The sequence below is a fragment of the Pogona vitticeps genome, chromosome 5 (assembly GCF_051106095.1).
Source record: "Pogona vitticeps strain Pit_001003342236 chromosome 5, PviZW2.1, whole genome shotgun sequence".
Taxonomy (NCBI): Eukaryota; Metazoa; Chordata; class Lepidosauria; order Squamata; family Agamidae; genus Pogona; species Pogona vitticeps.
The window spans coordinates 61,499,226-61,734,374 of record NC_135787.1 but is presented as its reverse complement, the minus strand read 5'-3'; the positions used below and the strand labels follow the sequence as shown (position 1 = coordinate 61,734,374).

At 40.8% G+C, this 235,149-nt stretch overlaps 5 protein-coding genes, 1 non-coding gene and 1 pseudogene across 18 annotated transcripts; 2 read left to right on the top strand and 5 right to left on the bottom strand.

The window, feature by feature from the left end:
• Window positions 1–1,050: 1,050 nt before the first annotated feature.
• LRP2BP (LRP2 binding protein) lies at window positions 1,051–17,074 on the top strand. Of its 6 annotated transcripts, none has more exons than XM_073001389.2 (10): window positions 1,062–1,189; window positions 1,270–1,686; window positions 4,415–4,553; window positions 6,700–6,812; window positions 7,674–7,781; window positions 10,542–10,684; window positions 11,072–11,177; window positions 13,479–13,702; window positions 15,616–15,781; window positions 16,730–17,074. In XM_073001389.2, exons 3-10 carry the CDS (start codon window positions 4,439–4,441, stop codon window positions 16,793–16,795), a joined length of 1,041 nt encoding a protein of 346 aa, XP_072857490.2. In that variant the 5' UTR covers window positions 1,062–1,189; window positions 1,270–1,686; window positions 4,415–4,438; the 3' UTR covers window positions 16,796–17,074. The 6 variants fall into 6 exon arrangements, with proteins under 6 accessions (XP_020658145.3, XP_020658137.3, XP_072857490.2 ...); XM_078393915.1 differs by having other exon boundaries at window positions 4,388–4,553; XM_020802486.3 differs by lacking the exon at window positions 1,270–1,686 and having other exon boundaries at window positions 1,051–1,189; window positions 4,388–4,553.
• Window positions 17,075–19,973: 2,899 nt separating this feature from the next.
• TRNAE-UUC (transfer RNA glutamic acid (anticodon UUC)) lies at window positions 19,974–20,045 on the bottom strand. Its single transcript has one exon. It is a non-coding gene; the product is annotated as a tRNA-Glu (tRNA).
• Window positions 20,046–20,663: 618 nt separating this feature from the next.
• SNX25 (sorting nexin 25) lies at window positions 20,664–114,642 on the bottom strand. Of its 6 annotated transcripts, none has more exons than XM_073001384.2 (20): window positions 113,786–114,491; window positions 106,317–106,401; window positions 98,727–98,943; window positions 97,415–97,519; window positions 84,160–84,332; window positions 81,574–81,760; window positions 71,512–71,582; window positions 52,645–52,835; window positions 48,640–48,771; window positions 46,715–46,990; window positions 44,017–44,172; window positions 42,287–42,418; window positions 40,357–40,497; window positions 37,802–37,915; window positions 32,401–32,565; window positions 32,105–32,222; window positions 27,497–27,563; window positions 25,036–25,217; window positions 22,355–22,455; window positions 20,664–21,252 (listed from the first exon to the last, which is right to left on the bottom strand). In XM_073001384.2, the coding sequence occupies exons 1-20, from the start codon at window positions 114,350–114,352 to the stop codon at window positions 21,172–21,174; spliced, it is 3,261 nt and encodes a 1,086-aa protein (XP_072857485.2). In that variant the 5' UTR covers window positions 114,353–114,491; the 3' UTR covers window positions 20,664–21,171. The 6 variants fall into 6 exon arrangements, with proteins under 6 accessions (XP_072857485.2, XP_072857486.2, XP_020658212.3 ...); XM_073001385.2 differs by having other exon boundaries at window positions 40,453–40,497; XM_020802553.3 differs by lacking the exon at window positions 97,415–97,519 and having other exon boundaries at window positions 113,786–114,642.
• Window positions 62,922–63,076, bottom strand: LOC140707877 (U1 spliceosomal RNA; annotated as a pseudogene).
• A 3,000-nt stretch (window positions 114,643–117,642) lies between the features above and the next one.
• On the top strand, window positions 117,643–141,148 carry CFAP97 (cilia and flagella associated protein 97). Of its 2 annotated transcripts, XM_073001387.2 has the most exons (6): window positions 117,643–117,830; window positions 123,461–124,353; window positions 125,309–125,380; window positions 134,414–134,682; window positions 136,539–136,689; window positions 139,854–141,148. In XM_073001387.2, the coding sequence occupies exons 2-6, from the start codon at window positions 123,486–123,488 to the stop codon at window positions 139,985–139,987; spliced, it is 1,494 nt and encodes a 497-aa protein (XP_072857488.2). In that variant the 5' UTR covers window positions 117,643–117,830; window positions 123,461–123,485; the 3' UTR covers window positions 139,988–141,148. The 2 variants fall into 2 exon arrangements, with proteins under 2 accessions (XP_072857488.2, XP_072857489.2); XM_073001388.2 differs by lacking the exon at window positions 125,309–125,380.
• An 8,435-nt stretch (window positions 141,149–149,583) lies between these two features.
• On the bottom strand, window positions 149,584–156,046 carry SLC25A4 (solute carrier family 25 member 4). Its single transcript, XM_020802616.3, has 4 exons — window positions 155,675–156,046; window positions 153,429–153,915; window positions 151,219–151,359; window positions 149,584–150,601 (listed from the first exon to the last, which is right to left on the bottom strand). Exons 1-4 carry the CDS (start codon window positions 155,783–155,785, stop codon window positions 150,444–150,446), a joined length of 897 nt encoding a protein of 298 aa, XP_020658275.1. The 5' UTR covers window positions 155,786–156,046; the 3' UTR covers window positions 149,584–150,443.
• A 47,710-nt stretch (window positions 156,047–203,756) lies between these two features.
• Window positions 203,757–213,988, bottom strand: HELT (helt bHLH transcription factor). Of its 2 annotated transcripts, none has more exons than XM_073002315.2 (3): window positions 212,741–213,988; window positions 212,286–212,382; window positions 203,757–210,633 (listed from the first exon to the last, which is right to left on the bottom strand). In XM_073002315.2, the coding sequence occupies exons 1-3, from the start codon at window positions 212,756–212,758 to the stop codon at window positions 210,140–210,142; spliced, it is 609 nt and encodes a 202-aa protein (XP_072858416.2). In that variant the 5' UTR covers window positions 212,759–213,988; the 3' UTR covers window positions 203,757–210,139. The 2 variants fall into 2 exon arrangements, with proteins under 2 accessions (XP_072858416.2, XP_072858417.2); XM_073002316.2 differs by having other exon boundaries at window positions 203,757–210,630.
• Window positions 213,989–235,149: the final 21,161 nt, after the last annotated feature.

Sequence of the window (235,149 nt, the reverse complement as noted above, 5' to 3'; positions counted from 1 at the left end):
GCTTAGGCACGTCACAATATTGGAAAATTAAAAACCTCCTCTGTTCCTTCATGGACAGTTGAAGAAAGCAAAGTTTTTTTGGGTTTTTTGGTAACACCAATTAGAGTAGTGCTGATGTGCTGTACCTTTTAGAAAAAAATTGAAACATTCCTCCCAGAAAGAAGAGGAAGCAAGGAGAATGTTTATTTTTTTTTTAAAGGAAGGAAAGCCAAATAGAGTCTCTTGAGGAATGTACCTATATACCATTTGAATGAAAGGATTGTAACAAATGGCATTCCAAACTTCTACTCACCTTAAGAAGCCCTATTTAGCCAAAACAAGCCCACTCCAGTTGAGCCATCTAGCCAAGCCCTCAGTATGTTTACTACTTACAAGGGCAGGAGTAAAGTTAATGTTGATATTGACATAAACATTAGCAACCAAAATCAATAAAGGTAGTGGGGTTGTTCTTTATTTAGCAATCATTCAAAATGTTTTCATAAAGACACTAGCTGGATATTGTCAAGCCTAAATTTTGATCATATGGCCTTTAAAAGTTACTATTTTCAGTTTCATGTGACTGAATACAAAATCCCCCCCCCCGCTTCCCTCCCCAAAAAATTACTGTTACGGAATGTGGGCATCACAAGGGTGCCAGCTTCACCATCCCACAGAGGCCTATCTCCCCACATCCCTCGTGTTCCCACTGTACCAGTCTGCTGGCAACAGAATTCTGTACCAGTTTCAGGGTTAAAGCAATCATTGTGACGTTTAGGCTTTTATGGACTAGAGTAGCAGCAGACGCTCTGGAAAAAAAAAAAGCAGCTTTTCTGGACGACGACGACTCCCAGCATCCCCTAATTCTGCGTCAGCGCGCGTTCTGGCGGATTGTCGGGATTCTAGCGCTAAGCGTTCCTTTCCCAGGTTGAGAAGAAACGCGTGACCCGGCGAAGCACGCCCGCCCCCCGCGCAGAGTTCACACAACCCATTATTCCTCATCCATCTCTATCTCGGCTGTGCGCGCGCTCCTTTCTTACTGCCCGTCAGAGAAAAAAAAAGGGGGCGGTGCTTAAGCGTGGGCCGCAGGAAGGCGGCGTTGCTAGGCAGCGCGAACCTAAGCCGGAGGCTTGGGCGCTCGCTAAAAGGCCCCGCTCTGGGCAGATTTCTTGCGGAAGGGCGCTGTTTGCAATGGGAGCCGGCGGTGAATTCAGTGAGTCTCGCACGTGGGGGAGGGGAACCGAATCGGGCCGGTTCAGTCACCCCGGCTGACCCCCTTTTTTCCTTTCACAGTACCCCACTTGTCAAGTGTGAGATGCTCATCAATTACGGAGTTCCGAGTTTCATGGCAATAATTGCACCTGTGGGCTGGTGTGCCTTAATCCCGAAGGCGTGGGGTTACGTTGGCGATGCAATCAGAACCCTCTGCACATGTTCACGGGGCACGTTTCTGTTTTCAGTGAACCAGAGCACAGTCCCTTTCCTTGAAGGATGTCTTGAAAGCTCTGGCACGCATTAAGATATCTTGCTGGTCTCCCCCACCCCTTCTTCCTAAGTGCATATTATAGCGACATTGAGATCTTAGGGCCACCAGTTGCCCTGGACAAAACAAGTGTGTCATAACATCACACTACAGTATTGTCCACCATCATAATTAAGTGTCAGGGCCATATGCTGATGTGGAGATCCACCTGAGATGTACTCAAGCAGGTGAGGCATTGCCAGTGATTAACAATTCTCTTCTCAAGATTTCTGCCCAGAATTAACTTCCTTCAACCAATGACTGTTGCAAATTCTAGCTTTTACTGTTATTTGTGCCCTGATGACATTAACGAGTATTACGTACATACTGTTTTATAGATGCCTTATACACATGTAGTTAAGGATTCAAAATGGAAAGTGTGGAGAGTGTTGACAGCTACAGGTGTGTTGGGGTTTGGTTGAATCTACCATGGAAGCCTAGCAGTGCACTAAAAATAGAGATACTGTAGTCTGGAGCATCTTCCTGAAGATCAAGAGTGTAGTGTGCAATAAAGACTTAACATTGGCCTCAGGAATGTGAATTGTGCAATGCTAAGTATTCTTGGTTCTATTCTGTTACTCATGGGCTTTTAACATGGGCTTTTAACATGGGCTATTATTTTTAAAAGGAGGAAGCATCTGAAATGTGGGCTTACTGCAGGATGCTAAGAATGTTTTGGATTGAGAAGGAGTCCAATGGAAAAAAATTTAAACAAATGAAGAAAACCCAAGAGACTCATACAATATAGAAAGCCAGAATAGTTTAGTTATGCAGCGAGAAATGGAAAGCCCATCTGATCATTCAAGTTAAAATAAAATGCTTAAAGAAATGCAGGAAGTAGACAAACTTCTTGGCTGAGGAGCCTGGGAGACTGATTTGGATGCTCTGTTCCATCACTGTTGCGTCTCACCTAAAGACAGTATAGCCATGATGACATCCAACATGTGGTAGGAGAGGAAGTAGGAGAGGAATGAGTAGGAGTGGGGAAGAGGATAGGCACTTGTTGCCATCATAATTTGCCAGGGAAAATTAAGGGTTCATCCCAGGTTGATATCAAAATAACTTTTAGGTATTCAGTATGAAAACTATGAATAAACATTTATCACTACAGACCTCGCTGTAGTATAGCAACTGAACTAGCTCATCTCCTTATCCTTCTGGTAGAAGTGCATGAAAAGAAATATAATGCATTTTTACTAGATCAGTCTTAACCAAGAATAAATTTTGGGCCACTGTTGTAGAAAATAAATAATAATGATTTCCCATCAACTCAGTTCTGACATATGGAACTTCAAGGGTTTTCAAGATGTAAAGTATTCCAAAGTAATTCACCAGTACTTCCTTCTGGTGGTGCTCTGGGTTCATGTAGTTTCCCCATGGCCCCACAGATGGCAGGGCACATAATCCCATAAACCACACATGCCCCAGGAACTAAACTAACTTCAGTTTAACAGTACAGGGATGCTTAATAATTCTCTGAACAGTTTCCTTGCCCACATAGAGCCTCGTGGCACAGTGGTCAAACTGCTGTACTGCAAGCCAAAACTGTGCTCACGACCTGGGGTTCAATCCCAGGTAGCCAGCTCAAGGCTGACTCACACTTCTATCCTTCCAAGGTCAGTAAAATGAGTACCCAGTCCGCTGGGGGGGGGGGAATGTGTAGCCTGCATAATTAACGTTAAACCACCCAGAGAGTGCTTGAAGCTCTATGGGGTGGTATATAAGCAGCACGCTTTTGCTTTTGCTTAAGCTTTGCTTTCCCTTCTTCCTTATAAAAATCTCTTGTAACATTTTTTTACTCTATTGTATTCTAGTACCTTTCTTTCAGTCTGTAAGCTTCTTAGGCCTTTGTCCTAGTGCGGATTTAGTAATTAGCATCTCTGTCCAGAACTGGGAAGATTTATGAAGCTTATGAATTACATAGCATACATCTTTCCATCCAGTTTCTTTTTTACAACAGAGTAAACACACGAGACCAGGTTGGGAACACAGAGTGAGCAGGGAAGACCTCACCTTCTTCTTGTCTTCCTCAAATGCTTCCAACCCAAAATTCCTGCCCACTCATGTCCATGATTATTAAAGGTACCAATGTAAGGTATTTAAATAAATGTCCTCTATCAGTAATGTTGTAACTAGATCCTGTGTTGCAGATTTTACATGGAAGGGGAGTTGGACTAAATGACCTCTTAAGGTACTTTCCAACTTTATGAATCTATCTATGCTGACCCAACATTCTTGATGAAGGAACAAAAACATACAAAATGAAGGTAATGACAACAAAAATAGCAAGAAAAACAAGAATGACACCTAAGGTATCAGGAGAGAATTGAATTTGAGAATAAAACTGTGCTAGGACCATGACGCACTGCTACTGATCTTCTGTTTGAACATCACAATATAATGGAGCTTGAAAAGTGGGATGAAGGAAGCTGGGATTTTCCAGCTTTTGAAAACTTTTAAACCCATCTGCTAAAGAGTTTGAGTTTTATCTTCCTTTCTGAACTCTTACGCCTAATAGGTCTCAAGTGGCCTGCAGTGTGAATGCCTCCTATGTTCAGCAGTGAGGTGAAGATTAGTAGGTCTTTGGAATCCTTTGTTCCCCCCCCCCCAAGTGCCACCTGCTGACCTTTTTCAAATCCATCCTGTCAGCAGTTGGAGAATGGTCAATAGCAGGCCCAATGCATTGCGCCTCTCAGCACAAGAGACACTTGAGAGCTATATTACCTCTGGTTCTGTGTTGACTTGCCTGGGTAAGTGTGAGTAATATTAAAAATCAACACAAGATGTTCTTTTTAGGAGGAGAGCATTAGAAGATAAATATTTAACCTTTATGGCCGACTACGTGGTATGTAAGAGAAAGGTAATTAAGCGTTTTTCTATGATTCCCAGTCTCTCAGGCGTGGACATTTATTACAGGAAGGAGTAACCTGAAGGACAGAAATGAAGCTGAGCAGTGAGCCTCTGCCTCAAAAATGCAGCAAGGAATCCATTCTCCAGACTGTTTCAAAGATCCAGAATGGTGAACTGGAAGGACTGAAATGGCTCAGCAACTCAGGTGAAGAGATGAATGTCTGACTTACACTTCACTTTTCAGATGCTGTGATTTTTTAAAACAAAAATCCCTTCATGGAGCTCCAGTGCCCAGCTGGAGTGATGGGACTGATGGCAGCAGATTACTGCTAATTAAAAAGAGTTCCTTTTTTCAGTTGTGAGGTGCAAGCAACTTAAACTTATTGTGTGCAAGTTATGCACATCCCAACATTTTAAAAAGTACTCTTTAATTAGCTGCCATCTGCAACTTCTGGTGATGTCATTTCCACTGTGCAGGCAGAGTTCTGTAAGGAGATGCTGACCAATATAATAATTTTTCAGTTACCTGAGGTGAAAATAATAAATAAATGGTACTGTGTACACACAAGAAAACCATGGGACACTCAAACTGAAGAGCCAATTCTTTATCAGTATTGTGATCTATGGGCATAAAAACAAAGATGGCAATATAGAAATAACTTCATTTACAACAAAGGCATATAGGTTCAGGTCCTTTTTCAGCTGAAAGACTGGGCTGGGTTTCAAAGTTTCATCCAAATAGGAAACTTGGAATAAATAAACACCTTCGCTGTTGTCATCTTCATTCTTGTGGGCTGCATCTGCACCCAGCCTCTGCAGTTGCCACCGGCATCTGAAGAAATGGTCTGCAGACCACAAACTCTTGTGTTAGATAAAACATGCTAGTCTTTTAGCTGCCGCAAGACGTCTCGTTTGTGGTGTGAGACAGAGATCTGAAAGGGAATTATGTGGGTTGTGGGTTTTTGGGGGGGGGGAAATATTCCACATTTTAAAAAGCCACAAAATGGGGCATAGAAAAGGGATCAGGGGAACAAAGTCTCTCTAGAAGAGGCTGTAATTCCAAAGAGAACACTTCTGACTCCCTTGTTTCCTTGAAGCCTCATTTTTTGGTCTCTTTATGAACAAATTGTAATTTTAGGTTTAAAATGCATATTTAAAACATTGACCAGAACTATTTTGTGACCACAACCTCTGGTTCTTACACAATAAGAACATGGGGTTCTTTGGGAGATAAGTCAAATGCAGGTGAAGTTGTTCTTCCAGTATGCATATTCATGGACAGATGGTGCAGTCAATTTTTATATGTCACGGAGAATAAAGGGCTTGAATGTTGGCTCCTTTTTCCCTAGTGTAAACAGCACTGGCTGTACAAATAATCTGTTTACCTTGTACTTGAATAAATTGTGCAGAATGATCTTTGGATCAGGGCCATTTTCTTTGGCTGCATAGTTGCTAAAGAAACATGGACCTATATTTAGCAAAATGTATGTAAAAAAATAGAGAATTAAAAGAGTTATTTAATATGGTGTATCCTGTAACCAAACCAGCACTATAACAGATGCCGTACTATAAATTTTGGATGGGCAACCTCCAGCCCATCATTCTAACCTGGTCTGTCAGGCCTCTGGATCTAGCTACTGGCATACTTCCCAGGCTCCCTTTGCCAGATAGTGCACCCTCATGGGTGTGATTTTAAAATCCAGTTGCTATTTCCTCTGCAGGAAGAAATAAGCTTCCCACTCTAACTAACTGCAACAAGGAGTCAAAATCAGGCCCTCTGTACCCAGTTGGTGTGTGCCGGTCAGGAAAGGCCCAATTCCCATCTCTCTGACAACATGCTGGTTAGAATCCATTGTGGCAGGACAAGGATAAAATTGCTTCCACCAAACAGCACAAATCAGCAGAGGAAGAGCCTGGATAAGTAGACTGTCTCTGTGTTAGTATGAAGTATGGCTCTTTGTGTCTGTGCTCATGTATTTGTTAGTTGCAGAGACTAGAAAAGTTACTTTTTAATTATTACAATTCTCAGGATCTCTCAGCCAGCATTGGTCAGTAGCTCTTCTGCCTGATGAGTTCTGAGCATTAGATTCTAAACTTTCCCACCCTTCACTTAAATGTGCACTCTTTGTGTAGATATGGTGTTTGTGCAGAATGTCCTGAAATGCAACCATAGGCTGTGCCACCCAGTTGGGCTTTGACAATCCCCCCATTGCCATGCAGCCCCTGACAGGTTTCTGCAGAGATGCTTAAGCTCTCCTAGGCTGTGCAGCCTTGCTATACTTGATGGTGATGGCATTAAGATTTTTCCCCAAGTTGTACGACCAAAGGCTGCTTCTTTATTTTTTAAACAGAGAATTACACTCATGATTTTCTGCTTGCAAAGGCTGAGGAACAGTTGGAAAAACGGATTCAAACTGGAGACCCTCTAGCATGTTTTCTCAAAGGGCAGCTGTATTTTGAAGAGGTGAGATTCCACTGGAAATGTTGGCATTAGAAAGAGGAGCTGATTCAGGTACTATTATTTTAGGATTGGCTTGGACTTAAGAACATTGGAAATTGCCTTCTGGAGGGTTGATCAAGCCCAATATTGACCTTTTCTGGTGTCAGGCAGAAGTGATTTTCCAGGACTTCACCTCCTAGCTGGTTCAATCAAAGATGATAGATGTTGGTCCTGGCAACTAAGGGATATTAAGCACATGCCCTACAACTTAACTATGACCTTTTTCTTTGAATCTGATTACTTAAAATGTTATCCCTATGCAGGGCCATTAGTTGGTACTCATGACACATATTGTGTAGCTATAGCTGGACCTCAGCGCAGTACTGAAGATTAAGTCATTGGTGAGTGATACTCTGTGGACGAGTGAGAACTTAAGTCACTCATTTCCCAACTTGAAGGATGTGCTCATTTGTTTCAGTACACACTTCCTGTCACAGCTGCACATGTGCATGTGCACGTACTGTATACAGAGAACCCGAGATCTGGATTCAAGCAACTCACTCTTTGCTATAATCTTATCCTAAGAGCCTATTTCCTGTGGTGCTTGTATTCATACCCTGAGGAGCCTAAGTAAACCTGTCACGTTCACAGGAGAGCAAACAGCTGTTTCCTGTTCTGGATATTGAGCCTAGGCATTTATTATTAGTCTTACTAATTTCCTTTTTTCAGGATGCCATGCTAACAGTTTCAGTGTTGCATTTTGTCCCCCTCTCTTTTCTAAATTCAAAGGACAGTGTGCACATATAACTGGATTTTGAGATATTCCATAACTAGATAGACTTGTTAAGTATTTAAGTTTTTAATTTCTCATTGTGTCTTCTACAGGGATGGTATGAGGAAGCCTTACTGCAATTTCAACAGAACACAGATTTTCAGTCCATGTATCAGTTAGGTGTAATGTATTATGATGGATTGGGGACCCCAGCAGATCCTGTGAGTTGGAATTAGAATGTTATTTTTCTTTTCATTTGTTTTTGCTTAGGCAATAGTTACCATTTTTAACTAATGGTACAAATTTGAAGCAGCTGAAATACAAGTGGTATCCCATTGCTAAGCAAATATCCCAATGCCAACACTGATTGTAATCGGCAAAATCCAGTACTACCACAAGTGCAGTGCTCATGCTCAGATGTTTCTTACAGGCGCTGTAAGAGTGGGGAGATGTATGGCCGTCCATATGTTGTTGAATTACAACTCTGTTCAGTCTTGTCATGTTAGCCACTCATGGGAGATTCAATCCAACAATAGCTGGAGGACAAGATGGCTCCCAGCCCTGATAGGCCTTTGTTGCCTACATAGTGAATGATGTGAGCCATTGGGGGAATTGTCCATCTGTGCATGCCTGATACCCCTACCCAAACTATTCCACACAGTAGAAATGGATAGTGTTCTGCTTTGCAGTTGCTAGAGCAAGGTTGGAAAACTGGTCCTCCAGATATTTTTGGCCTATTGCTTCCATCAGCCCTAGCCAGTATAACCAATAGTAAATATCAGAAATATCCAGAAAGATGACACATTGCCCATGTGTGCTATAGACACAAGTCTGGATGGGATATGGAGGCATGCACTGATCTAAGTGACTGTTGTAGGAATCCTTTGTGTGTGAAATAGTATGGCCATGTTGGAATTGGATCAGGCCCATATGTGGATTCTTGAATAAGATCTTTAAAAGTTAAGTTTCTATGGCCAGTATCCTATTTGCTTTCAGGGAACGCAATGGCTGCACAGCCAGAGTGCTTCACGATTCTTCCTGCTGGACTCCAGTTTGCAGCCAGTAATCTCTCCATTGCTTGAGATAGGACTTTCTGCTTGCATGAAGGGAAAGCTGATTTCCCCTTGTGCAAGCGATGGAAGCAGAGGAATTGTGCATAGAATGACTTTTCCACACAGTTCTTCACCAAGAGGGTATTGGTCTGTACATTTAATCCCAAACATGTTTAAGAAGTCTGCTTGATTAAAGATTTTGATTTTAAGATTGCACAACCGTCGAGCCAACAAAATACTGCCTAAAGCCTGCAGAGGGCAGTATTTGTTACTCTGTAAATACAAATTGAATATTTTTACTTGCTGAGGAAAGAGCTTGGAATTAATACATTACATCTGATACATTTTTTCATACTGAAGTTCCAGAAATAACATAATTTTATGTTGTTATCTTTTTATCAATTACCTTTTCCTCATTATCTTTTCATTAAAATAACCAAAGATCAACAAATAATGCAGTAGATTACTGAAAAAACTGTAACATTTACAGGCAACACATTACTTGGGGGTTGAGGGCGAGGCTTTGATACAAATTGCATAACAAAATACTTTTTAAAAGTACTTTCCAACCTCAGCGTTATGTGTCCAGATATAAAATGTGTGACGTGTAAAAATAAAAATCATTATCACTTTGATTGCAGAAGAGCACTCTGATATTAACTTGTAGGAAGCTTTGGAGTACACCTGTATTTAAATATTAAATGACATTAATGCATCTGATGAAGTGGGATGTAATCCACAGAAACTCACACTGTAATAAATTTGTTAACCTGTTGCAGCAAAAACAGGGTGCTGTGGCACCTTTAACACTGTTATTCCTTTGGAAATTAGTTTATTTATTTAATATACTGTTCTGTTAGTGCAATAGCACTATTCTGGGAGGTTTAACAACAAATTAAACAAATATTATGTGAAGAATAGACAGGCAGTTTCCCAGTGACAGCGGGGCAGGAGGTAACAGACTGTCAACCAGGGTTGGTATGAAAGGCCTCTCTGAAAAGAAATGTTGACAAGATACAAGTCTTGGAAGCCTGTTTTGATGCATTGGTAAAAGAAGTTAAGCATAAATGTGTGTAGAATATTGCACACTATATGTTAAGTATACAAATAGTTTTCTTATTCTGAATGGCATACATTGATGATAATAATAACACAAAAACCAAATATAGCTGTGGCTGAAGCAACCAGAACATTTGCCGGAAAACATAAGGATACTGTTACTCTATGGTCTCCTAATGCACTGAGGGATATATCTTTGTGTTCTTATCCACTGGCAACTGCAGTGGAGTACAGTGGTGCCTCGCTTAGCGACGTTAATCCATTCCAGAAAAAACGCTGCTAAGCGATTTCATCGCTAAGCGATTTTAAAAAAGCCCATAGAAACGCATAAAAACGTGTTTAATGCGTTCCTATGGGCTTAAAAACTTGCCTTTCAGTGAAAATCCTCCATAGCGCCGCCATTTTCGCTGCCTCTTAAGCAAGGCAAAACAGCAGGCAGCCATTTTGTTTTTTCGGTGGCCATTTTGAAACCGCCGATCAGCTGTTTAAAAAGGGTCGTTTTGCCACGATTGCTTCCCCGCGATCATTGCAAAGCGAATTTTCCCCATAGGGACCATCACTAAGCGATCATTTTTGCGATGGCAAAAAGTCCATCGCTAAGCGATTTCGTCACTCAACGGAGTGATCGCTAAGCGAGGCACCACTGTACTAGGTTGAAATCTGCCAGGGTACACCTGTGCGTTTTCTCAGGTGCTTGGTAGTGCAGAATAATTTGGGAGACGGCATGACTGGGAACATGAACAGTGGCAGAGCAATGTTGGATTTCCTCATAGCTCCCAATTGAGAAGGAAAAAGACAGTGTGTAGGAATAGCACGCTTCCCTCTGACTTCACCTCTTTAGTACACTTGCGCTGTTCTTGTCATCTATAGAAAAAAGGAGTGGAATATATGGAGAAGATTATCAATTCCGACTCCCCTAAAGCAAGACATTTAAAGTTTGCTGCCGCATTCAACCTTGGCAGAGCTTACTATGAGGGATGTGGAACTGTGATTTCTGAGAAAGAGGCTGAACGGTAATTTTTCTGTTCAAATCTTGAGCTGATCATGTTCAAAGTTTTAAAGCTACCTACATTGCAGTGGCCTGGCAGTTGTGAAGAAGCTAGATGTAGGCAAACTCCACACACATGCACCTCTCTCTCTCTCTCTCTCTCTCTCTCTCTCCCTTTTCAGCCTTTCCTGTCCGCTGGGGCCAACAACTGTACTGTTGCTGGGATTAAGTAGAGGGAGGAAAGGGCATTACAGGAGTCATGACCAGAGAGAAAGCAAACCCTCCCTTTTCCAGTTTTCTACTTTCTCTTGATCAGTACACTTCCAGTTCCATGTTAGGAAAGTAGCACATAGAGGGGGGCATGGAAGAGGAGGCCAGCTGTGTCACTAATGCTTTCCTATATTCTTTGCAGATTATGGTATTTTGCTGCAGACCATGGGAACCCAAAGGCAAGCATAAAGGCTCAAACTGCCCTTGGGATGTTATATTCAGCACGGCACCCAAAAGAGCTGAAAAAGGTAGCACCTCCTTTTCTACATCCTTATTATAAACCTTGGATTCATTTGGGTATTCAGTTATTCAACAGAAAGAGCAGATTTTATTTTAAGGGTGACAGGTCCTGAGGCTCCCATGGAACCCCTTTTATCACCAGGAAGCTACTGGGAGGCTGTAGCACAGGAGAGGGAACTCTGTAATCATCAAAAAAAATTGTCCCTGAGAGTAGAAACTTTTGGAAATTAAAGACTCCCTCTCACACTCCTGTGGCCTCCAGCTTCTTCCTCATGATAAAAGAGATCACAAGAGAACATTGGGGCCTTCAGGAGGGACAGCATTGGAATTTTGTTACTTCTAAACACTGAGGCTGAGAATATCAACATTATGTGGTGCAACATATGACAACAGCATTATATTCTATGTATGTATATCCCATCAGTTCCACAATAAATGGACCAAGATGGCTGGGGGAAAAGATGCAGCAAATGCACCACATTAACACCCAGTACAGTGGTGCCCCGCTTGACGATTACCCCGCTTGACGACGAATCCGCTTTACTATGAGTTTTTTGCGATCGCTATTGCGATTGCAAAACGATGATTCCTATGGGGTTTTCCGCTTTACGACGATCAGTTCCCTGCTTTGGGAACCGATTTTTCGCTTAATGATGGTTTTGAAACAGCTGATCGGCGGGTCACAAAATGGCTCCCCGCTGTGTTTAGGACTGATTGCTCGCTTTACAGGCACCAGAAAATGGCCACCCTATGGAGGATCTTCGCTGGACTATGAGGTATTTCCCCATTAGAATACATTAACCAGTTTTTAATGCATTCTAATGGTTTTTTTACTTTTGCTTGACGACGATTTTGCTGTACAGCGATTTTGCTGGAACGCATTATCGTTGTCAAGCGGAGCACCACTGTACACTAAAACAACCACATTTTAGCTATTGAAAACAGTTTAAACGGTAATGACCTGTAGCTGCTTTTAAGCTGAAAGACCTAACCAGGGATGAGAACAGTTGCCTTTTCAGGGATGTACTACTTTCTTTGCCTGAATACTTGACCCATCCAGTTTGATATAGCTTGGATAAACACTTTCTCCAAAGACATGTTGGTAATGTGCATGGAATGGTGCTGATCCAGGCAGACTTTCCTTGCTTAATTAGGAAGAACATATTTTCCTTATGTGAAGATCTCCTCTCAAATATATTTGATATATAATTTTTTTAAAAAGTTGGCTATTTGATCTTTCACTTATCAGAGCCCATGTCTCTAGCAATAAATGCCAGACCAGAAGGTATTTACAGAAGGTATTTGCATTTCACTAATCTTTTGTTTCTCTAGCAAAGTACACGTCTAATGTAAGTAGATCTGTATTTCCCTGTTTCTTTAGGACAGACAATCTAGCCTTGGCTTTCCCACAGTTAGGAGAAGGAGAAATCTAACATATACTGAGAACTTCAGCTGTGTGACAGCTGACCAGTTACAAAACAAAAGCAGGCTAACTTGCCAAATGCTGCTAGAGACAAACTTGATTAGACTCATTAGACTTTTCCTTCCAGTGGCACACTGCTTCTGGACAGGGACTTGAATCTTTCAGCTCTTGCTCTCAGTGAGAAACTATGGGGGGGGGGGAATCCCTATTGTCACTTCAAAGTTCAATTTCTTTGCATGAGGGTTTTTTTTTTTTTACCTTAACAAAAGGATTCCTCTGACGTTTTGTAGCCATTCTTCTGGAAGAAATACTAAATTACAATTCTTACACACTATGACATTTTTCAAGATGTACAGGATTCACAAGAAAGGGATTTAAGTGCACAGAATTTAGTAATTTCCTCTGCAGAATGACAGGCACATACACAGATAGACAGGAAATACGAGACTGGAGTCCTATTGTATGAAAGCCAGGGGAAGTCTCGGTGAGAAGTCTCAACATGGCAAAACACAGGAAAATTTCAGTTAAGCATCATGTTCCTACTTCTATGTATGGAATTAATATTGTTATGTAGTGAGGCCTTAGCTGAATAGTCTATATAGTGGATAATCTGTTCTCTGCAATTTTCACTGCCAAGATTCAAAAAACAAACAAACGAAAACACTGGTCTCAAATCAAATGCCTTGAGGTGCCAATTATATCCCTCATTGAATTTTGGTGATAAAAAATCTTTAGGTTCCTCACCAGCCAGTGATGTTTCTTCTGAACATCATCTGTGGATTCATGGCACTGTAGCCATGAGACCCCATGGACTGCATATAGTAAGGAAAATGAGAAATCATCTGCCCTGCAACTAAGCTATGCAAATCATTTTCGTTCCCTGCAGGCATTCTTTTGGCATTCAGAAGCCTGTGGGAATGGAAGCCTGGAATCTCAGGGCATCCTTGGTCTTATGTACCTTTATGGACATGGTATACGTCAGAATTTAAAGGCTGCTCTGGAGTGTTTGAATCAAGCATCAGATCGTGGAAATGTCTATGCTAAAGGTCATTTAGTGGAGTATTACTACAAAAGAAAATTTTATACAAAAGCTGCTGAGTTTGCCAAAAGGTGAATTAATTTAATAAATTCAAGTGGAAACTAATGTAGGATGGGAAGATGTATTACACAAAATTCACAAATGCATATGTACACAAATATACAACTCTTGGAATTTTGTTTTTTCTTCAAGAATGAATACTGTTCAATACAGCAAAATCTCTTTTCTCTTTGAGGCCCCAGCTTCTTCTGACAAAAAGGGGAAATTGTATCAGTTGTCATACAACTTTGTAACTCTTATTGTTGTGGAAGTAAATTTAGTTTGGGGAGAGACAACATCAATTGATCCAGAAAAAAAGCTAATTAAATATTTCATATCTGACAAATGGTGGAAATGATGAAGCAATTGGGTATATTTATATGGTTTGTATTTTTCTTATGGGATGTTTCTTCAGTAAGAAAGAATTGACTTAATATTGATTGAAAAAAAATCAGTATACCCAGTGGTGTTCCAGGATTAACGTCACTATCCGGATTCTTCGCTATGTGTGTGGGGTGAGCCCATAGGAATGCATTAAACTCCGTTTAATGCGTTCCTATTGGGGAAAAACTCATCGGTAAGCGAAGAATCCCCCATCCGGCCGCCATTTTCACCGCCTCGGTAAGCGAGGCGTGAAAATGCTGCGGACGGCCATTTCCCCCCAGCTGGGCAGTGCAGGCTTCGGAGAGACCACGGGGAAAACCCTCCCCCGGGGTCGCTCCGAAGCCTTCTCCCCCAGCTGGGCGGTGCTGGCTTTGGAGAGACCGTGGAGAAAACCCTCCCCCGGGGTCGCTCCAAAGCCTTCTCCCCCAGCTGGGCAGCGCTGGCTTCGGAGAGACCATGGAGAAAACTCTCCCCCGCGGTTGCTCCGAAGCCTTCTGCCCCAGCTGGGAGGCGCTGGCTCCGAAGCGCCCACCAGTGAGCTGGGGGAAAATGGGGCCTATGGAGAAAAATCGCAAAGCGATTTTTCCCCATAGAAAACATCGCAATGCGATCGCTTTTGCGATCACAAAATCCGCATCACTATGCGGATTCGTCGTTAAACGGGGCACTCGTTATGCGAGGCACCACTGTATACACATCTAAAACGTTATTTCTCTTTGACTGATAAGATTCCCTCATCTACACAGCATCCTCCTCCAGTATCTGATGGTATCCCCAAAACAGGTGGATTCATTGCTCTCATTAGTTCATAATGATTGTTTCTTTTCAAAACGTCTGCTATTTAAGACTTTGTACAAGAGCTACAACATTGAGAGTGCCTCTGAATGCAGTTAACTAGCATTTGTTGGTCGACTTAATGTCCACTTGTACAAAGCATAGCCAACACATTACCTTGGACCTTGAATCCCACAATTCATATATGTATTGTGTGAAATTCATTTACCTATCCAGAGTAACTGCTAGTAAATTTTTATGATTCTATTTTAGCTTTATGAGGAAGCAGGAAAAAAATCTATGTATACCTTATATAATTTTATGAACTTTAGCTTCCAGTTTGGTCATGTTTCCTAAAACTGAAAAACCTGAAATTTCATCTCCGCTCACCAACCTACAATGCAGACGCAACAAACTGGAATCATGTTCTTCTCCTAAGTCAGAACAGAAACAGGAGCCTTTCCCCACAATGTTCTTGGCTCCCTGTTCTAGTTTCCATAGAGTACATAGCAACAGAAGCTCTGTCAAAAATCTTTATGTGTTTCAGGGAAATATTTTTATTTACCTCTTAGTTAGGAAGTGAGAAGATCCACTGTTTGTAATGTAAGACATGAAGCTATGTTACGTGAGTATTGGGACAGTTATGTGCAAATCTAGGATTTTTGCACAGAACTGGATTCTATTCATAAAATTTTAGCAAAAAAAAAATCTCCCACTGATTACGCAAAGTTACTTATGTCTGTTTTCAAATGAACCTATCTTCTACTTGTGTTCTGAATCCAAACAGAACCGTGGAGAATGATGATGTTGAAAAGATAGCAAAGGAAACAGATTGCCTTCCGTTTTACATTGCCAGAGGGCTTGCAATGGCTTCCTTCTACTTAGCTAGATGTCTTCAACTTGGCCTAGGAACACAACAAGATTTAGCAGCAGCTAAAAGATACTACTCTAAGGTAAAGTGGGGGTGTTCTGTTAATTGTATTTGCAACATTATGTGGTTAAAACGCTGTACTGCAGCTAAAACTGTGCTCACGACCTGGGGTTCAAATCCCAGGTAGCCGGCTCAAGGTTGACTCAGCCTTCCATCCTTCCGAGGTCGGTAAAATGAGTACCCAGCTTGCTGGGGGGGCAATGTGTAGCCTTTATAATTAAAATTGTAAACCGCCCGGAGAGTGCTTGTAGCGCTATGGGGCGGTATATAAGTCCAATAAATAAATAAATAAATAAATAAATAAAAATAACCTGTTCCAGAATTACCTGAAATAATTTAGTAAAAATGTTAATCAACTGCTTGAAGTAAGTTAGCCGCCTAGAGTGGTCCCGACCTGACCAGATAGGCGGGATATTAAATAAATAAATAAATAAATAAATAAATAAATAAATAAATAAATAAATAAATAAATAAATAAATAAATAAATAAATAAATAAATAAAATTACATATTTGACAAGTTACCCTAAATTTCAGTGTAATGTATATGCTTGTGATGAATACAAAGGGGCATTAAGTCACGTGATTTTGCTCTCATCAGATAGTGATTTTTATTGTCTTCTTGTGGCAAGCTTCTCCAAAAGCGAAAAGCCCAGAATCAAAATACACTGGACTCCTATTGGTTTGGTTTGTGCTAGAAAACATTGTGGTATATTCGGGGGGGGGGGGGGGAGGAGCCTTTCTCATCAATTTTGTTGTATCTAGTTCTAAAACTGATTTTATGGAGTTTTAAAAACTAATTTCACAATAGTCACTGCAACTGACATATACAAAAGAGTTAAATTTATTTAAAGTGATTTAGTGCAAGATATTTTAAAGTATGTTGCGTATTCACCTAATAAGTTTATGCAGTGCACCAAAGTCATAAAACTTATTATGAGCAATATGTTTTCTTTTATTGTGTTTTAAAGGCATGCAGACTGGACCCTGCAATGGCTGCTGATCTTGAATTGACAGCTAATCATGGAAGGATTTAGAACAACATTTTGATGAAGCTGAGCAAGTTCTAACAGTTTGACTTTATAATGGCTGACAATTTTCACTCAGCTTTTGATAAATCATGACTGTAAACAAAATTCATTCTTCAGATACACAGTTCTTTTACATAATGCTCTAATGTTTATCTTTCTCCTTCATTTAGAAGTGAAGCTTATAGTTTTCTTTCAGTGATCAATAACCATCATGTTTTGGTCAAAACCATGATGTTTCTCTCATTTATTTGACTGGCATAATAAAAACTGAGAATGAATAATCAAGTACATCTGTGAAGGTATTTGCAGCCACCAGCCTTCTTAGAATTACAAGTCATTCCAACGCCAGCACTAGCAACTAAGGGCGTGCATGATACAATTTTCCATATTCCTTCTGTTTTGAGTTCTTTCAGGGGATGTCTCTTTTACCCAAAACATTCTTGTTGTTTTGCCATTTGTATTTTCTAGCACTCCAAACGCCCTAAGGAATCCTTACAAACTATTAAAAAAAATAGGAAAGGCAACACAGAATCAGTTCACTTTAGAAGCAGGCAAGAGTACATGAGAGAAAAGTCATCATCATCAGACCTCCAGAGGCACCCCACACTGGGACAATCACAGTGTTCACCTGTCATCCTCCCTCCCAAAGCAAACAAAACAGTCCAAAAACATGCACCTTTAACAGAATAAATTAGTCAAATAACAATTTTTAAAAATCAATCAAACAGAGGAAGCTGTGATTGGGTTCATTAAATATCTGAAGCAGTTCCTTTTTGGTGGGAAATTATGACTGAGTCTCTTTTGAAACGTTACCAGATTTATTTAATTTAACATTAGGCGAGTCCACAACAACTTCTATTGGTTCAAAACAACTAAGATCTGGTAACTGTCCAAATTCTGAGGACATTACCTCTGTCTGGAAATTGACAAGATTGAGGGGCTGGCCCAAAACATTCCCAATCGGTGGGCTTCCTCAGCGGAGCACTCCGGAGTGCCTATACTGTCCCATAACAAGGGTGTCTGGCCCAATTTCCCTCCGACAGTGCATGGTTGAAGGAAGAGTCCAGCCTAATCACCTTCCCCGAGTGACCTTGTCCCCGTGGAAAGACCACAACAGTCCATTCTAAAGCTTCTGCTGATGTCCCCCTTTTTAAAGACTTGTCGGGGTCAGGTAGCGACCCTCCTACCTTCAAATTAGGGAAGTCCTCCAACCACCCACGCATTCTATCATATTCATATTCTCTTTTCTCCCCCTCTTTTTCCTCACCTTTCTTCTTTCTCTCTCTCCTTGGTACACTGAACTGTCTCCTCCCACTTTGTTCCCATATATCTTCTTCCCATGCGGGCACAATTAATTCCTCCTCCCCTTTTACCTCTCTCTCTTCCTCTAGACAGATTTCAATCTTCTCCTCTTTCCCCTTTGATTCCTTTCCTCCACATTCAACTCCTCACTTTCTATTGCCTTCCCTACTTCTATATCTCTCTCCCACTCAGACGTCTCTAGCTGAGGGGACGGCTCACTCTGTTCTTTCTCCTTTGGGCCTACCGCTCCTTCACAGAAGCACAGACACAAAAGGGGAAAAACAACAAAATAAAAAAAAATACACATATCCGCTTCTCCTGAAAAACTAAGGAAGCAAGCAATTTTTTTTTTAAAAAAGTCACTGCCCAAAATAAATTATGAGACTATGGGGAGATTTCTGTCCCCACAGCCACTTATCTTCTTTTATTCCAGTAAACACACCAGGCAGCAGCAAAAATAATAAAAAAGGGAAGGCCACAAAAAAGGTGGAGGGGAAGGAGAAAGTCCCCAAATTGTGAGGTGGATGAGGACCCCTGGCAGCACCAAAAAGCATCCAAGATGGAGACAGAGGCAGGCAAGCAGCAATTTAAGATGGAGGGCACCAGGAGCTCCACACACAATAATTCCATAAGGAACAACTGAAGAAAATATTGTTGCTTGTTGGTTTCCAGGCCTTATATAAATTCAAAATTCACACATCTCCTGGTCCTTCTGATTAGCTGCTGACAGCAGCCCTCACAACACTATTGGGTGAAAAAATTATCAGGCTATTTGACAGACAAAGAGGAAACACAAAAAGTAGTACACAACTTTTGTATACTCCTCTTTTGTAAAGAAGTATCAATTGTGTTCAATAGGCTCTCTTTCATCAACTGTAACCACCAGAAGAAGACAAATTACAAGGAAGAGATCCTTTTTCAAATATATATTTTTTCTTTTGGGTCTGATATGCCAGTGCAGACTAACATGACTACCTGCTCTAAAACTACATTCATGTTTGGAGCATTTCATTTACAAACAAAAATCCCATCCCTCATAGCAACCGCTTTATCATTCCCTCCTCTGTACTTGACACAGAGCTTTTGGTGTTGTATCAGAGAAAGGTTAAGAGCCTTTGCCTGTCCTTGAGGGATATACTGTACCATATCAAATTAAGAGGATTATTCTAATGTTCCCGAGCTCTGCATTGTAACACTCTTGTGGAATTTTATCATCACAGGCCTTCTTATTATGCAAAATGGAAGGTTTCTTCTCAGAAAATGATGTAAGATTTAAAATAAACCCGTCATACACACATCAGCTGTGACCATGGAGAGTACTGGTACTGTGTTTCCCCTAAAATAAGACAGGGTCTTATATTAATTTTTGCTCCTAAAAACGCATTAGGGCTTATTTTCAGGGGATGTTTTATTTTACAGTCATGTCATCTTCTTCTGGTTGCAGCACAATGGTGGAGGGCGGGGTTTCACTTAACTAGAGCTTATTTTTGGGGTAGGGCTTATATTACGAGCATCCTGAAAAATCATAAAGGTAAAGGTTCCCCTTGACAATTTTTGTCCAGTCGTGTTCGACTCTAGGGGGCGGTGCTCATCCCCGTTTCCAAGCCATAGAGCCAGCGTTTGTCCGAAGACAATCTTCCGTGGTCACATGGCCAGTGCGACTTAGACACGGAACACTGTTTACCTTCCCACTGAGGTGGTCCCTATTTATCTACTTGCATTTGCATGCTTTCGAAACGCTAGGTTGGCGGGAGCTGGGATAAGTGACGGGCGCTCACTCCGTCGCGTGGATTCGATCTTACGACTGCTTGGTCTTCTGACCCTGCAGCACAGGCTTCTGCAGTTCAGCCCGCAGCGCCACCACGTCTGGCAAATGTCATCGTTCCCATACCGGGAGTTGAACCCGGGCCGCCTGGGTGAAAACCAGGAATCCTAACCGCTAGACCATATGGGATGAAAAATCATACTAGGGCTTATTTTCAAGTTAGGTCTTATTTTCGGGGAAACGGTACTAAGTGGTCTCTTGCTTGGGTAGTGCAGAAAATGAAAAAAGATATTTGCAGGACCACTTATAGTAAGGGTTATCATATGATTATTCAGATATACAGGTCCTAGAAGCAATATCATGTTCTCTAGTAGCACCACGTTATAAATTAAGTTTGAGAAAACACCCATCTTTCAACAACTGCAAGTCACTCTAGTCTGGCTTTTTAAAGTTATGAACCAGCAATCTTAGCTTACAATTAAATATTGATTTAAGAGCTCTTTAAAAAGCAACACATTAAAGAAAACCACGCTTGATAATATCAAATGGAAAGAGAAGTGATTTATCTGAATTTTAGTCCTATCAGCAACACAAATCATTCATATAGTGCTTATATATTATTTGCACTGTGTTTCAGAATAATATTAAAGTTCTGTGTTTCGTATTGTGGATCATTTGCACTGTGTTTCAGAATAATATTAAGTTCTATCCTTGCTGAGAACGATCAATGCAATTCTCTCTGAAAGGTGCATTCAGACCCGTTGGCAAGCTATAAGGTAAGTGTAGCTTAATTATGAAGTACTGCCATTCAGTTTTATTATTTATTGCTTACAAAGGCTCCAAACTATGGTAAATCTTTGGTAAAAATAAAAACAATAAAATTTACACAATATCTTTACACATATTGCACAACAGGGCTCTTCAATACACAAGAAAGTAGAGGAATATTCATTATCCTCCGCAAGTAAATTAACTGTACAATGCTTATTGATATACTACTAAAGCAAAATGCCTTTCATAAATGTTTAAAATATTATATAGTTCCTACATGTTATATTAACATTTACATTTCAATCTGCATTTCAAACAGTTATTCATATAACAAGTTAAATAAAAGCCAGAAATTACGGTGCTGGCATTCTACCCTATCATCATCCATTTTTTTCAAGTCTTGTTTGTGTCCCGTAAAAGTCAAAGGAAAACAACTCAAAAAATTGTCAGGAATCTTCAGTCAGCCCTCTGTGGAAAAGAGGGAAATAAGTTTCATGTCTACTATTGAGAATAGACATTTCTGTAGAAAGTCACTTGTGCAGATTCAGACCTGAGCTGCTCTAAACTGTTCTAAATCAGTGCGCAACTCAGGGCACATTTCAATTAGCAGCAATTCCAATAACACCTGGAAAAGAAGAAGAAGTTTAACATTTTAGGGATGTTTTGTCCCCCAATTACAACCTAAGAGAGGGGAGGGACCAGCTTGGTAGGATTCATACTCTGGCCTGCAAAGGCTCCATCCTCGAAACCCCACTCTGTGAAGACAGAAATGGGGCAGGAGGAGAGGGAGTGAAGATGAGACCTCTGTAGTCAAGACCTAGTTTTAATCCCCAGTCACTTTGCTAGGGCAGGGATGGAACCAGTTTTCACTAGACCAGCACTTTACGAGCTAGGTCACAACCTCCTCAAGTGCTGGATGAATGAGATGAGCTTCCTTCCAGAATTGGCAATGCAGATATTTCCTTCACCCATCTCAGGTAACATAATACAGTGGTGCCTCGCACAACGAGCGCCTCATAGAGCGATCGCACAGCAATGGCCCCAATGGGCGAAAATCGCAGAGCGAAGGTCGGTAAGCGGTTCGCTTACCGACCTTCGCTTTGCGACCCGCCGATCAGCTGTTCCGCGGTTTCAAAATGGCCGCCGGAACAGCCGAAAGAGCCGGGTGCAGTGTTTTCGCGCCCTTGGTAAGCAAGGGGAGGGCGCGAAAACGCTGCCGGAACAGCCGAAATGGCTGCGCGCAGCGTTTTCGCTCTCTCCCCTTGCTTACCAAGGGCGCGAAAACGCTGCGCCCGGCCCTTTCGGCTGTTCCGGCGGCCATTTTGAAGCCGCGGAACAGCTGATCGCAGCCATTTTCGTGCCCTCATTCAGCGAGGGGAGGGCGCGAAAATGGCTGCCGGACCCCGGAAGCATCGCTGAATGGTGAGTTTTCAGCCGATTTGGAACGCATTAAACGATGTTTAATGCGTTCCAATGGGCTTTTCTGCCCCGCTCAGCGATGTTTCACACAACGAGGGTTAATCCGGGACGGATTAACCTCGCTGTGCGAGGCACCACTGTATCTGCAAATAATTCTAGAACAGTAAAAAATAAAAGAGTAGCAATTGCTGGAAGCAAAGAGTAAGTTCCATGAATAAACACCAAACATTCTAAAATCTTAAGAAAAGAAGGTAAATTTAAGTTGTAAATATGCCCACTAAGTTTCAAGTAGCATTCTAGCAACTCACATAAAGAAGATGCTTATTGGCCTTGGTTTCTTGAAGTGCGTTGAATACTTTGATTACACCATGACGAGCATTTTGCTGCCCAACAAGGTTCTGGAGAGTATCTGGAAAAAAATGTTTTTAATGAGGTTTTGATTACTTATATTTGGTAACATGCACAAGAAATGCAAATAAAAATTCACAGCAATAGCCAATTCGTCCCAACTACAGTATACTTAATGAATAAATGGAACTTGTTAAAGGAGTACAGTGGTACCTTGCAAGATGAATGCCTCGGGCAACAAAAAACTCGCAAGATGATAGCATCTTGCGAGTTTTTTGGTGTGCCGCAAGACAAAGATATTTTCATCTTGCGAGGTACATTTTCCTATAGGAATGCACTGTATTTTAATTAATGCGTTCCTATTGGCCAAAAAACTCTGAAAAAGTCACTTACCAGGTAGGGAGCTGGGGAAGCACCATTGGAGGACTGGTGGGGTCCCCTGCAACTGTGATCGCCGCTTTCAGAGGTCTCCCGGCAGTCCTCTGATGGTGCTGGGCAAGCCTCTGAAGACTTCCCCAGCACCATTTTTGAATTTCCTGCCTTTTCCCTGCCTTTTTCCATTCAGAGGCTTGCCCAGCACCATCAGAGGATTGGTGGGAGTCCTCTGCAACCGCGATCACCACTTTCAGAGCTCCCCCCGCAGACCTCCGATGGTGCAGGGGAAGCCTCTGAAGACTTCCTCAGAACAATTTTTGACCTTCCCACCCTTTTCCCCTGCCTTTTTCCATTCGGAGGCTTGCCTCCGATAGGTGCTCGGCAAGCCTCTGAGCAGAAAAAGGCAGGGGAAAAGGGCACCAGTCCTCCGATGCTGCTTCCCCAGCTCCCTACCTGGTAAGTGACTTTTTCAGAGTTTTTTGGCCCATAGGAATGCATTAATTAAATTTCAATGCATTCCTATGGGAAAACGCGCCTCACAAGACAAAAAATTCACAAGACAACAGGTCTCGCAGATTGAATTATTTTCGTCTTGCGAGGCACCACTGTACTAAATTCCTGCTGGTTCAGTGGTCTAGTTGAGACTACCAATTGGATTTAGCACATAATGTGCAATTAAAGATTCCTTTTGAGACACTGATTTAAAGAGTTATATATGTCTGTCCGTCCATCCTGTCCATGCAACTGTATAATGTAAGGCTGATGATATGACTAGCCACAGTGATTTTTCAGTAATGAAAAAAAATCCCTCTTAAATGTCCCAAGGAATTCCTTTCACTGTGGGAAGGCTTTTGGAGGTTGGAGTAAAATGATTAATTTTTTATTTCTGATAAACTGCTATGGCTGATGACATCATCTGCCTCACACAGTGTAACGTCTGGCAAGTGGATTTCAGCCTATATACTTTAACCCTGCTCTGGTAGAGGGCAAGGGGATCAGCACAGGTGAAAGGGAGTTCAACTAAGGAACAAGGGGGAGCACAAACAAAGGGACAGAAAGCACAAAAGGAAAAAAAAACTAGCTCTAGTCTGAAGAACAAAGCCTTGTACAAACACTCCTGCAGGCATAACATCGATATGGCTCAATCAATAGCAGTGTGGAACCTGTTTCCAGTCTTCACTCAGCTTTTGGTTTGCAGTGAGTCCAACCTTAATCATTGAAACTTTTGCTTCAGATGCACTTTCAATGCTATTAACTGTTTCTCAAATTCTTCCCCCCCCCTTAAAATGGGGAAGCTTTTCCCATTATGCAGTTTAAATTATTAACTTAGTTCCATTTTGCAACATATGGAAATTTTACTGGTACAATTTCAGGATTAACCCTATTTCAATCATTCAACTCTCAACCACCCTCTTCAAACCAACACTGCATACTTAAGGACTAAATAATGGCCTTTATGACAATGATTTACTATCACAAATCAGCTTTCCCAAAGGTTTAAACCATATTCGAAAGTGACTAACAAACTAAAATTGGAATCTTTGAGGTCTAACAACTGGAAGGACACAGATTTCCTGACACCTTGTGTAAGAGAAACACATCCTGTTTCCTATCCTTTTTCAAAAAGGACAGATAGACATAATAAACCTCAGGATTAGTTTGGTATGCATGTTATGCCCTTCTACTTTCTATATTTGGAAACAGTGAATAAACATGCAGAATGTACAGTCCTTAAATTCTCTCTTCTGCCCTTTTTGCAAAATGGGATCCTCACTTATTTTGAAAGGAAACATTCCAGTCTTGCTCAAGACGGATTAACATTTGACAGATAAAAAGAATCCCTACAAAGGGTGAATATGCAACTGGCATGTATGTGAAGTTGTATCTTAAACGTAAGTATGCATATTGAGAAAAAAGTGTGCTGCTTATATACCGCCCCATAGCGCTTCAAGCATTCTCTGGGCGGTTTACAATTTAATTATGCAGGCTACACACTGCCTCCCCAGCAAGCTGGGTACGCATTTTACCAACCCCTGAAGGATAGAAGGCTGAGTCAACCTTGAGCCCACTACCTGAACCCCAGGTCGTGAGCACTGTTTTGGCTGCAGTACAGCAGTTTAACCACTGCGCGACTGTGTATTAGCTCTATCTAAGAAGTTCTTTGACGATCCTAGGGTACTATGTATATGGTAAACATTCTTTATGATTATCTCTTTCAGCTGATTACATTCTGAATGTGAGAATACTAAATAGATGATGTGATCACCTGGAATGTTTTCAAGTAATTTTTGCTGTGCTTTCTGTTTTGTCTCTCGGCTTTGTTCTTCACTTCTGACCTTTGTGCTAGATGCCAATTTTCCATTTGGCCAAAAAGCATCCCGGAATACATTAATATAGTAAACTAGCATTGCTTCACTGAAGATCCAATTTACAGTGTCACGAATTTGTCTTGAAAGAGAGAAGACAAGAAGAATTAGTCATAATACCAATTATATACTCTAGACTACTAAGAATTAGCCATATCTAACCCACCATCCAAATTCTAGAGGGAACTACATTTGGTATGTATCAGACAATACAGATGGTTTCTGCACATCATAGTATGCATGTAGTTATTTCTCCACAGTTCCAATACCTACAATATGGAGAAGAATGAACATAAGCCATGACTGTATCAGTGCATTAGTCCACAAGATACTTATCATGCTAACTGTATTACCAAGAATCTAGACAACATTGTTCCCATTACTGCATTTATCTTTTGCTTGCTGTTCTCCTTTTTTTATTTTTGAAGTTGATGTACTTCCATTCTGAACTTCATCTACAATTGCAATTCTAATCTGTCAGGTGTAGATTGAGAACAGTAGGTTTTCACCTACTGTGTACGTGTGAACAGTATAGTGGTTCAAGATAATCTATCAATGGCTCTGCTGCCATTTTCCTGTACTGTTTCCCTTTTCTGCATTCATCAAACCTTTAAAAGAGATGGTGGATCACCTTACTTTACTGTGGTCCAAAAGGAGTACAAATTTAACTTCTAACGTTCCATGGCATTCATTTAGAAGACATGCTGTTTACAAACATCAGTATATTCACATGATCTGAAGTTTATGTTAGTTACAGTGAGTTGTTTTAACGATAGTTAACAGTTTGTTACAAATAGGTAACAGTTTGTGCTGAAATTTACCAGCTACTGTGGTAGTATTTCTATGCACTTCTTTCCCCCTCACTTGCAGAGGATTCTTCTTCCCAGTAGGCCAGCAGCAGCACTTAGGAAACATTCCCTTTTTAAAAACTATAACTCCCATAAACCCACAGCCAACATGACCACTGCCCATTTGGGCTTGAGGTGTGTGTGTGTTGCAATCCTAAAATGGAATGTGAGTGGAAAGCATTCAGAGAGGGTGAAAGCAAGCTACCTTTAGATATAGAAAAAAAAAAAACAGGAAATGTACTCCTGGCCTAGCAAGAATCTTGAGGTAACGTAATGTGCAACACAGAAAACCAACTAACTTGATGTCAGAGTTGGGTGTTGTGCCTTGCTCTCAAAGCCAGTTCATTAACTTCCCAATTAATCAAATGTTTTGGTATCAAAAACTGAATTTCTTTCTGGGCCATACACTGTTAATACATTCACCCATAAAACAAAAAATATCTGTAAACATATTTAAAACATTAAAATGAAGCAGATGTTATGCAAAGCTTAGTTTATTCAGAAGAGCACCAAGCTAGTTTTCAAGCAACTCTGTCATGTTGCAGCAGGGATGGGCAAAGTGTAGCACATAGACAGCATTTAACTCCCAAACCACATTTTTGCTTTTTTAAAAATATCCCCTGTACCCTGCAGGGCATGTGGGGAGCTATTTTGCCATGTTCTTGGCAAATCCATTGCTAAATCTTTTGGAAATCCAGCTTTCGGCTTAGGGATCTCAGTACCTGAAGTAACTACAATTCATTTCTGGTTTTGATAAAATCTCACTGCTGTGCCAAAAACTGGTCAGTGGAGTGAAGAAGAAAATAAAGTGCCCCTCCCCAGCCCAAGAGGATATGGGGCTCTTGGGCTGGGGAGTGAAAAAAAATGAACACAGGGAGTGGGCTGGTCATTTGAGGTGTACAGCTCATGAATACAAATGGAACAGAATGGTCTGATTCATACAGGGTGCCTCTCAGGAAACGCCAGTACCCCTAATGCTTGGCAGTACCACAGAGCTTAGCCATGCCCAGCTAGTTCCCCTGCCTTGGAAGTCAGAAACTGACTGATTTTTTTTCTTATTTATGCACCCATTGTAAGTTACGCCATCCCTAATACTTGGTGAAGTCTCATGGTGCAATGCTATACATGAGTGCAGTGGGATTTATTTCCAGGTAAATGACTACAAGATTGCAACCTCAAAAGCTTAAAAATAATGTGCATAAACATTCTCCCATAACCAGGAAAAACCAGAATTATGCAAGTTCATACAGATCACAAATTAGAATTTTCCTCACATGAAATTTTGGAATTATCTGGTAAGAAATTTCATCATTTTATTTGTTTTGTTGTTCAGCTGCAGATCACATGGGATGTTTCACATAAAGGAGTTCAGAAAAATCTAAGAAGCATTTTTCTAGAATTTCAACATAGAACTTGTGAAATTGACGTTCCATTTAGTTTACATGTACTTGTTTCTAAACAATCAAGCAGCCAAAAAACATTCCTAGAAGCATAGAAAGTGTAATACACTCACTTGTTGATGGTTCTTCCAAAAGTGATTTGAACTAGTGCAATTAGTGTCTTCCTCACCCATTTAAACACTAAAACAAAGAAAAGCAAGCAGCACACACAAGTGAACTCCAAAGCATGCAGTTAGGGCCTATTCAAATTCACTTTAACACCTATATCAAGCTACAAAAATTGCTGGGAGAGAGAATTCATGTGTGTGAAGTGGAACTTCTGGGGATATTCAGGCCTATTATCTCCTTGCCATCTTATTCTGAGAAGGCCATAAAGGATCTGGACTAAGTGATGGATTAGATGAGGATGACCCAACTAAATCAAAATCCAGACTATTAGTCAAAAGATATACTGGTCCACTGATACAATGGCAGCCTGCTCTAGATGGAGTTAAACTCCTCCTTTAAAAAATCAGAACACTGGTATTCTTGCTAGATGCTTTTATTTAGTTCAGAGCAGTGTGCCAACTGCACCTGTCCCTGTTGGACCTGGCCATGATGACAGATGAATTAGTTGCAGTTGGACTGTGCTAATGTGCTCTACTTACAGCTGCCCTTGAAAACTGTTTATCTGTATGCAGTTTTCAAAGAGGTAGCTATGTTCAACATGTGTGACAAGAATGAAACAAAAACATATTGTGGCACCTTAAAGACTAACACGTTAATTTTAATATACATTTTTGTGCATTCTAAATGGATTTTCATCCACTAAATCTCACACAGAAATAAAATCTATTAGTCTTTTAAATGCTATAATACATATTTTTCTGTTTGGGGTTTATTATACATTTCTACAAACATGAACTGCTTATTCCAAGAATTTATATTATTTATTTATTTATTTATTTATTTTATTTCTATCCCGCCTATCTGATCATATTAGACCACTCTAGGCGGCTTACAGTAAAAACAACAATGTAATTTTAAAACTTTACAGCAGAAACTTAAATAAAAAAATAATAATAATAAAGAACAGAATAAGAAAAAAGATCGTCAAGGGTTTTCTGTTGGGAAGGCCCGCCTATACATCAATGTTTTTAGTTGTTTCTTAAAAATGCCCAGCGAGGGAGCCGCGCGAATCTCAGGGGGCAAGTTGTTCCAAAGGCGAGGAGCCACCGCCGAGAAGGCCCGGATTCTGGTCTTTTCCTTTCGGGCCTCTCTCGGCGTTAGGCTCCTCAGCCTTATCTCCTGGCTCGCGCGAGTGACACGGGTAGATCTAGATGGGAGAAGGCGTTCCGCCAAGTATCGAGGTCCTAAACCGTTTAGGGCTTTGTAAGTAAGCGTTAACACTTTGAAATCAATGCGGAATCGGATTGGCAGCCAATGCAATGCGGCCAGAGTGGGGGAGATATGTTGGTATCTTCTCAGCCCACTGAGTAGTCTGGCCGCCGCATTCTGCACCACCTGTAGTTTCCGCAGCAATCTCAAAGGTAGCCCCACGTAGAGCGCATTACAGTGGTCTAATCTCGAGACTACAAGCGCATGCACCAGAGTGGTGAGAGACCCCACATCAAGGTAGGGCCGCAGCTGGGCTATCCGCCTGAGATGGAAAAAAGCGGAACGGACCACGGACGCCACCTGGGTCTCCATGGTGAGCGCCGGGTCAAGATGGACACCCAAGCTACGGACCCCATCCCTGGCGGGCAGGGTCACCCCCCCCCAAAATGAGGGAGTTTCCCATGTCCCCAGGTGTGGGGGCGCCCACCCTCAGTACCTCTGTCTTGTCCGGGTTCAGCCTCAGCCCGTTCTCCTGCATCCATTCCTGTACAGCCTCCAGGCAACGCTGAAGGGACAGAACGGCATCTCCTGCAGTTGGAAAAAAGGAGATGTAGAGCTGTGTGTCATCCGCATATTGATGGCACTGCGCTCCACACCTCCTGATGACCCCTCCCAGCGGCCTCATGTAGATATTAAACAGCATTGGGGAGATGATCGACCCCTGTGGGACCCCACAATTAAGGCACCACGGGGCCGAAACATTCTCCCCAAGCTGTACTCTCTGGGGACGGTCCTCCAAGAAGGAACGGAGCCAAGCAAAGGCCCGGCCACCTATCCCCAACTCGGTGAGCCTCCCCAGGAGGATACCATGGTCAATGGTATCAAAGGCCGCTGAGATATCGAGGAGTACCAACAGAGACACTTTGCCCCTGTCGGCCTCCCTCAATAAGTCATCACACAGGGCGACCAATGCCGTTTCTGTCCCATGGCGCGGCCTGAAGCCCGACTGGAATGGATCCAGGGCATCTGTTTCATCCAGGAACGCCTGGAGCTGATCGGCCACCACCCTCTCGACTACCTTGCTTAAGAAAGAAACATTGGCGACGGGCCTATAGTTGCCAATTTCGTCCGCCGCCAAACTGGGTTTCTTTCTTATGGGCCTAATGAGTGTTTCCTTGAGGGCAGAGGGAAATCTACCCTCAAGGAAAGACCCATTAATTATTACAGTAGCCCATTCCGTTGTTGAGGGCCTGGCTGCCTTGATTAGCCAGGCCGGGCAGGGGTCCAAAGAGGAGGTGGTGGCACGACAGCGATCAAGCGTCCTGGCCACAGTGTCGGGCGATACGGGCTGAAAAGAGTCAAAAGACACCGGGCAAGACGGAGCGCTGGACATCCCAACTTGACTCACTGTATTCAAAAAAGGAGCGAGATCCCGGCGGATGGCCTCCACTTTGGATTTTAAAAATGCTGCAAATTGGTCCGGGGTAAGACTAGGGGGAGGCCTATCTCCCGGGCCAACTCCGGATAGGTCACGTACTATACGGAATAGTTCCGCCTGCTGGTTGGATGCCTCACTTACTATTCTTTTTATCAGAGTTCTGTTTTTTTTATCAAGCTTTTATGTTTTTTGCTCTTTAGGCTGTTAACTATTGTTAAATGTGATTTTTAAAAACTTCTTTGAAGCTGCTATTGTGGAGTATGTTTTAAAAAATACTTTTATTGGCCTGAATTCAATTGGTAGCCCATTGAATCAATGGCATTTGTATTAAGTGTTGGTTCATTACTCAGTTGATTCAGTGTGTCCAGTCTTAGCTGAGATGAGCAACTGGATTCAGGCCATGAGGTTTGAAAAGTAATGCTTTCACAAATTAAAATAATTTATTTACAAACCAACTTTTGCCAGCAGCATTAAGCAATGACCACATTCTTTAAAACTTTATAAGCTAACCCTTACAATGTATTTTATGATTTTAGTGGTGTAGGCTGTATTTCAGTTCTGACTATGGAATCTGCTGCTTTGAGAACCTCCATAAAGAAGGACAAAAAAAGTGTTAATATATTTACATTTTATAGATATGTCAGAAAATAGGTAAGATAGATAAGAGTACGTGTGTTCCTTTTATGCTCTCTGCCACAGAAGCCATATGTTTATTTGTGTTTTTATTATTGCATATGCTTATTTTATCCCTTGCATGTGGGAGGTAAGAAATTTTAAGAACTGACTTCTGGAGAGAACAATTATTCTCAGTGTTTCATTTGCACACATATAGTTTAAATCTCTCACACTACAGGTACAGTATTTTCTATTAAGAGTTATTCATTTAAAGGAGCATTCTTTTGTCTTAATATTTATAAAAATGTCCACATCTACTGAAACAATTCTTAACGTTCCCCCAATAACTATTATGAGATGTGGATGGAGAAGGGCTAAAATACTCAGTACCACTTTCAGCCTTCTTCTCCAGTTAGTCTGTGGTTAAAGAATACTGGCATGCTGTGGAGAGGTTAAGACAGTCCTCAGCACTCATGCTAAAAGCCACATGTGGGATTGACATGTACTCTTAAGGCATGAATTACATCTGAAAGGTAAAGCACTCACCTGTGCAAAAATTCCATGCACACCTACCAACATTACTTTTCACTGACATTCTAATGCTACATGCAAATAAATCACCATTTGGTTTATCATGTAAACCAGTGGTTTTCAACCTTGACTCCTCAGATGTTCTTGAATCACAACTCCCAGAAATCCTGGTCAGCACAGCTGGTGGTGAAGGTTTCTAAGAGTTTTAGTCCAAGAACATCTGGGGGCCTAAGAGTGGGAACCACTAATGCAGACAGTAGGTCTTAGACAGCAATTCACATTCCATACAGTGATGCCCCGCCAGACGATGACCTCGCAAAACAACGAATCCGCATGACGATGACTTTTTGGGATTGCTATAGCGCTTCGCAAAACAGTCTTTCCTATGGGCCATTTTCACTGGACGAAGTTTCGGTCCGTGCTTCGCAAGACTTTTTTTTTCCAGGACCGATGCTTCGCAAGATGACGATTTTCACAGATAGGTCCGCAACTTGCAAAATGGGTGTTTTCGGGACCGATGCTTCGCAAGACAGTGATTCTAACAGCTGATTGGCACTTCGCAAAATGGCTTCCCTATGGGCGATTTTCGCAAAACGACAATAATTTTCCCCATTGGAACGCATTAAATGGATTTCAATGCATTCCAATGGGGAAACGCTTTTCGCAAGACAATGTTTTCACAAGACAGCAATTTCAATGGAACAGATTAACATCGTCTTGTGGGGCACCACTGTATTAAAGCTCAGAAGTAAGAAGCACTTCATATGGGAATATAGTATCTTCTGGAAATTTTGCACAAATGAACAAGTTTACTGCTTACTTCCTCGCAGCTCAAAAATCTCTCCTATCAGCATGAAGCAAGGCTCAGCTAGGGCATCCCGTTTCCCATCCACATCATCCCCATAGTCAGACAGATCATCCTCGTCTCCAGCATCCTCCTGGACAAAAACATGCAGGATGGAAATTTTGATTGAATAAATTATTACAATCAAATTAATCAAAGAGCATCTGATTAAATTAGGCAAATGATTCCTCTAAGATGCCATATAGATGCTCTCTAATTATTTTGGACAGGTCTTTTTAACCAACCCCAAAATGTGTTTCCTGAACACTTACCTCTTGATGAGAGAAGAAATCACCAGGAAGTCTCTCCAAAAAAGAAGAGAGTGAAAAAGAAGATTTCTTCCCCTGTACATCAATAGCCTTCAAGTGTTCAGGGGAAGGGCTTAAAAAGGCATAAAGTGCTTCACTCTGACAGAGCCTTTCATCAGAAAGCAATTTCTGAGGAAAAAGAAAAAAAACAGGACTATTTCAAGACACAGCAATTGCAGATATTCTTTTTTAAAAAAAGCCTGAGGTAACAAACATCTGAGGAAGGCTCCACAAGGTATAAAGGAAGAAATGTTAATTAGCATTGCCAGTGTCTGCTGGTCTGAAAGCACTAACAGTGTCAGTGGTGATTTCTGGAATCCCAAGCTTTCAGCAGCTCCTAAGCACATTCCTGTCAAGAGAATTAATTAAAGCTAGCATACAGAACAGCATGAAGGAGGCACTATGTTTACACTTATTAACACAAATTGCCTGTTAATAAGTGGTCTTGCCTACCTAGGGTCTGAGTGGTTGCTAAGGAGCCCTGTAAGTACTGCCACCAGCACAGTCAGTGCTTGCTTGAACTTTTTCCAATGGCTGTACATCAACTTTATTGTCTTCCTTAGGTGGAGCATGTGGATTTGCCCAAGTTGCATGTCCTCTCTATATATTAACACAACTAGTAGGTCACCAAATATGGCAACTTCTACCACACCATTAAAAAACCCCTACAGTCCCTTCATTTTTCAATATAAATATTTGGGAGCTATGCAATGTTTATCAAAGGTCAAAGCTGGCTTTGGGGGACATAATTTGACAGAAGCAACAGAAATACACAACTAATCTTCGAGGATATTTTTATAAAGGGCTGTCAAAAACAGCAGTGAAAAAATGCATAAAGGTGGAAAAGTACAAAAGTCACTGGAGAAGGGATGCCAGATTCATGGCCAAGTTACACAAATCTATGCAATGACCCAGGTGTAAGACTATTCTCAGACAACACGTGCCCATGCTTTAGGGTTTAAGACACTTGTTTTAAAAACAGCAAACTAAGCAAGTTTAGGTATAACATTATATACACAGGAATGGGGGACTACTCTTCAAGAAATGAGTTGCTGTGAGGTAAAAATAAATACACTCTGTGTTTGTTGTAGACATTAAACTTACACTAAACAGGATCCAAATCCATCATGTTCTTGCCAATTATTCTTCACATGAAACAGAGCCCAACATTTCACATATGCCAAAACCAGACATGGAAAGCTCTCCCCTGCAGGCTAGCTGAATGCTACCTTTTTGCTCTGAACACGTAAGAGTGGAACTCTTTGATTTTTTTTTAACTTTAGTTTTGGAATTTCATTTAACTACTCAGCCTATGCAAAATCTGCAATAGTATTTCTTGGGCTTGGAAAAAGAAGATGTGATAATTAATGAAGCTGGATCACAGATGGCAGTTTTATCAAGATGTAATTAAAATGGCAGAATTTTTTTTCCAGTGGCACTAAAGCACTGAAGAATCAACTGGTGGAACGCCCATTTCTGAGATAATCTAAGTTGACTAAGAGAATGCACCAAACAGTAAAATAGCCTCCACTATCTTCTACCAACAACCACATCCAGTGTAAGAGCTCTAAACACATACTATTGTATGCCACATGACGCACAGTTAAATCCTCTTTGTTATCATCGCTTATTCTGTTTCCCATACACAAGTGTATTTGTTCAATGTATCAACAAGACAGCTTGCCATCTTTTTATATGCTGACAAACACTTTTTAACACAGTATCAGAGCTGCAGTCTTTGAAAAAAAAATCAAAATAAGTCAGCTGTACTTTCAATCAAAATTAACAGGCACACATAACATTGTTACTTTCAGAGAGAGTTGAAACTAAAGACCACATTCAAGGGAATACATTTTTCCAGCTCTTACATCCTTTTCTCATCAGCAACTTACCTCTCTTGTGCCCATATCTCAGGAACTAGACAGGCAAAATAAGGAACTGTCTAATTCCAAAGATAGAGCTAATATATTCGCGAAGGCTTTCACGGTCAGGATCTAATGGTTGTTGTGGGCTTTTCGGGCTCTTTGGTCGTGTTCTGAAGGTTGTTCTTCCTAATGTTTCGCCAGTCTCTGTGGCCGGCATCTTCAGAGGACAGGAGTAGCATTCTGTGCTCTGGTGCAGTTTGTTTGTGTGTGTGTGTGTGTTTAGTCGTTTAGTCGTGTCCGACTCTTCGTGACCCCATGGACCAGAGCACGCCAGGCCCTCCTGTCTTCTACTGCCTCCCGGAGTTGTGTCAGGTTCATGTTGGTTGCTTCGCAGACACTGTCCAGCCATCTCATCCTCGGTCGTCCCCTTCTCCTCTTGCCATCACACTTTCCCAACATCCGGGTCTTTTCCAGGGAGTCTTTTCTTCTCATTAGATGGCCAAAGTACTGGAGCCTCAGCTTCAGGATCTGTCCTTCCAGTGAGCACTCAGGGTTGATTTCCTTTAGAACTGATAGGTTTGTTCTCCTTGCAGTCCAGGGGATTCTCAAGAGCCTCCTCCAGCACCACAATTCAAAGGCATCAATTCTTCGGCGGTCTGCTTTCTTTATGGTCCAGCTCTCACTTCCATACATCACGACAGGAAAAACCATAGCTTTGACTATTCGGACTTTTGTTGGCAAGGTGATGTCTCTGCTTTTCAAGATGCTGTCCAGATTTGTCATCGCTTTCCTCCCAAGAAGAAGGCGCCTTTTAATTTCAGGGCTGCTGTCTCCATCTGCAGTGATCATGGAGCCCAGGAAGATAAAATTTGACACTGCCTCCATATCTTCCCCTTCTATTTCCCAGGAGGTGATGGGACCAGTGGCCATGATCTTAGTTTTTTTGATGTTGAGTTTCAGACCGTTTTTTGCACTCTCCTCTTTCACTCTCATTACAAGGTTCTTTAATTCCTCCTCACTTTCTGCCATCAGAGTGGTATCATCTGCATATCGGAGGTTGTTGATATTTCTTCCGGCAATCTTAATTCCGGCTTGGGTTTCTTCCAGTCCAGCCTTCCGCATGATGTATTCTGCATATAAGTTAAATAAGCTGGGGGACAATATACAGCCTTGCCGTACTCCTTTCCCAATTTTGAACCACTCAGTTGTTCCATGACCAGTTCTAACTGTTGCTTCCTGTCCCACATATAGGTTTCTCAGGAGACAGATAAAGTGGTCAGGCACTCCCATTTCTTTAAGAACTTGCCATAGTTTGCTGTGGTCCACACAGTCAAAGGCTTTCGCATAGTCAATGAAGCAGAAGTAGATATTTTTCTGGAACTCTCTGGCTTTCTCCATAATCCAGCGCAAGTTAGCAATTTGGTCTCGAGTTCCTCTGCCTCTTCGGAATCCAGCTTGTACTTCTGGGAGTTCTCGGTCCACATACTGCTGAAGCCTACCTTGGAGGATTTTGAGCATAACCTTGCTAGCGTGCGAAATGAGTGCAATTGTACGGTAGTTGGAGCATTCTTTGGCACTGCCTTTCTTTGGGATTGGGATGTAGACTGATCTTTTCCAATCCTCTGGCCACTGTTGAGTTTTCCAAACTTGCTGGCATATTGAATGTAGCACTTTAACAGCATCATCTTTCAAGATTTTAAATAGTTCAACTGGAATGCCATCACCTCCACTGGCCTTGTTGTTAGCCAGGCTTTCTAAGGCCCACTTGACTTCGCTCTCCAGGATGTCTGGCTCAAGGTCAGCAACTACATTGTCTGGGTTGTACGGGATATCCACATCTTTCTGATATAATTCCTCTGTGTATTCTTGCCACCTCTTCTTGACGTCTTCTGCAGTTTGTTTGGGAGTAGAGTATTTATGGCTGTGAGATCAGCTTGTGTCCTTTTCAGGAGATGAGTGATTATGGTGTTTTTGTTGTGGGTGTATTGTTGTGATAAGGAGAAGAGATTATCTGTCATTGTGATTGATTGGTGTCGTTAGCTGGTCTTTTGTGAGTAGTGATCACTGGTCCTTGTGGCTGGGTAGAATTCGTTGACCTTTTGCACACTGTATTTTTCACTACTGAGAGCCAAGTTTTATTGAGTTTCAAACTTTCTTCTTTTTTGTTGAAGTTCTGCTGATGTGTGTGGATTTCAATGGCTTCCCTGTGCAGTCTAACGTAATGATTGCTGGTGTTGTCCAGTATTTCAGTATATTGAAATAGAATTTCATGTTCAGCTTGTTTTAGGGCATGTTCAGCTACTGCTGATTTTTCTGGTTGTTTTTTTCCCTGGTTGTTTTAGTCTGCAATGTCTCTCATGTTCTTTGATTCTGGTGTGGATGCTTCATTTTGTGGTTCCAATATATACCTGGCCACAACTGCAAGGTATCCGATATACTCCTGCAGTGGTGAGGGGGTCCCTTCTGTCCTTTGCTGACTGTAACATTTGTTGTATTCTTGTGGTTGGCTTGAATACTGTTTGTAGGTTGTGTTTTTTCAAAGGTTTTCCCCATGCGGTCCGTGACCCCATTGATGTATGGCAGAAATACTTTATTTGTGGGTGGCTGTTTTTCTTCTTCAGTTTGGTGTTGTTTTCTTGGTCTGATGGCTCTTGTGATTTCATTTTCGGATTAGACATTTGCCTGTAGGGCCCAATTGAGATGGTTGAGTTTGGTGCTGAGAAAGTGAGCTTTACAGTTCCGATTTGCACGGTCTACCAGTGTTTTGATTATGCTTCTTTTTTGCTGTGGGTGGTGGTTGGAGTTTTTGTGTAGGTACTGGTCTGTGTGGGTGGGTTTTCTGTAGACCTTGTGTCCCAATAGGTCAGTTTTGCGTACGACCATGACAGAGACCCTTTTCCAGCTCTTACATCCTTTTTCCCACACAGACCTTTGGGTAAAGTGGGTGGCATATAAGTTGAATAAATAAATAAATAAATCTAAGAACAGGAGTTGGCCCTCTATTTCTTTTTCCATGGTGAATTGTATATTTGGGTGGATGCTGTTGAGATGGTTTAGAAATTCTTCCAATTTTTCCTCACCGTGGTTCCAAATAGAGAAGGTGTCATACACATATTGGAACCAGATGGTGGGTGTGAAGGGTGCCAAAGCCAGGACCAGTTTTTCGAAATGCTCCATGTAGAAGTTTGCTATAACCAGGCTGAGGGGGCTCCCCATGGCCACTCCATCTGTCTGTTCATAGAATTCATTCTCCCACTGAAAGAGCTAATACTTGCTCAGGCAGCTCCTGTGGACATGTTTCTACATTTGCACCCCCCCCCCTCCTAGCAGGGCCATTAACCCTAACATTCTCTGAATAAAGACCTAATATGTGAAAAGGCACAAAGAGACCAGAAAGAACAGCTGAATCTAAAATCCAGAAAAATGAAACCCATTTGCAAGCACTCCCATTTTAAAAGAAGGACAGATTGATAAGTTCAAGTAACTCTTTGATCTCTTACCTGTAAAAAGCTATTTAACTGGTTCCTGGACTTCTCCATGAATTTCTGGTCTATAGATTTAAAGGGCAGTTTGCTGAGTGAAGGCAACTGAGCTTTCTTTAATGATGGAAAGCACTAGTTACAGGGGAAAAACAAGTGCTCATTATTTCTCTATTTTAATTTACATGCTTGAATGCAACAAAGCAATGAGTCAAGAAAGGAAGACAGAAAAAGTGCCTTTTTATGTCTACCTCATTCTACAGAGGAATTCTACTAACAGCTACTCAGAATAGGTATTTACAAGTACAGCAATGGCTCTAGAAATGAGCCAATGCCTGCCTAAGGCTCAATGGTATGCCCACCTTGCCAAAATGCAGGGTACAATAGGTTACAAGAGGATCAAGTTACTAAACAAAGTTAAATAAAGCAAGCAGAACAGAGCTAGCTGGCCTAAAACATCTCTTTAGGTATAAGACCATAGGATAAATTTTTCCATAGCATAAGGTTTCACTTGTACAATGCTGAGGATCAATGTACATTACAGTAAACAAAACAAGAGTTAAATCAGAGAAACCCCTGAGGCACTCTGTAGTAGGAATATGTACCTAGCACTTCGGGTTGCAAAAACACAATCAGAATGAAAAATTCCAGGTTTTTCTAAAAAATATGTTAATAAGGATCAGTAGATAGAGACGAGAAGGTAGATATATCAATAAGGGAGCATGGCTGAACAAAAGCACCACCCAGCAACAACCAGAGAAATACAAAAGAGACATTGATTTAAGCTGAGAGATATAATTTTGGGGAGAAGTGTGTTGAAATAAGATCTCACCAGTTCAGAATGGGAGGTTACCCTGGTAATATTAGCATCAACATTTAAAAGCAATTGTTTTCTATTTCTCTACCATTTTATTTATGGATATTTCAGTCCACAGGAGCTGGTCAATATAATAGAACCCCTACTGTAAATCTCTGAATTTCTCAGTGACCATAGCCTATGAACAGTTTCAGTATATTTGTTCTGTAGTTGTCTTTCTGTGGGACTCTGGCCAAGACAGTGTCATTTGGCCCACTTTGTCCCTGTGCTGAAAGCCACACCAGACAATGCCCCTGTGCTGACTCAGCTACAAACATGTATATGTGTGACCCAGACTAAATGCAACAATGGCAGCTCTTTTGGGCTCGGTCCATCAGTGCCAGTGCCCACTATATTTCACTTTCCAGTATCATCTTCCACAAATTAAAAAAGTACAAACAGCAACAGAAGAAAGGTCATTAACTCTAGTACCAACTTATAGCAAGTGTAATAGGGCTTTCAAGGTACGTGAGATACTGTATTTAGTCAGTTTTCACGGATGAGCAGGGATTCAAACCGAGGTCTCCTGAGTACTAGTCTATCACTCTATTCACTACAGAACACTGGGTATCCTTTTAGGATATAATGCAGAATATACATGTTTTAAGTAAATAACTTGCATAGTTTTTTTTCTTGTACAAAACTAGCTTTCTTTCCTTTTAAGAAAAAAGTGTGCCCGTTCACATGCACACACATAAACTCCAAGCACAAATGGAATGGCTGATTATTAAAAAGCCAACCCCCTACCCTCAAATGCTTGTAATCTTTAAACTACATAAACAAAGCAGCAGCCATCATCATTTTTAAAAAAATGTGTTATTAGCATTAAAAAGTTGTTTGTTTGGGGCTTCATGTCCACAAATGTGCTTAGTTTTACACATGCAAAAAAAAAAATCATTCTTGTTCTTTGCTTCTTTTGTCGAGATCAATGCCACAAAAAACACCACCATCTCATAGGGCAAGAAGCATAATTTTGCAATTCCTCATCTTCTCATGCTCCACTTCCCCTATGGCACACACAATGGCCATCCACAGCTAAGACCAGCTTGCAGTGCGGTGAGATAGAATGACAGAGAACATTTCAGTTAGGGAAGAGTGCAGAAGAAGAATTAAACTTTCTCTTCACGGTTCTCTCCATCACAAAGGAGTCCCAGTCCAGTTTATCCCATTCTGCAATCCATTTTGGTAATGTCCACATTGAACTTTAACACATCTAGTCACTTTATTGTGCATGCAAATTACTCAGTGGGCTTCCCAAAAACTATCCATGGCCCTTGGGAACAATGAGGCCAGAAATTAAAACAGACACAGGACCAGAACTTGGAAGTTGACTAAGAAAAGTCATGTCCTTTCTATACATAAGAAAACAAGTCAATGCCCTAGTGGTGAAAAGCTAACCATCCAAGAGGAAGATGTGGCTCCTGTAGTAACCTTTCCTAGTCCACAGAAACTCCAATACATTTCAAGCTGAAGTGTGTTTATAAAAATCTTGCACATTTCCAAGTAGAAGAGGCCTATCTACAAAATGTTTATCTTCTGTATGTAATTCCTCAGCCATTTCCAAATACATGTATGTGTCAGACAACATATACTTTTGCCTCCTGCATTATTATACAGAGGAAAGCACAACCTCATCCCTGGATGAAATGATCTGGCCATGCACGTACATTAATGCATAATATTAATGCTGAGGAAGAGCTTTCCCACAGTTTCTCTATACCTCGCAGAGTTTCCGATGTAGGCTTTGAAACTCGCTGAGCTTTCGGAGGACTGTCCATTCCTTAGCTCCAGCACCACCGATCTCTTGTAAACTCACCATGACAGAGTAACAGGGCACTTGTTCACCAGCTTCTTCTATGACCTAGCCAATGGGAGGATTGCTGAATGTTACCTTTACAGATTTTGTGCAAAAATAAATTAAATGTACATCTATTTTATGCAAGAAGCACAACAGTGTTTCTCACTGCAGCACATGGATAAATTTAGTAAGAACATTTATCCTTCATATATCCAAAGATTCAAAGTACTGTCTGAAGATAGAAAACTCATGGATTTGATCTCTGATCCTATTAGGCTTGAGGTAGATAACACTTCACACTAAACATGGCATAAAATATGTGACAAATTTAAAAGAGAAGCACAGATTCTTCCACTCTTCAGGCTGCAATGATGCCAACCACATGCTTATGCTACGGCTGGAGCTGACAGCATCCCACCGAGTTCTTCCTGGAACCATAGTTCCGGCATGTTCTGCCTAGCTTTCCAAACTTCAGTTCTGTAACATCAGCTAGTTACAGAATTGTACTCAGAGAGTACTTATCAATTGTTCTTTCTCAAACTGGGAGGAGGTAATAAGTGGAGTACCACAAGGCTCAGTCCTGGTCCCAGTGCTCTTCAACATTTTTATGAATGACCTGGATGAGGGAGTGAAGGGAATGCTTTTCAAATTTGCGGTTGACACAACATTGAGTGGAATAGCTAATACCATGGAAGTCAGAAACAAGAAAGATATTGATAGGCTTGTGCACTGGTCTCAAAACAACAACTGAGAGAACATGGATTAAGTAATTTTTCTGGAAAATACAGGCTTTTTTCAGTGTCTGGGAATGGTTGACTGAGAAAAAGGGGGGGGGGTATTTTTTGCCCACAAAGGAATGAAACTATTGTCTGTGATTTATCTTTAGGCTAAGACTTAAAGGTCTAGACAGAACATGATGAATAATGTATAAAAAGACATCCAGAAGTTACTTTCATCAGCTTAGCTATCTCTTAGGAGATACTATGCTCAGTTGCTGTGTGAGTATATTAAGTAGTTTAGTTAACATTCTTATTTTCTTGTGCGTTTGCTCTGCATTGCTCCTGCTTTAGATTCTTACTGACTGCTTGCTCCAGAATACTTTTGATGTCTTTTTGAAACCCTTTGAAACTTTTGCTCTTTTCACAATCTTTAATAAAATATAACTTACAAGCCACTTCCAGTTCTATTATTTTATGATTCTGTGGTGGGCACCACCATTTTAGAGGGATACTGACAAGTCGCAAAATATCCAGAGAGGCAATCCAGATGTCAAAGAGTCTGGAAATCGACCCTGTGAGGAATGGTTTAGGGAACTGTGTTTGTTTAGCCTGGGGAAAACTGAGACGTGATATGACAGCTATCTTCAAATATATGAAGGACTAGAACATAGGATATGGAGCAATCCGACTCTCATTTCTGCTAAATTATGATGTTCTCCGAGTGTAAACCCAGTGTTGGATCCTGTCCTTAATCAGTTAAGATATTCATGGGTACCTGCATGCAGCCCTTCTAGTCCTGCATTGCACAAGCAGACAAAGAGCCATGAAGGTTCCACCAGCTTCCTGTTACACATAAAGCTGGGATTACAACTGCTTCCAAATGAGCTAGGGTCCAAGCCAGTTCATGCACATCCTTACTAATTAAATCAGAATGATTGGGTTCACATGATACAGGAGGACAGGTATTACTTTGTACAACAATGAAAAAATGTCAAGTATATTTTAGCATGTGCTGGAAAAGGTGGTTTTAAATTTTTGCGCACCAGAAAAATAGGCTCATGGAAATCTTTGGTGGAAGGTTAAGTGCCATGATTTTTTAAAAAAATATGAGACAGGATAAGAGAAAAACATACCTCACTAGTATTTATAAAGGCTTTCCACATGCCAAAATTCTCACACCACCAGTCTGTTCTTTCAATATGTAACTGAAGGTCACTATGTTCTCTCTCCATCAAAGTGATTTCATCCCTCAGTTTAGAAACAATCTGGCAAGAGATAATTACAATTATTATAATGGGTTTTCATATTCATAAAAATTCTATGTAACTACTGAAGCCGATCACTGTGGTACATATACTGAAGAAAAATATATAAAAATATGCACAATGAAGACAAAAAAGAATTAACCTGTGGGGAGTGTTCAAGAGGTTTAGCATAAGCTTTCAGAACTTTCCACATCTAGAAGACTTGCCTTGGCGTGACCGCTGCGTTGCTTAAAATGTCACGTATAGTTTGGAAATAAAAACTAAGTTAGGGCACGAAATACAATGATTAATGATGATTTGCTGCAAGCCTATGAAGAAAAGGCTGAGAGGATCACCGCAAAAATATCATAGAAGGGTACTTTAAACTTTTTTAGATCTGGCAATTGTTCAACAATTCGATTAGGCATTTTGGAAGGAGAAAATATGGCTGGACAGCCAGAAATAACGACAGCAGATACAAAACTTGCCCTACAACCTGATGCAAAAGAGCTCCAACATTATCACATTAGAGATTTTGTAAATCAAAGAGAAGGCCCAATTAGAACGTATTTTAATGGGTGCACACAGAATGTTTCATCTTCTACCTGTATAGCTGTAACGAAGATACCACATACTGTATCTTCAAACATGTGCATCACAAAGATTATAGAACTACCTGAGCCAGGATTATTCATGACTCCATATCATACAAAGCAAAAATGCTTTTGATAGTGTGTGTGAAAATATAGGGACAGCTCATCTAGGCCCTGGTACTATTTTGTCCCTTGTTTTCAAAGTCAGCCAAAATCACAGAACAAAAGAAGCAGACAAGAATGCAGGTGAGCACGGTGCCACACGACAAGGCCCACCGTCTGTAATGCTCTGATTTAGCAGTCTAGAAAATCCAAAAACCTATTCCATACGTTTCCAGCTGAGAAAAGGGACCACATTTCAATAGTACATAAATTTTGCATGAAGGACATTCCAGGCTCAATCTCTGGCACTTCAATTAAAGGAGTTTACCACTGGGAAAAATCTCTGACTTGAAAAATACCTGGAAGTCAGAACTTATATTGGACCAGAGATACCAATGGCCAGGTTCAGACTCAAACAGCTTGGAATTGTTACTTCAAAATCCAATGTGCTCTTCGTTAGCTGCTAATTTATATAAGTAAAAAGTGTTACTGGTTAAACACAGATAGTGAGCAACATTATATATTATTAACCTGTTTTTCACCTTTATATTTTAAATGCACTAAATATTTTAAATAAACTAAAAAAGGAACCCCTAACTTCCAAAAGCTATGTTCTTCCAACAATAGGTGAACATTACTCATTAGGAGGAAGTCCTCTGTCTGCCCTGTTTTCATCAAAAGGTGAAAAGCAATAACAATGGTCCTCTATTTTTTCAATACAATAATGTTCCTTCCAAGGTTTGAGTCGTCTACGTACAAGTAAATTACACAATTCTACAAAACTACTCATACACAATCAATGGCCAATGGGAAGAATAGACAACTTCCAGTTCATTCAGGAATGAAACCTCTCTCCAGCTCAGCTGCACCAACTACTACTTTAAATTCAATCTTCTCACATATACGAATAAGAAAGTCACCCACCTTTTTGTCAGGTTTTGGTGAACTGCAGAGAGAACTCAGAGTTTGTTTCTTATATTCAAGTTTGTCATTTAATTGGCGTAGCTTATTTACCGCATAACTGGCCTGTTCATTAATACCCGAGCTTCCTTCATCAATGACTTCTTCACAAACTTGGTTCTAAGAAATATGTATTAGTTATTAAGCACTACATATAAATAAAAACTGTAACTGTACTACAGAATTGCTTGCTTGTTCTACACTACATACAGCAAGAGTAAGCATTCTATAGCGATTAGAAGTGTCAGACTGGGTTGAGAGGGTTGGTTTTACCCTAGAAGCGCAAGAGCCTGATCTTTGGCCAGTTACTATCTCAAAGCCAAACTTACATCATCATATGATGCACAGAAGCCAGAATATGGTAAAAGAGATGCTTAAGCTCTTTGGAGAAAGGACAAAAAAAAAATTACAAGAAATAAAGAAATCCAAGCAAGGTTTTCTGAAGGAGTTTTCAGAAAGTATTCTGTATCTCTAGAACACATGCTACTCAGCCAGGGTATTGTAAAAGATTTGTTCTCTAAAGTTTGCTCACTGCCAGTGCAATTTATACTTGTTTGAATAAGGTGTTTTTATTCTAGTAGTCATATAACTACTGAGCAATTTTTTAATTAATAATGGAAAAATATTTCTGCTCAGAAATAGCCACGACATAAAAAGAAATAATTTTCCAGTAGCATTAAAGCTACTGGAGCACATGATAGGATAATAGACATAGAAAATGTGTACATAATTCCCCAACCCAAAAGTAAATGTTTCCCCAATATTTGCATGCTCCACCCTTTTTTTCCATTAAGTTTTTCACTGATTTTCACTGCTAAACATGAACATTTGGGCAATAGTCAGCTAAAGTTTAACCAAGGCATCATAAAAGTTATGCTGAAGCATCTAGTTTTGCCTCCAAAAGGTTCAAGTAAGTTACAGAATGTATAATGAGCAGAACACAATTAATATATATTCGGATGGATAACAACCAAAATGTTTTAAGATTTATTCATATATGTTTACAGAACTGAGATTCACAAACAAATGAGAAGCTACTAAAACAGGTCCTTGGGGTGAGTTTCTCTGCGGCTAAATGACCTTTGTGAGAGGTTCACTTACAGAAAGGCGAAGAAATTATTTTAAACCAACACAACAGAAGTTCAGGTTGAACATATATGCCACACATTTTGCAAGCTATAAATAAGTCTAAGAGGCCATTGGTATCATTAAAAAATAGAGGCAAGGGAACTATGAAAACAATTACAAGAGCACGGGCACCTCTATACACTGAGTATGGAGGGGGTTAGACACAATGGCCATATGGCTCCTTCCAACTTCATGATTCTATATGCTTCAGGGGGAGTGGGCGTGGGGATGGCAGAATGGATGGCCAAATCAAAAACAAAATGTTTGGCTAGAAATTCAGATCCAGAGGGCACTTGTGGTTTACGGGTGTGTGTTTTATGTGCTATTAAGTCACATCCCACTGATGAGGATCCTAATAGGGTTTTCAAGGTATGCAACCATTTAAGGAGTAGTTACACAAGTGCCACCCCTCAATGAGTCACCATGGCTAAGAAGGGATTTGAATTGAGGTCTCCTCCTAGTCTGTCATTACACCACACTATAATATTAAATACTGTAGCCTTTTACACAGCACCACACTATAATATTAAATACTGTAGCCTTTTACACAGATGTGTACCTTTAAATGATCAAAACCAGGATTCACATACAAGGGATTCTTGAAAGGGACACATAATGGCTGATATCCTGTTTCTTAGCATAGCAAGTCACAAGTAGAATAGGCCCATTGAATCAATGGAACTTACACAACAATTGACTCACCAAACCCATACTAATTCCATGAGGCTACTCTAATTGCAACGTACTATGCTAAGCAACAGCATTTCAGCTCATATTCCCAAAACTCAATTTAATAATTATAACATTACAAGGGAAAAGATATGAAAAATGTTTAACCAGCAAATATACAGTGGTGCCTCGCTTAATGATTTTAATTGGTTCCAAAAAATTCATCGCTATGGGAAGACATCGCTAAGCAAAACGCATTTTCTCATAGAGATGCATTGAAAACCAGATAATCCGTTCCAATGGGAACGGATTGCCATCCTTAAGCGAAAATCGCCATAGAAAACATTGGTAAGCGAAACGCGGTTCCCCCCATTGGAATGCATCGAAACCTTTTCAATGCATTTCAATGGGGGAGAAAAAATCACCAAAAATTCAAAAAGAGTCAGAACGAAGCCAAATTTGGTTAACAAAGAGTTTATTAAGTGCACTAACGATTTTAAGCACTCTAAACCCTTTTTAAACAATTTAACACCTTTTAAAAATAGCGAAAACGGAGCTGTCAAAAACATCGCTAAGCAAAACAGGGGGACCTAAACTGTCATCGCTAAGCGAAGCAAGGTCCTGAACATTGCTATGTGAAATTCCCCCATTGGAAACATCACTAAACGGAGTTCAAGATCGCTCCAAAAACCTCATCGCTAAGCGAATACATCGTTAAACGAGGCAATTGCTAAGCGAGGCACCACTGTAGTAAGATTTCCTTCCATGAACACACTGAAGTGCTTGTACTAATGGGATGGTATATAAACTGAATAAATAAATAAATAATAAATAACATTCCAGCAACCCAGAAGACATAACTCACCACTTCATCTTTGTCATCAGATGCCATCTGGGCAGAACCACTCTCTTCTTCCTTCTTTATCAATCTCTCATATAAATCACTGACAATGAATGATGGGTAGTACCTGTCCTTCAGTGTTTCATAAACATCAGTCTGGATTTTGTAAAACACTTCAATACCTTTGTTGCCCACAAGACTTTGCTGTATTTCTTTATAGAGTGGTTTCTCTACAGGAATTAATTTGCTTTCGACAAAAAAATCCTGATAGATCTGACTCACAAGTTGAGGTATTTCAGCCTGTGAAACATATACACAAAAACACACAAGAAACAAACTTTACTTTACTTTACTTTAATTAGATTTATACCCCGCCCCTCTAGACCAGGTCTACTCAGGGCGGGGTATAAGACAATATAATAAAGAACAATGCATATAAATATGTGTTTGATTATTTTAACTGAGCCCGAAAAACCCAGAACAACTATTTTAACTGAGTTCGCTGAAAGACATTCCGTTTTAAATACCCGTTAAGCATGCAGCCAATGCGATGCAATAGATAGTAGGCTGAATTGAAGAATCTTTTGTTCCCAACCCTTATTCAGCTATTCAAGCTCACTAAGTGACCTTGGATGAGCCATTTTCTCTCAGCTTAACCTGCCTCAAAAACTTTTTATAAAAACCAGAGCTTGGCAAAACTCCTTATTGGACAACAATGCCCCAGATTCCCTGAACTAGGGAGAACAAGGAGGAGAAAATGTGTACCTCTCCCTGCATTAAAAATGTTTCCCATTGTTTTCCTCTTTGGTATGTTTGTGTGTTCTGTGTCAAGTCAGAACCAACTGGCAGGAGGAAGTCTGATGAGTTTCCCCGAGGCAGAAAAGGCAGTATTTATGGCCATCTGAGAGAGAGAGAGATCTTATTGAAGCACTTGACGCACTTCTGAAATGGGGGAGGCTTCTTTGCCATAAATGGTGGGAAGGGAAAGAAAACGAGGGGGAAACGGGTAGGGGTAGGGGGGGTAGATACAGTCTCTTACTTTAACGATGAGAACAGAAATGTCCTAAGATATTATTTTTTTTGTTCTTTTACAGGAATCGTGACGGTGAAAGAGGAGCAGCTCTAAGAGGAGACCTCATGCAGCTGCGGTAAAAAAGAACTGAGGTGCCTGGAGGGCGGGCGGACCTCATGGATGGGAAGGGGGTGGTCCTACTTAGATTAGCATAAAACTCTAGAATATTCCGGAGATCTCTGCGCAGGAGCAGAGTTAACCCATTAGTGGGCATTCACAGAGACCACGACAAAGATCTGGTATACATCTAGAAAACAAACCTCCTAGCGATGTCCTGCATTAGAAAATGTATTTGTGCATTTTTTCAGAAGCAAATTGCATAACAAAACCATTTTAAATAGGTGGATGCATTTCATTCACTCTCCGCAGGATGAATGGGAAAAAAGATATCCTAGAGGCAACACATGACAAAGTTTAAGGATAACATAAATATCTCTTAGGGACTTCTCTTGTAGTTTAGTGTTGAATTGCAGCCAGAAACAAATACTATTTCCATGCAGAATTAAAACTACTGCTCTGGCTTCACCTTAAAATGACTTCTTTCCTATATGAACACTGGAAAAAATACCTTTAATCAGATTACATAGTGTTACCATTTGCATTTTCAATATCCCATTTGCTCTGCATATTTCAAAGAAGAGCAAATTCAATTTGAAATATGAGCCAACATTATCATGCTAGAGCAAATGTTTCATCTAATGAAAAATCTAGAAAATTTGACACTAAAGCTAATGCAAACTGTGACACCAATTTTAAAAAAGCAATGCATTTTAACAATGAATTATTCTGATGCAGCATGGATTTATAAGTAGGACACTGCCATAAAACCCAAGAGACTTCCAAAACTAAGGTTTGGCATATTTCTATCTATGTGTACCTTGCTAGCATTCTTCAAGTATTCCACAGATTCCCAGTAGCTGATCAGAACCCTCTTGTCCATTCTTTCCATATACATTCTGAAGTGCTCTCTGTAGGATGGGTTGGCCAAAATATCTTCAAACTGAAGAATCTGGAGGAGGTGTTAAAATTACATAATTTACTATTTGCAATGTTGATAATTTAATTCACTAATTGCAACCTTTGTTAAATTTAATAAGCTTAGAAAACAGTTTTTTGTTTGTTTGTTTTTGGCAAACTAGCTTAAGGAAGAAAAATCAGCACAGACCCAATTCACATTCTGGATATATACGTGTGTTTTCTTTTTTAAAAATCCACAGATATGTCAGCCCCCTCAATCTCAAGATTTATATTGAAAAGATTCCATGGTTCTGGAGATGGTAACTGTAGTCCACAAAAACCAATAGGGCACATAAGAATGAGTTCATGTGCATTGTAGCAGGTAGCTCCCTTGTTCTGTGCTGAAGGCTGTTTTTGCTATTTGTCCCAATTTCAGTAAAAGTGTCCAGTAATATGAAGGAGGGTTACTGGACTGTAACTCCCATAATCTTCATTATTCTGTTTGGGATCATAGGCTGAAATCTTGCTTAGTTGCACTAGAATAGGCCTACTGATTCTGTGGGGATATGATGAATCAATTCCTCTGTAAGTTCTGCTAAGAATTACTACACCAACTTACTACACCAAAGTAAACTGCAATTAGAGCAGCCCCATTTAAATCATCAGAACTTACAGAGGAGCTAACTCAGCAAATCCTCACTGATTCACTGGGCCTAATCCAGCATGATTTACTACATTAAGCTCAGAACAGCACCAAACGTCCTTCTAGTCAACAACATTTCCTTGGCATACTTCTTCCCACTGCCGATTTTGATTTGGCTCTTGGGTATTCAAGCCATCCTTGAGGAAGCTGGCCACGGGGCAATTATAACCATGCTTACACTTAGGTCCAGTGAGTTCAGTATCTACAGCATTAAGCAGCTATACATTTCCTGGACGTATATCTATCCTTTCATTCAAGTATGCAGACAAGAAAGATTCTAATCTACTGTTACGCTGTAATATGAGCACTCATAGGCACTTGCTGTACTATAAAAGCAATGCACGTTATTCTTTTGCAGGCTATGAGGAAGAACTCAGAAGCAACTTACTGGCAGTAGAGCAGTGCTTCCCTACCTTTTTTTCATTTGCATACTTATTCCTTCTACTAATAATTATACTGTCATGCAACCAGAGAGCCAAATCTATTTGGTGATATCACCATAAATAAAAACTCACCTTAAAAATGGAATTTAAAAACTAGCCATGGTGCTGTAACTCTCTAAGGCTATGGAGAACTCCTTCTGGAACATAACCTTATAATTGAAAAATGAGTGTAGGGATAGGCACTGCAGGAGAAGCCGCATAAATGCACGGGGGGGGGGGGGCAGGAGACGGCTGCTCCTGAATATGCATCTCAGCATGCTCCCAGTGCAAGAATTTCAACTCCTTTCACAATTGCCCAAATCATCAAAGAGAGGGGAGGACATTTCAAGGGCAGGGGAGTGTTCATGAAATGCACTCTACCCCATTTAATCTGTAATTTAGAGATGCCTAAAGATCCTTAAAAACGGTTTATAGCCTGTAGAGCTAATGAAAACCCATGGAGTTGTTTGTGCAATGTCTCAGTTTCAGAAGCTAAAACACGAGGACAGGAGGTGTGTGTAAAAAACAGAGCTGTGACTTTCAGTCACTTTGCAAATTCTCGTTTCACCTCTCACAACTTTTATAACTTCATTCTCACAACTTTTATAACTTCATTCCTGGCACTCCAGCTCATGTAAAGTGTAGGCATCCTTCAGTCTTGAGAGACTATGGTAATGTGCTCTGTATGGAGGACTTGGAACAGCGTCTAGTGTGGCTGAGAAGGCCAATTATGCCCATATATGCCACTCTTCCTTTTCTTCTCTTTTCCTCTACAACCAGACTATTCTTAAATTTTTAACAACAGAACTCTATTTTTTGGAACTGGATTTTCACACTAGGCCTATATAGTGGTACCTCGCTAGACGATGACCCCGCTAAACGACAAATCTGTATAACGATGACGATTTGCGACTGCTATAGCAATTCGCAAAACAGTGGTTTCAATGGGCAATTTTCGCTGGACGTTGATTTGGTCCATGCTTCGTGGACCGTTTGTTCGCAAGACGACGGTTTCTACAGCTGATTGTCGGCTTTGGAAAATGGCTGCCCTGTGTTTTCCGGACCCATGCTTTGCAGGACAGTCATTTTTACAGCTAATCAGCGCTCGCAAAATGGCTTTCGTATGGGCGATCTTCACTGGACGATGAGGTATTTTCCCCATTGGAACGCATTAAATGGGTTTCAATGGGGAAACTGCTTTCGCTAGACGATGATTTCATTACATAGTGATTTTCACATAACGAATTATCAGCGTCATGTGGGGCACCACTGTACATACAAGATTGCTAATTATCAACAACTTCCTCCTGATACAGAAGGAAGTATTAAGGTTCTTTTCCCCCTAAACTATTGCCTACTAAACCAGCTTAAATAAAACTAAGTTCACTACTATACATTAATCCACTTGTTTAAATAGTTCAGTCACTCTAATTTAAATTAGATGCTCCTAAATCCATAGAGGAAAATAGCCAAAGCCAAAGGCATGTAACTAATGCCACAGATGCACCCATACAACAAAACGCAAATCTCACTACAAACCAATGAAACAGAGACTATCCCTGGGCCTATATGAATTCACTGCCTGAAAGGCATGTATCTCCCAATGTCTTCTCGCAATCTCATTCACAACAGAGAGAAAAAATTACTCTTTTGTGCCATCGAGTTGGAATGGACTTCTAACAATCCTAACAGGATTTTCAAAGAACATGAGAAATGTAAGGAATGGCTTTAACATTGCTACTTCTCTCCCAATGAATTTTGATGGCCACACAGGGATTCAAACCCAGGACTCAAAACTCTGGTTTTAGTCCATCACTGTAACTACCTACTACATCACCCTGGGTGTTCTATCATTATCATAACAAAGGGCTTTTTTTTCCTCACTAGAAAAAAAGTACATAATTGTACTGTAATCTCAACTGCATTCACTCAAAACCAAGGCTCACTGATATCAATGGAACTCAGAAAGAAATAGTTACTTGGAACGGCCGTGGTCACTGTGAACCTTTTAAAAACCTTACGCTGCTAAGTAGGCCTTTGAGAGCACATTGTCCTTGAACAAGGTTGAATGTTCACAGAAGGTCTTAGATGTTTCAGTACTGTCAATGTCTTGCATTAACCTAAAAGCAGACCGCTATACTAGGACATGTGCAAGAATCCTGTCACGTGAATGTCTACCAAGTAGTATACAGTTGAGCAGATCTAATTTTAGAGCTTGTCCATAGCTACTGCATCCCTTTAAGCTTTCTAAACCCAAGCAGCTTCAAACATGAGGATGAACATTAACTCTCTATTTTTCCTTTGCCTACTTCTAGCTACAAGCCACTCTAATTTATCCTAAATTTCTGTCCCACTTTTGCTTAAAATAAAAAGCTGCATAATAATTCAACAAAATAAATTTTAAACAACTTACTCATACAATGAGCCTCCAAGGCAGAAATAGCAACATCTAAAATAATTAAAGCAACAAAGGCAAATGGGAACAAAATAATTTTAATTTCCCTACCATAAAAACTTGTGTCTATGCCAATGCCACACCTATTGGAAACGGGCTTAATGCTAGTTATAAAGGTGGAGCACGGCTTCTACTTATGTGACCACAGACTTCTAGAGCTGCTGAACATCATGAAAAAGGCATGCAATGCCACAATGCAGCATCAGAAATTACTCTTAGGGGCACGACATAAGCAGGGTTGCCAAATTATTTGCAGCAAGAGCTCTCACTCATTTGCACACGCATGCACGCACGCACGCACGCACGCACGCACGCACGCACGCACGCACGCACACACACACTTACCTTCTGACTTTGAGGGCCATCACTGTCCTCAAAGATACCTTCTTCTGACTGGTCATAAGCAGGACCCCCAAGAAGTCGGATTCTCTTTTCACACTGTTTTTTGGCAACTGTTAGCTGATTTATATACCTCTTCATGTTTCGGGCCCTCAGATGGTCAGCTTTCATTGCAGCTGTTTCTTTAGCTTTACTCTCTATGACAAACAGTTTTTAAAGGTTTAGCTTTCTTTATTTTTTAAAAAAGTTAATAAACAATGAATGATTTATTTTGCTGTCTTAGTTTATTTAGCTTGCCTGGCTGGTTTTATTTAGCTGTGCCAGCCTCTAAAGAAATGTTTGCACTTACTACACTATGCTGAATTCTAAAATGCCTCACAACACTAAATGTACACAGAAGATAATAAAACAGACCACCTAAAAAAGAGACGTGATGTCATAGTTCTAGATCACTGGTTAGCCATGTACACAATTTGTATTTTTGTTTTGTCTCTTTTCTTTAACTTTAGAGCTACAAAAATAGATGAAACAATATGAATTATGAAGGCTCTCTAGTTAACGTTTTTGAAGCTAGTCACCTTTGTATTTATTCTGGCAACTTATCTGTCAAAACAGTTTATATGTTGCAGGCATCATGAAACCAAGTCAACCATATTTGTACCCATATAGGTTTCCTGCAATTTTTATGCTGAAAGAAAGGTTAATACACTTTCTATGATCACTAATCTCTCCACAATTGACATTTTTCTTTATTTCTTTAAAATGAAGTGTGTTTGCACACTTGTAAATCTGAGGGGAAAATGAAGAGAGAGCTTAGAAGGGACAATATGTTATTACCTCCTTCTATATGGAACACTGAAATAAACACTGTCCAATGCCCTCTACAAATAGAAAATGCTTTGATTGCCAACCATGTTTCCATAGCAACCATTCAAAACTGCTGAGGGCACTTACTAGAATCTTAGGCAAGTAAAAGCTCTCGACAACAGCAGTCTTCAAAGAGGAGACAAATAGCTTTCATAAACATAGTCAAATTTAATCATACTATACCAAACAAACAAACAAAAAAACCCAAAGATTAAACATGGCATGTGACAACATCAAAACAATTACCAAATTTGCAAACTGAAATTATCAATCTGAATTTTGAGTTCATTTTTAACAGTTGCAAGATAGGGTAACAGGCAAAAAGCAATAAAATGCAACAACTGTAGTCATCCGGATAAGCCCTTTCACAGACCCGGGGGACAAGACTGTATTCAAAACAGTTGCACAGACAAAGCGTTAAAACAACAAGTGATACACCCTTTTCAAAATAAAAGAGAATATGTTTATTTCCTTTTGGGAACCTTACACAATTCTCAAAACTGATCTGCAAAGCTGATGAGGATAGCACACCAAATTATTAACAGAACACACCATGGTTATATTGCCAAGACATTTCCTATTTCAAAGCCTTGGCTTTTCTCCAAATAGCTCAGTCACAGAATATAAATGTGTGGCCAAAATAAATTAGAACAAATAGATACAAGTCAGTTCTTCTTCTTCCTTAATAAAACATGAATGAATGCAAAACTCTAATTATAGAACCATCACTGAAATATTAATCAGTTTCCTTTTAATTCCTCAGATATCAAGCTCTGCTCAGACAATGGATGATACTTTTGATAAAATTACCACTATCTGCTAAGTTGGACTGGGTATACAGTAAATTAAAAAAAAATCTACTTTACGACACAAGTGGTACATCATGGCACAGAAATCTCAAGCACTAGGACAGTACAAAATCAGGACACAGTGTTTATCCAGTCATTCAAACCATAACGTATTAGATATTGTGGCTAGGTACTCATATACCATGTTTCCCCAAAAATAAGACAGGGTCTTATATTAATTTTTGCTCCAAAAATGCATTAGGGCTTATTTTCAGGGGATGTTTTATTTCTTTCATGTACAACAATCTACATTTATTCAAATATGGTCATGTGATCTTCTGGTTGCTGCACAATGGTGGAGGGCGGGGTTTCACTTGACTAGGGCTTATTTTTGGGGTACGGCTTATAATACAAGCATCCTAAAAAAATCACACTAGGGCTGATTTTCAGGTTAGGTCTTATTTTTGGGAAACAGGGTAATGGCAGACACATGTTATGCTCCATAGGTTCTATTCTACCTGTGCCAATTAACAATTATTAGAGGTGTGATTCAGGTTTGGACAAATTCCAAATGAAATCAGGCTGAATTAAGAGGTATATGAGTCAAAGCAAGACCTGAAGCAGACTGAATACTCCACAGGCACAGTACTGCACTGCAATTGCATCTAACAGAAAACAGTCATTAAAAAGAATATTCTATTTTCTATTATACTGAAAAGAAAATACGTAATGCCATTTATGATAATAGCATCTGGCCAGGAAGGAAGTTAAGGGACCCTGGAGACACAATAAGTGCCAACAAGAGGTGTGATTTGCAAAAGGCGTACTTCCTAGCAATCATAATAAAACTCATTTTTTCAGGTCTCAGTTTCTGTTTCAAACACACACAAAACTGCTCTAGTCACACCTTTTTCTCTGGTAGAAACATTGCTGCATAATGAAACAGCATATCAGGTTCTAAAATTAGCATTTTCAATGAAAGGTAAAAAGGTAAAGGTAAAGGTTCCCCTTGACAATTTTTGTCCAGTCGTGTTCGACTCTAGGGGGCGGTGCTCATCCCCGTTTCCAAGCCATAGAGCCAGCGTTTTGTCCGAAGACAATCTTCCGTGGTCACATGGCCAGTGCGACTTAGACACGGAATGCTGTTACCTTCCCACCGAGGTGGTCCCTATTAATCTACTCGCATTTGCATCTTTTGAACCGCTAGGTTGGCGGGAGCTGGGACAAGCGACGGGCGCTCACCCCGTCGCGTGGATTTGATCTTATGACTGCTTGGTCTTCTGACCCTGCAGCACAGGCTTCTGCGGTTTAGCCCATAGCGCCACCACGTCCCTTTCAATGAAAGACCAAAAGGAAAAAAGAAAAAAGAAAAAAACACTGGCTAGCATTTTATTTCCAGCAAAGACAATACTCTTACGAAACAGAGACCATAAGCAGGAAAAAGTGGGGGAGAATAATCCAACAAGTAACAGAATGAAGAGAAGGGAAGGGAATAGCTACATGGTACTATAAGCAACTGGGGTACTTCAACAGGACTGGAAGTAAAGAGGCAGCCTTTAGCCTCTTGGAAACTTTTTCTTTGTGTTTTCTTCTTAATGAGTTACATTTGGGACAAAGCTAAAACTCTACTTGACATTTCAGTAAGCCTTACTTTATTCCCACATTGCTTGGAAGAAATAGTGCTGTCACGTTCCCACCTGTCCCTTGGTTGTTTCTCCAAGCAAAGGCACGTACACTACGTGTCGTTCAGCTGCCACCAGTTGATTACACCAGCTTTATTCACTATTAATGACGGTGGTCCGGGCAACGTATCATTTAAGAACCAAGTAGAAATTGTTTATTTTTACAAGTGATAAAAGTCCAGCCAATGTCGTTAACGCTCAACCTTCTTCCTCCACTCTCAGGCGCCTACTTTTTCTCCCCCTCTCTCTCTCCTTTTCTTTCCTCCACTTAACTCTGCCCCCACCAATTCCTATTGGTCCATGCAAATATCAACATAAATATTCATAAGCAGGGTGAACGCTACAGGTGTATTTCACAGAAGCCGGCTCTTGTCATTGTTCACTTTCAGTTGCCTCTTTGAATTAGAAGTGATCATATATTCCTTATGGAGCCCAAGAGCTATATGAAAAGAAGCATTTTTGCTATTTTGTTCTGATGGGCTGATGTAAAAACAATAGATTTTTTTTTGTCAACTCAAGATGGGGTTACACGTAAAAACACACACACCAATATTTGAATTGCATTGAGCAGGTTTGGAATTGATTTAAAAATACCTGTATCTATTTACATGATGTACAGCTCAGCACACTTTTTTTACTGGGAAGTGTGGGCTTTTTTCTATGGATTCAAGGTAAAACAAACAGCCTCCAGGGGTTTTGTTTATTTTGAGTCATCTGTGAAATCAATTCTTTTTGAAGCATTTCAAAAATATGCAAATACCTCTTTCGGAGTAAATTGTTTCTGCGGCATTTGTCAAGTAACAGATGCCAGGATCACAGGTTTTGGGCTGCAGGAAACATTGCAACTGGATCAGTTTTATTTTTTTCCCCTTCTGTAATACTGACATAGCAATATATCACTCTGAAAGAAATTTTTTAAAAGGCAGCCAGCATGACAGGGAAAACGCTCCCTCTGTCACAAGCCTAGAAGCTGCTGGTCTTTGTCAATGACTCTGGTCAATTTTTCTTGCCTTCACTACTGCCAGTGCTGGCTTCTGATTCCCTCTGGCACTCAGATTAACTGTAGTGAAGGTTAACCAGAAAGATTATTCCTATTATTTGAAAATAATGCTGTTTGAAAATTCCTATTGAGAAGGAACCTAAATTAGTTTAACTGCAGTAAACGATGGTGACAGGGAGGGAAAAATTGATTTTCTAACATGGGAGCAGAAGTCTCTCTCTCTCTCTCTCTCTCTCTCTCTCTCTCTCTGTGTGTGTGTGTGTGTGTGTGTGTGTGTGTGCGCGCGCGCATGCGCGTGTGTGCGTGTAAGTATACCACCCCATAGTCCTTCCTTATTTCTAAACCACAGTTATACTTGCATTGGCTCTATATTGGTTAATCAACGGAAATCATATCCCATTACTTTCAGATAAATTGCCTTTCTGAGAAATAAATGTTGGCCTTGCTAGTGTTTTGGATTATTTTAACAGATCAAAACAAATAAACATGAGTAACCCCCTCCCCATTGTTCAATTTTTTTTATTTTAGTAACACAAGTTACAACAATTAAAAAACAATACTATATATTTTTATTTCTACACATAGTGTATAACTACAAAACTTCTAGTAATACCAGTATTTATTGGTTTTATTTATACGTACATTTCTTCCATATGCAATACTATACATAGAATTTTACTTGTACCCTTATTATTGATAAGAAATGCACATCCCCTTAAATAATACAAAACCAAAGGCTACCAATTATTTAATAACAAAGATTATGCTCATGTAAAATACTCTGAAAAATTCCTTCACCACCCACACCCAAATGATTAAGCACTAGAAACTGACTGGGCACACAGGATTAGTTTTTCACACTGCTTAAAAGCAGGTACATACAGTACTTACTTACACTGAAATATTCAAGAGGAAGAATAGTGACTCTAACCCTTACTACTGTATTTACTAAGTCCACATCTTTTCAAGTTGAGAGGGAACAGCCTCTTTTGAAAAAGGAGTAACAACAGGTGAAGTATTTGTCCAAATTCTGAAAGCAAAGATTAATTCCACGTTGAAAAGTTAAATAAACAGGGATTTTTCATTGGATCATGAATAAGGAGGTGAAAGAGAAAGTAGTATAGGACTATGTTTCACACCCTTCCTTGAAAGCACTTGGTTGGCTGAAATGCAAGAACACTACAATCCTTTGTATCACCTTCCCATTCTCCTTTTCACTTTCTGCTTGCAATATACTCACCCCTAACATTTTTTCACAACTGCTTCATATAGGTGTGCATCACCTACCTGATATTCAGTGCAGACAAAAATAAGTTCTGAAACAGAATGCAATCAGTTTTCAGATTCTTCGTAAGACATCAGCTTTTAATTACAGTTTACAATTTAAGATAAAACTATTGCTGAAGCAACACAGGATAGAAGACAGCGGGGTGGGTAGAGAAATACGTGAGCTAAATATGTTGTTGTTCTTGTTTTGACTTATATACTGCTCTACGGTGCTAGATAATTCTTTGGGTGGTTTACACCATATTTATGCAAGCAACAAACACATTGCCTGCCAGTGAGCTGGTCACTCATTTTTACGAACCTTGGAAAGATGGAAGTAAGCCTTGAGCTGGCTACCGGAACCTGTTGGGATCAAACTCAGGTCATGAGTAGAGGCTTGACGGCAGTTTAACCACTGTTGTTGCTGTTTAGTCGTTAAGTCATGTCCGACTCTTCGTGACCCCATGGACCAGAGCACGCCAGGCCCTCCTGTCTTCCACTGCCTCCCGGAGTTGGGTCAAATTCATGTTGGTAGTTTCAATGACACTGTCCATCCATCTCGTCCTCTTACGTCACCTTCTCCTCTTGCCTTCACACTTTCCCAACATCAGGGTCTTTTCCAGGGAGTCTTCTTTTCTCATGAGATGGCCAAAGTATTGGAGCCTCAGCTTCAGGATCTCTCCTTCCAGTGAGCACTCAGGGTTGATTACCTTCAAAATGGATAGGTTTGTTCTCTTTGCAGTCCAGGGGACTCTCAAGAGTCTCCACCGGCACCACAATTCAAAAGCATCAATTCTTTGGCGGTCAGCCTTCTTTATGGTCCAGCTCTCACTTCCATACATCACTACTAGAAAAACCATAGCTTTGTTTATGCGGACCTTTGTCGGCAAGATGATGTCTCTGCTTTTTAAGATGCTATCGAGGTTTGTCATCGCTTTCCTCCCAAGAAGCAGGCGTCTTTTAATTTCGGGGCTGCTGTCACCATCTGCAGTGATCATGGAGTCCAAGAAAGTAAAATCTGTCACTGCCTCCATATCTTCCACTTCTATTTGCCAGGAGGTGATGGGACCAGTGGCCATGATCTTAGTTTTTTTGATGTTGAGCTTTAGACCATTTTTGCGCTGCCCTCTTTCACCCTCATTAAGAGGTTCTTTAATTCCTCCTCACTTTGTGCCATCAGAGTGGTATCATCTGCATATTGGAGGCTGTTGATATTTCTTCCGGCAATCTTAATTCCGGTTTGGGATTCCTCCAGTCCAGCCTTTCGCATGATGTATTCTGCATATAAATTAAATAACCAGGGAGACAATATGCAGCCTTGTCGTACTTCTTTCCCAATAACTGTTGCTTCCTGTCCCACATACAGATTTCTCAGGAGATAGATAAGGCGGTCAAGGACTCCCATTTTTTTAATGACTTGCCATAGTTTGCTGTGGTCCACACAGTCAAAGGCTTTGGCGTAGTCAATGAAGCAGAAGTAGATGTTTTTCTGGAACTCTTTGGCTTTCTCCATAATCCAGTGCATGTTAGCAATTTGGTCTCTAGTTCCTCTGCCCCTTCAGAATCCAGCTTGTACTTCTCGGAGCACATACTGCTGAGGCCTACCTTGGAGGATTTTGAGCATAACCTTGCTAGTGTGGGAAATGAGTGCAATTGTACGGTAGTTGGAGCATTCTTTGGCATTGCCTACTCCAGATAAATAAGCGATGCCTTAAACCAGAAGGCTTAGATCCAAACCAGATGTCATGCATCTTTTTTTCCACATGGGCAGCCTTTGTCATTGCCAAGTCATGCAACATCATGTTCAAACTGGATAATCATATAAATTTTTTAAAAATCTGATGGCATCAAAGTCAAATATAAACAACACTGCAGAAACTGTTCCCATACCTATGAACACCACAGAGCACACAACACCAACTGTAATGTTATAAAAGTTACAAGCACAATAAAAAGTGTTTTGAAGAACTGTCAGTAGGTGTAGTGCCTTGAAGATTCAAACATCCATATTAGGATAAAAAATTTATTGGAACAATGAAAAGATCACAAAGTACATCACACTCTTGAAAATGTACAGCACCACTGTAATAATAAGCTACATCTTCCAATTAGGTAGTCAAGAAATGTTGGTGCAAATTAACTCAATTTCAAAATAAACCTAAATGTCATGGAATCACAGGAAAGTGAAGTTGGAAGGGGCCTACAAGGCCATCAAGTCCAACCCTCTGCTCAATGCAGGAATACAACCAAAGCATATCGGCTAGGTGATTATGTAAGTTTTTCTTGAATGCCTCCAGTGTTGGAGCACTCACCAACTCCCAAGGTAACTGGTTCCACTGTCATAATGCTCTAACAGTTAGGAAGTTTTTCCTGATATTCAGCTGAAATCTGGCTTCCTTTAACTTGAGCCCATTGTTGTGTGTCCTGCAGTCCGGGATAATCGAGAACAGATCCTGACCCTCCTCTGTATGACAGCCTTTCAAGTACAGTGGTGCCCCGTATAGCGAGGTTAATCCGTTCCGGATTAACCTTCGCTATACAAAAACATCGCTGTGCGGGTAAGGAAAGCCTATTGGAACGCATTAAACTTAGTTTAATGCGTTCCAATAAGCTTCGAAACTTACCCCTCCAGCGATGTTTTCGCGTCCGGCGGCCATTTTGGAGCCACCGATCAGCTGTTCGGCGGCTCCAAAATGGCCGCCGGACGCCCCAATCGTCGCAGAGCGAGTGCGGCGATTGGGGCTGATCCGTATAGCGATCCCCAAAAAGGGATCGCTATACGGATTCTTCGTTAAACGGTGCGCTCGTTAAGCGAGGCACCACTGTATTTGAAAAGTATTATCATATCACCCCTCTGTCTTCTTTCTTCAAGGCTAAACATGCCCAATTCTTTCAGTCTTTCCTCATAAGGCTTAGTTTCCAGCCCCCTGCCCTCCTCTGAACTTGTACCAATTTGTTAGCATTGTTCAGAACTGGACACAATACTCAAGGTGAGGCCTAACCAGTGCTGAATAGACGGGGATTAGCACTTTGCGGGATTTGGAAACTATACTTCTATTAATGCAGCCTAAAATAACATTTGCCTTTTGTGTAGCCACATCACACTGTTGGCTCATATTTAGCTTGGGATCTACGACAATTCCAAGATCCTTCTCGCTCATAGTTTTGCTGAGCCAGGTATCCCCCAACTTGTAACTGTGCAATTGGTTTCTTTTTCCGAGGCGCAGTACTTTGCACTTATCCCTGTTGAATTTCATTATGTTGTTTTCAACCCTATGCTGCATCCTATCAAGGTCATTTTGAATTCTGTTTCTGTCTTGCCTCAGGAAGAACAATCCAGCTATCCATTTTTATACAAAAAGATAAAAATTCTGTTAAGTCTTTAGAATATCTAAAATACAGTATGTTGTTTTGAACAACAGGCTGTTATTATTTTATAGACTAGAAGAACTGGAGTAAAATTCTTATTTTCTGTGAAAGCAGGAAGGGAGATATTTAATCAATTTAAAAATGTATAGAAAAGCTTTTACTCCACCCGGAGTAGACTCTGTCTAAAAGGGCGGGATAGAAATCTAATAAAAATAAATAAATAAATAAAGAGCAAAGGGAGAGAGAAATGGAATTAGTTATTCTGTCAATTTACCCACTACCTTTTTCCTTGCCCCAAATGTCCGTTAGTGACAGCCATTCAGTCTGCCTATCCAAACAAGTTCACCTACCAGGTTTCATTGTAAGAATGCTGAATTTAAGAACTAGTGCCTCACCTTACTTTCCCACCCTGACCCAGCTGGTTTTCTTTCTCCTGTGTGTCTCATGCTTAGATCACATACCTGAGGGTTGGGATTGTCTTACTATTGGTTTTTGTAAGCTATCCTGCATCCTGTTTTTGGCTAAATAGATTAAAAATGATTTGAACAACAACTACAACAACTAGAACTTTATTAAGGCTCTAAACTCTCACAAGCAGGGAGCCTTTCTGGGCAATAGAGAATCGAGATTGGTGCAGAAGAAACAGAAAAGTCCTCAAAATCATCATGGCCAAATGATGAACCCAGGCTCTCTCGTTTAAAGTAAGTTCCAAAATGGAGTTGAAACACTTGTCCAATATGAGGTTTGTTTGCCTGAGACAGGCCATGTTTCTGGATGCTTCTGTTTATAGTCATTCAGGAGCCATGTGTTTCGATATATGGCAATGGGAAAGATATTGAATAACTAGGAATCCTTTCTCAATCAATAGTGGAAACAGAATAAATAAATAAAATAAATAAGACAATGAAATCTACATTGGCTAAGATGAAAACTGAACCCTACTTCCTCAGCCTGACTTCATAAGGTTGCAGACTCTGTTTTGGAACTTACCGTATTTTTCGCTCCATAAGACGCACTTTTTCTCTCCAAAAAGGTGGGAGGGAAAGTACATGCGTCTTATGCAGTGAATGCAATAACCCAGGGTTCAGCCACCACCACCCAAAAGCCTCCCACTGCCATGCCAGGAGGCCTACTGAACTGGCAGCAAAGACTGCTTGCTGTTCAGACCTCAGCATTCTGCACTGCTGGCTTTCCAAGATCTGCTCCCTGCAGCTCAACTGGAAAACCAGCAAGGAAAACAGGCCTGTGGCAGCAAGCAAACAGCTTGCAAACAGCCAAGGACCAAAGGGGAAGGAGTGATTCTATAAAAACCAGGGAAAACCAGAAACACAGTCCCCCATTTAGGCAGTTGATTTTCCCACATTTGGGGAAATCACAGGGGTCAGCTCATCTGAAGTGCAATAGATGAGCCTTACCCTGGGAAAACCACCCTTACAAAAATGGTATCTTCCCTGCCAGGTCTGAGTTTGAATGGCCCCTAAGCCTCCTGGCCCTTTGTGTGCCCTGCCCTCAAAAGGCATGGTGACCGCCTGGCTGCACCTCCTGATCAGAACAGGGTTGCACAGCCCCAGTGCTGAAAGAGGCCAGGAGAGCTCCTCAGTGTTTTGGGGTGCCCCACAGGACCCCCATCAGGGGCTAGATGTTCCTCCCACAATCCTCCAGTGCACAGATATTAGCATACCTAATATGTGGCGAAGGCGGGGAAAGCAGGCGAAATCGAAACTTTCAGTTAGTGAAGAGGCTGCTTGTCTGCTTCCTTGCTAGTCCAAGCAGTTAGAGAGCTGCTTGTTTTTCTTTAAAAGCTTCTTGTTTTGAGTTAAAACCTGTTTGGATTAAAAGGTGCTCCATTTGAGTTGAAACCTGCTTGCCTGGGAAGCGGCTGATCAGCTGTTAGGTGGGGAAAGGGCAGGAACAGGAGAAGAGCACAAAATGGCTGCCCTCTGCAGGCTGCCTGCTGGCATTCAGCTGTTTGGGGCTCTTTTTTGGCTGTTCTGGGGTCTACCAAGGCACTGTGAAGAGCAACGCTCAGTCTACAGTACTTGGTAAGTGAATTTCTTTTAGGTTTTTTAAAGTTTCTGACCTTTTTCAATGTATTTCTATGGGAAATTTGGATTCAACTGGCAAACTTTTCAACTAGTTCTGGGCATCTAATAGAGAATGTATTTCCAAAGGGTGTTGCAGCAAGGAAACTAAATGTGCCTCGTGACTTCTAACTGGATTACAGTACCTGCTTCCTGATTTCAGTTACTATAGTTTGTATTCAGTTTTTTTGGCTGGTCAAGAACATTGTTCCTGGCTTTGTGTGTTGTGCCTTGCATGCTATAAACGTTCAATTATGTCAGAAAATGGAGATTTGGTCTTATGCTGAGCATGTGCTACTGCTGGTGAATGGGATCAGGTTAAGCTTTGTGTTGCTGTTCTTTTGCATAACCTAAAGTAAATAAGGAAAACCAGCTGTTAAATAGTTTAATTCCACTATTTATCCTCCACACAACTAAAAGGGACCTCTCAATGCAGTGCCAAATCAGACAAACCATTTTTAACTTAATATAGGCTTGAGCTGTAGCTGGGCAGAGTTGCACAACAATCTCATCTGTCATTGAGACATTTCTATAAGCATGGGGAGGAGGTGGATGAAAGGAAATGTAAAATATAGGTAGCGTGGTATAGGTCTTATCACTGGCTGATAATGGTCTATATGTACTTGAATTAAATTTATGGTACATGAGTACACAAAGCTTTAAGTCTCTCCATTTGTTAAAGACAGTGGTAATGGTTCTTAATGCCACTGTTGACTGCTGTTCACTTTACATGGTTCAAATGTTATTCTGTTATAGTGTATTAAATATTTTATTACACTATTTGGTTCAGAATATATTTTCCCTGTTTAACCCCTCTAAAAATTATGTGTGTCTTAAGATCCGGAGCGTCTTATGGAGCAAAAAATACGGTACTTTAAACAAGAGAGCTTCACATTAAAATCTAGCTATGATGATTTGGAGGACTTTTCTCTTTCTTCTACACCTCCCCCCCCCCCCGCTCTGTAATGCCAAGCTTAACAAAGAGTCTAGCTGGAGTCTGCAATTTCCCCATCTGTGGGACTTTAGTAATGTAATAAAGGTATTGCCCACCCTCGCTGGAAAATGAGACTCACAGAGCAAGAAGGCACATGATGGAACTACTGGAAAGCAGCTGAGAATAAGTACATTTAGCATTCTTTTTAATGAAGAAACTGGACTGTAGTTGAACAGATGTTCATGTGCTGACATGGCACAAACGCAAGAAAAATGTGTGAAGCTGCACAACACACATAATTGGAACATGAAATGTTAAAAGTATAAATCAAGGTAAAGTTGACATTATAAAACAAGAAGAAGAACATATAAATGCAACAGTACCTGGTATGAGTGAACCAAAGTGAACTGGAATAGTACATTTTCAATTAGATAATTTAAAACATATTTAACTTCAGAAACAATTAACTCAGAAGAAACTCGGGGATGGCTATAGCAGTGCAGTGTGATGCAGCACAAGTAACTGTGGGATATAACAGAAACTCTGAGCAAATGATATAAATTCAACTTCATGGAAAGCCTATAATTATAAACATCATTCAAGTGTACTCTTCAACTACAGATGCTGGAAGATGATGATAATGGAAGATTTTATACAAGTGTTCTGAAAGAAGCTGATCACACATCAGATAGGATATGCTAATAATCACAGGTGGCAGAAAGCAGAAGTAGGAAATAAAACAAAATCAAACAGTTGGAGAATTTGACCTCGATGTTAGAAGTAACGCAGAAGAATGGCCTACAGAATTCTGTGAAGCCAACAAATTGCAAACATATATTCGCGAAGGCTTTCACAGCCGGGATATAATGGTTGTTGTGGGTTTTTCGGTTGTTGTGGGTTTTTCAGAGTGCTCTCCTCTGAAGTTGCCGGCCACAGAGACTGGCGAAACGTTAGGAAGAACAACCTTCAGAACACGTCCGAAGAGCCCGAAAAACCCACAACAACCATGCAAACATATTAAGCAACTGAACATATAGTTGTACACACGGACATTAGTGGATAGCCAGCACAGAAATTAAACAGACTTTCTCGCAAGTGAGTCATGAGCTGTTAATTAAAAAAAAATCAGAATAAAGCTGAAGAACAGCAAAACAACCGTAATACCAAAATACAATTTAAATAACTACAGTGGCGCCTTGCTTAGCAATCGCTCCGTTGAGCGATGAAATCACTTAGTGATGGGGTTTTGGCCATCGCCAGAGCGATCGCTTAGCAATGGCCCCATGGGGAAAAATTGCTTTGCGATGATCGCGAGGAAGCGATAATCGCAAAGCCCCCATTTTCGGCCAGCTGATCGGCGGTTCCAAAATGGCCACCGGAAAACAAAATGGCCACCCACTGTGTTGCCTGGCTTTAGAGGCACCGAAAATGGCTGCCGCAAAGGAGGATTTTTGCTTAAGGTTAGTTTTAAAGCCCATAGGAACGCATTAAACAAGTTTTAATGTGTTTCTATGGGCTTTTAAAAATCGCTTAGCGAGGAAATCCCTTAGCAACGTTTTTTCCTGCACAGATTAACGTCGCTAAGCCAGGCACCACTGTATCTGGAAAAATTTTTAAAGCATGTAGAAAATAGATTTGCATGACTAAGCTCAGCTAATCATTGATCAGAAGAACTACAGGCTGAAACCAGAAATAAAATCGAGGAAGAATACAAAGGATTATTCCTGCAGCCAAAATAAAAGTCTCAACAGACGACTAACAAAATTCTTCAACTGTTAACAATATACAAAAAGCAAAAGTAAATGGTGACAGAAATAGGTTCAGAATAAAACTACTGAGTGACCAATCCATTGGGATTAAGAAAACTATTACAATAATAATCACAAAGAAAAACACCAAAAAAAGAAAAATTACACAAGATTTCATTGTCTTTTGTCCATAAAACCCAACAATTCAAAATAAAATGTAAACAAAGTTCAAAGATGCTGAAAGTCTAATAGAGGAATATCTTATCCAATCAGGATAAAATAAAAAGAAGACAGAAGCAATATACTGAAGAACAGTATAGAAGGAATGCAAGAACGATAGATTCCTGCAAACAACATTCTGCTGATGAAGAACTTACAAAGTGAAGTAAAAGCTGCTCTCAAAACACTGGGAAGAAATAGTAAATCACCATTTGTGGGACTCTGATCAGATAGTAACCAAAGACATGTCTGTTCTAGATAAATTGTCCTTATTAACTCCTTCTAGTTTGGAAAGAAGCAGAAAAAGCACAGTCAGGTTGGACTGCATACCAGAAATAAGAGAAAACTCATTATCAGAAAGGAAAAGCTCTTCTATCTCCTCTAGATGCTGCAAGGATTGTGCATTTAACAGACTTTTCTACTGATGGGGAAAAAAGTCTCCGTTCATTAAAAATACTCTGTCCAAACTCCCTAAAACTGAAAAACAGGTTATTTTATGATCCAAGCTGCAATACCTCTGTAGCCAATTTTAGTAAATAGAAAAGAATAAATGAAGGATTAATTTATGCTAGTAACAAAGGATGCAGACACTGGGTTATTGATTTTTACAGTTTCTATGGCCTCTCTGCTGATTAACTTACAAAATAATATTTACAGGAAATTATTTTTTATCTGAAAGGCATGGACTTATTATGCACACACATGCACAAACACACACACACACAGAGCTCTATCCAACAGCAAGCCAGAAACAAATATTGTTCAAATGTTACATTCATAGTGTATTTCAATACAGACATTTTTATTTTATAAATATTTTATAAACAGACTGAACAACTTTTAAAAACATTCATTTAAAAACAGAAACAAAAAACTGAGTATGTGGCCATGATGAACTTATGCATACTTAAGAAAAAACTGAAGTAGAATGATGCATGTCTGAAAACACTAACTAGTCACAAATGTTCTCAAGTGATCTGAAGAGATGACTATCCTATTTTGGGATTCTCGTTATGGCATTTATTTAATATTATTTGCTAGTGTACTGTCATGTTGCCATTTATTAGCACCACTAGTGGCAGTGTTTCTGTCCATGGAGTTTAGAAACACTGTCACTCATTTCATTATGCTAGCAAGGTTATGCTCAAAATTCTACAAGGTAGGCTTCAGCAATATGTGGACCAAGAACTCCCAGAAGTACAAGCTGGATTCCGCAGGGGCAGAGCAACTAGAGACCAAATTGCCAACATTCGCTGCATTATGGAGAAAGCCAGAGAGTTAAAAAAAAATATCTACTTCCGCTTCATTGACTACGCAAAAGCCTTGACTGTGTGGACCACAGCAAACTATGGCAAGTCCTTAAGGCCTGACCACCTTATATATCTCCTGAGAAATCTATACGTGGGACAGGAAGCAACAGTTAGAACTGGAAATGGAACAACTGATGGGTTCAAAAGTGGGAAAGGAGTACGACAAGGCTGCATATTGTCTCCCTGCTTATTTAACTTATATGCAGAATACATTACGCGAAAGGCTGGACTGGAGGAATCCCAAGCTGGAATTAAGATTGGTGGAAAAAATATCAACAACCTCCGATATGCAGATGATACCACTCCGATGGCAAAAAATGAGGAGGAATTAAAGAACCTCTTAATGAGGGTAAAAGAGGAGAGTGCAAAAAATGGTCTGAAGCTCAACATCAAAAAAACCAAGATCATGGACATTGGTCCCATCACCTCCTGGTAAAGAGAAGGGGAAGATATGGGGGCAGTGACAGGTTTTACTTTCTTGGGCTCCATGATCACTGCAGATGGTGACAGCAGCCACAAAATTAAGACGCCTGCTTCTTGGGTGGAAAGCGATGACAAACCTAGACAGCATCTTAAAAAGCAGAAATATCATCTTGCCAACAAAAGTCCGAATAGTCAAAGCTATGGTTTTTCCCGTAGCGATGTATGGAAGTGAGAGCTGGACCATAAAGAAGGCCAACCGCCAAAGAATTGATGCTTTTGAATTGTGGTGCTGGAGGAGACTCCTGAGAGTCCCCTGGACTGCAAAGAAAACAAACCTATCCAACCTTGAGTGCTCACTGGAAGGACAGATCTTGAAGCTGAGGCTCCAATACTTTGGCCATCTCATGAGAAGAGAAGACGCCCTGGAAAAGACCCTGATGTTGGGAAAGTGTGAAAGCAAGAGGAGAAGGGGACGACAGAGGACAAGATGGTTGGACAGTGTCATTGAAGCTACCAACATGAATTTGACCCAACTTTGGGAGGCAGTGGAAGACCCTTGCATGCTCTGGTCCATGGGGTCACGAAGAGTCAGACATGACTTAACGACTAAACAACAAAAAAGTGGCAGTATATTACACTCAAAACAATGGATTGTCCCTGGACAAAATACACAAATTAAAAAACAAACCTTTTTCCAAACAGCTAAAACAGGCAGATGAAATAAATGAGCCAAAAGGCAAATAAAAAGTAATTGGTCCTGAATAAAGAAACATCCATTTGAGAAAAGAAGAAAGCAACCAAGTGAAGCAGAAGTGGAATGGGCCAACCAAAATTCAGAAGGCCAGAAAGGCAGGTAAAAGCACTTTCTTTGTTGCTGCAGAAACCCAAAGCTAAAAGGATGTATTTTCAAACTGCCTTAATTGTTTCTGTGATGAAAGCAGAGACCTGGAGTCTAGATCCTCTACCAAAGTATTGCCTCTTAAATGCTTACATGCTGGTATCAAAGCATGCATGCTGATACTTTGGAATGTATTTAATTAAAAAGTAACACCTTGCAATATTTCATACCGGCATGCCTCACATTTTGCAATGTAATATCGCTACCCTGATTACCAACAGCTAGACATAACCAAGCATTTCTGATCTTTCTCAGATGCCTCAGCAAAACCCTTCCTCAGACCCACAAGGAAAAATACTCCTCATATTAAGATACATTGTCTTTTTTCTTTCTTTTTTTCTTTTTCTTTTCTTTTCTTTTTTTTCTTTTTCTTTTTTTTTGCAATATGGCTGAAGAATGTGGTATTTCTAGATCTTCTGGAAAGTTTTAGGTTAAAAAATTAGAAACACAGTTAATTTTGAACAGCTAAAGTGGATATCTCTGTGAGCTAGAGCACCTGGTTGAGGAGACACAGGTCAAGAGTTCAATTTCTTTTTGTGAGCTTGGCCAAGCTACATAGTTCCAGAGCATCCCCAGAAAAAGAGAATGGAAAACCACTTATCTACCTAGAAAACTTTGGAAAAGGCTGCCATAAATTGGCATCAACCTGACAACACATGTTTTTTATTATTATTAAGCACAGAATTCATTAGAAAGCATATATTCTACAATTCTACAAGGGTATACAGAGACAAATCTCATAATGTGTCAAAAGTATGAGGCTCTCATACTGGGCACATGACGAGATGGCAAGATTCGCTGGAAAAGACAATAATGCTGGGAAAAGCTGTAGGCAGCAGAAAAGTATAAATTTATTTATTTATTTAATGTATAGGCCGCCCACACTACCCAAAGCTCCCTGGGTGGCTTACAACATTTAAAATACAATAAAAATACAGAACAATTAAATACAATTAAAAAATATATAAAAATTGCCATCGGACCCACAGCTAATATTATTTCAACTCAAAGCCTTCTAAATATGGGATGAATTAGCTCCATAAGGAATCCACAACCTTGAGTTTACAGAAGCTGAGCAGGGCTGTTGAAGGCAGAACATTTTGGAGGTGACTCATTCATAGGGCTGCTGTAAGTTGGAGGTGATTTGAGGGCACAAAACAATATGCACATACAAAATGACTGTTAAGTAGAACATACAGGCACATCCTGATTTGTAACTGGAGAAGAATTTGATATGCTCAGCATATCAGTTTTCAGATAAAGCAACAAGTTTTAGCTCCCCTTTTAACCAATTGAAAACTCAGACAGATGGAGTACAGAAAAGCTAAAGAATGAAGAAAGGATACAATAGTCTAAAAGTAAGCATGTGTGCCTTGGTCATTATTACTAAGGCGCACATGCCCTGCCTATATCTATATCTTTATTCTTTGCCTCCTTTGTCCTTATTACCAACTAAAATCCAGTAGCCTTCCATCACTGCATCCTAAATCATCCATAACCATAACTGTTTTCCAATTTGCAAAATGTAAAACATTTGTGTCCACAACGCTGGCTTGACTACACAGGGTTGGCTTCCTAGGATTCCTTGTGTACAGTACTAAAGAACTTTGAAAACTGTAAACATTTATCATATACAAGAGCTTTTTTCAGGTATTGTCTTTGACAAAATACAGTCTTTCACACATTCAGACAATGGTTTAGTTCAGTGGTCCCCAACCTTTTTAACCCCACAGACCGGCTGTGGAAGCCGCGGCACTACCACCCGCGCGCTCATGCACACACACGAAGGAGCAGGCACGCTGTCTCGTGGGCTAGCGCACTCATGCACATGCCTGATGGAGCGAGAGGGAACTCGTGCGGGCACAAAGTAGTGGGAGGGCACTTGTGTGAGCGCTCATACTCCCATGAGCATTTGTGAAGGGCAACACAGTGCTTGTGCGGTCGCGGGTGCATGCATGCACATAGGTGCTGTGCAGGGAAGTGCGTGAGGGGATGGGGGGAGGTCTGTCTCCATGGCCTGGTCCAGCTCAGGCCATGGACCAGCACTGGGCCACGGACCAGGGGTTGGGGACTTCTGGTCTAGCTGACTTCCAAATGGGTTGGAATGGGTCTGAAGTGCATTATCTATTCACACATTCAGGCAAATGCCTGAATACATTGAATGCTTAGATTAGAAATGAATTGGTTAAATAGTTATATGTCTAAAATATGGGGATGACTGCATTCTCAAATAGCAATAAACAGAATGTTTGCTATATTTAAATGCCTTCTGAAAAGATATACCTTACCTTTTTGTCGCTTCATCTGCGGAAAGCTGCTGATAGTGGTTGCTTGAACTATTTCCACTACAATCTGGTATCTGGGATACAGAGGAAAAAATGGAATTCTGTCATCTTTATGTGTGTGGCTAATAACAGCACTACTCTTTAATATAGTAATGACAACAAACCATTTGGCGCAGACGGGGCCTAATATTGTTTCCTTGGAGGTATAGCTTCACTGACATGAAAGATAGCAAGTTTGCACTTCCTTGAATGATTACAGTAAGCAGGCTACAAATTGTGTCCCTCAAAAAGTTTCATACTGAGTTCAAACACTCAATATACGGTACTGAGCTTTCAAAGCTTCCAAAGAAAGGAGCAGCAGTTTTTAAAGCACTTCAGTTGTCACATTCACAATAATCAACGAAGTTATTTAAGATTACCAAAACAGCATCTGATTCAGTCTACACAGCTTACAAAGCACAATATGCTCTTGAGCATTGATCCTAGTCAGCTAAGTGTGTCTTATATTCCTCCCCCCCCTCCGCTTTTGTTAAATTACGAATTCTCTGGATGCCAACCACTGCTATGTTCACTTCAGTCTGTCAACCACCTTGTTTTTGCAGATGATACCAAAGGTCATCCAATAAGTCTGTTCAACTCCAATGCCAACAGCTTTGAGGTGGGGGGATTTTACAACAAATATTCATTTTTTTCCCCAAAACTGCATGCATATATGTCAATTATGGCAACATTTCAAAATACACAGCAATTTCCAGGATGCCATAATTGATTCTCAAAATTCAAAATGATTAAATTTAATCAATGGCAGCTGGGAGGGAGAGATACCTTTTAGCTATTTGCTGAATATGCACACAGTAAGTCAAGTAAGCTACAACACTGCTGAGTTATATCTGCAGCTTTCAAAAAGTATTCCCATTTATGAAGATCCTTGTAAAGCACTGCACTGCAGTGGAATGGCCTGCTTTGCATATAATGGTGATCTAGACTTTAGCAGTATGTAGACAATATTCTGAATGCCCAAATGAAGCCTTGCACCTCCAGCCACAGACAAATTCTAGTCAACTGTTCTGTGAGTACAGAATAAACTCTGGTTTTGTCAGCTTGTTTACAAAATTAGAATTTTTTAAAGCCACAATTTCTAGTTCACATGTGTTTAACGACGAGCCAAGAAAAGATAAAACAGAAACAGATCGGCAAGAGTTCACTTGTTAGCTTTGCAGGAGGCAGCCAGGGAGCCTCAGTGTTTTACTTCAGTGTCTACTGTCCGTGTAGCTTAACTGTGGATTTGTGTTACATACAAGTATGATATTTTCTTAACTTGAGACCAGAAGGACACAGCAGAATGGGAAGCATCCTACAATGCATGTTAAGAGACAATTTCCCACAAAATAATTGTCTCGCGAGAATACTATGATGCATCAAAATAAACAATGTATTCTAGAACAAGTAGCAAGTCTTGTAATAAATAAATGAGATTCCTTTGTGGTTCTAGGCATGATTAGAGGATTCACACACACCATTGAGTGAATGACTACAAAGCAGAAAAAATGTATTCACACCTGGAAAGTTGGGTGAATTTGTTTTATCAACCACAGAGGAGTCTGCAGAGAGGGGGGAGAAAATTGGCAATCAGCCCTAGTTTGCAGTTTGTTAAGATAGTTCCTGCTGTAGCCATCCAGATTCACAGGAGGCATGGCTACAGCAGTTACCCTAAGCTGCAAACAAGGATTGATTGCCAATCCCTCCTCCTCCTCCTCCTCCTCTCTCTCTCTCCTGATTCCTGTATGGTTCTTATAAACAAGGGCCGATTATCAACTACCTCCTTGCGCTCCGAAGATGGTTTGGAGACAAAGAGTGCTCAGTTGAGGGGAACTGAAATCTCCATTCGCTTCCTTTCTCCTAATTTTGAATGAGGAAGATGGAAGAGCAATCTCCTGGTCACCTATACAGCCACAAAGCTGCACCAGCCCAAGCAATCATGAAAAGGCATGGATTTGGAGGAAAGGGGTACTTCAGGCTGATTCATATTGACTTGTACATCATGTAGTCAATTATTTGTCAATTTAGTTACCCCTTAAAACATTTTAATACTAAATACAATAATGTGACACTGCTATTTGGAAGATTTGAATGCATACATCATAAGAAGGGCTTGATGCTGAGACGAGACAGCAGCAGGAAGACAGAGCTCCATCCCCTGGGCTGAATTCCGACCTGTTTGGGACCCCCCAGGGGTTTAAAACCACCCCGAGGAGGTGGTGAAATGGGGGAGAAGCCTGTTGATCACGGAGGGACGGCAGTTACCCCTGTTTGATCCAGGAAAGTCCCCAAGCAACCAGCGGGTGGAAACAAGCAGCTGCATAGCTTGCTTGCAAGTCGTCAGCAGCCAGCAATGGAGAAGCGATAAATCAGCTAATTAACATCACTATTACCCCTGGATGAGAAATATTTTTATAACTGTACTGCTTTATGACTGTCCCTGGATGAGACAATCCCTATAACAGAAATAGCATCTCCTATCCCTACCACTTATAGAGCAGCGGTGAATCTGGAGAGAGGGAAGAGACGCAAAGAAAATAAATTGGACATTAATTAAACATTTAATTATACTTCAGGGAAGGAAGTTTGGTATTACTTTGGCGTTAGAAACTTAAGAAATCTTTCTCCTAAAATCATCATTAGCTAAACAACTCTGGGGAGTTAATCTTACTATGTTATGACTTCAGCTATTTACCTACAGCATTGGCAAAAAGCCCAGAACAATGACCTTGAACACTCTATGACGGTTATGAATTCCTTTTTTTTCCTGCGGACTGAACTGAAACATAGACAAATTAACCCTAGAAAGCCTAATCCTGCCAAAGTGGAATTTTTAAACTGTATCCAGGGTTCTGAAGTTGACTACAGCACAAGCTGGGACAGAATTAATACTGGAATGGATTGCCTGTGGGGCTGGATTACAAACATCAAGTGAACTATTTGGTGAGCAAGTGTGCTTGAGCCTTCAAGCAGGGAAAGCCCTTTACGTCTGAGACTGAATTCAAGTTTAACCCTAAAGATGATCAGTCTATTAAAGTGGACCTATGGAAGCAAGTATTGATGGAATTGGACTGATTACTTTAAGCAACTGGACAACTTTCACTTGGAATACAATTATTTGATATGTAGAACATAATGCTATAACAAGGAAAGTTTGGGGGAATGAAACAAAATCTACCGTTCAAGCAATTTTAGAAATAGTGAGATCCCACAATAAAGAGGCGAAATTATTCAATGAGCAGTTAAGGAAGGACTATAGTCAACAGTAGACAGGGAATAATGAACAAAGAAATGCAAGGGTGGTGGATGATGGATGCCAATCAAAGGAGGGGCTGGAGGAAATCAGAGGAGAACATTTAGGAGATCTAATTCTAACCCTGGAGTCGAGGAGAGTCTTAGGTGCGCTAAGGGGAGAGAACCAGGAGATTTAATTAAAAATAGTCTGGAAGACCGATTGGAGATATATCAAGTTCATAAAATGATCTCAGATGGTACAAGGGACAGCAGAGAGATAGAAATAAGAATTGGGGAAAGATAAATAAGAGGAGTTACTTAGAACAATGAAAAAGAAAAAAATATTAAGGTGGCCTTCAGTGTTGAAAGCATGTATACATCTAACTTCTGGTATTGTAAAGGGACGTACAGTATCTTATATATTAGGAAAGGGAATTAAACTGAAATAAGGGATCACTAATCAGAATAAAGGCATAACACGGTGGTTCTTAAGGTAAATTGAAGCTAGACATAAGGATGAGGTAAAACAAATAGTACTTAATTAACATAGATATGATATTGATATAGACATGACAGAAAATGTGGAGATACAAATGGCTAAACAATTATATAAAGAAAATCTGAAATGCTTTAGATAACATCGATTATGTGTTAGGAACCTATTTAGTTATTATTGGTATAAAATACAAAGTTGGTTGGTTAAATTGCCTCAAAATTATACAGATGTGAAACCAGAATTGCTTTTATTAGGTATTTTATTAGAAGATTTTGCAGACATTGTATATTATGAGAGCAATATTATGATATCAGTCAATATTGTAAAATATACCCATGAATGTTTTAAATGCTTAAAAAATATATAGATTTTGAAGGGACAACTAAGAAACCAAAATGCTATATATATAATTTACAATACCCTGAAGAGTGCTGATAAACAAGCATAGTGATATTAGCTGTCTCCATAGCAGCAGCTTATCTTTCAATTGAAGAGACTGGACCCATTAGTGCTACTAACACAATAAACTCCACATCAGTTTAGATTTGGGATTGAAGATATTTGTTATTTTTGCTGTCAACAAGCTCACATTAACAGGAAAAAAGGTGGGGGGACAATGAAGAAGCTAAAAGAATAGTTTAATTCAACCACCACATGCACTCTCTCATAGACAACATAATTTATTTCTTAGCTTTGGTCACATTTATCCAGTTCCTTTTGTTCCAATTCAACATATTAGCATGCAGACTAAACAGGAGCATTTCAAACAAAAATGGGGACTAGTTCTAGCATTCCACACTATCTATTTGCAGATTCTCTCACTGCTTTTGTCATGACAGTTAACATACTGTATTTTCATGGATATGGGATTGTGTATCCTCAGTTCATGCATGTCTCCTCAGAGTTTTATAGGATGTGCTAAATAAGTTCATAACTACTGAAGATATACAATGGGAAGGTAACCTATATCTCTCTGCCTGCTGGCTTTTAGCTGTTTAGGGCTCTTTTTTGGCTGTTCTGGGGTCTACCAAGGCACTGTGAAGAGCAACGCTCAGTCTACAGTACCTGGTAAGTGACTTTCTTTTAAGTTTTTTAAAGTTTCTGACCTCCCCCCCATAAAAATGCATTAATTAATTTGCAATGCATTTCTATGGGAAATTTGGATTCAACTTGCAAACTTTTCAACTAGTTCTGGGCATCTAATAGAGAATGTATTTCCAAAGGGTGTTGCAGCAAGGAAACTAACTGTGCCTCATGACATCTAACTGGATTACAGTACCTGCTTCCTGATTTCAGCTACGCTACTATAGTTTGTATTCAGTTTTTTTTTGGGGGGGGGGCTCTTCAAGAACATTGTTCATGGCTTTGTGTGGCCTAACCTGTTGTGCCTTGCATGCTATAAACGTTCAATTATGTCGGAAAATGGAGATTTGGTCTTATGCTGAGCATGTGCTACTGCTGGTAAATGGGATCAGGTTAAGCTTTGTGTTGCTGTTCTTTTGCATAACCTAAAGTAAATAAGGAAAACCAGTTGTTTAATAGTTTAATTCCACTATTTATCCTCCACACAACTAAAAGGGACCTCTCAATGCAGTGCCAAATCAGACAAACCATTTTTAACTTAATATAGGCTTGAGCTGTAGCTGGGCAGAGTTGCACAACAATCTCATCTGTCATTGAGACATTTCTATAAGCATGGGGAGGAGGTGGATGAAAGGAAATGTAAAATATAGGTAGAGTGGTATAGGTCTTATCACTGGCTGATAATGGTCTATACTAATGCCACTGTTGACTGCTGTTCACTTTATATGGTTCAAATGTTATTCTGTTATAGTTTATTAAATATTTTATTATACTACAGTGGTGCCTCGCTTAGCGAGTGCACCGTATAGCGATGTTTCCGTATAGCAATCCCTTTTTCGGGATCGCTATACGGAAACATACCCGATCTTCGCAATGGGGAAAACCCGCATTGCGAAGATCGGGTATTGCGGCGGCCATTTTGGAGCCGCCGAACAGCTGTTCGGCGGCTCCAAAATGGCCGCCGGAAGCCCGGAAATGGCTGCCGGCAGCCGTTTTCACGCCCTGCCCTCGCTTAGCGAGGGCGCGAAACTGGCTGCCGGCAAGGGGAATCCTCACTGAACGGGTAAGTAAGCAAGGTATTGGAACGCATTAAACTAAGTTTAATGCGTTTCAATACGTTTTCCCTACCCGTTTAGCGACGATTCCGCATAGCGAGGGTTAATCCGGAACGGATTAACCTCGCTATGCGGGGCACCACTGTATTTGGTTCAGAATATATTTTCCCTGTGTTCCTTCTCTAAAAATTAGGTGCGTCTTAAGATCAGGTGAGTCTTATGGAGCAAAAAATACGGTATTTATGGCTAAAATATACAAAATGAAGTTTTAAAATATATAATCAGTTAATAAAATATATTATCTGGCTAAAATATACAAAATGCATTTTTAAATGTACAATAAGTTCATAAAACATTATGTGGTTAAAATATAAAATATGTAATTTAAAAAGTGTACAACAAATAATTGTGTATTGGTTGTAAAATATGGGGAGAATCAAATACAGCATTTTTATAGCTATCCTTTGAACCACTGGATCAAGATTCTTCAGTTTGTTTGTTTGTTTTAAATATTTTCACCCCTGTTTTTTCCTAAAAAGGACACAAGAGGGCTTACAGTATTAAAAATAAATATTAAAAAAGTAAAAACAATAGATTATTACATTAAAAATAATTAAACAAATATCTTAAAAACCCATAGATAAAAGCAGTAGAAAAACAACAGAAATACAACAGTCTTGTTCTAAGAACCTTTCTTGGACAGCCAGTGACTGAAGGTAAACTTGCCTGAAGAGAAACATCTTTGCCTCTTGTGGAAGGACAGCAAAGACAGGACCATCTTGACCTCCTGTGGGAGTACCAGATCCTGGGAACAGCAACAGAGAAGGCCTTCCTTGTGTCCCCAGTAGAGATAGGATATTTGTATTTGTCTCCTGAGGGAGATGAATACGAATATAGCCACCACAGGTGGCTGGGCCCTTTGAACCCTCCCCCAGAACCATCCTGGTCCACTCACTGAGCTTTGTGAGGCATGCACAGTCATTGTTGGTGACATTGCATTGATCATGGAAGCAGACCAGCTGGCACTTCCCCACCTCTTTGCAGTGCTGAGCACTCCACAGCTGAGTGGGGAGACCTGTCATCCCACCACTTTGCTGGAGTGATCAGCAGCAGAGAGAGGCAGGGAAATGCCAGCCAGGCTACTGCTGCGATTGGCATGATGTCACTAATGACGGATGTGCACTCAACACAAAGTCCAATGAGTGAACTGGAATGGTTCTGGGGGAGGGAGGGAGTCTGTGGCACTTGTGGAGCCATGCTTCATATTTGTCCCACAGGATATGAATAAAAAGCTCCCATATCTAGTCCCCACCAAAAGTGAAGGTGGTGGGAATAAGAGGAAGGTTTCACCTAGTGATTTTAAAACCCTGGCAGGATCATAGAGGGAGATGTGGTCTTTAAAATATTTTGGACCCAAGTTATTTAGGGCTTACTAAGGTTTAGTCTGACTTCAAGCTTTTCAGAGGTAATACGTCTAGTGTTGGGATTCGGCAACCTACAAGTTCCCATCACTGGTTTTTCCTCCTCCATCCATCCAATTTAGACCATATCCTGCAGCCCAGGATTCCACTACAGTGGTGCCTCGACTTACGAATGTCCCAACTTACAACCATTTCGAGTTACGACCAGCTCTGGCCGCAAAATTTTGCTTCGACTTGCGGCCGGAGATTCAAGTTGCAACTGGAAAAAGGCAGGGAAAAAGGCAGGTAATTCAAATTTGCTAACTCTTGGTAGGCAAAGAGGCTGCTTCTTTGTAGTTCTTTCGCCCCAACAGTTAGAGTGAGTGCGTCGGAGGAGGCTTGGGACTGCCTGGTAAGGTAAGGTGCTGCTTTCTGCTTTTTAAAAACTGTTCTCAATGGGTTTTGCAGTGTGGGTTTGAGCTGGAGGGGGTTATGTTTCTATGCTGTGTTGTTTTGTTTTTTGGTGATTTTTTTTTTTGCAGCCCCAGCACATTCCAATGAGACTTGCTCTGTTGTTTATTTTTGGTTTTTTGTTGTTGTTGTTTTAAGCCCCAGTGCCTTTGGGGCTTGTTTTTTTGTTTGTTTGTTTGTTTTTTGGTGTTTTCTTTTTGTGCAGCCCAAGCGCCTTCGGATGGGGCTTGAAGTGTTTTATTTTTATTTATTTTTATTTTTTGTTATTTTTCCCCTTCTGGAACGGATTACAGTGGTACCTTGCTAAACGACGACCCCACTAAAGAATGAATCTGCATAACGATAACTTATTGTGATCGCTATAGCGATTCGCAAAACAGTCATTCCTATGAGGGATTTTCGCTGGACGTCAATTAGGTCTGTACTTCGCGAACCGTTTGTTCGCAAGATGACGATTTTTTCGGCTTCGCAAAATGGCTGCCCTGTGTTTTCCGGACCCATGCTTCGCAGGGCAACCATTTTTACAGCTGATCGGCGCTCGCAAAATGGTTTCCCTATGGGCGATCTTCACTGGACGATGATGTATTTTCCCCATTGGAACGCATTAAACCAGGTTTCAATGCATTCCAATGGGGAAAGGGTTTTCACATGATGACAATTTCGCTAAACAGTGATTTTCACGGGATAGATTATCGTCGTCATGCAGGGCTCCACTGTAATCGTGTTGCAATGCATTTCAATGGAAAATGGTGCTTCAACTTACGACCATTTTGAGTTACGTCCATCTTCTGGAACGGATTATGGTCGTACGGCAAGGCACCACTGTATGTCTAAAACATTATTTAACACTCACTTTCCCAGCTTTCTCACTGCTGAGCCTTACACAGAATAAGCCTTTACACACGGAATTTAACTACAAAGGCCTGCTTTATATTGCAAATTCCACTTTCAAAATATTGCTCAAAGAGAAAGTGTCTTCACTGGGAAAATAGCTACCCAAGAATCATATACAGATTGGAGCTCCACTGCCCGATCAATGATATTAACAAAATGCATGAATTAATGGGAAACTGCAAAGACCAGGGCCATCGATACACTGCACAAGAGAAGATGCATGTGCTAGGGAAACCAGAATTTAAATCTGGAAGTGGAACTTAACCTAATTAGCTACTCAGGATTTTCTGTGCTCAGATTCCACAAAATCCTCTTTTAGAAACAGAATAAAATAAGGCCACACAAAATCATTTCCCCAACATAGCAGATCTCTGAACTAGCATGACCAGACATCGTTTTTAGAGCCTACTTTGCTCCTATGTAGTCAGCAAAACAAGGCTTTCTATGTCAGAGTCTTAACTACAACAGATAGGTCTTCACATGCGGTACCTGCTTCAGCTGTCTAGTTTGACCATGATAATATTGCTTATTCAGGTGTTATAGTTGAGAGTGTAATGAACTAAATGTGTGGGGACATTTAAAAGACACATGAGCCCATCCCATTCAGACATAGTGCAGACCTCCAAGCATGCAATGCAAAGATTTCTAAGTGTACATAACTGACCACATTTACCATGCGGAGAGCCCTGATGAGCCACTATCGGTGCTCCTGGGGCCTTTGCGGCTATAATTGCTCATGCCTGTTCTGACTTAGATATTGTGACTGGCAAATTCCAGTGGATGTAACTTTGGCTCCGGTTTGCCAAGTAATAACGCGTGCTTTTCAACTTGTGCAGCCTGGGGATATGAACAGAAACCTTGGCAAAGTGAAAGCTTCCACTTGTATGCTAGATCCTGGCTCATAAAGATGGCTAAAGGTGGTCTGGCTGAGTGAGTAAAGGGACTGGTGACTATCCCTCTTCAAGATGTCAATCTGTCAAATAAAAGTGGTTGTAAAACCATTGCTGAAAAAGTCCTCCCTGAAATTCACCATGCTGGATAATTACTAGCCAATCTCCAATACGCTATTCTTGGGCAAGGTGCTTGTATATGTGGTGGCCTACCAGCTCCAGCAATTCTTGGAAGAAACAGATTATCTAGATCCATTTTGATCCCACTTTAGGATGGAGTTTGAGATGGAAACAGCTTGACTTTACCAGTGGCAGTGATTTTTGGTAATTAAGGACTTCTTCCTCCCATTCTGTAGTTCCCACAGCTTTCCAAAAAATTAGCAATATTTAAAACCACCATATAAAAACATTTAAAGCCATACTTGGTAACTGACTTTGTCCTGACTCGAAGAATGACAGTAAAGCAATCTGTGATTAAACATCCTACAAAAAATATCAAATACCTTAGTTGTTTGAGGAACTCAACATCAGAGTTGCTGTTAATGAGCTTGATGAACTCTTCATAAGAGGGAGCATATGTGTAGGCTCTCTTGTGATGCTCATTCACCTGTTCTCTGTACTCCATCTGGGCAAGTAACATTTGGTTGATATAATTTGGATCACTCAGCAGTTCTACCATTGGTTTCAGCACTAAAGTTAAAAAACACAACAGAAACAATAGGAAAAAATGTATATTTGCACTAAATCAGATCAGTCTGTCACTATGAATAAAAATTACTGACTTTGTAACATTTGTTCTCAACATTCATTCCTATTCCTTTTTACTTAAAGCAAATCTCACAGTGATCAGTGGGCATACTCTGCAAAAGCATACACTGGATGGCAGCCAAGGATAAAACACAGCTTTTAAAATGTATAATAAAGCCACCTTCCCTTTCTAACAATTACAGTAAAAGCATCACTTACTAAATAAAGCATAAAGTTATTTACAATGCAGTATCTCCAAGTGGCAACTGTATTTAAGTCACAATAAAACACAAATGTCATCAATTAAAAGAAAAATGTTTAATCAATCGAAAATCTGTGCAGTCTTATACAAATTTACTTATATGGACAACCCACTGACTTCAACAGAGCTCATTCCCAGGTAAGTCTCTAGAAGACTACAGCATAAGAATTATTTTGTAAACTGCAAGCCCTGCTTTAAGTGAAATCTAGCATATTAGAATTTAATCAAAATATTGGCACAGAATGGCTGAAATCCTTTTGCATAGTTACACAAACGGCATGACTTTTATAGTCAAACTGTCTTAAGTTAAGAAATCTCCATAGATATTACAGAGGTGCCCAGCAAAACGATGTTAATTTGTTCCGTGAAAATCGCTGTTTTGCGAAAACATCATCTTGCGAAATGCGGTTCACCATTGGAATGCATTGAAATCCATTTAATGCATTCCAATGGGGGAAAATTGTTGTCGTTTTGCGAAAATCGCCCATAGGAAAACTGTTTTGCAAAGCACCGATCAGCTGTCAAAATCACTGTCTTGCAAAAAGACGGTCCTGAAAACACCCGTTTTGCGAGTCACGGATCTAGCTAACAAAATCGTCTTCTTGTGAAAAACGGTCCAAAAAAAAAAACCTGTCTTGCGAAGCACGGACCAAAACACCGTCCAGCGAAAATCGCCCATAGGAAACACCATTTTGCGAAGTGCTATAGCGATCGCAAAAACTCATAGTCTAGCGAATAAACCGCTTTGTGAGCTAATCATCTAGCAGGGCACCACTGTACCTGTTACACACTGAGTCAAGTCACCTGCATGTAACAGATAAGGTGTGCAAAGATTTCTTCACTTGCTGCAATTGCCTTGTAAAAGTTATGCCATTTGCAAAATTGCACGATTTCAGCTATTTTCTCTTTTACTACAGGGGAAGTCTTCCTTCAAGCAAAAAGCACATCCAGACAAAACTGCTTCTTTGACTTGCAAGAAACAGATGTTCCCTTTGACCGATTCCAGGAGAATGACTGTATTAAAGTGTAGCCAAAAAAAGAGCTTGGAACTAAAACCAGAATTGTGGCACACATGTTCAGAAGTGGTAGCCATTTTGGTTTCTTGATGAGACGGACTGCTTTCAATCTTAGAGACCATATCACACTGATTCTCTTTCTCAAAAGACTTCTTTCTGCATAATCCCTCTCTGCCACCGTCAATGCCTGTTTTTGGAACACAATTTCCAAAAACAGGTGAAGTGGGGGAGGGAGGGGGCTTTATGCAAAGTCATGGGCTGCTTCTATCTAAATAATGAATGGAAATTTCGAACTACACCCCAACAGCCTGCTTGTAACCAGCTTTAAACTAACTTTAGGAGGATGCTGGGCAAATGTCTGCCATAAATTTTTAGGACATTCATTTGTAATTTTTCTGCACTGTTCACAAATTACTGAGGGACACCTGGAAAAATTATTTTTAATCCATGAAACCTTGCATTAATTGTCTGATTTTTTAAAAAATGTTTTAATAAAGGTGTCACATTCTTCTACATTTGTGTCATGAAATTACCATGTGACTTTCTTCGGGTTGTTGTTTTTTAAATGAAAATGTCACCTATACTATCTTCAGCAGCAGACTTCCTATTTACTTTATAAATCCTATTGGTATTTATATAATACTTTCATAACTTGCAGAAGTTAATTGCATAAAACTAACAAGATGCTTAGAAGAATCTCAACTGCACAATCAAACACATGACACACTGGCACCTCATCAGTTAGCTACAATTAACCATTACAAATTCTGGAAACTTCATGTGAACACAAACAGGATTATGTCTACATATGAAGATATACATATGCACGCACACAATATTTTCAATATAAAAGGGAAACACATGCAGGACTGTATTATAAGGGAAACTATAATTCACAATAGACCTATGGTCTATGTGTCAATACACTGCAAGTCTGGCTTTCTGAAAATGCGGTGATATCAGAACATACAATGGATATCTTTGGACAAGCCAGTTCTACACAATGATTTTAATATTCATCACTACTATATTCTCATTACCCTCATTACAATTATTATAATAACCTTTGGATGCAAGTATTTCTGCAAGGACTATACGCAAGGTGAGAGACCGGGCATCTTTTGAGGGCAGAAGACAATACACCAAAATTTGAGAACAAGCTTGTAGAAATCTTGCTTCTTCATCAGAATTCCTCAAACATGGGTGCAGTAAAAATGGTCGAGGTTGCTCTTCCAATCTATAAAAGAATAACAGAAATGAGTCAATAGTACTCAAAAATATAAGATTCATAAAAGAAAATCAGTTGTAAATAAATCCATAAGAAACAGCATTGGCATTCTTGTAAATGCATCAATGCTATTCAAAATACAGTGGTGCCTCGCATAGCGAGGTTAATCCGTTCCGGATTAACCTTCGCTATGCTGAAGCATCGCTGAACGGGGCAGCGATTTCCATTGGAACGCATTAAACATCGTTTAATGCGTTCCAAATAGGCCAAATACTCACCGTTCAGCGAAGCTTCAGGATGGCCTGCAGCCATTTTCGCGCCCTCGCCTCGCTTAACGAGGGCGCGAAAACGCTGCGCGCGGCCATTTTAGGCCATTTCCCGGCTTCCGGCGGCCATTTTGGCCGCCGAACAGCTGATCGGCGGGGGTCGTTTTGCGAAGATCGGTAAGCGAAACGCTTACCGGTCTTCGCAAAGCGAATTTTTCCCTATGGGAACAACGTTGTGCGATCGCATTAGCGATCCGAAAAAACGGATCGCTATGCGATTTAATCGTTATACGGTGCGCTCGTTAAGCGAGGCACCACTGTATGCATTACATACATTATGTAATTATACATTTCAAAAATAGAATCCTCTTATTAATCCTGGAAAAAACTAAAACATTTTGAACCACTTGATTAAGTAATGTTTATAGAGTAAAGGAACTTCTCTATTTCTCGTTCTTTCTCATGCACAAACACAGACTATATTTGCAAGTCAAATCAGAGTGATAGCCAGCTTGATTTGCAGTCTCTTTTGCTACTGTCTAGGTGACCCCATGGACACCCTGGGTTGTTGTGGTGCCAATACACACACTGGCTTCTCAATTCAATGTGGCTCGATCCACAACCACAGCCCCTCTTCCTTTGATACCACCCCCTTGATGGCTTTCCTTTTGCTGGGACTGTTTAAAGCAGTGGTCCCCAACCTTTTCTGAACCACGGACCGGTATAGTGTCTGGGTGGAGGGGGTGTCCATGCATGGGTGGGGCATCTGTGTGTGCATGTGGGGGGGGCGTACATGCATGGGGGGCGTGCATGCATGGGGTGGGAGATTAGTCTCTGTGTCCCAGTCCTGCCAAGGCCACTGGGGGTTGTGGACCCTGGGTTTAAAGGATTGCATGGCATTAGGGGAAAAGGAGCAGTTTTCCAAAGATCTCACGCGCACATACCATGGAAGACTGTAATCTGATGGAGTTCGTCAGACCTGTTTCAATTTTATATCGATTTTTATCTTCTTTTTGTCTATGTAGAGTTGGTCTGGTGATAAACTAATGTAGTAATGCAGTGATAAGGTGATCTAATACTAGATTCAATCATTTTTTAAAAAAATAAACAAAAACACTTTGGGGCAACTAGGGAGGAGAATCAGGGGTTGGGTGTTCCTACTGTCACAAACCATCATACCTCAACTTACTATATCACCAGAAAACCATTCAATGCCATGCCCCTGATGAGTTCTAGAATTAAATGATCACATAGGCAAAACTCCATTTAAATTGTTGTGATCAAAAAAAGGTAGAAACACTTAAGCTGTGGGGATGGGGGGGAATCTCGATTCAAAGGAAAAAAGGCTGATTCACATTGGCCTTTACGTTGCGTGATCACTGAAAAATAATTTTAATTCACCCATGCCAATTCACGAACTATCTGCAAAGTATTTTCTAATGTGGTCACACACATAGTTGGCTACATTCAAACACCATACTAAACAATGGTTTAATGTTAAGAGAATGAGCCTAAGCTACCCTCAGAGTTGTGTGTTTACTCAGCCAGCATCTACTGACCAAAATGCAGTCAAGAGTAGGTTGGAGAGCAAAACAGGTTGTAGCACCAAAGATTGGGAGTCTAATTCTCCACTGTCCCTCCCTGGAGAAGAGCCAGATTACAGTACAAGGCCCTGAGCAAGCTGCCTAGTCACAGAACAACCCCAGAAGGAGCAACTGATAAACTGATAAAAGTCCTAAGTACTTTATATTTAGAAAACTCTGGGATGAGTAGCCATAAGCTGGAATTGATTTCATAGCATAGAGTTACTGTTCAACCCCAATATGTCTAATATACTTAACAGCATTTGTTAGGTATGGGGTGGTGGTCATCTAATTCTAAACAAGACACTGAAAACAGAAAAAGACAGCTAAAAACCCCATGAACTGTAGACATGCTAAAAGCTGAGTTGTTAAATTTGAATTGCCAGAAACCTCCTCATTATTCTGCTTAACAGAATAATTCTGAGGCAATAAATATATATATATATACTTCTCTGCAGTGCCAAAAAAAAAAAATCAACTTGCTAGCATGAAAGAAGTGATTCAAAGCAGAGAATCTGAAAAGAAAGTATCAAAGACTGACTGGCAAGCTTTGATGAGAAAAATATCAACTATATTATTATAGTCGTAGAGTTGGAAGGCTTCTGAAGAGTCTGTCTGCCAATGTTAACGCACATCTGACAAATGGACTTCTCCAATGGATTTCAGCTTGAGATGTACCATTTAATTATAAGAAAGTCATTAATAATTATGAATGATAATTTACTAGACACACAAAGTTGCTTTAATGAAATGCAAAAGGCATATTTTATAATACCAGGAAATTAGGAATGATTTATATAGTAACTTTATAATTTAGAGTAGAAAGTAACAATCCATTATTAAAATAATTATTAAATAATCTTGTGCCTAGGCAGGTAGGTATCATCTCCTTGCACATCTTGCATACCCCTTTCCTGGCAACCTTTTAATTACAGCCATTATGTACTGATGCAGCAGTCCTACAAATCAATCCTATCACTTTCTGAGGACTCTACTTATTTATGCCTTTTAACCAAATAGACAGTGTATAGTAGCAATTATAGCAATTCTAATCTCCAGCCTAAAAAAAAAATAGTAGTATGGAGGAAGCCATCTGATCCTGGAATTCACTTATAAGTGGAAAACCTTGACCAGTACACCACAACAGTGTGCAGAACCTCTCTCTTTAGCAGGCAAGCTTAAATAGCGTAACTCTCTTTCTTTCAGTGCGTTGTGGTTTCCTTTGAGATTGCCCTGAAGAAGCTTTAAGGTTGCTGCTGACTGTTCAGTTTGTTGTTCATAAATCAGCCAAACTTATAACCACTTACTATGCTTGTTTTGCAGTGTTCCAATATTAAGTACCTTTCCCGAGGACTTGTTATACCTTTGCTCATTGCTCAACGACAACAGTAAATGGACTACATGAAGGAAACATTACCTCTGAGTTATTTTATTTCCTTTCCAAAGGAAACAAATATTCTTACTGAAATATATTATCTAAGAAATCAATGGTTACTTTTCAAGAACTCTGAGGCCTATTTTATGGATTTTCCACATTAAACACGGATAGACAACTTTCCTTATAAATTACAGAATGGTTTTTATTTCACTTCATCTTAGTAAAAAGTGGTCAACATACAACAGAACCTGCAACTGGAAACCAATGGCCTATAGAAAGGTCCAGACTAGGTTTTCTCTCCACTTCCAAACAGTTAGTAAAATATTTCTACCAAATGCCTGCATACAGAGAGAGGGCAAGGGTACACACCTATGCTCGATGGGCTTCTCTCACCAGAGAGCTGAAAAATCTTTCACAGAGCCCTAACAGTCCCATGATGTATCACTTCCAGGCAGCAAATAAGTACTGGAAGACAATCATTAGAGTCACAAGACCAACATTCCCAACAAAGTCAGGAGTAAATTAATTAATATTGCATGGATTACATATATTTTACATATATTTCACCTAACAACCAAGCCTTGATCACATGTAACACTGAGCTAGAAAATGGGGGGGGGGGGAACCCCTGAGGTCCTGGGGCTATTTTTGACCTCCCAGGGACGTTGCACATCCATGCCCAGAAAAAAACAACTAGCCACCTCATAGTTAATCATGGAGCCCACCAGAGGTGAAGGACACAATCTGCCATTCAAACACAATTTTGCCTCTTTCTGGTCTTAAAACCATTAAGTGGACAAGTAGCCTTTTTATGGAGAGGAAATAATGACCCTTTCTGGGGCAAAGACTGTTTTGAGCATGAGCATTCAATTGTGACCCCAAAACCAGTCTCTTAGAGGTTGCTGGTTGAGAAAGCAAATACGTATCAAGCCAATTGTCTCCCCTCAATTAGCAAAATGTTTCAATTGTGAAATTCCTCTGAGCTCCCAAAATACTCCTGAAGACAGACCACACATTTCCTTTTGATATTTCTCTATATTTCTGTAAAAGAAAGAGATCCCAATCAATAGTTGAGAGTTGCTTTCCAACTATTTCTAAAATTAGAACCTTCTCAAACAAAAAACAAACAATAAAAGCTCTTAAAGTCATCCAGTTTTTCATAATCTTGACAACACAAAAAGGCACGATATAAATTTAAAAGATAGTGTCTACAGCAATAAATTGAAATAAGATTTTGCATAATATTTCCAGCCTAGAACAAAACACTCTGTAAAGGATTTCTCAAGTGAAAGCAGGTAACTGTATATCTTGAGAATGTAGTGGAATTAAAAATATATTTGATTTCTTAGACATCTTTATGAAATGAAAGACAATCCAATTTAGATTGGTAGCATTAAAATTAAAAAAAAAATCTGCAGACAATCTTTTCCTCTGTAAAATTTGCTTAGAAAACCAGTCAAAAGGAGAAAGACATATTGCAAAAGCTATTAAAGAACAGGAAAAAAAGAAAAAGCTAAAAGCACAAAAACAGTATTTCAGTTAACCTTCAGTTTAGTTCTAAAACTCTGCTCTTTTCACCACAGCTGAATTTTCTTACTATAGTTTACCAGACCTCTCTGAAATATTAGCAAATCAGCAACTATAGTAAATTATTTTCTGAAGATTTAAGGAGTATTGATTGCCAAAGTCACAATAACCATCTTGAAAGTGCATCTGGAAGAGGCTTGAATCTTAAATCATCAAACTGTGAAAAACTGAAAAAGTAACTGCAAAACAACAAAGGATTCAAGTGAAGGAGTGAAAAGTCCTACCAGTCACTACTGGAATACTGTTATCATCTACTTGGTGGAAATGAAAAACATCTCTGTACAGTGGTGCCTCGCTTAACGATTGCCTCGTTTAGCGATGAATTCGCATAACGATGTGTTTTTTTAGGAAATAATATGCACCATATAACGATGTTTCCTATGGGCAATTTTCGCTTAGCGAAGTTTGGGACCATGCTTCGCATAACGAATGCGATTTTAGGTCCCCTGCTTCACTTAACGATGTTTCTTTTTTCAATTAAAAGGGTGTCTTAGAAGGGTCAAAAACGGTTCTAAATGCTTGGATTCGTTAGAGGACCCCCTAAGTCATGTGCAGACCTGATTTGGCTTTGATCTGACTATTCGTTAATTTATGGTTAATTTTTTTTTCCGGCCCATAGGAACCAATGGACCTGTCAAAATCTGACAGCTCCATGCATTCCTATGGGGGAGAAAACAATTCGCCATAAATTAACAAAAGTTCAGATCAAAGCCAAATCAGGTTTGCACACGACTTAGGGGGTCCTCTAACGAATCCAAGCATTTAGAACAGTTGCTGTGTCTTCATTAATTTTTTGTGAATTTTTTCTTCCCCCATAGGAAATAATGGAGCTGTCAGATTTTGACAGCTGTCAAAAGTTGGGGGGAAAAAATTCACCATTAATTAACGAAAAGTCAGATCAAAGCCAAATTAACTTTTGCATCCGTTTTAGAGGGTGCAGAAGCTAATCCAAGCATTTAAAACCATTTTTGACCCTTTTATGACACACTTAATTTTGCAAAAATTGACTTCGCAAAGCCATTGAAATGTATTGAGTCAGCTACAATACATTCCAATGGAGGAAACATTGTATCGTTTAACGATGTTTCCTATGGGTTTTTTCGCTTAAGGACGGCAATCCGTGCCTATTGGAACGGATTAACCGGTTTCCAATGCATTCCTATGGAAAATGGTGTTTCGCATAACGATGTTTCACATAATGTTTTTTTTAACCAATTAAAATCGTTATGCGAGGCACCACTGTATATCCCTTCTGCCTAAAATGGCTTTCACAAAATGTTTACTCTAAACTGGGTAATTACACAGATGCTAAAGAAATCTCAGAACTAATCTGGTAGTGCCTCTGTTCTCAAGAGAAATCTGTATATTAACTATACCCTATGAAGATTTTAAGCAGAAGAATGGAAGGCAAGGCACTCAATTTCCCCCCACATACCGTACAGATCCACTTACTGGCACAGTGCATGATCCTAGACCTCTTGCCTTCCAAGGTTCCACATGGGACTGCACTCTCCTCACCATTATATCACTGTTAGGCAGTTTTCTAGCTTTTGTACAGGGTTCCCCTTCCCCATCTAAGTACTGGAAATAAGAGTTTTAAGCTACAATACATAGGTATTTGGGGTCCTGACCTTTTGCCTTTGTCCTCACCCACCCAACATAGCCCCCAGGAACTTCTGTGAAACTGAATTTGGCTCTCGGGCTGAAAGAGGTTTCTGGCCCTTGCCTTATGATAACTTCAAAGTAGTATTTGTGTAGCCTTAAAATGTGAACTGCAGCTCTGGTTAAAATGCCACAGGTCTGCACAAATAAAAACAGTCAGCATCCCTCTGTTAAAGCAGGGCTGGGCAAATCCTGGAAATCCAGAGGTCAATTTTTCACTCCCGAATCGCATCGCCACCCTGACCATCCCCGTGGGAAAACTCCAGAAAAACTGAAACAGGAAATGGTCAGATGTTCACTTGAGTTTTTGTTTTGGAAAGCTTTTGGAGGTGGTTGGAAAATCACGGTTCCTTGTTTCCCGTTATAGAAAATGAGATACATTTTCTTCCCTAAAGTTAAGCAAATCAGTCAGGAAGATTCAGCAGGATGTGGGAGTTTCATGGGATGCACCTTAAAACAGAGTTGGGCAAAACAGATGCAGGGGTGCCTACTAGAAACTCTTGTCAAGACAGACATACAGTCTTGGCCACAAATATTGGCACCCTTGCAATTCTGTCAGAAAATGCAACCCTTGTCTCTCAGAAAATTGCTGCAGTTGCAAATGTTTTGGTACTCACATGTTCATTTCCTTGGTTTGTGTTGGAACAACACACAAAAAAGAGAAGTCAAACCTGATACAATCCCACAGAGAATCCCAAAAATGCACTGGCCAAAATTATTGGCACCCTGTCTAAATTGTAAGTAATACAGTGATGCCCCGCATAGCGACGTTAATCCGTTCCAGGAAAAACGTTGCTATCCGGAAACGTCGCTATGTGGGGGGGAACACCATAGGAATGCATTAAACTCCTATGGGGACAAAACTCACCGCTAAGCGAGAATCCTCAATCAGGCCGCCATATTCGCCGCCTCAGTAAGCGAGGAATCGGCGCGATAACGCTGCGGGCGGCCATTTTCTTCTTCCGGCGGCCATTTTGGAACCGCCAATCAGCTGTTCCAAAACATCGCAATGCGAAGATCGGTAAGCGAAACGGTTACTGATCATTGCAATGGGATGTTTACCCTATTCAAACATCGCAATGCAGTTTTTCAATCGCAAAAAACGTGTCGCTATGCAGATTCGTCATTAAACGGTGCGCTCGTTAAGCGAGGCACCACTGTAATTGCTTTTGAAGCATGTGATGCACCTTTAATTTGTATTTAGACAAACCTGTCACAAGTAAGAGGTGTGGGCAATATAGTAATCACATTTGCAACCAGTTAAAAGATGGATTAAGTTGACTCAACCTTTATGTTGTGTGTGATGGTCTGTACTGTTGTTGCATGTTATATGATCATGCTGTCTTTTTAAATTTTTGCAGGTATTCCAGTATATTGTCAGTTTTGTCGTCAAAGAGGCTGGAGCCGTTGAAGGGTAAGTCTTCAATCCTTATTCTAACATCTTCTGGTATTTGTGCATATTTCAACCAAACTTATCTGTGGAGGGCTATTGCTGCTACTAGTTGCCTAGATGAGGCATCAATGATGTGTCTAGCCGTTATTCTTTCTTGGTGAGCGAGAATCATGGCTTCTTGGTGGAATGCTAGTCCTCGTGTCTTGTATTCGCCTGAGGCTGACTAAAAGGGATGGGAGGGCCTTGGACCATAAATGGCGATGGTATGCTCCCATTGTTGCAATATAATTAGTAGCGTGAAAGTTGAAAGAGGCAAGGGAATAAACCCAGTGGGCTGCAACATCTAGTTTCCTCCCTTCTTTGTTATTTGGGGTTGTGGAAGAACGGCTGTGTGTTCTGCTCTAAGTTGCATCCACAGTGAATTGGGTGAGGGTATTTGTAGAGGAATATGGTATCATTCCCATTGGTCCTGTAGAAGTTCTCCACCTTGCACGACATTTGCGGGATGGAGGATGTATTAGACCATGTTTCTTTGGTCAAGTCCAAAAGTGATGGTATGAAGGTCATACTCGGAGGAAGGGACTGTTGGTTATTGATGTCCTCATACACTTTGTCAGTCTGTGCCTGAGGATGTTGTTTAACATCCAGGTCAAGTGATTTGGCCACACGTAGGATGAGTTGCGAGTATGACGAGAAATCATCTGATGGGGACGGTGGATCATTACAATTATTGTCGGAATCAGACATTGGTAGGTTAGGAATGGACCCCTGGTCTGGTACAGAAAGTGAAGAGTGTGATGAGGTACAGCGTGAAGGAGGAGCAGGCAAAGATGGGCCATAGAAAGGAGGCAACAAAGCTGGGGCGGTATAGAGAGATTTAGAAAGGAATGACACTGGAACGGTAGGAGTTTGATGGGTTCGCAATGGCTGATGTTGACCTGGTACAGAGATTTGCTTGTGATGATCTCTGGTAGATTGTTTGGTACCGGGAGCTAGAGGTTGAGGATCAGAATAGGTCATGGTTGCCTGTACTGACTTTTGAGGTAACAGTACCGAAGTATGAGGCTTTTTTGGTACCATGGTACGGGAATTCGGGACGTCCATCTACTGTCTCTTTCTGAATGTTCGCGATGGTACCGGGGAGTCTGGCACCGAGTCGACCTCTGATGAGGACCAGGATCGGTAGGCATCATGGTACCGATGTTTGTATCAGAAATATGAAGATGAGGACGAGGTCCGTATCATAGTAATAGCAACGTCAATAGCGATGATCTCAGTAGTAGTTGAGTTTGGAAGGATGGTACAGATGTGTTTGAAATTGGGAACATTTGTAGATCGGGTCGTAATACTCTTTGGGTTGGTAGACTTTGACCCTCCTTGAGTGCCTATGCCTTCAGGATGATTCCCAGGATGGAATGGACCCAGTTGGTGTCGTGGGTCTATCCAAGTTGTAGGGAGTGACGGTGGTGCCAAAGATGGTTTGGTAGACAGAGGTGCCTTAGATTTGTGTTTCAGTCTAAGAGAGGCCTTGGAAGGGGTAGGAGAAGCAGCAGGCAAGGCTGAAGAGTGTGAAGAAGGCTCAGTAACTGGAGGGGCATCCATGGTTAGAGGCTGGAGTGATTTTTCCCAAAGAAAGGACCTCAGGCGTTGCTCTCTTTTAAAGCCTGTTTTGTAAAATTTTTGCAAAACTGGCAGGAGGAAGTCTGGTGGGTTCCTCCCAAGCAGAAGAGATAGTATTTGTGACCGTCTGAAAAAGATATTTTATTGGAGCATGTAGTACACTTCTTGAATGGGGGGGGGGGAGTTCCTTGCCATAAATGGCAGGAAGGGGGGAAAACTGGGGGGGGAGGGGAAGGGGGCGGTATAGAAAATAGTCTCTTACTGTAGCAATATGGGAAATAGCGAAAAAACTGTTCTTTTTCAGGGATTGCGACGGCAAAGAGGAGCAGCTCAAAAAGGAGACCTCATGCAGCGGCGGTAAGAAAGAACTGAGGTAATTTGGAGGGCAGACAGACCTCATGGATGGGAGGGGGTGGTCCTACGTAGATAAGCATAAAGCTCTAGAACAGTGGAGGCAAACCTTTTTCAGCTCGAGTGCCCAAAATGAGGGGGTGGGGAAGAAACTAGTGGCTGCCATGCCGCCTGGAAGACCAGAACCGGAACAGGAAGTGGCAGTTTCAGGGGGAATCACAGGGACGGACAGGAAGTTAAAAGGGGAATCACGGGGACAGACAGGAAGTTAAAGGGGGAATCATGGGGATGGACAGGCAGTTAAAGGACCCAGAACAGGAAGAGAAAGGGGGAATCCCAGCTGCAGCCACTTCAAAAGGTTTGTCGCATGCCAGAAGGGCTTTGCGTGCCAGCTGTGGCATGCGTGCCATAGGTTCGCTATCACTGCTCTAGAATATTCCGGAGATCTCTGCGCAGGTGTAGAATTAACCCATTAGTGTGCATTCACAGAGAACACGAAGAACCCAGATTAACTTCCCAACAAATTCAAGCTGATCTGCAGACACAGGGTACAACAGTGTCAGCTCACACTATCTGTCGCCATCTGAATGAAAAGGAATACTATGGAAGGAGACCCAGGAGGACACCACTGCTGACACAAAGGCATAGAAAAGCAAGACTGGAGTATGCCAAAACTTACGTGACAAAACCATAATCCTTCTGGGAGAATGTACTGTGGACAGATGAGACAAAAGTAGAGGTTTTTTGGCCAAGGACATCATGGCACTGTTTACAGAAAAAGAAATGAGGCATTCAAAGAAAAGAACCACAGTCCCTACAGTCAAACATGGGGAGGTTCAAAGATACTTTTGGGGTTGCTTTGCTGCTTCTGGCACTGGATGCCTTGACTGTGTGAACAGTATCATGAAATCTGATGATTACTGAAGAATTCTGGTGCACAATGTAGTGGCCAGTGTCACAAAGCTGCATCTCCACCAGAGGTCATGGGTCTTCCAGCAGGACAATGACCCAAAACACACTTCAAAAAGCACTCGGTTACAAACAAGGTGCTGGAGAGTTCCGAAATGGCCAGAAGTGAGTCCGGCTCTGAATCCCATAGAACACCTGTGGAGAGATCTCAAAACAACAATTGGGAGAAGGCATCCTTCAAATCTGAAGGCCCTGGAGCAGTTCACAAAAGAAGAGTGGTCCAAAATTCCAGTAGAGAGGTGTAAGAAACTCATTCATGGCTACAGGAAGCAATTGATTTCACTAAGTTTTTCCAAAGCCGGTGCTACCAAATATTAAATTAAGGGTGCCAATAATTTTGGCCAGTGCATTTTTGGAATTCTGTGTGGGACTGTATCAGATTTGACTTTTCTTCTGTTTTTTTTTTTGTTCCAACACAAACCAAAGAAATGAACATGTGAGTACTAAAACATTTGCAATTGCAACAATCTTCTGAGAGAAGGGTTGCATTTTCTTTTTTTTTAAATAATATTTTATTTTTAAACTACTAGGGATAGGGTAGGGAATACAAAAGGTGAAAGGAGGTGGAAGGGATGGAAAAGGGGTTTTAAGGATAGGAGAACACAGAATATACAATCATCCAATCTATTCACATAAAGTATAAAAGCATCCAACAATCTATTGATTTTTCAATAAAAAATCAACTTTCTACTTCTTTTTTTAACTGTTTGATTACCCTCTAGCTTTCAACTGACAATTATGTTTTGGTTTGAATCTAAGTTATTCCAACACTATCAGGAAACCGAGACCAATTGTAGAATTATATCCCCACTTTCAATTTCCTTCTGTCTTGGACATACATTCAGCATGCCTGAAAAAGTATACATTTCAGTCACTTGCCATATTTTCTCAACATGTTTCTTTTGTTTCCATGGTCCTGTTTTCTTCCAGTTTTTGGAAGAGAAGGACGAATCCAGGACAGTAATCCAATTTTTAACCTCAAATTTTCTGACTGTAAATAGCTTACTGGGTAATACTTAATCCCATCCACGTTATCTGGCATTGCACTCAATAAAGACAGTTCTGGAGTTAATACAGGTTCCTTTAACTGTTGTTTAACATCTGATGATTTCTCTTCCATCAAATCTTCCGTCTGGCTGAGACGCTCATTTACCTGTTATTATTATCATTTGCATGGTAACCTGCCATTCTTTATCTGACAAAGTCCCCAACAGTTGATATTGAAATTTTTCGGGGGCCATTTCCATCTTTCCAATGAGTATGATCTGTGCAAATGGCTTTTAACTGAAATAATATCAGCTGTAGGTCTGACGGCAATTTTTAGAATATATATTTTAATTGCATTTTAATTATTTTGCCCTTTTATTTTGCCTTTTTATTGTATTTTAGATGCTGTAAGCCGCCCAGAGACCTTCGGGTAGTGTGGGCGGCATATGTTAAATAAATAAAATAAAATAAAATAAAATAAAATAAAAAAATTATACTCTTTAGTTTCCACTATTTTATCAACAAACCAAACCCATCATCATCAACCTCCCCTGGATACTTCCTCTCCTCCTTACCCACGTATTATAATATATAAATCAGCTTTTAGCCCAATAATTTAAATTACAACCATGGCAGTATTATCAGAGTCCCACACAGTCCAGACAAGAAAAAATCCAGTCTAAACAGGAGACACAGGAAGTCAGTCTCTCCAATAGATATTATAATCCGTCAGACTTCAATCCTGATTTTCCTAGCTCCTCAGTCTATCCAGTTGCATTCGTCTTGCTGATGATTTCGTCCGTTTTCTTACTTCCAAAAATGTATTCCTCCTTCTAAAGCCCAGCAAGGTTCTGTTATCAAAGTGCCATTCATCAAACTCCTCAGTCTATTCAGTTACGTTCATCTCCCTGGTGATTCACAGTCTGTTTTCTTCGTTCCAAAAGCTTGTTTCTCCTTCTCTGAAGACCCAGCACGATTTTGCTATCAAAGTTCCACACAATCTAGGGAGAAAGATCCAGGCTAAACAACATTCACAAAAGTTCAGTCCCTTAAAGCCTGTCCAGTGATATTTTCTCTGGGATTTTTTCCAGAAGCACAAGATTTTTTCTGTCTCACTGTTCTCTCAGTTCGACCTTGAGCCAGCCTGCTGTTTAAAAGTCAGTTTTGTTTCGTTTTGAAGGAGCAGGCTGGCAAGCAAGACTCACCGCTCCTTATCTTCTTTCGGTCAAATGTTTTCACTCTAATTTATTTTTCATCTTAATGAGTTTATTCATAAATCAAAAGCTTCCACTTACTTTGTTATTGTACATTTTCGGCCGTGTTTCTTGTTCTCCTCTCCTTGAAGGGTGGGGGTGGAGTTACTCAGAGCTAAATCTGCCAAGATGGCTCCCGTCTCCGATCTGTGCTAGGGTGAATTTTCAGAGGGAAGAAAAATCAGGTTGCTGCCCAATCTTCTTCCTTCTGGGGCTCACCAACTGCCTCAGAGAGACCTCTCCTGGTCTCCCCTTCAATCCCCCATTTTCTAGAGGGACCAGAAGGGTTTCTTTTTGTGACAGAATTGCAAGGGTGCCAATAGTTTTGGCCATGACTGTACCTGCAGTATTTACAATATTCTATCATTATCTCACTCTTCCTTAAAGGAAGCTTGAAGAAACCTAGGCCACTCTATCCTTACAAGTAATAACAGATTATGCCAGAAAGCCCTTCTCTTGGTCCGCCACCTTCACAGGTGTGTTTGATGGATACAGTGGAGAAGGCATTCTCTTGTTGCTGCTCCCAGACCCTGGAACTGTCTCCCACAAGTGGCTAGGCTGGGCCCCATCTTTGCTCTCTTTCTGCAAGCAGGGGAAGACATTTCTCTTCAGGCAGGCTTTCCCTGAGTGACTGGCTGCCTGAGTGCGGCTTTTAAATGGACTGTTATATCCTCCACCTTTGAATGTGTTTTGGTGTTGCTTATGTTTTTTGTATGGTATTTGTTTGATCTTTTCTAGTGTCTGTATATTCTGTTGCTAGCTTTAATACTGTTTTAATGATGTAAACTGCCTCGTGTCCTTTTAAGGAGAAAAGTGAGCTAAAAATATTTTAAATACATAAATAGGAGCACACAAATCTGCCTAACCAGCAAAGAAAGATTCTCAGAGGTTGCAGGCACATGCTTCAAGCCATTATTCATGCACAGCCCAAGAATCGTCGGGGTGGGACTCCTTATTTGGTGGCTAGTAATGGAATGAATGTCACAAATTTTCTGATACTATACAGGATTCCACCCACTCAAGAAAGGATAAGGTGGACCAAAAGCCTGGCACAAGAACAGGATCATACCTACATTCCTGACTCGTCTTTCAGTACTGCTTGTTCAATATGTTTGCTCTCCAGCTGGGCCAAAGAGATGCAAACTATCCACAATGGGATGTAGAGGACATGTGGCATATGTACCATCTCATCGCTTTGGATCTGTCATACCTTTGGTCACTGTCATTTTACTTCATGTTTCTGTTTTCCCTCAAAGTAGTCTTAAAAATCTCAATAGGATACAAAACCAAGCAGTAGAAAAATCATAACCAAAATGAAATGGAGTAGGAATGGATGGGCAGGGGAGGTTATTACCTAGAATTGGCAGCCTTAAGGTCACAGAAGTGGGTGAGCAAAGCTTTCACTACATCATTACACACAACTTTAACTACATCAATGTGATTGAGTCGGTGTTGCAGCTGCTTGGCAACTTCCCAGAAGTCTTCAGATAGCAGGTGGTTCAGCCGTCCCTCGTCTCTGCTGAGGTGCCCATACCAAGACAAAATGTAATCTCTGTAGCTGTAGTCGAACACTGGAATAAAAGCAACACCAAAGATGAAGTTGAGCCAGGGAGGAGCTTTCCAAAATAGTAGACTTATGAACAATCAATGCCTGAAAATTCTGCCTCTTTCCCCGTTTACTTCCTCTTTCCTTAACAAAAAATCTGATAAGAGCATCTCTACTGTTGAGTTAACCACTTTGGTCATTCAATTATCACTAGCATTACAATTAAAATATAAGTGCAAATATAAGTGCTAATACCTGCAGTATTAGCTTGACAAATTAAGAAGTACAAATACAGTGTTAGCTAGCAAATTAAAAAATACAAATACATTCATTCATAAAATACTGACTTAGAAACAAAGTACAAATTAAAATGCACATGCCTTTTTTAAAAAATCAAATCCTTTCAATTAACCTTACAGGTCTGTTTCTGCCAATTTGTTTATCAGCTGAACAGGTGTTCAGAGCTTCCCAACCCCACCTCTTCCAGGTGGTGCCCACTCAGAGGCCCTGGCTTCCATGCCCCTCCTCCCTCAGGCGCTGCCTCTGAGTGGGTGCCCACCAGATGAGGTGGGGTTGGGAAGGGCTGAACACCTGTTTAGCCGATAAACAAACTGGCAGAAACAAACTGGTGGTTTATGCTCATCTCTGTTCAGAAGCTAAAGCCAGTATTAAGCAAACCTTTTCGTAATGGAGCAAAATGTAAATCCAGTACTGAATGGTGTGATGGGCGGTGTAGAGAGAAGAAATGAGAACTAAATAATTTAACTGAAAAATTGAAACAAAATTCTAATGGTCTTCATTAGATCTCTTACAAACTTACAAGAGACAAAAACATTGTTAATGAAATAACAGTGAGAACTAGTGGCAGTGCAGAAGGATGCTGCTAAATTTGGGGCATTTGTGTTACAAAAATTTACACATCCAAAACTTGATGTTGATGGATAGACAGTGATAAATGGGGAGAATTTTTTGACCAAAAAACAAACCAGAACAAACTGTTCATGGCCACCTCTACTTCTGAAAATGAACATAACTTTCCAGTACTTCCACTTCTTCCTTCAGCAACTTCTTCCTCCAAACAATAAATGTAGGGCTATATAATAGATTTGCTATATTAGTTTGCACCTTTGAATCCCATCTGCACCTGCACTGGCTTTGACCGATATATGCAGCTAAAAATATGTCTTTTAACTGAAATGATGCTCCAGCATCAATCATTTCTATAAGCCAAGACTGTTGACCACCTTTCAGGTCCTTCCGCCATTGAGAACCACTGGACTTCTGAGGATGACAACAGGGTAAAATTTACCACACTCCCTCCTTTCCAACAGGAGAGAATGAATTTCCCTTCTGGATCACCCTGTTCTGAGCCATTGCAAATAACTAGTTGATATTTACAAATAATATGAAACAACTTTAAACCTGATTCATTAATGCACTTGTCCCTTGATTTCTTGGGAGGGAAATCTTCTAAATCTTCACTCAACAGATCCATTATTTCTATTATAACAGCATTAGTGCCTCCAATTCTAGAATTGAAATCTCCTAATATAAATCACTGATGTTTGAGAGTATACTTCTGTAATTTTCTCTAACTGGGAAACTAATAAAATTCAAATATTGTCACCATCTACTAAGCTATTACCTAGAATATAAAAGTTAATATAAATTAAGCCCAAATCAGCAAGGTTATGTAGATGGACTACCTGAACGTATTGGGAGAGTACAGAAAGCTCTTCAACTTCCACATTTAAATTTGAAGATAACAAATACCATTCCACCTTTACTTCTTCCTTTATTGTTAACTCTAATGGCAGGGGAAAATAGGAAGAAAACCCTTGAATGGAAATTTCTTTTCTACAGGTTTCTCAAAAACAAATTATGTGGAATTATTTAATGGATTCTATAAATATGTTATCCATCAACTTACTGAACCATCCTGCACTACTCCAAGAAATTAATCTAGTAGGACTGCATTCTAAATCAATTAGCTTCCCATCATGTTAGTGTATATTCTGGCATTCAGTTCCACCTCCAAGACTGATCGGTTCTCTGCAACCATAATTAACTTCCTTCTCTTTTATCTGTTTTGGATCACCATTTTGCCACTGATTCCTAGCAATAGACATCCTCTTAGAATATTAATATATTCAGCTACACTTTTATACTTTTTATTCTCTCCTTCTAAATTTTAATGCTGTGTTTCTATCGTGGATCAAAAACAGAATTGGATTACTTTCATTAAGGTACCTTCAAACTGGAGGTTGGCACTTCTGACTTCACAGCATATAATGAACGTGACCCTTGTACTAGCATATGTGAATCCTGCTCAGCAAAATCTGTTCTAAAACTCCAGTATCTCTCGCACATAATTATTCACTTACTACTTTCTTCCTTACAACTGCTTTATATATTTTTGTAGATTGTCCTCTTCTGAAATTTCTTTAGCCACTACCGCACTTTTTCCTGTTGTAGTTTTGTATTTTGATATCTAGCCATTTTGCCAATATCTATTGTATTTATCATCTTTAAAAGAGGCTTAAGTACTTCTTCCTTTTTTTTAAATCAAATGTTACTAGCCCTAACTTTTCCCATTATTCTAAGTTTTTGTTTGTTTGTTTGTTTGTTTTCTGGGGGGGTTACTGGTGGATGTGGCTTTCTTAAGATAAAAGTAAAGGTTCCCCTTGACATTTAGTCCAGTCGTGTCCAACTCTAGTGCGCGGTGCTTAACCCCGTTTCCAAGCCGTAGAGCCAGCATTTTGTCCGTAGACAGTTTCCGTGGCCAGTGCGACTAGACACGGAATGCTGTTACCTTCCAACTGTGGTGGTACCTATTTATAAACTAGCATTTACATGCTTTTGAACTGCTATGTTGGCAGGAGCTGGGACAAGTGACAGGAGCTCACTCCATCACATGGATTCAATCTTACGACTGCTGGTCTTCTGACTTTGCAGCACAGAGGCTTCTGCGGTTTAACTCGCAGCGCCACCACGTCCCTGTGGATTTCTTAGATGGTACTATATCTCTTCTTCTGTCATGCGGTTACACCTTTACTATTCTGGCTACTATTTGGATGTCTTCACTTCATTAGTAGGAAGCTAAAGAGCATCATTACCGTCAGCTTTAACTACATTTGTAGCCATAGGTAGAGAGGGGGCAGTAACTCCTCAAGTGAAAGGGTGGCCAGCAGTATCCGGGGAGAGATTGTTTTGCTCATCTTTATCTGCCCAAAATAAATAATTTTCTTCCCTTCTTTGATCCAATAAATCCTTTAAGTGAGACTTAATTCTCTCCTTCAGTAATCCAATACCAGTCCTAATAGTTCTTTTATTTCCTTCACTAAATCTCTAATTTCCAGCATAACCTTGCAAGCTGCAAAATTACCCACAACCTTTGTGGATACAAATTTGTAAATTGTGATTGATTTGTGTATTGCAGGGTTTCTTCCATCAGTTTACACCATGGGTCTCAAACTCAATTTACCTGGGGGCCGCTGGAAGCAGAGTCTGGGTGAGGCTGGGCTGCATCAGATTTTCCGCCAAGTGGAACAAGGGTCCAAGGAAGGTGCTCAGGAGTTTCCTTAGCCCAGCTGGGGCTCTGAGGAGGAGGTGCACGTGAGCCCTCGTCGCCAGCCACGACCCCCTCCAGCTCCTTCTTCACTACCACCACAAGCAGCAGCAGGATGAAGAAGCGGAGGAGGGAGGGAGAGCCAGCGACCGCCTAGCTGGGGGGGGAGCATGACTTTAAATTTAAAAAAAAAACCCTCACAGAATTGCCTTGCCAAAGGAGAAAAGCCTCCATCGGTACCGGTGAAATTAAACTGAATGGGGCGGGGGCACACACATGGAAGTCCAGCAACCTTCCTCTGAGGGCCCCTGTCAAAAAAAAAAGGCGCACTCAGCAGCGGCTGAAGCAGGACAAAGAGGACGAGGAAGCACTGCCAGGCGCTGAGGCGGCCGCTGGCCGGGCTGGTGCTGGGGGTGCCACGAAACAGAGCCAGACAGCTGCTTCCCTGGAAGAGGCAGCGGCAGCTGCTGTTGGCTGCTTGGAGGCACTCTTCGAGGACAGGACAGGAGCGAGCGCCGCTCTCAGGCATCGCTCGGCGGCAGCTCAGGCGCTCGGGGAAAAGGGCTGGCAGCATGCCTCACTCGCCGACTCACCCTCAAGACAGCACCTCTTGCACCCTCCACCCGAAACTGCAGCCTACCAGCCGGCAGACAGGCGGGGTGGCTGGCAGGCTGCAGTTCCGGATGGAGGGTACAAGAGGCACTGTCTTGGGAGACAGCCGGCGAGCGAAATGAGGCTTTTTTTGACTCTTGGCAGAGGACGCGTGGGCGCTTCGGGGGGGCAGGCAAGGCAGGGGCCACAAACTATCATCCGATGGGCCGCAAATGGCCCCCAGGCCGCATGTTTGAGACCCATGGTTTACACTGTTAGAAGTTCAAGTTTCCCTGGCTTGATGATCAACCTGCATCTTCCCAAATATTTCACTTTTGTTATTCCGTAAAGATTCCTTTGGAGGAATAGCAGTGGTTGACCAAAAAAAAAAAAAATCTTAGTTTACCACAATCCACATTCACTTATTTAGATGACTGATATCCAACATGGGTGATAGAGACACAAATCCTTTATTAATCCTTCCTAAAGCATGGGGTTGGTCCAAAGTTCCAGAGCAACAGTCCTTCTTTCTGAGCCCAGAGATAGGGATAATAGTCAGTGGTGTAATCTTCCACAACTGATGGAATACTGGAGGAGATAATATTATGTCTATAATCTCAGAACCACTTAAAAAGAACTGTTCCATTAATACTTTCCACTTTAATGTTAATTCTGAGCTCCAGTATTTACTTGCAGTTAATGCTGAGATAGCAAACTCCCATTTGCCCAATATGTCCTTCCAGCAAGAGTGTAGCAAAGGCAACAGCTAGTCCTCAGAGGTTCAGTAATACCATTTATTTCTGTCCACGCCAATGAAATAAGCAATCTTAGCAGGGAAGCCACTCTTTAAAAGAGATTATTCTCTAAAATTGTTTTCAAAAGACTTCCAGGGACTTTCAAGTCCTACTTTCTAGGAAGTGCCTGTCTCTTACATCCGTCACCTTTTCCAACACATCTGTATGTCTCCCACACCATTTTACTACTACAGTACTATTAATTCTGAATCTTATCTTCATGAAATGAAGTTTCTTGCTGTTTATAGTATTGCCTGGCAACTCTCCCCACAGTCCCCACATCTGTATTCCTCAGTTGTGTGGAGTTGCATGTCTTGGGTTTCTATCAAGTTCTCACCTTCTCAGAGAAGCAGAGCCTACAAAAGCTTGTTGAAGTTTGGCTGCTTCCACCAGAGGTGGGGGAGAAATCTGTGGAGTTTGCTGCAACCCAAGGTTGCACCGTTCTCTACAGCAGCCCTCTTTTATAATAAAAAGACACTAGGAATAATGCCTAATTTAAAAGTCAAACTTTAAAACTATAAAAAGAAATAAAACAAAGATAAAAGCAGAGCTGCTCAGGAGCATGTGTGGTGCCCACCAAAAATAAGAAAGGCAGGTGATGTCACAACAGATGAAATCTATTCCTGATTGAGATTACTAGAGGTCAACAAGGATAGCTGGTAAGATGATTTAACCATTTAGTCACCTGAACAGAAATCCCAAGCGGATGTGTTATTATTATAAATGAAAATAAATTACTTTATTACAGATGAATAATTCCTTTAAGTACAGCTGCCAAACATACCATTTTAGAAGCAAAAAGTAAAGCCATCAAGCATTTAGCTCCACCATGCTTCCAGCCAGCCGTTTCAATTTACTCTTAAAAATGTGGCTCCTGGCAAACAGCTACATGTTACTCATGCTATAGTACAAAGCCTAAGGTCACTTGTGGGAAAACAGAGTTGACTCATAGAAAACACAAAATCATGATTTGGCATTACATGAATGAGCCTTTCTCCTACTTCCTCTCACTTTTTAATCAGCTACATTCACAGAAACAATAACTGCCGTTTATAATTTGCATATTAATTTTTGCAACAAGTAACTTATTAACAAGTGTGTACAAGAGAATGGGAAGAAGTATCAGATCTGACATACACCAGCATGAACTACACAGGATCTGTAGATAGCCGCAACCAAAGGTTTTGACTGTTTAGCTTCAATAATGCAAATCTGTGTCCTCCTTCCCCTTCAACACCTTGCATGCAGGTATTCCAGCTGCTCAACACCGAATCCGTTCAATTTTTGTTACTCTGAAGCTCCCACCCACTCCTAACACCTGAAAATTTGTGTTTGCTCACAACAGTTGCACTAATTCCCAGCATTTCATAACTAACCCACTTCTTCTCTACAGTCAAAATGTTTGTGAAGATTGGGGGGGGGGGGCTTTCCAAATTATGTAAAGAACAAGAAAAAGAAGCACCACCAACAGTAGTAGTGTCAGTATTTTAACAATAAATTTGAAGTACAGTACTGAATTCACTATGCACAAACTATTACTACAACAATCCTTAGACATGGTCTAGAGGGGCGGGGTAAAAATCAAATAAATAAATAAATAAATAAATAAATAAATAAATTAAAACAGCCTTGAAGTAGGGCCATTTTATTGCAATTTATTATTCTGCTGTTGTACGGCAAAGAAGACATGGTCTGCCAGTCTGTGATACAATCACTTTACTGAATCCAAGTAGAGCTGACTTACTGATTTGCAGATAAGCACTCAGTAAAAAAACAATCAGAAACACTATTCTCTATCAGCTAGAAATGAAATTTCAGCTATGTCTTCACACATGTTGGGCATAATTTTGCTGGGATTTTACTCCAAAATTAGTGATATCATGACAGCTGTAGTGGCAAAATGCAGCTAATTAATGAGATGGCAGTCATATGACCAGGAGTACAACCAGCACCTTGTTAATAAACTGTAATTCACTGCCATGGTTTATGCAACTTCTCTCCAGAGTAAAATCCCAGTATGATTCCAACCGCTCCACGCTTAACATGCAGATCCTTAATAAAGTTGTTACTGTATATTCTCAGTGGATGATTCAAGAGTCTTTTAAGCTAGTTGTTTCAGACTCTGGCTAAAATAACTGTTTTAATAAATTAAGTGTTTCTCACCCATAGTGCTTGTTCTCTTTCCCTGCCTGCCTCCCACTCACTCCATAAAGAATCTACAACTGCAGAATCTGCCCCCAAATTCTAGACAATTTTGAGTGAACAATATTTTTCATACACAAGAATCCCCAATATGGAAGAATACTGAAGAGATAATAACTTTTAGCATATAAACCATCTGCTAAACCAACTGCCTGTTGAAGTAATTAACAAGCTCATCAACACTGTTAAAGAGAGAATGGAGCCCATTCGTTGGCCACCTACACTACCCTAAGAGAGTCTTACCCTCTTTCAGAGCTTTATCCATGTTATGCGAAATCATCACTCTCCTCGACTGGACAGGTTCATGTGCGTTTCCAGATAAAGGATTCTGAAAGAAAACATATATGCATGCCTAAGGTATGAATGAACATAGTATGGGGAAGAAATAAAGGTTTGATTACTACACCCAGCAGAGGCTATACTGTTTGTGACACGTAGCCAAGCCTGGTTGTTCAGTCAGTGCTCGGGTCCATTTTGGAAGGAAAAATTCATTTTTGAAAAAACCATTTCCCTTCTCAGAAGAAAAATGCTCCCAGAGATATTATTAATCTCAGTCTTTGCAATTATTATATAGTACTGTCTCCACCACGTTTAACACCAATAATTAGCTATTTCAAACATGGTGGGTTTGGGTTTCTATTTTTCCTTCCCCCAGAGAAAAATTACATTTTTGAACCACAACTTCTAGAACCCACCAGCCAGGACGAAATCCTGACTAAACATGCTTAGAATCATACTTCAGTTCTGCTCCTAGGACCTTCAATTTAATTCAATTTGGAAATGCACAGAGTTTTCTCCTTATGTACTATGGTAACATTATATTAACTAAGGTGCTGGAATGACATTTTCTGGGACCTCATATCTAAGTCCAAGTGCTGTACTGTATACCACTACTGAAAAGATCTTTCCCTTTTAGCTAAAATCTTCCCACCTACACATCCATGAACAAGGGCTTCCTTTGAGCATCTCAATGCATGACAGATGCTTTTCAATACAAATGTTATTTCATATATCGTGATCCTTAACTTTAAACCAGCTCTTCCATGAGTTCTCAGATACACAGCACAATAAATCAAAATTAGATACATATTTAAGCCACCCTTTTGATTTTCCTTTGCTAGGAAAACAGAAAAACAATAATCCAAACCCATCAATGATTTCTACTATATAATGACAAAGTTAGAATTGGCATGGGACCAGGAACATTAAGGACATAATAATCTTGCAGATTCTATAAACATGTTCAATACAGAGGCAGAGATTAAAAATCAAGTTGCACAAGAAGCAACTACAGGTGAATTACAGATACTGACAATAAATATTCTCCATCAAGGATTTAACTGTCTCAAGATGCTAACTAATATTAGGTTTAACTTTGATAATGTAATACTGTTTGCATCTTCTTGGCATCACCTGTAATTGCCACTTTATTTTCAAAGTTGCTCACAAAAAAGAACCACTTTCCAAAATGTATAACAAAATTAAAATACTGCATAAATGTTGAATTTCTAAGTAAGGTATCACCCTTTCTTCAACAAGAGGAAAAAGGGGTTACCTACCTGTAACTATGGTTCTTCTAGTGGTCTCTGTGAATCCACACAACTGGGTTTAAACTGTGCTTGCTCTAGAATATTCTGAGTATCCAGCACAAGCGCAGTTTAAACCCAGTTGTATGGATTCACAGAGGCCACGTAGAAGAAGCAGGCAGTTGTAAAACTTTGAAAAATGAAAAGTTTGTGGAAGATGAATTATTCCAGTAGAGTCTTCATTATCAAAACATGCACATACCACTCCATGGTCAAATATTTCCAGGAAATCAGGAAATCTCTACACCCATTCCATTTGAGGATGTTGGCAAAAGAAAAGGAAAAAAGAGGAGGAGGCAAAATACTGTATTGTAACACTTTAAAGGCTAACAGTTTTATTTCAGTGTGAGGATATCTGAGGAACTGGATTTTGATCCATGAAAGTTCACACTGAAATAAAACTACAATTCAGTGCTACAATATTTTGTTTTGTTTTTCCTTTCCCTTTCCTTTTCTTTTGACAACATGATGAGATAGACAACTACTCAATTTAAGAATGTTATCTTGAACTAAACCACAAGGGCAAAAAGCATTCACTCTGGAAGGCAAAAGGATGTTGGGTCATTAGGAAAAGATAGCAGTTATCATGAACTACATGCCAGATCTCACTTTAGAATGAAATCGATCCCATTGGGGCCAATCAGCACCCCAAACACACAAGCTAGTAGGGACATAAAACTAAACAATAGCTATGAAAATTCTTTCACAAAGCATGTTGGTCAATGGTCTAAGGGTGGCCATTGAGCTACTACAAACAAGCAAAAGGGCTGAGTAAATATTTCGCAGGTTAGTAAATCCATTGTGTTTATCAGTAAGGTTCTAAAATCCAAATTAATTGTCTGCATTACAGACTGAAATGAATACCAAGACTTCAACATCAATTCAATTTTCCCCACTTCCCTTGCTCACTCCTCATGCTTTTTGTAACAATCTGTTTGAATTTAAGATCTGAAAGATCTGATGTTTACATCCCACAGGTTTACTTAATAAATGCATTATACAAGTACAGGTTTTGGGGCTTTTTTCTTATGCAAAAATGGCCATCTTGGCTTTATCTGCAAAACTTCCTTGCTCTTCTACCAATCGAAACATATAAAAACATCATGATTTTTTTTTTAAAAAAGTAATTTCAATTTCGCAGCATCAACAAATGAAGAACTATTGTTTTGGGTTTTTGGGTTGTTGTTGTTGTTGTTGTTGGGTTTTGTTTGTTTGTTTTTGTAATTCAGAAAGTAGGTCAATCCCAATGATTGCTGACAGTGAATTACAGTAAGATTGAACTTTCAGAAGCAAAGGTTGTGTAGAGCCTACTTATGGAGGCCAACAGAAGACTTGGTAGCCCATATTCTGGTCTTAAACTGGCAAAATAAACTATGAGACTAAATAATAACTAGAAGTCAAATAAAATCTTCAGCCACTCTGGGTAGTTTACAACATAGCAGCAGCATAATTAAAATATCAATTTGACAGAACAGAAAATAAAAATAATAAAATATAAATAAACAATACAATCAGAAAGCATTAAAATACGTTTACATAAATAAACATTTAAAATGGCAGAATTGGTCAAATTAAGGCTAAGTACCATAAGTTCAATTGACTGTGCAAGCAAGTACTGTATAATGTTTTGAAACGCCTGACTGAATAACAGGGTTTTTAGTGACTTTTTAAAAACTGCCAGTGAAAGGGCCAGATGAATTGCAAGAGGGAGTTCATTCCACAGCCAAGGAGCAACCACCAAGAATTATTTTGAGAGTAATGAGTTAAATCAACTCAAGTATTGCAGCATAACATGTCTGTTCTTAAGAAGAGTTTAGAAATAAGCCACTACTACTGAATGGTTTAGTAACTGCTCATACTACCAATTCTGTCTACAGGTAATCTGGTAGCTCTTCAAAGACATTACACATTACTTCAATAAAAGGTCATTTCTACACTGGAATTACTCAAGAAATGTGTACACAAAAATTAAACCCTCTGCCTGGTGCAGATACCATCTCAGCAAACATTCTGGTTGCAGCCAGTGTTTGATAAGCAAGATAAAGGAACCTCTAGACATCTAAAAATGTCAGACAATAAAGCAAAACGATGGTTCCTAAACTTGGGTACCCAGATGTTTTTAGAGTGCAACTCCCAGAAGCCTTCACCACTAGCTGGGCTGACAAGGGCAGATGGGAACTACTAGACTAGAATGTTCATACGTATTTTTTACTTTTACATGGTTTAGATGGTCACACATTAAAATGTGCACATTGTTCTGGGTGCACTGTTTTTCTCTGCAATGTACCTGAAGCCCCACAAATAGTGGGTTTCTTCTCACAAGTTTCAGGAGCTGTGAAATACTAAATTTGTCAAGACCAAAAACAAAACTAAAAAACACAGTAACATTTTCATCCCTAGCAGGAAGTTAAACACCACAGCAAGCAAACTTAGTGAACCTAAAAGTTTTGTACGGGACTGCTTAGCAGACTGAGACATGATGGATTTGTAACATATTTAGAGGGTTTTCTTCTTTTTCTTCTAAGTTCTTTGCTTTGGCCACTTAAGTAACTTGACTCAGCCTTCTGCTATAATTGAGGTTGTGCTATTGCCTTCTCTTTCTCTGGTAGTTTTCAAGTTGCTTTTCTATCTTAAACTGTTTGTTTAAGCTGTGGGTGATGGTTTAACTCTGGATCACCTACTCACTTGCTTCTATAGAAGTCCATGGCTTATGAGTACTGTTTTCAACTAGGGCTAATCAGAGCAGGTTAACTTTGCAGCAAAATCTTGGTACCTGTAGAGTTTTGCATAGAAGATTAAGAGAGAATTTACAGAAATAGTTAGAGCAGCCATTCTCAACTTTTTTTGGCCATGGCCATAAAACCACAATATGAAAGAAATATAGGCTGAATCAGGATTGTTTAAGTTGCATAACAAACCTTATGAGGTGTTATGTGAAGAACTGTTTCTGGTCTATGGCCCCCTTCAAATGTGACAGCCCCCCAGGGGGGCATATGCCCCTCCCCCAGTTGCGAATGGCTGCTCTAGGTAACTGCCTATGAGCTCAAAGGGCTAGTTATTATGGATGGGTTAGAACAGACTTGGGCAAAGTGTGGCCCGAGGGCCACATACGGCCTGCAAGCCACTCCTGTCTGGCCCAGCGGAACGTTTTGAACATCAAAACACATTTATAGCTTTTTGTCTAAAGTTGATCAGTTGCTTATCTTTAACATACCGCAAAAAACCTATTTAGTATTTGTGAAGATTAACAAGTTTAAAATAAAAACAATCATAACATGACTGTTTCATTTTATTTTTAAGTAAAGTTTGTTCAGCCGCCGAAAACAGTTCAGATTTTTCATGTGGCCCCCTATAGAAATTAATTGCCCAGCCCTGGGCTAGAACATCTAGTCCCAGGGACAAGGGACAGAATACCTTGTTCATTTTTCAGTCAAAAAGCAACAGAATTTACATATATTCCTAGAGCAAGCAAGTAAATCTCCTAGAAAAGGCTGTGACAAGGATGACGGTATGCCTCTGTACCTTTCATTGGATCAGGAAGAATTAAATGTTTTTCAATAAAATTCATTAAAAACCCTCCTGAAAAAAAGAGGCTACTTTCCAAAGAAGATAAAAACAAAAGGCAAGAAACAAGGACACAGATCAAGATGGAAGGTGAGGCAAACTAGGAGACATTTTGAGTCAATGGAACTACTAAACTGATACCAAGGTCTTCCCATGAATTGTGGCTTTCCTTGGTCTCCAGAGGATGGGAAAGCAGCCTGTACTCCATAGAACCCTTAAGAAGGTAAAATGTGGGAGGAGTTCAACCACCTGCGCTTGAGGTAACAATGGATATTACTCTTGTCTAAATATGTTTATAGTCAGAACTGACTTATAGCAATCCTGATAGGACTTTCAAGTGAAATCTTTAAGGAGTTATTTTGCCAGTTCCACTCTTCCAGTGAGTTTCCATGAGGAAGTGGGAGAGTGGATTCAAACCCTATTCTCCAGAGTTGTAGACTGTTACTCTATCCACTACACCACTGGTTCTTAACCTTGGGTTACTCAGGAGTTTTGGACTGCAACTCCCAGAAGCCTTCACCACCAACTGTGCTGGCTGGGGTTTCTGGGAGTTGCAGTTCAAAAACATCCGAGTAACAAAGGTTAAGAACCACTGCACTACACCACACTGGGAATCCCTTTGTCTAAATATATTCCTGGATAATATCTCAGCCCCTCATGTATTTACTTGGAAGAAAATTCAGTTATCCAGGAATATATTGTCCAAATATATTCCTGAATAACTGAATTATCTTCCAAGTAAATACATGAAGGGCTGAAATGTTATAATGTGGGGGTGGGGAGTAAGGGATCTGCATCTTTAAAAGAAGTACAGTACTCTGTTTCCCAGAAAATAAGACCTATCCTGAAAATAAGCCCTAGTGTGATTTTTCAGGATGCTCATAATATAAGCCCTACCCCCAAAATTAGCCCTAGTTAAGTGAAAGCCTGCCCTCCACCATTGTGCAGCAACCAGAAGATGACATGACTGTATTTGAATAAATGTAGATTGCTGTACACGAAAAAAATAAAACACCCCTGAAAATAAGCCCTAATGCATTTCTGGAGCAAAAATTAATATAAGACCATCTTATTTTCAGGGAAACACAGTATTAGGGAACAACATGTCCACATGGAATTTGCCAAGGCTCCACATGCTCACTGACTGCAGCCAACGCCTACAAGCTAAATTTCAACTGTGGCAATTCAACTGCTGGTTCCCACAAGTCCTGAAACAAAATGAAAGGCTTGTGGTTCTACCTTCTCTGTTATATCCCAAGTCTCATTTGAGGAGGCAAATCTGTATCTGAGCTGTACCATTTCAAGGTGGGAGTCACAAGATGAATTAGAAAGGAAAAAAGCCATCCACCCAGAAAGGCAGGATAAACTCAGCATCTACCTTTCTACATGTAAAAAAATGTTTCTGTCATTTCTCCCCAAATTGTGGAGCCATCGATCATGTAATTTCCTCTCTGCAGCAATACACCCCAGATAAAAGGTTATCACTTCAGATGCTGGGAATGCTATCAAGACCTGGTAGTAACTAACGTTTTCCCCCCTCACCTGCAGCTTTTCATACTTCTATTTTCAAACCAGAGTGCTGAAACAGAACAGAGAAGAGCTTCTGCAAATAAATGCAAAGCAGACATCACACATGGCAGATTCAAAATACTGTACTGAAATGAGATCCTCCATGTTGAAAGTGTGGCAACAACTGGTAACTTTCCTGCTGTTTAACAACACCCCAAAGACCACACTGCCTTAGAGGACCATTTCACCTTTCCCATGTTCACAGAGCCTGCTTCAATATAAAAGCCACATTACCAAAGTAATTTATTCTAAAATTGAATAAGGAAGCACATTAGAATGTGAAAACCGTAAGAGTTGATTTGTCTATTATTCATAAGAACACAGTACTTAAACACTCTCTAGAAACACACCCTAAGGAATTGGCCAATCTACTGAAGTGAACCAACACTAATGCTGTTAATTCTACTTTCAATTATTTAAGAGTATTATGATTTTGACCTCTGCAGCCAAAATAATTGGAGTTACTCCACTGTCACTGCACAGATCTCCATGGTTGCAAAGGGAAATGAAATTAAGTGCTAAGCTGCTACATACCAACACACTTGGCATCGGCTCTCCAAGGACACTTTTTCCCTCCTAGCCTCTGTTTCCACTAGACATAAGAGAGATCTAACTTGGATTATAATGTTCCATAATAGTTACAGTACTTGCTAACAGAGAGATGCACAGGCTTCAAATCTATCTGGAGGTATGATACCCGCAGAACTGTGCCCTTTAACCTCGCATATATGAGGAAAGCAAGAGCGAGTCACAATTTCTAAGTTGTGAGGAGAACATCTACTACACGAGCTCAGAAGCATTTGGTCCGACAAAGCCGAGAGATTCAAAGGCTCGAGCCGGGGGTTAAAACCTATTCAAATTCAGCCCTGCTTTTAAATGCATAATTATCCCGCTCACGGTTGGAAATTTGGGGGGGGGGGGCGCAGTGGAAGACGTCTTCTGAGGCGCTGCGACTGAGGAAAAGAATACGTCCCCCCGGAGGAGAGCACTCACCACAGCAGCTCGCAATAATGGAGCGGCGTCTTCTCTTCCCGGATAGCGACGGTTCCAGGCGACTCGGAAATCCGGCACGGGTTGAAGGCGGCCGCGGCTCTGGTGGACCAAAGCCAGCAAGGTGCCGAGGGAGAAGGCGCTGGCGGCGCAGACCAGGTACAAAAGGAGTCGGAGCAGGAGTAAGGCCAGGCACCACTGCTGCTGCCGCCCGCCCACCTCGCCGGCCTTTTCCTCCTCCGTTTCCTGCTGCCGGCCCAAGTGGAAGAGGGACACGGCCAGCAACAGCAGCAGCCCCAGTCCGGCCGCCAACATGGAGCGGGGCAAGCCGCGATCCCTGGCCACCGGCGCCGGCGCCGCCACAGCCGCCGCCTCCGCCGCCTCTTCTTCGTCCTCTTCGCCGTCGCCCTCGGCTGCTGCGGCCGGGACACTGCTACTCTGTTTGCCGGAGTCACCGCGGCCGGGGCTCTGAGCTCCAGGGGAGCCGGCGCCGAGGGCGGCGGCCGCGGGAGAATCCAGCTGCCCACTACCGCCGATGCTTGACGAGGTGTTAGCGGTCTCGGCAAACATGCTGCTCCAAGAGCCTCCGGGAACCAGCACATCTCCCGCCCCGGGGCCTTTTTCGCAAGCTCTTCTCTTCTCCGTCCACAGCCAGCCTCTTCCTCCGCCGGCTCAAGGCACCCCACGAGCAAACGCCGGCCGGGCTCATGCCCGGGATCTGCCGCCGACACTCCCCTTCTCGGTTGCACGTTCAAGGGGAGGGTCGCCTGGGGCTCAGCGGAGGCCTGGCTCGCCTGCTCATCGCATCACCGCCAGGAGCCGGTCGAGGCCCCGCGGAGGCTGTTTGCGCGCAGCCGGCCAAGGGGAGGAGGAAGCGCCTGAATGACAGCAGCTGCTGGAAACCCAGCCATGTGCAGTTGGGCAGGCCGGGCGGAGCCAGCGCGGTCTAGTAGGCAGCAGCCGTCAGCCGACTCTCTCCTTTCTTCCCTTGGCCGATGACACTGTCAATCTTAATGCGAGTTAACCTCCTAGCAGCATAGTCTCCCGGGTGTTGCCTCTCGGAAAGGGCTCCTTCCAAAGGAATATTGCATTTCCCTGCTATTCTTCCTAATCAAGCAACAATCATACAAAGGCTTCTGTGCATACCCATCTCCAGATACTGTACTACTGTAGATACAGTTGTGTTCAAAATTATTCAACCCCCAATGCTGTAAAGGGGTTTAGGGACTATAGTGTACATTTGGAATTATATTCAGAATGAAATCCTACAAGGACGTTTTAAAGAACCAAATGCAACTAAAATAACATCAATTGTTTATGTAATACAGTAGTAAATGTTTCTTTTGTGGTTTCTTCATTGCCACAATTATTCAACCCCTTAAAGACTACCACTCTGAAGAAGAGAGGTTCATTCAGGTGTTTTCGATCAGGTATTGAAAACACCTGTGGATGTCACCGAGCACCAATCAAGCATAATAAGCACCAATTAGGCAGCTTTAAAATGACTGTGATACTCAGCTCCTTCTAGACATTTACTGGTGTGGTTACAAACATGGTGAAGTCAAGAGAATGGTCCAGGAAGACAAGAGAAGAGGTGATTTGTCTTCACAGGAAGGGCAATGGCTATAAGAAGATTGCAAAGAAGTTAAACATACCAAGAGACACCATAGGAAGCATCATTCACAAATTCAAGGCAAAGGGCACTGTTGAAATGCTACGTGGTCGTGGAAGAAAGAAGATGCTGACTTCGACTGCTGTGCGCTACCTAAAGCATAGAGTGGTGAAAAGTCCCCGTGTGACTGCTGAGGAACTGAAAAAAGATTTGTCAGATGTGGGTATAGAAGTTTCAGCTCAGACAATAAGGCGCACACTGTGTAATGAAGGTCTCCATGCCAGAACCCCCAGGCGCACCCCCTTGCTGTCTCCCAAGAATAAGAAGAGTCGACTGCAGTATGCCTAAAGTCATGTGGGCAAACCACAAAAGTTGTGGGATAGTGTTCTGTGGACTGATGAAACAAAATTAGAACTGTTTGGGCCCATGGATCAACGCTATGTTTGGAGGAGGAAGAACAAGGCATATGACGAAAAGAACACCTTGCCTACTGTGAAGCATGGCGGAGGGTCAATAATGCTTTGGGGCTGTTTTGCTTCTGCAGGTACAGGGAAGCTTCAGCGTGTACAAGGTACCATGAATTCTCTTCAGTACCAGGAGATATTGGATGAAAATGTGATGCAGTCCGTCACACACCTGAGGCTTGGGAGACGTTGGACCTTTCAACAGGACAATGATCCCAAGCATACCTCCAAGTCCACTAGAGCATGGTTGCAGAGGAAAGGCTGGAACATTTTGGAGTGGCCATCGCAGTCACCAGACTTAAATCCGATTGAGAACCTCTGGTGGGACTTAAAGAAAGCAGTTGCAGTGCGCAAGCCTAAGAATTTGACTGAACTGGAGGCTTTTGCCCATGAAGAATGGGCGAAGATACCCGTAGATCGCTGCAAGACACTTGTGTCAAGCTATGCTTCACGTTTAAAAGCTGTTATAACTGTAAAAGGATGTTGTACTAAGTACTAAGATTGAATGTCACTTGGGGGTTGAATAAAAACTAATAATGATGTGAGCACAGAAAAGACATTTGTGGTTATTTCATTATAAACTTAAGGTTATATTTCTCTGACCTACAAGTGCCTCTTTCATGTAAATGTAAGCAAGATGACTGAATGATCAAAATCAATGTCAAAATGGCCAAAACATTCAATTTCAGTGGGGGTTGAATAATTTTGAACACAACTGTAAGTGATATTCATAAATTGTCTTTCACACCAACCTTGTGCAGCCTGGCTATTCTGCTCGACTGCAGTAGTCTTTGTTGACAAGTGTGCGTCGTTATGATTGCAGCTTCCACTATCATCTGAAGACTGCTTTCTTGTATACGCACTTGCCTGGGACCAAGTGCTTTTGAATACACTGGGACTTCCTTCTGACTCTTTAAGTAAACAAGTACAAGACAACACAACACTGTAAGCAGCATTTATTCCCAGAAATAAGGCTTGCTTGACTGTGGCAATGGTTCTGAACAGGAAGATTGTAATGTTGTACACAACTGCCTGAGATTAAGTTCCACGAAACTTAATAGGACCAACTTCTGAGTACATATGTATAACTTTGTATGGTTAATATATTTTAATTTAAAAGTTTTCAGCCTAGGCTTTTGCCCTGGGGTTTACTGTACAGTACTTCCAAATTTGTTTGGAATTAAACCCTATTGTGTCTCTAGGATTCCCTTCTTGCCTCGTATCTTCAAGCGTGCAACCTGCCTCAACTCGCTTGGAAGAGGAATGTAAATTGTGGGTGGACTGTGTCATAAATCTGGGCACAACGACTGCCTTGATAAAAATACTCATTAACAAGTTCATATTTTAATGCCAGCGTTGGGCAGATGTTTGAGGAATAGGTGCTGTTACAGGAGAAGGTGAGAGCTTTACTGGTCTTTTCATGTGTGGTGAAGACAATGACACAAAAGGAAGATTTGAGATCCCTGTTTAATCTGGAGGATTACAACCTCTATTTATGGAATGTCGATCGTTGCACTTAAACGAGCAAGAGATGGGCCTCTCGAGCAAGCAGTTGCAACAGGTTATCCTGTGGTTACTGGTTAGCTTAACTATAAAGCCTGACAGCCTCAGAACAGACATTTGCAGGCAGCCACGACCAGGCCTGAGCCACTAAGAAGCTTAAACCAAGCAGGACTCGAGGCCTCCCCCTGCTGCACACACACACGAAAGGCGCTTCTAGGCACCCGCACAGCGACGGAAACTTTGGTTTCCTTCTGCTCAATCCCTCCCTTTCCTGGCTACGCAGAGACGGAGCAGGCGGGAGAAGGTGCGCTCGCTGACGGGGAGGCCCAAGGGAGCTTCAGCACACCGAGTAACATCCGGCTGGCGGTGGGTATTCCGCCCACCTGCAAGCAGCGGGGCCTGTAGGCCTCCGGGCCTCATTGCGGGGTTTGGGCCGAAGACGCTGCTGGCTCTTCCGCCTTCTGAAAAGGTAACGGGCGGGGGGGGGGGGTTGGCGGCGCTGCGGAGGCAACCTGCAGTCCCGCCACGGCTGCTGCGCGCCTCGCCTCGGGCAGCGTCTCCACAACAAAGTGGGAGATTTGCTGCCGTGTGTGTGTGTGTGGGGGGGTGTCTTGGTGCTTTCACCCGAATAAGGGAGAAGAGGGTGCAGAAAGGCTGTGTGGCCTTTTTTTCCCCCCAAAACAGAGCGAGGGATCTCGTGTGCAACCGCAGTTCGTGCTTTGATTAATCCCTCCCTCCCCAGAAAGACTCTGCCTCTTTGATAATGTTTGTTAATTCACTGTCTCCCATGGAGACACCTGATGGCCTCTTTCTTTGAGGTGAATGTGTGACTACCATACTGTGTCTCCAGTTGAAAGAGTAAACGCTGATCAAGCCACTGTGGGGTTTTGGTTTGCTGGCGGTGGTCCCTTTTTATTCCTGTGCATGCTGATGCATCATCGCAGGAGCTTTATTTCCAGTAGAAGCAAGCTGTGACTGCCACGTGTCTGGGAGGGGTCAGAATAATCCTTACAGTTATTTGCCAGGTACATACACGTGTGGATCCCCCTCTTCACAGGTTTGTGGTCAGCTGTGGCCCACCAGCTTTTTTGTGCCTACAATTCCGATGAACCCTAGCCAATATACAGTAACTAGCAGTGATGGGTTCTAGAAACTTCAGTCTAAAAACATCTGGAGAGTAACAAAAAAAAGTAGCCAAGTGGTCCCTACATAGGGGAGAGGACAATACTTTTACTTGGAGCACTAAAAAGTATCAGATAAGATGAGCTTTTGATTCCTCCAGAACACTTCAAATGGCAAAAGTGGTATACAATTAAGGTAGATAGTTCAGAAATTGGGCCCTGGGAGACTCCAACATTCATGTAGCCGGACAAAGATGAATAGTTTTAAATTTCACAAAAGAAAGAGATGACAAAGGTGTAATGTGCAGTCTCTCCTCTCTTTACAGAAAAAAACTAGCTTGCCCTTCACTTGGCCAGGGTGACACCATGGATCTCTTTTGTGAACTTGGACCAGAAAAAATGTGCAGCAAAGTCTCAGTCTTTGTTTTTGTTATGTGCCATCAGGTTGCCTTCAACTTAACAGTGACCCTATGAAAGAGCAATCTCCAAAATGACCTATCCGTGACAGCCCTGCTCAGCAATTGCAAACTGAAGACCATGGCTTGCTTTGTGTAGTCAACCTATTTCATATTTGGACTTCCTCTTTTCCTGCTGCCTTCAACTTTTCCTGCCCCTATTGTGTTTTCCAGGGATTTCCAGTGTGGTGTAGTGGATAGAGTGACTGACTAGGATTATGGAGAACAGGGTTTGAATCTCTATTTAGCCATGGGAACTCACTGGGGGAGCAAAAGTGGTAAAAATCACTCCTTTAATATCTCCCTTATCTTGAAAGCCCTATTAAGGTCACTATAAATTGGTTTCTGACTCAACATTCCAGTGAATCTTGTGAACTGCACAAAAATAGGATAGTCCCGGTTTCACCATTTCTGCTTCTAAAGAGCATTTGGTGTTACTTGATCTTGGACCCACTTGATAAAAGGCTGTTTCTGGCATTCCATGCTATCCTGAAAGCTGTCTTCCAACACCATATTTTAAATTAATTGATTTTGTTTGCGTTTCACATCCATGCTTAGCAGTAAGGAACACAGTAGTGCTGTTGCTCTTGATCTCCAGTGACAAGTCCTTACACTTGATCTTTAGTTCCTTCATTGCTGCCTTCTATATCAGCTTCTGCTGATTTCTTGGCCTCAGTCTCCATTTGAATAAATGATGGAACCTAAGGTATTCAAAATATTTAACTGTTTTGATTTCTTCATTACCAACATAAAAGTTATGTAAGTTATGATTTCATTCTTCTTACTGTTCCACTGGAGTCCTAACATTTGCATTTCCTTTCATCTTCATCGGAACTCGTTTCAAGTCACTGCTGCTTTCTGCCAGCAACATAGTCATCTGCATATTTTAAAATTATCCACCAATTATCACTCCACCTATATCTGAATCTAGTCCACCTTTCTGTATGATGTGTTCTGCATACAGATTTTTAGGGAGATTATGTACACTCTTGCCAGACATTTTTGCCTATGGGAACCCATTTTGTTTCTCCATATATTGCACTACCCTAACAGTAGGTTCTTGTCCACAATACAATATAGGTGTGCATAAGGACAATAAATTACTAAGACACACCCATTTCTTTTAGAACAATCTGTAGCTTCTCACGATGCACACAGTCGAGGCCTTTGCTGTAGTCTGTATAGACTGATCATTTTCAAAAAAATTTTCATGTGCTCCAGTAGCCACCATATATTTGCAGTATGATCTGTAATGCCACTTGTTTTGCTTGAACATCAGACATTTCATACTCCACATACAGTAAAAGTCTCTATGGCAACACTTTGAGTATCTCTGTTTTATATTAGTTAAATAAAATGATACATTTTCGTATCAGTTGGGTAACAGTTGTGCACACCTGGTTTGATGACTTCTTTGACATCTTCCTGCACATGGAAAACTTACATACCAGGGAGAAAGGTATACTTGAAGCTATTTCTGTAATGTATTTCTTTGTACAGTGAGATTTTGGATTTTGATATGAAACCACTAGAGAGAAGCAGTCCTTTTTGAGCATTGTAGGGCAGATTTGGACTACACATGTAGTAAAATGCAGAGCAGCCTAGTCTGTACCACTTCAGACATCAGGTAGGGAGTGCTGTTTTTGAATGTTTTATCTTCAAGTAAAATTCCTTGGAAATAAGGGGAGGAGGTCATGGTGGAGATAAAGGTTCTCCTACAGGTTCAGTTAATTTTCTACTTGATGGAAGGGTTGGTTTTCCCTTTTTTATGGAGGATAGTATTGAAAAGTGAGTTTTCCATTCCTCACTTGGTTTTAAAATGGTGCAGTCTACCAATGTGAAATGGTGCAGTTCCATTCTACCACTTCATTACAATACCATCTTTTTCTCCCCTCCCCCTGAGTTCCTTATCCCCACAACATCATATTTGAGTATGCTTCTTAAGATGTTGCAATAATTGGTTACGGTGAGTTCATCCCCATGGCTTTATTACTCTAGGGTTGTCGTTTTTTAATCTAAAAGCCCCGCCCCCCGTGGAAGAGAATAATGTCAGTGATAGTTTTGCCTTGGCCAAGGTGAAATACTGTGGACCTGAAAAGATACATAAACCCTGTTCCCAAGTATTGAAATATATCCCCTCTATGTTGTGACTGGTAAGGTACTGTCCAGGGGAAAATATATACGGTTACCAGACAGGTTTGAATCTATCTTTTGAAAAAACGCCCTGCGTTTTGTGGGACCATAAACAGTTACCATGCTGAAATAAAACTGGTATTCTGATTCTGTTTCATCCGTTGTCTTTGGAAGGACATGAGATTACAAGTTGCAGTAGAAAAATGAAAACATTGTGGTACAGCAAGCACAGTTGCTTGTCCCCAGTGTGAATAGGTGTTCCTTATACTGTATGTGAAGTTTTTAGGCAGCCTCCTTCAATTCCGTGACATATTGTGTTAACGTGGCTCCCCTCTGCCTGTACAATGCAACAGGACTTTCCAGAAGTGCTACAGTTGCTCAGAACTGTATAACATGCCTCCCAACACGTTTGCATTCTGCATATATATGATTTGCAACATATGCACTTCCAAATTGTGCTGTACTCTCTCCCTTGCTTCTAAGAATTGCACATAAAGAGGATTTGTGGAAATTATCAGAGCCAGTTTCAAAACTAAATTACCTCTATATGTTTGTATTTCTGTGGAGGTATTTAAATTACTTTCTGTGTTGGCCTCCATGTATGTGTCAAATCAGTAGAAAACATAGGCTACATTTAGCAAACATCAGCATACTTGTTTGAAAAGGAATGAGAGAGAGAAAAAATCTTCCCTCCTGATTATATGAAAAAACCTGTCCTGATGTATGTGCCATGAATTTACACAATAAATAAATAAATTATGATAGTAGAACTGTTTGTTTTGTGCAGCAGCTCTGATATGCTCCTAAAATGAGTTCATGTGGGGGAAAAAATCATAGTTGCATAATAAAATTCCCATAATTAATATTGCAAATTAAAAGAAAAAATATAGTGTTTTGGTCTGGATGGTCAGAAGCGATACAGTTACTATTAGACTACTGTTTTGCAGTGAGTTGTATTTCAGGCAGGGATGCTGTACAAACTAATAGACAAATTAATAATATTAATAAGATGGTTTGGGATTTATTTCCAAAGTTGGTATTCATGAATTACTGATTCTGTATTGCAAAATGAGGTTTTTTATATTTCACTGTTCAGTGTTTTTCTCCATGATTGATAAAAATCCATGATTTTTTTTAAAAAAATCAATTTAAATCATGATTTAAATTTTTTTTAATCTGATTTTTTAATTTAAACCGTCAAAAAAAATATATTGATTTAAATCAAATCCACCCTGGACTTTTCTCAGTGATTTTCACATGGGTATGGGCCAGCTTCAGGGTAGTGGGAGCCACTTTGTTTCTTACTTGATCCCTGAAGACAACTAGCATATGGAACTGTATAAAAAATAGAAAGTTGAGGGGAGAGCCAGTTACCTATTTTACTGGGTTGATCTGCATAAATCTTTCTCAGCATCAAGGAATCTCATAGCCTAATATAGCCAAGGAAAATGAGGATTATTACTGTTGAAGAATTAGGAGTCAGGAACCTTTGCCTATATGAGTCATGCCAAGATGAGGCTATTGTCCAAACACATATTTTGTCCACAGTCTTATGACTGACATCCCGTTTCTAAAGAAAAAATGTTATCATACCTTCTTGCTGTACCATTGTAGTGTCATAGCAACCATTGTCTATTATAGCCTGGTGTGCAGTTAATCAAATAATGTGAGACATGCTTTGCAAACATTACTGCCTTCATGCGAAGCTATGGGGTGTTTCAGGTGGCCTCTCATATAGAACCTATACAGTAATGTGCAAAATGGATCTTGGTGGAAAGATGGAGAGACCTACAGCATCTCAAATACTCTGTGCTATTTTGGGAATGAACATTTTCATTGTCTTGAAAGTCCTATCACAATAAAATAATACATCTTTTATCTAAACCTGGCTGCCCTTTTGGAGTCTATTATTTGTGAGTTCTGGAGGATAAAATAATCCCAGTTAAAATGTCATCCTGAAGCTTTTTTGTGATTACATTTTGCGGTGAATATATCATAAGTGAAATGGTATGTGATATGATGTAACCAATGAATAAGTCCTAAGTATTCATACATTCATACATAAATATGCACATTTATTCTGTTACTGTAAATTATACAATAATTCATTGTATAAAACAGAAACTAGTAATTTTGTACAGTACTACATAAATGCAGTTTATTCAGCATAATTTTGAAACTGTGCAAAAAGGTATAACAAAACGCCATATGGAGTCATATGGGATAATAAAGACCAATAGATAATGTTATGTATAGTCTTACACTTGGGTTCATATGCAGGGATAAAAACTTGAGCATGTATATAAGCCTTGATGTAATAAGGGTATAGAGAGGAATTCACTATAATGTTTTCCTCTGTTGGTGTAATAATTTCAGTTTTCAATTTGTAGGCACTTCCACAACTTTGTTTTGGTCATGGACCACCAATATGAAGATGTGTCAGATTGTGAAGTGGATCATTCCTTTTTCGATAGTGATTTTGAGGAAGAGGTGAAGAAGGTTGGAACCACAGCAAAAATTGATGCAAAAGAAACTTATGAGCTTGCACACTCAGAAGATACCATTGAAAGTAATACCGACATGAAAATAGAAACCAAAGGCTTGGAGGATAACTGTGGTCAGGGAGGAACACAAGAGCAAGAAATAGGATTCCAAGAGGAGCATACCTTTGATAGTGGTGCTTATCAGCCTGAGAATGCCATGACTTCACTGCCTTCTGTGAATTCAGAAACTGTAAATAAATCTGGTAATAATTCAGCACAAAGTGAAATAATGTGTGAAAATAACTTTACATCTCAAGTTCCCCAAATAGTTCAGCATTGTGAAGAAAATTACTATACAGATGAGGAAGACAGCAGTGATGACAGCAGAAACCAGCTGGTTAGACATAAGTTATCCAAACTGTCAAACAATGCGAAAGCTAATAAAAATATAGCAGTCCATTCATCATCATCCTCTTGTTCATCCTGTAGTTCTGATACAGATTGTTCAGACACAGATTCTGATGGTTGCTTATCGGACTCATCATGCTCTTCTTCAAAAAAGAAAAGCATGGGTAGCCTAGCCATTTGTTCTCCAAAACAAAAGTCTAGCCCAAGAACAAAGTTGGATGAAGTAAAACCAAAGCTGAGTGACTATGCAGAAGAGTCAGAAGACACAGTAACTGATGTAACCCCTCTGTCGACACCAGACATCAGTCCCATCCAGTCTTTTGAACTTGCAGCATCCAGTGACAAGAAGTTGAAGGTTAAAAGACAAGAAAATGTAAACCAGGACATATATGGTAAGCTTGAGGGATTTAAATAGAACATTCAGCTTGTGAAATGCTACCCTGTTTCTCTGAAAATAATACCTAACCTGAAAATAAGCCCTAGTATGATTTTTCAGGATGCTCGTAATATAAGCCCTACCCCCCAAATAAGCCCTAGTTAAGTGAAAGCCCGCTTTCCACCATTGCGCAGAACCAGAAGAAGATGACATGACTGTATTTGAATAAACGTAGATTGTACATGAAAAAATCCCCTGAAAATACCGGGGTTTTTTTTTTGCGCCATAAGACACACTTGGCCATAAGGCACACCTACCGGAGGAAGGGGAAAAAAGGCATCAGGGATAGGGAGCCACTAGCTCCCTTACTGCCCCAGCCAGCTCATAATCTTGTCAGTTGTCCCTCATTGTCCGGAAGAGCTCCTAGGCCCTGCCCCGGAAGGGCGGCGTGGTGGTGATGGCGCTGAACACTACAGGGCGGTCATTTGTGGCAGGTTCCAGAGAGGGTGCCTGATGTTTCACAGACCCCATAGGAAGCCTCGCTGAGAGGACCACTCCTCTTCTCCCCCCCCCCCTGCACGCACACCCACCCACAAAGTCCATGCAGCTCTTTTTGCCCTCTTGGCCTTTACTGGCGCAGATAGAAAACGGAAGCAAGGCCTGCGCTGCACCATGTTGAATTGGGCACTGTTCCCCTTTCCCTCACAAGACGGTGGACAAAGGAATATGAGCGCCAGGCATGAGAGGGGGAAGCTGGCGGTGGGAACAGTATTCGCTCCATAAGACGCACAGACTTTTCCCCCCAGTTTTTTTGGGAGAAAAAGAGTGTCTTATGGAGCGAAAAATACGGTAAGCCCTAATGTGTTGTTTGGAGCAAAAATTAATATAAGACTCTGTCTTATTTTTGGGAAAACACAGTACACTTATGAGAACAAGTACAATTCATTCTTAAACTTTTTTTTTCTTATTAGAGCCTGACTTGGACCACAGATGTCAGCAAAAGGTTCTGCATGAAGCTATGGATTTGAACCATCTTTTGAAAGGTGACCTTTTCTCTTAAAATAACGTTTACAGTATTGTGCAGGTTTCCTTGATTTCTCTGAGCAGAATGCATTCTTGTATAATATTTAGTTACTAATTTATTTCAAATACCTTTGAGAAAGGATGATTGATTAAACTTACTTTATTGCCTGCATCAGTAGCATTATTAATAATTTTTATTATTATTAATTATAATGTGTAAGTTACTTCTTATGTACTGTATCTTTTATGAATGAATTGATGTGGCCTATTTCTGCTTATTTGCAACTGTACAGTTATACTTACTTTACTTCCTCCAATATAGTAAGTTGCAAGTAAGCAAATATAGGCCACACCAGTTCATTCATAAAGAAATATATTATACAGCTATATATTAGTTGTAATTATTGACTGTATATTAGTCGTATTATATGACTAAACATGTTTGCTTCTAATTAATCTGTACTTTCTGGTAAGAAAAGTTAATATTAATGTCGGGTTTCTGGAGACCCCTTAGTTGTTACCATGTTTCCCCGAAAATAAGACAGGGTCTTATATTAATTTTTGCTCCAAAAACGCATTAGGGCTTATTTTCAGGGGATGTTTTATTTTACAGTCATGTCATCTTCTGGTTGCTGCACAATGCTACACAATGGTGGAGGGCGGGGTTTCACTTAACTAGGGCTTATTTTTGGGGTAGGGCTTATATTACGAGCATCCTGAAATACCATATTAGGTCTTATTTTCAGGTTAGGGCTTATTTTCGGGAAAACAGGGTATCCTATTATTCTAGTAAGAGATGTTCTGCTATTTTACTGCAATGTATTAATAACTTGGGGAATGTTTTCACATAGCCTACACATATACTCTATAGCAGTGGTCCCCAACCTTGGGCCTCCAGATGTTCTTGGTCTACAACTCCCAGAAGCCTTCAGCAACACCTCTGCTGGCCAGGATTTCTGGGAGTTGAAGTCCAAGAACATCTGGAGGCCCAAGGTTGGGGACCACTGCTCTATAGGACTACCTCTCTCTCAGTGTTCCAGTTTCATTTGTAGCTTTAAAAGACAGGAGAGAAGTCCCCACAGAGTCTAAAAGGCACCTTGTTTTGCTTAAGAACACATCTGTCTCCATGTGTACTTAGCTTGTTGTTGTTTGGAGTAGGTCACATGTAGTTCCGAAGAAGTAATATTTCTGCCAGGTTCCTCTGAAGTATGTACAGGATAGGTGCGAATTGTCCCAAGGAATTAAGGGCATCAGGGCATATACATTAAGGTATCCTTGAAACATTAGAGGAATGGAACCATTCATATATCTTTGTGTGTAAATGAATTGGAACAATCCATTGATGGTTACCTGTACTATTTGTGGAACACAAACCTCTAGGTTCATTAGGATTCACTCTTGTCAGACTCAGTTAATGCATACCAGAAAATGCATTTTGGAATGAATGCATTCCAGCTTGACTGCTAGATGGTCAGACCTGGCCTGACAAGTTGTGTTGACTCATTTTGGATATACTGTATAGAGATGGGGGTATTCATATACGAATATCCTAATGTAGCTGGACTTAACAAAGGTGGGCTGGACTGTCCAGTCACACATCTGGTGGTGACCTCACTCATCCTTCTAATCACTCCCAGAGCACCACTCACTTCCCACTTGGATACCCACTCCAGGCAGGGGGAAGGAGGACAAGTCTCCCTACACAGCTGCCAAGTGGCTAGCCAAGCAGGAAGAGAGTGGTACTCCAGGAGTGATTGGAAGGATGAGCAAGGCTGCTGCCACCGAATGCATGAGTGGACAGTCTGGCCCCAGAGGCTGGACCCTCATTAAGTCCAGCTATGCTGGGGAGAAAAAGTGCGTCTTATGGAGCGAAAAATACGATATTTGTATATGAATACGAATACCGCCATCTCTAGTATACACCAACACGTGATGGGCCAAAGTCTTCCTTACACACATAGTGAAAAAACATAGATATGCGTATAATAAAAACAGATGTTTTCTACATGATGATTTTATTCATAAAGTACAAGGACAACCTAGTCCTGAAAAAGTTAACAGCGTGGGGTGAATTGTTCGCTTCTTCCTTCTCACTGTATACTTGTGCCAGGAGACTCTGTCATATGTGGTAGATACAGTCATCTGGCTAAGAACCACAACATGATGACAAGTACCTCTTTGCTTTACACTCACAACAGAGCAAGTCTCTGCCTTATATGTAAAAGGAAATTTTATCAGCTAAAAAATCTCATGTCATAGCTCTATTACTTGAAAAAGTTCAACAGATGTAGTTTCTCCTGTCTGAAAGAAATCCTGTCCCATATTGATTCCTGAATCCCAGTGCATGGGTACCAAATTGCAGCTCAATTCTACACCTTTGGTCTGCAGGCGTATTAGAACCCACAAATATTGTGTCACATCTTCAGAAGTTATGGGATAATTGTTAATTTGAGCTGAGGATGTAGAATTAATATCTGGTATGCCCACTGCTTTCTGTCTTTTAATTGTTCTTAAGCTGATATGAGATACTCTGTGTCAGTCTATTATGATGCACTGCTGATGTCACGTAAAAAGATTCTTTATTATGGCATGCTGGCAGTAACATTTCTAGTAAGTACTTCAAGAAGGGAACAGCTGTGAAAAGGGTTTCTCCATAAAGCTGGAATTGATACAGATCATTGTGATGATGCATCCCTATTTTTAGGAATTTACTCAAGCAAAATAGGTGAGAGCGCCAATTATCATGAAGAGAAGAAAATAATTATAGAGGTGGTATTTTAAGGGGAAGCAGAGAAGAGAGGGTTTTTTAAAGAAGGTAGCATCTAAAAGGTAGTTAATAGAATGTAATTAAAAGAATCTACAGTACTTCTGTTTTGTATAACACCTAGTCCTGCAAATCATCCTGATCCTAAAAATAGTATCTAAATACTGCCAAATCATACCTTTCTAATATTGGAAATATATATGAATCTGTCTATCCTAATATACACTATATCCTCCATTGGATATATGTTAGAAGCATATCTTACAAAGTATTTCATAATTTATTGGAAGATAAAATATAGGAGGGATCCTTGCACATTGCATAGAACAGCCTCTTCTGGCTCCAGGTTCTTGCATTCAGAGAGAGATGGTGGAAGAAGTTGCAGGGGGACTTGAAAACAGTGTAGGATAAAGATAGCTCTGAAGATCACCTATAGTGAATATAGGTGTCTTTATCAATCCGTTCAGTCTTGATGAGGACAAACTGTATCTGCAGCATCAGTTGTCATTTTTAGGCAGCACAATTTTCCCAAATAGACACATTTTAGCTTTGCAAGAAATTGGTTCAATCATCATATCCCAATTTCATTATTTTACTAGAATAATGCAGACAAACTTCTGATTTTAGGACACCTTTCCCTAATTTTTAAATTTAGCAAAATCATGATAAAGTTTTTAAAGATCGTAAGGGATTCTGTCCTGTTTCATTGCCTTCAGATTACAGTTAAACTTTTTGATTGGTGTTTGCATTTTGTTAGGTTAATAACACAAATGCGTAGTTCTCTCTGTCGCTAAGTTTACAGATGTGATTGACCTAGGAGATATATTTCTGGACTCCACAAAAAGTTCCATAGAACATATGCTGTACTCTGCATTTGAATTGAGGCAAGAACAGAAAAGGGGATGGGATGTATTCTCAATACTTTCTTCTTAAATGAAATATTGTGGTTTCATGCTATCATTTAAACAAACCATTGCCCTCTTTTCTCTATCAAAAAAAAATCATCCCACCCAAAATAGCAGTTCTCAGCTCTTGGGCTAAATGTACCTGTCCCAACTAGAGTACGGTAATGCTCTTGATCAGGAGAGGTCTGTAAGTACACACTTAGCAAGTGACTTTGCAGACTTTTACAAGTAGGTTTGCTTTGTTTCTATATGTAGCAGGGAGTTGGGTCCCTCTGTCCCTATCCCCAATGATTAGTCTTCCTTCACAATGAATAGTACTACCACTACTAGACTACTTGTATAGTTTTCTTTAATGTGTTATAATCTCCATGAAAACATTTTTCACTATTAGAACTCCCAGGTTATTTGTAAAAAGGAGAACAGGAAGTAATAATCTACTTCCTTCCTTTATAGCAGTGGTCCCCAACCTTAGGCCTCCAGATGTTCTTGGACTTCAGCTGCCAGAAATCCTGGCCAGCAGAGATGGTGGTGAAGGCTTCTGGGAGTTGTAGTCCAACAACATCTGGAGGCCCAAGGTTGGGGATCTTTGATGAGGTTGAGGTTGCAGTAGTATCGGATAACTGGCATCATTTTGTTTAATCTTGGTCGTTAGAATTTTAAGCTTTAATTACATTACATGAGGTAACTTGGTGGTGTTTCAGTAGTAAACAATACATTTTAACTGTCCTCCATAGGGACTCTCTGATAGAACAAGACTGGGGTGGTTTATCCATTGCAGAACACTAAAGCACTCTAATGTAGAAGAAATTCTCTATGTAGAGGCTTCAAGCAATGAAGGGTTGAGATGTGTAAGTGACTCTTCAATATATAGTATTGTATAGTGGTTTTACTGCATTCCAGTGTGTAAAACATGAAACAGGATCATTACCTCATAGAAGTAGATTATTATTGGCCAGAGAGGTACCTAGCTGTTTGTCCATGCTTAAAGGTTCTTTGGTCTTCTCCTTTTTTTCTTTTTTTCTTTTTGCCAAGCCCAAAATTGTACTTGCAAGCCTCATACCTAATGTACTACAACTGCTTCCACACACATCTCCTTCAGAAAACTGTAAAAACCAGAGAGGGTAGGGAAGTATACTGGGTAGGACACTGGTCCTTAAAAGACGCCATGAACATTTGAAGGTAGTGGGGTCCAAGGAAACCACTTCCCCAGTGTACATTCCCATAGGAAGTATCAGTAGAAAAGAATGTAGGGTTTTTTTTCCATTGTGGGATGGAAAAGGTCAGAAGAAGGGAAGGATACCCAGTTTGGCCATACATGGCAAGAAGCACTGCTGCCTTTGCCACAGTTATTAGCCAGTATTCTACTGCCTTAGCAAAACACAAGTGGACAATAGTGTACATTTCTCCCCACCACCATCATCAAGCAGGTTTGCTAGAGCACGTTTGTTGTCATGGTGGCTGCAACATCAACCAGGCAGCAGGTCACCAGATGGGAAACAGGATGAGGAAGGGTTCAACAAAATCCTTCTGCTCCACATTTAAGCAATAGGATGCTGATCACTATATATTTACCACAAGACAGTGCCATTACTATAGTGATGAGCAGAATTGTTGAAATCTGCTTGTGAAAGCAGCATCCACTACTGCACGGCAGAACAGCATTAAAACCAGTGTAATTGCTGAAGCAATTTATTGTGTGTGTTAGCAATCTCCTTTAAAAAAAAGCTGGAAAGGAGTATGTTGAACATGTGAAATACTTTGAGCTGAGGTAAAGTAGTCCTTAGGATTCTCCTAGTATGGTACGGATTGGCCATGCTTTTGTGTTAGTGACTTTGGAACGATTATATGGTCTAAAAAATAACCCAAGAAGTTGGATCTACTGTACTTAGATTTTACTGTTTAACAAACACTGTTATCGGACCAAGCTACAGAAAAAATGGATAGAAGAGACAGTGAAGAGGGAGAAAAAATAAAATATGCTCAGCCTTTGAGATACGTTTCCTGCTGTCATTCATTATAGTCTTTTTTGATTATCCATTCATTCTCACAGAACATGGTTGCTATTTGCAGAAGCAGCTGTCAGTGGCTGCATTCATCGTAATATCAAGCTATGGTTTATCCCTATAAGGAAGTGCCATAAATTACAAACTGGCAAGGGCTGAATTGGTAACACATTTAGGGCCAAGTAGTAACTGACATTCTCCCCCACTCCCTGATGTAGCCATGAGGAGAAGGGAAGCTTTCACTTCCATTTTAAATTCACCTTATTTTGTGTTGAAAACCAGAACTGTGCTTAATCTTAATTCTGATGGGCTAAAATGTGAATCTCACAAACACAGTTTTAAAAACATGGTTTTTTAAAAAAACAGAATAAAGATTAAAAACAGTTTGTCTAGGTTTGGATGTAAGAAAATGTACTAAATCTAAAACAGAAGCGAGAGCTTCCAAGCTTCTTGGCCTTGTCAAAGACGTTGTGAGAAGCACACATCTAGGGCTCATTGTAGCTTATGCTTTGGTGTTGAACTGTGGTATGTGCAAAAGATGTAATCATCATTACTCTATGTTAACATCTGCCATCGTCACACTCTTTCTCTTGAGACTTTTTAATGTAGAGAAATCACGTTTTGGTGGTTCAACATACCTTGTCTGAACTTTGTTGTTTTTTCAAAGCAGTGGAAGGAATGTTGGACAAATATTTGAGACCAATAATCCTTACTGTCTAGCATGCAATTAAAATATTAAACAAATTTGAAATATAGCTTCTGCACTGTTTCTTAACTGCTTACTTTGAAAAATTCTCATTTTCTTTACATGTAGGTGAAAGGAAAACGGAAAGGGGTGAGGGAGGGATTTTATAACAGAGATAAATGTGCATAAAGATTGAAGTATGCTTTGTTATATTTTTAAGCTGCTTATTTTCCATTTGAATGTGCTGCTAGCATACAAAACAATTACTTGGTTGAATGGAAAGAACCATAGGCTGAAGGGAAATAGCACTATTATACAAACACTATCATTTTTGCATTTAGTTTCACTTTTCTCACTTGACATTCTAGTCCAAGGTGTCTTTCTAATAGCAAAGGACAGCAGAATATATGGCCTCTCAGATGCTGTTAGGTTACACCTACCATCAGCCCTACCCAGTACAAAAGTAGTGAAGGACTCATGGAAGTAGAATTACAATCTTGCAGCTCGATATATTCTCACAAGATTGTCAGTAAGGCCTCTTCAGATCCAATCAGACTACAATTGCAGGTGGAATTTTGATGTTTTTATAAATGTATATTAAATGGGATGACATCACATCAGAAGTTAACACTTTTATTTGGTAAGATGTGTGAATAACATATCTAATAGCATTAACCCCAGGCTGTGTGCCTTTTTCTTTTGAAGGACGTAATTTTAGAAACTTTTCTGAGTTAAATAAATGTTTCACAGCATTTTGGTGAGCATACAAAATTTGTTGGCACAAATGCTAAGGGTATGATGATGCAAGCATTTTTGAGATAGCATATTTCAGCACTTTTGCAGCATGTTGCTTTCCTGAGACAATTCAGAGGTTTAAGGTGCCGTTTTCCATGGCTGCTACTTGTTCCGTAGTCTTCTTATAGTCATTTTTATTCTGAGATAGAAAAGAACTGCCTGGGATGCATTTTCGTCTTGCTTTTGAGCACAGTGGTTTCAGCAGTCTTTCTCTATATAATGTTTTAGATTCAGCCAGAATTTATTCCATTTTCAGTCTGTATTGAGTAGTTTTGTTGACATGCACTTTTGTTACTGATGAAGTGCACATCTGCAAATTTCTTACAAAGTGTTTATAAATGTCATTAACATGTTAAGACCATGGAACACATCTTGCATTGTTCGTATATCTCATGTATGTCCTTTTTAAATGGCTTCTGAAAGAACTGTATTACCTTCCTTCTAGCTCATACTCATGTTCCTAAAGGTAGACTTGTTAAATAATTTCAGCCTCTCTGACATCAGAGTAGATATTTGTTTCTTTTACAAGAAGGTCGCCTGCCCAAGTGTCATGTCTTTAGACTATGTAGCTCCATGTTAGGCAGCACTTGATTCTGTATTCTAAAATATATGGGTTCTGACTGATAAATTAAACAGCAGGGAATCTCCCATCAAGGTCAGTTGGTCAGTCAGTCTATTATATTCCTATCCTGACTTATATCATGAGATCTCAGGAAAACACCAAGAACAGAACAAAAATGTGAATAGCTTAAAACAAAATTGTTTACAATTAAAATTTTAAAACAGTTTAAAACCATTTGAAACAATTGAATCACACATATTATAGACAACTTAACAAAATATTCAAGCCATGGTTCTTATACTCCAAGAACCGTGTGTTAACTTGGCACCAAAATGAAACCAATATTGATGTAGCTTAAGCTTCCAGGGAGAGAATACCACAGCCAATGTGGCAGAATCAGAAAAGGCCTTCTCCTGCATCTCCACATAGTGTATTGTTGTCAGTGGTAGCAGGAAGAGAGTCTTCCAAGTATATCTTAGTAGTGCAGCAAATATGTACAGGGAGAGTATTTCACAAGTACCTAGGTTTGAAGCTGGTTAATACCAATGTTAAGAGCTTTTTAATTATTCCCTACAGTAGAATATTAGTTCTGCCATTATGGATCCAGTAAACGGAAGGGGACAATTTCCCGTCTGCTTATGTGATGGAATTGTGAATTAAACATAGGAACAACATATGATGTGAGCTTTAGGAACTGCTAAGACCGTTGGTATCAATGCTTTCTGTGTCCTGTCCCTCAGAGTGCTAAGAGCTGAATAATGACAAAGAAGTGCCACAATCCTTGGGACAAAATATGCATGTTGAGGTCCTTCTACTTAAATATATTGTGAAGTACTTTCTAGTAGGGCTAGACCATTTTATCAATCAATTTGGGGTGGTTAATAACCATTCCATACCAGCTTCATCTGTTTGTCATCTTTCTGAAGCTATGGTGGGGAATCTGGAATTCATTGGCCAAAAAACCCAACTTCTTAGCTATTAAAGCACATGAGAGGGTTCTTTTAGTTTAAAAATCCCTTTTTTAAAAAAGGAAGGAAAAATATTTTGGATGTGGGTAGGTAGGAATGGGTGCAAGCCTTCAAAGTCCCTTGACGGTGGAAGTTGCCCTCTCCAGTTCTGAAATACATTTCTTTCTGGCTGTGGGCAGTTTTGAACAAAATGCTTAAAACTCACATATACTGTATGTTTTAGAAGCAGAAGTGCCACTTGTAGGGCTCACAACAGTACAGTCTTATGCACAATTTATTCAATGTAAAGTATAGTTTATTAAATTCCCCTCTGAATTTATCTTTGAAGTGATGAAAATGATGTCACTTAAATTTAACTTGTGTTTTTAAAGCTTTTCTGCAGCTGGAGAAAAAGGAACAACAGACATTGGCCTTGGATCAATCCCCTATAAGCTCAAGGAAAAACTATTCTTTCACAAATGAGGAAGTGCGACAGATTGATCGGGAAAACCAAAGGCTCTTAAAAGAATTAACAAAACACTCTACAAAGCCCAGAAGCAAAAGTGCCTCACTGAAGAAGCCTTCAGGGCCAGCACCTAAAATGTACCACAGTGCCATCAACAGGCAGAGGGAACAGCAAAGGATTGACAGAGAGAATCTGGTTAGTTGAAATTCTTGGCACAGTATACATGCTTTGTATCACCTATTGGGCAGTGGTCACAGCCTTGAGCCATTAAAAATATAAATTGCAGCAACAAAATGATGGCTGGAGAGAACAGAATAAAAATCAGGGTAAAATTGATTTAATAATAAAAAATTGTGCATATACAACATTTTCCCCTGATACTGCTAGTGGCAGGGAAAAACAAATCTTTCAGAATCAGTAGAGAATAGAATAATGAAAACAATCTTTCTCAGTTTAAAAAAATTAATATGTATATGCATGTGATTAGCATTGTATGCAGCTGAAAAAAGTCATACATCTGTTCCTTAGCTGGTGGGTCTCGTGTATAGGATTTTCTTGAAAAACTAAAAAGTTAAAATTTTTCTGAGTCTTATGTAAGACATAAATGAACAGTTCTTAAATTGGCAGTATTTACAAATGATCTTTTAAACCATCCAACATATTCCCACTGAGTTTGCTGTACAGCTACAATCTAGTTTATCAAGTTAAGCCTCACCAATTTCAAATGAATTTAATTACAATCATCTGCCTCTAACCTGTGTCCAATATATATGGGAGGACACCATATATTACTAATGGAACATTTACTTGGCTCAGGAAATTTTGCCAAATCAAGACACATCAAAACATTTATTGTAAGGAATTGATCTAAAATTAAGTGTCCTGTTGCTCATGTTTTAGCATCTTTGTTACATTTTGTAATGTAGATACAGATGTTTATATTGGAAAGACATGCTGTTAGTAGCAAGCAAGAGAACTGATGTGCAATCTAGAGAACATGTTATTATGTCTGTAACACACAAAAAATACAGCCCACTACAAAAAGTGGAAATGATAGAGATTATAGCCAGCAGTCAGTTTCATTATCTCTGACTTTTGCTTGTTCTGTTACTGTTGGACCATTATGGTAACCATAGTAACACATCTTGAGGCAGGTAGAAATGCACTGTTCATGTAATAGGCCTTTGCCTAGAAGTGGTTAAATAGTAATGTAATTGAATTCTTACCTGCAGGAAAACAGAGTTTGAATTATGGTCCATCTACTTACATAAGAACTCAGATTCTTGATAAGTAGCCTAAAAATGCAGTTAGTTATATAATCGCAAAATAAGTAGCTCAGGAGTATGTATGTGCTGCTTTTTTCCTTTCATCTTCCTAAATGGTACAGCCCCCTGTATCCACAATACACTTGCAGCCTTTCTTTTCACAATAGCCCTCCTGCAAACTATCCCATCCTTGTCATCTTCCAGCTACAGTATTTGTATTCTTCTGACGTGCAACAATAAGAAATGCATGCAAAAATAGTACATGTATGGACTTACTGTGGACTGATACCTTGACACTGTCCCAGTTTAAGCAATCAAATCCTGGCTTTCTATGCCAGCACATATTTCTTGCATGGTTAATTTTTTTAAAATTAATAGCATGACCAGCTCTTCATTCATTGCTCATTGAAATACCCTTTACTTAGGTCATCCCTTATGTATGCATTTCCACTGGATCACAAACAGACCTTGGAAAAATTATTTTCCACTAGCCATGTTAGCTGGAAAGTTCTGTAAGTTCTAGTTCCTAGTGGTGGGGGACTTTCCAAGCTATGGTAATTAACAGGTGCTTCAGTTCACCACACATGGGGGTCTTATCTAAAAAGTATTAATCAAACTGTTTTCCCATGCATTGTTAGATTCATTATTCTTATGAATACAACATGCCTTACATCCATGAGTTTTTTCTAGCTCATCATAAGCTGTTTTCCCGCCATCGTTTTTCAAGCCATTTGCTGCTTATTGACTAAAATGTGTTTGTTTGTTTTGGGGGGGAAATTAACCAAGGCTTTTTTGAAGAGACTTGAAGCAGTGAAGCCATCAGCTGGTATGAGGCGGTCAGAACAGCTCATGGACTATCAGCGGCAGATGAGCTACCTTAATGCATCTCCAACTCCAAGGCGAGGAAAGTCTGCTTTAAGCCACCACAGCCCTTCCCGTAAGTAGCTCTAAGACACTGGCTATATCCTTTGTGTTGAATACTTGTGAGTAATGTTTGCAAAGTCATATATCCGCCCAAAGACCTTTATTTAACTCATATGGGTGGCATATAAGTTAAATAACTTATATGGGTGGCATATAAATTAAATAAATAAATATCCTGCAAGTCTCTTTTCCCTAGTCTCAGCATCATTCATGGGGTAGGGATGGGGGTCAAGATTGGATTTCTACATCCCAGTATTTAGACTTGCATGCAACTTCTGTTGACATACTAGTTTAATAAAGGAGATAAACCTCATGGCCAGGTGAGCTTCAAAGGAGGTTTATAAATAGTCCTTGTAGGGATGTGCCATTTGGGTTTTGTTTTTTCAAATCCAACTCCTGGAATTCTCCAACAATTCCCTGGGCAGGATTCTGGGACTTCCAGCCTATAGACACACACACCTACGGACACTTGTATTTTGCTCACCTGGAGATGAGCCTAACTTGAAGGCTGCATGGCTGCCTTGGGCCTGTACAACTTGTTAATGTGCGAAAAGAAGGCTGTCAGGGTGCTTTCTGAGAGTTGTAGTGCCCTCTATAGAGCTGAAAGGGCAGCAAGACTAAAATTCCCAGAAATAACTACATCAGCTTCCTTTTTGTATATTTGTGAGGCTCCCAAGATGGAGGCCATGATAGGAGTGCCGTCGCTCCCAAAGAGCACCCATCACACACAGACATCTCCCCCGCCATCCCCACCACGACGGGAAGAGAAAGGCGTGGAGACCCCTGATTGGGGGAAGGAAAGCGTCGGATCCCTTACCCTGAATAAGGGGGTAGACACCCATGATTTGGAGGAGGTCATGAAAGAGTTAAGAATCACCCGGGAACCGGGACGAGTTCGGGCGGGAAACCAAGGGGAGGAGATTGAGGCTGGGGTAGGAGATATAAGGGGAAAACCGAGGGATATTCCAGGTGGTTGGGAATGGGTGTGGATGGAGGACCCCTGGACCCATAAGTGGGAACAGGTCCGGGTTCCTCATGAGGAAGCAGAGAAACGGCGGCAGTTGGGACTGAAACCCAGGCCCTCTTATTGGGGGGAAACGGAGGCTAAGGAGTGGAGGAGAAAGCTTCGCGAAGAGAGAGAAGCCGTTGCCCGGGAACTGGAAAGAAAGAAACAATGGCATATCGCCGAGCTGAGGAAACTGGGGGGTTACCCGGCCCCTGGGGTACCGATGGGGGAGAGGGATCCTCCTGGGATGGCTGGAGCGGCGACGAAGAGACATTACCCTTAATTTCTTTAGAAGAAGCTTTGGACCCTGGGCTGGGATCTGTGCCACCTACAACAGGTCCCTGGAACCCAGAGACGACGAACCCATTTGTAAATAGTTTATGGACACCGTTGAAACCAAGTCATATTTTACAGGAATCCCTGAACCCCTTTGTAGGGGGAAATCCGGTTGGAGTTAATATGGAAATAAACACAGAACCTTTTGATCTACCTCCACTGCCTCGTCCATTTATTGGGGAGAAAACAGCCCTTCCAAACGAACCCTCACATATTGGCGCCCAACGCGGGGGGCTGTCAACCCCTCCAAAGGAGACGGACGGTTGGATGAGGCAAATAACGGAAGGACAAGAAGCGCTGATGCGACAACTGGCAGACCAGCAGAAGCTAATCATAGAACAACTAAACAGAACACAAATAGGGCTGACCACCAAATCAACCACAGTGGAAGGAAGAGGGACCATTGCACATCGCCCACCCATCAAACTACAAAAGATGGGACCCCAAGATGACCCGGCCGCATTCTTAAACACATTCGAAAGAGTGGCGGTGTCGGCACAATGGCCAAAGGAACAGTGGGCCCTTATTGTAACCCCATACCTGACGGGACTACCCCAAGAGTTAGTGGACACGTTAGACCCGGAGGACGCGGGGGACTATGAAAAGGTGAAAACAGCCCTTCCAAACGAACCCTCACAATATTAAGAGTAGATGGTATAGGCCTGAGACAGCCATGCAGACTTCAAGGTTGGTCCTTCTCCAAGTGAGCAAAATGTAGTTATAGTGTAGTTGTAGATTTAATTCTGGGAGTTGGAGTCCCCCAAAAAGTGAATGACAGATCCCTGTCTTGCTTTGAGATATACTAATTCTAGTGAACCGAATATGTTGGACAGTGACCACCAAAGGCCAGCTTCTCAGCTGATGTTGAAGTGCCGTGAGTCTGTCCCAGACCCCCCCCCACACACACACACACCTTTGGATCGCCCTCCACAGAGGACACAATCACATTGCCTGGTGTCAAAGACAAGTCTTTTACAGTGGTGCCTCGCTTTAAAATGTCAATTCATTCCAGCGAAATCACTGTAGAGTGAAAACGTGGTAAAGCGAAAATAAAAAACCCCATTGAAACTCATTAAAAACTCATTAAAACCCGGTTAATGCATTCCAGTGGGCTAAAAATTCACCGTCCAGCAAAGATCCTCCATACGGTGGGCATTTTCGGTGCCTGTATAGAAGGGACTTACCCCACAGGAACTCCCAGGTTGCCCGATACATTGCCTGTTTTCTCAGTTATGGGCTCTCTCTCTCCCCACTTTCTCCTTTCTGTGTTTTCTTTCTCCTCTTTGTCTCCAGTACAGAAGTTTTCTATACATCTGTTTTTCCCGCTCCCTTTCACTTTCTTCTCTTGGAACATTAAACTGGACCTATTGACCAGTCTTTCACTATTTCTACCCAGCCTTCTTCACTTTTATCCTTTACTCTCCTCTCCCCAACAGTATTCACCTTCAACCTCCGACTGTAATTGCCCTCCTTTTTCCTTTATACCTCCCTCCCTTCCTGCCAAAACAGCTCCCCCATTGCCAGTTCTTTTCCTGGGTTTTTTGCTTTCTTTCCTTCAAAGTCCACTCCTCCATCTCCCTCCAAGACCCCGGTTAGTGTGCCAGTGGTACATTCCTTGGGCTCAGACAGCACCTCCTGCTTTCAATGGCACTAAACAGTTAGGGCACTTGTTAAGGCACTTACAAGTGTCTTAACTGTTTCTTTCATTATCCCCTTTCAGGGAAAGTACACATGCTCCCATTGAGATCTTTTCTATCAATTTAAGTATTTGGGAATATTTGTGAACCAGATTTCAGATCTGTTGCTGATGTTCTTTTGTGTACCCTTCCTGACAGGTGGTACTTCACGAGCATCTAGTCACAGTGCATCCAGTACAGGGAGTCGAAGGAGTGAAAGACCTGTTTTTGACTCATCCAGTGGTGCTCTGCAGCGGTTGAACCCAAGTAATATTCGTGGTGCCTGGCTATAAATTGCACTGAACCACCAGATTTCTAATTCTCATCTTTTTGTGGATTGCTGTACTTTTGTGCAAAAGTTATTGTAATATTCACTGTTCGTGATTAAAGGACACTGGAAAGTGGTAATAAGTATAAATGGATACAACATCAGGTGTTTTGTTTCTTTTGGGGGATTCTCAGCAGCAAAATTTCTGTGATATCTTCCAGGTCAGTATTTCCACTTAAATATCTTCGTATAAGAAAAATGTTGCCACTGTAAATCTCATATTTCATCAAAGCTCAAATTAAGTTGAGACTTATAAGTAGAGGGTTGAATTGCCAAAGTTTGGGACCAGAAGGAAAAACACTTGTTTTTCATTTTGAATTTTGCAATAAAGTTTTGTATCTGATTTAAGTCCTAATTTTTGCTTTCTTGCAATGTCGCTGTGGTATTTTAAAATTAGCATATTATATTTTCATGATAAAATCTTATGGAACTGCAAGAGAGAATATGCTGTGCAATTCAATTGTTGCATAGTGATGAATCTTGAAATTATTACATGATCATCTGCAGGTTGGAGAACATGAACTGAGTCTGTGCAAATGAACTTGTGCTGTGCTTGTTCTGTCTGTGCATTGCAGGAGTGATTTTTGATCAGCTCTCTGTGCTTAACACTGGGAAGTCTGCAAATACTTAATTTCACTTGTGTATATAACCAGTGCGCATTGTGTTTTATCATCATTTCCTCTAATAATTTGCTAATCTATTTTGATTTCAGAGAGCATTGCTGTGTATGGTTTAAACTCAGATCTTTGCTAATTTTAATGTATTAAGCAGTAAACAAATAGTGTGGAGAAGATTGGTCTCTCTCGGCTTGAGCTGTTGTTTTGAACTTGTGATGTGATCTTTGAATAGCTCTGCCTGTGTAATATATTTGCACAGCTATGTTAAGGGAATTGCTCTTTAAAGTTGTATTATTTTTTGAATGAAGAACAAGTGAACAGCAATCTTATGGATGCACTTTTTAATTTTGAGCACTTTGAAATTTTCATGTGACAGCTTTTTTCTCTTTTGTTTAAAACACAGTGTGCTAGTTTTAAATAGTGCCATTGTAAAATTGTACTTGGCTGGTTATGGAAGATACAAAATTTGTATATCATTCGTTAAAACTAAATAAAACAGTTGAATTATATCTGTGTTCAGCACTGAATTTCCTCTCTTTTTTAAGCAATTCTGTCTATTAGAAGCAGAATTAAATACAGTGGTACCTCGCAAGATGACGACCCCGCTAAACGACGAATCCGCATAATGATGACTTTTTGTGATCGCTATAGCGATTCGCAAAACAGTCATTCCAATGGGGGATTTTCGCTGGATGTCTATTAGGTCCATGCTTCGTGAACCGTTTGTTTGCAAGATGACAATTTTTTCCGCTGATCGTCGGCTTCACAAAATGGCTGCCCTGTGTTTTCTGGGCCCATGCTTCACAGGGCAGCCATTTTTACAGCTGATCGGCGCTTGCAAAATGTCTTCCCTATGGGTGATCTTCGCTGGACAACGAGGTATTTTCCCCATTGGAACGCACTAAACCAGGTTTCAATGCATTCCAGTGGGGAAAGGGTTTTCGCATGACGACGATTTTGCTAAACAGCGATTTCAGTGGGACGGATTATCGTCGCCATGCAGGGCACCACTGTATATTGGGATCTTACATTTAATAAGCCAGTAACACAAATAAATTCAGTTTCTGTTTCCTGTTAAATTTCTGTCTGTAGCCTATTCCAGAATTACCTATAAACCCCCCCATCATTCCTGTATACAGGAAGAAATGTTTCTTCCTTGAACATTTATTCTTCAGAGTGTATGTGTTATTCTTACTTCTTGTTTGTTGGAGTACATTCTTTTGGTATCAAAAGGAGGGTCACTTGACACACTACAAAGCAGTGATTACACTTTTACTACAGTAGGTCTGTGTTGTAGGACAACATAACTCATCACAGGTCTACCTACCTTCACAATGTAACTCCAGCGGGATGGATGCATTTATTGTGCACATGCAAGCATCTTTTTGTAGTGCATAATAAAATATTTGGTTTTTTAACAAATACATACAATGTACAAAGAGGCCATGGTTTGCTATAGTGATCATGATATGTGAATTATGAGCATTACAGAAGAGTTTATGTATGCCAAATGGTTCAAGAACACACAATTATAGGTTAAAACATGGACAGATTGCATAGAGCAGGTTTGCAAAAGTAAGTAATACTGGTTTCATGGCTCAAAATAGCTAGTTTAGCATTCTGTCTTAGCAGCTGGTTCTATGTTTCATGTGAAGGAAACACATAAGACTAATTGTAATGACTAGGGATAAGCCTTTCATGTTTAAACAAAAGACCTGAAACACAAATAGGCATATGTTGTCCAGAAACTGCTGTGTTGGACATCTAACCTCATCAGTTAGATGCAATTAGCCACATAGAAATACAAATATGTAAACACCAGTAAGGGATCTGGTCAACAATGCTTATTTAGAAAATTGGTATGGGTAATAACATGCTATGACACAAACAAATCTTACAAACAATATAAGCCAAAAGTACAATTAACTGTAGTTTTGGAGGAAGTAGCTGTGTTAGTCTATGCAAATATATCAGACAAAAGACGCAAGCAATATTAAAATAAAAACATCGTGACATCTTAAAATCCAACTGCTATATTTTAATGTGAGATTTAGTAGATCCATGAAAACTCACATAAAAATATAGCAGTTAGTCTTAAAAGTGCCACAGCATTATTGTCTAGAGTTTTTTAAATTTTGGGTTTGGGGGTTTTGTCTGATGTTCTTTTAACTGCAACCAATGTGAATGTAATTGTGAAATTGGTGTAGTCCAAACATCTAAATAAGGAGCTCTATTTCTCTGTGAGTGGAAATGGGGACTGGAGTGGAGAAGAGTGAAAAGACCAGTGTCAAGAAAGCTTTGGCTTGAGCAAATAGAGGGAAGGAGGGGGCACTAGACTTTAGGTGAAATTAATGGGTTTCTAAATTGGACATAGCCAGATACAGTACATTGACTCCTCATTGATTTTAGTTAGACATGGGGATGAATAAAAAATGAACCATAATATTTGTCAGAAATCACTGATTCCTGTAATTGTCATTTTTTATTTGTCAATTCCAGAGGCCTTGGCGAATAGGAAGTAATGCATATTTACCCTTTTTATTCATCCCTTTGTTGGGCCTGGGCCCAAAGAGCAGACTAGGCTGCCAGAACTGCTATTCCAGCAGTTTAATTTGCTCTTTCTGTTTATGGGCCTGCTGAACAGGTGTTTGGTGGGCCCACACTCTTTGCCCCCACAGCCTGCCCTCCCTTCCTACTGCCCCCATCACCTCTCTACCTTGTCATGTCATCCCCGTCTCTGACATTTGTTTTCACAGCATAGTAATACCTACTCCTATACTATGCACCCCATCTTTAATATGTATTACTTTCCTTTGTAGACCACTCTTATTTTTCAGAGTAGCATACACATGGGTCATTGACAGCTTTCCATTCAAAATAACTTAGAGATCAGGTCACTTTATCTCCAGAAACAGAACAGTGCTGTATTGTTTCAGATCGTCCGTAGTCTATGCTATATAGGTAAAGGTAAAGGTAAAGGTTCCCCTTGACAATTTTTGTCCAGTCGTGTCCGACTCTAGGGGGCGGTGCTCATCCCGCTCTTCAAGCCATAGAGCCAGAGTTTGTCCGAAGACAATCTTTCCGTGGTCACATGGCCAGTGTGATTTAGACACGGAACGCTGTTTACCTTCCCACCGAGATGGTACCTATTTATCTACTCGCATTTGCATGCTTTCGAACCGCTAGGTTGGCGGGAGCTGGGACAAGCAACGGCCGCTCACTCCGTCGCATGGATTCGATCTTACGACTGCTTGGTCTTCTGACTCTGCAGCACAGGCTTCTGCAGTTTAGCCCACAGCGCCACCACTTATAGTGCTATATAGTGATTGCAAAACACACAATGATCTTAGACTGATCTCAGAAAGTTACTCAGAAAACAAATGTACACTATTCAATGACCTGCTGAAGTTTTCTTTTAATTGAGAAATCTTAGGACTCCTGGATCCAAGAGCATAATCTTATTGCTCAGTTGTGTTTGGTTTTAATAGGACATTATATCAATTCTTTTTAAAAGTGACTTTCCAAGCTTGGGTCTTAGAATAGAGATGGAAATCTCTGACCCTTGAGATATTATGGATTTAACTTCCCAGGTACCATAACAAATTCTAAAACCTCATTGAATTGCTCACAGAGATACAGCCCCGCTTGCTAACTAGTGGAGGGATGAAAACAGGTGGCCTTACAGATGCTATTGGATGGCAGTTCTTACCTCACCCCTCTTACCACTGGAGGTGTTGCCTAGGCCAGTAATGGCTAACCTTTTTGCGTACGAGTGCCCAAATTGGGAAAAACAAACAAACCAGCGGGCGGAAGTGGCAGCGGAAGGGGGAAACCTGGCATGGATGTGCCTCCAGATCCCACTCTGGATCTGCCTCCAACTGTGCCCAACCTCTGCCAGCACCAGCTGCTCTGGATCCTGGCCCGCTGCCTGTTGGGGCGCTAGCACTGCAGCTGCAGGCACCACCTCAGATTTGGCTGCCGGGGGTAGCAATCTGGTGACCTATGGCTCGCGAACCCACAGAAAGGGCTCTGCATGCCAGCTGTGGCACATGGGCCATAGGTTCACTATCACTGGCTTATGCTGATGGGAGTTCCTATTCAAGAACATCTAGCAGGCCATGCATTTTCCCTCCGTACTAGCAGCTTCTGTACTGTGTGTTCTTTATTATTACTAACTAGAATCTAACAGCTGGCCCAAGGCATGGATGATTAACCCTCATGCAATGCTGAGGGACATTTTGGTCCCCCAGGTACATGTTTATTTTGCAGAATATTCAAAGAAGTGAACTTAAAATGCAGATAATTGCATAGCATTGTCACATGTACAGTAGTAAACAATGTCGTCTAGTATCATCTACTTGCCACATATGATTTTTCCTGTAATGTTTATTGTTTTTTCCTTTGGAAAAGTCCCATCTAATATAACATATCTGGTATTTAAAAATGCCCTATGCTGTTTTTCAGAAAATAGTCAGGAAGAAGTGACCTCTTCTCATTATTTCAGTAGGTTGGCTCCGTTCAGGAAGAATTAATGTGTCTTTTATTGGAATTCATTGGGGTTAGGAAATATCTCATAGTACAAGAAGTGCACCTTGTATTTTATTTTATTTTATCTGATTTTATTTTACTTTTACTTCTACTTTGGCTGAAATTATGTGGTTTCAGGTAGTAAGTAGCACTAGAAAAGGCCCAATGAATCAGTGGGATTTGGTTAGTCAACTTTTTCATAAGTTCCACTGATTCAAATGAGCCTATTCTAGCTGCAACTTACTTCAGTAAGTGTTTTTCTGACTTTGGTACTTGCCTGAAACACACACGTTTCAAAACAGTTATTTGGAGAATGGACAGTTTTTCATATCCTGCAATATACTGGCATTCTCACTGATGCCAGAATATATGGCACAATCTACACAGTTTGAAGGTTAGAGTCCACTGACTTTGATGAGCAAATTAAATGTGTGGCAAAGTTATCAAAAACAGTACAAGTTTCACAGGTGCTTTTCTCTGACATAATTATGCATGATAAAAAAGTTTTGCAAAGGTGAGAGACACATTCTTTCATAAAGGATAGGTTGTTGCTCTGAAATGTTTTTCCCCTTCAGCTAGTAATGTCCACATTCCTAATTAGCAAAGAGCCTTTGTAATGGGAAATCAGGGAAGGATTGCAAGAAACTAGGACAGCTGAAAGCTGTGCAGCAGCATAATAGCTCATCATAATTTGCACATTTCTTCGTTTGGAGTTTTTGCTAAATTATGCTGTACATTGCTTGATGTCATAATGACTCAGAAAACACCTGATTTAGCAAGCTTCTTTTGCAGCAGTCTTCAATCACTGCCTAAGCCCAAAGTTAACAAACACCTTGATTATGTATCAGAGAGACCATTTCTTGATGGTGATCAGGCTTCAGAGATGAAAATACAGTAGATTAAAATCTCGATATCTTTATTGTTATGAAATATCCAATGTCAAACAGCAAATAAGACTATCTGGAGCTTTTTGCTCTTAATTGGACAGTTTGCTAATACAACAGCCTGCTTCTGAATTATTCCTATCCTAAGGCTTTATCATGAGGTCAGTTCCATGTTCAGTTAAAGGGCAATGGACCTGAGTCCTTTTATCAAAATGGGAAAGGGATCACACATATGGAGCCATATCTTCTGCTAGGAAAAGGTTTGGTTTAGTTTTGAGAGAGAGGAGTTTTCTTTAGATTCAGGGATTCAGTTGTGCCTGCTGATACTCTTTTCTGCCACATGTGGAGGAAAGTCACCTTCTGGGGACTATAATTCCCAGAATATCCTGGTTTTATTTTGCTACATAGGTATTGTCATTTTGTCCTGAACATCAGAAATAGAAGGAATAGTTAAGAAGAGTTGAAGAGTGGTGCTTTAAGCAGTCAGAACCCAAAACAACCAACTATGAAAAGGCTACCCATCAAAGCAGAAATTTCAACAGCACATTGAGACCAACAGCAAGAACCTGGCCAAGACAACTAGCTAGCATGATAGAGGTGGAAGAAATGTTGAAGCTAGGGGTCATTGAACCATCGAAGGGTCCCTGGCGTAGTTATCCAGTGGTTGTGCCCAAGCCCGATGGGTCCATAAGATTTTGTATAGATTATCGGAAGGTCAATATGGTCTCTAAATTTGATCCATATCCAAGCTAGGGGGCGGCAGATACCTTTCGTCTATAGACCTGATGAAGGGTTACTGGCAGATACCTTTAAAGGCTCAGGATAAGGGGGAAAACAGCATTTTCCACACCAATTGGACTTTTCCAATTCTCAAAAATGCCTTTCGGGCTGCATGGGGCAGCTGCAACATTCCAGCGCCTCATGCATAAGGTCCTAACACTGGTACAGGATTGTGTGGCAGCCTATATTGATGACATCATCATATATAGCACTTCCTGGGAGAACATCTTACCCACCTTTGTAGGATATTAACAGAGTTGAGAAGGGCTGGGCTGACGGCCAATCCCAAGAAATGTAAAATAGCCCTGACCAAGGTGGAATACTTAGGATTCAAGGTGGGTAATGGGGAAATACAACCTCAGGAAGAGAAAGTGACCAAGATAACCCAATGGTACCGGCCACATACCAAGAGAGAGCTGCAGCAATTCCTGGGGCTAGTGGGATACTATCAACGATTCGTGCCCCAATTCTCCACCCTAGCCACTCCTTTGACAGACATAACCAAGAAGCGGGCACTCCAGTGGGTTCAGTGGGGAGAATCTAAAGAAAGTGCTTTCCAAACTCTTAAATCTATTTTGCGTGAACTTCCGACCAGGTTTACCCCCAATTTCAATCTCCTCTTTGTCCTGTTTACGGATGCATCAGATTGTGGTCTGGGGACAGTGCTGTCTCAGGTGCGCAATGGTGTAGAGCAGGCTTGTCCAACCTGCGGTCCGAGGGCCGCATGCGGCCCAGGTCAGCTCATAATGCCTCCCAGTGCAATTTTTTATTTTGAAAGAAATTCCAAAGTTTCAAGTTACACTGCCGGCGCTTGCGGCCGGAATGCGGCTGGGGCACGTCACAACGGTGGGGGGGGAGAGGGAAGGAAGGAAGGAGTGGGAGGGGAGGGGACAGGGGGGCTGCGTGACTGCATTGCACCGTCCCCGTCAATAGGCAGACCCCCTCCTGGCCCCATAAAGCCGCCGGAGTTGAAGCTGGCAGCCTCTGCTGTCTACGATCGCAGCTGCCGGTAAGCGTGCTTGGAGCAGGGCTGCAGAGGAAGGCTAGGGCTGCCCCCCATGCGGCCCAAACCAAATGTATGTGCGGCCCAAACCAAATTTTCATCTTCTAATGTGGCCCAGGGAAGGTGAAAGGTTGGACACCCCTGGTGTAGAGTATCCAGTCTTATATCTGAGTCGCAAGTTGACCCCTCGAGAAAGTATGCTGTAATTGAAAGAGAAGCCCTAGCTATAAAATGGGCTGCTCATGCTCTCAGATATTATTTGCTGGGGGGGGGGGCTTTACCCTGGTGATGGACCACGCTCCCTTACAGTTTTTAAAGGTAAAGGTAAAGGTTCCCCTTGACAGTTTTTGTCCAGTCGTGTTCGACTCTAGGGGGCAGTGCTCATCCCCGTTTCCAAGCCATAGAGCCAGCATTTGTCCGAATACAATCTTCCGTGGTCACATGGCCAGTGTGACTTAAGACACGGATCGCTGTTACCTTCCCACTGAGGTGGTCCCCATTTATCTACTTGCATTTGCATGTTTTAGAACCACTAGGTTGGCGGGAGCTGGGACAAGTGACGGGCACTCACTCCATCACGTGGATTCGATCTTACAGCTGAAGATCTACAGACCTTACAGCACAGAGGCTTCTGCGATTTAACCCACAGTGCTACCATGCCCCTCTACAGTGGTTACCACAGATGACAGACACTAACCCCTGTCTCACGCATTGGTATCTTGCCCTCCAGCCCTTTGCCTTCACCATACAATACAGAAAGGGGAAAGAACATCCTAGCGTAGACTATTTTTTCAGCAGAGTGAGGTGGAGTGGATGGCCCTCTTGAATGGGGGGGTATGTAAGAAGGAAGGAGAGAAACCCCTCTCTTGGAAGTGCTGTCCCTCCCGCCAACTGCTGAGAAAGAGAGCCAGACCCCACCAGTTCCCTCATCCCAGAAGACAAGACCTCCCAGACAGGATCCAGGGAATTTGGATGGAGATTTGAAAGGACTCATGATCACAGAACCCAGGATTATCTCGGTGGGCATGGGAGAAATAAGGCGGGACATAGTGGGGTTAGGGGATATAAAAAGGGGGGGAGTTGCCAGTAGGCTGGGAATGGATCTGGGTGAAAGATCCACGGACAGGGAGGACAGAGAAACTGGGTGTCCCCAAGGAAGAAGCGGATGCTCGGAGGAAGCGTGAGTTAAACCCCAAGCCATCATACTGGGTTGAACGAGAGACTAAGGAGTGGAGGAGGAAGTTGAGAGAGGAAAGAGAGAGAGAGGAAAGAGAATGGAGGGAGAGATTAGAATGGAGAATTTGGGAGAACCAACAGAGAGAGTTTCTGGAGTCCCATGGGAGACGGGTGAACCCCCTAGGGAGTGTGACTAGGTGGACATTCGATAAGAGCAGGGATTATTACTGACATCTAACCCCCCCACCCCCGAGTGGCCTGGACCCTGGAATAGCCAGTGTAAGAACCCTTTCAAAATCGACAACTGGAAACCCCCTTCAAACCTGTTGTCAAAGGGGGAGAATGTTTGGAATGGTTTTATTGATACCGGATTGTTGATACCCAATAAATGTTACCCCCCATTTCCAAACCAAGAAGAGCGGGTATATTCTTTGAAAAAAGAGTTGGAGCCGACTACAGAACCCTCACACCCAGCACTGATTATTATTTTTTGCCACCTCAGGATGCGTCTATCACTTCCCAATGAAACAAAACAGACTCATAGTCACCATGGCTATACAAGACACACTCCCAGTTTAAGTGTTACAAGAAGAGTTTTACTGCAGAATACTGTATGTTTCACTGATTACTCATGTGTGATTTCAAATTAGTGTCTTAGGTCTTACTGCCTGTCCCAATGAAAGCAGACCAGTTGAATCAATTGCTGGATTTTAAGTCAATCCTTACGCAAATCATGCAGAGCTAATGCACCTACTCTAGCTGGGGCTAGTAATAGAACATGAGTGTATACATGCAATTATTCTTAATATAACATACTGTGTTTTTATAACTGTTTTTAAATAATTTGTGAGCCATCTTGGGTCCCTATATTGGAAGAAAGATGGCCAAAAAATAATAATGAAATGACTATTTTGTTGCTGCTGCAAGTGAGAGATGTGTAGCCCTTGTTCAGCAGCCACATGTAATTTGCTGGCAAAAATTTGTGAGTAGAAGAGTTGCCCCCACACACACTCTTCATGTGTTTCAAATGCCACAATCCTTGAAGCTATGCCTACAGAGGATTTGCCATAAACAGGGGGAAAAAAACCAGAGATTTTACATATAGTATTTATTGCATTCACATTTCTAGTTCTTTAAATCTTGTGCAACAAGCCATCATCCAGAAAGGTACTTATAACATAGGAATATATTACTGATATTTGTCAAATGTATTTTTATATACACAAAGGCCTCTTCAATTTTCCATACAAAAATGTTGTGATTGTGATCTAATGAACAACCATTGGCCCATCTTACAATACAAGCAACCTGATCTCTCATCTCAGTTTGCCCCACATAGCCATCTGTTTCCCTAGGAAATATTTAGATGCCCGTCAAAACCACATGTAGATACATTACAAAAACAGAACGTTTGAATCAAGTGGCTTGATTCTCTTAAACATATTTCTTGATCTCGTCATACAAGACTAATACAAAAGCGCCACCCATTCCTCTCAACACATTGGACCAGGCGCCTTTGAAGAAAGCTTTGCCTCCTTCATCTTTCGCTATTTTCTTCCAGCAGTCAATTGTGCCCTTGTACATGATATCAGCTGTGGAAGATAACATGTGCAGGTAAATTATCTTGTAACCAAAGGTGTCTTATGCAGAGAAAACAAACATTGGAAAGCAATGCACAATGCTCCCCTCCAATCCCACTGCTCAAAACTTTTTTTAAAAAATGCTGTTCTCCAGTCTTCACTTACACTAACTTCAACAAGGTTAACAATGAAACTATCCCCCACCCCTGTCTTTCAAACACATTTATATGTATCACCATATTCTGGGACTAAGTAGAGATTGGAAAAAGTCCAAATGAATGGCCAGCAGGTGGGTGGGGTATTCTGGCTGCTATATAAACATTTTGGAACCAAACCCTGGAATCAAATGGCATTGCTCAAAGAAAAATTCTTAATATTATTAAGGCTGTAATTCTATACATACTGATCTAGCACAAAATCAGTATGTACTTTGAGATGAATGGTCTTCTACATAAATAGAGTTGCTCAAATTACATCTGTTTCCATTTTACTTCTTAAGATGGGAAGGTTCCTACTTTAAGTCTCCCAATTTCCTCAACCCTTTCAAGAATGGGGAAAAAAACCTGAAAGGAAAGAAAATGAAAATTATTTATTTAAAATTATTTTAAAACAAAGGCTTATGTTCTCACCTCCTTTCCTGCCAGACTGCATCATCATCCTACGTCGGACAGTGTCAAAAGGATAGGATACCAGCCCAGCGACAGCAGTTACACTCTGGGCTATCATCCAACTCACAACAATGTGCACGTTCTTCGGGTCAGGCAGCATACCTGTCATCAAGAGCAGATTGCCCAAAGAGATGCCCAGGACACAAGGGCAGAGGGAGAGAAAGCTGTTAGTAACATCTCACTGCTTCTGCGTCACTCACAGACAAGATCACAATGCCAGACAAGTTGTGCGTCACATTCTATTAATGCAAATCCACACAGCAGAGAAACACATAATTTAGTGACAAGAGAACTGCAGAGGAATTATTTTACATGATTGTCTGAAAGAGATAAAAACAGATTTCAATAACAGTCAGGTTTAGGGTGCCTAAAGTTTGTACTGGAAGTACTTCTTTAACCATGTCACAGAAAAAAATCAGTTGTGATGCAGGAGGATACTGTTGCTTTGTACTCTGAGGGAGAGCTATGAGTCTGCTAAGCACATTCTTCCCCCAAGAAGCTCAGCGTGGAAAATAGGATATTATTAAATCTTCTCCTAACAGGCCTGTAAATTTAGGCCTGCCCTTGCAGAGAGTGACAGCCAGAACTCTGTGCCTCAATGGGGCTTAATTCTGAGCAACCATGTACAGAATTGTGCTGCTGGATTTTATGAATCAACAGATTTGTGAACCCAGAACTCCATAGTCCTAATCCAGCATTGTAATGGTCTACACTAATTATTGTTGTTGTTATTATTATGATGTGCTGTCAAGTTGCACCTGACTAATAGTGCTCCTAGTAGAGTATTTAAGGTACAGTAGGGTCTCTACTTAAGAACGTCCCTACTTAAGAACAATCCAACTTAAGAACAGCTCCATTTGCTAAATTTTGTTTCTACTTGAGAACAGAAATCCAAGATAAGAACAGGAAAAAAAACCTTTCCTGCTCTTTTTTTAACCTTAGGTCATCTTAGGTTACAAAAAATTCTCCCCCTAGTGGTAGAGTACGTATTAGCCAGCTTTGCATTAGTTCCTATGGGAACTAATGCTTCAATGTACGAATGCACCTCTACATAACAAAAAAACAGCCAGAACGGATTAATTGGTTTTCAGTCCATTCCTATGGGAAATTTTGCTTCAACTTAAGAACGTTTCAACTTAAGAACACCATTCCAAAACGGATTAAGTTCTTAAGTAGAGGTTCCACTGTAGTTTCTACGGATGGAAAAGAGCAGATACGGATTAAATGGTTTTCAATGCGTTCCTATGGGAAATGCAGATTCAACATAAGAACTTTTCAACTTGAGAACCACCTTCCAATACGGATTAAGTTCTTAAGTAGAGACCCCACTGTATGTGAGATATTTAAGGAGAGGTTTTACTAGTACTGCCTGCAAGTGAGTTTCCATGGCCAAGAAGACATTTGAACCCATGCCTCCTGCCTCCTAGCCCATCACTCTATCCACTGTACTAGTGGTTCTCAACCTTGGGTCCTCAGATATTCTTGAACTAAATCTCCCAGACGTCTTCACCACTAGCTGTGCTGGCCAGGATATCTAGGAGTTGTAGTCCAAGAACATCTGGGGACCAACGTTCTCTCTAATTTTCTGCAAAGCTGCACAGAGGCTCCGCTCCCTGCCTGTGGAGTTCTGGACATAACTGAGTCAGCTGAGCACACCAATGCTCAGCTGCATGCCAGCATGCCTGTGCGGCTTAGAGAGAATGTTGCTGGGGATCCATGGCACTGCACTATGCTGGCTCTCCCATACTACCACTACATTCTCTTTTAAAATGGCTGTTTCTGCCAGATCTCTACTATCAATTGAACATTAAAGAAATGTGTTCTTTGGCAACTAGGGCATCTTTAACTTTAATGAGGTATTCAGCTGTGTCTCCCTTTTAAAAAGGCATTTTGTCTATGTGAGGGAGTATTACATGACGGAGGGAGTTTGCCAAATGATAAGAAGCTTTTCTGAGGCTAGCACAAGAAAGTCCATAGGGATTTTTCAAGGTGAAGGCCAAAGCTGCAGTGGTATAATTTAGTTAGCTTACTCAGAGACTGTCATCAGCCTATCAAGCCAAGAAGGAACTACTGGCAAATATTTAATAATCCAATCAACTAAATCCAAGTCTAGACCATGTTCTGCCAAATTTCAATACCTCTGCCAACCTCACCAGACACCCCTTGCTTACCCTTAGCTGTATCATAGACGCCAAAATATGCTGCTCTGTAAATGATGATGCCCTGGACTGACACATTGAATCCCTGGTAGAGACCCCTGAGGCCATCTGATTTGTAGATCTTGGCAATACAGTTGCCCAGCCCAGTGAACTGCCTCTCATTCAGCCCTTTGCCCACGTCGGCAGCTAGCCTGGTCCGGGCGAAATCCAGAGGGTAAACAAAGCAAAGTGAAGTGGCTCCAGCAGCACCCCCGGAGGCCAGGTTGCCTGCAAAGTAGCGCCAGAATTGCTTGTGCCTGTCCACACCCCCGAGGAAGATCTGCTTGTATTTGTCCTTGAAGGCAAAGTTGAGGGCTTGGGTGGGGAAGTATCGGATGACATTGGCCAAGTTGCCTCTCCAGAAGGAAATGATGCCCTGCTCCTTGGGGATCCTTACCACACAGTCTATGATCCCTTTGTATTGGGTTGCGGCTGTGATCTGTTGGCTGGCATGCTGGACCTGTTAAAGAAAATGGGTGGAGTAGAGAAGGGGAGGTGGGGAAATGATGATGCTGACCCATGACAGGGTGTACAAGGTCTCTACATAACGAGACACCCATTCCTATATTTGCACTGGAAGCCTTCTCTTTCAGTGCCAAAGCTGATCATCTCCTTTCCTTTGAAGAAGTGGGATGCAGTTCGCAAAAAGTTATACCAAATAAAACATGTTCATCTTTAAGGTCCCACAAAGCCCTGCTGTTTTTCCTACAACAGACTACAGCTACCCTTTCAAACATATCTGAGATTGATAGCACTTAACACATCGTACCTGCAAAAGAGTTACACAGAATCTATAGCTAAAATAACTTGTATCAGAACAGGGTCATTTCTCTTGCCTCCAACCCTAATCAAATAATTATGTTTTCCTTGGCGAGATATGTGCCATCTTGATTTCCTCATAATTGCCTTGATAAGAAAAAAAAAGGTATATACTATATAAAAAGGACAATATCCATGCTTTCTTCCATTTCTGTGGCCATCTCAAGAAAAGTCCTTCAACTGACCTCTACTCCACTGTGAAACCATTGATCTCACAGCAAAACACACACCTTGGATTAGTTAAATGTCAGAGTGGGATTTTTTTTCAGTGGGACTTTTTCAGGTTCAAGTGCATGCTGCCATGAAGCTCCAAGGGTGACCACAGGACAGTCACTCTCATTCAGCCTGACCCACATCATAGGGTCAATGTGAGGATAAAGTAAGGACAAAGAGGCATGCATACACAGCCCTCAAGCTCACTGGAGGAAGGGCAGGACAGAAATGCAGCCAGGAGTGCTCACAAATAAAAATATGTGTGCAAGTGCCACTTCTGTAGTTTCATTCCTAGTGGATTTTGCATATCTAGAAGTAGGCTATGGTCCACGACAATGTATGTCAAATAAAAATTGGTTAGTCTTTAAGTTGCTCATTAGACTAGATGGCTCCCCCTCTAGGGAATGTTAGGATTTTGAGCAGAATTTTTAGTACACTGAGTTTTAGTTTTCATGATACATACTCTTGATTTAATGAGTAAAGCCATCTCCTGTTCAAAACTTATGTGTGTGCGATGCTCCACCTGTGGAAGCTGCTGCACTGACCTGACAAAGTACTGATTGAATGTGACCAGGCACACTCCCAGCATCTATCTCATCAGATCACAAGGCAGGCTCTGCAGCTAGAGTTTTACACATGTAAATACTGAACAAGATATTGAATGGCCTATATCTATATCAGTATATACACACAGAGGGGGAAAACGCTTCATGTTGGAAGGCATTTGTTATCCCAACACTCAGCACACTTGCGGATCTGTGCTATAAAGAGAGGCAGAGGGAGGGGAAGAGCTGTGCTAGTCCATGTAACCAGAACCGTGCAAGTGGAGTTTCTATATTTAGTCACTTCTCTCTTGCACCCATCTGACACTAGAATTTCTCCTCCACTCCGGACTCATACATCTACGCATGTAGTTCCACTGGAGAAAGCATGTTCCTTAGACATATAAAGTCTATATATCCTTCCGAAGGCTGAACTCTTGTCATCATTACCATCATTTCTTTAAAAGAGTTCATGAGCTACGGTGCCAACAGTAACTCAGTCTGGGAGAACCGTCCCTGTTTTTTGACATTGACCTTCGGAAGAATGTCATAGAACGATGCAGTTTTTTTCCAGCAACAGGTGGGAGTTAATTTTTCCCTCCCGGAATCTCATCCCGACTGAGAAACGCAGTGGTTCCGCCTTACCTGTAGCAGCAATTTCACTCTTTCAATGGGCGCTACGGCAGTTTTGGAAATGGCAGCAGCAACGCCACCAGCCAAAAAGTCTTTAAGGAAACTGAGAGCTTGGTCAGCCATGACGGGGCCAAAATCAGAGCGAGACACTGACTCCCTTCCTGGAGCTTTTGAGGTTTCTTCTTCTTTTTTTTAAATTCAGGCAGCTGTCCCCAGACACCTCCCCACCCAGCTGCGCCCCCCGCGATCCAAATGGACCGTCCTTTACCTTTTCCACCTATTTATAGCCCCTGTGGGTCTCGCGATAAGAGGAAGGGCCCCTCGGGGGGCCGGTCCGCGCGTACATTGGCTAGGACCCCCCGGCCCGTGAAGGGGCATCGGGGCAAAGCCGCCATGCTGTTCTTTCCCACAGGGCTAGCCCTGGCGCGAGGGACGTCGGCAAGGGCAAACTAAAGTTATCGGGTCCCCTCTTGGAGAACGCAATGTCACGGCATGTGCTCGCGGTGGGGGGCTATTAATAGCGCCGGCGAGGAGGCGCAGGACGGCTCCCCGGGCGGAGGGGGGGGGGGAAGGAAGGCGGGAGGCGGGCGAGGGCCGCCAGTGCCTCGGGCAAAGGCGTTCACCCTTTGACGGGGCGGGCGGCAGCGTCCTCTCCAAGCGCCACTGGCCGAGGTGAACAGGAGCGCCGAAGCGCCAGCCCCTCCGGGCAAGCCAGCATCCGCCGCCACCGTAAAAGCGTTCTTCTCTTCAGGGTCGTTAGGGCAGTCGGGATGCTTATAGAAACAGCCGTTTCTCCCAGGGGTTTGTGGTTTTATACCGTGATCCATTCATTCACACGTACGCGCAAGACAGCATCTGTGTCTGCATTCACGTAAATGCAGCTGCATACGCACGACGTGGTTACCTGCTGTCAAGTCGCGATGTCCAGCCTGTCCTGTCCTCAACAGCCCTGCCCAGCTCCTGAAAACTCCAGCCTTTGGCTTCCTTTACGAAGCCCATCCATCTCGCATTTGATCTTCCTGATTCCCTACCGCCTTCAACCATTCACACCTATATGTGAATGGACATAATATAACTGTTTATTCCTATCATACTACCTGAGAGGTGCTAAATTGTGTGTGTGTGTGTTTTGTTTTTTTTACGTTACTTGCAAATCAGTTTTTCCAGAAATGGCTTCCAACAATTGACACACAATGTAGACCAAAAATTTTTTTAATGTGCTAAGACAGGAAACATGGCAATGGTTTCTACAAATGGACTAACATATTGTAACAAGAATTGCGTTGCACAGCATTCCCCCCCCCCCACTTGATGGCCTCTGGATGGGTTCAGTAGTAGGTCCCATTACCAGACAGCCAGAGGTGAAGGGTAAGTAGGAGGTGGCAGGAGTTGTAGTCAAACATATTTAGAAGGTGCTAGATTGGGGAAGCAATAACTTTTGAGCCTGGTCTTCAAATATGAGCTCAGTAATTTACACCTTCAATTGGGTGCAATGAGAGTTCCATCCTAGTAACGTACTTGTCCTGCTTGGTGAACTTTTGCTTTCAATACGCCACCTTCCCCCCCCCCATGGTCTCCAGTGTCTTAAACAGATACCTGAACCACAGAAAATAATTAGTTGAAGATTCCTCCATAATTGGTGGACCCTCCAGGTGAATGAAACAGGTTCTTGACCTTCTGTGTAGCATAGAACTTGTTAAAAACACAACAGATTGCTAAGAAAACTAATAACCTAGTTTTATAACAAACCCTGTGGAAAACGTTAGCAAAATTCTTGATATACATGGTGGTATCTCAATAATAATAACAGTAATAATAACAATGATAATGATGTGGCATCAAATCAATTCTGATTTATAGCAAGCTTTTTTTGGGAGGGGGGGTTCTAGGTAGAGAGTTTTCATAAGTGGTTTACCATTCTCTACTGGGAGGTATCCTGCAACTGTGCAGCTTGCTCAAGGCCACACGGTATGTAAAGCAAGACAAGGCTCCTGTAGCCTTAAAATTTGCATAGGAAAAGGAATTTTGCAGATGCTTCGGGTCATGTGGGGATGAAAGATGCTGTAGCTAACATTCTCCCTTCTCACTTAAAGACTCGGGAGCTGTCTTTTGCATACAAGATATGGTCCTGCTATCTTAAAATATATTTTAATTTCAAGTGAGCATAGTGAGGGCTGCCTTCTGATATGTCCATTATATTGAGAATGCCTACCCACCACTTTCTACCTGAGCTGTCAATTGCTTGCCAGTATAAATCTTTTCCAATGGTTCGGATTTCGAGTGAGGAGATCTGGGTACACCATTCTGCCATCAAGGTCATTGGATGAACCTGAGTCAGTCATACTCTCTCAGCCTGACCTACTACTACACGGGGTCATTGTGAGGATAAAGTGGGGTGGAGATGGAGGAGAGTCATGCATGCCATCAGGGTAAGAGAAGAAGGGTACACACATGGCAAATAACATAAGTTATGGTACTCTTTCTCGTGTACAGATATGCTTTGCCTTTATAATTCTGTTTGCATGTATGGTTACTCTGAAAGGTAATGGAGGAATGCATATCCATATTTAAGATATTGATCCAAAGATTAGAATTTGGGAGAAGAGCAAGGAAATTGCTTGCAGAATAAATGGCAAAGTATAAAGTTTTGCTGAGCCTCTTTCTGTTGCCATCAGTTTCTCTCCACCGTGGATGTCAGGAGGAGGACGAATTATTTCTCTTTTCCTGGAACTGTCTGCTAAGGACAACTGCTGCATGTGATCAGAACCCAAATGTCACTTTTAGCTGGGAAGGAGGCAAGAGCAGGGCTGCAGGAGCACATGACTAGGAAACGGAAAGTTCGTAACTCTAAATGTGAAATGTGAGCACAGGAGGTGCTTGCATGCAGTGTGACATGCTTACTTGCTGACATCTTGTAAGTGGACTGAAATAAACTCTGCAGTATTTGCTGGACAGGCATTTTTGACACAAGAGGTTAAAGATTTGACTTCTATGTTAGCTCAATAAAAGTCACAACGTTGGACTACATTGCATACTACTTCTATAGCCTGGAGTACTAGCTACAATAAAGCCTATACTGTAGGGCTAAAAGGTACAAATGTGTTAGTGACCTCTAGAAACGCCAGCACAAGACCTGTTTTCTGTGCGTTTGCTAACAGCTTGAAGAATAGAAATCAGCAGCTTTTCATAGCATGGAAGTAAACACAACTACCCATAAACTTCTGTTACAAACAATATACAATGATTAGTATAAAAGGTGGAGACCTACAGTAATCACAGCATACAAACATGTTATAAAGGAGAATCTGAAATGACCTTCAAGTCTGCAATCCCATCCAACTCCACCTAATACTTATGTCTTAGAAAATATGCCTGGATATCTCTGGTGTGAAAATAACATACTGTATTTCTCAAGCAGTGTACAACTGTAATGTCCTTTAGGTATGGTTCTCATCATTAGAGTAGATCAGCCTTCTCCAGTTGGATGTTCCATGAACGCTTAAAACGACAGCTCCCATCCTTATTGCCTATTAATCATGGTGGTGAAGTTTATGATAGTCTAAAACAATGCTTCTGAACCTTTGGTGACCCAGGTATTCTTTGACTGCATCTCCCCAAAACCTCAGTCAGCACTGCTGGTGGTGAAGGATTCTGGGAACTGCAGTCCAAGAACATCTGGGTTACCCAAGGTTGGGAACCACTAGTTTAAAACATTGGGAGGGCAATAGGTTGGGAATGTTAAGCATGCTTGCTTGATTTCTCAGTTTCCACCTAAACACCTCCAGCCCATCTTCTGCCATTGTGTTTCTTTTATTTATAGATCTTTGTTTCTACATTGGAGTGGACAGCATGTGGCCCTCCTAACATCTGGGACTGCAATTCCCATCACCTTAGCCAGCACACCCAATTGTGAGGAACAATGGGAGTTGTAGTCCAACAGCCTCTAGAGGCTTCTGGTTGCCCACCTTGGATCTAAATTCTGTATGGCCAATATTGTGAAATTTGTTCAGCCTAACTCAACCTTGTCCTCTCTAGAGAGATATTGGACTACAAGTTCCTGAACACATCAGCCAACATTACACCATTATGCATAACATCATAGATGGCTGAGGGAATCTAGGGCTTGCACTCCAATATTTGCAGACTATCAAGCTGCAGAAGGCTGGTCTGTATCCTACTCATTTTGCACTTGAAATTATGTTTTGTATATACTGGACATCAGAACAACTTTTCAGTAAAGTCTTGAGCAGACTTTGCTCATTGTTGGTAGTGTAATATACCCAGTGTGTCTCTTAAACATTTGCTCTAGCTATGTCCAGTCATAACTTTTTGCCTGTTGGGAAAATAATTATGTATACTAACTTTGTACTGGAGATATCTTTGAATTTTCCAGATGCACACATTTTGCTAAATCATCCGGCCTATTTAATGGAAATCAGACAACAGTCAAAACAAATGGATCCTCCACCTCCTTGTAGTGGTTAAATAACTAATAGTGTAACCCCGAAAGGAAAAGTGTTCATCCTACATTAATCAATGGACTAGCTAGCATATACCTGTAGTTCATTTAACATTTGAAAAGGTGGCATTTGGACAGGAACTGTGTGTGAATAGTGCTGGTGTGGACATTTAGTCATCTTTCACTTCAGTCTGTGTTCAGATTTCTTCAGATTCTGGTGGTTTTCCATAGTTGTTAATGTTGCTTTATATTTTTTCTTTATACAGTGGTGCCTTGCTAGACGATGATAATCTGTTCAACTGAAATAGCTGTTTAGCGAAATCATTGTCTAGCGAAAAGCTTCTCCCCATTGGAATGCATTGAAACCTGTTTAATGCGTTCCAATGGGGAAGAATCGTCGTTGTCTAGCGAAGATAGGCCATAGGAAAGCCGCTTTGCGAACCGCCGATCAGCTGTTTAAATCGCTGTCTTGCGAAGCTTAGGTCCTGAAAACACCTGTTTTCCAAGCGTGGAGGGAGCTGTCAAAATAGTCGTCTAGCAAAAATTGGTTTGTGAAGCAGGGACCAAACATTGTCCAGTGAAATTCCCCCATAGTAATCACTGTTTTGCGAATCACTATAGCGATCGTAAAAAGTCAATGTCTAGCAAAAAAAACTGTCTAGCGAGGCACCACTGTACTTTGTTTCCCCTCCTCTGTTTGTAAATGTCCTTTCTGTTTTGTTTAATTGTTCTCTGTTTTCTCCCCAAATATTATTTAAATATAATTTTAAAAAGATTTAATACATCACATACTGATTGCTTTTTTATCTGTAGCCTTTTTCCTGCCTCTTAACAGAATCCCGTGCTTAAGTCCTGAAGGTGAGTCACAAAACGAAGCAAACTAATTTGCAAATTCAGGGAGTTGTGAGAAGCTTCTCTTGAGATATATTTAACCAGCCTTTAATCAGATTTTCCTGTTCTTCTGATGAGCTGTCTATAAAGTCTGCATTTACCATGACATTTTTTTCTAACCAGGGGTCTTCTGGTTTTCCACAGAGCAAAATGTAGAATATAGTACTATACACAAAACAATACAGTTTTGAATCCATAGAGAATCATGGCCAAATAAAGTCTTATAAATCTGTATCTGTTAGACATACGGGTTATTGTGGAACTCTTTACTTCTACAAAGTACAGACTTTTTTTTTATTGAATCTTAAGTATATCAGCCATTTCTATAGGCCCCAACGTATTCTTCTTACATTGTGTCTGTGTGTTCTGTGCCATCAAGTTGGAACCGATTTATAGCGATTCTCATAGAGCTTTCAAGGCAAGTGAGATGTTTAAGAAGTGGTTTCACCAGTTCCACTCCCTCAGTCAATTTCCATAGCCAAGTGCAAATTCGACCCCTGTTCTCCAGGGTCCTAGTCCATCACGGTATACTAAATCATACTTACATTAGAATTCCTGTATTTTTCACAACTATATAGAAGAGCAGCTGGCTGGGTAGCTCAGTGCTTTAGATATCTGTCTGCAAAGCCAGAGTTTGTGAATTTGATTCCCCTCTGTGCGTCCCGTGGGTAAAGCCAACCTACGTGGGCTTAGGCAAGCTGTACTTTCTCAGGGACCCCCAGAAGAAAGGAATGCCAATCCACTTCTGAATATTGTTACCTGGAAAACACTGAAAAGGGTTGCCACAAGTCATAATTGATTCACACACAACACAACACTAATACTATGAACAGCTGTACTCTATTTCATGTGTTGAGGCTAGAGTTTTACCTTTTGAGCCTAAACTCCTTAAATTCCTTAGTAGCTATGCTGTCTGAGGTATTCTGGGAGATGTAAAAAAATAACTTTTGTAAACTCTGGTAAGGATTGAAGAACCTGTGGGCCTTCTGATGTTGCTGATCTGTAATACCCACCAGTCCCTATAGCCTAGTCAAAGGTTGAGATTTCTGGGAACAGTAAGATAGGAATACAGTGCGGTCTCTACTTAAGAACTTAATCCGTATTGGAAGGTGGTTCTCAAGTTGAAAAGTTCTTATGTTGAATCTGCATTTCCCATAGGAATGCATTGAAAACCATTTAATCCGTATCTGCTCTTTTCCATCCATAGAAACTACAGTGGAACCTCTACTTAAGAACTTCATCAGTTTTGGAATGGTGTTCTCAAGTTGAAACGTTCTTAAATTGAAGCAAAATTTCCCATAGGAATGGACTGAAAACCAATTAATCCATTCTGGCTGTTTTTTTGTTATGTAGAGGTGCGTTCGTACATTGAAGCATTAGTTCCCATAAGAACTAATGCAAAGCTGGTTAATATGTACTCTACCACTAGGGGAAGAATTTTTTTAACCTAAGATGACTTAAGGTTAAAAAAAAGAGCAGGAAAGGTTTTTTTTCCTGTTCTTATCTTGGATTTCTGTTCTCAAGTAGAAGCAAAATTTAGCAAATGGAGCTGTTCTTAAGTTGGATTGTTCTTAAGTAGGGACGTTCTTAAGCAGAGCCCCCACTGTATCTGTAAAGCCATAGGTTTCCCCACTCCTGTCCTGTATAGCCCCCCTGCCTCATGCCAGTCTACTTTCAGAGGTGGATGATTGGAACGATTAAAAGGAAGTTGCAATAAGACCAGGGAGGTTATTTTCCTGGGACTATTTCCCTTGGGCTGCCCTGTAGATCATTGAATAAACTATGAGAACATTAGCATTGGCCTTGTGGGCTGACTTTTCACCTGCCTAGGAATGAAACCAGAACTCAAGGACTTCTTGGCAAACACACTGTTGTAGCAACTGGATACTGTGTCTGCTGTAAAGCGAGTGACCTGGAACAACCTTGCAACTTACTCATTCTAATATTATTCCTGCCATCAATCTCTGGAGAGATTTCATTCCAAGGCATACTTTTCTCCTGTACTTTTTGCTTTTGTTGTAGAAAGTATTGGAAAAAAACTTTCCAGGAATTCTCACAGATACAATCAGACACAAGCCAGCACCTCACGTTCTTGAAGAAATTCCTTTCCTGTTTTGTACTTGCCTTAGAGCCAGCCTGTGTGGCCTTGGGCAAGCTGTACAGTCCCAGGGTGCTCCCGGAAAAAGGGGATGGTAAACCACTTCTACCCATGGATTTTTTTGGGCAAAGAATTGTACCTTAGGGAGGACAATTTATACAATGTTACAGTAGCACCTTATTTTGCCCAGTTGGAGCAGCCCAGGCATAGAAGGGCGTTTACTCTGGCAGTGCAGGAGGGACAGTATAAAAAGATCCCCTGGGCTTTGCCCATGTGGAATGGAGCAGATAGACACAACTGAACAGGTCCTGTTGCGGTGCACATTTTACAAGGATGTGCGTGAAGAACTTGTTTCCCCTCTGATTGGCCGATTTCCCGGTTGTACAGAGCAACAATGTATGCAAGTGCTGCTGTCTGACTCCAATCCCATGCTTACACATAGAGTTGCCAAATTTCTTATTGCTGCAATGGGCATTAGAAAAAGGGCCCTAAAAGCGGATGAGCCTCTGTAGTTAGAGCATGGTCTGCTAGAAATTCTAGAATTGCTTTAGGGGAGATGTTTTGATGCTGTTGTTGTTCACCTCAGAACCGAGTATTTGCATTTGATCCCAATATATTTCTATATCTCTGTATATTTATATGTTTCAATGTTTTATTTGTGGCTGGTCTTTGACCATAATAAAGTTTTATCTATCTGTCTTGGGCTTTCTGAAGAAGCCCTACAATGTTTAAGGCAGTGATTTGCTTTCTTGTAGAAATGGATATTGAAAAGACTCTAATCCAATATGTGACATATTTACCTTGTTGGTGTTGACTTTCCTCTATACAGATGCTGAATTATTGCTTTGTTTTGCTTTGAGGATCTCTGCTGCTTTTTTCTCCCCCCAGAAGCTAATGTCCTCTTCTATACCCTAAGTCTGAATAATACAGAAATGTAGGTTCCGGTGACTGGCCCATATAAGAACAAAACAGAAGTCAAAATCATGGGCAGGTGATACTTTGTTATGTCTGCAATAGTCTGCAAGCTCATGCTGAAAGAAAACGTAATTGTTAAAGCTGTCTCAAGAGTTTCTTTTGTGTTATTTTATTAATGCTGAGGCCATCTTGCCACTAGGTGGCAGAGCAGTCCTTGCTTAAGGTCTGACCTCATGTAATATACTTCTGAGACCCTAGTAGACAAGTACTACCCAGCAGCTATCTTTCTTCCCCTCATACCTTTTTCTTTAATTGTTTTTCTGTTCTCCTTCTCTGGAGAATGGGCACAGAGTGAAAATGCAGGGACGCTTGTAAGCAATGATTATCATCAAAACTACTGGATTGAGCATATTAATATTGCTACCTCAATGTACTATAGTTAATTTTTGTTTTGAACAAAGACCAAACGCAAATAAAATTTTGATGTTCATAGCTTGAGCCCAGACTGGATTTGTTGCACTTGGTTCCCCTGAAACCAATGGAACTGGATTCATGACCAATTTATCTCACCTATTTCATCAAGATACCAGTTCAGACATACATCTCCATGGGTGTAAGCACTATTAAATTACAAATTCCTGCATTTGTACTTTTAAACAGAGTGGCACTTGTTTCTTTCAGGACATGTACAGGACTGCACAGTTTGTCTGGCTTTGATCCCAAAGTGTCTTTAAAGTCTGAGAAGATTTCTTTTTATATGTGTCTCAAGAAACACGCCTTCTGGAATTTGCTGAGGCTTAATAAGTTTTAGCCTGCCAGAAGAAGTAACACTGAGTTGCAAAGAGCTTCCACTTTGTTTATCTTCCAATACCTGTGAACAACACGAAGTGGATTGCATATTTCTTCCACACCCAATGGATGTTCTCCCTCATTATTTAACCATAAAATTTCATGTAGATGAAACGTTGAAGCATTAATTAAAACAAAGTTTTGAAAAAATAGCAATGCGGTTTCCAAAGGGTAGGGGTGGTGATCAAAAACAAAGAATGAGGTAATTGTAATTATCTGTTTCTTTGTTTCATTTGTATGTCATCTTTCTGTAATTAGGATAGGAGAAGGAATTTTTACAGAAGTTGGAATTCCTTCTTTTATAGAAGCTGTAAAGGCACAGTCATCCTAATTTTCTTTACCTGGTGTTACATTGGCATTGACAGAGAGAAGAAAGGAAGATAATGAAACTTTAGAGAATGAAAAGGTCCACCCAGTGGTTCAACCAGAAATTTAGTGACAGCAGAGACATGGCCATGTCCCTGATGTTGGGTCATGCCCCGACATCATGTAACCCACAGAGTGCTTGGAAAAGGGAATCTAGCTCATCACCCCATTTCCCTTTCCTACCCTGGGTCAGGGTTATGAAATTCAGGGCTATTATTATTTCCTCTTGGCCAATGGCTACCCTGATGGACTCAAATTCCAAGTGGATCTCATTGATATTCCAAATTCAAATACAACACACTACTCACTAGAAAGAGACATTGGGCTCAAATGTATATATAACCTAGAAAAAAGTTAGAACTTGTAGCTAAATTAATTACGCTGCTTTGTTAAAACAATGTGTATATGAATGATTGTTCAGTATGGCATATACTTCACAATTTCCTTATTATTATGGTTATATGCATGTTTATTAGGTCTTTTGACTAAAACAGCATGCGTCATTTTAATTATTTTGAAGTCTTTCTGAAATGTCTCTGTTGACATTTTTGTGTATTTCTTTCTTTCTGACATTTATATACCACTTCACTTAGTGGAAACCACTACTCTGGGTGGTCTTATAACATGACATAAAACTCCAACTTCAGCCAACCCACTTTCCACCCAAAACAAAATAATAAATTTAAAAAAAAGCAAAACCAAAAAATAAATAGGTAAGTAAATAAAGTAAGACAAAACAAAACTCAGGTAATGAAACCCAACATTAAAGATGGCACATGGGTCATAAACCAAAACTAACTGAGGGGGAGAATATCCTTAAAGCTTTCCATAAAAAGTTCATTTTTGAGCAGTTTTTTGAAACTCTGGAGGGTGGAGCATTATTCATTTATGTATTTATTTACTGTATTTTACATCTTTCCTTTCTCCCATGACTAGGCCCAAAGTGGCTCACAACTGACTAAAAAACAAAACAAATACCGGCAAAAAGAAGATTGGTTATCTTATCAAACAAACATCAAACAGTTTTTAGCATTAAAACAACAGACACGCTCAGAGTGATTGAAAGTACATTTTAGAAATGTATAGCACCCCAGCCATTAAAAACACCTTCTTCAGCAGCCAGCTGTGAAAAATTTGCCTGAATGGAAAGCTATCTGCTTATCAATGAAAAAACAGCATGGAAGGGGCCAGTCTAGCCTCCCTCGGAAGGGACTTTATAACTTAGAAGCAACAAGAAGCTTTCTCCTGTGATCTGTGCCAATGTGCTTGTGAGTTGCAAGGGACTGAAAGATGGGCTTCACCTAAAAACTTTAAACTTACACGGCTTTATAGATTATACAAACTGTACAGGGCTTTGTAGATTATGCACAGATTTTTGAATGTTGTCAGCCAGCATAGGCCAATGGACAGCATTATAATGTCTTTGTCCCAAAGAACCTGGAGGATGTGAGGCTGAGGTAGACAACACAAAAGCATAGCTATTCCTTCCTGCTTCACGTTTATGAGAAGCACAGTTTAACTGTAACTCCAGTTTGTCATTTCATGCAAACTGGGACAAGTTACAGTTTGTCTGGACAATTCTAGAACATGGTTTCTGATCTTTGATTATTTGGATAAATAATAGTTTAAAGTATCCACAGTCCTTGGTTTAAATGAAAACAATCAACTGCAGTTAAAAACTGAGGCTGCAGTCACACTGGCAATAAGAACCATATTTAAGTGACATTTAAATCAATTTAGATTTTATCGTTCACACGACATGAGAATGAAATCAATTTATATGGGCCACAAAGCAAGTTTTTTTTTTTTCAACTGGCCAGCGGGGGCATTTTAAAATACCTTGTTTCTAGAATCAATTCAATTCAATTCAGTTCAATGTGGCTTTGTGGATGTGAACACTGCTGTCATTTTGATTTGTGCCCATGTGGATTTTGGGTGGCAGGGGCACCTCTGTTTTTCCTTTTAATTTTTAAAAATTCTTTCTTAAAAATATTTATCACTGCACCTCATCAATATATTCATCAATATATTCAGCATTACAACCACCTATCCGGTTCTTCTCCATTGAGTCAATGAAGGAGCCAGTGAATCAGCAGAAGACCAGTGGGTAGGCACAGAGCAGGTATCCCTAGACGCAGAGGACAGTCCCCGCACCAGGAGTATTGTCTTGCAAAGCAGCTGGAAGCCTTCCCCTCATTCTAATTTTTTCATCTTTAATTGGCTGGGCTCACCTCTCCAGTGCTCCCCCCCTGGGTTTCTAGTAACTATTGTGACACCTCCTAGACACTTAATTTATCAATGTATCACTTCCTCTTTTTTTGAAAAAAAAAATCAAAGCCCTTAAGAACAGTGTGTTCTAAAAACAGAAAGGAAATGAATCGTTGTCAGCAGTTTAGGCACCAAAGATGATTTAAATCACCAGAAATAAATTGATTTCCTTTCAGTGCATGTGAACACAGTCACCAGTTTAAATACCACATAACTTCAACCTGATTTTTAAATAGTCTGAACAGAAATTGATTCAGATTGCTGGTGTAACCAGAGCCTGAGGTGGGCACCTCCATTCTATAGCTTATATTCAAAGTGGATGAGTAGAAGTAAGAGCCTGGTTACACAGCCAAAAAACCTGGGATTTGACCTATGTTAAAAAAAAATCATGCTGAATTTCACATTCACACAATGAATTCCAAAATACGTATTTATTTTCCTCTGGCAGTTTATTTTCTTCGGAAGTGAGTTAATATAAATGGCCACCAAAGGGCCATTTATTTTAGCACACTATCAACTTAAGCCTATTGTGAACCTTACAGTCAGTTTTAAAAGGAAGCCTCTCCATGCATATTTAATTTAAGTACACAAGCTGAAAGTATATAGTCTCCCAAATCAGAACATTAACTGAAGATGATACGCATTTCAATTACTAAGTAGGAATGCAGGAAACTACTAAAAAAACCCATAAGTTGGCTAAAATTAAAACACTATATATTGTGGGTTTTTGGAGAAATATAGACAGGCCCTGAATTAATGCTTATGTCCAAACAAGTCTATAAGCAGGGCCTTTGGGGCTGTGATCACTTCCTTTTTGAATTTCATTACCTATCAACCTAGCACAGCTTTTTGTTCATGAAGCAGGTGAAGATTTTCTTAATGCCAAAGTGATGTGGAATGTGAAGATTTTTATACAATGTTTTTTCCAATATTATTTGCTGTGTTTAATATTCCAGCCACTTTTATTACTGCCAATATGTTGTAATTTTCAAAGTGGCATCTATGTTAGTCTGTGCAAGCATATCAGATGAGAAACAAAAGAAAAGAAAAGAAGACCAAAATGTTGAGACACAAAGTTTAACTATTCTGTTTTGAATGTGAGTTTTCATCGATGAAGTCCACTTCCTCGGACATAAAAGTGAGACTACATAGAAAATATTTATACATGTATGCATGCCTCAAAAATAATGAGACAAAAGTTTGGTTAGTATACACAAGTTGGAAATTGTGTGAGTCAATGTGGGTATTTCAGACCTAATAAAGGCCTAGTAATGACTAGATGTGAAATACCACATTGGCTGACACAATTTGCAAATTGTGTCTACTAATCGTCTCTTTATTTTATAGCTTTGCATAAATGTATAAATATTTGCCATGTAGTCTCAGTCTCATATTTGAGGAACTGAACTTGATCCATGAATGTTCACATTAAAATACAGCACCTAGTCTTTACGTTGTCAAAACATTTTTGTCTTCTTTTTTAACTCTTTTGTTGTTTTGGTTCTTGTCTGATATGCCAACATTGTGTGTGTGTGTGTGTGTGTGTGTGTGTGTGTGTTACAATGATGTTTTTTCTGTAATTAACCACCTTGAAGGCTACAGTTAAACCAAACTTTGGGATGCCTCACATGTCTTTCTCTGTACGTTTGCATGTAGGGCTACAAATTAACAGGAAAAACAAATACATAACCAATATTTTCTCTCTTCCCAACTGTTAAATAGACTGCATGGAAAAATGAACTGACAAAGCGGGCAGTATCTGTATACTAGGAAACACAGCAAGGCAACCATTCCTTTTGCAAAAGTATTGGTAATTTTTTAAAATTACCACAGGTTAAAACATCACACAGAGGAAAGGTGGTTGTTATAGGTTGTTAGTTTATATAAAGTGGAAATGAGTTGAGGGAATCAAAACAACAGATTGCTGCTATCCCAGTGAAACCCTTTCACTGTGGTGCAGAATGAACCCTATCTCTCACCTCCCCAAAAGTCAGCTGTGCATTATCCGCACTGCAAAATCGTGAATGAATGTCTTATTCATTATTATCACTGAAGTAATTCCTGCTTATGGCACTATTTCATTCCTGCTTATGCAAGGTATTATGCTTTGATGAAAACACTTTCTTGCTTGTGAATAAACACAGCCGCTTTTAAAATATGGATATGCAAAATGTCTTGAAGGCCATTATGAAAATGCTTTGGAAAAAGCAGTAAGAAGCTTTCTACAACCTCTAAAAAGGCAATTTTCCCTTCTCTGCATTTTCTTTCATGCTAAAAAATCCAAATGAAAAGCCTTTCAGAGTTAACTAGTTTCAGCAATACCAGTGTTTTAGTGTAATGAATAACTTTTCACAGAGGTCGTTCAGTCTGCTGCTATTTCTGTTTCTGTGTGCCCCCAATGGAGGGATTTCTGTGGCAGAATTTCTTTCTCTGAGAAAGTTGCAGCGATCAAAACCCTGATTAACCTCTGATATTCACGTGCTGCTCTTGATCTTGGGGACCGAAACATTAACAAAGAGTTAATGGCAGCCATATGCTTGGGGTATTGTGGGTTCTGCTGACCCAAATGTGAACTCCGTGAGTGTCTGCAGCTAACCACTATTTGTTCCTAGTTTGGCATGCAGATTACTGATGAAGAATTTGAGCAGCTTCTTGACAGAATCCCCCTTGATAAAGATGGAAATGTCAGATATCCCCAGTTCATAGCCCTGCTTGAGTCCCAGCATGCAGCTTTGACAATTCTAATTTGTCATGTGCCAATCATTGTACGTTCACCAGAGAAACTTTACAAATGCCAGTGAAAGCAACTCAACCTTTTAAAGGTGGACTTGGTTTTAAAATTCTGTTTGTGTTTTATGGCTTTTAATATTTCTAGGCAGTGCAATCTTGTCCCTTGACAGTTAAACTAATGTTTACTGAGGAAAGTATTCCTACCTTAAGGAGACATGTGAGAGTTAAAGCAACTTTTGCATAAACTGATCTACAATGTGAATATAAATACCTACATGAGCTAGAATGCACTTGTCATTTTTTCGATATCTTCACACAAATATCATACACAGCACAAATGATATAAAGTGTTGCTTTAATGTGTGAAAACACCATTTTCCATTTGTCTGTGGCACAAGGCCAACTTTTAAAAACAGTTGGAATAAGACCTTTACAATAAAGCCTTTGACTGAAGATTGACATTTCTGTGATTGGCTAATCAGAAATGTTGTATCTGTTTGATGGAAAAGGCCTCACATATCTGGAACAGGAATATAAAAATCAATTAGTCAAAGATAAATGTAATTCTACAAAATGTGATTTCTAACCTCTTATAAGAACAAGTACTTCAAAATCTCCTATCATGATAATCAGGTATTTTCTGGTGGTATTTTTCTCATTTTAGTAGCTGCTACTAATATTTGATTTTCCTACACTTTTTATGAGCCACAGTCAAGAAAAAAATATATATATATATACTACAGTGGCTGAGATCCTGTTCCTTAGCACAGTAATTCACAATTAGAGTAAGCTCACTGAATCAATGAGGATTTGGTGAGTCAATTCCTTTGTAAATTACATTGATTTAAATGAGCCTATTCTAGTCATGACATACTACACTAACAGGATTTCAGCCTATGACAACTAATTACAATTTACAGTTGTTTTTTGTTTGTTTTTTTAAAAACAGAGATCAAAGTTATACCTATTTTAGTGAGATTCACTCCCCAGTATCTTTCCACAGGATGACAGCTAGTATATTTTTGGTCAGTGATACTTGCCAGTCGTATATCTCTATATTTTCTGAGCTGGGTAGATCACCAGACACCAATGAAATATAAAATAAGTCTTTGCACCTGAGTTAGTGTGCTGGCTTTCATTTCTTGTGGTGGTACCAGATGTCACATCAGCAAATGTGCAAGTTGTCACTCAGTGGCTGAAATCCTGTTGCGCATCCGTACGCCGCATAAGGCTACTGACATTATCAGCTACGGCAGTTTTTCCTGAATTAAAAAATGTTTAATTCCTCCCAAAACTTGTAAGACTCTCTTAGGATGCCTTCTCTTATAGGGAAGCCAGTGGGGGGGGTGCAGGAATGGTGGGTGGGTGGGAGTCTTCAATTTCTGAAAGTTGCTGTCACCAAGATGATTTTTTGAGCAGCAGTGGTTTTCAGGAATTAAAATTTTACCCCTGTCCCCATGGCCCCCAATGGCTTCCATATGATGAAAAGGATCCCAAGGGAGCCTTGGAAACTTTGGAGTGCTTAATTTCAGGAGAACTGCCATCATCAACTTTATGCAACATAAAGTTAAGCAACAGGATTTCGGTCTCTGTTTCTTGACTTAATGTAAATGGTGGGTGGGAAATTTGAAATTACTGTAGTGGGAAGGTAGGAAGGATGCATAACTGTTCCCATGCCAGCTACCATTACATCTTCACTGTATACACCTATCTGAGGCCATATTTTCCTTAGCTGAGCGCCTTTCTAGTGGCTGCTGTTGCTGTTGCTACTGCTATTTCTATTGCTCTGTGCATGTTGCTGTTCTGTCCCAACAAGTTGGAGCCAATTTATATCAGCTCTTAATAGAACTTTCAAGTTGAGTGGGATATTTAAGGAGTGGTTTTACCAGTTTCTTTCCCCAATGAGTTTCCATGGCCAAGTGGAGATTTGAAACCTGTACTCCAGAGTTCTAATCTGTCACTCTGTCCACTACACCAAACTGGGGATCCATTGCTATTGCTACTTCTACTGTTTTAAACTCTTGGTGAAAGACAAGGATAGAAAACAGATGTGAAAATAACTTGCAGTGGAGAATCACTGGGCAGAAAATTACTAATTAACCCAACTTATTTACTAATTCTCCCCTGTAAATGCCCTTCTGCAATGGTAGCATTATGAGGGGAACATGATGTTGGGAGTTCTGCTTTCTTCTCGTAACCTCTTGTTATTCTTTGCTGAAGCTCTGTCTTGTTGGTCCCAAATTGGCCTTGATGCAATTCAGAAGGAGTCTTGACTAAAATGAGGGTCTTCAGGAATTTATGATAAGAATCTGCCAAAACTGGTGAATAGAGGATATTGTAGAGCAGAAGAACATGCCTGTTAGTCTGTCAAATCTTCATTTTCTGTAATTTTAGATAGATATTACAAAATGTGACATTATCATGTTTAGTTCTAGTGTCTCCTTATTGTTTCATGAATTTTTGCTGATGAAACAAATGTGTTCAGTTATGATGCATTCAGATTCTGCTGCCCTAACAGCCCCTACTAATAACCATGAGTTCTCTAATTCATTATTGCATTTTTACTGCTAGAGATCTGGGCAGTCATTCATGAGATATTATGCCCCCTTTGTGCCTCAGTAATATGGCTGGCTTTGAGTGTCGTGCTTCTTAACTTGGGTGAGAGGCATCTTGTTACAGAGCCTCAAGGAGCAAATATCTTCAGCTGACCCTGGGTCTTTGCATATGCCTTTACAGTAAGCCCAGTGCATCTCTGAGCTTTGTGTGAATTAAACCTATTCCTTCCATATTCCCTCTAAAAGCGTGTGTATTTGTTAAAAAAAAAATCTGCACAGGCAAAAGTAGTGAGCAGCATATCTGCTTACTTACAGACTAATCTATCTGACATTTACAGTAATGGTGTGCCAAGCTGCACTTATCATTTTAGTCCTATCAACACCCACCACTGACCAAGAATATGCGCTTTTGACTCTACACAAGGGAGAAACATTCTCTGGGCAGTTCACAACATAATTATGCAAGGAATACTGTGCTCCTCAGCAAGCTGGACACCGCATTTTACTGACCTCAGAAGGACAAAAAGCTGAGTCAGCCCTGAGCCAGATACAGTGGGGTCTCTACTTAAGAACTTAATCCGTATTGGAAGGTGGTTCTCAAGTTGAAAAGTTCTTATGTTGAATCTGCATTTCCCATAGGAACGCATTGAACACCATTTAATCCGTATCTGCTCTTATCCGTCCATAGAAACTACAGTGGAACCTCTACTTAAGAACTTAATCCATTTTGGAATGGTGTTCTTAAGTTGAAACATTCTTAAGTTGAAGCAAAATTTCCCATAGGAATGGACTGAAAACCAATTAATCCGTTCTGGCTGTTTTTTTGTTATGTAGAGGTGCGTTTGTACATTGAAGCATTAGTTCCCATGGGAACTAATGCAAAGCTGGTTAATACGTACTCTACCACTAGGGGGAGAATTTTTTTTAACCTAAGATGACCTAAGGTTAAAAAAAGAGCAGGAAAGTTTTTTTTCCCTGTTCTTATCTTGGATTTCTGTTCTCAAGTAGAAGCAAAATTTAGCAAATGGAGCTGTTCTTAAGTTGGATTGTTCTTAAGTAGAGACGTTCTTAAGTAGAGACCCCACTGTACCTGAACTCATTAAGATAAGTTAGGTTGTGAGCAGAGGCTTGACTACAGGACTCCCCTCTAACCACTGTGTCATGAGACTCACTCATGGGTATGTGAACATTCTCCATGTGAAGAAGAACGTTCACATTCTTCCTCACATGGAACAAATCCTAGCTCAGCAGCTGAGCACATTCCTGGCATGAAACAGAGTTCTGGGACATGTTTAATCCCTTACAACATCTGCTGAGAAAGACTTGGCTGTAATCAGATGGCTGCAAAGCTGCTTGTGCCTGATCACACTGACAAGGGTGCAGGTAGTGATCTCTCTTAAAAGGACCCTTCTGTCTGTCAGGGAATCCCTCCAGACTGGCTTCCAAAAGTAGAAGCCCTACAAGTGGACCAAAAAGGTCCGGTTTGGGCATGGATTGGGGTAAGGCTAGACTGTATTTCCCCATATGTTGTGTAATTGTCAAGCAATCAAAGACACAGGATCACTCCAGAAGTCGTCCAAATTGTAAACTAATTCCGCATGTGACCATAATCTCTATAGAGCTAGTCAGTATGGAGAAAACAGTTAGATCTAGGGTTAGGGCAATCCTCCAGGTCTTTTTGCACTGCATCTCCCTAGCCAGCATACACAATGGGGGTAATGGGAACTGCAGTACCTGTACCTGAGCTGCACAGAACAATGGTTTGATTTTTCTATGAGACAGCATGGTATTGGCTAGAGATGCAACACAGTGGGCTATCATAATGGACAGAGCACTGTGCACACTGGCCTTAAATCCCTCCCACCCAAGGTTACTGATAACAATTACTAGTTTTACTTTGTAAACTTGATATTAACAAGAACTGGTCTAGCAGTAACCTATGATGTGAAAATCTTGGAAGCAAAAGAAATGGGCAGAGATTGAAAAATTACTTTGGGATGACTATAAACCTTCGAATTTCCCAGTCAGCATATCCATTGGGAGCTAAGTTGTTCTGGGAGGTGTAACCTGAAAATTATATATATAATAATATATATGCCTATAATTTTCAGGTTCCAACTCCCAGAACAACTTAGCTCCCAATGGCTATGCCGACTGGGAAAGTCTAAGGTTTATAGTCGTCTCAAAGTAATTTTTCAATCTCTGCCCATTTCTTTTGCTTCCAAAATTATTCCTTCCCAGTGATCTTTCTGTCATCCTGCAAGCCTACAATCCAGCAATATTTATTCACCAGGACTTATTCTCATCCTATATATATTCACCACCTGTGTGGCTGTGGCTGTGTCCAGTTGTCTGCTACCTGTACTCTCCAGGGCTGCTAATATTTCATTACACTGTCCATCTTGTCAGTACTGGTTCTGGCCAGCATCTCCAACTGCTGATCAGATCTCTCGCTTGTTTAGTTATCTGTGTGTTTTATCTTTCCATAAAACATACCTCTTTGCATGAAATGTCTGAAAATATGTCCAAAATCTTTGCAACACAGATTTCTCAGTGCCTATGGCCGCTCATTGTGAATTGACTTTAATGTGTCGAAGTCACAAAGCTTAATGTGACTGAGCAAGAAGATATTCTGATTTCATATTCACATTCTTATCCATTATTATTTTATTTACTTAACTGGCTTTTGAAGACACCCAACGAGGGTGCTAGCCAAATTTCGGTAGGGAGAGTGTTCCACAACCGAGGGGCCACCGCCGAGAAGGCCCGGTTTCTTGTTTTTTCCTTCTGGGCCTCTCTCGGCGTCAGGCCCCTCAGCCATCCCTGTTGGCTATATCAGGTGATTCGGGTAGATCTAGGTGGAAGAAGACAATCTGCCAAATTTTAAAAAATGTGAATAGTTCTGGCCATTTAAAATCATCTTTACCATAAGGCTTCCCTTATGCTCTTGCAGACTGATGGATAGCTTAGTGGTTTAGGTATCTAAACCAGAGGCTCGGTGTTCAATTCCCCGCTGTACCTCCTTGACAAGGGCTGGACTTGATGATCCATAGGGTCTCTTCCAGCTCTGCAGTTCTAAGATTATGATTATTATTCAGAAGTAATAAATTTGCTTAACATCAGTACTTGTAAAATGCTGTTCCCAAGAAGTCTTTCCCTGAAGGCAGGGAAATCAAGAGATTAGGCCTCAGGTATATGGACCAAAAAGAGTATTTCAGAGATGAGGTATCATCACTGAGAAAACTGAATATCTAGGCTCCACCTTACAGATCTCAGTAAACAGGGGTACTTGTAGGAGTGACTCTCCAGATGATCTTAAAGTTCAGGCAGGGGTCTCTGAGATCACAGCCCCACAAAAAGAAGGGAAGCCCCGAGACTTCTGCAATAGTAGCGAGGATGGGTTACAAATTGTCATGGGAAAGTGAACAATAAAGTAAACAGGATAGTTGTCAGAAAACTTAATGGTAGCAGTCCCTTGAAGCCATTAAGTCCATGCCCAAAATGTGCACACACAAAATATTCAAAAACTAAATGGAACACCCAATGTTTCTAATTCTGACGATGTTATCTGAGAGCAGGAGAGTCCTCAGATTTGAAAGTCAAATGATTTCGGGTGCCTTTTGTCAGCCAATTAAAACATCTTCGCTGGGACCTACAGAACTAACCTTTGTGTGGTCTTTGGTCTGGGATGGAAACGGCCGCTTGATGCATTTGGCAGTGTGAATTTTCAGACGATATGAAATGTGTGTGGGAACTCTGGGGTGGGGGGAAGCATGTCTTAAAAGATCTAGGATCAGGGTGGTGAAGGTGGGGAGGGGGAAAGAAGGTGACGTTAGAAATGCTAGTAAAAGTTAGTTGTGGTCAAGCTTGGGGCACACAATAGCGCAGTGTTGTTATGGGCTGCTTTTACGACTTAGATATTCTTCCCATGTCAGTATAATCACTACTGGGAGGTAGCTCGATTAAGGATTACCATATCATTAATAGTATCCATGACTTTTGTTCAAAGGCTACTTGTGTAATGTTGCCTTGTGGATGAAGCTTCCTAATCCGCTGAGCTGCAGCTGTAGAGGAGGGCCTTGCTCAGAGCCGCCCACACTGACTTCCCTGTCCCCTTGGATCAGTTCTCAAAAACAGACAGAAACAACAGTCAACTCAAAGCCAGGAAAAAAAGAAACATCCATTCTACATTTCCACATTCATCCCCAAGCTTCAATCCCTGCCAATGTCTCCCATTCATCTCTTCTCTAACATCCAGATCACCACTCGGATGGTGGCCAGATTAAAAGGGAGAACAATGCAGTTTTAAATGTAAAGTTTGCATCTAATTTTTTCACCCCTTTGCATGAGAAAAAACACATTTATTCTATCTGTCTGTCTCATGCTCAGCCTCTCCTTCGACACCCTTTTTTTCTTATTTTCTTTGGCAACATGAGGCATCTTGCTCAGGGTGTCCAAGCCGGCTGTATTCTTGCACCAGTCTGGCCAAATCTTGACATAAAAACCTTGCAACACCTATATTCAGACAGCGTTCTTCGACACTGATAACTATTACTAGTTTTACTTTGTAAACTTGATATTAATAAGAACTGGTCTAGCAGTAACCTATGATGTGAAAATCTTGGAAGCAAAAGAAATGGGCAGAGATTGAAAAATTACTTTGAGACGACTATAAACCTTGGAATTTCCCAGTCAGCATATCCATTGGGAGCTAAGTTGTTCTGGGAGTTGGAACCTGAAAATTATATATATAATTATATATGTGCCTATAATTTTTCAGGTTACACCTCCCAGAACAACTTAGCTCCCAATGGCTATGCTGCCTGGGAAATTCTAAGCTTTATAGTTGTCTCAAAGTAATGTATATGTATAAAATATATATAATCTTCAGGTTCGGCACCTGAGAACGAAAGAGTGAAAAAGCCACTTCTGGACTGAACACAGAAGCTAGCAATGCATGGGCTTCATGGCAGCAGTCTTTAGACTCTTCCACACTGCTTTTTCACACACATCTCAGATAACGAAGTATCCACTGTTGTCTCACTCAAACATTTGGAAAGCGAATGTTACACTAGCAAGAAAAATAACAATTCTGCAATCAGGCAACCAAGTCCTAACCCTGGTTGCCTAATAATGTTTGTGCAGAGACTGACAATAAACTTAAATGAAGTCTTTGTCCTGGAGACTTTTTTGTGCCATGAAAAACAAATGTTCTCACAACGTCTGTAATAGTCCATTAGATAACAGTATAAAATTGGTTTGGTCCAGTCACACAGAAGCCATCTTTTGTAAAAGATTTTTGAAAATATTTGGAACCCTGCCTTTTGGGTCAAAATGGGTCAGATGCTTTCTGGTCTCCTTGGGTTTCTCAAGCAACATATATTGCAGAAGGGAAGGCTATTTTCCCTCATCCATTGCTTGTGTACACATCCATCCTCCCCACTTTTCTTTCACTGTATAAATTCTTAGTCTGATATACTGGCATCCTAGGGATTAGACCTATGCATTTATTCTGTTATCTATTTATTCATCCACAGACTTGTATGCCTTGCTATGATAACTGAGGGTTACAAAACAATAGGCTAGTTTAGTCATGGTTTGAAATAGAGTCATAATGCTTCTGGAATATAAATTTAACATTTTCCTGAAAGATGTCTTGGTTATTGACTCCAGTCATTCTACAGATCATTTATTCCTTTCACTGTGTACACCACTCTATCCCCGTGGCAAAAACACAAAACAAACAAAGAAAGAAAAAAAACCTGCCTCATGGTCTCTCCAATATCGCATATATGTAAAGTAAATTGGTACTAATTCTCTTCTTTTTTTACCTCATAACTAGCGTAACAAAAAAGACCAAGACACAGAACACTTTTTAAAGTAGAATTGAGGAGCACGTAGGGATGCTCAGAGGATGGCTGTGATATTAATATTTAAGTGAACCATTCTGATTCACACCTCATAGAATAATTGCCAGATGGAAGTACAGTTGCTTTTCAGTTTTCTCATATCTCCAGATAAAAAAACCTGAAATGCATATAAAATGTTTTGTCAGTTAGAATGTATATAAAATGTGTATTTTAGGATAATAGTATTAATACCTAAATGTGTGTGGCTTTGGGCACACTGCACAGTCTCAGGATGCCTGCAGAAGAAGAAAACGGTAAACCACTTCTGAGTACTGTACTCTCTATCTAGAAAGCCTTAGAAAGGGTCGACATAAGCTAGAATTGACTTGACATCACATTATTTTTTATTTAATGTATATTTGGGGATTAATTGCATACAAATATGTGTTTTGTGTCTGGAGGAGGCAAAAGAGTGTTGAAGGATGAGTTAATACTCATTCTCCCTCTGACAAGGGACAAGAAAAATATATAAGTGAACACACACAAAACTTATTAGAAAGTGGATCAGTTTGTCACATACAAGACTTTTCTTATAAAAACAAGAGTTTTCACCTTTTTTACAAGCTCAATCTTCAGTGCTAGGCATGGATATTCTTACATAGAAACAAACAAAACCAATATGGAATCCTTGGTTGAATCAAACCACCTCATGGTAGGTCTTTCCCTACTGCTTCCCTCACACCACTTTTCCCAACAATATTTTCTTTTTTGGTGTGTTATCGTTATGTGGGCAAGGCAGGATAGCCTCAGTTTACTCATTTTTGCTCTAGTGAGAGTTCAGACTTGACTTGATTGAACACTCAGTTTTTTACCTCCAACACAACATGTCAAACTAGCTGATTTTCCCCATCTTTGTTCACTGGCCATCTTTTACATAGTATAGATGATTCTGACCTTGGTTTCAAGTGAAAATCTTTGCTAACTCCCAGCCCCCACTTCTTTAAATTTCAAAAAATTAGGGGACATCTTTTGGAAAAAAAATGCTGGTACTATGTTCGTATTTATTTATTTATTTATTTATTTATTTATTTATTTATTTATTTATTTATTTATTTATTTATTTATTTATTTATTTATTTATTTATTTATTTATTTATTTATTTATTCAATTTTTACCCCGCCCCTCTAGACAACGTCTACTCGGGGCAGCTTACAAAAATTAAAACACATTAAACAATGTAAAAAAATAACTAGCATAGTGCAATTATTATAATTAATACTATCCAAGATGGCAAAATTAAGAACCAGAAAAAAGAAAAGAAAAGAACTTAGGTGACTGGGGGGAAGGCCTGTCTGAATAACCAAGTTTTTAGTTGGTTTTTGAACACACCCAGCGAGGGTGCCAGCCGAATTTCAGTGGGAAGTGTGTTCCACAGCCGAGGGGCGACTGTCAAGAAGGCCCGGTTTCTTGTTTTTTCCTTCCGGGCCTCCCTCGGCGTCAGTCCCCTCAGCCGTCCCTGCTGGCTATGTCGGGTGACTCGGGTAGATCTGGGTGGGAGGAGGCGATCTGCCAAATATTGAGGTCCCAAACTGTTTAGGGCTTTATATGTAATCATTAATACTTTGAAGTCAATGCGGAAACGAATAGGTAACCAGTGCAGTGCAGCCGGAGCGGGGGAGATGTGCTGATATTTTCTCACCCCACTAATAAGCCTGGCTGCTGCATTCTGGACCATCTGAAGTTTGTTTGTAGTATGTTTGTAAAGGGCTTGGAAATTAGAAGATAGCTTTCTAGTCTGCATTCAGCAGAGCAGGCATAGCAACATTAGTTTACCTGGGAGTTTAAAGGAAGTGTATGTTTCCCTCTTATATGTGTTGCACTCACTCACATTTTTGCTTCAATGTTTCATTAAGTCTAAACCTTCAATATATTTCAGTACAAAGAGGCTGGGATTCCCTAATACTGGGTAATTCTACATGAGTGAAGTTGCCATTGGAATTTGTGTGTAGCTTATGTATACTTCCGTCTGACTTAAACTTCCATTTTAAAAAGCCAGGATATTTAATTTTTCAAACACTAGTTTATGCATATGGGATGCTCTGCTTCTGCATTCACAATTCAAAATGCCAGGAAATGTTCCAATATTGCTCCCAAGATCATGCCTGTGTTTCCAGCAGGAAAAAAGATGGCAAACATTATGTAGTAAAGGGTAGCCTGAATGTTGCCACCAATGTTGCATCAAGTGGATGCAACTACATTATATGATCTATGGAAAACATTCAGCAAGGTAAGTCTAAAAATTAACATTTAAAATCATGATGATCAATGATAGCAGTTAATGATTGCTCAAGAAATGTAGTTAAACATCTAAAAAGAAAAATGTGGAGTATGTGAAATTTGATTAAATTAATAACAGGATCAAAGCCATTACTGTATAATTATAGTAATAACAGAGATTGTTAAGATGAACAATGCAATATGCAACAAATATATAAAATTGACTTTGAGAATATGAACTATGTATTGCTGTGCATTTTTGATTCTAAGGCATGACATGGAATCACAGACTTTGATAAAAGTAAAAAGTACTGTACAGTAAAAGCTTTTGAAATATGGATATATTGCAGGATGCTAAGAGATAGTGACCAGGGAAGAAGTTCTAAAGTGAAAGAAAAAAGATCAAAAATTATAAATCACACGGAGAAAGCTGGAATATTTTAAGGTGACTGGGTGTGTGCCTTTTTGTGTGCATGAGTGCGTATGCACACATTTGCACACCTTCTAATTTTCCCTCACTACTCCCCAGTTGATAACTTTTTGAAAATGAATTATATGTATTATCCCCTTTGCTCACCCAAACATTCCTTCACAAGAAGAGGAGAAAAGTTTTCAAACCACATCTCCAAGATTCTCAGAGAAAAATTTATATCCATGTAATCTGTATCTCCAGGTAGAAATATACTTTCAAGAAAGTAGAGCTCCTGGACTTCAAAATTTACCTGTACATTAATGACTAATGTATTTCCAACTATCTGAGACCATGTCTCTGACTTTTAGCATTTGCAGGCCAAGATGGAACTGAACTCACATTTTGGTGAGATAGCTTTTGTGTGACACAGTTAATTATCTTAGACCAGAAGTCTGGACTGCCAGTCCCACAATTAAAGTCATCCCATCAAGAATTTACTAGCTTTGTCCTCCTATTTACAATACCTTTTGACTGAGAGGTCTAAGACCTTTTAGCATACGGTTTAAGCAGTGGACAGTCAGCTCTGACATTTCTTAGAAATCTTTTCACCGAGCAGTGTGGCTGAGTTCTAATCCGGGAAGAGCCACTGCTTCTCTGTGTGATCTGACACAGTGACATATCACTTGACCCTAGTCACAGCAGCTGTAGCCTTAGGTTAGAAAGTCAGGCCTTAACTGAAAAGCAGACTGCTATCTGTCCAGTCCTTTCCCTCTTTATAAATGACACAGATTCCTTGTCCCTTCTCTCCATTATTTGAAAGCTCTGTAGGCAAGAATTTGAGCAATCCTGTTTCTACACAAGCTTTCCTGAAGAATTAAACACTGGTCTGAATTTAAAGTTATCTAGCAACTCAAAAAGCAACTGAATGCGTATTCTATTTCAACACATAAGTTTTCCTGCAGACTTAAAATCTGATCTGCATTTAGAACCCTCTAACAAACACAATAGAATACTCATATTTGTGCGCGCACACGTTTAATTTATACATTTGACCTGGTCAAAGTATTAACTTTGCTTTAGCTATGTGTGCTCTGAAAAAAGGGGGACTGTTAAAACATATGAAACCAGACCTCTTTGTAAGCAGAAATATTTTAACGTACAAGGTGCAAATTTAATTTAATTGTTCTTTCAAGGAAAAAAAAACCCTGAGTTAATGAAGACACTTTAAAAGGATTTGTCTGTGTTAAATTAAAAGGGAGGTGTGTATTCTTCATCTGGGACTGCAGGGGGCACAATATCTCCTTTTAAAACCTCTATGATACAGTATAAGACTTGGTCTGTGGGACAAAGTGTACATCTGAGATTAAAATGACATACGAGTGCACCAGAATCTGGCATGCTTAGTGAATTAATCCACAAATGTTAGGCGCAGCTTTGAGCCAAAGAAACAAAAGGACAAATTTGTTGTACATGTTCATTAAGTTTATCATTGATTTGTGAATGAACAAAGTGTTGTGTGTTGGTAGGAAATGATTTCAGTGCCTCAGACAGCTGCCTAATCATATCTTTGTTTCTGCCAACATAAACTGCATTGAATTCACTGTGGATTGTAGTAGGTATGTACACAAAGGCTGGCACGCTTGAGATTTTTTTTTTTTTAAATACATGGACACATTGACTTTTCCAGTTTCTTTTGTCCCAGCTCTCCTTGAAAAGAACAAGGTCTTGTTTTAATATGGAAGACTTTCAGAAAAAACAGAAATAGCATGACTGGTTTCTTACAGTGAAATAGGAGCTCTTAGCAATTTCAGCCTTCCAAAGCTGTCTCCAAATATAGAAGAGCTATTAAAAGTGCTGCAGATAGGAGGTTTTAGTTGTTGTTTAGTCGTTGTGTCTGACTGTCCGTGACCCCATGGACCAGAGCATGCCAGGCCCTCCTGTCTTCCACTGCCTCCCAGAGTTGGGTCAAATTCATGTTGGTAGCTTCAATGACACTGTCCAACCATACTGGAAAAACCATAGATTTGACTATGCGGACCTTTGTCGACAAGGTGATGTCCCTGCTTTTTAAGATGCTGTCTAGGTTTGTCATTGCTTTCCTCCCCAGAAGCAGGCGTCTTTTAATTTCATGGCTGCTGTCACCATCTGCAATGATCATGGAACCCAAGAAAGTAAAATCTGTCACTGCCTCCATATCTTCCCCTTCTATTTCCCAGGAGGTGATGGGACCAGTGGCCGTAATCTTAGTTTTTCTGATGTTGAGCTTTAGGTCAATTTTTGCACTCGCCTCTTTCACCCTCATTAAGAGATTCTTTAATTCCTCCTCACTTTCTGCCATCAGAGTGGTATCATCTGAATATCTGAGGTTGTTGATATTTTTTCCAGAAATCTAAATTCAAGCTTGGGATTCCTCCAGTCTGGCCTTTCACATGATGTATTCTGCATATAAGTTAAATAAGCAGGGAGACAATATACAGCCTTGTTGTACTCCTTTCCCAATTTTGAACCAATCAGTTCTTCCATATCCAGCTCTAACTGTTGCTTCCTGTCTCACATATAAATTTCTCAGGAGATAGATAAGGTGGTCAGTCACGCCCATTTCTTTAAGAACATGCCATAGTTTGCTGTGGCCCACCCAGTCAAAGGCTTTTCCGTAGTTCAAGAAGCAGAAGTAGATGTTCTTCTGGAACTCTCTGGCTTTCTCCATAAGCCAGTGCATGTTAGCAATTTAGTCTCTAGTTCCTCTGCCCCTTCGAAACACAGCTTGGACTTCTGGTAGTTCTCGGTCCACATACTGCTGAACCCTACCTTGTAGGATTTTGAGCATAACCTTGCTAGCGTGTCACATGAGTGCAATTGAATGGTAGTTGGAGCATTCTTTGGCACTGCCCTTCTTTGGTATTGGGATGTAGACTGATCTTTTCCAGTCCTCTGGCCACTGTTGAGTTTTCCAAACTTGCTGGCATATTGAATGTAGCACCTTAACAGCACCGTCTTTTAAGATTTTAAATAGCTCAACTGGAATGCCATCACCTCCACTGGCCTTGTTGTTAGCCTTGCTTTCTAAGGCCCACTTGACCTCACTCTCCAGGATGTCTGCCTCAAGGTCAGCAACCACACTATTTGGGTTGTCCGGGACGTCCAGATCTTTCTGGTATAATTCCTCTGTGTATTCTTGCCACCTCCTCTTGATGTCTTCTGCTTCTGTGAGGTCCCTACCATTTTTCTCCTTTATCATATCCATCTTTGCACAAAAGGTTCCTTTAATATCTTGAATTTTCTTGAACAGATGTCTGATTTTTCCCCTTCTGTTCTTTTCCTCTATATCTTTGCACTGTTCGTTTAAAAAGGCCCTCTTGTCTCTCCTTGCTATTCTTTGGAACTCTGCATTCAGTTTTCCCCATCTTCCTTGCATTTTGTTTCCTTTCTCTTCTCTGCTATTTGTAAGGCTTCGTTGGACAGCCACTTTGCTTTCTTGCATTTCCTTTTCTTTGGGATGGTTTTTGTTGCTGCCTCCTGTACAATGTAACAAGCCTCCATCCATAGTTCTTCAGGCACTCTGTCCACCAAATCTAGTTCCTTAAATCTGTTCTTCACTTCCACTGTGTATTCATAAGGGATTATGTTTAGATTATACCTGAGTAGCCCAGTGGGTTTTCCTACTTTCTTTAGTTTAAGCTTGAATTTTGCTATAAGAAACTGATGATCAGAACCACAGTCAGCTCCAGGTCTTGCTTTGCTAACTGTATAGAGCTTCTCCATCTTTGGCTGCAGAGAACATAATCAATCTGATTCCGGTATTGCCCATCTGGTGATGTCCATGTGTAGAGTCGCCTCTTGTGTTGTTGGAAAAGAGTGTTTGTGATGACCAGCTTATTTTCTTGATAAAGCTCTATTAGCCTTTGTCCTGCTTGGTTTTCAACTCCAAGGCCAAACTTACCTGCTGTTCATTTTATCTTTTGACTCCCTGCTTTAGCATTCCAGTACCATAGAATGAACATCTTTCTTTGGTGTCAGTTCTAGAAGGTGTTCTAAGTCTTGATAGAATCGGTCAGTTTCAGCCTCTTCAGCATCGGTGATTGGTGCATGAACTTGGATTATTGTGATATTTAAAGGCCTGCCTTGGATTCATATTAAAATTATTCTATCATTTTTAAGATTGTATCCCATTACAGCTTTTCCCACTCTTTTGTTGACTATGAGGGCTACTCCATTCCTTCAACAGGCTTCTTGCCCATAGTAGATACGATAATTGTCTGAATTGAATTTGCCCATTCCCGTCCATTTTAGTTCACTGATGCCCAGGATGTCAATGCTTATTCTTGCCATCTCCTGTTTGACCTCATCCAGCTTCCCAAGGTTCATAGATCTTACATTCCAGGTTCCTATGCAGTATTTTTCTTTGCAGCATTGGAGTTTCCTTTCACTTCCAGGCACTTCCACAGCTGAGTGTCCTTTCGGCTTTGGCCCAACCACTTCATTAGTCTGGAGCTACTTGTCCTTGTCCTCCACTCTTCCTCAGTAGCATGTTGGACGCCTTTCAACCTGAGGGGCTCATCTTCCAGCATCATATCTTTTAGCCTTTTGTTTCTGTTCATGGGGTTTTCTTGGCAAAGATACTGGAGTTGCTTGTCAGTTCCTGCTCCGGATGGATCGCGTTTAGTCAGAACTCCCCACGATGACCTGTCCATCTTGGATATCCCTGCACAGCACAGAACATAGCTTCTCTGAATTACTCAAGCCCCTTCGCCATGACAAGGCAGCAATCCAGTTAGGAGATAGCCTTCTCTAATGCCAAATCATTTGACCTTAACATTGGAATTTATTTATATTCTGTATATAGTGGTGCCCCGCATAGCGACGATAATCCGTTCCGGAAAAATCATCGCTATGTGGATTAGTTGCTATGCGGAACAAAAAAGCCCATAGGAATGCATTAAAACACTTTTAATGCATTCCTATGGGCAAAAAACTCACCGTTATGCAAAAATCCTCCATATGGCCGCCATTTTCGCTGCCTGGTAAGCGAGGAATGGGCGCGAAAACACTGTGGGTGGCCATTTTGAAACCGCCAATCAGTTGTTCTAAGAACATCGCTATGCAAAAATCAGTAAGCGAAACAGCTTACCGATCATCGCAAAGCGATGTTTTACCATTTAAAATATCGCAATGCGATTGCAAAAGCGATCGCAAAAAAACCCCATCGCTGTGTGGATTCATCGTTAAACAGGGTGCCCATTATGCGGGGCACCACTGTATATCTGAGTATAGTCCATGAGAAGAAGTCCATTCTGTAAGACACCTCCAAGAAATCTATTTTAAATTTCATGTTATTAGTCGAAACCTTTTGCACAAGGAACTGGGAATCAGATTCAGAGTGATAAAATGCTGCATTCTAGGGAATCATGCTCAGCTGGTTGTATGGCAGCTCATTTTAGAAAAGGAAATGAGATGTTACACATTGTAGTCTTGGGCAAAGCTCAGTAACCTTGGGTGGTAGGGATTTAAGGCCAATATGCACAGTGCTCTGTCCATTATGATAGCCCACCGTGTTGCATCTCTAGCCAATACCATGCTGTCTCATAGAAAAACCAAACCATTGTTCTGTGCAGGTACTGCAGTTCCCATTACCCCCATTGTGTATGCTGGCTAGGGTTCCCAGGAGATGCAGTGCAAAAAAGGCCTGGAGGATTGACCTAACCCTAGATCTAACTGTTTTCTCCATACTGATTAGCTCTATAGAGATTATGATCACATGGGGAATTAGTTTACAATTTGGACGACTTCTGGAGTGATCCTGTGTCTTTGATTGCTTGACAATTACACAACATATGGGGAAATACAGTCTAGCCTTACCCCAATCCATGCCCAAACCGGACCTTTTTGGTCCACTTGTAGGGCTTCTACTTTTGGAAGCTAGTCTGGAGGGATTCCCTGACAGACAGAAGGGTCCTTTTAAGAGAGATCACTACCTGCACCCTTGTCAGTGTGATCAGGCACAAGCAGCTTTGCAGCCATCTGATTACAGCCAAGTCTTTCTCAGCAGATGTTGTAAGGGATTAAACATGTCCCAGAACTCTGTTTCATGCCAGGAATGTGCTCAGCTACTGAGCTAGGATTTGTTCTATAGACACTCTTCCTCACATGGAAAATGTTCCCATACCCATGAGCGAGCCTCATGGCACAGTGGTTAAACTGCAATACTGCAGCCAAGCCTCTGCTCACAACCTAACTTAACTCAATGAGTTCAGGTATCTGGCTCAAGGTTGACTCAGCTTTTCATCCTTCTGAGGTCAGTAAAATGTGGTGTCCAGCTTACTGAGGGGCACAGTATTCCTTGCATAATGATGTTGTGACCTGCCCAGAGAATGCTCTAGCATTATCGGTTGGTATATAAGTCAAAACAACAACAACAGTAGTAGTAGTAGTAATGTCCAGAACTTCCTGTTTAATACTAGTTTTTAATATTAGTTTTTCTAATATTTACTTGCTTTTAATTATTCAATTATATATTAATAAGCATTTATCATATTTTTCCATTTATAATACACCCCCATTTATAAAATGCCACCCCAGTTTTCTAACCCCAAAATTAAGAAAATGTACAGTACTGTATTTTTCCATGTATAAGACGCCCCATGTATAAAATGCCCCCCACATTTCTGAATAAAAATTTCTTTGTTTGCAAGAAAGTGGAGGGGGAAAGTTCCTGCTTTCCCCCTACATTTTCATTGCAAAAAGCAGTTTTCCCCCACCATGTTTTGCAAAGAAAATGCAGGGGGAAAGCGATTTCTGCTTTCCCCCTACATTTTCGTTGAAAACGACTGTAGGGGGAAAGTAGGAATCACTTTCCCCCTCCATTTTCTTTGCAAAACCTGGAGGGGGAACGCTGCTTTTTGCAACGAAAATATAAGGGGGAAGCAGAAATCCCTTTCCCTCTCCATTTTCTTTGCAAAATGTGGAGGGGGAAACAGGGATCAAAGCACGTTGATCTCTTCCCCCCCCCCCCTTATTTCTGAGTATAAAACAAACCCCAACTTTTCCTTTAATTATTTTAGGAAAAAGTATCATTTTATACATGGAAAAATATGGTAGCTTTGAGGATTCAGCCTCTGGGCTCAGAATGTCAGACATTTTGAGTCATTGTTGAATCTGAGCCTACAGGCTCCAGCTCCAACAAGGTATGTTCCACTTGGTTTGTTCAGGATCAGCTAACATCAGTTCCATAATCCTTGTGATTGGAGGAAGATAAGTCTCCTGGTTATAGGAAGCTAAGCCTTGTGACTGAAGGAAGCCTGTTTACAAAGGCAAGGTATGTGCCATTTTGTTGTGTCCTCAGCTATAATCTCTTCTGTGTAAAAGACGCCTATCAATTTTTAGTGAAATGATTTTAGGAAAAAGTAGTGTCTTATACACAGAAAAATATGGTAGTTTAATTGTTTTCTAATGTTTAACTTTAGGTTTTTAATTCTATTCTTTTTAATATTGTGTGCTGTCTTGGGTCCACTTATAGGGAGAAAAGCAGCCTATAAATAAAACAAACAAATAAATAATAAGTAATATGGTGAGGAGACTCACATACTGGAAGTTATTTCATGTGTGTTTTTAACCTGTTGTGTTATCATTACCAAAAGGATGTTAACGTACAGAGAAATATTGTGTAGTTTCCTCTACTGGCAATTGTGCATATTGTGCATACTGATATTGTGCATTGAACTACTTGTACAAATGTTAAAGACAAAAACAGGGATGTATAGAGTCTTTGGAGAAAAGTTGCAAAATGAACTGAATCAGTCACTTTTTTTTTGTCAGTAACAAGGCAGAGTAAGACACTCCCAGTCAAATCCAAGGAAGGCTTGCCACCTCAACAGGTCACACTCCAGCAGTACTAGGGTTAAAATAGCAGTACAAAGAGAAAATGCCCTAGGAGAAGAAGATTGACGGCTGAACCACCAATGAGGGCTCAGAGGTCTCCTGGGCAGTCTAATGTCTAAAACCCTGGGGAGAGTTCAGAGTGAAATCATCAGATTCTGTACATCCTCCTAAAGCCGCTCTAGTAGCAACTTCACATTTAGGTAACATGGAAGGATACTGAATCACTTTTAGGTTAACCATTGTGCTCTGGAATTTTCTTTTTATAAAATACGTGCATTAATTTACATCGCATTACCAGGATTGTGTGTGTATGTGGGAATGCAGATGGATGTTTTCTTTCTTGTGTGGGCTTTGATTGGACAGGCCTACATTTTTCCTACTTCTCTTCTCCTTGTTAATACACTGCAAAAAATATTAGTGCCTGCTGCCCTTGGCATAATTAGGAATGGAATATTTCCCAGTTCAGATCACTCTTCCTGTTAGACCTTTGGTGACTTTTGTTGGAAACAAAATCCTTTTGGATGTCTTGCCTGGGTTTATTTCTGGAAGCTGGGTTCCCAGTAGGGAGTATCACCTACACAGTGTGTCCATCTCTAGATTCTCTGCCAAGCATGAATGCCACTTTGCCATTTAGAGAGGTCTGTCAGACGATTCCGTTCATCGTACAAAATGCCATTTTAGAGGTGGCTTTTCCCCACATCTGAAAAAGTCAATGACGCTCTGAAATGTAGGGTCATGGAAGCATATATTGAAGAGAACCCACGTGGTGCAGTGGCTAAAATTCAGTACTGCAGCCGTATTCTGCTCATAACCCGGGTTCAATCCAAGGTAAATGTTAGAAACAGGAAAACTTTGTAGTTTTCCAGAACTCTTCTTCAGGGTTAGATGGTATAAAATGCTGAAGACTGATAAAGAAGCGAAAAGTTGAAAGATCTGATCAGAAGCCAGGGCCATTGTCCCTGTGGGCAGGCTGACTTGTAAGATGATGGAGACTGCAGATTCAGTGGAGAAGAAAAATGTTAAGATATAAGATATAAGTCTCTCCTTTCTCTATGGACAAAAGCATGGCTGTAATCCCAGGAGACCTCCCTATTGCCTTGAGCAAAACCAGCAGAACCCAGAGCCTGGCTTATAGCAGAAGTATGGGAATAACATAGGCCTATAAACTACATTTAGGTGCCACACTATTTTCAGAGCTTTCCACATCATTAGGCAGAGTAAGAGGTGGCTGTTGCAGAGAGCGGATTTTGTCCATAGAGGGTGGGAAGACTGTATACTGATCTTGAAAGAGCAGCAAACACTGATTCCATGTATTCTCACTGTGCTTGCACTGCCTGAAGAGGTACTTGTCATCTTCTTGCCTAATGTACAGAAATAACTCACCTGGCTTTGATCACTGTGTACATGTATCTTAGAGGTGGCTGTGGGTTGTCATTTTACTTTCTCAGGGAGCAAAATGTCTTGGGCTAGCCCTGGCTGGGTCAGAACATCAATCAATTAAAGCTGAATTGGTACAAGCGTTCCATATGCTTTATTGTTCCCACACTTCTGCTATAAACCAGGCTCTGGGTTCTGCTGGTTTTTGCTCAGGGCAATGGGGAGGTCTCCTGGGATTACAGCCATGCTTTTGTCCATAGAGAAAGGAGAGACTTATATCTTATTATCTTAACATTTTTCTTCTCCACCGAAGTTTGCATTGTTCTTGAGGAATCCCATCAGCAGCATCTTCCTCCTGTTCTTGTCCCCATTTCTCCCAAGCCATCACTCCCCTTTTTCCTAGGCCAGGAAAAGTCAATTACAACACACACACACTACAGCAAGGTAGTAGTAAGTTACAGCACAGCTATATGATCATCACTTTCTGTGTTCTCTGTGTATGGCAAGCTACCTGGCTTCTACTGCATGTACATCAATTCTGCACTGCTTTATGGTTAATACTTGTATCACCTATTTTGCCAGGATTTGTCCTGCACTGCTCTCCATTCCTCACCCACTCATTATTCACAACATAAATCTCAGCTGTTCACTTGGTTGACCGCATTTTGGCAATAGGGTTCAGCACCTCGGACAGCTCAGGTAAAGCTCACACTAAAAGCTTGAGCAGATTCTGCCATTTCAGTCATGGCATTGAAGTCACCACCAGCATCTAGGGATCCACCCTGTGCATATGTTCTGCTGCAGAACTTTTGGACTACTGCAAAGTTTCAAGTGGTAGTTTCCTAAGTTTCCATTTTCCCTGGAATATATGAAGAGGGGGACTGCAGAATTAGAGGAAGTGGCATTAATGCATTTAATGTTGGTTCATATTTGTTGGTGTTGGTTGGATTTTTTATTGTCTTATTGTACCACTTTGCTGTTTTTATATGTACACTGCCCAGAATAGTGCTGTGCTCTAATGGGGTGGTGTGTGTGTGTGTGTGTGTGTGTGTGTGTGTACACATACATACATACATACATACATACATACATACATACATACATACATACATACATACATACATACATACATACATACATACATACATACATACATACATACATACATACATGTTCCATTAGTTGGGAGTAGGGAACTGTGTTACTCCGGTGTAACTGAGAGGTTCCACTTCTCTTCCTCAGTTTCTCCTCCTTTGGATATTTCTTTCATGTACTTTGCAAGTGTTTGTTTGCATTTCTCATGCCTTTGCTGGACTGCATTTTTCTTCCAGGTTAATTTTCCTTTGTTTTTCTGTTTTGTACTTAATGTGTGGCATTGATCTTGGTCAAAGAAAATGGTCCCCTCCACAAATATTGTGCCCCTATTTCAGGAAAGTTAGTTTTTAATTTTTATTAATTTTTTTTAAATTTGGATAGTTCAGTGGTTTAGGTATCTGACCGCGGAGCTAGAGGTTGGGATTTCAATTCTGCATTGTGCCTCCCGTGAGTAGATCCAGTCTAGGTGGCCTTGGGCAAGCTGCACAAACCCAGGATGCCCCCAGAAGAAAGGAATGGTAAATCACTTCTGAGTGCTCTCTACTTAAAAAGCCCTAAGGGTCACCATTAGTCAGAACTGACTTGATGACACATGATGATAATGATTTTAGAAAAAGAGAAAGTTGCAGACTGTGGGATGGTACTTCACGCAGCAGTGGGGATATCAGTTGACTGACAGCACTGGTCCTACATTAGATCAAGCAGGATGAATTATATACCCCATTTTGGTCTGTGGGCCACCAATATTTACCCATGCATGTGGGTGATGAATAGGTGAATGGAGACAGATAAAAAGGGCAGGTACTTGAAGGTGGAACTACAACTAGATGCAAAGAAAAGTCAGTAAAGGCCTGTTAGGGTGTTATGCCTCAATCTGAGTAATCTTGAAGCATTCTGGAGATGTGGAGATACAGTATAGATAAGTTCCACATGCCATGTACTCACTCCAGTGGGAAGCCAGGCAAACTTTTGCATGCTGACAGTGATAAGACAGTTTTAGAACAGTTAGCCATGTTAGTCTGTACTAGCATATCAGGCAAAAACAGAAGGAAAAAAAGGAAAACAGTGATAAATGATAAGACAGGCTGCCACTCATGTTAATGTGGTAAGCTCATTCGTTTTCTGTGTTTACCTCCAGATTTGTATTTTTGGCAGTCCATGGTATTAATAAAACTCTCCTTCAACACCATATTTAAAAGGTGTAAGCGTTAAGGAAGTTATGGTCCTTAGTCTCCAAAACCTGACCGGGGTTGTTAATGGCAATACCTTTTGCAAATCATTAATTGATAGGGTCAGATTTAAGTCAGAAGCAACTTGCTGGCACACAATACCCTCTTACGTCAACATGCTTTACCTTTCATGTCAAATGATTCGAATACTGAATCTTAATCCTAAATCACAGACTGAACTATTAAATATCCATCTTTCTTGTTTTCTGTTGTTGAATGTCTGTTAGCATTCCACAAGGCATACCTGAGAGAGAAGCTTTCATGGGCATTATCAGCTATTTTCCTTTAAACTGTTTCAAAAGAGATTCAGCATTCGCCAAGGTTCATATGCTCCACTTTCTGAGCCCTTCTTCCTTCAAGTGTAGACATCAAGAAGTGTGCAGCTTAAGAAAAGACCCCCCCCCCCCGCCCCTCTGTGTGTCATTACAGCCTCTCATAGCTGGTGTGTGATGACTTACCACAGATCGGTTACTCCACAGAAAGCAGCAGTAGAATTTACCATGGCAGTGGAAAAGCCAGTTGGAAACAGTCCATGGGCCTTATGTTGCTTATAACTGCCATTCCTTTAGATGACAAAGCAAACTGTAACCTTGAAAAACTTGTGCCAAAGCCAATTAGTCCTTGAGATATAATAGCAGTTTTTCTTGCACCCTTGCCACAGAGTGTAACACACTGTTTGCCTGGCATTTGCGTTAGTGAACCATATCTAATTAGTAACTTCCCATTCTTCCCCATCCTGTTCTGGTGCTTAATTAAGAGTCTTTTCCATCAGACTATTCTTCAGCTTCCAGTCTTTCTTTACAGCTGGATGACAAAAACAATAGATTCCTCTCACAGAGCACTCATTCTATATGTGATCCTCTTCTGCTATCCTCTTTCTCAGGATGTGAATTTTTGCCTTATACACACATACACCCAGCCTTCCCATGCTGAGATGTCATGTTCCTTTCCCCCCTAGGGTCATGTCCTACACAGAACCCCCTGCTGTGACATACTTCAGTGGGTTAAAGGAGCACAAGATGACGATTTTGAATACTATAAACACAGTGGAGGAGAAGAAAACAGCTTTCAGTTCTCTCCCCCCCCCCCAATGTTTACCTTCCCCTGGAGATAGGTGGCAGCCTGCTAATGCTAAGGGCAGATCTATTTCAGGTCTTCAGCTTGAGGCCTTTTGTGTTGAGTATTTAAGCAGAGGGTAAAAGATGGACTCAGTTGTTAATGTGCTAGACTGATGCTCTTTTCTCTTGTAAATGTTATTTCCCCCCCTAAATCAGCTGCCCCCCCCAACAGTCAATACAATATTTCTTATCTTGCAGTAATGGAAATATTTCATGTACAGTATATGGGAGATAGCATGAGGGCAAAAGTCTTAAGTAAAATGCTTGTTTGTTTACTTACAGAAACACACACACACACACACACACATACACACACACACACACACACACAAAATGCCCCTCATTTTCTACACATTCCCAAGAGCCCTTTTTAATCTGTTATAGAAAATAGGATTTTCCCCTCAGTTATGTGTATGCGCACATGTTGATGTAAGCTTTCATTTGCTAATTTGCTGGAAATGAAACTCTACCATGGGACACACACCCCACCTTGGGTCCTGAATACTAGTGGAACTCTTTAGTTCATAATGTTACTCTGGCTCAGCATGGATCCTCAATACACATATGGTTTTCTTTTCTCTCTCTCCAGCACAGACGTCAATATTTTGATTGCCTTAAAGAAAATAGTGAGTTAAATGGACCAATATCTTAGCCTTGGCTCTGAAATGGGAACTTTTCAGAACGTTCCCTCAGCACCTGCAGCAGCTAAGTCATTTGCACATACATACATAAATAAATTAACAATGAATAAATTATTTAATCCTCTCCCCCCACACATCCACTTGCATAATGCCACCTTGGGGATTTGATCCTTTGCTCCCAGTGAGCTTGTCCATTCCTAATTCTCCCTTTTTTCCCCTGCTTTTTTTTTTGGATAAAGTCCTCAGTTACTTGCTGGCTGACTGTCAGGCTAATTTTATTATTGTTTTCGCTTGATTAGTTCTGTATGACCTAGGGTCGCCCTTAAAATCCACATCTCTCATGAAGGTTCCCAAAAGGCTGCTCTATTATTATTATTTTCCTCCTCCCCTTCCTTCCTCAAAAGAGATGGAAACTGCCTGCCATTTCTCCAGACAAAAGCACAGGGACTTTTTCAGTTATAAGTCTTCTGAAGCGGGCTCCTTCCGCTCACCCAAGCGCAAAAAAACCTCATTAGAGGGGCACCTTTCTTTCAAGCTTCTCTGTGCAACGCATGTAAGGATTGCATATGTCAAGTTTCTCAGGTCCTCTGCATGAATCTAAATATTCTCCCCTTTAACCCTGTAGGACTGTAAATTGAGCCCACTACTCATGAGCTGCCTACAGCTTTTTTGTTTTTAAATGTGCTTGGCTCAAAAATCTTGAATTCTTTTTTTAAAAGTACTTAACAGCTGGCATTGTGCAAAGTGGCATGGATCTTACAGTCAGCAGCAGAACAATCCTACTGGTGGGCAGGGGTGATCCCCTCGAAAGAGAAAACTCTTCATCTAAGCATTGCACTAGCAGAGTATATAGGAGTTGTGAGCAGGTTACAAGGTCATAGCAAGCCCATTTATGGTGGACTTTTTTCTCTTTCTGCCCTTTGCATGGTAGATCCTAGTTATTTATCTATTTAGTTATTGATATTGATTTATCTGATTTTTATCCTGCCTTTCTCCCCTAGACCCAACACACACACACACACACACACACACACACACACACACACATCAATGAGTATAGCTCTTTGTAGCCTGCCTTTCTATCTATCTATCTATCTATCTATCTATCTATCTATCTATCTATCTATCTATCTATCTATCTATCTATCTATCTATCTATCTATCTATCTATCTATCTATCTATCTATCTATCTATCTATCTATCTATCTATCTATCTATCTATCTATCTATCTATCTATCTGCAGTGGACCCTTGACTTACAGACAGCTTGACTTACAGACTTTTTGAGTTACAGACTTCTCTGGCCGCAAAATTTAGGTTTGACTTACAGACTGAGATTTGACTTACAGACCAGAAAAAAACCAAAATGGAACAAAAACGGCCTGTTACGGGATTAATCGGTTTTCAATGCACTGTAGGTCAATGGAGACTTGACCTACAGACTTTTTGACTTGAGAACCGCCTTCCAATACGGATTAAGTTCTCAAGTCAAGACCCCACTGTATCTAGTTCTTTAAAGACTAGCAAAAAACTGCAGAACTCTGCCTCAAGATGCAATTTAAATGTTCAATAGTAAGGAGAAGAGGAAGATAGAAGCAAAGGTAGTTGGCAAAATTCCCATTTACAATGCAATCACGTGCATATTTATTCACACATTTGCCCCACTTTTTCAATGGCACTTCTTCATAGGAAATGTGGTTAAGACTGAAATCTTAGGGCATGACAAGACAGGCATTTGTCCTATGGCTTGTTCTGTGTTCTTCACTGTTTGCTTCATAATTTTCTGTGCCAAGCAGATTAAAGGCAGACTGCCACTGATTAAAGGTGATTTGGGGGTGCATGTGACTCATACATAATGTGATAAACTTGCATGAACCCCCAAATCATCAAAGAAAGTCTTAAATCAGTGGTGATTTGCCATTGCTGATGACATCATAACTGTTGGACATGCACAACTGCACAACAGGATTTCAGCCATGGATATATATTTCAGTGCTATATATTGGTTGCTAATTTTTTTTCAAAGGCCTTGAATCAACAGCTATGTTTAAGAGGACGTAATATACGTACATGCAAATATTTTGGGTTTATAGCCTACTTTATATAATAAGTGGGTTACAAAGATGCATACAATTTTTTAAACAATATGAAATTAAAACACTCATACATTAAAAACATTGCACAAAAACCTACACAGGCCACAATCCTCACCCTCCAGAGGCTCTAATAAATAGGTGCCTCTTGCAGCCAAAATGATGCCAGTGTCAGTGCCAATTGAGTCTCCAAGGGGAGAGCATTCTACAGTTGGGATGCTATTGCAGAAAAAGCCCTCCCCCATGTCTCCATGTAATAAACTGTTCTGAATGGTGGGACACAGAGGAGGGTTTTTCCAGCAGATCTTAGAAATTGAGCATGATTTATATGAAGAGAGGAGCTCCTTCAAATAGATCTCAAGCTATTTAGGGCTTTATAAGTTGTTCTCAACACCTTGAAATCAGATTGGAAGTGTATTGGCAGCCAGCACCAATCTTTCAGAACCGGTGTCAAGAGGGTTCTGAAGGATGTCCCTGCTAGCAGTCTTTCTGCTGCACTTGCTGCAGCATTCGTGTCATCTTCAAAAGTAGCCCCACATATAGAGTACATTGCAGTAGTCTAGTTGGGAATTTACCAGAGCATGGACTATTGTAGCCAATAGATTCAAGGGTTGTAGCCAGGTTATCCTTATCCAGGAATGGTGGTAGCTGGCAGACCAGTCAAAGCTGACCCCAGGCACTCAGACCCACTGAGCTTGCATGAGGGCCCACTGACAAAGATGAATCTAGGAGTACCCCCAAACCACACACCTGCTCCTTTAGAGGGAGTGTGTTTCCATCCAGAACTGGTTTCCTGCCCAACTCCTGGACCTGGAAACCATTAGACCACAGAGATTAGATTAGACTGGATTTGCTTGGGAGTCCCCTTATTTTATTTTCTGGTGTTCCATGGTGTCTGCGAAGCTCTTCTCAAGCACCACACTTGGCTCTTACAAACACCCTATGCCTTATCCTTTGTTTCCCACAACCAACCATGAGTATGTTTCAAAGAAGAAATACAGTACTGTGTGGTTGTAAGTGCTATCTAGGTTGCTCTCTTGAGCCAATGAGTTTAAATGTGGAAAATCTGTGTAAAACAGGTTATTATCAGTAAGCAATCAGATATATCGTATTAAGCAGAAGACAGCTCATGACTGAGGCTAGAGGGGCGCGCCTCGGAAATTTTGTGCTCCCCCATCCCAGTGCGCAAGTCCTCTCTTCCATGTCAAGCATTTTATACTAATACATCTCAGCGCCTATTGGCCTCACAAGATGACGACACATCAGTGTCTTTTGCATAGCTATTTCTTTCCTAACCCTTGAATCTGTCTCCAGACCTGCAGAACTTCCCTCACCTTTCTAGTTTTTTAAGAACTGGGAAGAATATTTCCACTCTCCATCCATGGCAAGATATTGTGTTAGTAGTGGTGGATTGGCATGATTAAGGTGTTTTTATCATTTTGACTCTGGAAAGTCTCTGACATCATTACTGTGCTTGTTTTAGAAATCCTTCTATTGTAGATCCATTGCTGAGTGAGACCCATGTGCTAAATATTACACAATGACCCTTTTCATGCAACAGGCCAACCCAAGGCTGTAAAATCTAAGAGGCAGGCATTTTTGTTATTTCAATGGATTCTGTGGCATGCCATGTGGTGCCAATGTGATGTGGTGGTCTCAGCAGGGGTGGTCAACTTGCAGAGATCTGAAGGGTGCGTTCACCCACCTCAGGACCTTAGAGGGCCCCACTTGCTCCCATGTCCTGTCAAATCCAAAAATATGTTTCTTTTTCAAACTTTTTTTAAAAAAGGATAGTGCCATCTTATGTTGCCTAATGGCTAAATTTTTAAAAACTGGGGGGTGGGACCCAAGGGTTGTACAGGGGACTCTGGAAATGGCACAATTTCTCTCCAATTGTTTTAAAATATACAGGAGGATTTTTGAGCCAAGTATTGGTGGGTTGTGACATACTAGGAACAGATGTGCTATGAAACACACTCAGGCACCTGAGGGGATGCATGAAACCCACAGGTCATATTTTGCTCACCCCTGAGTTAGAGTATCAGACTAGAACTTGGGAGATCTGGTTCAAATCTCTAATTAGGCATGAAAGTCACTGAGTGACCCTGGCCCCATTGCACAGTCTCCACTTGACCTACTTCATAGGGTTATTGTGACAAGAAAGTGAGGATGAAGTGAGCCACATAAGCCATTTTGAGCAGCTTAAAGGAAAGGTGACATATCAGTGTAGCAAACAAATAATAGCATAGGCATCCTTCAGTCTCGAGAGACTATGGTAACATGCTCTGAATCGAGGAGTGACCTCTCCAGAGCATGAAGCCCGGGTAAGGTAATATGGAGGATAGGCTGTTACCCAAGCAGCAGATCCCCCCTCTCCACATTACTGAAATGGTCCAATGGAAAGGCAAGAGCCAATACAACTGGTTCCAGCAATGTCGCAGGAGTTGGCAGAATGACACATGCTGCCTTCGGGACTCCAGCTCCAGATTTTGCCTCGAGGTTAACTCCTGAAGCCTTTTCCATGAGTGGATATAGCCACAAGGCAGTGGAGGTTTGAAATTGGAGTTTTCCTTCTCCTAAACAAATAATATACATTCTGTATTATGATAGTTTTGCTAATAGTTCTACACCAGGTGAGGGAATGGGAAAATGTATTTCTGTTTGTTTTACAAGTACTACATTAGCCAGCTATCCTACAATTTCAATATCATATGTAAAGAACAACAAATGTTTCCTTTATTTGCCTTTATTAATCCATCAATTACAGCTTATCTAGAAATTTTAGAAAGTGATTTATTTGCCATGCTGGGTTATTGAGTGTGGGAACGATAAAGTAGTAGTAGTAGTAGTAGTAGTAGTAGTAGTAGTAGTAGTAGTAGTAGTAGTAGTAGTAGTAGTAGTAGTAGTATGAAGAAATGTCTGGATCATTGACATTGCAATTCCAGAAGATGCTAGAATTGAAAATAAAGAATTGGAAAAACTAACAAAATACAGAGATGTGGCAATCAAAACATATTGTTTGTGGATGAAATACATTTCAGTGGTCCCCATAGTCATTGGGGCTTTGAAAACAGTATCAAGAAATTTCACACAATATTACAAACAGTTTCAGATATCAGAAATAATACCACCAGAGCTATAAAAACCGGTAATATCAGGAACAGCATACATAATGTGCCAATATTTAAAAGATAGTTAGGTTTTTGAATAAAATTTGTATCTGTTGTATAATATAAGTCAATGCTTTTTATAAATTTGATTGATTGTGTCTGGTATTTTTGAATAATAATAATTTAACTAATTATGTGTCATAATCATTGTGCCTCTTTCCAGGGATTTTTAGATATGAAGTACTCAAGAACACATTCCCCCTTTTTCTGGTTGTGCTTTGGGACTGCGCAGCTTGTCCAGGGGTTCACAGGATGATTTTCCCAGGAGGCCACAACAGGAAATCAAAGTCCTGACTCCCACAGTCAAGTGTGCTATTCACTAAGCTATCCAGCCAGCTCTGGGAGCTGTCATCCAAAACATAATGTCTCTAAGCTCTCAATTATGCTACCTGCCTAAGATAGACAACTATCTTTCAATTGGTGTACAGTATATGTCTAGAAATATATCCATATGTAATGCTTGCTAAAACAGTGAATGCATGGCCATCTGTGAATCCAAAATGCCTATTCTCAAAGCTGTTATTAGCCACCAAGAACAAAATTTGTGAATATGAACCCATGTCCCCCACATCCATCCATTCTCATACCACCTCACACACCTCTGTAGCCAGTAACACCTTTAGGAAATTTATTTAAGTTAGGGAATCAGTGGAGTAGCGAATAACACAATTTATCAGTCATCTACTCTACATTGTTCCGTTTAAGAAAGAAAGGGATTTGGGAAGATCCAAAATGGGAACTTCTGTGTCACATTAAGGTTGCCCCATTTATTATTTATTGATAAATCCTGCTTTTCTCCCAATATTGGGTTCCACAGCAGTTCACAATGTTCAGGTTTATCTGTAACAGTTACAGATAAAGCTACAGTAAATTGTAATTATTAGATTATTATAAATAATATGAAAACAGCAACCTAATTAAAACCAATTTAAAAGCATATGGGGTGAACATAGCAGCCCACTGTTCAAAGCCCCTTCCTGTCCTGTTCCAGATCAAATGACATCTAGCGATGTAGCAGCTACCGGTAAGTGTAAAAAGGGGATAGACAAACAGCTCAGCACCTCTCCTCCCTACAAGTCCAAGAGAGAGCAAATCCATGAGAAAGGTCATAGTTTCAGCAGCCATTAAAACCTAGTCTATCAGTCAGCAGGTTAGATTCTATCAGGGAATTCCAGAACCAAGATCAAACAGTCTGAGTCAGAAAGTGGGGAAATACAAAAAAGGAATCTTGTAGACTGAGGGCACAACGAGATACTAAACAGGACAGTTCGTGGTCAAGTAACAAACAAGTCACAATGAAATGAGGTTTAGCTGTCCTTGTTTAAAGCAGAATTGGATGATGTTTCCAGCAGCCTCTTAAGCAGGCAACTGAGCTGTATAGGCCTGAAGCCTCTCCTGGATTTAGCTGTTGGATTTTTAGCATAAGGTCTCCCCACTGGCTATGCTGCCTAGGATTCTGGGCATCATAGTAACTTTTCCAACTTCTGTTGGCAGCTTTCTTTAAAAGGGATATTGTTATGTGATAACCTAAAGATGGTTGGGGTGTAGAACATAAGTCCTCTGAAGAAAGACTTGGAGAACTGAATATGTTTTAGCTGGTAACAATCTTCAAACACTGTACTTGAAGAGCTGTCACATAGAAGGCAGCAGAGACCCATTTTCTGCAGCCTCAGCTTAAAAAGAACAAAACTAATGCATTTAAGTGAGAAAAGGGTAGATTTCAATTTGGATAACCCTCTTAATAATCAGAGTTGCTCATTAATGGAATTAATTGCCTAGGACTGGGGCGCTCCCTCACTAGAATTTTTCAAGCAGCCAAGACAGCCATCTTTTTAGAGGCTTTAGTTCTGTATTCCTTACATGGGAGTGGATTTAGTGGCTATAAGTCAACATTTTTGTCTTTCTGTGATCCTGGGTGTAAAGCACCCTGTGCTTTTTTCAGCATTTTCCCATCTGGATTTGTAATTAGAACCAAATAATAGATTTGTCTTGCATTCAGTAACATGCTTCAAAATAACCATTGTATTTATACTTTTGCAACAAAAGAATAGGAAGAGAATCCAGTCCATGCTTTTGTCATCCTTTAAGCACATAGATTCTTTTGTGTAAAAGCTGACCTCACATGAAACAGGTGGCCAATACAAGGGAACTGATCTTCTCAAGAATAAACAGGGCATGTCTGTTCAGCCTTTGGCAAGCAAATAGTCTGTGGCCAGAAGAATACACGGCTGAAAAGAGGTGAGACAACCTGACTGTGTTAGGAAGAAAAAAGTAGAGAACAGGGTCTAGTTCAGACTCTTAGAATTTCTGTCATAATGATGACATACTTGCCTATATGAATATTCCATCACAGAATACATGATACTCATGGACTAAATAATTGATACAGCAAGCCACAGCTGCTTAGTGGACCTGAACAAAATTCTAGTTGTGCAATACCTTTATTGGATCACTAAAACTGTACAAACAAGGAGAGCTGTTCAGTTCTCTAGAATCATTGTTTAGGTGCAACGGTGGAATGGAATGGAAAAGAAAGACCAGATATACATCCACTGCTGTTGAAGGTGGGTATAGAGATCTCAGATTCTTGAAAAACAAAGGTGTCAAAGTAGTAGTTTATGATCTCTCCTCCCTCTGTCAACTAAAGCAGGGATGAGACTCCCATAGATCTGTCAGCTAGTGAACATGATGAGAAATCACATTATCTACTTGCCTGCAACACATAAAGTAATGTGCTTGCTAAAGGTAAGGTAAAGGTTCCCCTTGACAATTTGTCCAGTCATGTCCGACTCTGGGGCACGGTGCTCATCCCCATTTCCAAACCATAGAGCCAGCGTTTGTCAGAATACAATCTTCCGTGGTCACGTGGCCAGCACGACTAGACACAGAATGCCATTACCTTCCCACCGAGGTGATACCTATTTATCTACTCACATTTGCATGCTTTCGAACCACTGGGTTGCAGGAGCTGGGACAAGCGAAGGGAGCTCACTACGTCACACGGATTCGATCTTACAACTGCAGGCCTTCTGACCTTGCAGCACAGAGGCTTCTGCGGTTTAACCTGCAGCGCCACCACATCCCAAGTATGCTTGCTAAAACAAGACAGTAAATATATACAGCAATGCAAATAGGAGGTTTTGCACAGTGGAGTGTACACCTGCTTTTCTCGAAGGAAGAACCGGCCACCATCTATGGATGGGGCCTACAGCTGATTCTTCTGTAACTCTTTCATCAAGGAATTTCTTCCTCTGTTTTCCGATCCTGTTCGGACTTGAACCGTTGGTTTCCCTCAGCTCCTGGCTTTATTAGGTGATTTCTTTCTGGTGATCCATGGACTTGTAACAATTCCTGTTCACAATTCCAACTTTCCTGTGGATGTTTGACCGGCCTATTGCTTTCCTTTTGAATAGTCTAGAGCCAGAGCAGGGCTGATGAGTTTGTAGCCAAGAAGGGAAGATGGGGGTTTGTTTGTTCAATAACGCTTGAAAGCACAAGTGACCTCTGTATTAAGAAAGCTGCCAGTCTCTGAGTGGACCCATCTGCCTGTAAGGCTCCTTCAGCAGCTAAGGCAAATTGAAGGAGACCAAGGCCTGTTTCTAGCTAGCAGCTTTGTTCCTTACTCCCAAGTGTAGAGAAAACCTTTGATTTCATGGGGATGATTATTTTTATTCTTGCCCAACCAAGGATGAAGCCCAAGAAACAAGAGATCACCCTTTTCAGAAGCACTACAATGGATCACCTTCAGCCCAAACCACTGGGAAGTTTTCTCTGTGTTTTGTTAGAGGCTCTTGGAAATCAATGCTATACAACTTACTTAAAAGGAGAGCACATGAGAAGTGGAAGCAGCATGAATTGAAGCATCGTGGGAAGATGGGAGGGAGATACACTGGATTCTAACTGTGACTCAAAATATATTCTGCTTATATCCTAAAAAACTCATTCACCTTATGAGAAGTTAATTTTTAGTTTACCCAAAACTTGACACTTGATCTTTATTGGTGAGCAAAGAAATGGTGGTGGTGGTGGTGGTGTGTGTGTGAGAGAGAATGAGGGAGCAATGGAGACAGGAAGCTCAGCAACTCAAGGGAAAGATTTGAAATGGGAACAAGAGGACAAGACTTTTATCCCAAAGCCATTGTAAATCTAAAGCAGGATTTATCCTCCCTCATGAAATGAAAATAGAGAAGGCGGGTGAGGTGGGGATCAAGAATAGCAACATTGGAGCCACAAAGACTGTCATGGGCTACTGCAAGTTTGCTAAATTATATGTAAATAGTCTAAATTTTTGACTGAGGTGGCCATGTGTTAATCCCAGACAGAGTATCTGCTTAGCAAAGAAAAGTGAGGGAGAGATTTCTATTTAAAAAAAATCTAATTTGGTTAACAGTGGCCAAAATGTTGAATAAATTAATAATAATATATATTTCCAGGGTAACACTATATCTGTAATGCTTCAGTGCAAAAGGAGATCTGAACGGCTTAGTTCCAGGAGAAAGAAAAATGGTCAAAGACTTTTTCTTCATATTCTACCTCAAGGGATGAAGAAAATGAGTGTAAGACATGTTTTCCAATAATAGGCACCAGGCTTTTTCCTGCTGTCGCATGTATTTTATCCTGCAGATGTTTAGGGAGGGCTATTTTCCATTTTCCTTCTGCCTGCATTCAGATTTGGAGGCACAAGTGTGTCTTGACAAAGCGGGGTCCTCTGTTTCTCCCCATCCTCAAATTGTTGACTGATATGCCGTCTTTTTAAAGTCAAAGTGTCACACCAGCTCCCCTGTGTTTACAGTCTGAATGAAAGAAATACACAATGCTTTATGCTCACTGTAGAAAAGTTCTTTTTTTTTTCCTGTCTCATGATAAAGAAGTTGATAGCTCACAAATTGTGGGACAGGCTGATCCACGACCCCAGTAAACAATCTAGTCCTGATCTCAGTCAAGCTGCAGAATGAAATGGAACAAATTAATTTGCTTTCCATTGCCTGATCGGAAAATGAAAAGCAAACCGAAGAATTTAACATACTAGTTGACACACACTGGGAAATAAGTTTTCTGTAGTAGCACCTGCAGGGATGCTCCTTGGTCAAGAGCTCAGCAAATGACAAAGGGAAATTCTAAAAACACCAAGATGTTGAAATACAGGAATATCTGGAGGGGGAGGGCAACCGTACTACAGCATTGTTAATAGGTCAAAATTCAAAATGTTAGTTTTAGAATAATCTAATGGTTAAAATTACAATTTTGATTACTTTAATTGAGTTTTACATGCTTTTGATGTATCCTTTTTTTCCTATTGAGACTTCAGTTTAGAGGGCTCTTCTAGGCAACAGAAAGTTCCACCCCCTTTCTCCCAGTTTGTTCCCAATCATGGCAAAGAAGCATGGATTTTACCAGGATTTGTATCCAAAGTTTACCAGGGGGGAAAAATCACTTTCTAGAAAAGCATTTGTCTGCAGCAAATCCTTCAAAACTTCGCATGAACATGCAAGAAATCATTTTTCCTGCTGGAGTGCTTCTGTGAGTATTTTTTTTCCCATTCTGCTAATTGACTATATGCTTCTATCCAGCTCTGAGAACTACGAACTTTTCTATGAACTTTTGAAATTAAAGTTCTTATTTTCAATCATTTTTTCCTTCTTGCTTTTTGGCCTTTTGGCTGAAACATTCTTCAATATGATTAAATCTGTTATTAGTTTTACTTTCATGAATTTTAAAAGCAGTGCAAGGATCTGTTTGTATGTGAAAATCAGAATTAGTTTTTGTGTGGTGGAATAGACAACCTGGTATCCTCCACATGTGTTGGGCTAAGATTCCATTTAGCCCCAGCCAGTATACCCAATGTAAATAGATGATGGAAATTCTAGTCCAAAACATCTGGAAGACAGCAGATTGCCTGTCCTTGTAGTGCAGTAAGGTGCTTGCGGTGTTGAACAAAACAGGCTCCATAAAGTATTCATTGGCCTTTTGTGTGGTTAAGCTAACCTATTTCAGAGGGTTATCGTGAGGAATTTTAAAAATGGCAGAAACATGTACATCATCTTGAGTTCCTCAGAGGAACAGGTGGAGTATTTATGTAATAATTAAATGTACATTTGTTAAGTGGATGCAGATAAAGAGCAGGATGAGCATCAGCTGCTATATAAAAAAACAATGATGGAAGCCTACAATTCAGTTTGCACACAGTGACTTGTCTCCTGACATTTTTGTAACTCTCTGTGTCAAAAAGTACCAACAAGATAAAACACCACATAATGTTGCAGAACAATAAATAATGAAAGCTGGGATCTGAAGCTATGAAATTACTCGGTGGGTTTAGACAAACCACTATTATTTCAGACTCATGTTTGCCTCCCAACAGTCATATGGGGGTAGTAATTGTCAGAGATTGGGCAAGTGGCCATGCTAGCTTGTATAGAGCATGGAGTAAAGGGAAAAAAATCGGCTCTTGCTCTCTTTGTCTTTAAAATGTAATATCAGAATGTAGCTTGTTGGAAATTCCTACTTTTACAGTCCAGGGGTCTTCAAACTATGGCCCGTGGGCCACATCTGGCCCGCCTTGCCTTTTTATCCAGCCTGGCAGGGGGTGCAGGCAGGTGGGTGGGAGTGCATGCATATGCATGCATGCGTGCACAATTTCCTTCAGCCCTCAAAAATGTGGAGTATGTATGATATGGCCCTCAAGCTGAAACGTTTGGAGACCCCTGTTCTTCACAATGGCTGAAATCCAGTTGGCACAACTTTCCTAGGCAAAATTGGTGGTGATATCATCACCCAGTAATGATCATGTTTATTTTGACTTGATTAAAAATTGCCTATCTCTTTCCCCCCACCTCTGAGATTCCAAGGTTCTCTTTCACCTTGAAGAAGCTTTTGGGAGCCTCAAGGTGAGGGAGGAATTTTAATATCTAAAAATCACCACTGGATCAACAGTAGTGATCCCAATACAGTGACTGGACCACTGGCAGTGATTTCCAGATATTACAGTTTCCCCGCCCACTGTCCTCAAGCTTCTGAAGGCAAAAAGAATCCCTAAGGGGTCTTCAAACAAGAGGGAGGGTGCAGGAAATTTTAAATCAACTAAAAATGAAGAGTAACATTGCAGGTGATGTCATCATCACCATTTACGTCCAGTGGAATTGCACCAACTGGGTTTCAGTCAATGAGTAAATGCGCAGGAGCCCTGTCTTCCTTTTCTTCTAGCCATCCCAGATTTCAGAAGGAATGCAGAAATAAACTGGATCCAATCCCTCTTCTGCCAGGAAATCATGAGGCTGCTTTGGCTATCAGCCAAAAGTTTCTGTTTGGAATCATTGTCAACTATGCCAGTAAGTATGTTTACTCATAAGTAAGTTCAATTACATTCCGTGAGACTTACACCATGATAGGTGTTCTGAAGATACAGAGTTCAGGCTGCAACCTGATACACGTGTGTGTGGGAGTAAGTTTCACTGAAATGAGTGTGTGTACAAAAAAAGGCATGCATAGCATTGCAGTTTTCACTTTGTTGGAACTAAGCAGATGTGGGTGCTTAGATGAGAGACCAGGTGAAAACGCCAGGTACAATCTCCCTTGTACCTGGTGGAAGAAAAACAATTCCTGGCAACATACAGCGAGGCACTTGGAGAGTTGCAAGACTTTCTGAGTTCAATGAACATGGGATGGTAACATTTCTGCTAGGAAGCTCAAGTGTAATAGTAATGGTGTCAACCTTAAGCTGCAGCTGGTCTTCTCAAGAGGAAGAACAGTGGCTACAGAGCAGTAAGAGAGTTATGGTTCCATCTCTCATAAGAACTGGGCAACAACAGAATTAGGCTACCAAGATGAGGGATGAGCACAATGATGCAGAGATGAAAAAAAAAATACTTTTCTGAATTATGAGCTTTCAAAACCTCAGAACTAATATGGCCAGCAGCCATGCTGGATCTGAGATTCTGGAATCTGTAGTCCACAAAACCCGCCACTCTTCCCATCTCTAGAATAACACAGAAGTCAGATGAGAGGCAGAATCACGTTGCTGGGCCTTCATACTTCCAAGCTAGTTACTCAACTCCTGTGTATTTGATGGACAGGAAAGACAGTGAGGGAGCAAAGCACATAGAAATTCCTACTGTTCCCTCTAATCAGCAATTCGCTTCCTATTGTTTGATGATTGTGGAGGCCTGGAGGATGAAACTCTGTAAGTCAAATAGGCATCCCATGCAGATCAAAGGTTCCTATCCTCAGAATTTACAAAAGGTACTTTTTAGGACTACAGTTCCCAGAATTCCCCAGAGGCTACACTGCCTAGATCATTATGGGAGTTGTGCAAAAATCTAGTGCTAAAGAAGAACCTCCAGATTTTGTTGCTCCAGGTTCCTTAAGCCACTCTAGCCTGATAAGTAGTGAGATAATTTGGGAAAATAGTTGCTTGGGATGGCCAAAGCTTCACCAGCCCCGTTCTGTGTAAAGTTGTCCTACAACCATGCCATGCCAGTTTCAATGTCTAAGTGAGGGAATCAATAAAAGGATTTCTATGACAATGTGGTAGAAAGAACTTATTTGTCTGGGACTACTTCCCCTGGGCTGGCTGATAGATCTCTGAGTAAATGATGGGTTCTTTCAGCACATAGCAGGATAGCACATAGCCTTCTGAAGCAGACTCACTTTTCAACTGGATTGACAAAAAATCAGAACTTGGGCACTATTCCTGGCTTATCAAGGACACAGCTATAAAAATTCACAGATTCTCCTGGGCACCATGGCCAGCATAAGGGACTCTGAGAGCTGTGATTCAAGAAAATGTTTTTCCAAGCTCTGCTCACCCCTAATCTATCGCAGTCATCTCAAACTGCCTGGAATATGGTGACTGACACCATATTCCAGGCAGTTTGAAATCTGGTTCAAACACTTCTTGTTGCCCATGTAACTACAGGTGGTGGCATTGCTATGCAGCCAGGATCAGATAGAAACCTGTTGTATGAATGGCCACATCCCTATGCAGCTGGGATGATGGACACATAGCCATTGCACTCCTTATACAATTGGGTAGCTTTCCTTTCCTTTCCGTTCATGGTCGTTATTTGTCTAACTGTTTCATGCAATTAATTGGGAGCTGGCAAAAGTTCAGTAGTGCACATGCTTTGCCTATAGAAATGTCCCATACCCAATACTTGGCATTGGGCTAGATGGGAATAGTAGTGGTCTTGCTTACACTTGGAAAAATTGTGAAATGAGCAGTTACCCCCACTGATTCTTGCTGAGAGCGGGGTCCAGTATGGCCCTCTGCATTCCCATGAACAATTGCAAAAGGTCTCCACAAGTGTTGGAACTGAGCTACAGCAAAAACAGTACATATTGAAATCGATAAGCATCCATTCAACTCATGTTCTCAACATGCCACACAGCCTGGGCAAATTGCCACTCTGGAAGGACAAGACACTGCACCTGTATGAGAGCTCTCCCACAGCTGGGTTTTGCTGTAGGCAAAGCTGTGTAGTTGAACACTTAGAAATCTTATTTCTTGTACTACACTTCCCAGAATCCTTCATTTAGCATTGCCAGCTAGCTGGGGAATTCTGCGAGTTGTAATTCAACAAAGTAAGCTTTTCAAGCTCTAAGTGTGACTATACACCTCTTAAATCAATGGTAAGACTCCTGCTGATTTTCCTTGATTGGGCCAGTGGCTTTAGCCATTTAGCACAGACTTGCCCCATCCTTTTCTTTCCCTCTACTCTTTCTTTGTGCTTCTTTCTTACATCCTTTCTTAGAAAGAAAAACAACAACAACACACAATGTCCATGCACCATTATAGAATTTGAGCCAACATCAGAGCAAACATTTAGAAGAGTAGGGTAGTCAGAAAACAAATTTAAAAAAAAACAGAGCAAAACATAACAAGCTGAACCTTTGCCAGCAGTACATCTTTATTTCACTGCTCTCCACCCCAACCCCGCTATACATTTCATCTCTATTTACATTTGCAGAAGAAAGTCTGTGGTACAAGGTAACTTAGTCTCTTGCAGCGATATATAAATGTGCCCTACACAGATACTCTTGGGCACTACCTGACCTTGGAGAAGGTGTTCTGTAGCTTTACGAACAAGATGATGGGGAGTCCAAAGGTGTGGCAGCACTGGAAGCGTAAAAGTTCTACATTTCTCTGTGCATAGGTCTTAAAAGTCACAGGAATCCTCTTTGGGAAACAAGCTGGCAATCCCAGATGTAGGCTATAGCACAGATGGATGCTGGTGGCCAGTTGGCAGACTGAATGAGCCTGGGTGGGAATGGCCAATCAGGTTGAGGTAGTGGCGGTCCAGACCTTGTACTGATGACAAGAAAGTGCTGCGCTGCTGCCCAGGGCTAGTGAGGGGCATGGCAGGATTGGGAAGGTAAGGAAGACCAGGGTTCCTGGCAGAGCTGTGCCAGGAAAAGTGCCCATGTCCAGCTCCCTGCTGGAAAAGAGGATCGTTAGTGCTGTGTCCCAAACAGTCTGGAGCTGGTGGGAGCTGGTATGAAAGGTCTGGCTCCGGCAGAGATCCCAGCGAGGTAAAGATGGGTTCAGTGACAAAGCGGGCTTTAGACTGCAGGAAAGCCAGAATCCGAGCATATTTGGTATCCTTGGTCTCCATCCGCTCCACTGTGGTCAGGTAGTGAACAAGGTTCTTCATGCATTCATGGTAGCCGTAGTGAAAGTAGTTGGCAAACTCAGCAAGAAGCTCTGCTGGAAGGAAGGAAGGAAGGAAATTCCATTAGAGCTTTGCATTGGACCAGAAGGGACCAGAACATCCCATCTAAAATCTATATGATCTTCATACAGTACATTCCTCTTGCAGCAAACAGATAAGAAATGTCTTTAGTCTAGTCTATCAATCTAATCTGTCTAGGAGCAGACTTCAAAAACTGGCAGTTTCTATGTGCTGGTACATTGAAGGAGGTCTCTGAGTTGGTCAAAGGGGGGGGGGTGAGAACAGAGGGCACTCTGTGGAAGGCAATGAAATATGACCAATATCTTATTCAATCTACAGAGAGTAGCAGCTCTGCTGCTCCACTATTAAGCAAGCCAAAGATTGCCCACTGCAACTAAAAGGGCTTCTGTTTGCACAAGGAGGTACCAGATAACTCCTTGCTCAAGCTAAGCAAAAACCCAATCATTTGCACAATGGTAGTTGCATGGGATGTGGATTCAAACCATTGATTAAAAATAGCCAGCAGACTAGGCAAAATCTGAATGATCCTTCATAGTCGTACATGTGGACACTATGCACCAAAACAGGTTTGTCAAATGTAACGTAATGTTCCACATAACTGATAAAATATAATCCAGAAGGCTTGTGCCACTGAAAATATGATTCAATAACTACTACCAAACTCTTCACACACAGACATACGCACACTTTTTTTTTAACTAGACATAACAAATACTGCCCTGATGGATCAATCCAACCAAAGCATCTTGTCTCCAATATAGTGCAGAATCTTAGCCATCAGGCAAGGCACAATGAGTTCTGTCTTAATATTGGTCTTCTGCACCAAACAGTCAGGAATACTCTGAATGCAGTAGTTTGTTTTCCACTAATTTATTTATTTATTTACTTGTTAAAGAAAGAATTCATTACTCTCCATTTCAAATTATGAGACCACTGATCCACTGGTTCATTCCCCACCATGCTCGGCCTCCTGAAAATTAAGCAGTGAGGTGGCTGCTTTGGGCAGCAGGGGTGGAGGGGTGGCCAGTGGCAGCCCAAACAGAGTGATGTGTCCCCATTCCTAGGTTCCCTTAAGGCTTTATCCTTTATCTTTGGCAATGCAGGCTGGGGATTCTGGAAATTGCAGTCCAAAACATCTGGAGCACCAAAGGTTCGGCACCCCACAAGTGAACCAATTGCTCTTCCTCAGATTCTTCTGCACCCAGAAGGAGAAGCCAGGGGATTTTCTCCTTCACTCTAGGCAGCAAAATATCTATTTTAAAAACCCTTAATTATAGGGCCACAGACCCGAATTAACAGCAAAATATCTTAGGCTGGACCTGACGGAGGTAGAACTTTTTTTTTTATCCCGACATTACAGGTGGGGAACTGAGAGCGACCACATTGCCCGTGGCTCCAGAGCACGCTAGACCAGACCAGCTCTCTCAAGATTCACAGAATCTCTCCTAATGAAGCTTATTCTGTTTCTTTCCGCCCCACGGGTGGCTAGAAATCCATATTTCAACGCCTGAGGTTTGCCCCTAAAAGACAAAGGTGACGTACAGCCCAGATCACTCCCCAGCGCCTGGCCAGCAGCTACGCGGGGTGTCTCCGTGCGCTCGCCTCCTCGCCCGCCCGCCCGCCCGCCAAGCGCAGAGAGCGCAGCGCCACCGAAGAGCGCGCCTACCCTTTTCTCTTCCCCGAGGGAAATCCGCGGAATGAAGGGCTCTCAAGTACTGGACGGTCATCTCCAAAATCTCTGCTTTCTCCAGCTTGCCGGAACTCTGAAATGTGTCAAAAGAGAAGCAAAACGTCAAAGAGGTTCTGACATCCGTTAAGAGTTAAAAAGTACAAAGCGCAGCGCAGAGAGGGAAGAAAAGCCCTGACTGTTTGATTCGTGGCATGCCCCCAAATGGCTGTTTCGCACTGCAGTCATCAGGATCTCCTCTTGCGATCGGAACCGCTAGTTCCTCTTCCCCACCCCACCCTACCCCACCTCAGTCCCGACGGGGCGGGAGGAGAAACAGGAGCCACCACGCAAGCCAAGAAGCCACGCACAACTTGGGTACATCGGTGTCTCACTCGTCTGACAAGACGCGTTCCGTTTTCTGCCCCAGAGATAACATGCCCAGACACACCTACCTGTTTTGCCAAAGCCATGGGCACCGTTTTCCCGAGCTCGTTGAGACAGCGGTTGATCCGATCCCTCCTTCTCTTCTCGATCACTTTGTGAGAAATCGGGATCCTCTAGAAAAGACATCCAAGGTACACGATGAAACACACGTGCCGAATGACAAGAACTCGCAGGGGAGCAGCGCACCGAAATGCAAAGAGCTCCCACGCCCCTCCGGTTTCTTGCCATCCCGCCTAAATCTCTCCTTGAACAGCAGGGCACTTACCTGCCCTTCAACCACCCACCTTTCTAAGGTTCTCCTCTGCACTGTTTTACAAAGGCAGGGACACGTGAATCCCCAGTATCAATCAAACCTACAGGTAACACGTCGGAGATCAAAGAAAGACCTCCTCCAAAACTATTTTTTTTCCAGTAGCAGCCCTGCAAACGGGAGACCAGGTGATCATGCCCTTAGGTTCACGGTGGGGCAGAATCCTAAAAAGAGGGCAAAACCTCAGAGCCGTGTGGAGAGGTCAGAAACTTTAAGAAGAACTGTGACACGACCAAAGAGAGGAAAAGGCCTCCTTCGGCATCCTGAACACCTTTAGGCTCCCCACCACTTCTTTTTTTGCTTCTTTGGGCTCTCGGGCAGAGCTTCCTCCCCTGCCGTTCTCACAAACCCAAAGGCTGAGATCCTGCTGCTCTGGGGCACCCCCTCTTTGGGCGCCGTGCGCGGGCCACGGGGACCGCGGGTGCTCTCCAACTCACTTTCCGTTCCTTTAGCTTGGAGGCCATCTGGGCGAGAAGCTGCTGGGCAAAAACGAGCAGAAGGCACCCCAGTGTCCTCCCTGAGAAGTAGCTCAGGTGGATTGCGGAGCCCTCACTTCCAAGTGGCGGTTTATAAAGCGATCATTTCTGAAGGAAAGGCAAGTGGCGGGGCGGGGGGGCGGCGGCGAGATGATATTTATGGCTAGGCTTATTCCACAGGATTAGGGAAAGCAGCCTTCGGAGAAGGCATGCATTAAAGATCAGGGTTGTTTTTTTTTTTAATGGGTGTATGTTCTCGTGTGCCCCCCCCCGGTAGTCTGGGGGGTGGGATGGGGTGGACGACAGATCAGTTTTGTAACTCCACGTGGCCCTTCAAAGGACACGTGATTGCCCCCCCCCGCGCCCGAAGAGTATTTGCATGGCAACCGGGCATCGCGCGGCTGAGGGAGCAGTGAGATGAGCGCAGGGGCGCGCTGGCCGCCAGTGAAACACAAGCTCCCTTTTTCTGAAGGCCCAAAACGCCCGGTCGGTCTCTCACACGACCGCCTGTTTACAAATCCCAGGCACCCCACACCCCCTCCCTACTGTCACCGCCGCCCCCCTTCCCTGTCCAAGCGCTGACTGCATTTTAAAGCCTGTCCAGAGTCATTAAAGTAATTAAGTAAGCCCTTAATAGGCTGTTCCGCCCAGTTCAAGGAAGAGCCCTTGGAGACGGAGTGGGCCCGTTTGTTCTCAAGCTTTTCTCACACGACTTGGTGACACGTCTATCTTTATGAGAGATGGCAGCGAGGCTTTTTTGTTTTTCCTCCGCTTTATGTGGCGGGGACACCCCGGCAGGTGTGGGGGCTTGGAGGCTGGCACAAGAGTTCTCCCCCTCCACCTTTCTTTAAAAAATTCCTCCCCTCCCCTCCGCAGACTCAGGGAGGCTCCCTCAGACCTTTGGCACACGACGGTCCTTTTTTGTGTGGTGTGTGTATCTCGAGCTTGTTATTTTATCCTCCTCCTCCCCGCACACCCATTGGAGAGGCTCAATTTGTAGCCTATTATCCTATAGGAAAATGTCCCATTGAAAAGTGTGAATGGTTTCATTGGGCCTAAATTTTAATAATGCGGGTCAAAGAAAAGAGGGGCAAAATAAAGAGGAGATCGCAGCTGGTCTGAAAGTGCTTTATGCGGTGTCACCTGCAAGAGGGGTCGCCTACAGACCCCCCTATTCATTTGCCTAATTTTGGTCAATTTAACAAACTTCAGGAGAAATTATAGTGGCATTGTTAGGGAGGGTAAAGCTTTCTGATCGAATTAACAGCATGTTTTGATCCGGTAAATGTCATTAGAAAGAAAGAAACAATCGCGTTTAAAGGGGCTTGGAGTGAAATGCGCCAAGTGGAGACGCCAAAGCGCAACGCTCACAAAGGGAGCAAGTAACTGCCACAGGGAACTTTTGTACACGGACATTACTGAAGTTTTTACACAAAAAGGCATTATTTCATACTTGAATACGTCTAATCCAACAATTGTCTATTTTCTGCAAACATATTTTCACAGCATTGTTAACTTTTTTCCTAGGGCCTCTGTTCTGTGGCAGCCGCGCTCCTCGCCTTGAGAGCGCAACGGGCTCTCTTTTTGGGGGGCAACACATTTGTCCCGGGGGGGCTGAGGGGGGAAATAATGGAGCGTGGGGAAGTTGCTCGCTTTCTTTTGAATGGCTTGAAGAGGAAAATATCGAAAACACACAAACAGGAACTTGAGGAACTCAGCTTTAAAAAGAGGGTGTATCCTTTGCCTCTCCAAAGCTTTGGAGCGCATTTTCGTGCTTCTTTCAAAACTTTCTTTAGCACTTCCTTAATTAGTTACATAGGGACACCCCCGCCCCCAAAGTATGCCAATTTGCACACTGACTATCAGAATAACAAATGCAACTCAAAGTGTGACTGTAGTTTACACGTTTAAATAAAAACATCACTTCGACTTTGGAGATGCGTGCCAATGTATCCACATTTTAATCCTTAACTGTGGTGGAAGCGGTGCATTCGTCAGAGAAATATTAGGAACGTGGTTTTTGATTTCAGAGCTGAAATTTCGAGGGTAGTTTCTGCAAACTCTTTACTTTCAAATAAGATTGATTTTTTTTCCTCCCCTATTTTTTTCTTTATTTTATTAGTTGAGCTATGAAGAATAACATCGTTCGATCTCTCCTGAAATATTGGTTTGGTTTGGTGCTACTTTCTTTCCTTTTTAAAACATTTCTCTTTTGGCTTGTGGCAGCGGCAACATGCAAATTCACATTCCTGTCTCATGGCAGGACTGTTTAAAGAGATCTCGCTTCTTGATGTTTTGTCTGCAACTTGTTTTGTCTGCAACCTGATGGATGACTAAACAAACCAGTACAAAATGGTTCTCAGAAACTGTGCGTGTCTTGCACGGTCCAAGCGGGGGACGCTCCTGAGTGTTGTTCTGCTTGCGAGAGATACCCTTTCAGAAGGCTGGTAGGTTTCAGTATATTCAGTCCTGCACAATGGGATTAGAAACTAACCGTTATCATCCAAATTAACTAAACTGTGAATAGTAAATGTGGGAGCTTTATTTTTTTTCCCCCGTCTCCCTCTCTAGCCATTGGAGATGGAGTTGATCCTCTTACTGTCTGAGTTAACCGCCAGCTGCAAGCACCTGCAAGGCAATTCTTTCTCTTTTTTTACACCACTCAACTTGTTTATTTGCTGCTTTTTTCCCTGCCAGAGAATTGTGTCTCGCCCAGGACGGGCTCGGATGAGGTGCAGGTTCAGGCTGGCAATGAAAGCTAGAAAGGACACATGCAAAGTCGATATGACAGGGGTGATGGAACTGGAGTGCTGGAAACGTTATGGCGTATTAAGGGGAGATGTTTGCTTTTACTTCTGAGTACTAATGTTACATCTCTGCTAAGACTAACAATGAGGCCTCAGACATACATTATAAGCTGCTTTGGAAAGGTTTTGACACGTTTCAAATTGGAGACTTGGAAAGATATAAGAACAATTCTCTTTCAACTCTCCAAAAGACCATTTTAAAATTTTCTTACCAGTAGGAGTATGGACAGCCCTCAGAAACTAAAAATAGCTATTTCTATGGCTAGACTTTGCTTTAAAAACATTTCTCTGATTTGTGACTTTTATTTTTAGCATATTATTTAGATGGAATAATTCACAATAATGATTTAACATGAATATTGTTCTGGAGATACCTTGTTTTCCTTCGCAGCAATTTGAGAAGCAATGTAAGAAGAACCAAGGAATTGAATGCAAAATTATTTTTTCTATCATTTTAAATGAAGCCTGAAATTCTCCAAATATATATGTACTGTACTGTTCCATTTGTTTGCGTGTGCTGTCAAGTTATATATGACTTACAATGACCCTAACAGAGGTTTTCAAGGTGCATGAAATATTTAAGTGGTTTTGCCAGTGACACTCCCTAATTAATTTTTATGGGTGAGCAGGGATTTGAACCCAGATTGTCCAAGTTGTTCTCCCTCACTCACCACTATACCACATTGGCTCTCTGTTCCATACACATGCAGAAATATTATATGCTTATGTAGAAGTACAGACATCCAGCCACATCCCTCTGTCCATAACTAGCAAAATATACGATAACACACACTATCATATCCAAAAATGTTCTTTTTCAGAAACTGTGCTATAATGTGTTGGTTTAATATGCTTGCCACCCAGACAAAATGGATTCTTGTTTTTCCATAAAACCATTTCCATTTTACACTGAAGTTCAGCCCTGTTTCCATAGCTGCCAATGATTTCATTTAAAGAGGAATCTTACTGACATTTTACAGTGAAATGCATTGGCACCCAAGTGAAGGGAGGCTGGAATCATAGGTGACACATTAAACATTCAAAGAATTTTGGATTATTGCTGAGATTTACACTTACCTTTTAATGCAAATTGATGATATAAAATAAATTGAATCATCAGATAACATCTGATTCTTGTGATTGTTTTGTTGGAAATAAAGTCCAATAAGATCTGTGGAGTTTTATTCCCGAGCAAATGTGTACAGGGTCACAAAGGCATTTATGATGTTTAACAAAAATATATCACATATTTTTAAATAAAGTTAAATGCATTCCGTAAGTACATTTTCCTTAAATAGAAATCGAGTCAAAATGTATTTTGTAAATATAATTTTACTTGTAAAATATTTTCCCCTCCCTTTTATACATTGCCATGTGTTTGCATCTGATAGGGTATGATATGTATAGTATGTAGAATATGTACTGCTTTGTTTATGTGTACGTCTCATTTATATAAGTGTTAAGCATAAGATAATACATATATATTTAAACATTGAAGTAAGTGTCTCAGCTGTGTTTGATATGATAGAGATTGTGCAAAACAGTGAAGTCATTTAACAACAACAATAGTAAGTTCAGCAACCCAGTGCATACATGGAACTGATGGTTATATCATTTCTGTTCAGTGGCATTCCAGGGTAAAGTGAGCATCTCTTGTCCTCCTGTACTGGCAAGCTGGAAGCTCATTTGAGAGGGGACATGAATAGGTTTGTAACAGAGCATACATATGGTAAGTAGAAGACTTTAAATTCAGTCCCTATAATAATCTCAAATTAAGCAGTCTCTGTTCATGAAGCTGGAAAAGGAGTGATGACTGAAACCCTGAAGATTCACTGTCGATCAAGCCAAATGTAGCTAACTGATTGGACAATATAGCTCAACTCAAGTTATCCTAACAAGAAGCCCTGCAGCTGTGTTGGACCACAATACCCATCAACCCAATTCTATTTTGGGATGATGGGAATTGGGGGGGGAACTCATTTGGAAGCATTTTTTCCCAGGGGTGGGGACTCAAGTCGCAGGACTCACTGTCAAGTCAGACTTAAGTCACACCAGTGACTTGACGTGACTTGTTTTTTTTTCCAACGACTTGGACTCATGACCCACCTACCCCGGTTTTTTAATAGAGACTCAGACTTGGGACTCGGGACTTGGTACATCAGATTCAGATTTGGTATCAAAGGCTCAGACTCAGACTTGAGACACAAACCTAAAGACTTGCCAATATCCCTGCCTCTTCCTTGGGGGAGGCTCACTTATGCAATATGATGCATATTTGTGGGTATAAATAAAACAGCCCTTAGTTGCAATTTGCCTTTTTTGTGTGTGGTATACTTTCCCATCTCCAGTCTCAATACAGCAAATTATGAATGGCCAAGCCTTCTCTGTACTTCTTCCCCCAATTTGAAATGGAATTTTTTTTAAAATATAGGATCTTTTTTGCTTGTGGAAGGTATTTGTTGTTGTTATCTAATTACTGATCATCAGTCTAATGGACAAAGTATAGCTTATGTAATGTAAAATATTTTTTAAAATATAAATGAAGTTAGATATGTTATTGCTAAATTAAGCATATTGGAGCAACCAGGCTGAAATCTTATTGCTTACAATGGTAAATTGCACTAGAGTAATCCCATTGAATCAATGGTATTTGGTGAATCAAATCCTCTGTAAGTTCCTCTTATTCAAACAGGCTTTCTCCAGTTGCAACTTACTTTAGCATAGCAAGTCACAACTACAGTAGGCCCATTTGAATGAAAGGAATTTAGAGGGGAGTTGACTCACTAAATTAATGTCTACTCTAGTGCAATTTACCATGCTAAGCAACTGGATTTGAGCCTCAGTGTCACATCACAAGTTTTCAAATCCCTGCCTGAAATAAAAATACCTTGCACTGATTTCCAGAAATGCTCAGGTTTGGAATTTGATGTGTGTACAGATGAAGACTGTTCCAATGCTGGAAGCCAGCATCAGGATTTCCTTGCCATCTGCTTTTGACCATAACATCCTCTGTCAAGAGCTCAATTAACCATAATGCCAGTGCCATGCTTGTTGCTGTTGTTTAGTCATTTAGTCGTGTCCGACTCTTCGTGACCCCATGGATCAGAGCACACCAGGCCCTCCTGTCTTCCACTGCCTCCCGGAGTTGGGTCAAATTCATGTTGGTAGCTTTGATGACACTGTCCAACCATGTCATCCTCTGTCGTCCCCTTCTTCTCTTGCCCTCACACTTTCCCAACATCAAGGTCTTTTCTAGGGAGTCTTCTCTTCTCATGAGATGGCCAAAGTATTGGAGCCTCAGCTTCAGGATCTGTCCTTCCAGTGAGCACTCAGGGTTTATTTCCTTCAAAATGGATAGGTTTGTTCTCCTTGTAGTCCAGGGGACTTTCAAGAGCCTCCTCCAGCACCACAATTCAAAAGCATCAATTCTTCGCTGGTCACCTTTCTTTATGGTCCAGCTCTTGCTTCCATACATCACTACATCACTTCCATACATCATTTCTCTTAAGAGAAATATGATTCCATGGGCTAAATCTGATATTAATCCTTAAAGTACCCCATTGAAATGAATGGGGCACATAATCACAACTAACAGGTCTCTTTAGATTCAGTGGATCTGCTCTGAGTTACACTAACTTTTTGTTTAATCTCATATTCTCAGTTGCATACGGGCCACATGTGGCTCATTTCCAGAACAGGAGGGATACCCCAACAAATCTTTCTAGTGAAGCATCTCCCCTTGGTCTACAAGCTGCTTTTAATAAAGGTAGAAGTGAGGGTGTATGCAGGAAGGCCTAGATAGCTGAATATGTATCTAATGCAGTATCTCAAAAGGGTCTAAGTAAGAATACCATCATCCCAGTACCAGCTGAAGTATCAAAGCAACAAAAAGTCAAAGCAGAAGAAAAACAGCAGTAACATAAATAAACTATCAAGAACAGATAGAACCCTTCAATCAAACACACTACTAATTGTCATGCAGAAACAGAGCTGAGCAACAACTAAGCACCAGCAAAAGCCAACCTAGCAAGCTTTGGTACTCATGTTTCTATGTACATGCATAAGATCGCCTTTACCAGGAACTCAGCTTGGTTGATAAGGAAGTGTTTCCCTGTCAACAGAAGGACAATGGATAGAGGGCCAATTTAGTCTTCATAGGAAAGAAGTCACACAATTGAGGGACAGTATTAAGAAGACCCTGTCTCACATGATCACCAAACCTGGCTCTGGCTGGAAGCAGAACTGAATGGTGAGCCATTCATTCTGCAAAATTACTAAAAATGGAACCAACTGCTGTCCTGTATGTTATTTGCAAATAAATGGTTCAGCAAATGAAACAGTCCTCTCACCTACAACATTTCAGTCAGCACAGTAAGAGAAAATGGTGCAGGACCTTAGATACTAAGTGGCCCATACAGGGGTCACAGAGGGAAGAAGGGAGTCCTAGGTGGTCCCGTCCTATGGTTGACAGCTCAGCAATGTCTCATCCCTTGAGATTTCAGGGCCAAAATACACGGTGGTGGGCCCTTGTGATACCACACAGTGGACCTTGTGATATAATAGATGCAGAACAGGCAAAGACTGGTAGGGAGGAGATTTATTTCTCCTAGGCCTTGTACCATCACTGCCAAAGTTTGTGGAACAGTGTCATGAGTCATGGCACTGGTGCTCATTCCCTGCCTTGTTCCAGAAAGCACAATGAGGTCAATGTGTGTGAACTTAGAAGTAACAGTGAGCTGAAAGCATAGAGCCACTGACCACACAAAATTGTTCTCATAATCTTTTCTGGAGCACCACATACAAAAATTCATTTGTGTCAACTTAAGGAGTCCAGCCAGCAATGGGTGACTTTATAACTATCTCACAAACAAAAAATCCTATTTTCTTCCTCTTTCAGTGGAACTCATTCTGAGATTTGCTTCTCTTCAAGGAAAGCTAGAGGGGTACAGCAATTCCTTGAGACTTTGTCTGTTACCTGAGATTGGGCAATGATGTGGACCAGGCTCCAAACCATCTCCAGAGTGAAGAAAAATACTTTCAACTGAATCCAAAGATAGATAGGTAGTGCAGGTAAACAAGACTGTAGTGATATGATCTCACCAGTTTGCCCCAGACTATGGGACTTGGGCTATTTGAAGCTTCTGGATTCTTTTCAATGGAAGCTTTATGTAACAGGCATTACAGTAGTTCCAGTCTGGGGGTTTTGAGATCATTAATGACTGTAGCCTCAGTAATGTTTTCTAGGAAAGGAACACCACTTGAAGCTGGCAAAAACCATTGCTACTCATTGGTACCTGCTCATTGGGTAGCAATGCCTTGTCAGGGAATATCCTGAAACTGTGAGCCTCCATTTCTTCCCAATGCAGATGGTAGCCCAGTCCTGCACAACTGCACACATACTTCCATTTTATATGGAATATAGATCAGTCATGGATCAGTGTAGTGAAGTCACCCATTTCCACAGAGAACTGGAAGCAACATGGTAAGTGGAGGTAGTAAAAGAAATTCCTGAATACCAATGGTTTCTGTGTATACATTCAATTCAGAGGCAGAAGCTTAGATCGACCAAGGACTGGGATTTCCCCAGTAATATGACCTCTCTCTTCTCAGATCCCCATTTTACTTGGGAATCCTAGTAAAACCTTATTTTACATAGACACTGGAAAAGTTGCCTTTTTTGGGATTAGAACTTCCAGAATTCCTCAGCAAGCGTGATAAAAAAACCTTTTACTTTTAAACATTTAAAGCTTAGAAAATATTTTATGGGACTAATCTGAATTTGCCACTACATAGAACCTGTATTTTGCTGGTATGCAGAAAAAACACAACAGAAATAATGTGCAGTGTATTAAACTATTTGTACAACTGGAGCAACAATAATGACAATATATTTTTGCTTGGAATATCTGCTGTGGGGAATGATAGGCAAATTCAGGGTGAATATGGACGTCTAAGGGTGGTGGAGGTGTAGTGCAGTGGACAGAGTGATTGACTGGGAACTCAGAAGGCATGGGTTCAAATCCTGTTCAGCCATGAAAGCTCACTGGGGAGGGGGGTTAGAACTGGTAAACCCTTCCTTAAACATCTTACTTACCTGTAAAACCCTATTAAGGACATTATAAGCCAGTTCAACGTGATGACACATGACAACAAAGTGGTGGCAAAGAGTGTCATTGTCCTCCCTAACTAAACAACTGTGAATTCCAGCACTGTGAATTTTGGCCCTACTACAGCCGTTCATTCTTTTTCATCTTAAGGAAAATCATTCCACTTAATGTCAGGGGCGTGCTTCTTTCACAGTGTCATATGTTGTACAACCGTGGTCCTTATCAGGTGCTCTGGAAACAAGAGTTGCCTCATGAATCTTTAGAGCACTGAAAACAGTCTCAGAATTTCCTAGCCAGCAATACCCATCATGCTGGGCATTCTGAAAGGCATGGTTTTTTTTTAAGTATCTAAACTTTGTGGCTAATTCGTATTGTAATTTAAAGGCTTCCTCTCTGCACTGCTTTCCATGGCTATGAGCCACAGGACACTATGAATGACTGAAATGGGAAGACCACACGGGAGGGATGGATGATTTAATTACCAAGATGGCACAGGGGCAATAAGAGGAATTCCTCCCCTCCCAACAGGGCTTCCCTGTTTCAGGTGTTAGTATTTGGATCTGTCCACATGGAAGTAGCAGTCATACTTCTAATACAATGCACAAATTGTCACAAGAATGCCCTTTCAAGATCTTTCCATCTCAGGATAAGGCCAAGGTTTGTAAAGAGAGTGGATTAGTTCAAGCAAGCCTTGCTGTTACATGGCTTAAAAGGATTCTGAATCTTGGCTTGATCATGTTTCCTTGGTGATAGCCAGACAAAATCTCTTGCTTCTCTCTAGGAGCATTCACACAGACACCCATCCTTTGCCAGTAAGGAGAGCAGGATCTCTGTCTCAGTGTCCATGCCCCCCTTTTTTTGGCCAGCATGCAAGCTGGCTATCATGCAAACTGGTCTTATCAATGCACCATCCTATGCCCATAGAGGACCTTTATGTAGGAGGGTTCTTGAATCAGTATTCCGCTGTCCCCCGCGCAGTGATACTCCAGTAGTCATAGTGATGTATGAGCTCCAGTGTTCTTAATGCTGTACTATCGCCTGGTTTCGTTTTGGGCTCATTCAAAGCACTGATTTTAATTTAGAAGGGCCTTCATGTCACTGGGCCACAAGAACTGAAGGAATGCCTCTTCTAATACTGTATCTTCCTTCTGGAGCTCAGAGATAAATATCTAAATCCGTGCTGTGACTGCTCCTTCATACTGGGAAGGGGTCCAGTTGGGTGGTGGTCTTTTCAGCAGCAGGCGCTAAACTCCCCAGAACAGAGAGGCCCATCAGGCGCAAACCTACTTCATATTAAGGTGCAAGTAAAATTCTGTTTCTTTTTTGCAGGCCCTTTAAACAGTACTAAGTTCAGTTCTGACTTGATAGCGCATAACATGAAGCTGCATTTTAAAACTGACTTCCTTGCTGCTGCTCTTGTATTTCGTTGCTATTTATCTTCTGCTTCCAATATGGTGTTTCTGCTGTTGCTTTTAATTTAATTTCTGATACTTGGATTTCTTATTGCTTTTGGTGTTCTGTTTTATTAAGTTTGTTGTCTCGAGAGCTTCAGCTACAGGGCTAGTCATCAAATAAATAAAATTTAAAATGAAAATCTGTGGCTGTCTTGCCCTGGAAGCTTTTCCGTCCATGGAGTGCCTGAGCAATGAGATTCAGTGGAATCAGATTTACTGGCAACATTTTGGTAAACATTTTATATTAAGGCTATTTTCCCCCTTTTATTTTAAAAATATTCCTTTAGGATGGATTACACTAAAAATCTAACAGCATAATCTCACAAATAATTTCACTTTTACATCTGCACTGAAAACAAATGGTGGAATGCAACCAAATGAGCCAAAGCTCAAATCCTCACTTAGCCAGTGGTACATTTGAGTGAGTGTGTGTATTTTCCTGAGAGGTGCCTGAATGGATGGGGAGTTGAAGGGATCCTGAATCTGTGCCCCTCAAGTCCTGCCTGATGGCACCACTGCACTGAACTGTAAAGCAGAGAGGCAACCTCAGTCTAGCCCCTATCACCCAACCTTATCTACCTCAGCATTGTGAAGATGATCCACGACAGGTACAGTGGTACCTCAACTTACGAACGTCTCCACTTGCAAACAATTTGAGTTATGAATGGCTCCATTCACAAAAAGTTGCTTTGACTAGTGAACGGAGCCTTGATTTATGAACCAAAGAGAAAAAGAAAAAAAAACATTTCCTGCCCTTTTTTTGACCTAAGTTCATCTTAGGTCAAAAGAAGAAAAAAAATAAAAAAAAGTTTACCCCCTAGAGCTAGAGTACTGATTAACCGGCTTTGCATTAGTTCCTATGGGAACTAATGTCCCTACCTACGAACAGCGCCTCGACATACAAACAAAAAACAGCAGGTATGGATTAAATGGTTTTCAATGCATTCCTATGGGAAATGGTGCTTCAACTTACGAACTTTTCGATGTATGAACGCCGTTTCAATACGGATTAAGTTCGTAAATCAAGGTACCACTGTACAGTTAAAGTTCCAAGCCTCCACACGTTGTTAGTTATCACTAAAGTTGCGGTTTCTGCCAGAGATGGGAAAAGTTACTTTTCTGGATTGCTACTAGCCATGCTAGATGTTGTATTCTGGAAGAAATAGTTGAAAATGTAGCTTTTCTTACCTCTGGGTATTTGTAAAGAAATAAATCCCATTTTGCAAAATAAAAGTTGGTTTGAATTACCTTTTAATAGCTGTCTGAATGCTACTCACTAATGATACCACACACACCTTCCTCTCCACTGTCTCAAAACCTATCCCAAGGTTTGAGGCTCAGCACAAGGCGGTGCTTGAACAAAGTGATAATTCTTCTTTCACCATTTAGTGAGGTCATACCCGGTAACTTGAGTGTTCTTATCATACCATTAAACAAGTGGAGCAAATTTACAAACATAATGTAACTTAACTTTACTCCTGTTGTACTGAGGCATTGGCAAAGGAACTTAATTGTAAGTAACAAGATATATGTAACTAGTTACATCCATGTTCCATTTTTACTAGTGTGCACTCTTTAGGAAATTCCAGGATACAATAAAACAACTGAAATCAGAGGAATGTGAATGAAATTTGCACAGCACAAATAGGCATGGAGATGAAAAGACAAACTGATAGATTCTAAACTGCAATTCTATGCCTGCTTACTCACTGGGAATTCCTGTCAAGTAAGTCCAAGTAAACAGCAGACTAGCATACAGTTTTGGCCATGTTTGTTCTAACGTAAATCTCACCAAGCTCAGTGGGACCATTTCTATATAATACTCCATACAGTAAGAGACGATATGGTATAACGGATCAAGTGCCAGAATACAGCTCAGGATAAGCTGAGCAATAGCCAGTCAGAAAATAATGTGAGCTGTCAAGGAGTTCCTAACATAGACAAGCAGATTCGTGTATGATGCCAAAAAAAAGGGACAGTGATGTATTTGCTTCTGCAGCTTTGGGGTTTTTCTGTTCACACCAGTCACTGTCACCACCATTGCTGCCACTGCTGCTTCATGATCTTTTTGCTTTGTTGCATCTGGTACCTCACTGTTTTCGGGGAAACACGGTACCTCTTCCTATCCTGAGAAGAGCTGAACTTGTCCCAGCCCTCCTTCCAAGTCCCCCGTGGGAGGGAATTTGGGGAAAGGGCATTTTGTTCATGATATTTCTGCATTCCAAACATCCAGCATATTCTAAGGCTGATCATTACAAGGGGAGAGCAGGATGGTTTTGTATTTTTGTATGTATGTATTGGATTTTTACAGCCTGAGGCATATCCTGCCTCTCCTTCCCTCTTCTCTACATAGTCAGTTGCAAGTCAGGCCCTACCATTTGTCAGGAGAGATACTTGTCTCAGGGAGCAGGTGCAAACAGACAGTAGCAATAGCCCCCTTGGCTGTTGGGCTAGAGCTAGCCAGGTGTTCCACTCTGTCAGTGGCCAGTACTGTATTGTATGTCCAGAGCCCCCTAAACTTGCCTACTGCCTCAGTTGTTGTTAAAGATGCCATCTCATCAGTGGCCAGCCATGCCGTCTTCTATAATGGGGAGGAGGTGTGACTTTGTCCTTGCTTTATGTAGCGAGAAGTCTTGGGCCAGCTCTTGTTAATGGCACAGGGCGTGGTGACATGTACTTGCTTCTCATGGCTCTGTACTGTCCCATTCTTATCTCTATGTATGCAGAGTCTTCAGCTATACTTTGGGAGCCCAGTTGTTGAAAGAGGCATCTCTGTGTTTGGAGAAAGCAATGCATTTAATTTGAAGGGAAGCCAGCTTGCATGCTTCTTGTATCTTTCGCTGTGTGTACACTTTAACCGTACAGCACCATGTCTTAATACCTAAGAGGAAAAGTGGGGTATTAATCCTATTCCTGCACTGAGTGAGTTGCTGCTCTGTTCCTAAATTTCCAGCTATAACTGCTTAACATCACTTCATGTTTCTTTGTAGTCCTTTTGAGGTATATGAAAACCTTGTGTCATGTATCCTTGCAGCTGCGTCACTGCAGCTGTAAGTCCTTAGTGCTGATGCCAAATCAGAGCTACAGATCTTCGTAAAGATACAAACTGGCAATACAGCAGCTTGCCAGGGTGGCCCGCGGTGGATGAGAGGGGTGGGTCTTCACCCTCATAAGTAACCTGTGCAGACACTTAAATTACTTAAGTTCAATTAACTTCCTCTTTCATATTCCATGAGGGAGTATATGGGCTTGGGCTCTTGGCTGTCATTCCAAATACAGTGGGGTCTTGACTTGAGAACTTAATCCGTATTGGAAGGCGGTTCTCAAGTCAAAAAGTTCTCAGGTCAAATCTGCATTTCCCATAGGAATGCATTGAAAACCATTTGATCCGTATCTGCGCTTTTCCGTCCATAGAAACTAATGGGAAGCTGCTATTCTGCCTTCGACCACTAGAGGGGGATATTTTGTTTCTTTTTTTCTTAGGTCAAGAAAGGTTCAGGGAAGGCAGGGAAAATACAGTCCAGGCAGTACCAGGCAGTCTGAAGACTCCCAATCCACTCTCTAAACGCTGGGAGGAGTGAGGAAGCAGACAGGCACCCTTTTCACTGGCCAACAGTTAACTGAAAGTTCAAATTTTGCACTTTCCCTGCCTCCCACGTGGTTTTTTTCAGTTCTTAACTCAAATCTAAGTATGTGAGTCAAGTCAATACTGTATTTTCCTATGAGAGTGGTTCTTAAGTCAAAATGTTCTTAACTCAAGCTGTTCTTAAGTCAAGACCCCACTGTAGTACATAATTGTACTTATTTAGATAAAAGCTGTTAAGACTAGGACAGGCATCATGTGGCCTTCTACATGTTGCTACAGTGTGATACCTTTTACCATAACCAAAAGTGAGGGATGATGGGAAATGAAGCCCAAACCAGGAAGCCTGGAAACTGCCAAATCCATGTTTGAAGCTACAGCCCTGAGTTCAAGCGTCATTTCATAGATGTTATCTCTGCACAGGATTGCAACCTATGTGATCATATAATCTGCATTAAGGTACAGTAGAACTTGATTAAATGATTTAAAAGTTAGCAGCCCAGACTACTTGGGCAGGATATGTAAGTAAGTAAGTAAGTAAGTAAGTAAGTAAGTAAGTAAGTAAGTAAGTAAGTAAATAAAAATAAATAAATAAATAAATAAATAAATAAATAAATAAATAAATAAATAAATAAATAAATAAATAAATAAATAAGAGGCAATAAACAGCTAATATGTCTATACTTAAATGTACTTTCCTCCATAAAATGTGAGTGTGCAAAGATGAGATATCGTGTTATATATTTCTCCAATTGCTATGCAGTCCACATAAAACATAATAAAAATTATGAATACAAAATGAGAGTTGCTTCTTTATTTAATTTTTATTTCATCTTTGTCCCCTAGTGGGGACCCAAAATGGTATTCAAAAATATATAAAATAAACAATTAATTAAAAACTAAGCAATTCAAACATAAAACTAAAAATCAGATTTTAGCTGTCTCTGATCTCCCCAAAAGGCTCTCTAACGAGGTATGTTTTCAGAAGCAGGTTATTATTTTATTGCATTGTTTTTATCTTGCATTATTATTTTATCTTAGAAAAAATACACAGTCCTATGACTTTTCATCGCAACAGTCAATTTTCTCAAATATGGCTTAAAAATTGAGATTTGGTGTTGGCTGCTGCCCCCAAGTGGCAAGGAAAGATATTTAATTATTTTCATTAACTGGTAGATGATACTTTTATTGGATCACTAAAATAAAACAGCCAAACCTGCCAGCACAGCCCTGCCAGCTTTGAAATTCTAAGGGTTGCTGTGCAAATAAGAAATGTTTCCAAGCAATGATAATGTCTTACTATTTTCATGAGCATTTAAACATCTGTTTTCAACTGCAAACTTTTTACTCTCCAGCTACCCAATCTGTAAGGAGATTTATGGATGGCAGATGCCTCTTTCCATGGGAGTGGGTAGGTGGGAGGCATTACTTTTTAGAACTTATGCTTTCGTTCATGTTTCAAGAACCTTTCCCATTAGCAACGCCACAATCAAGACTATTTTTGTTGGCTTACACACCATCAAACCAGCAGACTGGAAGCTAAAGCTGAGGCCTTAACAGATGGGCTGTGTGTTCAGAAAAGATGTTGTACAATATCAGAAATTGTGCTTGTTTAGAACTTCCCTGTGCCGGGCATGGTGCCCACTGTGGGTGATGGAAGGCATAGCAACCAAGTTGGTGGCAAGAGTGAAATACACATTGTGTATTCATTAATCAATTTCAGAGGGGCAAACCTGACACAATTCTAGGAATATTTTGAAGTGTAATCATGCCCTCAGTTAGAAGGCGGGCTTTGGAGCCAGAGGTTCAGCACTGTACATCCCAGAAAAGCAAGCCTGTGTAGTCATGGAAGAAAGGAACAGTGATCTCTTTTGAGTACTCTAGATGTAGAAAACTCTGGAAAGGATTTCCAGAAGCTAGAATTAACATCACATCACTATTATTACTATTATTACTGATAATACTATTCAAAAATATCAGGCACAATCAAAATTATAAAAGCCTTGACTGGTATTATATAACAGATACAAATTTTAACTAAAACTCTCAGTTTCTGTTAAATATCAACACAGTATTTATGCTATTCCTAGTATTGCCATTTTTTGTCATTCCTTTAAATTGTGCCTAGAAATAGACTGGCAGCCAATGGAGCTCCTGTAGCAAGGAAGTTATGCGATCCCTGTAATCAGCCTCGGTTACAGGGATTACATAACTGGATCTCTGTAACCAGTTCCAGTTACAGGGATCACAGAACAATCTGGATGCAGTGTTTTGGATCCAATGAAGTTTCTGAACATTTTTCAAATATGCAAGGATTAAAACAGACCTGGGAAGGAACAGGTATGATGTAAGTAGGTACTAGACATGGGGATGAATATAAAAACAAATTGTGATATTCATTGAATAGCACTGATTCATTGAATATTCATTCCTTTGTATTCGAGAATTCCAGAGACCCCAACAAATATGGAGAGACGAATATGTAGTGCACCTTTTATATTTGTCCATTCATCAGTTAGCTTTTCTAGTTTCCGCCTATGCTCCCATGAATCAGCTGATCTGTGGGGCATAGACAGGCATGGCAAGCCTGCCCAAAGGGAATCCCCCCCCCCAGTCTTTGCAGACAATATGTGGAGGGGATTTCCTTTGGATAGAGTGGGTAAACCTGCCCAAAGGGAATCCTCCCACTGTCTTTGCAAACAGCAGAGGGGATTCACTTCAAACAGCCAGGCAGCTTACCTGTCTTTCTATGCCTCCACAGATCTGTGGGGGCATAGAAAGATAGGCAAGCCACCTGGCTGTCCGAAGGGAATCAGGTGTTTGTTTTTTAGACAGCCTTTTTCTAAGGCTTGCAGTTGTTTTTAAAGAAAATTTGTGATTTTCTACATCAAAAGAGAAGACTCCCTGGAAAAGACTCTGATGTTAGAAAAATGTGAAGGCAAGAGAAGGGGACAGCAGAGGATGAGATGGTTGGACAGTGTCATCGAAGCAACCAACATGAATTTGACCCAACTCTGGGAGGCAGTGGAAGACAGGAGGGCCTGGCGTGCTCTGGTCCATGGGGTCACGAAGAGTTGGACATGACTTAACGACTAAACAACAGCAAGAAACTTCACAAATTCAGAGCTGTGCAGTAGTCTGCATTGCCACTGACTCCAGTATGCATCATCAGCACATGCTAAATCAGTGCACCTTGCCTTGCAGTGCTGTCCTTGTGAAAGCTAGTGTTCAGCTTCTCAATTACAGAAGGAATTAGTCTAAGGAGTTGCCTGATACCAGAATGTGCTTGGTGTTTCAAGAGCATCATCTCTTGAATCAATAACAAATGATTTCTCAGGATAGTTGGCTCATCCTGGATCTTTTTTGGCAGCACGTTTGTTCTGGCATATATTGCTCTGTTGACTTGAACTCCTAGCAGTGAAGAGATAAAGAGCAAGATATTGTTTTCTCTAGGTTAAAAGCTAGATTTATATTTTTTGGTGAAAAGGTAAAGCATGGCTTTCGCCAGAAAAAAAAATCTCATGCAATCCACTAATAAGAAGAAATTATTTTGAAACTACTAAGTGATATGTAGTACCTCAAAGGTTGAAATTTTTGCATGAGCTTTCATAAGCATATCCCTTTTCTCCGGGCACATGGAGTACTATAATGAAGCACCATGCTTGTCTTTACAGCACTCCTTCTCCTGCCTCTGCTGTGGCTGGTTTTCCTTCTCTTCACTCTCATTTCTTGCCAGTAAGATGCAATTTACTCTAACAGAGGGGTTGGTAAAGGCCAAACCAATTGAAATAATTCAGTTTGGCATGCGATTTAAAATAAATGACCTTCTGGTGGAGGAGTATTTTGTCTTGCTTTCCAACCAAAGAAACCACTTTCCAGCCCCCCTCCTCAAAAAAAATCTGAGCTTTCATTTAGGTCATGGAGACATCTTATTTTAAATCCATTTAAATTTTTCTCCATCTGAATCAACAGCCATTCTAACTGGTAGTGTAATCACACCCCAAGCCAGCTTTTCTCCAATCAAAGAATATTTAACAGAAGTTATGTTTTCCAGGTTTGAGTGCTGGCATATGAAGAAGGACAAAAACTAAAGAAGAATGCTACTGGATCAGCTCAAAACCCTACCTTATCTGGCATCCCCTTTCCCACAACGGCCAATCTGCCAGACAGATGCCTATGAGCAATGGTACTATGAGACATAAACAAAAGTAGAAGAAAACAAAGCAGTGTGGTCTTTACACAACACAAAAGGAAGGGCGGATGATATCTTTATTAGACTTCTCAAAAGATTACTAGTTTGTTTATTTATTTATTTATTTATTTATTTATTTATTTATTTATTTATTTATTTATTTATTTATTTATTTATTTATTTATTTATTTATTTATTTATTTATTTATTTATTTATTTATTTATTTATTTATTTATTTGATTTTTATCCCGCCTATCTGGACCAACGGTCCACTCTAGGCGGCTTCCAGTATAAAATCAGAAAGTAAAAACACTGTCAGATACATAATAATACAAATTAAAATAAAAATAGAAAAGGAAAGGAAAGTCAAGAATTGGTTGGAGGGAAGGCCTGGATAAACAACCATGTTTTTAATTGGGCCTTAAAGATGCCCAGTGTAGGGGCCGCACGAATCTCTGGAGGGAGATTGTTCCAGAGGCGAGGAGCCACCGCCGAGAAGGCCCGGTTTCGTGTCTTCTCCTTCCGGGCCTCTCTCGGCGTCAGGCTCCTCAGCCTCACCTCCTGGCTCGTGCGGGTGATCCGGGTAGAGCTTGGTGGAAGCAGGCGTTCCGCCAAATATCGAGGTCCTAAGCCGTTTTAGGGCCTTATAAGTAAGCATTAAAACTTTGAAGTTGGCGCGGTAACAGTTGGGCAGCCAGTGCAATGCGGCCAGCATTGGAGAGATGTGTTGGAATTCTCTCACTCCGGTAAGGAGTCTGGCCACTGCATTCTGCACCACCTGAAGTCTCCGCATCAGCCTCAAAGGTAGTCCCATGTAGAGCGTGTTACAGTGGTCTAATCTTGAGATTACGAGCGCATGCACCAAGGTAGTGAGCATATCGTCTTCATCAGGCTGTGCACCAATATATTGTGGACAGTGCTGAAGAAAAACATATGAAAGTCCCAAAAGTCATGGCAAATGTCTGTGCCAGGTCTATATCTTAAAGATGAGTAACAAAAAGCAGGCTTCAGACACAGGACAAGAGAGTATGTTTCAAATTCTGCCCCTGCTGGCTGTTGGATAGATTTGCTCTCTCAGGATGCCTCCAAGTATTCAGCATCCTCCCCTCCCCATCACCTTATTTTGAAACTTGGGGTTCCTATATGGCTGGGCAAAAGAGGTTACACTGAAATGTGGCAAACCTTCATCAGAGAATTGGACATAAAAATTGATCTGTCCACTAGGTGAAGCTTATTGAACCCAAATTAATAGTATTTCCTAATGGCTGGAAGCAAATGTTTTCTTCAGTTTGCAGTCCTGCTTGGTTGAGGTTAAGCATCCATGTTGTCTTCTAGATGGTGCTCTGGGTGGCTATTCAAGATATCCTCCATAGTCCAGAAAAAAAAAAGAAACAAAAGTAGACATATTTATGGGCACACAGCAGTCCCAAAAGCCATAATGAATTGATATCTTTATCAAGGCGATGAAAAAAGGAACAAAAAGGCCCACAGATTTTGAAGAAATCTACCACTTCATCAGGCAAGTAAGCATGAAGGAAAAGGAAAAGAGGATAAAGGGTGAGTCTATGTTGCCTGGGCATTGTCCCAGGACTTAATGGAGAAAGAATGTTGCAGATGATAAAGGAATGGATCTCCTCAGGTGATGCAAATTTCATGCTCTCTGGCTCATAAACTAATTGAGATTATAAATATTAGAAACACTTAGTCCTCCATCTTAGGTAAGAGGCATTTCCATAGTGAACTCAGAGTTGTATTCACTCTGTCTAGAAACATGGGCTACTCAAGACTAAATCAGGGAGTCATCCATTAAGTTGAGCTCAGTAACCGTTTTCTGCTGCTGTTCTCATCCTTGTTGTTATGTGTCATCAAGTCGCCTCCAACTTATGGTGACCTTATGAATGAGAAATCTTCAAAATGTCTTGTCCTCAACAGCCCTGCTCAGCTCTTGCAAACTGAAAACTGTGTGTTTCTTTAGGGAGTCAATTGAGAGTCAATCGATCTCATCTGTGGTCTTCCTTTCCCGCTTTCCTCAACCTTTCCCAGTATTATTGTCTTTTCCAGAGTATTCTTCTCAGGATGCACCAAAAGTAGGACAGCCTCAGTTTCAACACTTACAGGAACTCAGTGGGGCTGTTGAGGACAGGACATCTGTAGGTCACTCATCCATTGGGTTGCCTTAAGTCAGAGACTATCTGAAAGTCAGTTAATAGACTTCAAAGAGAACTAGGAAGATCAAAGAATAGCCAAGTAAAATGGGGCTACTTGGATACAGGCAACTTTTCTATAGCTGGAGAAATTCGATCAATGCAGCAATTATGTGAAAGCATTTTATGCCCCATTATCTGTACTAAAGAAGATCTAGTAAATGGCTGAGATAACACTATGGAAGTAGCCCACTTCTGGTCAAAAACAGTCAAATCATTTTAACAGTATTAATTTGTTTAAACTTTATATTTCATACACATCTATAATTTAAATTGTGCAATGTTCTGATGCAAAGAAAGAAAGAAAGAAACTTATCCTGTAATTTGTCTAATTTGCTTTGGTAGAGAGACTTTTCTGACATTGCTCTCTGTTATTGGTAAGGAATGTGTAAAAACCCACAAAAATTAATGCAGCATGTGAATAAAAACATGTTGGAAATATAGTTGGTAGGGGGGAAAACACAGGTATAACTCACAAACAAAACATTTGAAAAATTTAAATTGCAGTACAAACATTAAATAAGGCTGGTCACACTTTAATTTTTTGTACGTTAATTAAAACATGGAAAGGGCTTCCACCTTCCCCACTACCTTAAACTAGTCAGAAAAATGTAAATTGTCTTAGAAATGTAAAATCCTTCAAGAAAGAGTTTCTTTTAAAATTTAAGTCATCTATATTGCTAAAAGGCATACTCTATCACCATGTAATATCATTTCTATACCAATAGCTTAGTGTGAAAATCATGAACCATACTACTGTACTGCAAATCACAATCTGTATGTTAACTCTTGGGAGTAAATCTGAACTCAATGGGACTACTTTTGAATAAACATACCTAGATTTTTGCTTTGAAGTTTGAGGGAAATTTATCAAATCCCATGGGCTGTTATCTCGAGCCAAATAGTATCCTCCTACCTATAAAAGCAGATGTAAATTTCCCCTGGAGCACATAAGTTGGTTGGCTTTTCTTTTTTCCAATCTAGTGACTGAAAGATTCTTGGCACAGAATATGTGCAAAAGGTGAAGCAACTGGATTAGCAAACCCTACATTGTGAACTCCTATTTATTTTCGCTATCTAGATCATCAGTCCAAAGTTAAAGCTGTCTTTGCAGGAGACAAATGCATTCAATAATTAGTGGTCATAACATGATGATTTTTGCATTGTTAGCTAATCTGTCTCAGCTTGTTATAAGCCCCAGTCCCCATCAGAGCTTGAAAATGTTATTCATTTTGGACTACAAGTGCCAGAATCTCCCAGCTAGCATAGCCATGGCAGACAGA

What these genes read in the sequence shown, in the direction of transcription:
- LRP2BP (XM_020802486.3), top strand. Translation starts at nt 4,439, where the DNA reads ATGAAGCTGAGCAGTGAGCCTCTGCCTCAAAAATGCAGCAAGGAATCC. An exon ending in TGGGGACCCCAGCAGATCCT is followed by an intron (nt 7,782 to 10,541) that starts GTGAGTTGGAAT and finishes TGTCATCTATAG; the next exon opens with AAAAAAGGAGTGGAATATAT. An exon ending in GCTGCTGAGTTTGCCAAAAG is followed by an intron (nt 13,703 to 15,615) that starts GTGAATTAATTT and finishes GAATCCAAACAG; the next exon opens with AACCGTGGAGAATGATGATG.
- SNX25 (XM_073001384.2), bottom strand. Translation starts at nt 114,352, where the DNA reads ATGTTTGCCGAGACCGCTAACACCTCGTCAAGCATCGGCGGTAGTGGG. An exon ending in GGATAAAGCTCTGAAAGAGG is followed by an intron (nt 98,944 to 106,316) that starts GTAAGACTCTCT and finishes CTTTTATTCCAG; the next exon opens with TGTTCGACTACAGCTACAGA. An exon ending in ATTACTTGAAAACATTCCAG is followed by an intron (nt 22,456 to 25,035) that starts GTGATCACATCA and finishes ATTTTTTTCCAG; the next exon opens with ATACTCTCCAGAACCTTGTT.
- CFAP97 (XM_073001387.2), top strand. Translation starts at nt 123,486, where the DNA reads ATGGACCACCAATATGAAGATGTGTCAGATTGTGAAGTGGATCATTCC. An exon ending in TTTGAACCATCTTTTGAAAG is followed by an intron (nt 125,381 to 134,413) that starts GTGACCTTTTCT and finishes GTGTTTTTAAAG; the next exon opens with CTTTTCTGCAGCTGGAGAAA. An exon ending in AAGCCACCACAGCCCTTCCC is followed by an intron (nt 136,690 to 139,853) that starts GTAAGTAGCTCT and finishes CCTTCCTGACAG; the next exon opens with GTGGTACTTCACGAGCATCT.
- SLC25A4 (XM_020802616.3), bottom strand. Translation starts at nt 155,785, where the DNA reads ATGGCTGACCAAGCTCTCAGTTTCCTTAAAGACTTTTTGGCTGGTGGC. An exon ending in GAGTGAAATTGCTGCTACAG is followed by an intron (nt 153,916 to 155,674) that starts GTAAGGCGGAAC and finishes TTTCTTTAACAG; the next exon opens with GTCCAGCATGCCAGCCAACA. An exon ending in GCAGTCTGGCAGGAAAGGAG is followed by an intron (nt 150,602 to 151,218) that starts GTGAGAACATAA and finishes TATCTTCCACAG; the next exon opens with CTGATATCATGTACAAGGGC.
- HELT (XM_073002315.2), bottom strand. An exon ending in CCCTCGGGGAAGAGAAAAGG is followed by an intron (nt 210,634 to 212,285) that starts GTAGGCGCGCTC and finishes CCTTCCTTCCAG; the next exon opens with CAGAGCTTCTTGCTGAGTTT.